A 288,358-nucleotide genomic window follows, 5' to 3' on the forward strand; every position below is an offset into this window, starting at 1 on the left:
ATGAATACACTAAGCAGATTCAGAAGGATGTAGGTTGCAGTAGGTACTGGGAGATGAAAAAGCTTGCACAGGATAGAGTAGCATGGAGAGCTGCATCAAACCAGTCTCAGGACTGAAGACCACAACAACAACACATGGCGTCATCCAACGTGCCAGTACGGTCTAAGGTGGATAGTCGGGCAGGACCTGTATCTTGGCCTACATCACCTGACCTCAATACACTAGATTTTTCTGTCTGGGGTCATCTCTAATGTGAAATGTACAGTACTGCTGTTAATAAAGCTGGAGAACTGGAGCAACGAATTGTACATCTTTGTCAAGATTTACGAAATGATCAGGTGTTAAAAAGAATTTGCAACTCCCTGTAGAAACGAGTGTATTAACGCTTCGAATTCCGAGGGCGAGACATAGAACATCTCCTTTAACAGGTACTAGTTCACAGTATATTGTGACATGCAACGTGCTGAAGTTGTAATTTATTTCTTGTTAAGGTAGGTCATAGGTGAAATTTGAAACCAGTTACATGAGGAAGTAATCGAAAAGTTTACGTTTGTACTAACTAGCAGTATACATCATACTAAAGACGCTGGCGTATCAGTAACCAGGCATCCGCAATTATCTCACAGACGACTCGTTTGCGGATCCATGGTTACTGCAACGGTTTTGCTTCTTTTGTCGCATGGTTTCACACGTTCTAGTTTCCTCTGTTAATTACAAAACAACAGTTATACTTCAATGAAGTTCCAACATGTGTATGTGCACTTTCTACTTATGAATTTAGCTTGTTATTTTTGTTACCAGCTCTTTGACATAAGACAGAATGTCTTGGGCTAATCTTAAGAGATTATGCACTGACTTTCTTGGCGCTCTGCACAAAATGCACTTAAATCTGTTAGCACACCACAGAAATATTATTCCAGTGACTCAGACCAAAACGCTTGAAATTGTAAAACGAATAAATTTCAGACCTAATATTTTTCAATAATAGCAACACAAAGGTAACAATAGAAAATAAAAGTAGGATAACTGCATTATGAAATCTGCGTTAAGATAATTGTGGTTTGTTGTGTACCTAAATTAGTCGCCATACCAACGGTTGGATTCAGAACTACACTGCTGAGAAAGGGACTATTCAGTCTACGTGTGGTGAAAGAAAAACTCATGAGGAAATTATTTCTCACTAAAAAAAACTGAGGAAATACTCCAGTACATTTGATATCGTAACTGAGGCTATTAATTACGTTCCCGGTCGAATCACAAGCTACCGCACGACAATATTTTTTTGTGTAAAATCCTTGTTAAATATTAGCTTACTACTCCAAAACTCTTTAAATTTTAATTCTGTCTTAACAGGGCTTGTACTAATTAGCAGTATACATCATACTAAAGACGCTGGCGTATCAGTAACCAGGCATCCGCAATTATCTTGTTGCTCTTGATTTCTTCCGTCCTGACAACAGGTTCAATCAGCCAATTGTAGAGGCACGCTAAGTTTAAATGGACCGCGAACTACACTCCAACTATATTTTCACATACATAAAGCGTCATCAGAGGTGATGGTAAAGCTAAATCCCCGAAAAACCCTTATACGTATCGAGGGTCGAACCCGATTCTCATGACTGGAAGTCTAGCACTTCCCAGCTAAGCCATCAAATCATGCTCTCCAGTAACAACATGGAAGTTATGTTACGTCTTTTATGGAAGCGATTTTGATGGTAAGTATCAGCTGATAGGTATTGTTTTCGACGTACTTGTTCAAGCTGTATACTTTGAGGGGGAATATCTGTTGTAGGCGAATATTTGACACTAAGATGAAATGATACAGTCACAATAGATGCACTACGTGCATCCGTGACATTGCCTACTTCTCTATTTTAAGTCGCAATCACTGACTCAGCAGCCGCGCCGAGTGTCCGCGCGGTTAGAGGCGCCATGTCACGGATTGCGCGGCCCCTCAGCCGGAGGTTCGAGTCCTCCCTCGAGCATGGGTGTGTGCGTTGTTCTTAGCATAAGTTAGTTTAAGTAGTGTGTAAGTCTAGTGACAGATGACCTCAGTAGTTTGGTCCCTTAGGAATTCACACACACATGAACATTTAAATTGACTCAGTTCTTAACGTTTTCAAGAAGACACTTACGTCAAGGCGAGCTATCGATCGGTGCTCTTATTTCGAAAGCACAGACGTTTCGCAGCAGAATTTCACGCCTAAACTTATTCCCTTATCACACTGACAGCAAGTACTCCAGCGTACGTATTTGTCTCGCCCCTACTCATCTGTCTGCCACGTTAGCAAGTGCTTAACTTTTCACACAATCAAAATTGTAGTATTCTGGCAGAGAAACATCGAACGTGCCATCTCACTGGCTGGCAGCGCAGAGGCGACACGACGCAGCGTCTTTCTTGGCACTGACAGTGTGCCGGCTTTCGCTGCACTGCGATGAGACCGCTCTGTAACGTGGGGGCACATCAGTAGCTAATCCGCGGGCCTTCGCACTTTCCCGAATAACACAGCAAGAAAGTTTCTCCGGGTCCTTCTGCGAAACCGGCGGCGGGGAGAGATCGCAGTTTTCCTGGAGTTGCGTAACGCACTTTATTGTTCCGCGCAGCCACCGGCGGCTATGCCAAATACGCAGCGCGTGCTACTCAAAGGCATTACCGGGCTCGCTCGCCAAAGCAATTTCATTTTTCTATTATCGTTTCTCGGACATCTTAGACGCCAAAGGAAGGAAAGAGGTTTACTCTCTCAACAACGACAAGGTAATACAAGCTCAGACTGGCCGGAAATCGGCAGTTAGTTCCAAAAATAAGCACTATGGTATTCGCCCTTAAATGATTTAAGGAAATCACGATAGAGTTGAATCTGAATGGCCTGACGGGGATCTGACCGTCGCTCCTCCATAGTCCATTGTCTTAACTGTTCAAATGTGTGTGAAATCTTACGGGACTTTGCTAAGGTCATCAGTCCCTAAGCTTACACACTACTTAACCTAAATTATCCTAAGGACAAACACACAGACCCATGCCCGAGGGAGGACTCGAATCTCCGCCGGGACCAGCCGCACAGCCCATGACTGCAGCGCCTCAGACCGCTCGGCTAATCCCGCGCGGCCATTGCCTTAACTACTGCGTCATTCTACTTAGATTTAGAAGCCAAGTGCTTATCTGACTTGCAAGGTAATATGCCTTCGTTTTCAATAAGCTTTCTCCAAAATACACTTTACAGGCAGGGTTCCAGCGTTTCAAGTGATCTGGGAATAACATCTTCAAAACGCCAAAAACTGCTATAGCAGTAAAATTACACTTGCGACTAATTTCAGTCACAGATCTTTATCGGGTCGACCTCACAACGAAGGACATGAAAACACTTGACATATACACGTAAACATACCCTAAAGGATGAAAATATACTCTAATAGATACAACTATAAGATTGCGGATACTCATATAATATTATAAATAGAGCGTAGAAGAACAATTCGTTGGCATCATACCTACAATCGAGAGCAGTAAAAGTTCAATAAGAACCCGCTACATGGAGCATCATTGCTCTACACGTACTTAAGTTTGTTGACATCTTACGTATGAACATGTTACGAATGCCCGCTGTATTGCGCATAATGGCTCTAAAATGAAATACCAGGATCAATATCAGAAAACCACGAGCACGTTCGCATATTAATGTCAAGCTAGGCTTGCTTTCGGGGAGCCAGTGCAGGCTTCAGTCAGGAGAGCCTGATTAAGGTGAAGATGATACGCCAGAGGACTCGACTGATGCTGGCATTGGAGCTCTGCTGACACTTATTAACACCGTGACGTGTACAGGCATAACACGACACATCCCATATTTATACGAAAAGAAAATTTTACATCAGTTAACCCCTTGACTTTTCAAGTAATTCAGTTTGTCTCACGATTTACATAAGAGGTGCATTCCATCGAATAAAACTCATAATTATTAACAAAAAAGGTAGGTTAGAGTTTAATTTCCCGTCGACAATGAGTTCATTAGAGACGGAAATTTTAATAAAGAGTCGATAAAAACAGGGTTATTATGCGCGTTAACGTCAGTTCATCGTAAAGTTCAAGATTTTTTCAAAATATCTTCCAATTTCGCAAACCTATATCTTCTAAGAGTGAAAATAGTTGCCTGGTGCAACTAGAGCGCTCGTTCCGTCGCTCTTTATCCAACATACGTCGACTCCAGATGGCGATAACACAGAAACAAAAGGCTATATGCGTTCGCCGTTCCAACATGTGCAACTCTGTTACAACGGCATTGCGTGATTTCAGTCGAGATTACAGCACTGCACGTCCTAGAGCGTGAGGGGCGTACCGATCTCCATTGCATTGTTGGCCTCCGGGACTGGCTAATCTCACAGTATGTCATTGAAGGGGGGGGGGGGAGGGGGGGATTTGTGAAAGACTCTTATGGGTGAACTACGATGTCGTATAACAACAGTAGTGAATACAGTAGCTGCAGACATGCTCGCAAAAGTGAGAGACCAGTTTCACTGTAGTCCGGAGGTTGATCGTGCGTCCGATAGAGAGCACACTGGACAATTCTGAAAGATAAATTAAAGTTTTGATAATAAACGTAACTGTAAATTGTATTGTGCTAAGCAGAAGAAGAGTATTGCTTTGTATAGGTGTGATTTGTTGTATAGTGGTTGGTCGAAAAAGTTGTGGACTGGTATAATGCGTCCTTTCAATCCTAGAAGGAGCGTACGACACTAAGTTGCCACTCGACAGAGAACGATAAATAGAGTGAGTTCGTCCTCGTGGGTGATGAGTTGGGAGTGAAGAGCTTATATGCTCCTCGTCACTCGACATGCCACTGATTCTGATAAACGACGCTGCTGAGACAATTTATCGCTTTGACTTAAGTCGATGTGATACTACCACTGATCATAGACGAGGCTTAGAGCGCAGTAATTAGATACCACAGGCAACACTAACGTGTCAATCATACGGTAAGAATGTGATCACGGTAAAGCAAAAGGAAGTGTTATGTGTATTAAATTCACGCAGTATCGTAAATAGAGGTGAACCTCAAAATATCTCGAAGACCTTACGTGTTTATCATCGGCACACCTGTCCTTGGCTGCTGACAGCTCCACCTGTCAGCCACATGTCGGCAGAGTGAGTTATTGTAGTTTTGTGAACTTGTGGTTTAAGCTGTTTATGGCAGAACTCTCCTCGCAACATGTTCTTCTGTTCACGCGCAGCTGGGGTTTTTATCTGTTCCGAAGCCCTTGACACGAGGCCTTCTCAGTAGGTCAGAAGAAGGGGGCCACAAATATCTTTGTGTGTGCCAAGTGCTACACAGACGTGATTCTGGTGCCTGTCAAACAGCAATTCTGTTTAAATATCAGTAGCTTAACGGTGGACACTCAATGGAACGCACGCCAAACCACCTTCACTGGAATGTCGCTGCGTGATTATATCACTGCTTCCTTATAATCGGAGAGTTAATGAAACTCGTATATAAGAGGGGAGGTACAGGGGTGGCACTTACCTGAACTGTACTGTTCCTCGCGCATTCTCGAAGAATTACGCAGCAAAATATTGCCTATAATTTACATCTGAGATAGTTTTGGGGGTTACTTGACGTAATAGTTCATTAATTACGCAAATGAACTCTTGATCGACTGAATGATCATTAGAATGGATTGCACCAAAGTGTCTTGTTGGTTTGCTGGTCGTTATTCATTAAGCGATCTGGCATGCTGGTAGGCTCTGCAGTGCGTTACCAAATGAATACGTTGTCTAGGAGTCTGAAAATTAAAATAGTATTGTACTCTCAAAGACAGTGTTTGTTGAAACCATCAGAAAGGCAGTCCAGTTCAAAGTTGAGCTGCGTTGGTTACCAGATCAGCGTCTGACGGAAATGACACCCGACGAAATTCGAAACATGTTCCGTAGGTGATGCCAGATGAATGGACAAACTCGGAAAAGCAACGGTGTCTATCATGAAGAAAACAGATCTTCAGCAGTTTCTGCAACGTGTCGACGTGCTTTTTCCTGTGGCAATAAAGTTCCAGGAATATACTGAAGGAAGGATACCACTTTGGGCTCGACAGTTACCATAATACTGCGATCGCTATTGAGAGTACTCGCAAGTCACAGTAGTTGGGATCTTTCATGGTTCGAAACACCATTCCAGATCATCAAACCGAGCGTTCGCCCTTGTTGCACTAAACAGAGTGCGCAGGCAGAAGACGTTCACCTCCGCAGCGTCTCAGATGTTCATGGCCAACACTCGCCCAAACTGGAACGATACTCATTGGAAAAGACGATCTACTGCCAGCTGACTCTCCGCTTTTTGGGTTGACAAGTTCATTGCAGCCGGTGGCATCACTGACTTGACAGCAGTCGAAAGAGTGACCAAGAAACTCTGCTGCACCCCATGGGGTGGAGCCAGTGTGTCCTGGAAGAATGGACAGTACGAGACAACGCTCACCAGTTCTAAGTCGTATGCGAAAACGACCATCACTTCCATGCAGACAGAATCTCCTTTCAGCGGTGAAGATCATGGCGAGTCATTTCATCTTAAAAGTGGTCCTCTGACGGCACCAGTCCATGCTGTGGAGTGAGTGGAAGACGGGAAAAACGTGCGTGTGCCCGTTGGCCCACTGCTGATAACCGGTTCGCAACAGTTCGTGCTGACATGTCTAGGATCACAAGCCCTCTTATCTGTGCTGTGGTAGCTGCACGATCTGCCGCTGCTGCCCTTACTATATGAAGATCCTGGCGTCTGTGCTGCGTAGATGTCCAGAACTTCGTCTATGGGTGTGTGAATAGTCACGTGACCACTGATACTTGCATCGTTGCAAAACTAACACTACACGTCCAAACTTGCGTGGCAATTCTCCAAAAGGATCAACCTGCCACTCGGAAGACCACAATTTGTCCCCTTCAAACTCGCTCTGGCGGCTGTTGGAAGCACGGGTGCGTCTCCGAGGCACGGTTGCCTGCTTGCATCACACCTTTGCAGCACACTGAGCTCTCTGCCTGTGAGCAGTCCCTATTAAAGGGCAGACGCAGATGGCGCTCTGTTAGCTATGCCACTACGCTATCTGTTGGTGGACGGCGTTGAAAACATTATCATCAACTGTGGCATTCGTCGTCACCGTCTCAAAATTGGTGTCGTCTTTCCAGGAGTACTGACTTTTTTCCAGCATTGTATATGTGAATGACCTTCCACTTATGCAGAATTTGTATTTTTTTAGATTATATTAGTTTTATAATAAATCTTACTAGAGAGAAAGCAACAGAAAATACTGTTAACGTTGTTTTATAAACTATTATTAGTTGGTTCTCTGAAAATGGACTACCTCTAAATTTTCAGAAAACACGCTATATTCAGTTCTGTTTAACAAATAGTCGTATCAACAGTTGATGTAATACATGAACAGGAGTCAGTAAATGGGACAGAATATCCAGATTTTTAGGTGTACATGTTAATGAAGAGTTGAACTGGAAGAATCATATTGCTGAACTTATCACACCAGCAAGTTAGGCTACTTTTGTCCTGCAAATAATTGCTAGTCTTGGAAACAAACTAACCAACATCCTGACATACTTGGCATATTTTGATTTAATATAATGTCTCATGAAATAATTTTCTGGGGTAGCTTATCACTTGGAAGGAAAGTATTGATTGCACAAAAGTGAACAGTGAGGACAACACACGGTGTTCATCTACGGTCGTCATGTACGTACCACTTCAAGGAGTTGGGAATTTTAACTGTACCATCACAATATACGGCAATGGAAGTCGTCATGGATAATCCATCATAATTTGAGAAGAATAGTGATATCCATACCTAAAACACTAGAGGAAAAAAATGACCTTCAATGGCCATCATTAAACCCGTCGGAGGTTCAGAAAGGAGTTCAATATGCAGCAACAAAACATTTGATCACTTGCCCAATACCATGAAACTCTGACAGATAGCAAAGCAAGTTTTAAATATAACCTAAAATCATTTCCCATGGACAACTCCTTCTATTCCATCGACGAATTTTTGTTCAAAAGCTGGTAGCCTGTAACAAAAATAGAAAAAAACAACAGATTTGAAGTGTAGTGGCATGAGTAGGACTAAAAATAATGTGTTCATTAATGTTAACATTAATATTGTATAATGTATACCTGCAAACTAATTATTTTCGCATCATTTCGATAAAAGTGTCGTTCAAATGGTCTACAGAATAGTTAACTAGCTAACTAACTGCGTGGTATGCAGGTCGTTCGCGTATAGACATGTAGCAGAGGTCCACTTGTCAGAATATTGTAGTGTACTCTGATACTAAATTCGGTCCCTCTTTCTCGGGCGTAAACCCGACGTTGCTGGCACCTTCGCCAGGTCTGTAGTTCACTTTGACGAATAACACTTCTATTGTTATTCTGGAACAAAATGACGCCAACTTGCTGTCCTGTTATATCCGTTACATCGGAAATTTGTTTAAAAGTACATCCGTTTCGCCTCAAAAATCCTCATAGCAGCTGTGAATCAGACCTCGAGAGACTGAATTATTAACCTGTCGGTTATCAGATGAGCCGCCAGCTAGCAAGTGTCGCGATGAGGGAATGAGGTTTGTATTGCAGCGAGCAATGTTTAGGCCCGCGGTCGGCGGCAGCGGCTAGTGAAAGTGAAAGCAGCTGGGCTTACTTTTGCTGCGCATCTTCGCAGCAGCCACAACACGGAGACCAACCCTAATGGTACGCGACATCTGCACGTCTACCGCACCATTGCAGTATTACCGCGAGTAAGCCAGGCTCGTGTGTCGTTGGTCAGCCTTGTAACTGGATGGAGTTCAAAAAATGAACAACGTGTCTTCACTTTTGTCCGAAGGTTAAATACAGTCCAGCAATCAGAGCATAATTCCTGAAGAGTGTGTTATAACTGGATGACAGATGGCCCCTAGAAGCTCTACAATCTAAGAAAGAAAAAAAAACCGACACCTCACAGAGAAATTATCGGACTGGAATGGAATGACCATGTGCAAACAAACAAATGATTTCAGTTTCGGAAAAATCGGACGGTTTATTCAAGAGAAAGAGCTTCACAACTTGAGCAAGTCATAACGTGTGGGTTCACTTCAGGCCCTTATGCAAGCACTTATTCAGCTTGGCATTAATTGACAAAGTACACTACTGGTCCTTAAAATTGCTACACCAAGAAGAAATCCAGATGATAAACGGGTATTCATTGGACAAGTATATTATACTAGAATTAACATGTGATTACATTTTCACGCAATTTGGTTGCATAGATCCTGAGAAATCAGTACCCAGAACAACCACCTCTGGCCGTAATAACAGCCTGGGCATTGAGTCAAACCGAGCTTGGATGGCGTGAACAGGTACACCTGCCCATGCAGCTTCAACACGATACCACAGTTCATCAAGAGTAGTGACTGGCGTATTGTGACGAGCCAGTTGCTCGGCCACCATTGACCAGACGTTTTCAATTGGTGAGAGATCTGGAGAATGTGCTGACCAGGGCAGCAGTCGAACATTTTCTGTATCCAGAAAGGCCCGTACAGGACCTGCAACATGCGATCGTGCATTATCCTGCTGAAATGTAGGGTTTCGCAGGGATCGAATGAAGGGTAGAGCCACGGGTCGTAACACGTCTGAAATGTAACGTCCACTGTTCAGAGTGCCGTTAATGCGAACAAGAGGTAACCGAGACGTGTAACCAATGGTACCCCATACCATCACGCTGGGTGATACACCAGTATGGCGATGACGAATACACGCTTCCAATGTGCGTTCACTGCGATGTCACCAAACACGGATGCGACCATCATGATGGTGTAATCAGAACTTGGATTCATCCGAAAAAATGACGAATGCCATTCGTGCACCCAGGTTCGTCGTTGAGTACACCATCGCAGGCACTCTTGTCTGTGATGCAGCGTCAAGGGTAACCGCAGCCATGGTCTCCGAGCTGATAGTCCATGCTGCTGCAAACGTCGTCGAACTGTTCGTGCAGATGGTTGTTGTCTTGCAAACGTCCCCATCTGTTGACTCAGGGATCGAGATGTGGCTGCACGATCCGTTACAGCCATGCGGATAAGATGCCTGTCATCTCGACTGCTAGTGATACGAGGCCGTTGGGATCCAGCACGACGTTCCGTATTACCCTCCTGAACCCACCGATTCCATATTCTGCTAACAGTAATTGGATCTCGACCAACGCGAGCAGCAATGTCGCGATGCGATAAACCGAAATCGCGACAGGCTAGAATCCGACCTTTATCAAAGTCGGAAACGTGATGGTACGCATTTTTCCTCCTTACACGAGGCATCACAACAACGTTTCACCAGGCAACGCCGGTCAACTGCTGTTTGTGTATGAGAAATCGGTTGGAAGCTTTCCTGATGTCAGCACGTTGTAGGTGTTGCCACCGGCGCCAACCTTGTGTGAATGCTTTGAAAAGCTAATCATTTGCATATCAGAGCATCTTCTTTCTGTCAGTTAAATTTCGCGTTTGCAGCACGTCATCTTCGTGGTGTAGCAATTTTAATGGCCAGTAGTGTAGTTGGACGTCCTCCTGTGGAATACCGTGCCATGCGACATTCTCTCAGTTGGCGCGTTAGATCGTTCTCATTTGGGGGATTCGGCACCCTTGCTGGCCAAGGCAGGGCTTCAAGCACGAAGAGAAGTAGCTCTCGCCGTGTGCGGCGGGCACTATCTTACTGAAATGTAAGCGCAGGATGGCTTGGGATGAAGGGCAACGAAACGCGTCGTAGAATATCGTCGACATACCACTGTGCTGTAAGGGTGCCGCGGATGACAACCAAATGTGTCCTGCTACGAAATGGAATGGCATCCCGGACCCTAACTCCTCGTTATTGGAGCGTAAGGCGGGTGACAAAAAGGGTTGTATCCCACTACTGTCCAGGGCATCTCCAGACACGTCTTAGGCCTGGAATCACATTGACCGTAGTAGAATTGTCTTCCGAGTACCACTTCAAATAGAGTCCCAATGACCAGCGAAGACGTATCTGGAGATGCCCCAGATAGCGGTGGGATACCAACCTGACCGTCGCTCGCCATAGAGCCTGGCAGCAGGAGTGATGGTCTGGCTGCCATTTCATTACTTTGCAGGACCCATTTGGTTGTCGTCCATGGTATCCTTACAGCACGGCAGTATGTCGACGACACTCCACACTCCGTTTTGTTGCCCTTCACGGCAAGCCATCCAGGGCTTACATTTCTGCAAGATAACACCCGACCGCACACGGCGAGAGTCTCTACTGCTTGACTTCGTGCTTCCCAAACGCTACTTGGACCAGCAAGGTCGTCGTATCTCTTCCAAACTGAAAAAAATTGGAGCATTATGGCCGCCGCCCTTCAACCAGCTCGGAATTTTGACGATCTAAGTGGGCAGAATTTGGCAGAATATTCCTCAGGAGGACATTGAACAGCTCTGTCAATCAATGGCATGCGGAATTCCATCCCATTCCGATAATTCCTTCGTTGTGCATCGTCGACTTGATGACCAGTTGAGAAGTGGATAGGTAACGTTAGAAAAGATGGAGGAGTAACTGAAAGACTATGGCTGAAAACTGTAACGTGTGGAAAAGTTCTAGAGGAGGCCTTCATCCAGCAGCGGATGTCAAATGGCTAGTGTAATGATGATGGCGTAATAATTACACAACAATAGAAGGCTAATTAAAGAATATCAGAGGAATATACGACGAGAATAATTTTACAGACATGAGCAGCGTTCAGCTTTGAAGAGTAAAATCTACCACTCATTCATAGTCCAGTCTCAGAGTTGCTGATGACACAAAAACGAGCAAGTATTGTCTTGAGCTGACATTGCTGGCTGTCTTGCTTAAAGAACAATCACGGCTTTTGCCTCAAGCGATATACTGAAACCATGACAAACCTGCTTGGGTATGGCCGTAATGCCTTTATTTTCGTATATGTGTGACGCTCCACGCTGGACACACAAATATTTTGCAGCATTTACAAAGCAAATTGTAGCGTCAACAGTCTTTAGAGTTGAAATATTTCGAGACATTTAAATGAAAAGATCTTCGTAATTTGCATCTTACATTCAATCAGGGGACCACTAAAAGATTTATTTTTATTTCAAAAAACATACTATATGATGGAAATGAATAACGGGAGTCATTTTATTGCACGTGCCTTTCTTAAGTACTTAGACGAGTTCTAGATACTTCCTTCTATTCTTCCGCTGTCATTAAAGCGGTCATCTACTTGAAGGTTGGTTTGACCAGCACAGTACTTGACTGGATATGGCACTATTAAAGGTGGTAGGCATTCGTAGTAGAGGTGGTAGACATTAGTAGCCATTTCAAATCTTATTTGCGGGAGAAATTTTCATCGCCGATACGTGACCGGCATGGATAGGAAAGATTGTTGGAAAACAGTTTGTGAACCTGAGACTATGTGTCCGTGTTCTGCATTCAGGCACTGTCTCATGACTTCAGGAAATTGCCACTGTTGATGGGAACTTTAAGGTCGGCTACCCTCACTGCGGCATTAGAGAGGAGTAGGCCATACGTCTGCACAGGAGTTCACCAGCTCCCTATTTCTCTAATCAATCTGAGATAGTTATAACACACAGATTTCGTGGAGGAAAGCCGCCAAGTATGCCCCGAGTAAGAATTACATTTCGAGCAGGTAGCTGACCTGCCTCTCGGTGTCTTCCAGTCAGTACTGTCTTATGACTTTACTGCCCCCCTGCAAATACGAGTGAAGGGACACGCGTCCTTATTTCTTCAGATATATTCTATCAGCTAATAAAATCTAAGCCACGACGAGCTGTTGTTACATGACCTTGAACTTGGTATTACGTGCCTTCTCCGTTGCTACTGCCCATACGATGTTCGTACGCGTAAGAAGAGTATAATGTAAAGACGAGCAGCTGGAATGCGTGGGACGAGGCTTATTACTAAGGGATACTGGTCATATAGACTATGAGGAGCGTTGTTGTGTGTTAACATTGCTGTATTGTGTATCGTACGCAAAAAATTTGAAAGAAAAATAGTAAAATGTATTTTGAAATGATTTTTCTAAACGTAGAAAATAAAATAGATTAGAGAAACATTTTATGCTCCTTTGAAAGACTTAATGAGCAAGAGAGCTTGGATATACGATGTGACCTAACTTAAGCTAGTTAAATTTGTAACAACCTAACCTTATTTCCTGTGCAAGATTTCGGGTACAATTCAACGGCACATCAAATGATTCTCCAACTTATTTTATGTCTTATTTTTAGACAAATCACTTCACAAAATATTTCACCATTTTTTAATTTTTTTCAAGTTTTGTTTAGAAAGCATGAAATGTACAAGGGGCGTTCAGTAAGTAATGGAAACCATTTTTTCTGAAATCGGATTGTTTTATTCAGGATTCCAATACACCAAACTTTTCCCCACTGTTTTGGTTACAAGATCCTATTTTTCAACATAATCTCCATTAAATGTGACTTCCTTACGCCACCTTGAAGTCTCCTCGTACCTAAGGAATCAAATCCCTGAGAATTGCCCTATATTTCTATATAATATGTATACCATCTCATTTCTCGACTAAACTCCTAATTGTTTTGATCAGTGTTGGGTATTAATGCTTTGATGGACCAAACGTCATAGACAAAAGGAACACACAAGCCAAGAACACACAAATGACTGCCCGGATTATGTGTCACATCATTCAGCACGTTTCTTCCATGCGTTAAACAAGAACCGTTTGAAAATCTGTGTTGTGAAATATAAGAGTATGTGATGTGTGGTGGAAGGACTAAATTTCTCTTCACAGAATATTCACAACTGTTATATATTGCCAGTGCTGAAATTTGCTGGATTTGAATACTTTGCTAAAGCCCTCGTATGTTTTTGTTAAGCCATGGCGCTTGGAGAATGCACAGTTCGTATGTATTTATCAGCGGTATTGGCCGATTTTGCAAGTACGCACTAATAAGTGTCCTGTACTTCCTGAATTCCTAGTAGGTGGTATTCGTTCAGTTATGCATCGCTACAGTCAACAGTCAAGATTTCCTAAATTGTAAACAAATTTGTTCAGAGTGCCATATTCATTATTGTTATATAAGGAACTGCTGCCATTCAGTAACTTCACACACCGGACGGTTTTCAAATGGTTCAAATGGCCCTGAGCACTATGGGACTTAACGTCTGAGGTAATCAGCCCTCTAGAACTCAGAACTACTTAAACCTAAGGACATCACATACATTCATGGCCGAGGCAGGATTCGAACCTGCGACCGTGGCAGTCGCGCGGTTCCGGACTAAAGCGCCTAGAACCGCTCGGCCACTGCGGCCGGCGGGACGGTTTTCTGGAAGCCAAGTAGGTCTGCTAGAACAGAATGAGGTGATATAAGGAATACCATGACGAGAGGACTTGACATGGTGAAAAAGGAAGGAAGATTTAGAGTTGAACGTAGCGTCGACTGCGAGGTCATCACAGACGGACCACAGTTTCGGATTACGAAACCATGGGGAAGGAAGTCGTCCGTGCCCCTTTCAAAGAATCCAACCCGGGATTTGTCTATAGCGATTTAAGAAAATCAAGAAAAACTTAAATCTGAATGGCCGGACTGGGATTTGAGCCATAGTGCTTCCGAATGCGAGTCCAGTATACTTTTCACGTGGTGCCACGCTGGTGTTAGCCGTTCCTTCAGATACCAACTTGAGTCTGTTTAAGATACTAACAAACGCAACTGAAATTTTACAATTCACAGACGGAACGTGCATCTGAATTTCTTGCCCCGTTACGGTTAAGGTAACTTTGTAGTGGCGCGATAAAATTGATGAGGAAGAGCGAGTGGCCGTATTAACATAGGAACGACACAGAGTAAATAGGAGGCTGGTGGCTGCCTCTAAAATGAAACTTTTATGCTGAAGTTACAGCATGATTGCGTACCAGGCTGCCTGAATAGCGCAGTCGTTTCACGTCAACCACTTCGCAATTGCGGCAGAACAATGAGAGGCGGCGTGATTTTCTATGACCGTGATGGCCCTCGCTAACACGTTCCAGCACACTGAGTCGTTTCGTCATAGAGTGTGCTTTCGCTAAGGCGTTTTGCATGCCAAGTCGATGTTTGCCCATTGGCGACTTGTCACTTCTAGTACGGTTAACGAAATGTTCAGTCGTTTACTCTTTTTCCTTATTTGTACAGTTGATTTTTAACAACTGAGGGGGAATGCCTTTGAAATTCAAAGAACAAATAAGGACTAATGAACACCTGTCCAGATATGCATGGTTACAATTTTAGATTTCATTATACTAATACCCTGCAGTCCCTATACATCACGCCGCCATGTGGCCTAGAAGCGGTGTTGGCAGTGAACCTCACAAAGGTCGCATTGTACATGGGTTGATAAAAAGTAGTGGTAACACTGCCATAAAATGAAGGATGTGAGTCACATGATATGCCCGCTGTCTGTAGCTGATAGCAGGTCAGTTGAAGCAACGTAATGAGCGGTGACAGCTGTGTTTGAGTCAGTCGCCGTGTGTACTAGAGGCCAGCTCAAGCGCCCTAACTCTATGTTCAGGAAACACGAACAAAGTGAGTGGATCAGTATTGAAGTGGCACTTGGTCGAAGCGCACAACAATGTTTACCACTGCACTGCATCCCGCCATCCTTCACAAAAGTGCGCGATGCTGCAAGGCAAACCACGTGCAGGAGCTCCTGAGTACATAGGGGTGGGAGATGTTATAGCATCCACTGTAGTCACCCGATATGAGTCCATGCGATTACGACCTGTTCGCCAAAGTGAGCAGAACCTCTTCGTGACACGCTCTACAACACAAGGCGTACCATAGGGCGCTCCTTGCCAGTCATCGACAGAGAGAGATGCACTGATGGCGTACGACGTCTTCCATCTCTATGGGGTGACCGAGATGCAGGGCGATTTTCTTGAGGACACGTAATACGGTGAATGTGTGCCAGTAAATTCTAGTATGAATTATAACTGCATTGCCGCTACTATTTACCCAGCCCTCGTATATTTCCGCACTTCATTCAACTCCACCAACCTGTATCAAAATGACGCTATAGGTAAAATGAATGTTTTTCTAGTGTTTATTTGTCCCAGGAGGGCTCTATCCATCATGTAGTAGCCAGATGCTCCATTGTACCGCCGAAGGCACTTCATCCAGCAGAGGAACCGGTATCCCGCAGATACGTCCAGCCTGTGTTGGGTATCGGCCCCACGAGGTGTCGCCACTCTCCCACTGAAGTTGAACCGGTACGAATGGTTCATGGCTACTACGCCGACTCATTCAGGCTGAATCATTACTCATGGTCGGTAACAATGTTGCCGTGGTTATATACGCGCTTGTTGCGTTGATTATAGTATCCCTCGAAAATGTGGGCTCTTCAGTGTACGGGACTGATATAGGAATTTCGAATGGTCTCTACTGTGGAAAACATGCATCTCCAGGTATAAAAGTGCATTAGAGTTTAATCGTTCGTTGTCCTTCTATGGATCATATTTCGAAAGTTGCGCACATTGTTCAGAATAATGTCGTAGAATGATACATATTGGTGGAATGTACGTTACTTTCTTCCGAGGTACTGTAAATACCTGAATGGGACACACGTTGTTTCTCATATTCTTTTCTATGCAATGTCAACTTATAACAATGTTTGCTATGCCACTCTGTAGTTCCGTTTACATTCGCACAAAACCATCACAAAAATAGGAAGGAGACATATGCGATCGTTTCTAATATCTCTTGTGATTTTTTGCCGTGATTCCTTTTTATAACGTTCAGTCGGTTCCCTCCATCATTAAGAGCTCCTATATGGAAAAGAGCGTTTCTCATAACGGTTCGTTGAGGTAAGTTTTGTATGTGAACTTACTGTCAGATGCAGAAGGGGCAAATTTATAGATACCTATACGAATATGGTAGGCACAAGTGGTTCGTACCTCTTTCAGGTTGTATAAGTGTGTCACCGTATGTGGAACACACAAACAAATTAGTTGAAACGTAAGAAATGGGAATCACTGCTGTGCTAACGTATTCAGTAACCAATCATAGCTGAGGAGTGTCCAAGAATACTGCAGTCGACTAGATGCACACACGTAGGAAGAAGATTAGCGCGGATTAGTTACCGGTGGAATGGAGTTCTACGAGCTTCCATTACACTGAGGTGACCAAAGTCATGGGATACCTCCTAATATTGAGCCGGTCCTCCTCCTGCCTGGCACAGTGCAGCAAAACGATATTTTGTCAGTGGGGTGAGTGATTATTTTGTAAACATTTTTTTGTTTATTTATAGACGCAATCACATTTTTATGACACAGCCATAACCGGTCTCGGCCATACAATGACCATCTTCAGATTCTAAAGGCAGCATACACTGAACACAGGTTCATGCGTTGTCAAACTGACAATCTGAAGATGGTCATTGTATGGCCGAAACCAGTTATGTCTGTGTCATAAGCATGTGATTGCGTCTATAAATAAACAAAAAAATTTTATAGTGTAGCAACTCGATACAGCATGGACTCAACAAGTAATTGTAAGTACCCTGCGGAAACAATGTGCCGTGGTGCCTCTACAGCCAGCCATGATTGCGAGTGTTTCTGGTGCAGGATTTTTTGCACAAACTGACCTTTCGCTTTTGTCCCATAACTATGCGATGGGATTCATGTCGGGCGATCTTGATGGCCAGATCAGTCACTCGAATTGTCCAGAATGTTCTTGAAACATGACATGGTGTTTTGTCTTCCATAAAAGTTCCATCGTTGTTTGGGAGCATGGCGTCCATGAATGGCTGCATGTGTTTTCCTAGTAGCCGAACATCCAGAGGTCCCAGTCCATTCCACGTAAACACAGGCCATACCATTATGGAGCCACCACCAGCTTGCACAGTGCCTTGTTGACAAATTGGATCCTGGTTTCGTGGGATCTGCGCCACACTCGGACCCTACCATCTGCTCTTAGTAACTGAAATCGGGAGTCATCATGACGAGGCCATAGTTTTCTAGTCGTCTAGAGTCCAACTGATATGATCACGAACGCAGGAGAGGGGCTTGCAGGTGATGTCGTGCTTTTATCAAAAGCACTCGCATCGGTCGTCTTCTGCCATAGCTCATTAACCCCAGATTTCGCCACATTGTCTTAAGGATACATTCGTCGTACGTCACACATTGATTTCTGTGGTTATTTCACGCAGTGTTGCCTGTCTGTTAGCACTAACAACTCTACGCAAACGCCGCTGCTCCCGGTCGTTGAGTGGAGGCCGTCAGCCAGTACGTTGTCCGTGGTAAGAGGTAATGCCTGAAATGTGGTATCCTCGGCACACAGATAACACTGTGGATCGCGGAATATTGAATTCCCTAACGGTTTCCGAAATGGAATGTCCCATGCATCTATCTCCAACTACCATTCTGCAATCAGGGTTTGTTAATTTCCGCCATAATCACGTCGGAAACCTTTTTATATGAATCACCTGAGTACAAACGACAGCTCCTCCAATGTGCTGCCCTTTTACACCTTGTGTACGCGATACTACCACCATCTGTAGATGTGCATGTCTCTATCCCTTGACCTTTGTCACTTCAGTGTAGAGCCATTCACCATATAACAGAATCATAGAAGCCAGCAGTACCTTTACAATGAAAACTACCTACGCGTTGAACGTCTTGATTATTCTTGGAGGCCACATGTGGGACTGGCTATTGGAACCAGTTTATTCCGAAGTTTCCGATAGTGGGTGCATGGAGAATCTGTTATCCAAAGAGTTGACACTTAGTATTCTGCAGAGTTGCGGGTAATCCGGTTGGGCTATAACCGAGGTAAGTTATTCCGTGGCGCAGCTTCTGGTTCGGAATGAGGCTCATTTATTTAAAAGGAGGCCTAGAATAGAACAGGAAATGGAGGGGAGTGCTGGTCACCGATCCTTAAGCGTGAGGCTTTTTCCACGCATAAACAGGTTTGGAAGCGTTTTCTCCCTCATTCCTGCTGCAGTTACACGGCTGTGCGTAATGCGCTAACGCGCCCATCATTCGCCACAACAATCTGCCTCGGCATTCATGCAACTACACTTCAGATCATCAGCAACAAATCGTCTCCAGATAAATCTCTCTGCGCTTGATCGTAATGCACGCATTGTTAGTGTGGGAAGAAAGGATTTAGTAATTATTTGCCGGCTCACTCAATAAAGCGTTCGAATGCTGGAGGCACTTCCAGTTGCTGCTACAAAGGTTGAGATATGAATTACGTGATGGTTACACGTACGAGATTCGGAAACTCTTCCTACAAAGTAAATAGAGGCCAAACAAAATATTAAATTGTTTATTCATGGTTAAATCACAGTTGCTAGTCTCGGCAGAGGAAATGCTAATGAAAAAGAAAAAAATGTTTCTTACTAATACGCAAAAGGTCACAGTGCAGGCACCGTCAGCTCCACGTGGCATCAACTCATTTCGTGAACAGAATATCTGCGAAGTCATACCACTTCGACAACAACCTACAACAGCCTTAGAATTTTAGGTGAATGATCTTAGGTGGAACATTTCTTTAACTACGACACATAAAGGGTTCATAGAGGCACACACAGCGACCAGACTATTACCTGCATTTTCCAGTAACGATAATCTAACAACGTTTATGGGTTCCTTGATCCATGAGAGTGTGCACTACCCTGCGGCACACACCTCCGTAGTCGAGGTCACTAACTGACGCCTTTGTGGGAGCACTCGACTCAGAAGTAACTGGTTCGAATTCTGGTAGTGGAAGAAATTACCACCACCGGTATTTGGCCGGAAAGTGGAGGAGATATGGTGCAGTAAAGCTCCTTATCATCAGAAATTCCTCCACGTTCTGGAGTAAGTTCCAAACCTCTCTGCAGCGCCTCGTATAGTAAGGGCAAGTGGCACTGTTTAATAAAGATCTGACCATCGGATGGACACGTTAAGCTGGTGGTCACCTTCATGCTACTCGAAAGGAGTAGGTTATGTGCTGGCAAAGGGTTTCACAGTCTCTCTTCTCTCATTATCGAACAACACAAATATAACGCCATATTATGCACACAGTCGTTACAGACACCCACACTCAATACCTACACTTAAGATACAACTCTCATACCCCACGTGGTTAGGGGCAATTGTGTGCGGAGGAAGTAAACACTATTTCATTAAACGGCTACGGGAATGCTAATTTTGAACCACCGAGTGGCAGCACATTGCCTGTATGATAACTAGAGCACGGAATTTTATGTAACTGCCTATTCTTCGCTTCGCTCTAGGCACATGAAAATTGTCAGTACCCACAATCTATGTTATTTTGGCAGCGTAAATACATTTCCGTTTATCGTTATATATTTTTACATATTTCACTATAGTTACATGTTTTTACGTATCCTAACTGTAAGCTACACAAGATTACATGCTATTGCGTTTTTACCCTTCTTCATATTTTTTCACGCCCCCATTAGAAAAATATCCGAATGCGACCTGTAATAAAAGATGAAGACCAGAAGTAAGTTTCCTCTAAAAATGACGTCCTGCTTTAATGAAACGTGATTAATTGAGCATTGAGTTGGATTATGAAAGCCGGCCGGAGTGGCCGTGCGTTTATAGGCGCTACAGTCTGGAACCGCGTGACCGCTACGGTCGCAGGTTCGAATCCTGCCTCGGGCATGGATGTGTGTGATGTCCTTAGGTTAGTTAGGTTTAAGTAGTTCTAAGTTCTAGGGGACTGATGACCACAGTAGTTAAGTCCCATAGTGCTCAGAGCCGTTTGAACCATTTGGATTATGAAGGACGTGCTTTTGCGTAATTTTCTAAAATTCTAATTGCATTTCTCAAAGACAAAGTAAATACATCATCAACAATGCATGTAGCATTGTAGCGGCCATTATTGCGGGTAGTAAAGGGCTTCGTAATCTGATTAAAATGACAATGATTCAGACAAAAGACTCAGAACTAGGAAGCAGCGCGTGCGCCAAGAAAAGTTTGCCAAATAGCATTTCTTAAGACTTCAGGACTGTTTCTGTCCTGGTGCCACTTGTTCCATCAAAACCACCATCTAAATTAGAATCTTGGCTTACGACTGGAGACGATTTCACTACTGACTGAGATATTGTTGTATATCAAGCATGCAATAAATACGTCGGGTGCTCTATGAACTCCCAACTTCAGTAAAATATACATAGTGATCCGAACACGAAGAACAAAGCAATGCAGTCGTCTAAGAAGCATGTGTTATTGATCCAGATGCAGAAAGCTACAAGCTGGAAATGAATTAATTATCCTTGACATGTGCTCTGCTATGGTTGCTGCGAACATTAGATGGTACAAGCTTAAAGTGCCCGAATATCGCAAGTTTCTGCAAAAGATTCCAAATGAACCGTCATTAAGGAAAAACTATTTAGATTTATGTTACCAGGGGCCTCTGAAAAGTTTGTGACGCTAAGGTTGGTTGGTTGGTTGGGGAAGGAGACCAGACAGCGTGGTCATCGGTCTCATCGGATTAGGGAAGGATGGGGAAGGAAGTCGGCCGTGCCCTTACAGAGGAACCATCCCGGCATTTGCCTGGAGCGATTTAGGGAAATCACGGAAAACCTAAATCAGGATGGCCGGACGCGGGATTGAACCGTCGTCCTCCCGAATGCGAGTCCAGTGTCTAACCACTGCGCCACCTCGCTCGGCGTGACGCTAAGTAACCACCACATATGGATAGCGGGCGAGAGAGTAGATGTACGTGTGCGTTTCACTGGTAATCTCATTGTTGGCAAACTCGACGAGAAGAACAATCAAAGCCATTATTGATATGCTGAAAAGTGTTGGAACGCACACATCATTCAATGCTAGTTCGTTTTGTGAATGACAGTCTATAAGTACTGCGACCTGAGAGAATTCAAGAAGAAAAAATTCTTGTTATGTAATCGGCTGCAGAGGCCTACATGCTGAAGGTAGCAACCATCCTGCCCTTATTCTATCTACATATAATCCACTTCGACTGTCTGACGCATGCACTGTCAATTGTAGCCGAAGTAGTGCTCTGCAAGTAAAATGGTTCAAATGGCTCTGAGCACTATGGGACTCAACTTCTGAGGTCATTAGTCCCCTAGAACTTAGAACTAGTTAAACCTAACTAACCTAAAGACATCACACACATCCATGCCCGAGGCAGGATTCGAACCTGCGACCGTAGCGGTCTCGCGGTTCCAGACTGCAGCGCCTAGAACCGCACGGCCACTTCGGCCGGCCTCTGCAAGTACCCAGAAGCAAATAAAATAATTTTATATACGAAAAAAGTGTTTCTTAAAACCTCGTATCGCGTGTCGCTATATAGGCTATAGAACTGCTGAGTAATCTATCGTTGCCTGTTGTGCTAGTCCTAAGAAGGTGGGGTACAAGAGTCGACGCTCCCGGTTTTTGTAATGAACATTTTTTCAAATCTGTGGTTGATTCATTTCCGAGAGAATGAACAGTTTGAGTACGAGAGGCACAAAATGCTTTTACAGAATCGAAAATCGATAATGCTTCGGCATACATCCACAGCAACTTCGTTTTCCTTAACAATTAGAATCCATCGAATTGCCTTTGCAGAAATCGTTAGAAATTGCTGAGAATATTAAATGCAAGCTTACTGACATTAGAGGTGATACTGGGCAGAACGAAGTTGTAATGTTGTTACTTTAATTTCTTCTGAAAGCGGTGCTGATAGACAATAAAAGCGGGTTAAAAGCTGTGAGCTGTCTGGGGAAGTTAACCTTGCATTACTGAGCAACTGTTTCACCAGGTATCCAGTCTAGCTTACCAAATTCCCAACCAGACTAACATTAATTATAATCTTTTAGTACTCATCTTACGATAACCGGTGATATATATATATAAAGACAATTTAAATAAAAAGAAATAAATCAGTCTATATTTGGACATTTATTTTAACATTGATCATTGTTCCGTTAAAATTTCAGCATATCAAACTTGATTCTTAACTAAACTGGTGCATTATTTAGGAATGTGAAAATGTGAGTTTGTAATCTTACGGAACACATCAAATAGGGAGCCAAGATTGGGAGACTACATACAACACTGCATTCATAAAATAACACACGAAGATCGTTGAAACATATCCAAGAGGAAATCAACCACAACCAACCGATTCAATTTTCACCCAAAGAAGTTACGTTCGTAGCGTAATCCTGTCCGTCATGAAATTACCACACACTGGTATACTAAATTCATACTAACTCTCTGTGAAATCTTCCCGAAAAGAATAGCTGAGGGCTACTTTGATGCTTACATCACATGATTCACGTGGTCAACTTGGTTTACACAAAGACTCTAACTCCACAATAATTTTGATAATTAAAATAAATTACATCGAAACGCAATTTACAAAAGAAAAACCTCGAACTGGTTACTATCGTCTTACTATTAACCTGATGGGTCAAACAATTGTATAAGCACGTGGTACTGGTCTCACAAAGTACACCCCACGTGGGTTGAACATAAAGAAAAGTTGCTATATTGAAAAATATTGTCAAGACGAGACGTTATAATCTCACGCACATTCGCATTAAAGATTGATGATCTTAGTTAGAGTTACTGATCAACACGTGGTTCCACTTTACCCAAGTAGTGACAAAGCGACTACCGGAAGATATTCTGAACTTCACACTCGAATTACACTGCGTTGCAATTTAAGATAACATTAGGTATTTTAGAGCTAAACCCGAAATAAAGGTGATTAAATTTTCAGTTAGGCTGAACTTAAGAAATCCATTGTCCTACAGACTTAACAGAGACGCACTTAGCCGGAGATCTTACCACTTCAGACGCTCGCCACGGACGGACTGACGTGGTCCCTTCCTGAGGGTGGCTCACAAATACAAACGGAAGTGGCCAGAGGGGCAGCTCCCTGTACCAACATGACAAGGGATGGACAGGACCGTACCAAGGATAGAAACCTCTCTGCTTTTAGAAAGCGTAGCTACCTGTTCCGACGTTGGTCCTACTGTTCTATAGCAGACAGGCTTGTCTACTACCCTCAAGCATGCAACTAGAAATACATTTGCTCATTCATCCTCTCACACAGAAGGGAAGGGGGATGACAGTATCTTATCATATACAGTATATAAAAGAAAGCGGACGTAGGTTCCGTATGAGACTGTGTGACATGAATTACATATAAACTGTGTTTTAAAGTGTAGTAGTGTGACAGATCGTTCTTGTTTATGTGTAAAAGTAACACGTTTCACTGCTCAGTCTCCTCCCAGATAGTCAGAAACACCACAGTAAATTTAGAAGAGGAATTTATGCCGTAAATGACAACAGATTTAAGAAATTAACATGAAAGGAATCCAACAGAGACCTTTCAAAGTAAATAACCTTGACGCTGTTTTGGCAAGAAATCCAGGATACTCGACTTTCGCTACTATCTGCAGTATCATCGGTGGAGGAGAAAAAGGTCCTCTAACGGTCGTCTCTCCAGGAATATTTCACCTCTTGAAATTTGCGCCGTCAGCGTCCTGTGATTTGATATGTTGTGGCTACAGAGAATTTGGAAAACTACCAGGTTGTTCATTGAGCTTAAAAATGAAAGGTGAAGTTAAGTAACGTAAGTCATTTCGGTGAAGCTGAGAATTTTAGTAAACAGATTTGACCGAAATTAATTTTCTTTTATTTGCGCAGTACGGAATTTTAAAGTAAAAAATTGAATAATATAAACTGAATTTTCTTAATGTAGTATACTTTTAGTGTTTCTGGTACGTTTAAGTGCATAAGATAATCTGTACTGTGGGTAATCAGAAGTGGATTTCAGTTGAATTTATTGCTTCATGTTAAATGTTTAATAAAATATTTATATGATATTACATATTTACATACATATTTACCCATTTTCATTACATACATATGTACAGGAAGTGGGCCAAAATATAGAAGCTTCAGAAACACAACACAGCACAATGCCTAATATGGTATAAGAAAATGCCATTCAAAACAGCTTCCAGTCTTCTCGGAGTGGGGAAATACAGGCCTTGTATGGTTCTCAAGGGAATCTTATACCGTTCTCCCTGCAAAATAGTGGCAAGTTCAGGTAACGATGGTGAAGGTGGATAGGGATCACTCACCGTTCTCTCCTAAGTGGCCCACAAAGACTCAATATTATTGAGATACGGTAACCGTAGTGGTCAGGGAAGATGCGACAATTCATCCTCGTGCTGACAAAACCAGTCCTGGGCGATACGAGCTGTGTAACCAGGGACCCTGTCGTCTTGGATTCCGTTCCTGTTACGGGTATTTGCATCACTGATGGCTTGTTTAGGAATTCCAAATCTACCAACAGTTACCTGCTTATCGTACTCCCTTCGTGTTGTTTTGATGCTGACAGGGTTCGCGAATGCCACATTCAGTTCTGCGGTGGCTACTGCAGAAATGACTGTCGAATTTTCATCGTAATCCTCTTCAACGACCGTCTGTCACGATCGCTCAGCACTCAATTCCGTCCGCATTTTGACTTAGCGGACGACGTTTTTCGGCTTTCGCTTTATGCGGTATGAATCTTCGATACGGCGCCACTTGGATCACCAAACACTTTGGCTACCTTGGTTATGGAAGTACTCATTATACAAGCGCCAACAATATGTTCACGTTCGAATACACTTAGCTCCGACATAACGCACTCACAACTACACAGAGCACTGTTCTGATCATGATTGACACTTGCAACATATTGAGCGCATTGTGCAGGTGCAGTTTGTGATCAAACACAACAACCCAACCGAAGGTTTCTCTAGCATCGGCGTCTGTGTTCCACCATGCATTTCTAGCAGTGTTTCCATATTTTTTTCAACCCCTGTACATATTGTGCGTGTTGATATTACATAACCAAAACCGGCGGCCACTTAAACTACAAGACAGAGGATGGAAAGGAGGAGTGTTAGAATTTTACATTTCTTCAGTATCGACGTCTGTAGCTTCGACCAATCTCACTTAGGTAAAGACGTAGCAGAGAATCGGTCGCCTCTTTCTGAAGGAGCCATCCCAGCATTTGCCAGTCGTTATTTACGGAAGCTGTAGAAAAACAAATTCAGGATGGCTGGTCAAGGATATGAGCATCACTTAACCAGAATCTCTTCGCAGCAGTGTGGTTATGCTCTCCTAGCAACCCAAGTAGTACATATTTATTTATGCGACGTCACTGTAGCTCTTTTAACCTACCAACTAAGTAGTCTGACTGGTACTGATGACTACCGTTAGTCAATAAATTTTCCCCTTTAATAAAAGATTTTTATTTGTATAAGGCAGAAACAATAACCTTCCATAAAGAAAGGTGAGTAATGTTGCCTTTTCAAAACTACAGAATAAAAATCGGATACTCCCTGGGGAGTGATTCCGCCTTAGAGGTATGGAATTCATTCAGAACGCTAACTACAATGATGTGAAAGAGTGCAGCTCGTTAGTTTACGTGACAGTTGTAGGTTTTGCTAACTAATCGACAGACGTAATTTGGCTCATACGAGGCAGATAGCAACATATCACTTGTTCATCCAGAAGATCTTTACAAACTGTTGAATTCTTTGCACGTTGATTGAGAATAGCTTGTATCATAGTTGCTCGCTTTTGTCAAGGTTCCATAATTGTTTGTGGGAATTTCTTTCTAAAAATTTATGCAGACCTAAGCAGTTAAATTGGACACTCCTGTCTCGTAACATGTGCTAACTCCTTTCGTATTGATGACGATGGCGAAGCGCCGTGGCATGGATTCCACGAAACGCCGAAAACCATGGGGAACTACCCTCTTCAATGGCCGCTGACGCGTCACTAACAACTCCGGGAGACTGGTCAGAGGCGCACACATCTCTCTCCGCGGATCCCAGAAGTGCTCAGTGACCCGGGGACCACAAAGGCTTCCTCATTTCCGTGCATTGTTTTACAAAATATTTTGAGACACTTTGGGAGCGATGGAATGTTGCACTACCTTCCTGAAGATACAGGTCGCCTTCAAGGTGCTGTAGGCTAACACACAGATGGACATTACCGGACAGTGGGTTCCCATATTGTTTGCTGGTAAAGACACTACGAGACGTATCGTGAGGCTCATTTCATTCCCTGTAAACATCACACACACGAGAATGCCTCTACCACTAGCCTGACCAGTACCCATTTGCAAGCATCGTCAATGAGGTTCCCATCTGCCATCGACGTGTACCAACTTATTCAGTGACTCATCAATCCAGGTGACTTTTTTAAATGTTTCTAGCATCCACTTGTGTTTTGTGCTCATGCTATTCTCAGCGCCCCGGGGCGTGGGTGAGCTGTCCGCACAGTGAAGAAATGGTTCTGGTTTGTATGACTGCCCACTGCCTGTAGTTCCCAAACATTGAATTGGTGTGTCACTGTCTGCCTTGTGGCTCATATATCCACTATTAAAATCCGCGATACTCGGCAGCGACACCTGTCATCAAAATTTTGTTGCCCGCGGCAGAGATATCGGCAGCAGGCGCCTTCACCGAATCTAGGTAATCACGGCGTATCTTTGACAGGGTGGTATGTGAAAAGCCAAGTGCCCGCACGACCTCGCAGATGGCGTAACCCATGCGTCGACTTCCCACAGTCAGATGGAAATCAAATGAGCTGATCTTTTGCCATGACCATCTTGCACTCAATTCTAACGCCGACGATCAGTCGATCAGTACAAAATCTATTTGCAGCCCAGTCGCGTGATTCGCGGATCTAGTCAGTTCGCTGTGGTAACAGGTTCTCTCTCTCTCTCGCTCTCTCTCTCTCGCTCTCTCTCTCCCTCTCTCTCTCTCTCTCTCTCCTCTCTCTCTCTCTCTGTCTCTCTCCCTCTCTTTTGCCTCCTCCCAAAGAAAACAAAATCATATTTCACAGGTCGTCAGAATACGCTTTTGCCAGATCTCCTTCAGTCGTTCAGATCCAGCGACCCCCCCCCCCCCCCCCCCCCCCGCTCCACAAATCACTAAAGGCGAAAGCTGAAACGGCCTATCTCTCCGTTGTCGAATCCGAATGTTTGCTGTGCCGCTAATGACATCGTCCTCGACGATGCTTTAAACTATAACCTTGTCTCCTTTCCCCTTTTCTTTCACTTGCTCAACTGTGAGCACTTACTGACAGCGTCAATCTAGCTGGTCTAGCGGAACATCTTCGTCCCCCACGAGTTAGTCATAGATGTAGGGCGACCATTAAGACAGTAACCAGTCCCATTCTAAACACGATGTCATTACTGACTATGTACAAGGAACGCCAGTTACATCGCCGATATATTTTTTATTTTTTATTTTATTTTTTTAAACCATTAGGTACCTTAGAAAGATAGTTCGTAAACATTCGTCGTTCTTTTGTAGTGAAATATGTTTTTGCCATGCATTATTTTCATACCAGATATACCAGAACTATACTGAATGTTCCAGATTATGTTCTGAAACGATCTGTGAGGCCGTGTCTGCCAATCTGAGCTTCCTAAAAACCGTGAGCCTATGTTCCCACACAGCCACTTTCAGATAGGTCACGTCGAGTCTTGATTCGCAAGAACTGTGTTGAGACTAAATTATTAGAGACATGGTATTGACATAGTGGGGAAGATATGTATGAAGGAATTGGCACTCTGTTTATTCAGGATCCCCAACTCCTTTCACCTCATGTGTGTTAGAGACGCACAGCACCAGCAGGCATTTGATCTCAATTCCCCTGAATATGGGTCCACCGTCTGTCAGGGAGTCACATAGCTCACTCGATCACGTGATGAGGAGGAAGTAATTAAGGTAGTTCCGATGTCTGACATCACAGTGCTTTACGAGGCAAGCTAACGTTGGAGTTGGTATGCCGTTGTTTTACTTCGACCTGAGACCCAGCTCACCTAAACGATTACGGATAAACTTTAAGTATCACGTGAATGCAATTTTTCATATTCCCCTTACACAAGATGTATCACCGAAAGAAAAAAAAAAGCCTGGAACAACTTGGAATACAGCGCTGAACGTTGAGAGACTAACATGGCACTTAGCCAAGTTAGCTAAGAAGTAATGGTCACAATGAATATAGAAGCTCTTGTTTTAATCCTGGTTACCAAAATATATTTAATTTTTATAGCTCTGGCTTCTGCAATACCCGAGCCATTTCTTGTTAGTACCGGTGCCATTTAATTTCTTAATACGTGTCATTGACTTAAACGTGAAACAGTGACATGCTTAAGTAGGCTTATGGACTGAGAACGTACCATATTTTCTCGCCTTATTATTTTTCCTTGGTATGTAGCGAGCAATTCTTTTAAAATTTTATTTAAGAAGAAAACACTGTTCACATCTTGAACCACTACATATGATATTGATTTCACGTTTTACGCTACGAAACACGCGATGCAAATTTTATTACAAAATACATTTCTTTGAAACTTTCACGAAAGGATTTATTCGTGCATTTCATCGTGTATAAATTGAAAAACAGTGAAGCGGTTAAAAGTGTAAAAGGAACATCGTTTCACAAAAATCGTTGTACACGCAACACCAAGAAAGAACAACATGATGCGAAAATATGACATTCTACCAGCCGATATGTATGCGATCCGTTCAAGTGTATTGGCAAGGACTGGATCCATAGGCCTAGTGGAAATTTTGCTTGAAGTCATCCAGCTTTAGACTGTTCAAATATTCTTTACTGTGACTGCAGTTTCCACTTACTGTAAATCTCAGCACTGTGGGATACTGGGACTGACTCAACAACATCAATGTAAATCTATCCGCTGTTCCATACACCAAGTGACCACACTTGAAAAAGCTGATAAAATAACGGCAAACAGCGGACGTGATGTCAAAACTAATACGCACTATAAACACTAACGTGTCCGCCTCCGTAGCTGAGTGGAAGCCGGAGCGTTAGCTCAGCTTTTTCGATCAGGTGGCCGGCCACATTCAGTAATAAAAAAATTGAGTGAAGTTTTCATCGATGAGATTTCAGAGGTGTCGAGAGACTTCCGCACAGAAATTCTGACGAAAACTGACGAAGAAACAGATAGGTAGAACGACAATAAAAAATAAGAGGTCAGCGCACGTGACAGAGGAGCTAGCTACTTGATAGAGTAGTAGCTGCTCCAAGGTCAAGAAACCCGACAACGACTAAGAGACTGGTTTCATGACCACATGCCCCTCCATATCGCATTCAATGACGCCATTGACGGAGGATAACACGGCGGTCGGCCGAGCCCAATTAGTCCGTCTAGGGTCAGAATGAGTAACTTTTTTTAATAAACACTGCAGTGAAAATAGTGTGACACAAACAGAAAATGGCACATTTGTGTAAAAAAAAGTGTCTGGGTAAACGAAAGACAGGTAACATATAGTTCCATTAAAATAGTTCTGAGTGTAGGCCTGTTACCCTAAAAAAAACCTGGGATAGTTAAAGTTATAAAATAATAGACATTTAGACCATGTTTCGGCGGCCTTCCCAAGTGCTGCCACATTTTCAAAACGTCGCCTGTTTTAATATTCCAGTGTATTAAGTAAGGCGTAGCAGTACATTCTGAAGGTTTTTAATGGGGTACAAACGTTTACATAAACATTTTGTATTGAGTGTTAAAAACCTAATTTGAGACGGCGAGTTTGTATGGGGTGCTACAAAAAGTGGACCAGTATCCTGTTTTAGAATATGCTAGTAAATTTTGAAAATGCAGTGACAGTATTCCGATCGCCGTCATAATTCGACGACGAGGAGTATTACTCGCGGAAGAGAAGGTTTCGGGATAGAGTCCCGGCCCGCCACACAGTTTTAATCGGCCAGGAAGTTTCAAACACTCCGCTTTTGAAAGGAGGATCCGTTCTGGAAACAGTTCCCTGCGCTGTGGTTAAGCCAGGTCGCTGCAATATTGTTTCTTCCTGAACTGGTATTCCGGCAAGGTACGCAGGAGAACGTCAGTGAATTTTGCAAGATAGGAGAGAGGTATTGGTGGAATTGAAGCTGAGAGGTCGGTCGTGAGACGTGCTAGGACAGCTCAGTTGACCGTATCGAGCGCAAATAAGTTTAAAATCACCATGCCAACTATAGTACTATTCCGCTATATTCAAGATAATCCACAACAACTTAACACTAAACATCTGTTGCCAACTCACGAGACACCACAGACCAAAGCCTGTGGAAGAAAAACATTCAGAGGCCAACTGAAAAATAAAAGAAAACTGTGGAGAAATATTAACAACCACATTCTTCAGTCGTAAGCAGTACCGACATGGTATGACACAACAAATAAGGAGGTACTAAAGGGTGAAAAATTACACAGGCTTAAACTGAAACAGAGTCCGTATTGCAATCAATCTCATATTGTCGACGCTTTGGCACACACCCTAATCTGCAGAGATCAGATATACTTCAACCACACTGGATTTTTTTTCTGAAGTGAAACACAATAGCTACACTTGGATTATCGGCCAGTTCGCATATTTGCGACCTCGACCAAAAATGTGAGTACAGATGAGCATGTACAGTTTATGATGGAAGAGCCCCATAATCTTCAAAAGAGTCCAAAATACAAAGCTTTGGCTCAAAACTTTTTACCATAATGGAGTAATAAGTTTTGGTTTGTGCACTACAGTTAAGGGAGATGCCAAGAAGTGCGTATTTATTTTACTCAGTTCGGTAAAAATAATTTCCATTTATGAAAAAAAAAATGGTTCAAATGCCTCTGAGCACTATGGGACTTAACATCTATGGTCATCAGTCCCCTAGAACTTAGAACTACTTAAACCTAACTAACCTAAGGACATCACACAACACCCAGTCACCACGAGGCAGAGAAAATCCCTGACCCCGCCGGGAATCGAACCCGGGAACCCGGGCGCGGGAAACGAGAACTCTACCGTGTTTATGAAAAGCCGTGGTGTCCCAGCTGAACTCTAATTTCGGCAGAAGTTAGAAGATGAAAAAATAAAAAAAATAAATGGATAAAAAAATTTCCAAGAAGTGCGTGATTTATTTTGTCTTAAGGATGTTAAGTCTTTTGATGAGAAAAGATGATTTTCTAATATCAGTTTCAAGAATGAAGAATTTAAACTTCTATTTTACAATTACAGAGAACATTAAAGGCTTCGAAACCAAGCTGAGAAGGAACATAAGGACGAGCTGAAAATGTAGAAGGGGGCCAAGAAAAAAAAAGTGGTTGTAAGACCATTTTCCAGGTAACGCAAGGTTCCGGGTTCGAGTCCTGTTTCAGCATATCCTTTTAACCTGCCGGGAAGTTCCAACGAAGGTGCATTCGCTCATGTGTTACACGGTGATTTGTTGCCTCCGTGTGAGAGGTTTCGTTGTTAGGAAACAGGCCGTTTTCGGCGGTGTTTGGAGCTATGTTGGCAGCAGGATTAGGGCGCGCACAGCGCTAGCAGCTTGACGCCTTAACCTTGTTTCCTTCCCATCTTAACGGCGGCCACTCTCACCTCGGGAGAAACGCCCGCGCCCCTGTCCACAGCTCGCTGCCTCGCTGCTCGCTGCCGGCTGCAACACCACCAGATTAGACAGCCACAGCCGCCCCTTGACCGGTTCCGGTCTCTGGCTTGCAGTGTCTGTGCTCATACGGGATTCCGTAGTTCCTCATATGGTCTAACACACATACTCAATCTGTACATTGAGCAAACACTAAAGGAAACCATAGAGAAAGAAATGAAAATACTGTTCAGGGAAAAGAAATTAAAACTTCTAGGTTCGCAGAAACATGGTAATTCCTGAAAGGTATATTGACGGAATGGACTATGTCTGGAAAAGAGCTTATGAGATGAATGCCAACAAAAGGAAAAGAAGGGTAATGGAACATAGACAAATTAAATCATGCGATGCTGAGGGGATTAAGTTAGGTAATGAAACGCTAAAAGTAGTAAATGAATTGACTACATGGGCAGCAAATAACTGACGATGGTCGAAGTAAAGAGTACAAAGTGCAGACTGACTACAGCATGTAAAGCGTTTCTGAACAAGAGAAGTTTGTTAACATGGAATATAAATTTATGTGTTACAAATTGAAGTTTACAAATTTTCTGGAGTGTGGCATTGTAGAGAAGCAAAAAGTGGACGATATACAGTTCGGACATGAAAGAATGGATGCACTTTAAGTGTGATGCTACAGAAGACTGCTGGGGTTTACACGGGCAGATCGGATAACTAATGGGGAGATAGTGAATCGAACTGGGAATTGAGAAAAGAAATTTGTGGCACAACTTGACTAAAAGAAGGGATAGAGGGGCAAAACAAACTCGGAGGTAGCAAAGATTAGTTGATTTGGTAAAGGAGGGAAGAGGGGGCGGGGGTAAAATTATAGCAGGAGATCAGGGTTTGATTACGGTAAGCGGGTTTTAGCGGGTGTCTATGTCTGTGTGGACAGACTTACACTAGATGGAGTTGTGTGGAGAGATGCATGAAACCCGTCTTAGGGCCGACAACCAAGAGGGGTGTTCAATAAGTAATGCAACACATTTTCTTTCTTGGACAATTTCGGTTGCAAAAAAGCGGAATTTCCTGTGGGAAGTCATGGAATATTCCCGCTTCAGGCCCTATAGTTCCATGAAGATGCGACAGGTGGTAACACAATACATAGCCTTCAAAATGGCATCTGTAACGGAGGTGCGTTCCAAAAAGAGTGTTTCTTTTGGCGGAAAACAAGCGCATCGGAGGTATTCATAGGCGCTTCCAGAATGTCTACGAAGACCTAGCAGCGAACAAAAGCATGGTGTGTCGATGAGCGAGGCGCCTGGCATCATCGCAACAAGATGGCGCAAACATGTCCGATCTCCCAAGTGCCGACCGGTCGCACGCAGCTCTCTCCTGCAATGTTGGAACGTGTGGACACACTCATTCGAGGTGATCGATGGATCACAATCAAACACATTGCAGCACAACTGGACATCTCTCTTGGAAGTGCTGGCACACTTGTCCACCAGTTGGGGTACTCAAAAGTGTGTGCTAACTGCATTCGCCGCCGCCTAACAGCAATCCATAAGGAGTAACAAAGGACCATCTGCGCGGAATTGCTTGCGCATTATGAGACTGATCGTGACAATTTTTTGTCGAACATAGTCACACGCTGTAAAACATGGGTTCATCACTTCCAACCGGAAACAAAACGGTAATCCATGGAGTAACACCACACCATCTCTCCTCCAAAGAGAAAGTTCAAGGCGCACCCTCGGCCGGTAAAGTCATGGTGACGGTCTTCTGAAACTCTGCTGGGCTATTCTGTTTGATGTCCTCCCTCATGGGGCAACGATCTACTCTGAAGTGTATTGTGCAACCCTCAGGAAACTGAAGAAACGACTTGTGTTCGTCGACACAACAATACAAACGAACTTCTCATTCTCCATAACAAAGCAAGGCCTCACACAAGTCAGCGCACCCGAGAGGAGCTCACAAAACTTCACTGGACTGTTCTTCCTCATCCACCCTACAACCCGGATCTCGTACCTTCCGACTTCCACCCGTTTGGCTCAATGAAGGATGCACTCCGCGGGAAGCTGTACATGAATGATGGGGAGGTGGGAGGTTATTGATGCAGCAAGACGTTGGTTCCGACGTAGAGTGATACCATGCGGGAATACGAGCCCTCCCAGTAAGGTTGCGTAACGCCGACGCATGGAATAGAGATTATGTTGAAAAACAGGGTTTTGTAGCCAACAGTGTGGGGAATAATGTGGCGTATTGGAATCCTGCGTAAAACCAACATACTTTCAGAAAAAAAAACGTGTGTCGCATTATTTATTGAACGCCCATCGTATATGTACGCCCCGCAAAACTGGGTCCTTGTTATCGCAGACTTGAGTTATTTGGCAAACATTCCCCGCCGCTTGTTCGAAGGCAGAACTGAAAGCAATGCAAAAGTGGCCAAACTCCGTTATTCTCTGACGTGGTTCGTTTAAATTCTTCAAAGTCACTTTCACCTCGTCTGTGTCATCAAATTGTTCTCATCGAATCCTGTTCTTCACGAGATCAAACAGGGAAAAGTCTGAAGACATCATAAACGGGATGTATGGCTACGGATCAGCACAGTCCAGCGACCGCCTCATTTGTCGCCGAAGAGAAGTATGGTTGCCCATTGTAACGTTGAATTTGGACTGCACTGAGAGTGCTATGAGATTTTACTCTCGTAAATGCTTCTCTGAACAGTTGTTGTGTCTATTTACTACTTGCTGTTGAAGGAACTGCTCCGTTCCAGAAATGTAAGGAGGATAACACCCTCGTCATACAAAAAGGTGCTCACTCAGATTTCATACAGTCAACTTTATATTAAATGGGGAAGAAGTGTGACGCAATTCCACGGACTGGTTTTCTGTTACTAGATCGAGAATAAATATTTTCATTGACCCTGAGCCCTTTAAGCAGACCACAGCAGACTTCTGCCCTTCTCTTCCTCGAATCAGATGACAACTGTTGGCTCATTAGTCATTTCTCAAATATTTCCGAATGGGTTTGAAAAATCACATTCATAGGAATGAACGAAGTTGCCAATTAAAAATATACCATTCCCAACAGTAAATGAAATTCTAGCTCAGTTTTTAGTAACTTTTAAAATCCCGCGCGATCGACAGTTCTAGAAGAACTAACCACGATAGCTGTATATCTTTGACCTCTGGGGAAGAACTGGATAGGATTTCACCTGATGATCTTCCTTATTAGTTTGTTCTTGATATTCATTGTGCTGCGCGGAGTGGCCGCGCGGCTTGAGGCGTCACGTCACGGACTGCGAGGCCCCGCCCGTCGGAGGTTCTAGTCATCCCTCGGGAATGAATGTGTGTGTTGTTCTTAACATAAGTTAGTTTAAGTAGTGTGTAAGTCTAGGGGGCGATGACCTAAGCAGTTTGGTCCCTTAGGAATTCACACACATTTGAACATTTTGAATATTCATAGACTCTTTAGTAAACAGAGTTTTGTTGGCAAGCGGGATCCATCGCCTAATGTGGTTTTAGAGATAGTTATATCCTGCCATCATCGCCATGTATCGACGTGTTCTGCGACTATGCGCCAAGCGTCCTTGTGACCCTTCTCTCCCCACTGCCTCAACACACTGCTGCACACAGCAGTTGACTCAGTTATGATCTGTAAGTTTGGAATATTTGTTTGGAGGAAAAAAACCTATTGGTTTTTTCTCTTTTGAATGTTAAATCCGTAAATAGTTTTAAGCTTCATATCTATCACGGAGAATCGCCTCTGACCTGGGTACCACGCGATGCAGCTACAAACACGTTTGTCTTTAGGTTTACAGAAAGAAACTGGTTTATTTTCTCCTAGTGTGCCGTTGATTTTCATCCGTCACGAAAGTCGAGAGCACAGCGACCCTTGTATGAGTCTGTCAGTCCCAGACGTACCTCTTCAGTCCAAGAAGTTTAGAGGCTGTATTAATAAAAAATAAATAAAATAAAAAAAATCTGAAATATTAAGACAGCGGTTTTAAAGCTTCAGGTGTTCTAGATAGTCTCCCCCCTCCCATTGAAGTACAACCACGTCAAACTTTCAGAAAAATCCTTCTTTGGGAAATTATTCAGCTCGCGCGTTACATTGACTTGAATGTCGGGTATGTCATCAAGGCCTTAACCTTTCATGTGAATTTCTGTATTCGTCGTTTTGTGGCAGCCTCGTATTAATAACATAATGTCTCGTCACTCGTGATGGTGTTTTCCAGAAAGGAATTGTACGCGTTTTACATTTCAGCCGAGTGCGGCGGGCGGCCACATGTCGTTGTTTTTGTTCGGGTGTCTGCGTCTGGAATAAACTCCGCATACACGTTTCTCTTCTTCAACACGTTTTGGAGAACGTATTGAAAAATTGATTTAGATGTCCGTGGAGGTATGTACCGTCTATGCAAGTAATTGAAGGCAGTTTGTTTCTTGCCATACGCGTTTTCCTTCTTTTATTTGGGAAGCATTATCAGTGGCGTGTAATCCATGTTTCCTTTTATGCATACAATAAACGTATTATGTGTTACATATAATTTGCTGCTGTGTTACGTTTTGTCGTGTTTTTCTCTTGTTTTTTTATGTTAGAATCAACTTTCGTAGCACAAATTTTGTAATGCGCACTTATCGTTCGGTGTTATTCATGATTTCCAGCGTTGTTAACTCATGCGTGTGGTCCTGGAGATGTATTCGTTAGGTTCCATGCTCCAGCTGGCCGATTTCTGGCGTTCTTTCACCCACATTTGTCACATCGAGTATATCATTTGCACTTGCTCACACGTATGTTGATCACAAAATGGAAAGTGCAGCACGATCTGGAATTTGCGTTGACGATATAGTGTTTTCCTTCAATACAAGGTCAGCTGGGAGTACGACTCTCTTGAATATAAAAAACTGCCCTTCAAATGGTTCAAGTGGCTCTAAGCACTATGGGACTTAACATCTGAGGTCATCAGTCCCCTAAACTTAGAACTACTTCAACCTAACTAACCTAAGCACATCACACACAGCCATGCCCGAGGCAGGATTCGAACCTGCGACCGTAGCAGCAGCGCGGTTCCGGACTGAAGCGCCTAGAACCGCAAGGCCACAGCGGCCGGCAACTGCCCTTCAGCACTAAAAATTTTTGTTCTCTGGTAGATGTTGTTCATACACATTAAAGTAAATAAAGGTGAATTATTTCGTTTCATGGAGGTGATGTGGTACTCTACTACGGAAAAAATAACTATTCTTTTAATACCACGGAGAAAACTTACACTTCTCAAGGGCGAGTAGGAATTAAATTTAATAAGACCAGAGTAACAGCAGTGATTTTTCATAAGACATTACTGCTGTCAAAGACATACTAAGAATACCCGTTTAAGAATAATTTAAAAATGACAGAACTATTTCTTGTGGGGATGTTTTCATTAACATAAATAGTTTCGTCAAAGTACTGGTGTGTGAATATGAGCATACTTATGCACACTATACTGCAAGGTACGCTGCAGGCTTTTGGCGAGATGGTTCTAACAGGATTTATTGTCTATATTAGTAAATTACTAGCTGAGTACCCGGTATTTATTCCAATCTTCTATTAGACCGTCTCTTCCTTTCCCCTCTCTCTGTCCATCACAAGCTACGCATCCTCCCTGTCCAATTTCTCCTCCTCCCTCTCCCTCTCTCTGTCTACCTCATCCTTCCCCTCTCACTGTTTGTTTCCTACTCTTTCCTTTCTCTGTCGCTCATCCCCTCCACCCTTTCTCTGCCAATTACCTCAGGCCCCGCTCTCTACTCATCTCCTCTTCCCACATCTCTCTGCCTATCTATTCCTCCCCCTGTCGTTTTGAACCTTGTCCTCTTTCCCTTCTCTGTCCATCTCTTCCCCCCACCCCTCACCCCCACCCCCCACCCCCGCTCGCTCTCTCTCTCTCTCCCTCTCTCTCTCTCTCTCTCTCTCTCTCTCTCTCTCTCTCTCTTTCTCTTTCTGAACTTTTTACCCGTGGCTTTGCCTGCGTACGCGCATGTCAAATATATTTCACCTATATTTAACATGTTTCAGACGTATTTGTACACATATTTCGCCTTGTTTTTTATTTCGTCCTGCAGTTTCATTTTCACGCAGTTCAATATTTGTGACATCATATCTCCTGAAATGTGTGCTGTAGCAATGACATAATTTTGCAGGTATTTCAGTGGTATATGCGGCTACTGTCTGCGAAATCTATTATTAATAGGGTTAATAGTAAAGAAGTAATAAATTAAAACTTCATGCGTGACATGGCAGCTTTTCGCACAGCTCACTGCTTATGACGTCATATGTCCTGAACTACGTGTCGTACAATGACATAATTTTACTGGTACATTCCGAAGTATATGTGAATACTGTCTGCAAACTGCGTCGCGAATATAGGTAGTAGTAAAGAAATAAAAAATTAAAACATCATGCTTCATGCTGCAGTTTTACTGCATGAGCAGCCAAAATGTAGTAAATGAGAGAGATTTTTTTTCCCCCTTTCATCAGTTTGTAGGGTCGACAACGAGAAAAAGTTTTTTAAAGACTTAAAATTATGTATAAAGTTTGGTGAAAGGCATGAAGTGCTCTCTTTCTCAAATACTGGGTGACCTAGTTATGGATATTCGCGTGTCGTTGCATATACTGAGCTTTCACCTCGCTCCCCCCTCTTTTGATAGGGCGGTGGTTCTTACCCCCACAGCGATGACTTCCAGACAGTAAGTGATATGCGTTTTGGTGAAATCGGTCCAGTGGTTTAAGAGGAGATGTTGAAAACACACACACAAATATATACGTACATCCAGTTTTATAATATGTACACATGTTTGTATTTAAATTAAACAGAATGTCTGTCATAAAAAGTAAGTTGTATGGTTGCCTTGCCTGATCACCTCGATGCCATACCTTCAGCATCAATGAAAAAACTATATAATAAATTGTAGCTTACCTATTATCAGACACGATGCAAGCAAATACGGCAGAATAACAATTTGTAGCCACGACACACTTACGGCAGTCCATGTCTGTCGTTGACTGGATGATGCCGCACTACACTGTATCCGGGGATAAAATTAATTCTAGTTAAGCACACAACAGTCAAACAAACGCCAGATATCTTTCGTTCGTTAGTGCATGTATAATGCATGTGCATTTCGTATTTCGATGAAATTTTAAATTTTTTTAAAACGGTTTCCTTTGAATTATCGTTGTTTTTACTGAACAGACGATACTCTATAGTATCATCATGACTTCAAAATGAGACGACAAGAATTAAAAATATTCGCCCAGCGTGGGGCTCGAACCCACGACCCTGAGATTAAGAGTCTCATGCTCTACCGACTGAGCTAGCCGGGCAGACATCCTACGTGTAACAAGATAGAAGTTACTGTACTCCAGTCCAGGTAGAACGCGGACAATTTTTTTAAAAAAGTATTTAATAATAGTTGAATAATGAAAATCTTTATCGGATTGTATAATTATGTAAAAATGGGCTTAAGATAGTCTCATTTGTGATCGTATTCTAAGGCACATAGGTAACAATATGAAACTTCATATTTTAACAATTTGTGTTTAATTTCGTATAAAGCAGCAACATGCGCTTAGTACAAAATATCAGATTTTTCTCGAGAGATCATTGAAACTCTCGTCATACCCAAACAAACATTTGAAAATTGCATGTTTTGGTTCACGGGCGGGTCACACTGAGAAGGGTAGCAAGTGGACTCGCTAATTACACTGGCGTCGCACGGCACGCGAGAACGACAGCTTTACTTTCGCTCCGGAGGAAGGCGTATCCGCATTTTTGCGCCGAGCGGAAATATCACCGCCAGCGGTGGGGACTGAAACCGGTACCTAAGCTGCAGCGACCTGCCACGTTTAACACAGAGACTGCACCTAGCCTCAAGCAGGCCATCGCACTGTCAAAGGCAAATATTTTTGACACTAATTTTATGTCGTAGTCGAGGAATACTGTGTTAAGACGACATAACTCATCAAATCGCCTTTGTTTAAGTGTCATAATTTGTGACAATATCGAGCTCATTGCAAAGAACAAACCCCAAAAATCAGATTGCTACTGTGCCTGGTCGATTCCTGCTCCAAACCATCTAATAAGAAATTCGCTGCGAAGTCTCTATATAAGATAAAAGTGATAAAGATGACGCAGGGAGACTGACACCACATTTCCAAGAAATTCCTTAGTAGACGTTGTTGTTGTTGTTGTTGTTGTTGTTGTTGTAACCGCTGGTGAGATCAGTTTACTCGCAAGTTTTTGTACTTCAGGAATGGAAACTAGAGGAGAGATTTAATAAATTAGAACCAAGTCAATTGAAGGAAACTTTTCACGATTTTTAGTAGCAGGTACTAGTAGATACGGACCTGGTAGCTTATAATTCACATTTAGATTGTGGAATAGAAATGTTGTAGGTTATGTGGTCGAATAATGGCTTCTTTCGCTAACATCTTTGCTGAAAATGGGGGTGCAGCATCTGTCGCTATGGAAACAGACAGATGACCCAGCCTTACTCTGGGACAGATACCGCGATATTTGCACAGCTAACAGAAGTCTATACGATTTTATTTTACAGAAAAATGTCGAGAAAACGCATTAGGACAACAGACAGGGGAAAATGGACTGCAGAAGATCTAATAGAGGCCGTGAGTCTAGTCGAAGTAAATGTAGTGCTAAAAGGAAAGCAGCTCGAAAGAAAAATATACCAGAACGAACATTAAGGAGAAGACTTGCCACGCACAATTTCAAGAAAACAGGGTCTGGACCATCATTATACTTGGTTGAGATTCAGAAAGGAAGTTAGTTGGCCATGTAAAGAAACTGCAAGCATGTGGCTTTGCTCCCAAACCGTCAGACCTCAGGCAAATAGCTTTCAATTTAGCTGATCAGATGGGACTGAAGCTTCTCTCATTTTTAGAACGCAATGCAGACTTAAAACATCAGAAAAGCCACAGCGTTTGGAGTGAACAGAGACGAAGTCAGTTCTTGCTTTGATCTACTGACAAAAACGTTGACAGAAAACGGTCTTTTGGATAAACCAGGTAGTACCTACAACGTAGACGAAACTTGTCTACAGTTACACAATGAGCATTAGAAGGTTGTGGCGGTAAAAGGAAGCAGATGTCCGTGTTATTACTTCTACTGTAAAAGGAGAGTCAATAACAGTTATTGCGGGCTGCAATGGTGAGGGAAATTTCTTACCACCGTACTGTATTTGCAAAGTGCTAAATAAAAAACAAGGCACTAAAGACAACATACCTCCAGGATCAATTGTTATCAGAAGAGAATCCGTTTATGTCAACACTGATATTTTCATGGATTGGTTCAAAAAACACTTGGCCCTGCTCTGCTTCTGCTAGATGGTCATGCCTCTCATATGAATTCTGTCACCCTTTTGGATCTGTCTGTTGAGAACGAAGTGTCGATAGTTTGTTTGCCTAGTCATACAACACACTTTTTTACAGCCACTGGACCGATCATTTTTCAAGCCGCTAAAATCTTCCTTTAAAGAAGCTTTTCATTCACGGATTGTAGCTAATGGAAGCAAAGGAAAAAGTATTACAAGACAGCAGTTTGGATAGTTGCTCTTCAAAACGTGTACTAGTGCTGCAACTGTCCATATTAATGTCCCGGATTTCGAGCTACTGGAATTATCCCGCTTGATAGAGCAGAAATTCCTAACCATGTCTTTGTTTTAGACATTAGTAATACTCAGACTGAGCTCCCAACTACTGAAGATGTCTCTAATGATTTGGTTCCACATCAGCCATCAATATCACCGCCTGAAAAATACTTGTTAACAGGACACCCTTCTGATTGCAAACATTGCACAAATTTGGCTACTGTTCGACCAACTGCGCACGGTAGTTGCCGTTCAACTGAAATCTCAGTGGCTGCTCATGGAAAAACTCCATCAAAATTGCTGGAACAGGTTTCACCTATTCTTGCACTACCTCAGAGAAGTAAATCCAAAAGAAAACATTCAGCAATGAATCTAACATGCGACGAGTTTATAGCAACAAAAAGAAAGAAAAGCAGTGAAGGAAAGAAGAAAGGAAAAGCCGGTGCACAAAAATGTAGCAGCTGAAAGAAATCAAATCCCCAAAACTAGAGGAAAGAAACCTCCAAAGAAACGTCTGTTTGAAGACACAATTTCCTGCGATGAATTAAATTTTGAAGAAAACGAATGTGTAGAGTGCCTTGAACTTCATCAAGAAAAGTCGTCTAGCTCTGACTGGATTCAGCGCGTAGGATGTTCTTGATGGTTTCATGAATCATGCTCTCACTACGAGAACGTGTGTTGTTGTGTGGACGATTTAAAAATAAACATGAAAAACAAAAATCAAAAATGAATGTCATGCTCAATGTCTTTTGCAATTGTCCATCTGCCCCTCTCTTCTGCGGCATCTTGTCTGCCATATAATATTTTTTTTGAAATTTACAAGCCATTGTACGAGTATATCATAAGAATGTTTCTTCGTTATAGATTTTTTTTGTAATACGATCATTTCTGTAACAATAAACAATGTTCAGACCACCAAGCTTGTCTAAATCTATAGCGATTTAAGTGTATATATATTGGTAAGAATTAATTTGAAAAAATATGCGGCTTTTGTCTTGTCTTTACCTTAAGTTTTGGCAATCAGCATGTACCACACTCTGCCCTTATCTGAGCTGGAGAACGGTGTCCCACAAGATAGTGTTTTAATTGTAACTGCCAGCATCACGCCAGAAGTTATATGTCCTGCCCAGTATTGCTTGTTTGTCGACGACTCCTGTGCCTTTTGTTCCTCCTCAAGCCTTTCAACAACAAGTCACCAGTTGCAAGAACGGACAGAGAAGAGGGATCTGAATTCTCGAACGAGAAGTTTGTGTGCCTTCTTTTTAACCGTTCACATTCTGTCTTAAACTTACCTGTGTTGAACATGAGGGATGGTATTCTTAATTTTACAGATACAGTAAGCTTTCTGGGCCCCACGTTTGATTTCTTAACTTACATGGTTGTCACACTTTATGGACCAGGAAAGATGGTCCCTCTAAGCACTCACTATTTTAAGATGTCTTAGTCATAATTCACGGGGAGCAGACCGAATTGTCTTCTCCAGTTTTACAGAACTTCCGTGCGATCTTTGATTGTTTAAAGGTGCATGGTGTATGGGTCTAAAAGACCGTCCCAAACCGATCCTTTGTGATGAGGCTGGTACCACCGCTTCAGATGAGGTGACAACTCTTCATTATACGACAGGTCTATAAACCAATATCCACGCCAACACACCTGCATTCCCTGTTATTGCTCAGCCACCTGTCGAAAGGCTTTTTCACCACCGACAACAAATTTACAGTTTTACAACAACGTGAATTCGCTGTGAAGTATTGACTTTGGAGATGGGTGTCGTTGGTTTTACAGTTTTACGGCAAGGTTGGAGCAGATCTCAAGCTTGGCTCGTACAGAGGCCCAGAATTTTTTTAGACTTAGCGAATTTTAAGACAGATTGCACTCAAGATTTTACGTTTCAGTCTTTTTAAGATTTTAGATAGGCATCACAGTTTTATAGTTGAGAATACTGAAGGTTCCAAACAAGGGAATTCCACTGGTTGATCATTAGTGTTCCCCGATCGTGTCTTCAGGATTCACCTTCCTCGTGGATATACATTATTTACTGCAGAGCTCCATCCGATCCTGAAGGTACGGGAGCAAATGAGGCGTCTTCAGGGGAAACAGTTTGTTACACATCTATCTGATTAGTTCTGATGGTAATAGATTGGTAATTTGTAATTGCGTTAAAGCTAGTAATATTTGTTTTTGTTTCAGTTGTGTAAGTATTAGCACTCAGTCAAATTATATTGCTGGTTAAGAAGCATGCAGATAGATGTAATATGCTCTATAAGGTTCTCGAGCTTGATGTCAAATTTATCTTTCCACGGTTTCAGAAACTTTAATGAGGCTATTCTCCATAAGTGGTGATCGGCGTCGAATGCACAATAAACGATCCGATATGAAACCCAAGAACACTGTAAAGAACTATTACTTTGCTGTTTGTCTATGTAAGACGCATATATTAACCTGAAACCGCACAAACTGTTTTTCCATGAGGTGTATATGTACATCAGATTTTCAAGTGGAGCCAAGATGTGGTATTTAATGTTTTGCGGAATTGCATAAAACTACCAGTTAGACATTATTGTCAGTTTTTCAATTTTTCAGTAATAATATTTTAATCGCCAGATATACAGTTACGGCATAATCTGTTCTAGAGGTTGACTGTGCAATTTTATTCCAGTCTATTGTAATAAGTACGAGTACTTGCACTAAGAAGAGCAATTGAAATAACAAGTTCACGAGTAAAATAACTACAAATTAAGTCACACTTCGGCGTAAAATCATTTATCCTATCGGTTGAAAGTGAAAGGCACGCAATACCGTTTCCGCGACGAATGATTTCGTAACTCTTGCAATTAGAGAATATATTCTTCCTAGAATTTGGCATCGATAAGCCTAGCGTGGTAAGAAAGACAAAAGATGTTGGCTGGCTTCTTAGTAGTACCTGTATTACAGTAAAACAGAAAGTTATCGGTAAATGCGGTGTTGATGATGTATCGTAACGTAACAGCTACTGTTACTGTGATTACATGCACTCTTTGACTACATTTGTAAACATGTTTTCTCTATACTTTGCTACAAGGTACGGCAAGAATCTAGTGAGCGTGCTTTTCTGTACTAAAAAGTCCATTATCCCACCAGCTCCACCATCACTCTCTTTGAGCGTCGCAGATGTGATTTTCTACAGAAATGTCACGCTGGTGTTCAGCCGCTTTACGTCAGCACAGAAACGTGTATCTCTGGTAAAGAGCTTCATTCAATGATACGTGATTTTACCAGCGTACAGCCAACACTTATTGATTTCCATCAGTTGTACCTTTCTATCTCACAAAGAAAAGGACGTTGGAATCGTGAATAATTGTGAAGTTAAATGACTGTTTCATTCGCAATACTTCATTGCGCACTGCCTTGCAGTTAACTTTTGTGTGTTACTGTTCTTGAAAATTGATAATTAAATCAGCGTAGTCACTATCACAATGAAATTTGTGATTATCAAAGATTCTTTTCTGTTTTCATCTAGTATCACAGTAATCCTTTGCAAAAAGATAGTGCCAGAAACATTCAGACTATATATGGCGTTAGGGGTAAAGATACCAATATTGTGATAACTGGAACCTTAGTATGTATCCGCTCCAGTGTGTTGGTTGTTTTTTTCTTTCCATCTAATAGTCTTCCTGCAAACACGTTACATAACTTACTACGAGCCGTGTTCTACACGACTGTGACTGCGCCACGAAGTGGTCTACGCCTGTCAGTATACACAGGTCAGCCAGGACATCATGACCACCTTCCTAATAACCGGCATGTCCAACTTTGGCAGAAAGTTTCATAATTTCCGGGGAGAGGGGCGATCAGCTCTGACGCCACATTCAATCACATCCCAGATGTGTGCGATCGGGTTCAGATCTGGTGATCTGGGGCAGCCAGCACATCAGTTGGATCTCGCCACTATGTTCCGCGGACCACTCAGTCACACTCTTGGCCTTGTGACATGATGCATTATCTTGATAAAAAATGCCACGGCCCTCGGGAAATATGAGAGTCACGGAGGGGTGTACATGGTCTGCAACTAGTGTACGATACTCCTTGGGCGTCATGGTGCCTTGCACGAGCTCCACTGGACCATGGATGCCCACATGAATGTTCCCCAGAGCCTAATGGAGCAGACGCCAGCTTGTCTCCGTCCCGTAGTACAGGTGTCAAGGAGCTGTTCCCTCCAAGACGAAGGATTCGTGCCCTTCCATCGGCGTGATGAAGAAGGTATCGGGATTCATCAGACCATGCAACGCTGTGCCACTACACTAACGTCCAGTGACGATGGTCGCCTGCCCATTTCAGTCGTAGTTACCGATGTCACTGTGCTAACATTGTCACCTTTGGTAAAACTCAGATCGATTGCGCCCCTTCCCCATTCTACAAACGGACAGCACGCTCACTGATATTACATGCACCGAGCGTGTGTCTGACTGGCAGTCATTCCTCGCTAGGTGACGCTGCTAGGTCGGTGGTCATAATGTTCTGACTGATCAGTGTAGACTGTTAGTTTTGTTTCCACGCGTCGGCACTTTAGTACCTGACAAGCTGCCCAGCGGTAAATAAACATTAATGGCTTCCTTTGCCACACGTATTTTGAGATACTAACCAACGTAAAAACAGCTATAATTCTTAGTCTGCAAATGAAGTAAATACCGATGTAATATTGTTTATTACACTGCCCTCAGTCATCAATAGAAACATCTGCGCCCGCATCTCGTGGTCGTGCGGTAGCGTTCTCGCTTACCACGCCCGGGTTCCCGGGTTCGATTCCCGGCGGGGTCAGGGATTTTCTCTGCCTCGTTTTGGCTGGGTGTTGTGTGCTGTCCTTAGGTTAGTTAGGTTTAAGTAGTTCTAAGTTCTAGGGGACTGATCACCATAGATGTTAAGTCCCATAGTGCTCAGAGCCATTTGAACACATTTTAGAAATATGTGCAATAACACCCCTAATACTCTGTATATCACAAGCTTGTCCCTCTGTGGTTATTTGACACTCCTGAGTATTTTCCTGGCTTTATTCAAGTGTTGCTTATTATGTGTTGACACTTTTGTTTGTTGTTAGATTTTGCCCTTGTCTAAAATGTGTTCATTGAAAATAAATTATTTCTTTTTGCTACCCTTGTGAGAAGCAGCCATTCATTGCCCAGGTTTGACCTTCGTAAGTGTCAAGTTAACGTGTTGGTATACCATAAGTTGATAGGTTCACGAATGGCTCAGACTTCTTGATACCACAAATCTTTCACGCAATCAGGGACACACGCAGCTCGTACTGGCAGAATACCTACATTTTACACGCCATGAGTCATCGAAACGTCAAAATGTTGGAATACGGTATCTCAGAAAGATAATATGCCAACATATAATGCAAGGGATGCGCGGAATCCCATCAAATTGAAACTAGGTGCCTCATATCTCCCTAACGACAGATAAGTAAAATTGTGAGCAGATGGTTTAAGCATCCACATCTACATCTATGTGATTACTCTGCTACTCACAATAAAGTGCCTGGCAGAGGGTTCAATGATCCACCTTCATGCTGTCTCTCTACCGTTCCACTCTCGAACGGTATGCGGGAAAAACGAGCACTTAAGTTTTTCCGTGCGAGTCCTGATTTCTCTTATTTTACCGTGATGATCATTTCTCCGTATGTAGGTGGGTGCCAACAGAATGTTTTCGCAATCGAAGGAGAAAACTTGTGATTGAAATTTCATGAGAAGATCCCGTCGCAACGAAAAACGCCTTTGTTTTAATGATTGCCACTCCAATTCACGTATCATGCCTGTGACACTAACTCCCCTATTTCGCGATAATACACAACGAGCTGCTATTCTTTGTACTTTTTCGATGTCATCCGTCAGTCCCACCTGATGCGGATCCCACACCTCGCAGCAGTACTCCAGAATAGGGCAGACAAGCGTAGTGTAAGCAGTCTCTTTGGTAGACCTGTTGCACCTTCTAAGTGTTCTGCCAATGAATCGCAGTCTTTGGTTTGCTCTACCCACAATATTATCTATGTGATCGTTCCAATTTAGGTAATCCCTAAGTATTTAGTTGAATTTACAGCCCTCAGATTTGTGTGACTTATCGCGTAATCGAAATTTAGCTGATTTCTTTTAGTACTCATGTGAATAACTTCGCACTTTTCTTTATTCAGGGCCAATTGCCACTTTTCGCACCATACAGAAGCACGACTAAGTTTGTTTCCAGAGGTCTTCTATCCCATCTCAAACTGACTGCTTGCACCTTGCGACCTAGTATTATTCCGGGCATCTATCTTAGCACTACAGTGTTGTCAGTGGATAGCGCTAGGGTTATCCTTGTCCGGAACACGCAAATTGAAATCTCGTAACGTGCTTTCCAGAGTGTATTCAGTCTAGTGTTGTGGATCGCCAGGGTCAGTGGCCGACAGGTGTAGCTGGGCTGAACTTTTTCCGTCCACAGTGCGTGGGCCACTGCAGATGCGTATCTGCAGTGATTCGTTACGCCCGAGGGAAGCTTTCTGCAGCCGCTAGCTACGGAGACTTCCTGTTTTCTACGACGTTCGCCGCCAAACCTGTTCACCTTTCATCCCGTCGCTAGAGCGGACGAGCTGGAAAATCCGCAAGGGCGCGGACCCTCTTCTTTGCCAAACCTAACCTCTCACATACTTGTGTGTTTCCGCAAACTCTACACGTAAGCGTTTCGTAATCGTGTAGTTCCGTCACCTGCGGTCTGCGAGTCCTCAGTGGCGAAATTGCAGTCATTATTGGATATACAGAGTGAACCAGAACTCCAACGACAAATTTTCAGTGTTTGTTCAGAGGTAACTTCTGAAAGTATTGGTATAAGGGACCCACGATCTCCGGCGTATCATTACACAGTTATTGTACTCCATGTGAATTCGTGTCCCAATTAGTTTTGCATCTGTGTCCAACTGAAAATAGTGCACAACAGTGCAAATGTCGACGGTATACTATGTGTATCTTGTTTCCATTCTCTCACGGTACCTTTTGTTGACAACAGGCAAGATCTATATGGTGACTAAAGTGGAAACTGACTATGATTTAAGGAAAAGTGTGAGTTCATTCACATGACTGCTACCAGAAATCCGTGAAATTTCGGTTTCACGATAAATCAGACAAATCTAAAAGCCGTCAGTTCAACTAAAATGTAAATGTAAATGTGTGACTAGGGCCTCCCGTCGGGTAGACCGTTCGCCGGGTGCAAGTCTTTCGATTTGACGCCACTTCGGTGACTTGCGCGTCGATGGGGATGAAATGATGATGATTAGGACAACACAACACCCAGTCCCTGAGCGGAGAAAATCTCCGACCCAGCCGGGAATCGAACCCGGGCCCTTAGGATTGACCTTCTGTCGCTCTGACCACTTTTTTTTTTTTTTTTTTTTTTGTTCGATAATGTTTGTTGCGTTTGGTCTGGGCGGGCGTCATAGGACATCCGTTCAAGTTGATCGTTGATTCCTTTACCCGGTTTTTTTATTACAGAGGGCCAGCGCCTCTCTGGCCGAACACACTAAGTTACGGTGCCGGCGTATCACTCAGCTACCGGGGTAGGACAGTTCAACAAAATACCTAGGAATTACAATTACGAACAGCTTAAATTGCAACGATCACATACGTAATGTTGTGGGGAAGGCAAACCAAAGGCTACGTTTTACTGGCAGAACAGTCAGACTAAAGAGATTGCCTACACTGCGCTTGTCCGTCGTGCACTAGAGTATTGCTATGCATTATGGGAGCCTCACCAGATAGGTTTGACGGAGGACATCGAAGAAGTCCAAAGAAAGGCAGCTCGTTTTGTATTATCGCGAAATAGAGGAGAGATTGTCATGGATATAATTGGCTGGTCGGGGTGGCAATCATTAAAACAAAGGCGTTTTTCGTTAGGATGAGATCTTTTCACAAAAAATTAAATCACCAGCTTTGTCCTCAGTACGAGAAACTATTTTATAGTTGCCAACTTACATAGGGGGAAATGATCATCGTAATAAAATAAGACACCCGAGCTCGTACGGTGAGATTTAAGTCACCATTTTTCCCACGCGCTGCCAGACGGTAGAGCAGTAGACGAAAGGTTTGATGGCGGTTCGAAGAACCCTCTGCCAGGCACTTAACTGTGAACTACAGAGTAGTCATGTAGATGTAGATGTCGTAATGCCCTCTTTAACGCGTTGCCCTGAAGTTTGGATTCGGTCCTGGGAGCAGTGTTAAGTTGTACGTTAACACTGATATGCAGCAGTAATATGAATAGGTTTACTGACGAAGAGTTAGCCAATATGCACCTCGTGTGTGGGTCAACTAAATGCAATGGACGAATGACACTACGACGCTATGCCGAGCTGTTCTTGCACCGACGATAACCACATCAGTGTACTTTTCCGGCGGGGGCCGTTATATTGTGTTGCACGTTTTCGTTGTAGCATATTGCAGGCTTCTTCACTGTTGTCAGGGTGTTTTCAGAGAAACAATGGTGATTGCGGTAACAAATCGACCACGTCATAATTACGTTATTACTCTGTAACGAGCCGCCAGAGACCGTTGGTTAGGGATGGAGGTTATTGCTGAAACAACGGGTTTTCAGTTATATCACTTCTTTTTTCAAAGCCAGTTCAAGCGGTGCGTTAAACCGCTCAAAGTAACGAATTTTTGAAATAACCGACTTTCGGTTGTTTATTCTTATTATTTCCTGTAATAAATGTAGAACTCTAACAAAAGCTGAAAAATTTTGACTCCCTCAGTTTCAAGACACACAGAATCGTAATACTAAATTAAATAGGCAAATAAAAGGAAACTTAGTCCGTCCATCGTTCGCTGTTTTATATCGGGAAGGGATAAGTGGTTGAATATTACAAAAAATAGCTAGCACTCTCATGTTAATTCTAATTTTTTGAAACTCTGTTCAAAAATCATGTTGTAATCGAGGATCTAACCACAGTTTGGACCTTAGGAATAATCAATGGTAAGGGGTGAAAACTGAGGTTGAAGAACTTTATTTTTCGTGTTAATTTGTCCAGTTTCAAGGGCTACAGCAGATAAAAGCACATTGCTTATTCACCGGAAAGAGATCAGCTACTTTCAATTTTCATTGTAAACTATGATTGAATTGTTAAGTTATAAGTTTTCTTCTTATATAATGTCACAAGTTTGACTCCTCCAATTCTTAATCTTTTAAAGTAAATGAAGCATTATAGGCGTGTTTCATTGGTACTGCACTTCGTAAAATACTTGCACACTAAGGATGGTGCCATTCTGCAGTAAGAATGGTTCAAATGGCTCTGAGCACTATGGGACTCAACTGCTGAGGTCATTAGTCCCCTAGAACTTAGAACTAGTTAAACCTAACTAGCCTAAGGACATCACAAACATCCATGCCCGAGGCAGGATTCGAACCTGCGACCGTAGCGGTCTTGCGGTTCCAGACTGCAGCGCCTTTAACCGCACGGCCACTTCGGCCGGCTCTGCAGTAAGACTAATGTCCAACCACGACAGCGTGAAACTGCCATATAGGCCAGATGAGGCAAGTCTCGCACACTGCATGGATTCGTGTACAATCCAGTGGACTACGCCACATGGTAACAGTACATTACTGTCTCAGCAATGGTATACCAGTTCTTATGTCATGTGTTTGTTGTTCGTTTTTGTCGCCATCGTTATTAAAATAGCTCTGATCACTCCTCTTCCCATTTTCTATAATAACGCAATATTTCAAAGTAATCGAAATTTTACGAACAAAAATTACTCGTTTTTTTTTTAAAAAAAAGGTTTATTTAAAAACCAAAAATGTTAGCACTGTTGCCATGGATAATCGATATTTCGATGTTTTTTCCTGGTTATAAGTAAAAAACAAAAAAAATATCTATTGTAACCGAGACCAGACAAATACCGAAAAATACCAGTTATTTAGAACGAAAATAACGGTATGGGTTTTAACCGGTCGATTTTTCCCGCTCCTACTGTTCGTCCCTTGCACCAAAATACTCAGAAGATAACTTGAACAGCCTCTGAAAGTTTGTCACTAGAGTGCTGGTTGGCTCTGTACTCGCATATATTTAATTTAATCCGTTACAGTTAGCACCCTCCCGAGCAACTGAAAGAGAGGTAGCTACTGTGCCCGCGCCAGGAGAATTCGGGACAGATCGTAGGGATGTCAGCTGGCGCCGACATTACAGCAACACAACTGCCAACAATGGCCCACTTACCATGCTAACTATGAGGCAGCTGATGTTTGTCGCTGGGTCCTGGCTGCTCGTGCTTGCACATGCGCACGGGACACTTCCATCTTACCGCGCTCTTGTCCCTTTCACAGCAGACAAGTCACGGTACGACCACAGTAGTAATCACACGCGACAAAACGTAAGCAACCCCTTACAGACATCACGCTAATTCTTTGCAAACTCACCTCTAGCTTCGATAATGGTCTCGATTTGGCGAGGAAGAGATTCCAAAAGTCCCTTCACCATACTCAGCTGAAGCTGTAGATCTGGCTGATGCTGTAGATCTATCAGTTTACGAGGATGTTGACTGCTACGTATAATCTGCTGTTTCAAATAGTCTCACACCTTTTTAATGGAATTAAAATCTGAAGATCAGGCGGGACATTCTAGGTACGAAAGGGTGCCCAGTGTTCGGCAAACCAGGAACGTATGTGTTCTGTCCTGTGAACACGCCTTTGTCTTATTGGAAGACAGATGTATCGGTTGATATTCACAATAACCAGAATGAACGGGCCCAAGTGCGGACATGTCCGAAAGAACAGACACTGTTTTGATCCTGCAGCCACCATGAATCGAGACACAAAGGAATTAAAGACATTAGCTGCCAATAGGCTTTGATTCGTGTCAGCGGTGCAAGTTGAAAATTTGTGCTAGACTGGGATTCAAACTTGGGTCTCCTGCATTGACCACTACGCCATCCGGACACAGTGGCCACCACAACCGCACAGACTATCCAAGTACACCGCCCGTCAGACCCAAATTTTCAACTTACACCACACACTGCTGATGTAGTGCTCCTGCTCATTGCGTCATTATTCGCGGCATCTCGCCGATTCTAGTAAGAGTTCGAGCTTGGCGTGTATCTGCACTGAAGGGATCATTGGCTGTCTCTTCTTTCGGACATGTCCGAAAGAACAGTCAACCACCTACGTAGCGATGACGACCAATGACCCATAGGGGCCGGCCGGAGTGGCCGAGTAGTTCTAGGCGCTACAGTCTGGAACCGCGCGACCGCTACGGTCGCAGGTTCGAATCCTGCCTTGGGCATGGATGTATGTGATGTCCTTAGGTTAGTTAGGTTTAAGTTGTTCTAAGTTCTAGGGGACTGATGACCTCAGAAGTTAAGTCCCATAGGGCTCAGAGCCATTTGAACCACTTTTTTGTGATCCCTAGGGTGCAGATGCATACCATTCTCGAACTGTCACGGGAATCGGCGGAATGCCGCAAGTAACGAGGCTAATCAACAGGGGCACTTCGTCAGTAGTGTGAGGTATAAGATTTGTGTCTGCCCGGAGGCGTGCTAGAGTAGTTCATGCAGCTGTGGCGGCTACTCCGGGGGTCTCATTCTGCCTTGGCCGCCAAGCAAGCATGTCATTGTTTACGTATTCGCTCCTCTGCAGCGTCGCAACTGTTGGAGAGTTTATTGCATCAGTGGTGTTTGTGCCTTTGTGTGTGTGACATCGTCGTTGTCTCGTTTCGTCCTTCGATCGGTGTGCGTGCGTGTGTGTGTGTGTGTGTGTGTGTGTGTGTGTGTGTGTGTGTGTGTGTGACAGTGGACTAGTTCGCTCCTGTTTGTTTGTCATGGCGTCCAAGAGTGTTTCACGGAAAGGTACTGTAAGTTTCTGGTTTGACAAGTCGAGGCGTAACGTGCAGCTCCGTTCTGTAGAAATCCATGACTGGTTGGTTGATACTTGTCATGTTGCTTCGAACCAAGTGCATGCTGCCTATTTTGATACTGAGAATTATGTTTTCCTTGCGAAATTTGTAGATCACCTACAAGTAGACAAGTTCCAGTTCGAGCATAGTACACAGGTTCCCTTCCGGCATAGAGATTGTTCGGTCAATATGGTGCTGCTTGCGAATGCGGCCATTGAATATACGAACGTTAGAATATTTAGTATTCCTCTGTAGGTAGATGATATTTACCTTAAGCAAGTGTTGGCCCAATACGGTGACGTGAGAGGCATTCACCGGGAGCGTTGGTCAAGTCAACTCAAGCTACAATGTTATAGCGCCATGCGTTCTGTGGAACTGCAAATCAAAACAATATTCCGCCTGATTTGCAAGTTTGTTTCTATTGCAATCATGTTACGTGCAGAGGACAGCTGGGGACCTGTTTTCTGTGCAACGAATGTGGCCATCTCCGAATTACCTGCCCGCGGAGAGTTTGTTTTACGGTCTTCCTTGGAACAGCGCCGCAAGCTAATGTTTGCTGACCTTGTCCCCTCTAGTAACAAACTTGGGGCTATATCTTCCCTCATTTCCTGAGATCGTCCGACAGTTGCCACTATCACTGGGGTGATTTTCCGCAGTGGCAAACAGTCTAGTGTGGCACCACTTGGCCCTGGCGAGTTGGAGATCGGGGAGTCAATATCAGGTATTCCTGCTGCTGCGGGGGTGGTTCCTGTGGCGGCGGCCCGGAGCAAGTGTGTGGCGGAGTTGTCTCGTTCGCAGCCTTCACCACAGGTCCACCCGATAACACACGAATGCCCTCCGTTCACCTGTCTGCTCTCGACGATGGAGATCGGTATTTGCCGCTTATTGCGACTCCCGTTGAGGAAGCTGTTACTCCAGAGTTGCCTCTTGCTGTCTCTGAAATTCACTCTGATTGTCCTCCATCAGCGAGTGGCATGCCTTGCAGCGTGATCCTTCTGTAGGGCAGGCCTCGGACCATGGGCAGTCACAGATTGATACGGATGTCGTGCAAGATCCGCCTACGCCGCTTACTGCAGAGGCTATTACGCCTCGCAGCCGGCTTAAACAACGTGCACAGCCGAAACGTGTAGCGGCGCGAAAAGCAACCAAGGGTAAAGATTCAATTGGGACCGGTTTGGATCTCCGCTCCTCTCGGATTAGTTATTGGCCTCCGGGCGATTGGTGGAATAGACATGCTGCTCTGTTGTTTTGTGGTTTTCCCTTTGACTCATGGGTCAGGAGTATATATTTGTCACACTAAATGTTAACAGTGTGGTTTGAGAGCGGCGCCTAGCTTCGCTGCGTCAGTTTATATATGACTTCTGTACAGATATAGTTTTCTTGCAAAAGGTTTTATTTACCAGATTCACTCTTCCTGGATTTCGCACTGTTTTTAATGTGGTGCCTGAATTTTCTACAGGAACTGCCTTATTCTTTCGAGAAGTCATTCCAACTGATGAGGTAGAGGTTCTTGTATCTGGCAGAGGAATAGACTGTAGACTTTTTGACCTCGCCATGGTTGTCTGATATGCTCCGTCTGGTGCTGGTCACACAGTGGAAGATTCGCTTTTTTATAATGTATTACGTAGGATTCCTCAGATTCTGCTGTAGGGGGGTGATTTAAACTGTCTCCGGCGTTCTGTTGATGTCTCCCCATTTTAATTATTGTCGAGATGTAATCGAGATGATACTCACTATTCAATTGAAGGATATTTGGGAGCGTAAATATCCGACGTTGGTTAAATTTATGCATTTTAGTGTGAATTGTAGTAGCAGGGTTGGCCGATTCTATTTATCGGATTGGATGAGCGATCGCATTCTTGCAGTCGACGTTATCCCTGCTAGCGTTTCTGATCACTGTGCTTTGGCCACCACTCTTCAACTTGATCGGCAAGCGGGGAAACTATTCCATTCCCAGTGGATGTTAAATGTCGCCACTCGCCAGATCCTTCTCTCGGTGATGTGATACACGATGTGTGTAAGCGTAGTCTTCGATCCGCTGTGAGGTATTATACAATTCTGGAACGATGGACTGCCCTAGATAAATCGAAGCTCCGTTAAACTTTGATTACTTATTGTGCTGCTAGGGCGAGGGATTTTGGGTGCAATCGAGAATTTTATTATTCTCTCTTGCGTGACTTGTATGACGGCGCGGATCTCGCTCCTCTGCGGATTGTAGATGTACATTGTATAAAAGCAAAGTTGTTGCAGTTGAAGCCGCGGCATATGCAAGAGTTGCAGGTACGATTGAAACCACGATCACTAGTAGCGGAGCATTTGTCTTCGTTATAACATTTGCTTCGACATGAAGCTCGACATCGCCGCTCCTGCTTTTCTTCTCTTACAGCAGCTAACGGCCGTCAGCTAACAGCGCAAGCTGACGTACTTTACGCCTTACAACAGTGCTATGTGAATCCTTACGACGCAGATAAGCCCACACATAACGACCCGGCTATTGAGACCCTAGGTTCGCCACTCACGCCTGAGCAGAAAACCGAATTCTTGGCCATCTTTCACCCAGATCTTATTGTTACTTCTCCTTCTCACAAATCACCAGGTACTGGTGGGCTCCCCAAGCAACTTTATGTGCGATTTTGGCCCCTCCTGTGCGTCAAATTTACGTCCATGTTGAACGAGGTGATCAGGGAACAGTTGTGCCCTCTCCATTCAAGGTGGGGAAAACTTTGTTGATACGTGAACATCCTGGTCGTAATACTGTTGATAATTTTCGTCCTCTCAAGTTACTGAATTTCGATTATAAGACAGTGGCGAGGGTGGTAAATCGCAGGCTTTCTGTCTTCAAATGGCTCTGAGCACTATGGGACTTAACATCTGAGGTCATCAATCCCCCAGAACTTAGAACTACTTAAACCTAACTAACCTAAAGACATCACTCACATCCATGTCCGAGGCAGGATTCGAACCTGCGACCTTAGCGGTCGCGCGGTTCCAGACTGAAGCGCCTAGAACCGCTCGGCAACAACGGCCGGCGCTTTCTGTCTTGCCGGCAGTTGTTGTTGGCGAATGTCAGAGATGTCCCCCTGGTCGCTCTATTCTTACCCCTGTGGCCGAATACTGTGACGTGGTTTCCATTGCTGCCGTTTCTTCTGTCCATTGTGCCTTTGCCTTTTTGGATTTTGATAAAGCTTTCGATTGTGTAAATCATGACTTTATGCTTCCAATTTTGGAGATGATCAGGTTTACTGTTGAGGCTCGTAGAGTGTTATCGAACATGTTCACTGGCATTTCAGCTTCGGTAGCTGTGAATGGGCAACTGACGCTCCCGACTCCCATCCGTCGGGGAGTGCCACAGGGGAGTTCGCTCTCGATGTCTTTGTTTGCCTTTTCTATGGAGCCACTGCTTCGAAAGGTTGCGTCCCAGCTTCAGGGTTGGATGCTTTCTGGAAGGATCCTTGCTGTTCGCGTGTACGCTGATGTGATGGTTTTATTCCGTCGACGTGCAGAGATACGTCTGCTGAAGGTGATCATCGATGATTATTGCTGTGTCTTGGAAGCGCGACTTAGAGGGCAAAAGAAAACTCCTTAATTTACGGTGTTTCAATGGAGCAGTAACCACGTGGACCTCTGCTGTGGAACATCACACGACACTAGGAGCTGTTATTGGTCGCTGCCCCCTCCAAATAGCGACTCTCAATTGGAAATCGGTTACTGAAACGATTCAGGGGGCACTACTGGAACATGAATGTTGTTCCCTTACCCTTCTTCAGAAGGTACGAATTTTGAATTCGTATGTGTTGTGCGATGTGTTGTGCGATGTATGTGTTGTGCAAGGCCTATTACATCGCACAACTTTCCCCGCTTCCCTCTATGGTGGCTAAGAAAGTGAAACAGATGTCTCGTCGCTTTTTATGGGAGGGTCATATCTTCAAGTTGTGATACGAGATTGTGATGAAGCCACGTTCCCTCGGCGGACTGGGCCTTTCTGACATTAGGAGAAAGGCGTCTGTCTAATACGTTCGGCGCGCCATTTTGACGATTACTCAGGATTTACATACTTTTACGTCTCGGCTGCTCACATTAATGTGTCTAGCGAGTCTTGATTCCCCTGTTGATGTTGGTCGTCTGCATTTGAAGCTGAGACCCATTCGAGAGTTCAACCTAGCTGTGAGCCATTAGGGGGATGACGTGTTGCTGCGGCCGGTGCTCGCGACCAAGTTTTTGTTCACCTGCTGGGAAAGGACTCCACGCCCCAATCCGGTTGAACGATTATCACCGCATATTTTCTGGAAAACCTTATGGGCCAACATCATCCTCCCGGTTCTATCAACGGCAGCGGCCTCCTCCTGGTACAGGTGGTCAACAATTTGATTTCCACCAAAGAGCGTCTATATCGTTTTGGGATTAGTGACACGGATAAATGCAGTAGGTGTTCGTCCCTAGATACGATGCAGTATCGGTTTACTTGTCGTGGTCAACTAGCAAACTTGTCGCGACTCCGGAAGAAATTGGCTTCCCACACTCGCTCTGTTAAAGCTGCATATTCCACTGATATCATTTTGCGGCCGGCTACTTCTTTTTTTCCGAGGACAAAGACTAATTCTGTAATTTAGCTGGTTGATCATTTTGTGCATTTTCTAGTTACTGGTGGAGGAGATGATGCCCATTTGGCTTTCCGAGAGTTTATGTCCACGGCTTAGTGGTCCTTCTTGCAACTGCCCCAATTTCGAGTGGGCTAACATACTGAATCTTGCGTTTCAAAGACAGGGCGTTGGATAGTTCCAGCAGCAGCTGCTGGCCTCATTGTGCTTTTGTATTCTCGACTCTGCTTTTCCTGTGTATTCCTTCCTTTCGCCTATCGGTATTATTTTTGGAAACTTACACAACAGCAAATAAAAAAAGGGAAATATTAAACTATGTGAGGGAGCAGTTCAGGCCTCGGGAGTCGACCCGCGCCCACCTTGCCTCCACTAGCTTGAAGCTGGCTGTGATCATTATTGCTGCCTTTTTGTAAAATGTATTTCCTGTTTGCACGAATATTCATGTACTTTTGTTGAGCATTTTCTAATTAATTCTGATTTCCTACATTTACTCTGTGTCATACTCATGTTTGTGAACATTATTTCGGTGTAGGTTAATATTACATGTCACCTACTCAATAAATTCCTGTTATTTTTTTTTTAAAAATGACGTAGTTGTCAGCCTGTCTGCCTAGTAAGTAGGAGACCCTGGCTCGAATCCCAGTCTGGCACTAATTTTTATTTTGTCAAAAATGGTTCTGAGCACTATGGGACTCAACATCTGAGGTCATCAGTCCCCTAGACTTAGAACTACTTAAACCTAACTAACCTAAGGACATCACACAGCCGGCCGCGGTGGTCTAGCGTTTCAGGCGCTCAGTCCGGAACCGCGCGACTGCTACGGTCGCAGGTTCGAATCCTGCGTCGGGCATGGATGTGTGTGACGTCCTTAGGTTAGTTAGGTTTAAGTAGTTCTAAGTTCTAGGGGACTGATGACCACAGATGTTAAGTCCCATAGTGCTCAGAGCCATTTTGACATCACACACGTCCATGCCCGAGGCAGGATTCGAACTTCATTTTGTCCCACTGATATAAATCAACGCCCACTGGCAGGTGCTGTCTATAATTCCTTTGTGCTGATCTCCATGCCTGTATCGTTTGGAAACGGGCAAAACTTCGACTCGCTGGATTACACTACACACCTGCAATCAGACACTGTCCATTTTCTATGTTGTTTGACCCAGTGGAGACGAGTAGCTTTATGTGTCGCTGTGGGAACAGCCCTTTTTCGAGGTAACAGATTTCAGATATCCGTTACACCCGGTAACCTTCGCAGTGTTCGCTCGGAAACTGGAGGAGCAGTTCCTGTCGGGTTTGAAGCCGATTGTCATTGCCGAAACGTAACACTTCTCACCGGTCCCTGTCGGTTAGGATCTTTTTATGATCACTGTACTTACGCCGTGTTACGTGACAGCGTAACACGATGAATAGTCTGCACTGATACACAAACAAATCGGTTAGCTTCATGCTTGATATGGTTATGAGCACGTCCAAACACGATAGCTCCTTTCTGCCATTTTGTCACGTCTCCTCACCTTACAGCATTGATACCATATGCTTGTCTGGCTCATACACACCACTTCACTGCTATGACATACGCCAGCGGTGTATGGTCATTGGACAGTACGGTAACTGTTCCACATGATCTACAGCGCTACAGAGAGATCAGTGTGCTCTTTTACGGGAGTGACAAATATTTCATCTGGAGAGCTTAAGTGTTCAAATGTATTATGGTCCTTCGCGATGAGCTAATTACAATTCGTATTACTCGAACACAGCCGCAAGAACTTGGATTATTTGGACGAAAATTTAATGCATATTAAATTCTGTTTAGTGAAAAAGTTCATAGAAAATGTCTCAACCGATCACATTTTTTGTATTATTATTATTATTATTATTCTGATGGCTGTGTCTTACTGCAATCTTCCACACTAAGCCCAACTGCAAAAAATTTTCACCGAAAAAATAAGAATCATGGTACTGTAACGCAGAGTCGTGTGTCTGTGCGTACAGTTCAGTGACTTGTTACTGTACTGACGTGACTCTGATATTAACTGAAGTTGTTTACGGGGAGAAAGTTATTTGGCTCAAGTCTCGGACTACTCTGCTCTCTTGTTTTGTCCGTATCTAACGTCCGCCGATCCATGGTTCACCATGCGTAAGCGTTTCCATTCTCGCTCGTCGGAGACCTACAGCGTGCAGCTCTAGGTGCAAGAAGGTTCCATACGAACCCTGAAGTTATCTGATTGAGTATTTTCGCTCATTTACCGAATGGTATGAGCTATGGACTGGAGAGGGGGTTATATCCTACCTCATGAGTTTTTTTTCTACCAGGGTAGTTTAGTAACATAAATCTCGCAATGAGTGCTTGCATTATTGTCAGTCAACACAGTTGCTCTTGTAAAGCGGTCTGTTGACTCGTCCAGCTGACACCATCCTCTTGGATTTTTTATACATTTACCAATGAGAAGAAGTTTCTCATGGGATAGAGGGTCCGGTGAGGTGTTCTTGTCACCGATGCAGTATTAGCGCGAGTAGCTTGGAAACAACTTCAGGTTTTATTGTAGTACAGAGGTCGTAGAGCCGTGCGTTACAAAAAAGTGAAAGACAAAACTGCATATAAAGGAATGTGGTTCTTTCGAACCATTTTATGTATATGTATTCATCTACTGCTGTAGCAGTGTCTTGTAAACTACAGTAATGTATGCTGTAACTTGTCAACGTGACTGTTTCAGTAGTTGATTAGTGTAGTTTAGATAGAAAATCAAATTCAGTTCCACTCTCATCAGTGGGCGTCGGTGAAAAAGCAGGAATGTAACATTGTTATCCTGGAGAGGATGCTGTTGGAGGTGGTTTACCGTTTACTTCCTCTGACCTCCTGTGAAGCTGCTAGTGTGCATCTCCTTCGTGTGTTTGAATGTGACGAGTACGTATGCACTGTAGTACTATGTTTTTTTATGGATGACCATGGAAGGGAAGGAAGCGAGAGGGTGAAATAGAGGCCGGCATATAATCTACTGCTCTAAAAGAGCACCAAGAAGCCTCTGGGCTTAACCTCAGCATATAACGCATGGACTAGCACCAGCTCATGTTATCGCTCTATGAAACACCGTTCATAGGTTCTAGATGTAACACAGGACGTTGGTGCAAATACCTACTCTTACCGGCCAGCTTAGGATGACAAAAATTTCTTCTCCCACTGTAATTCGATCTTGCCATCTCTGGATGGAGTGGCGCAATGCTATTATACTTTGTACGCCAAAAGAAGAGCCGTAACAGCTGGCAGTGCTAAAGCTGTGACAACACTGAGGCGTTGCCATAGAGGTGCACAAGTGATCAAGTCACGTGATTGCTTTTGAATGACGCGCGAAGTAGCCCCTCCAAGCTCACTTTCTAAAGTCTCTTCTTTCACTATACTGTGGTGTGTAGCGAACAGACAAGTTTTGTGTTGCACTCTCGCCCGGAAGTCATGCGCGCCGCCCAGCTCATACAGCATTGTGCAGCGAAGTACAGATTAGCTTGTGCACCTGCCGTCACAACTACGAACAAAGGAGATTGTCTGAAATTAAGCACTCGTTAGGTGACAGAAAAAGTGCAATGCTCAGACCAAGTTTTCTCCAATGTCATTAACATCGCATCTCTGTTTCTGGTTTGTGTATGTTTGCTTTTCTTGCGTGTGCAAGTTAAATTTGTGAATTATGACAAGATATAACTTCCTACGTAAGAGGAAACTCAAAATTTTCGCATTTCCCAGTATCTATAGAATATGAAAGAAACGTCAACAATGACCAATTTTCACGTGTTTGTATTACAGTAAAGTTTTTGGGTCCATGCAGCAACTCGCATACAGCCAAACATAACCTAACAAAAACACGCTTGAAAATGACACTTATTTCCCAAAACGCGTCATGCGTTAAGTCGTGACTGGTTGCAGAAAGTTCAAAATGGTTCAAATGGTTCTGAGCACTATGGGACTTAACATCGGAGGTCATCAGTCCCCTCGAACTTAGAACTACTTAAACCTAACTAACCTAAGGACACCACACACATCCATGCCCGAGGCAGGATTCGAACCTGCGACCGTAGCAGTCGCGCGGTTCCGGACTAGAGCGCCTAGAACCGCATGGCCACCGCGGCCGGCTTGCAGAAAGTAAGTTGGTATTAAAACAGTAACAGTTTTTAAAAGTATGTCTACATGAATTTCACGGTGAACAGAATTTCATGCCTGGAGATAGGTTCAGCAAGCTAATAGGAAACAGTTTTATTTCTCCGCTCAGAAGGGTCCCTTCCCTCGCGGGTTGTGTGAGTGGTGTCTAATTGTATTCGTTCGTTCGATTAAGGTGACTGTAATGGGTGTGTGTGTAGCGTAGCGCCATGTTTTTGTTATATGATGACGAAAGAAGGAAGGAGAGATTAAAGTCGGTGCCGGCACATAGTCTACCCCTCCAGCATAGCAGCAAGGGGGGCGCCGAGCTTATCGCCCCATCCGACGGGCGGATCACCATCAGCAGTGCCACATGTCCTCACTCTATGAGACACTGCGAGTTGGTTTGGAATCCAATCCAGGGCATTCGCACAAAGTCTGGCGATCAGGAACTTCAGGCCACCATCTCTCCTCCCCTTGCCGGCTAAATACCGGCGGTGAAAATTTCTTACACCATCAGGTTTCGAACCGGCTACCTTCGAATCGGTTGCGCCGGTGTTAGGGTGGGGCGGTTCATTAGCGACCTCTGCTACGGAGGAGGCAGTTAACAAAGTGTGCAGCTTTCGGAACGTCTCTAGTATCTGCTGTTGCACTTACACCTTGGCCATGACTGCAGACCGGTGGTGGCTACTGTAAATGTACAGCAAGGGTTTCGTATAAGATACTTCTCTCATACAGACGTTGCACTTATCCAGAATCATTCCCTTCAGAGGCATTCTACCACTGACCCACCGAGCGAGGTGGCGTAGTGGTTAGCCCACTGAACTAGCATTTGCGTCCGGCCATACTGATTTAGGTTTTCCGTGATTTCCCTAAATCGCTTCAGGCAAATGCCGGAGTGTTTCCTTTGAAAGGGCACGGCCGACTTCCTTCCCTATCCTTCCCAAATCCGATGGGACCGACGACTTCGCTGTTTGGTCCCCTCCCACAAATCAACCAGCCAACCATTGACCTCCCTACTACAAGATCCACATCGAAATCGCGTCTCCGAAGGCTCATGCCAAATAACTCGAACGAGAACTCTGACTTAACCTTGATGCAATTGGTTAGACAGCCCATCCGCGATTTGAAAGTTTTCGAATATGCTAGGAACATAAAGGCGCGACAACAAAGCTATTATTTCATCACTGATTACATGTGCGGAACGAAAACCTAACAAAGGTGGAAAAATATTTTTGCTTTCCAAGTGCAACAGAGAAACGATTAGAAATTGCATGAGCAGTCAGCGATGAACATTCCGTGTTGGGAAGGTGAATATGGGAAATCTCTGGCAGCAGTTCAGTCGTATTGTAAACTATACGTAAAATTCGTTGGTGCCAAGTATGGTTGTGAGGGCTGGGAAAGACCCCGTCAGTTTTATTTTACTATTAGAAAGCTGCTACGAAACCAGTGAGATTATATAACAGACCAAAATTAAGCTGAATCCTTGCTGAAAAACAAAAGCTGAACGAAGTCAAAACAAGCCTAAAAACAGCTATGCGATATGCTTTCTACGAATTCGAGAGGTCAAAAAATCCTAAAAATGTTTGGTCATAAATAAAATCGTCATTGTTAAAAGTCGTCTGCCCAAATGTATGTTGACCTCAAGGCGCCTAGAGAGAAGATCAAAAAATAAAGACCGAAATGTTAAATTCAGTTTCCGAAACTAGTTCACCGAAGAAGAGCATAACGCGGTCCCTACGTTCGACCGTCGCAAGGATACGAAAATGACAGATGGGGAAATAAATTAAGTGCGGAATTGAAAAAAGAAAACAGCTCATATCGCTCCACAGAGGAAAGGCCACGGTACATAGTGGAGTGCCAGTTAGACTGTACATTGAAAAGGCGGAAAAACTGGTCCCACTTCTAGCATTAGTCTAAAATCGTCCGTTGGAACAGTGGAGCGTGCCTGGTAAAGACATAGACTGTCCCAATCTACAAGAAGGATCGCTAGACCGTCGCGCACGCCTATAGACATACACTGAGGCGACAAAAGTCACGGGATACTCCTAATATCAGGTCCAATCTCCTTTTGCCCGGCGTAGTATAGCAACTCGATGTGTCGTGGACTCAACAACTCGTTGGAAGTCCCCAGGAGAAATACTGAACCATGCTACCTCTATAGGTGTCCATAATCGCGATAGCGTTGACGATGCAGAATTTTGTGGACGAACTGACCTCTCGGTTATGTCCCATGAATGTTCGATTGGATTCATGTCGGGCGGTCTGAATGGCCAAATCATTCGCTCGAACAGTCCAAAATGTTCTTCAAAACAATCACGAACAACTGTGGCCCGATGACGTGGAGCATTGTCACCCATAAAAATGTCATCATCGTTTGGGAACATGAAGTCCATGAATGGCTGCAAGTGATTTACAAGCAGCTGGAGGACTAAGTCTATTTTACATAAACATAGCCAATACCTTTACGGAGCCGCCACCAGCCTGCAGTACCTTGTTGAGAACTTGGGTACATGCCGTCGTGGGGTGTACGCCACACTCGAACCCTACCATCAGCTCTTACCAACTCAAATCGGGACTCATTCACGCAGGCCACGAGTTTCCAGTCGGCTAGGGCTCAACCGATATGGTCACGAAGCCAGAAGAGGCGCTGCAGGCGATGTGCTGTTAGCAAAGGCACTCGCGTTGGTCGTCTGCTGCCATAGCCCATTAACGCCAAATTTCGGCGCACTTTCCTGACGGATACCTTCGTCGTAGGTCGCACGTTGATTTCTATGGTTATTTCACGCACTGTTGCTTGTCTTTTAGCACTGACAACTCTACGCAAACGCCACTGCTCTCGGTCGTTAAGTGAAGCCTGTCGCCCACTGCGTTGTCTGAGGTGAGAAGTAATGGCCGAAATGTAGTATTTTCGGCATATTATTTACGCTGTTTATCTCGGAATATTGAATTTACTAACGATTTCCGAAAGTGAGTGTCCCATGAGTCTAGCGCCAACTACCATTCCGCTTTCAAAGTCTGTTAATTCGCGTCGTGCGGCCATAATCACTTCGGAAGCCTTTTCAGATCAATCATATGAGTACAAATGACAGCTCCTCTAATGCACTGCCTTTTTATACCCTGTGTGAGCGATAGTACCATTATCTGTATATGGGTATATCGCTATCCCGTGACTTTTGTCACCCCGGTATATATCAGCTGACTGAGATTTTCTCAAAAATTTTGGAACACAGACTGATGGCACCTACTTAATAACGTACTGGTACAAGTCTGGAACGCAATACAACAATAGTTTTGCGTGGCATGGATTCTAAAAGTCCTTGTTAGGTCTCTGACGGTATGTGGCACCAGATGTCTACGCAAATCCCATAAATGACGGGCCGCTGGTTTGCAGGCGTGGAAATGTCTACCGATAGCGTCCCAGATCTATTCCACTGGATTCAGATCAGGAGTATGTGGCTGCCAACACATCAACGTGAGTTCGCTGTAATGCTCCTGAAACCACTGGAACACAATTCTGACCTTGTGACTCGGACCGGTATCCTGCTGGAAGACACTATCACAGTTGGAGAAGACATCAAGCATGAAGGAGTGCAGGTGGTTCGCAATAACGTTCACGTAGTGCACAGGTATCATGGCGCCTTCGATTACTACCACAGATCTCATGGATGTCGAAGCGAATGTCTCCACGTAGCATAATACTGCCTCCATTGACCTGCGTCATTGATGTGGTGCATGTTTCGAGTAGCTGTTCGCCTGAATGACGGCGTATCTGGAGAAGACCTTTGACCTGGTGTGACAAGAGACGAAATTAATCCTATCAGGTGACCCGTTTCCATTCATCCACGGCCCAAACTCGATGACCGCGTGCCAACTGCAGTCATAATTGACGATGAAGTTGTGTCAGTTTCGGAACAGGTGGGGGTCGTCTGCTGCGGAGCCCCATGTACGAAGATGTCCGCTGAACGGTGCGCCCTGAAACACTTGTGCCTGTACCAGCGTCTTTCCGTAACACTCTGCCCTTTGTCAGAGTCACCTAAATCAGTTACTTTCCCCATTTGCAACTCGTATCATTGCTAGAATGATTCCCCATTCGTCTCTGCATCTCTTATGTATTTTCCTTCCCGCGTCACGTACCCGCAACGCCATCGGGCGACATTCAGTCTCGCGGTAGAATCAAAATGGTTCAAATGGCTCTGAGCACTATGGGACTTAACTTCTGTGGTCATCAGTCCCCTAGAACTTAGAACTACTTAAACCTAACTAACCTAAGGACATCACAGACATCCATGCCCAAGGCAGGATTCGAACCTGCGACCGCAGCGGTCGCGCGGTTCCAGACTGTAGCGCCTTTAACCGCTTGGCCACCCCGGCCGGCAGTCTCGCGGTAGACAGTGGTCATAACGTTTTGCCTCATTAGTGTATGTTATGCTCGAGTATGACTCGAATGGAAACGAACATCTCCTGTGTAGGAATAAACATTATTTCAGCAAGCACCGGTCATGTGAAAACCAAAGTGCTGTGTTCGTTCATTAGGTTCTGAACGCAGTAGATAGCGGTACTCAGGCTGACGCTGTGCCTTGACTTGCAGAAGCCTTCAACACAGTTCTGTACCGTCGTCTATTAAATGAATACGGAATACCAAATGAGACATGTGATGGGCTTCAAGATATACCACCAACAGTACAGAACATGAAGAGGCATCATCAGAAGCAGAAGTAGCGTTCGGTGGTATGACAGGGTCGCTATTGTTCACGATACATGTAAATTACCTGGCGGATGACTTATACTGCAAAATACTAACGCGAATTCTTTACAGACGAATGGAAAAACTGGTAGAAGCCGACCTCGGGGAAGATCAGTTTGGATTCCGTAGAAATGTTGGAACACGTGAGGCAATACTAACCTTACGACTTATCTTAGAAGAAAGATTAAGAAAAGGCAAACCTACGTTTCTAGCATTTGTAGACTTAGAGAACGCTTTTGACAACGTTAACTGGAATACTCTCTTTCAAATTCTGAAGGTGGCAGGGGTAAAATACAGGGAGCGAAAGGTTATTTACAATTTGTACAGAAACCAGATGGCAATTATAAGAGTCGAGGGGCATGAAAGGGAAGCAGTGGTTGGGAAAGGAGTGAGACAGGGTTGTAGCCTCTCCCCAATGTTATTCAATCTGTATATTGAGCAAGCAGTAAAGGAAACAAAAGAAAAATTCGGAGTAGGTATTAAAGTCCAAGGAGAAGAAATAAAAACTTTGAGGTTCGCCGATGACATTGTAATTCTGTCAGAGACAGCAAAGGACTTGGAAGAGCAGTTGAACGGAATGGACAGTGTCTTGAAAGTAGGATGTAAGATGAACATCAACAAAAGCAAAACGAGGATAATGGAATGTAGTCAAATTAAATCGGGTGATGCTGAGGGGATTAGATTAGGAAATGAGACACTTAAAGTAGTAAAGGAGTTTTGCTATTTAGGGAGTAAAATAACTGATGATGGTCGAAGCAGAGAGGATATAAAATGTAGACTGGCAATGGCAAGGAAAGCGTTTCTGAAGAAGAGAAATTTGTTAACATCGAGTATAGATTTAAGTGTCAGGAAGTCGTTTCTGAAAGTATTTGCATGGAGTGTAGCCATGTATGGAAGTGAAACATGGACGATAACCAGTTTGGACAAGAAGAGAATAGAAGCTTTCGAAATGTGGTGCTACAGAAGAATGCTGAAGATAAGGTGGGTAGATCACGTAACTAATGAGGAGGTATTGAATAGGATTGGGGAGAAGAGAAGTTTGTGGCACAACTTGACTAGAAGAAGGGATCGGTTGGTAGGACATGTTTTGAGGCATCAAGGGATCACAAATTTAGCATTGGAGGGCAGCGTGGAGGGTAAAAATCGTAGAGGGAGACCAAGAGATCAATACACTAAGCAGATTCAGAAGGATATAGGTTGCAGTAGGTACTGGGAGATGAAGAAGCTTGCACAGGATAGAGTAGCATGGAGAGCTGCATCAAACCAGTCTCAGGACTGAAGACCACAACAACAACAACAACAACATGACTTATACAGCTCTACGAGGCTCTTCGCAGTCCACCAGGTTGCTTATAGTGAGGTGTTACGTTCAGAAACGTATTACGAAATCCAGAGCTATTTCCAGATGATCACCCCCTGGTGCAAAGATGAGTAACTGACTCTAAACATAATGTATGTAGCGTAACGCCCGCAAATAAACCAGAATTTCCGATTTCGTTTGGTTAAGCGATCGCCGATCAATCACTGGAATCAGTCGCAATTTTCGTGTGTATAGGAGTTTCTGTTCAAAGGGATTTCAGTTGGAACGGCCACATGAAACTAGTCGTGGGGAAGACAGATGCCACTCTCAGATTCCTTGAAAGAATCCTAAACAAAGTACGATCTGAGATCTTCATCAAGTTGTATTAACGGTAGGAAGATTCAAAGAAGAGCTGCACGATTCGTCACGAGTTTGTTTAATCAGCATGATAGTGTCCCGCAAACGTTCAACAAACAGCAATGGAAGATGTTACAAGAGAGCCTGTTCATCGCAGAGTGCCTTGCTCACAAAAATCCGAGAGCCCAAGTTCCAAAATGAGTCTCTTGTAATGTCCACGAAGTTAAAATTAAAGAAATTCTCGTCCACGCAGAGCTGTACAGACAGCCTTCCTTCCCGTACACAATCTGCGATTAGTATAGGAGAGGGAGGGGGGGGGGGATGAAATTGGAGCACTATGTACCCTCCCCCACGCCACACATCGTGCGTAGAGTTGTGGAATACAGATGTAGATGCGATACTCTGACAATTCAGGGACTTATATACACCCACGCCAATTACTTTGTACTGGCGTTCGTTTAAAGTCAACTGCCAGTTACAGCACAAATCGCTAATTCCGTCAAATAATTATGAGTGACCCAAGAGTTCTTGTGGGATATCACATTCTGCAAGGGGTGGCCTATCTTTGTGAACAAACTTGGAGCATCGCTGGCATTGTACATTGCTCATTTCTTATGACGGAGGTTGTGAGACAACGTCATCCTTTGTTCCACCTAAAAAGAAATTCTCATGCCACTCGGTTATCTAACTCGGTGTGCGTCAATGGTTTTCTGCATTTGTTTGCTAAACAATTATTTGAGAAACCCAGTCTTGCCCGGTATTTATTTATTCCAATCTTCTATTTGTCCATCTCCTCCTCCTCCTCCCCCTCCGCCTCCGCCTCCCCCTCCCCCTCCGCCACCCCTTCCTATCTGTCCACTTTCTTCTCCGCCCTCTCTCCGCTTATTACCCCCCTCCTTTGTCTGTCCATCTCCTCATCCCCCATCTTTCTGTTCATCTCCTCATCCCCTTCTCTGTACATCAGTCCTTAATCAGTCCCACACCCACGCGAATGGGATGTTGGTTGTTTTCACCCGCACAGTATTTTTTTCAAGATAGTAAATAATATGCACCAAGTTTGGTTGACATGGATTCGGGGGCTTTGGGCTAGATGTTGAACATCTGCGTATGTTACACATATTGCGCAAATGATTATATGACTGATTCTCTGTTGTTCTACACCATACGACTTCAGAGAGGATGTTAAATTTAACTGTGATATTCGCCCTTGTGACTTGATCTTAGGTCCCAAAACATGTTGACAAAAGTATTGGCTCGCTGCAGTGCCCGTTCTCGTGACCTGCGTGACCTGATTGACACACTAAACAGCACTTCGTAACTTTAAAAGTATTCCAAGTCAACTAAAGACAGAAAATAAATACCAACAGGTCGGTTTCGAACATTTTTACGTCACCCCTTCTAATCCATACCACCAACTATAGTGGTAGTAGGGCATCTTACTCCCATTGTATTTCTATACATGTAACAAGTTGTGCACCGAAGAAATTTGGTCCAAATTGCGCCAGATGCCTTTGAGTTATGTTACAGTGTCAGCTCCTTATAATTCCCAGCTCCTGCTCTTCAGGTAGCATGTAACCAGTAAATCCCCTATTCTTTAAAGAATCGAACTCGCATATCTAAAACAGCTTCAAACTTCTGATTACTTTACAACCGAGTTCAGTATATGACGTTAAGCATGTAACCGAGAAAAATTTTTTGATAAGGTTTGAAATTACGTTTAAATTTTGTTGGAAGTCGCTAAGCGCTGTCGTTATCAACACTGGATAAATATAGTCTGGGTAATATGCACTCCGTTTTAATAAAACCTAGTTTTTAATGCTAATTAATGTTTGACGCCGTATCTCCTGAACTATGTATCGTACATTGATATAATTTTGCAGGTACATTTAATGGTAGATGTGGATACTGTCTGGAAAATGTGTTGCGAATAGAGTTAGTAGTTAAGAAGCAATAAATTAAAACATCCTGCCTGACGCGATAGTTTTACTGCGTAAGTATCGAAAATGTAGTAAGCGATACACTTTTTGGCGTTAATCATTTCGTGGGGGTGTCGGCGACAAAAAGTTTCTTAAAGGTGTAAAATTATGTGTGAAGTTTTTTTGCAAGTCGATAAATGCTCTCATTCTGAAATACTAGATGAGTACAGCATGGGTATTTTGGCGCGATTCATTTGGCTTCCGTTTTACCTCCACTCCCACCCCTTTGAGCACAGTGCTTCTTTCCAGGTAGCAAGTGATTGGCGTACCAAGTTTGGTTGAGATCGATCCCGTAGTTTAGAAGGAGGTGTAGAACATACATACATGCATTTTTTTGAGATACTGAAAAACTGGACGCCTTATAAAATACAAAATTCATCTTACCACATGCACCTATATCCTTCTTTATTCCTGTCTGAGAAAGTTAAATTATGGTTTAACATGTCTGCAACGACGAGATCATTACTGCAGCATACGTTGGACGAGAATGGAGCATGAAATTTCATTGTGGCTTTTTCGAAGAAGCACCTTAGCATTCCACTAATTTGAAACGTCGGAAAACCTAAATAAGAATGCTCGTACAGCGGTTTGAGCCGTGTCCCTCCCGAAAGTGAATCCAGTGCCTCCATCTCGCTGCTTGTCCTGATTCATTAGAGCCAACTACGGTTCACTCAAATCTAACTTCTGAAGTCTACACTGCTTTCGAGACAAGAGTTACTTAGTTTCTAGGCGCTACATTTAAGCACAGAATGTTGATACTGAATTCTTAAGCGACAAACTGACTGCAACAACATAACTCTGTGGCACTCCAGACCGATGGTACTCTTGAGCGTAACCAATATAGCCCGTAACAACAATTTCATATTGTTTGGTTATCTTTGTTTTTTCTAAATAACGTATGTAATTTTCAATTACTCGATAAGAAACCATTTGCTCAAACGGTTTAAGATTGTACTACATTAGTGCCAGCCCGTAATATTTGAGGGATTTCTCACTAAATGCCACAGTTGACATCATAGACAAAAAGTTTTGAAACGGCGTGATGTAAACCATAACATCCATCATCGAAAGAAAAGGTTTACTGTGGGTTCCGGCAGCAAACGAGACACTGAATGCAGAAATCGTGGCTTTTGCTGTCACATGCCTGCTCGAAGTGTTCTGTTTGTGTTGCTGCTTCCAGTTCTTGGCACTCCTATGAAGTGAGAAGAGAGGACGGAAACGGCATAGCTACTTGCTACGCAGAACTGCCGGCAACGCCACTGTAGCTCAACTGGCGGCGCTCAGCTGATTCTGAGTCACATCGGCAGAGGGGGAAGAGGGGGGCAGGTGGGGGTCGCCCCACCCCAGCGGCAGCGCGCTGCACTCGGTTTCGTTTCGTGCTCGTAATCATGGGGAAAGGAGAAAGGCTGCCCGACGACCTTCTCGTGTTGTTCTAGGTCAAGACGCTGCGGCCCGCATTGTTCCCTTTCCCCGCACTTCCGGCCGCGCGTTTGTTCGGCGCTCGCTTTCTGTCTGCACGGTGGGCTTCCTCCTCCATCCTTCGCGCTATGTGCGTTGGGCAGCTATCACATACCTTCACCATTTATGATTGCTCTTTGCGTCACTGTCACTGACGTACCGTGGAGAAAAGTCTATACAGGTTTTTCTCTACTGGATAGTTACAGGTCACCTTCAATAGATGTAGCATCTACTGTTGTTGCCGTGGTTGCACATGAGAGTATTATATGCGATGATTTGTTGTATTGAGAAAGGATTTTGTTTTTCTTTAATCTATTACGTTGATTTTCAAAACATGAAGGTGTCAGACAACTCGATTGGGATCCGTGCTCATATTTATTACTTCATATCTCGAAAACCAGCTGCCTCATATTGTATTGTATTTCATGGATTTACTTCCGTGGTTTGTATGATCGCTTATGAAAGACGTAACAATATCATTATGGTAATTTACAGCATTTTTCAAGAGTCTTCGACAATATTTTGGGAAAACAGCGATCAATTTGACAACTGTACTTACAAGGGAACCTCCCCATCGCACCCCTCTCAGATTTAGTTATAAGTTGGCACAGTGGATAGGCCTTGAAAAACTGAACACAGATCAATTGAGAAAACAGGAAGAAGTTGTATGGAACTATGAAAAAAATAAGCAAAATATACAAACTGAGTAGTCCATCAGAAGATAGGCAACATCGAGGACAATGTGCGCTCAGGAGCGCCGTGGTCCCGTGGTTAGCGTGAGCAGCTGCGTAACGAAAGGTCCTTGGTTCAAGTCTTCCCTCGGGTGAAAAGTTTTAATTTTTTGTTTTCAGACAATTATTATCTGTCCGTCCGTCCGATGCGATCACTTTTTTGGGAGTGATTATCACATCGACAAGAAAACCTAAATCGGGCAAGGTAGAAGAATCTTTTTACCCATTTGCCAAGTGTACGAGTTAGGTGGGTCGACAACATATTCCTGTCATGTGACGCACATGCCGTCACCAGTGTCGTATAGAATATATCAGACGTGTTTTCCTGTGAAGGAATCGGTTGACCTATGACCTTGCGATCAAATGTTTTGGTTCCCATTGGAGAGGCACGTCATTTCGTCTACTAATCGCACGGTTTTGCGGTGCAGTCGCAAAACACAGACACTAAACGTGTTACAGTGAACAGAGACGTCAATGAACGTACGGACAGATCATAACTTCGCGAAAATAAAGAAAGTAAAATTTTCACTCGAGGGAAGACTTGAACCAAGGGCCTCTCGGTCCGCAGCTGTTCACGCTAACCACGGGACCAAGGCACTCTTGATCTAGCATTGTCCTTGTATTGCTTATGTTGCACATGGACTACTCAGTTTGTATATTTTGCTTTTTTTTTCATAGTTCCATACAACTTCTTCCGGTTTTCTGGATTGATCTGTGTTCAGTTTTTCAAGGCCTATCCACTGTGCCAACTTATAACTAAATCTGAGGGGGGTGCGATGGGGAGGTTCCCTTGTTAGAAAAACAATCTAGAGCGCACAGATAACATTTATTGGTGACAGATTTCACTCCAAGGCTGAACCATCTTCACACTGTACGCTGTAATATAGAGTACTGTAAATACAGAGGGACATGCAAATGAAATGGTCGCATAGCACTGATGGTTGGGAGTCTCCACCTGGGGAAGCTGCAGTTGCAAATCTTTCAGTTGACGACGCACTGGGCGACATGCACGTCAATGATGATGAAATGATGATGACAACACAGAACCCAATCTTCCAGTGGAGAAAATCTCCAACCCGGCCGGGAATCGACCCAGGACCTGACCACTGAGCTAAGGAGGCCGGCCGTGACATACAGGTAAAACATAAACAATGTATTAAAAGTAAAGCGAAGTCATACCCAAAGTTGTGTAGAGACGAATGCACGGAGGAGGAACTCGGGAAGTTTCCAGATTACATCTACATCTACATGGTTACTGTGCAATTCACACTTAAGTGCCTGGCAGAGGGTTCATCGAACCATTTTCATACTACTTCTCTACCATTCCACTCTCGAATGGCGCGTGGGAAAAGAAACACCTAAATCTCTCTTATTTTATTATGTTGATCATTTCTCCCTACGTAGGTGGGTGTCAACAAAATATTTTCTCATTCGGAAGAGAAAGCTAGTGATTGAAAGTTCGTAAATAGATCTCGCCGCAAAGAAGACCGCCACCCCAACTCGCGTATCATATCAGTGACACTCTCACCCCTATAGCACGATAACACGAAACGAGCTGCCCTTCTTTGCACTTTTTCGATGTCCTCCGTCAATCCTACCTTGTGAGGATCCCACACCGCGCATCAACATTCCAGCAGAGGACGGACAAGTGTAATGTCGGCTGTCTCTTTAGTGGGTTTGCCGCATCTTCTAAGTGTTCTGCCTACAAAGCGCAGTCTATGTTTCGCCTTCCCCACAATACTATCAGATGCTGTCAACTGCTGGGGAAGCAACGATGTGGTGTTAAATAGTGGAATATCCACCCCCTAGTCGCTTGCACATCTCATTCGTAACCAACAGAATAAATGATTATTGAATACATGACGAAAAACTTTAGTTACTTACTTAAAGATGATGTCTATTTATCGCATTGATTGTAAGATGACCACTATTATGTTTGTGATGCAAAGGATGAAAACATAAAATAGCATACAGTAGAAAGAGGATAACACACACTGACCTCTACAGGACAGTACATATGTACAGTACATATGTACACTACTGCCCATTAAATTGCTACACCACGAAGATGACGTGCTACAGACGCTGTGATATGCAAATGGTTAGCTTTTCAGAGCATTCACACAATGTTGGCGCCGGTGGCGACACCTACAACGTGCTGACATGAGAAAAGTTTCCAACCGATTTCTCATGCACAAACAGCAGTTGACCGGCGTTGCCTGGTGAAACGTTGTTGTCATGCCTCGTGAAAGGAGGAGAAATGCGTACCATCACGTTTCCGACTTCGATAAAGGTCGGATTGTAGTCTATCGCGATTGCAGTTTATCGTATCGCGACACATTGCTGCTCGCGTTGGTCGAGATCCAATGACTGTAAGCAGAATATGGAATCTTTGGGTTCAGGAGGGTAATACGGAACGCCGTGCTGGATCCCAACGGCCTCGTATCACTAGCAGTCGAGATGACGGGCATCTTATCCGCATGGCTGTAACGGATCGTGCAGCCACGTCTCGATCCCTGAGTCAACAGATGGGGACGTTTGCAAGACAACCACCATCTGCACGAACAGTTCGACGACTTTCGCGGCAGCATGGACTATCAGCTCGGAGACCATGGCTGCGGTTACCCTTGACGCTGCATCACAGACAGGAGCGCCTGCGATGGTGTACTCAACGACGAACCTGGGTGAACGAATGGGAAAACGTCATTTTTTCGGATGAATCCAGGTTCTGTTTACAGCATCATGATGGTCGCATCCGTGTTTGGCGACATCGCGGCGAACGCACATTGGAAGCGTGTATTCGTCATCGCCATACTGGCATATCACCCGGCATGATGGTATGCGGTGCCATTGGTTAAACGTCTCGGTCACCTCTTGTTCGCATTGACGGCACTTTGAACAGTGGACGTTAAATTTCAGATGAGTTACGACCCGTGGCTCTACCCTTCATTCGATCCCTGCGAAACCGTACATTTCAGCAGGATAATGCACGACCGCATGTTGCAAGTCCTGTACGTGCCTTTCTGGATACAGAAAATGTTCGACTGCTGCCCTGGCCAGCACATTCTCCAGATCTCTCACCAATTGAAAACGTCTGGTCAATGGTGGCCGAGCAACTGGCTCGTCACAATACGCCAGTCACTACTCTTGATGAACTGTGGTATCGTGTTGAAGCTGCACGGGCAGTTGTACCTGTACACGCCATCCAAGCTCTGTTTGACTCAATGCCCAGGCGTATCAATGCCGTTGTTAAGGCCAGAGGTGGTTGTTCTGGGTACTGATTTCTCAGGATCTATGCACCCAAATTGCGTGAAAATGTAATCACATGTCAGTTCTGGTATAATATATTTGTCCAATGAATGCCCGTTTATCATCTGCATTTCTTCTTGGTGTAGCAATTTTAATGGCCAGTAGTGTATAAAGTGTCACTGGTTATTTAGCCACATGTATAAGGTGACTACAAAATTTTTGGCACCAGCAAGCTTATGGTATCTAAATATGGCATTCTTGCTTATTTTAACTTTACACTGTAAAATATAACACAATAAAACGAAAATTAACATAACGGAAGAAGCCAATAACATAGCTATTCCACTATCCTCTGCAAGACCATCTGCATATACAGGACGCAGCCGGTTACGTAGCAATGTGTAGCTTACCGATAACTATTCTGCACATTACGCTGTAACCAGATGCGTCGTGTACAGGCAGATGGTTCTGTAGAGGGCAATGGAACAGCGATATTATTGGCTTCTTACTTTGTTAATTTTCGTTTTAATATGTTATATTTACAGTGTAAAATTAAAATAAGCAACTTAAGCCGATATTTTATTTAGATACCATAAGCAAGCTGGTAACAAAAATTTTGTAGACTCGCTATACGCGTTGCTGAGAAACTAGGGACTGTTCTGTAGAGGGCAGGGTAAGTTATCGGCTTTTTACCGTATGACATGTTATTTTCCCATTATATGTGTCACAAATATAATAGTGCTTAATCGTAAAACTAATTCAATAAATAGTTATCATTTTTAAATTAGTAACTAAAGTTTTTCGTCATGTGTTCAATAATCATTTATTCCGTTGGTTACGAATGCTGTGTAGACAGGAGTAAGAGGTGGAGATTCCGCTATTTAACAACACCACACCGTTGCTTCTCCAGCAGTTGACCGAATCAGGAGACTTCTCCAGTTCCTGCACCGTGCATTCATCTACACATATCAACATTGCGCATAACTTATTTTTATTTTTATTACATTGTTTGTATTTGATCTGTATGTCTCTCTATAGTTTAGTACTCTGTACCGCAGCGTACGTTCTGAGATGGCCCGCCTTTGAACTGAAACCCGTCACCAATAAACGCCATTTGTGTGCACTAAACGGTTTCTCTAGAAACAATTTTTCAAGTGATTGTGAAACGTTGCAGCTAAGAAATGTCGACATTGTTAGGTTACACTAAATCCTTGATGACCATAGACAGACAAAATGCAGAGGTTATGGAATACAACATTACAGTCCTCAATATTTGTTAATGTTTTTAGTCTAAGCAACAAAACCTATTGGTGATGCCGTAACTACGAAGAAACGCTTTTGCATAAGGCTGAACATAGTCACTGAGAAACATGAGCCGCCTGAAACATCAGTTACCGTCTCAGTCATTTTACTGCTAGCATCAAATGACATTCAAGTTACAGAGAGAAAAAGAAATCCACAGACAAACTTGCAGAGGTTGTTCAGGGATACCTTCTGAGTATTTTGTTACTAAGAGCCCACGGTCTCCGGTGGCTCGCTACAGAGTGATAATATTATTTTGATTTACTCGTTTGTTACCCTAATCACCTTTGTTTCTGTGAGAAGACCTTCACAACAGTCAAGAAGCCTTTAATATGTAATAAACGAAAAGTACAACACACATCACAAAGTACGCAAGAGTACTTCTGTGAAGTTTGGAAAGGAGGAGAGAGGTACTGGTGGACATAAAGCTGTGATGGTGGGTCGCGAGTCGTTAATGGAACATTTTCCCATCAAAGGCAAATTTCTGAGTTTGCGTCCTGGTCTGGAGCACAGTTTCAATATCCCAGAAAGTTTCAAATCAGTGCCTACCCCGTTGCAGAGTGAAATATCGTTCTCGAATGATTTTAATGTTGGAATCGGAATGGAATCAGATTTATTATGTTTGTACATTAATTATTAAGCTACTGCAATTAAGAATCTTTCTAATATGAGTCGTCTTGATACATTTCCTTCAGATCCAATACGTATCCAGGCAGTCCTATGAGGCAACTCGAAAGCCAAATATAATTTAAAAGAAGACTCTAAACATTCCAGGCTGTTATTTGATCTCTCTACATTTAGATGTGTGGGTACTCCCTACACACACTGCCTCTGGCTGACTTGACTGTGATAACTCTCACTTTTTACGGAACAGAGTGGCACGTCCGGAAAAAAAGCCACAACGGTGACCGTGTTCATCGTACCATCGACTCTCCGTCGGTGTGCCGTGGAACAGTAGTAAACTGGACATAGGAGCTGAATGAGTCGACGCTTTGGTTAATACCACCAACTCGTATTCGGGAGTGACAAAAAGTAATGAAAGTATAAAAGAGGTGGTATAATGTCCAAAGTAAACTCAGTCTTTTCAGAATCTTGGTTTGGGCAATGCGTATGACGCTTTTAATATGCAAAATATTATTATTTGTAACAATTTTAACTGTCGGACAATGCCAACATATAAAATGAGGGTGGAATTACAGCTACTTTCCTACTTCAATCTTAAGAGCGAGGTTTCAATGCTTACTTGTCTCAGCATAGCGGGGCCATTTTTCTAAGGTATTGAACTGTAAAGCCGGCCGAAGTGGCCGTGCGGTTAAAGGCGCTGCAGTCTGGAACCGCAAGACCGCTACGGTCGCAGGTTCGAATCCTGCCTCGGGCATGGATGTTTGTGATGTCCTTAGGTTAGTTAGGTTTAACTAGTTCTAAGTTCTAGGGGACTAATGACCTCAGCAGTTGAGTCCCATAGTGCTCAGAGCCATTTTTTTTGAACTGTAAAATAATGTAATAATACTGTATGTATCAACTATAGTCTGTCATAAATAGCCTACTATAGACAAGATAATCTACCGAGGAAGAAATTGCGACACCTTTTCACCATTTATGTTATCAGTTTCATTTCACTACTGTTACCGTTTTAAAGTGTTTCTAACACACACCCTCCCGCCGGAGGTTCGAGTCCTCCCTCGGGCATGAGTGTGTGTGTTGTTCTTAGCATAGGTTAGTTTAAGTTAGTTCAAGTAGAGTGTAAGTCTAGGGACCGATGACCTCTGCAGTTTGGTCCCTTAAGAACACACACGCATTTGAACACTTTTCTAACACACATCTATTGCAAGTGTACATTTTGTTTGTCGTATTTAGCCGGCCGTGGTGGCTGAGAGGTTCTAGGCGCTTCAGTCCGGAACCGCACGACTGCTGCGGTCGCAGGTTCGAATCCTGCCTCGGGCATGGATGCGTGTGACGTCCTTAGGTTTGTTAGGTTTTAGTAGTTCTAAGTCTAGGTGACTGATGACCTCAGATAATAAGTCCCAAAGTGCTCAGAACCATTTGAACCATTTTTTATCGTATATAACAGATAACAGGCCCAATATTTGCATTACATTTTATTGCAAACAGCATGAAAACTGTTTACAACGCACTGGGTTTATTGAAGAGAAAATCCTCTAGGATGTTAGGCCGCGCAATGATTCTCTTCACTTTCTTCTTACACAATCGAAGTTGCGACCCATCTGCTTGGGTCTTCTTCAGGCTCTTCTGATGTGTCCGGTTAGCTGAACACTTCCAAAGACCAATGTCAAGTTTGCTTATAAATGTAAGTTTTCCCGCGCTTGTTGTGAACAGGTGGTTCATAGGGCGATATTATTCCGGATACTACTGATGGGCCAACGTCATTCGATGGATAGTTAAACAGGCAGAGAAAAAGAGAGAGAATGTTTATCAAAATATTACTGTCGTGCCTTTGAGGCGGCTGCTTCTTGGTCGTTGTTAGCTCTCCTCGAGCACCGACACTGCGTATTTACTTTGATGGAGGGAAGCCAGGGCCGGCCGGTGTGGCCGAAAAGTTCTAGGCGCTTCAGTCTGGAACCGCGCGACCGCTACAGTCGCAGGTTCGAATCCTGCCTCGAGCATGGATGTGTGTGATGTCCTTAGATTAGTTAGGTTTTTAGTAGTTCTAAGTTCTAGGGGTTCAAAAGGGCTGTGAGCACAGCTATGGTCATCAGTCCCCTAGAACTTAGAACTACTTAAACCTAACTAACCTAAGGACAGTACACAACACCCAGTCATCACGAGGCAGAGAAAGTTCTAGGGGACTGATGACCTTAGATGTTAAGTCCCATAGTGCTCAGAGCCATTTGAACCATTTTTGAGGGAAGCCAGGAAACTGGAAGCCTATATCCGTCGTCTCTATTGAAGTTACTACATTCGTTCTCAACCGCTTCCGGACTTTCCTGCTATAAAAGTTCCTTTCCTCGGCTAGCACCCGTACGTTCTTTCACTTTTCCTTTCGCGTTTGTCCCGCATCGACGCGGTTTAGGATTTGGCATGGTTTATTTGAGGAGTAGCCAGATGCACTTCCTCTCGCCACTCCGTTACCTCACGTGGCAGAATAGTTATACACCAACTGTCTGCTTGCAGTGTTATACATGTGAAAGTGTGCGGACGTTTTCTGAATGTTTGCGAATCGTGTAACTGACTTGGGAACTGCCTGTTGTTCACCTGGTTGGGTGTGGGAAACCGCCTAAAAATCCACACCCATGCTGGCCGGCACACCGGCGCTCGTCGTTAATCCGCTCCGGCGGCTATGGGGCGGGTGGCTAGCTCGTTACGTTGTTGAAACGTATGTATTGGCCGTAGTTCGCCTGATGTTACGCAACCGCAGATTTCACACTTCGTTTTCACGGCATGCGGTGTTCATAGCCATTAATACGTTCTTCCCACAACCACACGTCACTTCATAGATTCCCGCAGTGTGGAGGTCATCAGGAGCGTCCGTTTGCCATGTAAAAAGTTTTTTATTTTGTTCTGACTGAAAAATGAGCTTTTTTATACAATTATTCAGAAGAAATCTCCTTATACGGTTAGTAACTTTAGAAATGAAGGGTAAACTGAGTGAGAGACGGTTCTTCATTCTTCTTATTAGCTTCGTTAGTAATATTTCATTTGAAAACCCCGTCTATGGAGAAATCATAACAGATGTCGGTCTTCAGTGTCTCATGTAAGAAGTTCAGTTCCGATTCGAAGCCGATGGTGTCACTGATACGGAAAGCAAGAGCACAGTGTTGAGCACTGCTTGCTTCTAGGCCGAGTGGTGATGCGAAGTTGCTGCTAAATAACTGTTTGTGTTTGTAGGCTTTTGGTGAACCTCATTCACGAGTCCTTGAAGTTCTTTAGTGTGTGGCCATATAACAAATGCATTAAATGTAATTACGAATATGGACAACCATCAGCTGTAGAATGGATCGATGACAATGAAAATTTGTGGCAGACCGGGACTCGAACCCATATTTCCCGCTTATCACGAACGGTCGCCTAATCATTTGGCTATCCGTGCACGACCCATGGCCAGACCTAAATTTCCATTTGTCGTCAACCATGTGTCTACGACCTGAACTCGCACATCCATTATGTATATTCCCTTACAGGTGAAATATTTTGTTTGAAAGTCGCTCGCCCGGTGTCGACAGATAAATAGGATACTGCGGTGGCAGGCACTGTAATATCGCATTTATCCACCAACACAAGGCGAGCGACTTTCAAATAAAATGTCTCACCTGTACGGGAATGTACGAGGGCAGTTCAATAAGTAATGCAACACATTTTTTTTCTCGGCCAATTTTGGTTGAAAAAACCGGAAATTTCTTGTGGAATATTTTCAGACATTCCCGCTTCGTCTCGTATAGTTTCATTGACTTCCGACAGGTGGCAGCGCTGTACGGAGCTGTTAAAATGGCGTCTGTAACGGATGTGCGTTGCAAACAACGGGCAGTGATCGAGTTTCTTTTGGCGGAAAACCAGGGCATCTCAGATATTCATAGGCGCTTGCAGAATGTCTACGGTGATCTGGCAGTGGACAAAAGCACGGTGAGTCGTTGGGCAAAGCGTGTGTCATCATCGCCGCAAGGTCAAGCAAGACTGTCTGATCTCCCGCGTGCGGGCCGGCCGTGCACAGCTGTGACTCCTGCAATGGCGGAGCGTGCGAACACACTCGTTCGAGATGATCGACAGATCACCATCAAACAACTCAGTGCTCAACTTGACATCTCTGTTGGTAGTGCTGTCACAATTGTTCACCAGTTGGAATGTTCAAAGGTTTGTTCCCGCTGGGTCCCTCGTTGTCTAACCGAACACTATAAAGAGCAAAGGAGAACCATCTGTGCGGAATTGCTTGCTCATCATGTGGCTGAGGGTGACAATTTCTTGTCAAAGATTGTTACAGGCGATGAGACATGGGTTCATCACTTCGAACCTGAAACAAAACGGCAATCAATGGAGTGGCGCCACACCCACTCCCCTACCGAGAAAAAGTTTAAAGCCATACCCTCAGCCGGTAAAGTCACGGTTACAGTCTTCTGGGACGCTGAAGGGGTTATTCTGTTCGATGTCCTTCCCCATGGTCAAACGATCAACTCTGAAGTGTATTGTGCTACTCTTCAGAAATTGAAGAAACGACTTCAGCGTGTTTGTAGGCACAAAAATCTGAACGAACTTCTCCTTCTTCATGACAGCGCAAGACCTCACACAAGTCTTCGCACCCGAGAGGAGCTCACAAAACTTCAGTGGACTGTTCTTCCTCATGCACCCTACAACCCCGATCTCGCACCGTCGGATTTCCATATGTTTGGCCCAATGAAGGACGCAATCCGTGGGAGGCACTACGCGGATGATGAAGAAGTTATTGATGCAGTACGACGTTGGCTCCGACATCGACCAGTGGAATGGTACCGTACAGGCATACAGGCCCTCATTTCAAGGTGGCGTAAGGCCGTAGCATTGAATGGAGATTACGTTGAAAAATAGTGTTGTGTAGCTAAAAGATTGGGGAATAACCTGGTGTATTTCAATGCTGAATAAAACAACCCCTGTTTCATATAAAAAAAGTGTTGCATTACTTATTGAACTGCCCTCGTACATAATGTACGTACGAGTACAGGTCGTAGACGCATGGTTTACAACGTATTGAAGCTTGGTTCTGGTCCTGTGTCGTGCACGGGTAGCCAAATGGTATGGCGACTGCTCGCGATAAGCGGGGAATTCGGGTTCGAGTCCCCGTTCGGCCCAAATTTTCATTGTTTTCATTCCTTTCTGCAGCTGATAGTTGTCCATATTCGCAACTATGAATAAATTTAATGTATCTAATGACGCCTGTAGTCGCCGCAGAGCCTGTTCCTTTGGACATGCATGCATGTCCAAAGGAACTTCAAAATGGTTAAAATGGCTCTGAGCACTATGGGACTTAACATCTGAGATCAGGCCCCTAGAACTTAGAACTACTTAAACCTAACTAACCTAAGGACATCACACACGTCCATGCCCCAGGCAGGTTTCGAACCTGCGACCGTAGCAGTAGCGCGGTTCCGGACTGCAGCGCCTAGAACCGCTTGGCCACCACGGCCGGCAAAAGATCTTCGCATCGTAACTCAGAATAGCACCGCACTTCAATATCGTATACAACAAATGTGTCACCCACATAGCCAGAAGTAAACCCATTGCAACAATGCATGATTTTTCATAAAATTCTCCCTTATATTCAATGTAACTCGATCCTAGACACAATTCGATCAGGTCACACACATCCAGAGCAACATTCTCGTCTGTGCTCTCCATAGTATCTTCCACTGGATGTTAGTAAGTGCCGGCCGTGGTGGCCGAGCGGTTCTAGGCGCTACAGTCTGGAACCGCGCGACCGCTACGATCGCAGGCTCGAATCCTGCCTCGGGCATGGGTGTGTGTGATGTCCGTAGGTTAGTTAGGTTTAAGTAGTTGTAAGTTCTAGGGGACTGATGGCCTCAGAAGTTAAGTCCCATAGTGCTCAGAGCCATTTGAACCATTTTTTGTTAGTAAGTAAAGATTACACGTCGAAGCTTACAAGTACAAGGGTTGGACTAAAATAAGGAAATACTGCGAGAAATGCATGCTTGAACATAAATGTAGATGCTAGTCAAGCCTACAGGGTGGGCTGTTTTAGTTAACCACGAACGGTACCTGTGCAATGTCCTCAGTGCTCTGCAAGTGTCAGTCGTGGTCACAACCGTGTTCTGCGTAGTTGCGAGTGCATTTTGTCGGAGCTAAGTGAAATTGAATGTGGACAAATAGTTGGTGCTCGTATGGTGGGTGCTCCTGTAACCGAGGTAGCAGAAGTGTTTGGTATTTCAAGAAGCACCATATCGAAGACTGATACCGCATACAAGGAAAGCGAAAAAGCACTATTAGATAAGTCACGGACGAAAGTGTGCGTTGAGTCCTGGTAACACGGAACAGGAGTGTGACGAGAAATTAGAGGACGACAGCTGTAAAAGTGACTGAGGAATTGAATGTCTCACTCGCGAACCTGTCAGCACCAAAACAAAACGAAAGTGGCTCGATAAGCAAGGAACTGCGGGGCGAGCTGGAATTCCAAAATCACTCATCAGTGATGCTAATGGCCGTAACAGGAAAACGTGGTGCCGAAAGCATCAAACCTGGACTGTCGAGCAATGAAAGAAAGTCATTTGGTCGGATGACTTGTTCCACACTGGTTCCAACTTCTGGCTGAGTCTACGACCCAAGAATGAAACATGGCGGGGATTTTGTAACGATGTGGGCAGCATATTGTGGTGTTCCACGATCCCCATGATGGGTACTCTGCAAGGCCGCGTTACAGCCAAGTTCAAAAAATGCTTGAGAAATCCTATGGGACTTAACTGCTAAGGTCATCAGTCCCTAAGCTTGCTAACTACTTAACCTAAATTATCCTAAGGACAAACACACACACACACCCATGCCCGAGGGAGGACTCGAACCTCACCGGGATCAGCCGCACTGTCCAGGACTGCAGCCCTGAGACCGCTCGGCTAATCCCGCGCGGCTACTGCCAAGTATTATGCGACCATTTTGGCTGATCAGATCAATCCCATGGGACAATGTTTGTTCCCCGATTCTTCAAATGATTCAAATGGCTCTAAGCACCATGGGACTTATCTGATGTCATAAGTCCCCTAGACTTAGAACTACTTAAACCTAACTAACCTAAGGACATCAAACACATCCATGCTCGAAGCAGGATTCGAATCTGTGATCGTAGCAGCCGCGTGGTTCCGGACTGAAGCGCCTAGAACCGTTCGGTCACAGCGGCCGGCAACCCCGATTGTAATGCTGTGTTCCAAGACGACAGAACACCTGTTCACGTTGCTCGCGTGGTTTTGTGAGCACGAGGAAGAATTGTCGCACTACCCCTGGACACCATAGTCACCAGATCGCAATATTATTGACCCACTGTGATCTACTTTGCAGAGAAGAGTGAGTGATCGCTATCCACATCTACCATCGTTTCCTGAATATGTCACAGTTTTGTAGGAGTATTGGTATAAAATTCCCTTGAAAACCACATGAAAGCTGTAGTTATACATTCCAAGACTACTGATAGTTGTTTTGAATGCCAGCGGTTTTCCAGCACTTGTTAGGCATAGTAATGTGTTGTGTTTTCGGTATTTCCATATTTTGCTCCATCTCGTGTATGTCACTCCTCGGTCGTGTAAGATAAACTGGAGAGGACCATGACGCGGTCTAACATCCTAGAACATTTTACCTTTAATGACGACGGCCACTCAAGCCTGCAGACTGACATTGTCTTTATTGTCTGTGTTTAGGCAGCCACACTTACGAAAAGTAATTAGGGAATGCGAATGTTGAAAGCAAATATTGGACTTATTATGCGTTTTACCTAATACGTCAAATGTTCACCTTCCATAGATGAGTGTGAAAATACTCGAAACCGGTAAAGAATATCCCATAAATTCCTCAGTAATAAAGACGCAGTCACAGTTTCCTTCTATCCGTAATGGAATACATCATGTAAGGCTCAATTCCATAACGCAAAATTTTCAAACATGTATGCCTAGGCGTGAGCGTAGTCACGTTACAAAGTAAGGTTAGTGCGGAGAGCCTAGAAGTGTTTTCGTTCCGCTGTGGCGAGATTGGCTGGTGGGTGTGACAGCGTGACCAGCCGCCACGCAACCTAAGTCTCATCTCTCGTTTCGCAACCACGGGCAGTGGCCCAGGTCGCCACACCACTCGCAACCGGATTGTGTAACTAGCTTATTTCTTCTTTCGCGCTCGTGGCAGTCGCGATAAAAAGAACAGAGAAAATTGTGAAGGATCGGAGGCCGAAACAAAAAGTAAAGTAACCCCCGTGACAGCCTAAAGCTGCAATTATTCGGGTCATAATTTACGGCAATGTGTGGCAGTCAGCACTGCTGCAGTATGAGTGCTACAGTTCCAGGAAACGTAATGTGAGTGATGTTATCTTCTTCTTTTTTTCTTTTTCTTGTGCCTTTGTACCGCAATGGCGCAGGATCGGTATGGTTACTAACGGATTTGTCGTGGTTAATTGAAGTGGTGGAAGGGTGCCCTTAGTGTCGCCACCACTGTCTGCGTGTAGTGGTACTCATGCGAAAACGAGTGAAAATTTTCCAAATGTTTGCAAGTCATGTAACTGCAGAGGGACTAGTGTACCAGTCGGATAATCACGTAGTGCGATGTGGGAACCTGCCTAAAAGCAAAATTCAGGCTACCCAGAACACCGACCCCCATCGTTAATCTGCCAGGTCTCGCTCACCTCCCTGTCGCGCATGCAAGGCCTTAACACGCACGGCTAAATCTATTATTTCGTTTGACTTAAATAGGTACCAGGTGTACGTGGAAACTCGATTTGTTTGTTGTCTATAGGGTTATCAGGATTATGGTAGCTGGCAAATGAGATAATGTACACTACTGGTCATTAAAATTTCTACACCAAGAAGAAAAGCAGATAGTAAACGGGTATTCGTTGGACAAATATATTATACTAGAACTGACATGTGATTACATTTTTACGTAATATGGGTGCATAGATCCTGAGAAATCAGTACCCAGAACAACCACCTCTGACCGTAATAACGTCGTGCGGTTCTAGGCGCTGCAGTCTGGAACCGCGAGACCGCTACGGTCGCAGGTTCGAATCCTGCCTCGGGCATGGATGTGTGTGATGTCCTTAGGTTAGTTAGGTTTAACTAGTTCTAAGTCCTAGGGGACTAATGACCTGAGAAGTTGAGTCCCATAGTGCTCAAAGCCATTTGAACCATTTTGAACCGTAATAACGGCCTTGAAACGCCTGGGCATTGAGTCAAACAGAGCTTGGATGGCGTGTACAGGTACAACTGCCCGTGCAGCTTCAACACGATACCACAGTTCGTCAAGAGTAGTGACTGGCGTATTGTGACGAGCCAGTTGCTCGGCCACCATTGACCAGACGTTTTCAATTGGTGAGAGATCTGGAGAATGTGCTGGCCAGGGCAGCAGTCGAACATTTTCTCTATCCAGAAAGGCCCGTACAGGGCTTGCAACATGCGGTCGTGCATTATCCTGCTGAAATGTAGGGTTTCACAGGGATCGACTGAAGGATAGAGCCACGGGTCGTAACACATCTGAAATGTAACGTCCACTGTTCAAATTGCCGTCAATGTGAACAAGAGGTGACCGAGACGTGTAACCAGTGGCACCCCATACCATCACGCCGGGTGATACGCCAGTATGGCGATGACGAATACACGCTTCCAATGTGCGTTCACCCCGATGTCGCCAAACACGGGTGCGACCATCATGATGCTGTAAACAGAACCTGGATTCATCCGAAAAAATGACGTTTTCCCATTCGTTCACCCAGGTTCGTCGTTGAATACACCATCGCAGGCGCTCCTGTCTGTGATGCAGCGTCAAGGAGCCGGCCAGGGTGGCCGAGCAGTTCTAGGCGCTTCAGTCTGGAACCGCGCGACCGCTACGGTCGCAGGTTCGAATTCTGCCTCGGGCATGGGTGTGTGTGATGTCCTTAGGTTAGTTAGGTTTAAGTAGTTCTAAGTTCTAGGGGACTGATGACCACAGACGTTAAGTCCCATAGTGCTCAGAGCCATTTGAACCATTTTTGCAGCGTCAAGGGTAACCGCAGCCATAGTCTCAGACCTGATAGTCCATGGTGCTGCAACCGTCGTCGAACTGTTCGTGCAGATGGTTGTTGTCTTGCAAACGTCCCCATCTGTTGACTCAGAGATCGAGACGTGGCTGCACGATCCGATACAGCCATACGGATAAGATGCCTGTCATCTCGACTGCTAGTGATACGAGGCCGTTGGGATCCAGCACGGCGTTCCGTATTACCCTCCTGAACCCACAGATTCCATATTCTGCTAACAGTCATTGGATCTCGACCAACGCGAGCAGCAGTGTGTCGCGATACGATAAACCGCAATCGCGATGGGCTACAATCCGACCTTTATCAAAGTGGGAAACGTGATGGTACGCATTTCTCCTCGTTACATTAGGCATCTCAACAACGTTTCACCAGGCAACGCCGGTCAACTGCTGTTTGTGTATGAGAAACCGGTTGGAAACTTCCCTCATGGCAGCACGTTGTAGGTTTCGCCACCGGTGCCAACCTTGTGTGAATGCTCTGAAAAGCTAATTATTTGCATGTCACAGCATCTTCTTCCTGTCGGTTAAATTTCGCGTCTGTAGCACGTCATCTTCGTGGTGTAGCAATTTTAATGGCCAGTAGTGTATATATATCTACAACTAGAGCTATGGAATACAGAAAGTAATATACACAAAGAGTATAATCTGTAAAAAAGCATTCTCGCGGTTACTGTCGCAGTAGATCTTCAGTAGTGTACGATAATTTCATTCTACGTAAGTTATAAAGGCTTCTAAACTTTTTTTATTTAGAACAACAGCACGTGTGTTTACGTGTTCATGGGCAGGGCAACATTTTATTGTTATTTAAAAGTACTTAACGAGATCCTTGAGCCTTTCCATCAAATCGTTATAAACTTCTTGTATCTTGTACCAAGAGACATATCGATGGGAAGTGCACTTTAAAGATAAACATCAAACTTCTGTATAATCACCAGTAGTCAAGAATTGAAGGGTGTTCGTCTGGTTAAAACTGATATACACTTTCGTATTGCTATTGGTATTAGCAGTTCTCGGACAACCTATATTTGCTATGTATTCAAAAGCGCGTTTCATCATTGTGCATCAATTCACTAGTTAAAGTTTCGGAAGCACTTCGCTTGCTTAAATAATAACACATTTACGAAGTCCGATATCTCTCTACAAAGTCCGATACCTCTTTACGAACCTCAAGATCTCTTTCCGTGCTAATGTTTTTTCTTGTGGAATGCAAATGCGGGAGAGCCTCACTCACCGTCATAGGCTCGTTTTCCCCGATTTACTGGACATACTGTGGCCCATGTGAACACTTCTGGCATGAAAATCTTTTCCTGCAAATCATGCCGGACAGTAGCTGCCGGTATTGTTGCCGAACGTATGGCTGATATTAGCGTGACCGACAATGTTGTTAGACCATATTGCCGGGCTGTATTGTCGGCAATATGCAGCTTCCATGGCCCGTGAAAATGTGCCCTAACCTATGAAATGTACCTCGCTACGTACTTGGAAAATGCATCATACTCACACTTTAGCAGGTACATATGTGAAGTGACGCGACAGAAATTCGCCAGACGAATTCTTAGCCATCCAAAACAGATTCGTCAAAATACTACAGAGGTTGAGTTATGAGATATGAAGTCTGCGTTTTTCAGTGACTAAGTTGCCACCATATGGGACGCATTTTGACCGTCTGCAAAAATGCTGCTGAGAAAGGCAATATTCAGCCAGCCATGCGTCGCGCTCCTTGTGAACGTGGCACATTATATAGCAGTGTGTCCCAAGAGGAATTGTCACTATTCAAGGATGTGACAGAAACAATCATTCGAAGCAAAAAGTCTAGTAAATATGCTCTGCATAATGCATACCTTAAGAGCAATGAGCACTTCTTCATCTTCGGAAATGAGAAACATATCTCTTCTACTACAAGCTCTTTGCTTTGCTTATTTTGTGAGTATATTATGGACCAAAACAAGAGTAAATTATCTAGTAAACGTCGGTTCTAAAATGTATACGTTAAGAGCTATGAGCACTTGTTCATAGTTCCAATTTTAGTATATGTACTGCCGAAGCAAGTTCTTACGGTATGCACTTTAAGTCCATGTTTATTGGACATTTTTATGTTGTTTTGGTCCATAATTCCACCTCTCAAAATAAGGAAAGCAAAAGTCTTTCAGTAGAAGAAGTTTGTTTCATAGCACCGAAGATGAAGAGCTCACAGCTCTTAAGGTATGCATTATAGATCCGATGTCTACGAGACTTTTTTGATTTGAATGATCGTTACTGCCATATTACTGAATACTGACCGTTCCTCCTGGGACAAGCTGTATATTGTCTGGATCTGATACATTTCCCGGCCTTGAGTAGAACGTACACACAACGAAACTATCTGACGGATAAATAAATATTTTCTTGATGAATACAGCATAGCAGAAAACCACACCAATTTTGGAACGATGTCAGTTATGTGATCGACTTCTGTTACTGGAATAGCATAGTTAAGTGAGAAACTAATGTAAGAGGGTCGTTAATCGGGGTCAAGTGTTTCCCTCGGCGCAGCCTGGCGATTTGCAATGGAAGCGGAGCATCGTCACGGGACAGGCGGTTAGAGCTGCCGTAAATATGGTCAAACGGGTGTTATCTATTATAAGGCGGCCGTTACGGAATTACGTGCACATCTCCTTCGCATACCTATGCAGCGAACGAACCGTTGGCGCAACTGCGTATTTTGTGACTGACAGTGTCTATAAAGTCGTGAACTGCTTGTAAAGGGCTGCTGTGAAATGTATACGCTCTGAAACGCGAGTATCTTTCCAATACATTTAAATATAATTTCAGTTTAACACAAGAGTGTAGTGTCATGTTGGATACGGACAGTAAAATGTCTGTAGTGGCTGGGACCTCCCATTTTATAAGCAACAACTCAGTTCCGTATCAATAAATATTTCCGTTTCATGCATCATGTGACCCGCTACATCTAAGGCGGCGCAGTGGTAAGGTGCAAGCAGTGGCGTACTGTGACACCCTATTCGTAGGGGCGCAGATTTGTGACGCGCAAAAAAACTGAGAGAGGACGGAAGGAAGAGAAGAGGGAAGGCAAGGTAGGAGAAGGAAAAACGAGAAACAGAGGAAGAAAAACGGGAAGTATTGGAGAGAACTGTTGTAAGAATGGGGCCGAAATGTATGAAAGTAAATCATGAGAACAAATGGTTCAAATGGCTCTGAGCGCTATGGGACTCAACTTCTGAGGTCATTAGTCCCCTAGAACTTAGAACTAGTTAAACCTAACTAACCTAAGGACATCACAAACATCCATGCCCGAGGCAGGATTCGAACCTGCGACCGTAGCGGTCTTGCGGTTCCAGACTGCAGCGCCTTTAACCGCACGGCCACTTCAGCCGGCAAATCATGAGAACATTAGGGTTAGAATGCGTTGAGCAACCGTTACTTAACCCTCGCAATACCAAATGGGTGAGGGGGGGGGTGTCTTTATGCCCACATTTTGATATTGTAATCTGGTCAGTTTCGTTATATTCTAAAATTTTGAAAACACATTTATCGGTTTTAATAAATTCTTCTACCGGATTCCACATATACAGTTTGGAGCAAATAAATGTGGCCCGGAGAGCAGAGTTCCCGGGTACAAAGAAACACAACAGAGGAAAGGAAATACAGCATAACCTGACTGCAGCAAAAGGTGACCATCATTCATCTCTTGGCACTTTTGGGCCTTGGTCAGCAAGTTGCTGAAGGCGGATCGACGCTGGACTGCTGGAATTGCTGCACTCATTCAAAATGTTTCACTGCACTTCTTAAAGACTGCCGGCCGGTGTGGCCGAGCGGCTCTAGGAGCTTCAGTCTGGAACCACGCGACCGTTACGGTCGCAGGTTCGAATCCTGAGGTTCGAATCCTGTCTCGGGCATGGATGTGTGTGACGTCCTTAGGTTAGTTAGGTTTAAGTAGTTCTGAGTTCTAGGGGACTGATGACCTCAGACGTTAAGTCCCATAGTGCTCAGAGCCATTTGAACCATTTGAATTTCTTGAAGACTGTGAGGATTGTTGCTATACACATTAGACTTGATGGCTCCTGACAAATAACTCGCACACTGACAGATCAGGTGAGCTGGGTGGCCAGCTAGGGCCGCCACCAGACTGACCTCTGCTAACAAATCTGTCAGGCGTGAAGATTGTGTAAATGTACTCCAAGGTTCGGCCGGCTGTATGGACAATTCTTCTGTCCTGTTGGAATCAACTGTAGGTATTTTGCTCCCCCGTTAATACTGCAACAAATGATTTCAAAACTTTAACGATGTAACGCGCCGACGTCAGCGCCTGATGAAAGAAGTTGGGACCAATAATATACCGTGCAGATATTGCACACGAAAATTCAAACTTCTGATGATGCAATGGTGTTTCGTAGAAGTTATGCGGATTCTCTGCTGCCCAGAATCTGTGATTCTGTTAGTTGACGTAAACACTGAGGTGGAACCAGGTTTTATCAGACGTAAAGAACAGATCTATGTCCAAGCCATTCGTTGGTATCGCAGTGAACAGCCACTCACAAAACTAGAGGCGATGAGGAGCATCTGCTAGTTTTAATGCATGAACGACAGACACTCGGTAGGGATGCATGGGCAGGTCCAGGTGGAGTATTGGTACGCATGATCGACGTGATATGCCGGTCTCTTACGACAGGTCACGGGTTTATTTGGGACTCTAAAGCGATTTCTGGTGAAGTGCAAACCACATTTCTGGTGTGCGGGCACGTTTCGGAATGTTTTTTGACTTGTTCAAAACAGACTCTGTTTGACGCCATTTTCGGACTAAGAGTTTCACGGTACTCTTTGCTGGCACTTTAACACCACTGAATTTCTCAGTAAACAACTAATCACACCGTTTCCACAATGTGTTGTCGCGTAACTTTCCTCAACGAAGACCCTTGCTTCATTATGAATACCATCGTCCGCTTTGCACTGCTCCACTCACACTGACACAGCCAGCACTACGCTCTGAACATTCACGTTCAGTTGTATCCACTCGCCCAGGCAACTTTCATTTGCCCCACCCTGTATTTTAAATTTTCATGTTAATTTAAGTTTCAGTAGTAAATGTCACTTTCCCGAGTGAATGTCGCAGTCAGTATTTCCGGGTTCAGGACCTCGCTCACTATCAGTATCTCTTTAAAAATTCTTTTTATAATAAAATTCAACAACAACAACGAACGAAATTTGCATTTTTAAATCTTTTTTGTGGTGGTCATGAAGTTCGCAGCATACGTTTTGGAAGTCAGTTGATATTGGTAACAGTGTGCTAAAACGTATTTTCAGGTTCTGGATCCTGCTTACACATCAGTACCTCTTTAGAAAGTATGTTGTTAATATAATTTAATATTTTTTAGGTTGGGCATAAAGCACCCCCTTAGTAATGCGGCTTGGAAAATACCTTGGTAGTACTAGGGTTAAAACCTATCTCTTCCTGATACAGAGACACTTTTTACTTGTTTTCGGTTACTAGATGGAGCCATCCTAGTTATGAAAAGTAGGGCAACGCAACGAAAGTGTAAAGAGTATAGTTTGCGTTTCATGTTTTGTTTGTTGCGGCTTTACTGTGGTCGACAATGAAAAAGGAATTGTGTTATTGTTGCAAGCAGGGCGACTCTGGACTGAGTGTTGTTCCATTTTTGAATTGTATCATACAAGAAAGAATTATTAAAATATGTACCTTCGATTTCATTGTATAGTCATTTTGATCTTCGGGTTTCCCCAGATTTGTTTTACTTTCGGGGGCGTCCGCGGGAGTTCTGGGAAGGGGCGGCTGGGAGTTCATGCAACTGTCCGGAGTAAACCTGGATATTTCTTTGTGTCTGGAGAAATTCGATTGATTTTAAATGAATAGATTTCAACAAGTCTTTGCTTTAATTTGCTACATGAGGACTAGTGCGTAGATAGTTTCATTCGTTTTATGTTGAAAAACCAGCGGAGAGAACTCTTAGACGCTCTCCTACTTGAGAAGCCGCGACTGTCAACGATCGCATGCACCGTTCCGCCTCCCCCGCCAGGCGGTTGTGCGCAGGCAAGCCAGTGAGCAAGCATACGTTTCACTTCACCCGTCCGTACCGCAAACATAATATCTTGCTACAGCAGTGCACTGACTTAAGTTTGTAATTGTCGTTTATATCGTTAAGCTTTTTTAACTCGTCATTGTTTTATTTGTATCTCTTGCCTATTTCTTCAAATGTACCTGTACTAATAATCACCGGCCAAGTTATCGTCGATAGACTGTATGTAACCGGGAAAATAATCCGATTTTGCGCAAATCTCCGGGATTTCCGAAGTGTCTGATCAAGGTCAGCAATTTAAGTGATGGCAGGCCTATTCTCAGTAATCGAATAAACAGGCAAAGCAGCGATAAAGATTAACTAGGGCCATGTATTTTGTATTCGTGATTCAAAATGGCTCTGAGCACTGTGGGACTTAACATCTATGGTCATCAGTCCCCTAGAACTTAGAACTACTTAAACCTAACTAACCTAAGGACATCACACACATCCATGCCCGAGGCACGATTCGAACCTGCGACCGTAGCAGTCGCGCGGCTCCGGACTGAGCGCCTAGAACCGCTAGACCACCGCGGCTATTCGTGATTAATGATACGTTCTGCATCCTGAGGAACTTCTCGCTATGGATATATGGAACAAAAAGTGTATCTGAACTAATGTGAAGAGTGTAAGTCGACATAATGGCACGCGCCTCTCCAGTCCAATCCGCAGCATGTGCTGTCGAGGTGTAGACGCAGACAAGTTCACGCGCGTTGCCATTTTCCAACGTATAGAAAATCTGTGCCCAGAGCTCTATAGCCAATGGAAAAGGTGGTTATACTCCTGTGGTGAGGTCCTCGACTGTCCACGGTGGTTCCGCACATGCGTCACAGAAGTAGCAGCATCTCCAGTACTAACTGAAATCTCACGGTATGACAGAAACATTTCCTGGAGACAAACCATCTTGCCCTGTTCGAGCTGGCGTACGTGTTATCGTCGACAAAAGCATACTGAATCTCTGTATCAGGTTTTCATTTCTCTTGACGGTTCTTCATTGACAGAGACTGAAGTAACACTGACCTTCTGCGGACTCAAAAAATTTCTACAAATGTTACTGAAATTCAGCATACACATCGGAATGTGAATGACGAGAGTGTTCGACAAAATGTCATTCTTGCATTACCGCAGGCTCTGATAAATTTGATATTTTACTTAAGTAGATAGCAGCTGCTAATTAACTGTATACAGAAAACTACCACAAGTCCCGTTGTGCTGGTTACTAAGCCTCTGTTAAAGATAGCCAAGATGGTGTCACTCCCGTGAAACTGCGATTATTTCTGGTCGCGGTATAGTGCTTGAGAAATAAGTGTGTCTGTTTGGAGCGAAAACAGGAAATCGGGCAAGCACTGACTGGACGAGCGCGTAAGAAGCCACGCCCTAACGGGCCAGCGTGCCAGTTTTCGGCGGCCCAGGCAGTGACTGGCCGGTCCCGCCTCTGTCCAGGAAACGGAGGCTGTCATAGCAAGTTTAACTGCAGTAGAACTCTTGTCGCGAAAGCAAATGGGCCCAGTATATCAGTCAGAATCAGCAAATTCTGGTTGGCTGAAAGGACATTACGGATACCAAGGTACTGATGAAACCACGAAATCAACGATCAGAAAAAAATATATATATATTTTACCGGCTAGAAACTTAATAACAGCGTGAGATACCTAGACTGAAATTAACGAACATTGTTTATGTGTATCATCGTGAATTCTTTTAGTGAACCAGGAATGTGAGGAGTCCAACGTATAGGGTGAAGGCCCAGAATCTTCTGACCGTGTTCTTTTCGGTTTTTAAAACAGACCAATTTGACTCTATGCTCACCAGCTTCCACTTATTTTCCACAAGGTACGCTACAGTGCATGGCGGACGGTGATTCTTTCCGTTATTTCGTCCTTCGTTTCTTTTCCCATTTGCGAATGGACAGCGGGGAAATGCCTCCGGCATGGATGTGTGTGATGTCCGTGGGTTAGTTAGATTTAAGTAGTTCTAAGTTCTAGGGGACTGATGACCACAGATGTTAAGTCCCATAGTGCTCAGAGCCATTTAAGCCATTTGAACAGCGGGGAAAACAGGAAAAACGACTTGCAGCAGGCACGGTTCAGCCTACCAAAAAGCAAATAGTGACGGTCTTGCTCATGTCACGTACCTGAGTTTCTCCAGAAGCCATGCAGCTTGGAGCAGAGTCTGTCTGATGGTCGCGCGAAGATCTACGAAATAAAGATTACCCAAAGTTTTCCAAACTCTGAGGGAGGAAAACAGACGTGGTCTTGTTTGACGAGAACCACTCCAAAAGTCAGTTGAAGGAATTCAACAAAACTACGGGAAACATAGATCAGGATATCTGAATGTGGGACTGAATACTTTCTCCCCTCATCTAGAATAAAATTCTAGCGTCATAGTCGCTATACCATCTCGCTCTAAACACCTTGCACTATTATTATAGCAGCCCCTGCATCAACTCAAACACTACTGACGCTTGACGGTAAGAACGATTACTTATTCGAGTCTGTACGTACCCCAATCCTTTGCTTATATCTCGGCCTCAAGTCGATGCATACATACAGTGGAATAGTTTGGTTTTACAGTATCCTGTGAAGTCAATCTCGAAGTTATAGTCGCGCTTGGTAGCCGAGCGGTCTAGAGCGCCTTGTCACGGTCCGCGCGGCTCCCTCTGCCAGAGGTTCGAGTCCTCCCTCGGGCATGGGTGTGTGTGTTGTCCTTAGCGTAGGTTAGTTTAAGTTAGATTAAGTAGTGCGTAAGTTTAGAGACCGATGACCTCAGCAGTTTGGTCCCATAAGACCTTATTACAAATTTCCAGATTTCGAAGTTATAAACACATCAGTTCTTTTGATGCGTGATACCTTTCTTTCATATTACATTACATACGTTTATCGAGCGTCCTTGATATCGATGTAATAATACTGCCACGAATAGTGCAACTCTTATTTGCAGTTTTATTCCAATTTCTGCAATCTAATGACAATATCAAAGCCAGTGAGCACTGAAAGGTACTTACATTTACATTACCGTTCACCTCTGTAATGAAAACATCCGCAGAACTTTAAGCTTTGAACTAAAATACTTTTTAACCTACTGTGCCATAGATTACCCTATAGTCGTACACGTAATGTATCCATGCCTTACTGACTATCATAAATCCACCTGATGAAGGAGCTATAATGCTCTGAACTGCGAAGTGGAAAGTATAATATAATAAATGTCACTGGTTAAAGCGATCAGTCGTCATTTTAAACTGATATTCATTACAGTCACTGTCAAGCCTAACATAAAAATTCACATTTAACATCCTTCCCCAAACAGGGGAACAGTGTAACGAATAGGTTGGACGAGTGTCTTGTAATCTACGCCCATACTTACACGTCACTGTACAATGCTTGGTGAAGGTGCTTCGTAACGTTAATTATCACTCACTGTCCTGTTCCAGCGTTGTATGTAGTGCGGAAAAAAAACTGTTGTCTATATATCTGTATAGGCGTACTAACCCCTCTTATCACGTTTTTCGGATCATTACCCGAGGGAAAATGGATACAGTAGAATAATTTTATAATCTGCTTCGGATATTGGTGCTCTAATCTTTTCCGACAGCATTCCGTGTATCTTTATCGCTTAAAATTTCCACGTAAGTACCCTCAGCATCTCCCTAACATTTGTATGAACCGAATGGGAAAGTTAGAACTTAAGTAGTGCGTCTCTGAATTGTGTACGAACCGAATAGGGAAGTTAGAACAGAACTTAAGCAGTACGTCTCTGAAATGTTTCGCCCTCACTAACACGCGAGTAATAGGCCTAATTAAGAATTAGTAGTGCTGCATGGCCAAAAATGGAGATGCACAGCTGTTTCCCATAATCTGCACCAACATCTCCTCAAATATGCTACAAAGCACCGCAAATTGCGTGACAAATGTTACTGTACCATCTATATAAATATTTCTTCCCATTCAATTCACAAGTGGGACACAAGAATGTTGAGTCCTTGTATGGACCTGTGCATTTTGCTAGCAGTCTAATTTTATCTTCACTGTCTACATCTGCATCTGCATTTACAGGGTATTTCCGTAAGAGCGTGCGAACATTTAACAGGACAAAGAGGAAGCTCCACTGAACAATTTGAGGTAGGGAATCTGGAACCGGAGAAGCCAGCTTAAGGAGATAATGGGAATAAAAACCCATTATTGTGTACTTTTTTATTTACATTAGTTACTGTTAACTGCAACTACCCTCAGTGCACAATGAACGTACCATTTGTACTGTACATTACAAAAGGTGCTTAACCTGACGACCATCAACCTCAATCCAAGAATGACATCGGCGAACAAGATTCTGACGCATCCTGACAAATATCCCTGGTGTGTTTAGAATCACATCATAGGCAGCTACAGTTCTGGCAACTAATTCCATCTCCGCATCCACTGGGGTCTCATACACAAATGACTTTAGATATCCCCATAGGAAATACTCAAGGGGATTCAGGTCACGTGACCTTGCATGCCATGGAATAGGATCTCCCCTTCCAGTCCAGCGGCAAGGAAATACGGCGTTCAGATGGTTGCGGACATCCACACTGAAGTGAGGCGGTGTACCATCATGCTGTATCCACATCCTCTCTTTGGTTCAAATGGCGCTGAGCAATATGAGACTTAACATCTGAGGTCATCAATCCCCTAGAACTTAGAACTACTTAAACCTAACTAACCTAAGGACATCACATACATCCATGCCCGAGGCAGGATTCGAACCTGCGACCGTAGCGGTCGCTCGGTTCCAGACTGAAGCGCCTAGAACCACTCGTCCACACCGGCCGGCTAGAACTCTTTACGTGAACCTCAAGCTGGCCATTCAGACGGTCTACTGCACCATGACTGCCTAGTAATCAGGCTCGTCCTTCTTGTTTCCGTGCAGGAAATAAAGAATGTAAACGTAAATAAACAGCACAGGTAAATTACTCATGTTAGCTGTAAATAAGCTGGATAACAGTAATGTTAGACAAAGCGGTAGACACGTTTACTTCCATATCTCCTTAAATTGGCTTCTCCGACCCCAGGTTCGCTACCTCAAATTGTTAAGTGGAGCATTATCTATGTCCTGTTGCATTTTCGCACGCACTTACGGAAACACCCTGTATAATCCGTTGCGGTTTGCGGTAGCAGGTGACCCTGATATCTTATATTTCCTTTCTTACCTCTTTCGATCGAGAATAGTGCGTAGGAAGAATTAGCGTCGTGAAACCTCCATATGAGCTCTAATTTTTTTTTTTCATTTTCTCGTCGTGGTCATTTCGCGAGATGTATATAGGAGAAAGAAAATTGTTACCCGACACTGGTTGTAAAGCACACTCTTGAAATTGCAGCAGTAAACCTCTTCTTGATACACAATGCTTCCCTTTTAACGCTTGTCACTGGAGTTTATTGAACACCTCCGCAACGGCCTCGTACTTGCTAAACGATCCCCCGACGAAACGTGCCGCTCATTGTTGGCTCTTCACTATCAACTCAACCTCGCAAGTGCTAAGCACTACTTGAGAATCGGCCGAACAGTTTTCGTGTACACAGTTTCTTTTGTGGATGAATTATATGTCCTTAAGACTCTTCACATTAATGTCGGCGTGGCATCTACTTTTCTTACAGGTAGTTTAATATGGTCATTCCACTTTAGGCCGCTCCTGACGTTTCCTTAGGTAGGTATTTTACAGCTGCTACTTTTGGTTGGTTGGTTAATTTGGGGAGAGGGACCAGACAGTGAGGTCATCGGTCCTATCGGACTAGGGAAGAATGGGGAAGGATGTCGGCCGTGCCCTCTCAAAGGAAGCATCCAGGCATATCCCTGAAGCGATTTAGGGAAATCGCGGAAAACCTAAATCAGGATAGCCGGACACGGGTTTGAACCGTCGTCCTCCCGAAAGCGAGTCAAGTGGGCTAACCACTGCGCCACCTCGCTCGGTACCGATACTGTAGCCAGTGATATATCGCCAACAGTGTAATCGAACAGCAAAGTATCTCTTCGTATATGCACAGTACGTTACAGTTATCTACGTTCAGGGTCAACTTCCGGTTCCTACACCAGATATCGATCGTTGCAGGTCTTCCTCTATTTCGCTGCAGCCTTCAGGCGTTGGAACCTTGCTAGAGACATCATCGTCCGTGAATAGCCTCACGGAGCTTCCGACTCTATCCACTACATCGTTTACGTATGTTGTAAGCAGTACGTCCCTATATTCTCTTCTGATACGAAATTATTTTTACATGTGTCGATTTCACCCTGTTAATAACAACGTGCTTAGTTATATCTATTAGAAAATACTGAAACCAATCACAAATCTTGCCAGATACTTGGTAAGCTCGTATTTTCTTCAACAAACGCCAATGCAGAATTGCATAAAAGTGCTTCCGGAAGTCAAGGAGCAAGGCAACAATTTGGGCGTCCTTATCTACGAAACTGAAGCTCCCATGGACAAACAGAGCGAGCTTAGTTTTGCAGTAATTCTGTTAGTGCATTACATTTTGATTTTTATACAGGATATTTTCGTTCTCCGAAAACGTCATAATGCCTAAGCACGTCAACGAAATGGGCCTATAATTATGTGCATATTTCCGCCGACCCTTACTGAAAACGGGAATGACTTGCGCTTTTTCTTATCGCTTGCTATCTTTCGCTGCTCCAGCGACCTACGATAAACAGCTGCTAGGAGGAGGATAAGTTCTCCCACATAATATCTGTAGAATCTCATATGAATCTCATCCGGTGCAAACGCCTGTGTTTTGTTGAGTGATTTTTGTTGACTTTTCATTCTGGGATCACTTAATCCAATATCTATCATATCGACATTCGTGTGATGATTGAAAGGAGGAACCGTACTAGGAACTTTCTCAGTGAAACGGTTTCGGAAGGTCGAACTTAGTATTTCAGCCTGCTCTCCATCATCTTCCATTTCGGTGTCAATGTGCTCTTTGAGAACTGATTAGAACATTTCTATCCGCTTACTGACTTCACATAAGGCCAGAACTTCCTAGGATTTTTGGTCATATAGAGTGGCCAAATTTTACTTTCGAATTCATTGAACGCTGGTAACATTGCTTTCCGTATGGTCATTTTAGTTTCTTTCAGCTTTTGCTTGTCACCTTTGCTTTGGCTTCGCCTAAATCTGTGATGGAGCTCCTTTTTCTTTCATAGCATCTAACATAGCTATTGAACCACGATGAGTCTTTCGTTCACGTCGTTTGGCATATACTGGTAGAAGACGTCTTACACAAGGCTTTTTAATTTTTCGAGTTCGTGATCCACATCTTTGTCGTAGAGCTGAAAATTTAATGGTGACTACTCAAAATTTCTTCAGTTTGTTCCTATCACGCTTGCTAAGCAAAAATATTTTTCTAACTTAACGTTTTATGTAATACCTGGTGCTAAAACAGTCTTAGTGATGACTAATGCCTACTTTTACATGAACTGATTATGTAAGTCCAGGTCTGTTAGTTACTAGGTCTTAGACGTTGCTCCCACAAGTCGATTCTCTAGCTACATCGCCTTAGTTTCTGATCTACGTCTTCCACTCTGTTCCAAACCAGGTTACCACCATCGACTCTGGATACGATGCTGCAAATAGTGATCTGTGCTTTAACTCTGCTTTCGGCTGCAGATTTGTTCACCTATTCAGCCAGCCTTCTAAAGGAACCGAAGATGGCTTTAGAACTCAGGCAGCAAGCGTCATTCCTGCCGACAAAAGCTACTATCTGCAGCCGATTGCGCACAAAGCGTTCAGGATGGGGGATGTTTTGGGGAAGGCGACCAGACAGCGAGGTCATCGGTCTCATCGGATTAGGGAGGGATGGGGAAGGAAGTCGGCCGTGCCCTTTTCAAAGGAACCATCCCGGCATTTGCCTGGAGAGATTTCGGGAAATCACGGAAAACCTAAATCAGGATGGCCGGACGCGGGATTGAACCGTCGTCCTCCCGAATGCGAGTCCAGTGTCTAACCACTGCGTCACCTCGCTCGGTAGAGCGTTCAATAGCTGCCGGCAAAGCCTCGTCCACATCTCGGAGCAGACCTGTCGGTAATCAGACTGATTGCACTCTGCCCTTATCCGCATAACGTTAGAGCTTCCAATGATGGAGATATCATCGCACTGTAGTTGTCCGAAATTGGAGGAAAAATCTGCCACTGACCCAACAGTCGAGGCGTCCTATGCTGGCTCTGATGTGTTATCAACACAGGCCAGCACCTCGTACCTGTTGCGAAGGCGAAAGAGGGTCAGCAGTGGTGCCATTCCCTCATTATCTACCTGCACATAGATATGTGATCCCACTGCTATCTCTATGGGAGCAATACATACGAGACTGTAGACTGTAAGATGTCGTAGATACTGTTCGGAAATTCGAATCTTAGAATTTAGTGAGTAGGTATTCGCGAAATACGTTGCCGGAAAAAAATAGCACACCTGGAAAGAAGACGTAGATTTTGATTTTATGACGACAGATGCCACCTGGGGGATAGCAGATGTACTGATAATGATTTCAGCGTCGTCCGCCAACAGATAGCGCAGTGGCATAGATACCAGAGCGCCATCTGTATCTACCCTTTAATTGCTTCCCTAGAACTGTCTTTCTGTGTTCTTCCCGCTACGTATACGTTGTAACGCTATACATACATATTTAACCACGCTGATTGAGTCCAGCGGTATATCGCTAATGCGGGGAATATCGAATTTCTTCTCCCACTTATGCTCATTATCTCATTTTCACCCTCATGTAAGGCAAGTTGTATTCATTAAAGCAGTGTGTGTACATGCTTAACTATTTCCTCCCTGCTATTATGTGAATCGTTTAACATCATAGTTCCGTGTGCCATCTACGTTGCTGCGCCCATCGTTCTTCGATAAGGCTTGGAAGCGTAGCGATTGATAACCGACGTCATGGCAAGACATACTAGTACAGACACACTATCCGTACATGAAAAATAAGCTATAAAAGACGGCTGTTCAGTATAATGAGAAGCGCAAACGTACAACATGAATTTGTTAAGTGGCTGAACAATTGTAATAATCATAAATGAAGGCGGTAAAGACACCAATAGCCAAATAACTTCTTAGATCATCACTCAAGGACAACGCCGTATGGTGGTAACAGTAATTTTTAAAAAGTCATTACAGGTTAAAGTAAATGCACAGTATCGTCAGAAGACGGAATTTACGTGTAGCTGATACTTGGAAATGATGTGTCCAGCCAGGTTGCCACGTAACTGGACATTTGAGCTGCCTAGGACAGGCTCTCACCTATCGTGCATGCGAAATCAACAGAGTGGTGTTGCTGCCTGACACATTACCGCCAAAATTAACTAGAAGAGACTGTTGCGGACGTTAGTCTACAGCTACTGAGCTTCCATGGGACTCCGGGAAGAAAGGTCTGCGTTCGACGTCGCACTGTTGCATTTGTCTCATCGGCGGGTCCATAAAAGCTGGAACGTTGGTAATGTCTTGAAGTAAAGTGACCATAGAGTTAGAGAGACACAGACAAGCGCCAGTAGTGTACCCACGCATCAGTGACAATGGCTGGCTGGTAACGTATCACTGGACATCCCGAATCACTGTCATCAGAAAATCGGGACTCGCCCATTGAGGAGAACGTTTGTGCACCCGGAACCAATTTTCACGTATCTCAACCTGTTATTAATGCTCTCCTAAAAGACACAAGGTAGGTAGAGTGCCTTATAGATGTCCAATGGCAGCCCAGGTATACACAGTTCATGGAAGTTACGCATCTGTTTCCTCTATAATTCACGCTAGAAATCAGCTGTCTATCGTAGATGGGGTAGATCTCACAGCCGAAGGTCACGTTACAACGAGGACACAGCCGCACTGCAATCCAAATGTCTCTACCTTGCTTACAATCTTACAATAAATCTTTCTCTCCAGTCTCTATATCCACTTCACTGAAAAATGCTTTACACCACACAACCCAGCCTGCGGCCGAAATTCATGGGAGAGCGACGCACTCACGTTGTACGAGTACTCCGCGAGGGACGCCTTTTCGGATATTTCCACCGACGCTCGACTCGCCTCTGGTTGCAGCTTATGACGCAATTCAGTTAATGTTTTTTTGGTATTACAGAAACAATCCACGGCTATGCGATAAGTCATCAAAAGTACTTTTGAGCAGATATTTAAAAACTGCTTGCTAATAGTGTTTGCGGGTATTAACACACTAAATTTCAAACCCTCGAATGACTTACCTCTGTCCAAAAGTCGCGAAGTTACTCCAAATTGCTTTTTCGGCTGGTATTGCCTACCTCATTGCCTTATTTTGTTTTCCTTTTCTTTCTCGTATTAACATTAGTAAACAGTTCTTGTACGTTGTGGACGTCTACAACTGCTGAAATTGAAGGTAATTTATTATTAATTAGCTGCAATCAGATGCTTTTGCAGGATTTTATTTTCCCATGATTATATTTCAAGGTTCCTGTCTTCAGATATCGTGGCCATTGTTTCTTTACTAACGACGTTGTAGAATGCTGCAACGGATATTTTTAAAACAGTAATTGTGAAACGTCGTAACTAAAGAAACAGTGTTCACGACCCGTAACTAAATGTAAATTTCTGAAGATGGGGTGAACATGAAATGAGTGTACTCTAAAAAACGTGTGCTTTGAGACATAAATTGTTGTCGTTGAGTGCCGGGAAAGCGCTGCCATTCATATCGGTGCGTTATCCCTTAAATATTAACGTCACGGACGCTATAGTCTGGCTTTATGCACTAGGAGCGCTGATCTAACGTGACGTGATGAGGCGGCTAGCGGCTTAAGTAAGTATGTGAATGAGGTCCACGGGTCACCAAAGGGTGCCCAGGCCTGCTCTACACGATACTGGTCAATAACTCACGATGGAAAATTTACGGAACCTAATATTGTTATATGTAGAGCGGGATTGATCTGTCGCAGCTGTTACGTCACAGATATTCGGAATGCAGTCAGCGCCTGATATTTTAACTCTATCTCAAATTTTGCAAACTAAACAGTTTTTTCTCCGTTTGCTTTTCAGTTTAAAGCGCGCGGTATATTGACGTTGCTTTTCCAGTCTACGAGCTTCATGTCCGAGAGATGGCGCAGTCGACCGATGTACTAGAGGACCGAAGTTGAACTACCCTTGCGTCCGTCCAGGTTTAGGTTTTCTGCTAAATCTATTCAGGCGGATTTCCTTCACCATAATTGTCCTGTCCGAGCTAGTTCTCCGTCTATAATGAGCTCCTCGTCGACGGGACGTTAAGCCCTAATCGGTTTTTCGTCTGTGATTCGGATGCAGTATTTGAGAAGTACGAACTTCAACAAAGAAATTATAGCTCATCAACATAAAGTTCACTCATTACCAGCCGCTGCCGAATGAGAACTGCAACTGAATCTTCCGAGCGTAGTGCCAAGATGAAGCTTCGTGGATTCCCAGATTTGCGTCACGTATTTTTTCAGCCATACAAATGTAATTAACCAAGTGAGTCAGTTTATTGCGTAATTTTAAGTGTTATCGGCTTGCCCTAGTTCGTCCACGAAATCAGTGAATGACCCAACAACTAAGGCTGTTTCTTTTAGTCCTGTGATATCATCAGGCTGGGCGTATGATTCATATGTTACGCTATGAGTGTGTCTTATGATTCAGTAAAGCTAGCGGTGATTCCAGGAATACAAATAAATCTGACTCTCTTGCGTTTTAGGCTTTCAGCGTTATGACAGCTGCTGATTAATGTAATCTAGCCCCTTTATCGCACCACGCCTCTAGTAACCTTAGAGAAAAGCTATATATCTCAGAGAACTAAGAACGAATTCAGTTAGTATGCGAAAAGTTCACTGTTTTCCCCACGCCACATAAAAACTAATCGTGCACTGATATTCGTAGCGTGTCATAATTTTAATGACGTATCCAAAGAGTTACTACAATTATTCTTGAGCTAAGCAAAAAGTAAGTGAAATTGTAATTTTTTGTTTTGTTTAATTTGTTATAAGCGACATAAGTATGATGTAAAATCGGCTGGTCCTGTGCATTATCGAGGCAGTTCAACATAATCTGCTTTTTCTTTTTCTTTTGTTTTCCAAAATCAAACCTGGCCAACGAACTGACGATTTTTGAAACAAAGACACTGCCGATTCCTTTGCCACTATTTTTATCCTTCTGAACTAACTCCTAGTCTTTAATGATCTGTTTATCTATAATACATCTATACTCGAACCACATTTAAAAGAAAAAGTATGTACACGCTGTTTAGAGAGTTTTTAATCGAACTAACCGGTTAGTTGCTCAGATGCGTGGAAAATTGGTCCGCCGCTTTCCAGTCTACGTGACATCGTTTGCTTTTAAGATGAAGCAGTCTATTTACCTCCAGGCGTTTTGTATGCATTGACCAGTCAGATCTACGCAATAATTCGGTATTACGTTAATGGGCGACGATTGTTTAAAAGGAGAAATTTAAAATGAATTGATTTCGTAGGCTTTCGTTTTTAGAGATCATCTGACATTATATTTTACGATATATTAGTTCAAACTGTAAGAACATTTTCATCTCAAAAGAGAGTCATCCACACTCCATGTGTTATTGACTCACCAAGTTGAAGGCCTCTGATTGACGAACTGAGCGTTCTTACACTGATATCGCATTACGTTAACTCGATTATGAGAACTTGAGGTTTACTTCAAGCTGGAGAAATGATCTTTACGTTCCTAGCACTGAAGTACTGTTCAAAAGAAGCCTGCACCACTCTCTAACACGTGTTTCCAATATGTTTTCGCGGGAGTTTCTTTCTAATTGAAGTTGATAGCCTGTGACAAGTAGGAATGCTTTAATTTTCTATTGTGTTATGGAACTGTAATTCACTGAAATGAGGTGAAAATTGTTCATATATATGCTTACTTGCTTGTTTTATGACAGTTGTAAGCCAGGACAATGCAGCGGGAAGGAATAAATTTGCGCGTATGAAGAGACATCCCATTGGTTTTTCATGGTGTTCCCAAAATCATTCCTACCAATAGGTCATGAGAGAATCCTTTCACTCTTCTTATACATTACTAAGAGTTTTAAAATAAACTTAATTCTTATATTGTCAGTTTATCACTATTGTCGTTTTCAGTGTTATTTACACCCTGGTCGTTCTTAGTTCCATATTTTATTCTTCTGTTTGATTTCTTTCGGTAAGTCGTCTATGACACAGGGTCACTGAAACTGACGTGCAGTTGAAAAAAAATAATAAAAAAGAGAGGATAATTCATTGAATAAGTTGTCGCTGGGTGTTGCATCAAGTGTTAATAAAATTAAGTGCGTAATAAAGTCACTGCGCTCGTGATTTGCCCATTATTCTGTGAATATGGAGGAAGTTACCTGTAAGTGTACATATTTACGCAATTTTTGTGGTAACTTAAGTTAAGCACTTTCTCTTAGCTGTTAGCCAGTCCTGGTGTTATAATCGGGAAATACCAGTTTCCAGTTTTGCAACTTTGTTAGAGAATGGGTCATCAATAACATAAATGTAACGTAGTATGGTTCTGTTGGCTAGGAGATCCCAAAAGTCAGGTTCAGCTGCCGAACTGCAAAGGTTTTTCCGTCTGTCGAGCACAATGGCCTGTTTCCTTCGTGAATTGTGTGTTTAAGTGCATCTGGCAAGTGTAGGTGACTGTAAAGGGTGTGTGTAGTGTGATGTTTGTGTTGAATAATGATGAGGGAAGTAAGAGGGAGTCAATGAAAGATAAATTGGCAGACATCATGGCGCCTCCGAGGCATCTGCACGGTGTCCAACTAAACGCCGCGCAACGTATGGGCGTCGGCCTTCGTAGTGTGTGTGTAAGGTTGCTGCCGCTTACGTACGGATGTACGTAAAGCTGGTCCAAAATATTGACATTTTTGCCACCATTTAAGGCAGAAGGGATAGATAACATTCCATTAGAATTTCTAAAATCATTGGGGGAAGTGGCAACAAAACGACTATTCACGTTGGTATGTAGAATATATGAGTCTGGCGATATACCATCTGACTTTCGGAAAAGCATCATCCACACAATTCCGAAGACGGCAAGAGCTGACAAGTGCGAGAATTATCGCAAAATCAGCTTAACAGCTCATGCATCGAAGCTGCTTACAAGAATAATATACAGAAGAATGGAAAAGAAAATTGAGAATGCGCTAGGTGACGATCAGTTCGGCTTTAGGAATAGTAAAGGGACGAGAGAGGCAATTCTGACATTACGGCTAATAATGGAAGCAAGGCTAAAGAAAAATCAAGACACTTTCATAGGATTTGTCGACCTGGAAAAAGCGTTCGACAATATAAAATGATGCAAGCTGTTCGAGATTCTGAAAAAAGTAGGGGTAAGCTATAGGGAGAGACGGGTCATATACAATATGTACAACAATCAAGAGGGAATAATAAGAGTGGACGATCAAGAACGAAGTGCTCGTATTAAGAAGGGTGTAAGACAAGGGTGTAGCCTTTCGCCCCTACTCTTCAATCCGTACATCGAGGAAGCAATGATGGAAATAAAAGAAAGGTTCAGGAGTGGAATTGAAATACAAGGTGAAAGGATATCAATGATACGATTCGCTGATGACATTGCTATCCTGAGTGAAAGTGAAGAAGAATTAAATGATCTGCTGAACGGAATGAACAGTCTAATGAGTACACAGTATGGTTTGAGAGTAAATCGGAGAAAGACGAAGGTAATGAGAAGTAGTAGAAATGAGAACAGCGAGAAACTTATCAGGATTGATGGTCACGAAGTCAATGAAGTTAAGGAATTCTGCTACCTAGGCAGTAAAATAACCAATGACGACGGACGGAGCAAGGAAGACATCAAAAGCAGACTCGCTATGGCAAAAAAGGCATTTCTGGCCAAGAGAAGTCTATTAATATCAAATACCGGCCTTAATTTGAGGAAGAAATTTCTGAAGATGTACGTCTGGCGTACAGCATTGTATGGTAGTGAAACATGGGCTGTGGGAAAACCGGAACAGAAGAGAATCGAAGCATTTGAGATGTGGTGCTATAGACGAATGTTGAAAATTAGGTGGACTGATAAGGTAAGGAATGAGGAGGTTCTACGCAGAATCGGAGAGGAAAGGAATATGTGGAAAACACTGATAAGGAGAAGGGACAGGATGATAGGACATCTGCTAAGACATGAGGGAATGACTTCCATGGTACTAGAGGGAGCTGTAGAGGGCAAAAACTGTAGAGGAAGACAGAGACTGGAATACGTCAAGCAAATAATTGAGGACGTAGGTTGCAAGTGCTACTCTGAGATGAAGAGGTTAGCACAGGAAAGGAATCCGTGGCGGGCCGCATCAATCCAGTCAGTAGACCGGTGACAAAAAAAAAAAAAAAAAAAAAAAAAAAAAAAAGCTATGTAGCCTGTTAAGAGATACTGTCTCCAATATTCAGAGACTAATTCATGCTACAAAGAAGGTAAAAACGAGTACCATGACCCCTTTTCTTCACAACTCTCTCCGTGTTTGCAAATTTTATTATTTCCTGCCATCAGAGAAGATACAGGGTGTTTCAAAAATGACCGGTATATTTGAAACGGCAATAAAAACTAAACGAGCAGCGATAGAAATACACCGTTTGTTGCAATATGCTTGGGACAGCAGTACATTTTCAGGCAGACAAACTTTCGAAATTACAGTAGTTACAATTTTCAACAACAGATGGCGCTGCGGTCTGGGAAACTCTATAGTACGATATTTTCCACATATCCACCATGCGTAGCAATAATATGGCGTAGTCTCTGAATGAAATTACCCGAAACCTTTGACAACGTGTCTGGCGGAATGGCTTCACATGCAGATGAGATGTACTGCTTCAGCTGTTCAATTGTTTCTGGATTCTGGCGGTACACCTGGTCTTTCAAGTGTCCCCACAGAAAGAAGTCACAGGGGTTCATGTCTGGCGAATAGGGAGGCCAATCCACGCCGCCTCCTGTATGTTTCAGATAGCCCAAAGCAATCACACGATCATCGAAATATTCATTCAGGAAATAAAAGACGTCGGCCGTGCGATGTGGCCGGGCACCATCTTGCATAAACCACGAGGTGTTCGCAGTATCGTCTAAGGCAGTTTGTACCGCCACAAATTCACGAAGAATGTCCAGATAGCGTGATGCAGTAATCGTTTCGGATCTGAAAAATGGGCCAATGATTCCTTTGGAAGAAATGGCGGCCCAGACCAGTACTTTTTGAGGATGCAGGGACGATGGGACTGCAACATGGGGCTTTCCGGTTCCCCATATGCGCCAGTTCTGTTTATTGACGAAGCCGTCCAGGTAAAAATAAGCTTCGTCAGTAAACCAAATGCTGCCCACATGTATATCGCCGTCATCAATCCTGTGCACTATATCATTAGCGAATGTCTCTCGTGCAGCAATGGTAGCGGCGCTGAGGGGTTGCCGCGTTTGAATTTTGTATGGATAGAGGTGTAAACTCTGGCGCATGAGACGATACGTGGACGTTGGCGTCATTTGGACCGCAGCTGCAACACAGCGAACGGAAACCCGAGGCCGCTGTTGGATCACCTGCTGCACTAGCTGCGCGTTGCCCTCTGTGGTTGCCGTACGCGGTCGCCCTACCTTTCCAGCACGTTCCCAGTCCGTTGAAATTTTTCAAACAGATCCTTTATTGTATCGCTTTTCGGTCCTTTGGTTACATTAAACCTCCGTTGAAAACTTCGTCTTGTTGCAACAACACTTAGGCGGTGGAATTCCAACACCAGAAAAATCCTCTGTTCTCAGGAATAAACCATGTTGTCTACAGGACACTTGCACGTTGTGAACAGCACACGCTTACAGCAGAAAGACGACGTACAGAATGGCGCACCCACAGACTGCGTTGTCTTCTATATCTTTCACATCACTTGCAGCGCCATCTGTTGTTGAAAATTGTAACTACTGTAATTTCGAAAGTTTGTCCGCCTGAAAATGTACTGTTGTCCCAAGCATATTGCAACAAACGGTGTATTTCTATTGCTGCTCGTTTAGTTTTTATTGCCGTTTCAAATATACCGGTCATTTTTGAAACACCCTGTATTTGTTGAATTTAGAAGGTTGTGAGCACATTTACGATGCAATTAATTCTGATTTATTAAAGTAATGCACACATGATGGAACACAAAACCCGAACTAAAGTTTTAATAACCTCATTTAGAAGGAGCACCTAACGATGACATTTTGCTCATCTACTGTTGTTAAAATTTCCTCATACGATGCTTGTCTGATGTTGAATGATGGTAATACTGAAAGAATCAGAACCCTTATGAGACTAGGATTTGATGCAAGTTGCTTCACTGAAAAACTTATTGAAGAAGGTTGACGATCTGTGTATTGGCAGTTCTGAAATGTCAGTGAAGGATATCAGCAAAAGCGCACGCCAGAAGGACCAGACTAGAAGAAAAGAGCCACATGAAGACCAAAAACACAAAATGTATGTTTGTGGCTAACATCAAGGTACATTTTTCTAGCATAAATGATAATAAAATCTTATTTCCGCATTCCCCGCAACTTCAGTTTTACATAATTGCGTAGTCTTCCGCAGCCAGAGTCAGTCGACATAAAACTTTTCTGGGTGTGGTACCGCGTCATAATGTATAGCCTACCATATTTTGAAAGGGCTAAGTAACCTTTCAGAAAATGTTCCTCATGTTATAGTATGTCTTCTAAAGGTATACACCAACGTCAAGATCAAATTATTTGACAAAAAATGATAAAAGCTTCAGATTGTAGTCAATAGTATAACAACGACATGTGCAAAATTTGGTTCAATTATCTCTCCAAGAGTAAAACATATATGAGCTTGTATGTGCCCGTGTATTTTATCATACGTCCCCCCTTAAAGCTGCGCCCGCTTCTGGCACGGGTGTGTGCTATAAACGTATCATCACCGTGTTCGCGTTTCTGTACACATCAGGATGAAAGTCAGGGAGCACATTAGAACGTAACTTATCGTGAAGTCTCCTCTCTGAATACATCGTGTGCTTAGAATAGACGAAAAACTTTATGAAAATAGTGGGTACGTCCATAATTTAGTTCAACAGCAAGTGGTTTAGTAGCTAATCGTGTTCGGACAAAAGTACTGTAGCCGAGAAGTGTTATCAAGTTTAAAACAAACTATCGAATTGCACCCCCATATCAATTGGCCAATTCTAAGCACCATCTGCTTAGTGGAGTTAATTAATAGTCCACCTTCTATCCGCTCTCTCATCTTAGTCTTCTCTGTTCCTAGTGGGCAGGCAGCTGCGCTCGTTAGCACAATTATATCTACTACTCGTATGCCATGGATTCCACGGAGAATTGCCTCGTCGATGTGGAAGTAAGTCAAAGATGTTCATTTAATTTAGGTACAGTACAGTAAAATGACTATGTTACTAAAGAGTCTTGTATTACAGCACTAATTACGAATATAAAACAATCTGACGATAAATTTAAGAGTTTCTGTGAAAATATCTTTAATGAGGTGGAAGTAGTTGCCCAAAAGAAAGCTCTTTAATTCCGTTTTAAGCTTCACCATATTATCCACACGACATTCAGTACGCTCTGGTAAGTAGCTGAATGCAAGTACCCATGTGTCTGACTCTTTGGTGTACTAATTTTAACTCGCTGAAGTATTAGTAATAATGGTATTGCCAAAGGACATTAATTAATACGTATACTATAAAATAGTAGTCAAAATAGCACTTTTTCGAAGAAATGTCTTCATAATTACCTCTATAAATAATGCTTATAATGCACTTCTGTGTTCTGAAAATACCGTGCGTATAAGTGGAGTTACGTGGAACTTCACAACAAAAACGTATTTCATAACTCATTAATGAATAGGAACATGCAAAATAAACCACTTCTTTTTATTTTTAAAACACTTATAGCAAAAACTGTGCTAACTGCAAACGCTGATCTAGGGCGCTTCACTAGTCTCAGGCAGTAGATTTTCCAATTAAGATTGTGATTTATCTATAGTTCCACTAAATTAACACTTACTACTTCCTGTGCGTTTTCGTTTGGGAATCGTGTTTTTTTTATTATTTTATTTTAATAGCTTGTGGAGTTCTGTGAGAAATATTGCACTCTCCACAGTACTGCGTCTTGTCAAAATTCAGAGATAATTCATTCGCCTTGAAATATATTTTAATGTTTCCGAATATTTCATTAGCTACCTTTTCAGTAAGGGGACTGCTACTACATTTTATTTCTACACTTTCATCTTGTGCAAAAAGAACAAAATTCACATCTTCGGGAGATGAAAGTGGAAGATCGTACATGAGTATCAGTTACTGCTTACATGAAAAGTGATACCTGTGCAATGTAAAATGTCCCCTCTGCAAAACTAAACAGCCAAGTTAGCAGTAATCACTTAGTTGAAACAGACGATTGCAATATCGGACGTTTAAGAGTAGAATATGAAACAGAAAATTATAAATATCAGTTTTATGTACATCATTTGACTCGGTTGTCAAATGAGGTATTTCGTTTTTTCAGATACGTACGAGTAGTTTCTTAGACGAGTATTGGTTCGCTGAAGTTCAGCCCCTACTTTTGTGACTGAAAACTGAAGTAATTTATTGACATTCTCACTGTGGACAGTTTTACATTTAAGGACGTCAGCTGCGTGTTATTCCATAAGCACACTGAATATTGGATGCATTTTTTTCGTTAAATCCAACTTTGTGCCAGTTTTCTCTTGTTTCAAGTTCCAGCTCTTTCGCTATGTTAGGGAGTAGGGATGCATTGATAACATTCAAATTTTGTGTTTTGTTATGTTGGTAGGTGTTGCGCAAAAGCGAACGTCGGGTATCAACTTGGTCTTCGTAATAGTTTTATTTGGTTGGTGGGTTGATTTGGCGGAGGGGATCAAACAGCGAGGTCATCGGTGACATCGGATTAGGGAAGGATGAGGAAGGAAGTCGGCTATGCCCTTTCAAAGGAACCATCCCGGCATTTGCCTGAAGCGATTTAGGGAAATCACAGAAAACCTAAATCAGGATGGCGGGACGCGAGTGTGAACCATCGTCCTCCCGAATACGAGTCCAGTGTGCTAACCACTGCGCCATTTCCTTAGGCAACAGTTTTATTTACACGGCTTTCTGATGTGTTGGTTTCGTTCAAATAGATAAACTGGAGTTATTTATCATCATAAAATTCTTTGTTTCGAATTGTTTACCTCCAATAAATGAAGGGTTACAAGAATCATTACCTAAATTTTCAATATTTGATTAATCGGGTGCTCAACTTAAGCGTGGATGTACTTTCCTTAAAGAGAAATGTCATCAAAGTGACTGCCTATCGACACCTATGTCGTTAGCACTTAAAGTTGTATGCGGCAGGTTGAATGCAGTATCCACTAATGACGGCTGCTATCTTTTTGCCTCCAAATAACACATTGATATGCCGATGCACACTTTGATTTGGGATTAGATTCGAAACTTGTCCTTTACGTCCTTTATTTGGCTGGTGGATTGATTTGGGGGAGGGGATCAAACAGCGAAGTCATCGATCACATCAGATTAGAGAAGGATGGGGAAGGAAGTCGGCCCATATAGTTTCATGTGAGACATGGCATAAATAACATTGACGGTCGGAGAATTTCGCCCGTGTTCAATAATGTCATGCAGATTTCCCAAATACTACAATTGTGGCTGTTTACTTTCCCATTTATATGCAGTGTTGCCTCGTCAGAAAAATTATCGAATTCGCAAAGCCACAATCTTTGACCTGCGGATGCGCAGCAAAATTCGAATCGTTGATCTTTGGGATATAACTTTCACACGAACTGTAGTTTGTATGGTTTCATGTTTTTTTACGCAAACCACGCCACCTGCTCGCTGTCGTCATTTCCAGCTCACGCGAAGCTCTGCGTAGAGATTTTGCTGGACTCCTTGTGAAAGCTTCTCTCGCTCGTTCAGTGTCATTTGCATTCACACCTAGCCGACCTTTTCTCTCCGTGTTACTCAAACATCCATCTTCAACAAACTTCACAACCCAACTGTAGATTGATTTTCTGGGTGGTGCTCCTTTCCCATACTTCGTCCTAACTTTTCGTTGGAAATCCGTTGCACCCTTTGTTTTGTCAAATTCTAGCACGCATAAAGTCTTCCCAGCTCCAGAAATCGCCATCTTGATTTTGACACCACCTAGCGACTGTACAAGGAACTACACATAAAAACTGCAATGAGAAAAAATTTTACAAGCTTACTCTTTCAAATTATATATAAATATTGTTACTTTTGTAATGCTACTCACTCGGCTACAATATTTTTTTCAGACTGTTCCCGGACTTTTGAAACACGCCGGTACTTTCTATTCCATAGTGAGGAGATCCTTAAGGACGTAGAACATGTCATTAAACACGAGTACATGATATATATTTACAAGAGAAGTTATGCTAGAGTTGCTTCTACAGAGTCTACGTAAAATTGTCCTCATAAATGAGGAATAATTCAAAAAATCTTTAACATTCCTTCATTTAAGAGGTAATAACAAGCTTTTCACAAAATATGTCAATTTTCGTTAAGATGCGTATTATAATCCTGAGGCTACTGCAGCCACACATCATCAAATTGAAAAGTCAGTTTAGAACACTTATTTGCATTGATCACGTTACTACACTGATGTGCGGAAGCCACATTCGGTATAGCATTCACGTTATTTGGTATTATTAGTAATACCTCTATCAATCGATTTTGCTAAGCAATTCGTCAGTGGGATACTATTAAATCCTATTCTCTACCCTTAAACTGAACTTTGATATTTGTTGAATTTTAAATTGCTGCTGGCAAGTTAGTGAAAATATGTGTTTCTGAATAGTGGACACCTTTCTGGACCAAAAGGAGTGACTTTAACCCTTTATTTGGCAGTGTTGCTCTCAAGCAACATCAAATTTACGTTGGCCTTATGGGACAACAAACACTTCCCAGTGCCTTTTACTGGCACTGTTGCTTCTAGGCAACGTTCCTTTACACACTGCGAATGCCAGTTGTTGCAATAGTTCAAGGTTTTCCACACGAGATCGCAGTTTGTGCACTGGTCTTACAGAGATCTCCTCGTGTGAGCAACAGGGGTGTCTCATATTGGTTCTGAAAGAGTGGATTTCAATAAATCGGCAGTAATCTTAGCAGATTTTCTTCAAGAAATACCCAAAGGTGAGTTCACAGCAGAAATATTTCAATCTAATATTGTTTTGAATTACGTAAATAGTATAAAACTTTTATGTTGCCTGTGAGCAACATTGCCCATAGTTGGGACATAAGCGATTAGTATATTACATATGCTTACGGCTTGACGGAGTAAACATTTTTATTTTCAGGGGCTTTTTAGCTATTGATTCCAGAATATTTTATGGAATTAAAAAAGCGAGAGGAATAGTAGTTCCACCAGAAAACCCGACTTTGTCTGATCTAAGTGAATCTGAAGACTCTGAACTCGAAGTTTTGGCAGACTGTAGAGATGATGATGCACACTATATTCCAGAGCGTCAATCTCAGTTCCATAACCTAGTTATACCATAAACTGATTCTGATACAGGAAGTGAAATCGCAGAAGCTGAACATGTGCAAGGACCTTCTGCAGTGAATCCTTCTAGTGCAAGTGCCAGTCAAGTGAAAAAGGAAATTACAAAAGCAGTCACTTACGTGTGGGTAAAGGAAGATATAACTGCTAGGGCAGAAAGTCTCTCTCCTGTGTTTTCTGATGAAGGCAATACACCACTGGGTTATTTCAGAAGATTCTTTGATTCAGAACTAATTGACAAAGCTGTGCAGGAACGACCGTGTACTCTGTGCAACGAACTACCACGTCAGTAAACACCAATATAAATGAAATGGAACAATTTTTCGGTGTTCTGATATACATGGGTCTTGTTTCTATGCCTTCGTACACTGACTATCGGTCTCAATCAATGAATTGTGAAAAAATCACCTGCATTTTCAGTTTGAAGCGCTTTCAGAAACTCCGCCGATACCCGCATTTTACGAACAATGAGAATGCTGTGAACTCTTCTGGCAGACTCTTCAAAATAAGACCTGTTCTTGAATCAATTGTAAAGAACTGCCGTGAGTAGAAACAAGAGTCGGAATTTTCTATAGATGAGATGATGGTTCCATACAACGGTACAAGAGCAGGTAATTTGCGCCGATATATTCAAAATAAGCCACACAAGTGGGGTTTTAAGATTTTTGTTCGTGCTGGTGTGCCTGGAGTTGTCTATGATTTTCTTCCCTATACTGGCAAGGGGATGATAACTGATCTTGCTGATGACGAGAAAGTATTTGGAATTGGAGGACAAGTTGTGGTTACACTTTGCAAAAGTATTCCAAGAGATATTTCTCCCAGAGTTTATTTTGACAATTTCTTTTGCAGCCTTGAACTTATAACATACTTTAAAAACTCAAAACGTTGAGTCCATGGGCACCATAAGGAAAAACCGAATAAAGAACTGTCCTCTACAAGACGAGAAGCAGTTACTGAAACAAGGACGAAGCAGCTATGACTACAGGAAGGACAGTCACTCAGATCTCATTTTAGTAAGGCGGGCAGACAATAAAATCGTGACACATGCAAGCTCATTTTGTGGTGTCCAACCGCTCTCAACAGTAAAACGATGGGACAGCAATGAAATAAGAACAATTGATGTGCCCTGTCCCAGTATTGTACATCAGTACAACAAGCATATGGGAGGAGTTGATCTTGCTGGTATGCTGATAGAGCTCTACAGAATACCAATGAAAACTAGGCGTTGGTACATGAGATTGTTTGGATTTATGCTAGACCTGAGTGTTGTAAATACCTGGCTGGTATTTCGAAGCGAATCTCTTGACAAGAAGACCTCATTGAAGTCATTCAGGGCAGATATTGCCAATGGTTTGATGTTTTCAGGGGAAAGGAAAGTAGGAAGGCCCTCAATAGACATAACACCACCACAAAAGATGAGAAGGAAGCCAACAGCTCCGACTTTTACACAAGATGTCCGATTTGATAATATGGAGCATTGGCCTGTATACGGTCCCAAAGGTCGTTGTCGTTATTGTCCATCTGGATATTCTACAGTCATGTGTTCAAAATGCAATCTAGCATTGTGCTTCGTTCCAAAAAGGAACTGTTTCCAAAAATTCCATTGCAAGAAGAACTAGAAGGGAAAATGAAACAGTTCTATTACACAGCAGGAATGCATAAATGTGTTTATAAATTAAATTATCCACGTACAGGAAACCTTTTGATTGAGGTTATTGGCAAACACTTTTTTTCTATAATATGTATAAATGTGGTTTACTGCTGGCAATGTTGCTTGTAACCAACATTTCATAATTTTTGTCAAAAATTTCTAAAACTGACTGAATTGTATTTCTTTAAGCATAATAAATAAATATAAGCACTGAAAATTTTTTGTTTTTATTTTCACCATTTGCCAAATAAAGGGTTAAATAATTCTGTAGATTATTCTATTTCTATTATTGATTCCATGAATTCAGGTGTTGGTTTAAAAAAAAAACAGTTATACTATTTGTGATAAATTTCGTTGAGGAATAAATATATTGGGAAGTAGAAAGTATCCCTAATTCAGGACATCGTTGAGTGCACACAACAGACAATTCCTATTCCATGCTTTAGGGCGCAGAAAAATGTAGCTTTACTTTATGAGTTATGCAAAAAAAATGATCCTGTGTGATATTACCACTTGAAAGTGAAAGAAGTGTGCTGGCTCTTTTGTTTTTGTATCACCTATGTTTTACCGCATCCGCATTGCAAATAAAAATTTGTTTAGGCACTTCAGCAGTTTTTATAGTATACTTCTCCTGATTGAATTTATTGTCTATTTGGAATCCCTAGTACTTAGTACTGTCGACTTGTTCTAATATTTTGTCATGTTTTAGATATATACTGGGAGGAAATCTCTTACAAGTTCTGAACTTCATATAGTGTATCTTTTCAAAATTTAGTAACAAAGATTTAGCTAGGAAACATTTATTAACGTCTTTGAAAATTTCACTAAACGATCTTTCTAAAACTACAATTAATTTGCTATTTATTGCAGTGTTTGTATCATATGCAGACAGAATGAACTGGGCATTTGGTGATGTTTCTAATGAAAGGTCATTAATATACGCAAGAAAAGGTAAAGGCTCTAAGATGGAGCCTTGTGGGACCAATTACCAGTTGGTCCTCTGACGTTGTCATTCGGAACTAAGCATACAACTGAAGTATGACGTGTCTTTTGTAGTGAAGATTTCAGCTACGTGTACCCCAGCATAAAACCAGAGTTAAGAAAGCAGACACGTTGTCGGTTGTGGCAGGGCGGAGCAGCGCGATGCGAGCGGTGCTGCTGGCGGCCTTGGCTGTGGGCGCGCTGCCCTTCGCTGTGGCCGGCATCCTCGACTGGGCCCGCGCCGATCGCCTGCAGACGCTCGTCAACATCCCCTGGCTGCCATGTGAGTACACACACCTGTTTGGGAACAACACTACCCGACTCACATTAATGGACGAAGTGAACCGTAGCCCCGGCCGTCCTGTGTTTCGCATGACCTTTTTTTACTCCTAAATACCTTTGTATCTGTATTGCACTGAAAGTATCTGCAGTATAGTGCACTATAGTGCCCTGACAAGGGGGGCGGTACGAACTTCTGCTCACCGAGCTCATTCATATTGATAGCGTTTGTAGGACTCGACAAAGACTTCCACATCCGTGAACAGGGGGACGCAACTCTTAAACCGCTTCCAGAAAATGTTAGGCGTGCTTACATACTTTGCATGGTCGCTAGTATTCAGAGTCCGCATCCGAGAGACCAAGCGACCACAGAAAGTATATAAGAACGCCGAAAATTTTCGAACTTGATTTTCTCGTAAACGGTTGAGTTGCGTCTTCCTGCCGGCCGCGGTGGCCGATGGGTTCTAGGCGCTACAAAAGAATGGTTCAAATGGCTCTGAGCACTACGGGACTTAACTTCTGAGGTCATCAGTCTCCCAGAACTAAGAACTACTTAAACCTAACTAACCTAAGGACATCACACACATCCGTGCCCGAGGCAGGATTCGAACCTGCGACCGTAGAGGTCGCGCGGTTCCAGACTGTAGCGCTCGAAAGCGTTCAGCATGACAATGCATTACTATTCGTGGCGGATGCTGTGTCTTATATGGTGAAAGCATTATGAGGTAAAATTGTACATGTGACTTGTTTAGCTGAGCTTTACACAGAGTTACAGAGTTCGTAATAAATTCAGTGATGTTGACAAATTTATTGGGTGTGTCAAAAAGGCAGCATTTAGGTGGTTAGTTCCAGACATTTCTTTATCACCATCTCCCATCTTGACAAATGGAGTTCCTGGATTGATGCCTGCAACGATTACTGCCAGAACTTCAACGTTGTAAAAAACGTCATTGATTCGTCGATAGCAGTGAAGCCTCTTCAAATGAACTAGCTCAAGAATTAATTTGTAATGCTGAAATTTCAGGCAAACTTTAGTGCAGAAAATCAAATTTTGTATTTATATCTGCTGTCATAACTGCTTTGGAGCAATCAGAAATGTAAATAGTGACGCAGATAGAACAAGTGAAAAAAAAAGTGAAGAAATTAGAAACTGTTTGTGTTAAAGTGAGAAACGAAATGTCAAAGAAAATCGGGAAGGTGTTAGAAAAAAGAAGCGAATGTCAGCACACTGTTCCATTTCAACAATTTTGTTAGGTAAAAAGTTCTCAGTTAGTCATTTAAACTTAGATTCAAATTATATTGTACATTTTACTATGTTCCTCTTGTGTCAGCTGAAGTAGAAAAATGTTTTTTCAAAATGTAGTGCTTTGTCGAATGACAATAGTAAACCTTTTCTATTTCAGACTTTGCGTAAGTTCGCAACTCAGAACTCATAAATTGAAATAAAAATGAGGATGTACAATAAAAATCATAGGTTCACTATGTTTTGATAACGTTAGTAACAAGCATGGCACAATATCAAATACCATAGTTTAGCTTGCTTCTCAAGTACATTTTATTCTTAAATAAATAGTTCACTGTCCTAAACAGACTTACTAATTTACTTTACAATTGAAATTTTACCTTATTTTAATACTGTTAGGTCAAATTTTTATGTTGTTATATATATTTGTGTAAATCTTTAGTTATAAGAGTATATTTTTGTGCATATTATGATTATTTTATGTCACAAAAATCCAAGCCCTAATAATTACTAATATTCTCGCGCAAACCAATCCGACACTCGGAGCGGTGGCTGATGGGAGCGACCGTAGAGGCATTTCCAATTTACAGTCGTTCTCATGAGCCGCAGCGCTGAGTGTCAACTTGGTTTGCGCGAATGAGACACTGTAGTGATACTGCTGAACAGCGGATAGAATCCTAAACAAGAAAATGAATTTCGTAGTTAAGCTTTTGAACTCGCTTTTCGATAACACCCACACAGTTCTACAGTAACAGCAGAAAAATGTGGTGCTAATGTGCTTTTCGCTTAAAATCGCAAGTTTTGAAAATAAAACTACAGTGTTCAACATCTTTTGTAGCTCTACATGCCAAAACTTTGTTCAATGCTTCCTCTGTGGATGATGTCATATTCTCATGATACTACAGTTACATTCTTTTACTCAGAGCTTCATCTGCAATGTTAAGAATTTAATGTTTTTATTTCAACTATAATTTATATTCCATAATGAAATAAACTGTGGTTCTATTGCTATCACTAAGATAGCACTGGGAATTGAAATTAGCGCTTGTAGAATCACAAATTATATTTATGGGGGGGTCAAAGATACAAAACTGGAGAATGAAAAATGTGCAGAATAAATTATTCCAGATCAAGCACACAAGATTTACCAGTAAACATGGAGCAATAGAAACATATATATTACAGGAGAGGAATCATATTACAATATCAAAATATGGCGTTTTTCACAAAGCAATGTCATAAGCAGACAAGGGTAATATCACACTTATGCATTTCAGTGCTCTCAAAGACAGCTGGTTTTCATTACCATGTTTATCTATTGTTTAGTTACACATTGTTTTTATATTTTATGCTGCTCTCTTAATGGAAGATCGTAGTTCCTCTCTGGAAAACACATCAGAGGCAACAGAATATGGAACAGAAAGTCAAGCTGAACTTCTCGACATATCCCGTAAGTTCTGACCATTGTACAATCTGCATAGTTACTGTATTAAAAATTTGCTTAAAAATTTATTGCTAGATATCATCTATAGATTTTTATTACTACGATTATCAAACTCTGCTCAATTTATTTTCCAGTGCTCTGTATTTTCAAGACAACCACAAATACATTAACAGAAGATTTTCAGAATTTAGACTAAATCAATTTCTTGAATTGTGTAATGGTATTCTGATAATCAGGAATAGTAAATAAGTCAGAAAAATACTGACGAGGAAGTAACATTATCCACACATTTGTTTGTCATTCTCAAGAAATATTCAACAGAAGTTGGAACATAGATTAGGCATGAACCGTTAAAAGCTAACATCTGTTACAGCATTTTTGTGGTTTAGGAATTTATGTGAGGTGCTCATAAGCCCTGTGCATGTCGTTGTTTACAACTTGAACTTAGCGAATAAATATAATGAACAACCACATATAGGTAGGGGTGTAAATATCGAGACGTGTGGGTACTGTGGAAACGTCGAGTGTCTGGCCTGTAGAGTGCTGCACGCTAGCAAGGTTAACAGGAAATTGTTGCAGTAGTTTCCATTTGTTACGATATAGTCAGCTGAGCAACAGACACGGTAACAATGATTTAGTTTACGTTCGCGTATTTTCTAAACCTTTTTTAGAGATAAGTTTTTGGTGTCAAATTTGTTTACCTATCTTGTTGTTATCTTTATTTACGTCAGACAGCTTATAAAGTAAGGTACAAGGGAAATTCTGACAGGCTTCAGTCAGATTTTAATAAATGCAGTAATTTCTTAATGTAACATACCGAGGTTTAAAATGGCAAATGTGTGGAGAAAGCGAAAGTTTGCGTAACTTAGTATTGTGGAAACGTTTCCGCAATACCCACATCACATAAATTACCTCTAATTCGTTTTGCGTCTGTTTTTAGATGCCACGGAAACAAACTGATCGGAAGCCAGGTGCTATTTTGAAGAAGTTGGATGCTGAAAACGTGGTTAAGGCCAGGTTTTTTTTTCTTTCTTTCTTTTTTTTTTTTAAGGAAAAAAAAGATGCCGGTACTCACAAAGAAAATGTTTTCCCAGTAACTTCCACGATTATAACATATCCTCCTATGTACACTCATGGTTTCTAGACCTCTTCTTGCTGTTGCTATCCAACTGCAGAATAATGATTTGGACACAGCCGTGAATCTACCAGTTTGTTAGGTTTGAACTGAATGAGAGGATACCCTACCATCTTGATGAACATCAGCGCAGATTATTGTCTGTACACGTAGATGATTTATAAGTAGTAACTATAACAATCATTTGAGGAAAACCCCTTTCACATTCGGTGAAAGATATTGCAGTTGTGCCCAAAGTGTGCTTCGGACGAAGTAGTACATCGTGCAATTTAATTTCTTGAAGATATACACAGAAACCACGAACTGCTCTTTCATTTAAGCGAAATTTGCAGGCTGACTCCTTAATTTCGGCTTCACCAAATGCCAGATGCTCCCCATAAGTTTCTGGCCAATACTTGTAATCTAAAATCTCGGCGCATTCAGACAAAACAGCATCATCTCCTTGAAGCAGACGCTTTTCAACCACTTCTTTCAGACTTTTATAAAAACCAGATGAACTAACTGCAGGACTTGAATCCTTTTGAATTTCATTGTCTCCTTACCTTGAAGAGAGATACGGTAGTATGGACCGGGATTTTCAATTCTTCCATCAAGAATTTGGACTGTACTCATTATCCTCCTATGTCTTTTGTACAAGTCACTATTTCTCTCTTGTAGAACTAGACTTACTTCCCTAAGTTCTTGGAGAGCAGCACACGTGGGGTCGAAAAGAAGACCAAATTCGCATTACGTTATTTTTCTCAAAAGACCATCATAAACACACCAATCTGTTTTGCTTATTTTACTGTCTTCTTTTGCCTCCAGAAAGTGATGGACAAGGGCTTAAGAGTCTTGCCACACTGCAGAAACGGAGCGAAAGTGAGATTCAACCCAGTGATTGCTTAAAACTGTGCCAAATTTTAAGAATTTGAGGATCTAGAGTCGCTGCAAAAGCCTGTAGTTCCCTAGGATTCTTAGGTGAAGAATGATACGTTACGATAAATTGGTTCATAAAACTCTTGATCTCCTGCCACACTGTTCACCGTGTCAGTAACAGAAAATTCAAGGCGATGGTTAGCATAATGCCAGAAAATATAACCGGATGATTATACACTACTGGCCATTAAAATTGCTACACCACGAAGATGACGTGCTACAGACGCGAAATTTAACCAACAGGAAGAAGATGCTGTGATATGCAAATGATTAGCTTTTCAGAGCATTCACACAAGGTTGCCGCCGGTGGCGACACCTACCGCATGGCTGTAACGGGTCGTGCAGCCACCTCTCGATCCCTGAGTCAACAGATGGGGACGTTTGCAAGACAACAACCATCTGCAGGAACAGTTCGACGACGTTTGCAGCAGCATGGACTATCAGCTCGGAGACCGTGGCTGTGGTTACCCTTGACGCTGCATCACAGACAGGAGCGCCTGCGATGGCAGGAACAGTTCGACGACGTTTGCAGCAGCATGGACTATCAGCTCGGAGACCGTGGCTGTGGTTACCCTTGACGCTGCATCACAGACAGGAGCGCCTGCGATGGTGTACGCAACGACGAACCTGGGTGCACGAATGGCAAAACGTCATTTTTTCGGATGAATCCAGGTTCTGTTTACAGCATCATGATGGTCGCATCCGTGTTTGGCGACATCGCGGTGAACGCACAGTGGAAGCGTGTATTCGTCATCGCCATACTGTCGTATCACCCGGCGTGATGGTATGGGGTACCATTGGTTACACGTCTCGGTCACCCCTTGTTCGCATTGACGGAACTTTGAACAGTGGACGTTACATTTCAGATATGTTACGACCCGTGGCTCTACTCTTCATTCGATCCCTGCGAAACCCTACATTTCAACAGGATAATGCACGACCGCATGTTGTAGGTCCTGTACGGGTCTTTCTGGATACAGAAAATGTTCGACTGCAATGCTGGCCAAGCAACTGGTTCGTCACAATACGCCAGTCACTACTCTTGATGAACTGTGGTATCGTGTTGAAGCTGCGTGGGTTAGCTGTACCTGTACTCGCCATCCAAGCTCTGTTTGACCAAATGCCCAGGCGTATCATGGCCGTTATTACGGCCGCAATTCTTCTTGGTGTAGCAATTTTAGTGGCCAGTAGTGTAATAAAAGTGCAGCTACTCGCGAAGGGATAGGGTGGGGTGTAATTATAGTACGGTAGCGAAACTTCGTAGATATGCCAGTGCGTTAATGCGAAACCGATTAGTTTCACTTGTGGCCACCAGGTGCAAATCTGACGTCGTGCGCTGTTTGTATTACGTTATAACATCCTAGCTGTCATTTGACAAGCCATAATGTGAGCGAACGATACGGCTGTCTAGAAGAGAGACCGTCTGCTGTTAGTGAAACAGTTTTATGTGAACGGCAGCAATTACAGTGGTGGATAGAGAGAGTATCGCCGACTGAAAGGTCTGAGGAGACGTCTTATTTCGTAAACGGTTTAAAGGTGATGATAATGAAATTCAAAAACACGAGTGAGCTTGGTGTGGCACTTGGAAGAGAAATGCGTCCTATCGCGACAGAAATAATTGACAAAGTTGCTGTTGCTGTAACTGACCACTCAGCACGTGATCTGGGTAGTGGTAATGTTAGAGCAGTGTCACGATAATTGTCCATCCCATTGTCAACAGTACGGAAAGTTTTTCGGCCTATTTTACACTGATACCCGTACAAGGCGCAGACGGTGCAGCAACTGAAACCTCATGATCCACGGGAATGTTCTGAATTTACTCTTCGGTTTCTGACGTGGATAGAAGTTGATGGCATGTGGCCGAACAATATTCTGTGGAGTGACGAGGCACATTTTACACTACAGGGTGTAGTGAATACACAGAACTGCTGAATTTGGGGTGCTGTAAAACCGCGTGTTGTGCACGAAGAGCCATTGTACTCGGAGTATGTGGCTATGTTGTGTGGATTCACAAGCATCTTTATTCTCGGTCCGCTCTTTTTTGAAGAGAATACACCCAGATGATCTGTCAGGTGTACTGTGATGTCTGAACGTTACCGAGACTTTCTTGTGCAGCATGTGGTTCCTGCTTTGAAAGAGCACAACTGCATGGAAACCACTGTTTCGTGCAAGATGGGGCAACGCCTCATCTTACTCATCCAGTGAAAGATCTGCGAATGCCACTTTCCATGAACGTGTTATCTCCAGAGGTTTTCAAGATGTATGTCCTGCAAGATCAACTGATATGGATCCATGTGACTTTTGGCTCTTGAGATATCTTAAAGAACATGTTTACCAGGGGCACTTTAAGTCTCTACCTGATCTGGAGGCCAGTATACAGGAACATGTTACTAAGATTCCATTGGAACTGCTGCGAGCAACTATTGATCGCAATGCTTTACAGTTGCAGCATTCTGACGACGTCATCGGTGCTCATAATGAGCAAATTGTGTAGGTGGCACTTAATAATAAAATCAACATGATGTCTTTCTCACTTGTTTGTCTATTTATGTCCACTTCCTATTCCCAATCCGTTACGTATGGAAACTTTTCTATAAGCCGTTCTTGCATTCACAGTGCCAGATTTGCACCTGGTGGCCAAAATTAGAACTAATTTTTATCCAGTGTAAATCGGTTCCGCATTGACCCACCAGAATATCTACCAAGTTTCGCTGCCATGCAATAATTACAGCCCACATTGTACCTCTGTGAGTGGATGACCTTTAATTATTACTACCTGCTCCTAGAAAGTGCCTCCTTACACCATTAAGCACACCAAACAGCCCAGCTGCAACATCACAAGTTATAGACAATAAATACTCTTTTAAGTAATCTTGAGAGGCTCATAAATCCTTAAGATGACTAATTAAAGAATTTAGAATTCCATTTGCAGTTACATTTGATAATTCTATTAAATCAAGGAAAAGAGTCACTGGAGCTGAAATTTCGAGTAAACCAAATGAATAATAGCAATGAAAGTGGATCTGTTACTTAGTTGCTGAGTCATCAATAAGTAATGACACTTTGTTTCTGGACTGCACTATATTGTGTACTACCGGTTTTCCTACTTCTTTTGCGATGTGGCTCACAGTATTAGTGCATGCATTTGTAGAACAAAGAATATATCCATCCCACCACTGTTAAGTGCCTGTGAACTCATTTCGTCTTATGGGTTGTTAAATGATTCTTCACAACTTTATAAGTGGTTCGAAAAAAATTTTCTGTTATTTCTTTATCATTAGGCAAAGTATTTGAGAAAAAGTTCTCCGATGTTTATTTGTCTCTCAGATGTTAAGTTTTTTGGCATTCTTTGTGCCCCACACACTCATTGTGGTTGTGTGTTTTCTTCTCAGTGACGTTACTTGTTGTTTCCAACATTCTCCAAAATTACTGATTTTTACCATTTGGCCACTCCACTGAAATTTTCAAGGCCATTCGTTTATCGATGGCTGGACTTCCGATATCGCAGCACAGTTTACAGCCTAATAGTTTATTCTTGACATACGACTACTTGTTTCTCTAACAAATGTAATTTTTCTCCAAGTGTCCAATATTTGGGCGATTCTTAATCTGAATGTTTCATGTGCAGATTCGGCAACTTCTGCTTCTTAAGCCTTCCTCTTTTTACTAATGAGCATAAAGAAAAAGTACTTTATTTTACTCATTTTTAAGAATGACCGCACTGGTTTAAGCTAGACTGACTCAAAACTGATGCAAATTGCTCCCAAAAACCTGCATGTAGCAGTAAAAACACCAAAGAACAAGAAACCATGATTTAGCAAGTGAACTGAATGCAACTTCCTTTTCCCACTACCAACATATGAGAAACAAGTGTGGAGCCAACTTACAAAGAATAGAACTGGCAATTTCATTCGGGAAGACAGTGCCATCTACTGGGATATTTATAACATATTTTGCTCTAAATGAATCACACTTTTTAAAGTGTAGGAGAAAAGTGATAATATTGGATACCGTTGCGCACTGCAAGAAGAAAAGTGCTAGTTAAGGTATAATAACCTTAAAGAAAAAGCAGACAGGGTTAAGAAAAGCAGTAAATGCGTTCATTGTACCTCAGACGACACTTCAACGATTTGTGCATAGTGATATGTCACCTGAAGAATGAGTTTTTTTAGAAGTTGGGCATAAGCCTGAACTTTCTGATACTATTGAGAAACAGCTGGCAGAGTATCTTGTTGAAACCGATAAGCGCTTCTGTGGATGCGAGTTTCGTCGAAAATGTGTTCTGATGCATTCGTCCGAAGAAACAAACGGCTGTTTTCCAGTGAGAGTGTTTACACTGGCAGCGACGAATACGCCAGGAGATGCACTACGTCGTTAGAATCAGTTGAGCGTTCTAAAAAGTTTGATTTTTTTCGTGCGACCTCCGTCTGTTTTGGGTGTTTTCGTGATTTGAATTCAGAGTGATTTGGTTATTTCACCATGGCTTACGATAAATTGATCATTTTTGTGTACGAGATCATGTACTTGTGGGATATGAGAAACAAACATTGTCATAAGAAGGGTATTTCACTACAAAAGTCGGAGAAAGTTGCTATAGACCTCGATACTAGTAATTAGTACAATAGTTTATTTATTTGGATGTGGGGTTTACATTAATTAGCTACATAAACACTTAGAATTAATTTTTACATTTTATCCATCAAGAACATGACTTCTACAGCTAAAGATTATTACAGTAGGTTGTACTGAAACAGAACTTCACCTGCTGGACTAACAAAATAATTTTTCAAGGTTTCTCTTGCCTCATTCGTGCTTCTTCCGTAATATTATACCTCTGTGAAACAAGCACATTGTGTAGGGGCTCGAAGTCCACCTCAGGAATATGAAAGGAGATAGGACTTTTCTTACCGATGATTAAGTTATGCAAAAGACAAACCATTTAGCTACGATGTCTACTTTATCTGGATCGATTTGCAGTTCAGTTTGTAAACACCTCCACTTGGCTATCAAAATACCAAAGACACATTGACTAGCTCTTGATAGTCTATTATGGAAAATGCTTTCTTCAATAGTAAGTCTTTGTCTTGAATGTGGTTTCAATAAATAAGTTTTTACAGGATAAGCATCATCATTCAACAGAACAAACGGTGCTGAAATGTCGGTTGACGGAATATTTTCGTTCTCTGGTATGTTTGAAGTGTTTGCTTCAAACCAGTGATACACATTTGAATCTGAAAAAGTTGCCCCATCACTTTGCTTACCGTAAGCCCCAACTTCAATAGCAATGAACTTTTAATATGGACCAGATACTCCCTACAACACAACGGAAAAATAGCCCTTGTATTTGAAATATATCGACCCTGTTTGTTTGGGGCATTTCATGCGAATCTATTTCCCGTCTATGCAACAGATGCAGTTGGGGCAATTCCATTTGTTGTGACGTCACTCGCGACAGTTTTCCATTCGTCTGTAGTAGGCAAAGACATGTGTATACCGCAGAAACGCTTCAGTATAGCTTGGCATGTTTCGTAAACTATGGTTCGAACTCCACAGTGTGAAATTTTGTTGGTGAAGCTTAGTGATCGAAATGTCATCCCAGTTGATAGAAATCTGCAATAAGAAACAACTACTATACAATAAATCAACATGGACATTAAAACAATAATTCAAAACACCAACATAACACTAGGTCACAATTCAAAACATTAATCAGTTGGGTTTTTTTGCTAATTGCAGGCGATGCAGCCAAAACTAAGTGGCGAGGTTTGAGGGACATGTTTCGCAAGGAAATGAGCAAGAATCCTAAAAAACGGAGCACAGACGAAGGAAGAATCATCGACGAGTCTAAGTGGGGCCCATTTCAAAAGCATGGAGTTTTTAAGGACCAATTTCAAAAAAGACAATTGCAGGGTAATACCCCGAGCGAGACAACTTTTGATGCAGATACTCAGAATTCAACTACTACATTTTCCCCTAATTCCCCTGAAGATGAACAAGAATTACAAACACAAACTGTCGAATCAGCCCAGAACACAACGAATGAAACTACGTCCCCATAAAACTTCGCTGCTCCTCAGAAGAAAAAAAAATTGGCAAGATGAATAATGCCACTGCAGTTAAAAAATTCATTACGTCTGAAGAACAAAAAATACAAATGTTCAAGGAAAGGAATTCAACTTCTCGAAATGAAGATACAGAATATCATTTTGTAATGAATACACTGCCATATTTGAGGAAAGTACCAGACGAGAGAGAAATGTTTGAGAGTACTAAACTGCAACGAGTATTTTTCGAAGAGGATCTTTTGATGGGGTTCAGAGATCAACATGAACTACGGCTAATCCACCATTCAAAACAAGTTTAAAATCATGTGGTTCATTCTTGAGTGATAGTTGGGCTTCACAGTTGGAACTCCACTGAGTACTCAACACCTTGCTTTGTTCTTTTCAAGTGTAACGTCTAACGATATAAATTGAAAATGCAAGTGCTATTTGTTCAATTTTTCTGCATATTTTGTTTCACTTGATTGTATTTTCATTTATATTTCGAATAATTAAAAAATAATAAAAATTAAATTTTTGACTATTTCGAATTTCCATTGAAGTAAAGAACTGAATACGTTGTTAAACTTTTTTTTCCTTAAAGCTACAGCCAGTGGGGTTTGTTTTGCCTAAAACCACTCACGAAAATTGGAGAATTTTTTGATGCTTTTTTCTATACCCTCCAGTATGTATTCAAATGTTGTTGGTCTCATCCTGAAATATTCGAAAAATTATTCCGGTTGGTCCCACAATTCTTGAAATAACGTTTGAAACTTTCCTTTGTCGTCTCTTCTAGAAAGTAACTGGTTGACATGTTCTGTTTTTCCGCCATTTAATATCAATAACAGACTTTCAAGAAAATAAAATACATAAAGTTCGCCCATCTTTACTGAGCAGCAGAAACGTACAGTACTATCAGAATATCAGAAAACGCGCACAGTGTAGCCGCCTTGTTCTGGCGAGGATTTCGGACGTTCTCGTCAGAATACTTTTTCGTCAGAATTAGTAACCGTAACATTAGACGTCAAGAGGCTAGCTTATCAACCAGCGGCAAAAATAACATCCATCATCCTTTTATTTTAAACGATGCAGGTAGAGCTTGGTTTGGCCTTTTTCTTAGTCGACACAAAAATAAACTCACAGCGCACAAGTATATGGGGACCTCATTTTCGACAGCAAACGGGTTCAACAAAGAAGCCACAAACTGTATGACACTTTGTAAGCTTAGTACAGTAAACACTCATATAGTATTGAGTGTGTGTACAATGTAGACGATACTGGGCTAACTGTAGTTCAGAGCAAGTTATCACGTGTAATTGGACTGAAAGGTAAACATGAAGTAGGTGCCATCACAACAGCAGAGCGAGGATCCTCATTTTTTGTAGAGGTGCACTTTCCAAAGACGTGAGGGGAGAATTGTGGATTGTGTGTGTAGTATGTGAAAAGTGGAATCCCTCTTTATGTGCTTAGTTTCTAATAGTTTTATTTAACATACTTAGTTTTCCATAATTTTAAGGCGTTTCCACATTACTCACACTTTTTGAAAAGTTAAGAAATTTTATTACAAGCAGAAAATAGTTTTAACTTTTTACACATGCAGTTTTTGTAATTAATAATATTGTATTCATTTTTAAAGCACTATTCATTAGCTTTGGGTATTTTTTGAAAATAAAATAGCAGTGAACATTTATTTTATATACCAAAAACAAACTAGGTTTCCGCATTTATACTCATCTTCCATTCAAACAAGCAACTTCTTCATGTTTCATTGTTGTCACAGTCATGTGTAAATAATCATGCTGAGCTTAAGTTATGCATTTTGTATAATGAAACAGCAATGGAATCTAAATTAGAGTGACTGGCAAAGTATAGCAATCATACCGTGCTGACACAGCGTGGTGGCTGATGGGAGCAACCGTATAAAACAGGAAATGGCTCTACGGTCACTACCATCAGCCATCGCACCGTGTCAACTTGGTTTGTACGGACAGTATTGATGTTAGTGTGGACGTAGTGTACAGAACAATGTAGCACCAATTTCAGGTAGCTGAGCAAAGTGCTACAGTAATGCAGTGGACACTGAGGTTCTTTATGGAAAGAGAGTTTTTTATTTCTCCTATGAACAATAAAATACAGTATATTCTTCAGAGGAAAAGGAATAGCTACGGTCATTTTATTTAATGTATTATAAACATAACTGTATGCCTTCTCGATTAAAATGTTTCTCCTCGTCAATGAAGTACAAGAAGTGGCATAAATAATAGCGTCGGAGAACCCGCAGTACGGGAAAGCCCCCGTACTAATAGGCCCCCAAACTGGCTTTTATTGATTTATTAAAAATGTGCTCTTACGTTCACGGAAGCTCATAAAGGAGAAGTAACAGAAGGATGCCAGCAAGTATTTCGTAGCTTTTCTTGTTTAATGTTAGCCAGAAAGCTATAACATGTGGCGGCTAGCGGTGAGCCCTTCGCACAGATTCCACCAGTACTATTTTCCTACACAAGCTGAGCCCGACACACTAAATTAGCGCGATGAGTGCGCTATGTTATTCAGTGCTGTATTTCCTTAAAGTTGTGTTGACAACAATATGCTCTTCTGCTAAGAATCCGAAAAGTCTTTTTGTAAATTTGTGATGGACGTAATTTTACAGAGCAAGTAAACTGCTAATAGAAAGCGACTTGGACGTTACAATTGTGTACATCAGTTATCTGGGTAGTGCATTTTATTTCCTCTTCTTCCAAGCTGTGCTTGCATTAATGTAAACGTGTTGCTTGTTTTTATTATGTTTTCCGTTCTTAAACATTTGTATTATGTTAAATCCGTAGTGTCTAGACAGAAGTCATATTTAAGCTGTGCTTAAAATAGAAAATTAAAACCCTGCCAAGACAAAGGAGCTACAAAGACAATGAACATATATACAATCTTTCAGCGGTCAGCTTACGCCCAGAACAAGTATGTGCCAAAATTAGTGACGAAAGTTCAATTGGAGAAAAGTCTGATGATTCAAAAGTTGAAAGTGGAAGTCAGTACATTTGCAAAAACGAAATTGGGGTGGGTAGGGGAGGGGGAGGGAGATTGACAGTTTCCAAATTCATAGAGGACAAGATACCAGCTGTGAAAATGAAAAGCAGCCATTCTTTACACTTCTTGTAGATACAAAGCGGAATGTATAGTAAAATGACCAACGTATTTTTGTAATAGACTTGCACTTAGATCTAAGTAAACCAGAAATGAATTTGAAATAAAGGAATAATTTTTAGGATTACGTGGGCTAATTGAAAATACACCTGGATGGGTATAGAGGTCAAAGATAATATGATTATTTGCTAATGACTGGTAGATCCTGAAGTCTGCAGTAAAGAATTGAAGCATGCGCCATCCATAATGAAGAGATCAGTCAGAGAATGTCATGAAAACATTCTCCTGACAAGAATGCTTCCTTCTTATTGCAGCGTGTTTGCTGTCAGACATTTCACGCTCTGCAAACCAATGACCATCTGTCCAGTAGAGCATAAACAGTGATTCATCTGAAAAGACCCCTGTCATCACTTGGTGGTTATCCAGTTGGGGTACTGGCATGAAAATTCCAGCCTTCGTCACTGATGAACAGCTGTCAGCATGGGCTTTGGATAGCGCCTTTTTGCCACCCATGGTATACTTTAACAATGGCGGCCCATCAAAAGTTTACAAACTTAGCCATTTCGGAAATGGTTCCATCCTTGGCCCAAAACCCAATGATCACGGCCTTTTGCATGTCAGCGAAATTGCATGGTTTCTGCATTATGACAATGGCTGCACTGGTTTCCTTATCCCCACGACATGCTTTATGTACCCTCCACTGCTAATGTTGCCACCTCCTACCTGGGAGTGTTTACTGCATGTTGACACTGAACGTAGGTGGTGGTCACATTAATGTGACTGGACAGTGTACTCTAGGTCACAAAAATCATGAGATAGTGATACCCACATATACAGATGGCAGTAGTATCATTTATTCAAGACATAGAAAGCCAGTGGATTGGTGGAGCTGTCATTTGTACTCAAGTGATTCATATGACAAGGTTTCTGACATGATTATGGCTACACAATGGGAGTTTAACAGACTTTGAATGAAGAATGGTAGTTGGAGCTAAATGCACGGAACACTCCATTTTAGAAATCATTAGGGAATTCAGTAGTCTGAGATCCACAGTGTCAAGAGTGTGCTGAAAATACCAAATTTCAGGCATTACCTCTCACCACAGACAATGCAGTGCCTGGCAGCCTTCACTTAATGACTGAGAGCTGCAGCATTTGTGCAGATTTGTCAGTGCTAACAGATAAGTAACACTGTGTGAAGTAACCACAGAAATCAATGTGGGACATACCACGAACATTTCCATTAGGACAGTATGGTGAAATTTGGCATTAATGGGCTATGGAGCAGACGACCAATGCTAATGTCTTTGCTAACAGCGTGGCAGCACCTCTCCTGGGCTCGTGACTATATCAGTTGGACCCTAGACGACTGGAAAGCCGTGGCCTGGTCAGATGAATCCAGATTTCACTTTGTAGGAGTTGATGGTAGGTTTCATGTGTGGCGCAGATCCCACAAAGCCATGGATCCAAGTTGTCAAGAAGGCACTGTGCAAGCTGGTGGTGGTTCCGTAATGGTGAGAACTGTGTTTAAATGGAACGGACTGGGTTCTCTGGTCCAACTGGACCGATCATTGATTGGAAATGGTTATGTTTGGCTACCTGAAGACCATTTGTAGCCATTCACGGACTCTTTGTTCTCAGACAATGATGGAATTTTTTATGGATGACAGTGTGCCATGTCACTGGGCCACAGTTGTTTGCAACTGGTTTGAAGAGCATTCTGGACAATTAGAGAAAATGATTTGGCCACCTGGGGCACCTGATATAAATCCCATTGAACATCATTGAGATATAACTGAGAGGTCGGTTTGTGCACAAAATCCTGCACCAGCAACACTTTCACTATTATGGATGGGTATACATGCAGCATGGCTGTAGGGGATTTCAAAAGCCTGTTGACTCCATGCCAAATAGAGTTGCTGCACTATGCTGGGTAAAAGGAGGTCCAAAACGATATTAGGAGGTATCCTATTACTTTGTCACCTCAGTGTGTTATATGCATTTTGAATCGGCAGCTTTTCATATGTCTGTTTTGTTCTTAATTATTTTATGGGTTTCCATTCTTGTTTTATGAAGGAAAAATAGTTATACAGAGGAATTTATCTACAAGGTATCCCAAAATAATGTATATACACTCTTTGAAACTGTCTGTCTCTCTAATTAAAGCACATAGAATTCAAAAGTTTTTAGCGTCATATACATTTAGGCATAACTTATGGTGGAGTATGCTCAAAATGACCACCTTCCACCACAATGAATTGTCAACATAACATTGCTGGATTGCCCAGTTTGCTCTTTTAGATCATCCAGTGTTTGTTGCTTTTCTGTATACACTGTGTTCTTGAGTACCATACAGATAGAAGTCTAAAGAGGTTAAATCAGTTGGCAAGCTAGTGACTCCACAGCACTTCCTCTTAATCTATTCTCAAAGGAAACGTGTTACTGAGAAATTACCTCACATGTGAAAGTGAGGTGGTGCTCCATTCTGATGAAAATAATAATCTTCATTGTCAAAGATGTTATTAAGACATGGAGTTATTGTCCGCAACATTTGTAGGTAAGTCACCTGTGCCAATCAGCCCAAAGATGTATGGCACAATGAACCCTTAACCCATTACCCCGTGCGTTGCCATATGGCAACGTTTGTAATACTTTTTAAAAATCGTTGATTCCATGACATCAACAAAGCGAGAGTGTTGGCAGCACTGGATTCCGTTCTGCAAGACTGTAAAGATCACTACAATGCAATCGTTTTAACAATACATTTAAATTCTGTGGCGTAAGCAGTGCTGGAACTCGTTGTTTGCTGAAAGATGAAGAAAAATGGAGTATAAGTTCGAGTAAGTATGTTTTACACAGGAACTTACGATATATAATTTGTTTTTTTAGTATGGTTGTGCTTTAAATACTCATATACTGTGAAACAAATTGCGTTCATTTAGGCCGTTTGAACGTCGGTGTTGCCATATTGCAATGCTAGGCGCTTGTACTCAGTAAAAGGACGAATTTTCTCTTTTTTTGTTTTAGAAGAGGTTTCTCGCTTGCTGAGGCCCTGGAGATTCTTTATAATGACGATATTGAACGTGATGTGTTTGTTGAGCCCCCAGATCTGAATGTAGACACAGATGAAGATTGTGTATGTGCAGTGGATGGACAACTCAGTCGTCACAATGATCTCTTCTTCATGTGGTGCACGAGAAGTTGGCCAAGTCAAGAGATTCTCGCAACCAGAAAAGCGAAATATAATGATTCCCAGACCAAAACTGGTAGCCAAATATAATACATATATGGGAGGTACTGATCATATGGATCAGAATCTAGCATGCTATTGCATTGCAATAAGAAGCAAGAAATGGTACTGGTGTCTCTTTACATGAATGTCAGATGTCGCCATACAAAACAGAAGGATTTTGTATAATAAAGCAAGAAAGCAAACTATTTCTCAGCTTGATTTCAAGAGAGAAGTAGCAACAGTGTACTTGCAAATACACCAAGCTTTACCAAAAGGAGCCGGGAGACCATCTGCATCAAGGGCATGTTCCGATAGCCGCATATCAGATTCAATTACGTTTGATAAGATTGACCGCCTCATCCAGCACACAGAAGAAAAGAAGAAGAAAGGGTGTGCACACAAGAACTGTAAATCTATTGTGACAACAATGTGTTCAAAGTGTAATTTGGGACTGTGTATTGACAGTTTTATTCCACTTCATGTAAAATAATGCTGAGTTCAAGGTTTGATTTTTGATTATTAGTTGGAAGGTGTTATAAGGTATCAATTGTATGATGAAGACTGAATAATAAATTTGCACAAAACTTGTATATGTAATAAGAAATTTCAATAACCTACATATTTTAGTTGAAGTTGTAATCCATATAAATTTAGGTCGTGAAAGCTAAATATCTCACAAATGGCGGTAATGACGTCAAAACAACTGTTGTGTAATTTATGCCTTTTACAGACATAATAATGCAATTTTTTTTTAAAAAATCACAAAAAAATTAATTCCAGGCTAATGGGTTAAGATGACAGACAACACTAGACTGCTACTCCTGGTAGATAATCATGCCTTTTTTCAGAAACAGGTGGATTTTCCTAAACACAGTACACTCATTTATGGTGGATAATAGTTCCACTGAGTTTAACGGTTGCTTCATTCAATTAATGACTTTAGATCAAGGAAACATTGATCCTCTTCAAATCATTTGAGTCATGACTCACAACATTCTGTTTTCCCCTTGAGATCATCCTCATTCAGAGCACTCACCTTCTTCACACATGTTGATGCACAACTCACAAAATTCAATTTGCCTCTTGAGTTTATCCTCATTCAGAGCATGGAGAAGTGTTGGAATTTGAGCATTTCATCTAGGAGTCCACAAAATTCTGTTAACACTGATTTTGCTTATCTCAGTCTGATGAGAACATTGCCTGACAGACTTTTTCAGAGATTGTATGCATGCCTGAGTCACTACATCAAAACTTTTATTGTCTGTTGAACATTTCTTTATTTTACAGTGTCCCTTCTTCACATCATATACCATTCCATCAATTTCAGACTTGTCTCAGGTTCTTGTAGTTGGTAACTGTGAAGGTGGTGATATTGACTGTCCATTGTTGTCAAATCTCACGGTGTCTGTTTTCCAATAACACTTTAGTACCCACTTCCATTCTTGAAATGATAATGCCATGTTTATTTCCAAACCTTCATCAAATGGAAACATTGCTATGTTTTCACCGTCTTCTGAATTCTCACCCAAAAAAGTTATTTCTATCCACTTTAATTAAAGAGTGATTCAGTTTCAAACAGTGTATACATTAGTTTGGAACACTCTGTATAAATTCAAAAGCAGGAAATTCAAGGACGAATGAAAAATGCTTCTATAACTGTACATATTTAATGATATGTTACAAAGACACTTGCTGTTTTATGTTTTACAGTTGCACTCAAAAAGAATGTATGTTGAACACAACAATTGTATCCACCTATGAAGCAGGTTCCTAGAATTGCACCGGCTGTCATTTCTTCTTATTTTTCATTAAAGTACCATTGTTGCCATTGTAAGTACATGAAGTTCAAAATAGATTTTTGATGCTGAACTGCTACAATATGGCATTAGAAATATGTTTGATATTTCAGCAAGGACCTAATGGACTGTTACTGAATACTAAATGTAGTGCTTGAATCAGTGAACACTAATTAGTCTGTGTCAAGTTCCTACTTCAGTAATTGTTTTAATATAATATTTTTTGTGTTACAATCACTCAAATGTGTACAGAACAAAGCTGATGTTTAGTAGTTTGTAAGCAAGTCTGCCAGTTAATTCTGTCAGCAGTTTTATATTTGAGTCAATACTCTTTTATTATGTGCCTTTGATGTCTCTTTTTTTCCCCAGTTGAAAATGAAACCCGCTGTTATGATGAACTTGGATGTCTAAATGTAACACGTGAATGGTACCATCTCATATATCGACCTTTCAATGTATTTCCACTTCCTCGCTCTGTCATTGGCACTCGCTTCATTTTATACACTCGCAAGAATCCTACAGAGGTAAGACAAGTACTGTTGCTTATAATATCTAGAAGAAAAATTTATTTGTGTATGTGGTGAAATGAGGTGTGTGTATACTTGCTATGTGATTCAATTTTTATGTGAAATTATGTAATGTATACAAACTTCAATATTTGTGAGTTGACAGACAAATCGTTACTTTCTGAAAGAAGTAAGTAACTGTTTGTTACACATAAATGCAACAGCAGCAGCTCAAATGTGGAATATTATGATAAGCCCATACTTAAAGTAGGGAGGAGGGTCAGATCTAAACTGAGTCTGTGTATTTGAGTAGTGTAACTTGACATAGTATAGCAGGCAGGCTAAATGTACTTAAAGTGCTATTGCACACTAATTGAAGTGAACAGTGGACAGTTGCTCTATTTCTGTCTATTAGAAAACACAAATAGCTAAAATATGGAAACATACAAAACACAGATTACTTCATTTATGGGGAAAAATTTTCTCTCCACTGGAGGCTAAGGTAATATAGTGTCATCAAGTGTCTCATATTGTAAGAATATAAGTTTCTCTCATTTCTTTCTAACGAAGTGTTCATGGGAAACAGAGACCCCAAAAAATGGGGAAGTTAGTAGAAGATTACACGTATCATCACAACACACATTTTTCAATGGCTGGAAGTTATTTCATGCTAAGAGGTGTCTGAGTTATTAATGTTTAAAATCTCAAGACAACAAGAGATAATTTCTGTTGTATCATGTTAACCAGGACTTTTTTTGATGGGAAGGATCCCTGTGCCCAAAAACAAGCAACTCATAAATATGTATTTGGCTTCTTTATGTAACTATGAACAAAACTTTCATCACAAGATCACATTTTAACCTTTTAACCATGAATGGTTCATGTTCTTAGAAGAAAAATTTTGCTCTATCTCCCTAAATCAGATGGGAATATATGCTACTGATCATGCAACTGTCAGAACTACAGGCCTTTCTAATGCTTCACACATAATATAATTTACAGAGTTTTACTTCAATTCTTACATGTATATCCCAGAACTAAATGTTTCTCTTTTTGTTTGATATCATTATTTCAGACCAGATTCACACACAAAGAGCTAACCTGAATGAAGCTATAATGCATTTTTAGTTGTTCTAATCAGTTATTTTCCCATACAGTGATTATATTGTTTAGAATTCTGCTTTCACATTTCAGGGACAAGTTTTGAGGGTTCAAAATGACTACACAATACGCAAGTCAAATTTTGATCCAAAGAAACCTACAAAAATGATAATTCATGGATTTATTGATACACCACTTAGTAACTGGGTTAAAGTAAGTTTTAAAGAACAATATATTTATCATTTAATACTTTGTACTTACTTTCATAAATTATTGTTGAAATAATACAACTTTATATCTACCAACCTCTGACAGGATGAATATTATAATGTGTGTTATTGTTATTTAATGAAGGTAATGACAGTTTTTAACTTAATTTTGTCTAGTTATGATATTTTACATATTTATTAGTTAAGTTTTTGCTCAATTTGGGAATGATTAACTGCTGTAAGATGTGCAGCAATCTGTGAACTTTTTTTTTTTAATGAAATACTTGTGATGAAAATCTTAACAGGGAAATATTACCACAAAAGCCTCCATGCATTTACACCAAACCCAAGAACTGGATACAAGTGCCAGAATAACAGATTATAAGGTAGTCTTCTTTCAGCATGGAAGTTGTATTCGATAAACACTGCAACTAATACTGTAACACAGTACCTCTGGCCAGAATACCTGAATGATGTGGGTATGTAATTGCAGGAAGCATAATGAGTAGGACACCTAGTCTCTATTGAGAGTTGGTCTTTAATAAAATGTGGTATATGTTCAGTAAGAGAAGTAGAGTAAAATACCTTAAAGGTGCATACAACCCTGTGTGCTGTTCTCACTAAGGAGAATCAGCTAGGAGAAAAAGTGATACAGAAGTAGTGGTAGTACACACAAGAAAAATAACCAATGCCTGAGCATATCTATGATCACTAGCAGAGGTGGGGAACTGCTTGCTAAGAAGTTTGAACACTTAAAGAGAAACATCTTCAGACACTGTGTCAGTACATGATCAGCAGTATCATCAGGTGACCACGTAACTCTCACTGGTTGGCTGCTGCATAATAAAAATTTCAAAAGCAGTAATTTGACTATTACACAAGGAAGGCTAACTATCATGGCTACAGAATCCAACAAATTAATACACTACCTGGAAAACTTCACTTTCAACTGCATTTTATATTCTTCTTGGATTTTCACAAAGTAGTAGTTTGCCCAAAGAAGTGGTAGAATTTGAATTGACCAGAGCCTGATAAACAATGACAACAAATTCCAACTTACCAAGAGGGTGGACCCTGTACTGGCATACTGAGGGTACAATAAAGCACAATGTGAATCCAGTGATGACATAGCAACAACTGACTTTCCAGTGCTCAGCCCCATTCTTCCATCATTGCTTCTGCCACCCATGAGTACGTGTGTCAATAAAACCATAATAGGTCACCACAGAGGACTAGCCCATTAATCCTCAACATTCACCTGGACGTGACACCAATTGTTGCTGCTGAAAATTTATGCAGAACCAATCATACAATCTGGCAGAACATCTGAGAAGATTTTAATCATATGTTTTACACACACACACACACACACACACACACACACACACACACACACACACACACTAATGGAAAGCTCCACAGCTGCAGCACTGTGCATTTGGGTGGCTTCATGTGCATATGTGAGAGCATATATCTCTAGTACAATTTTCTGAATTGTGATGTGTATCTGTGCACCATGCATAGTGTTATCAGAAAGTCATAAATGTGAGATACATGTTATTATTCTCAATGTCTGATAATGCTTCCTCTATAGTCATACTAAGGTTGATATCAGTGGGCTGTAAAGCTTAAACAATTTTAGTGTCATATATATGAGACAGTAAATGGTTGTAGATATCAAGTACACAACTTATTGTATCTGCAATTCATGTGAACTCCTATGAACTGATTTATTGGGACTTTACGCAAAGGGTTATGTTCCTGCTTCTATCCTATTTGTTGATTTGGGGTCGCCATAAATGTGACATTATCATGGTTGGTGAGAGACAGATCAGCCCTAACCCAGTGTTGGAACTGACTGCTGCACTGGTTGCTAAAGAGGCCAACAATTATTGTAAATTTATTAAAGTATAGGAGGGACAGTTCATGTCAAATAAATCAAAGATTTGGAGCTCATAGTATCAGATATTAACATGTGTTTACAAACAATAGTTTGCACTGCATAGTAGAGGAATAATGTAGAAGAATTTAGAGATTTTAATTACAAACAGTTAAAAAACCAAGCTGAGGTATTACTAAAAATTGAATTTCATGTTTATTAGTTCTATAGTATTAACCTCAAAATACATTTAAGTAATAAAATGTTAACAAAAGTAGAAACAACTGCGTAAGAATGACTGTAATGATATCATGTAAATTTTTGTTAGAAGAGTCTAAGCAATCTTTTTCAGACACAGAGAATAAAAATAAATAAAATAAAGAAGCTCCACAGAGCAGTTGGGCCCCCCTCACCCCCTCCTCCCTGCTATGAAATGAAATGGTACCCCAGCCCGTGACTCCTGGTTGTCGGGCTGTATGGCAGGTGACATTCGGGTTGGTATCCCACAACTGTCCAGGACATCTCCAGACATGTCATTGGTTGGAATCTCATTGACTGGAGTAGAATTGTCTTTAGTGATGAGTCCTGCTTTGAATTGGGCCCTGATTACCAGCAAAGACATGTCTGGGGATGCCCCAGACATTGGTGGAATATCAACCTATTGCCTGCCATACAACCCAACAACCAAGAGCAGTTTCTTTTCATAGCAGGACCCTTTTGGTTGCCATTCATGACACCCTTATAGTAAAACAGTATATTAATGGTAATCTACCCCCTGTCTTGTTGCCATGAATGGCAAACCATCCTGGGCTTACATTTCAGCAAGATAATGCCCACCCGCACAAGGCAAGAGTTTCTATGTGTGTTCATACTTGCCAAACTTTACTATGGCCAGCAAGGTTGGCAGATCTCTCCCCAGTTGGGAACATTTGGAGCATTACGGGCATTGCCCACCAACCGTCTCAGAATTTTGACAGTTTAGCACACCAATTGGACAAAATCTGGCATAGTATTCCTCAGTAGGACATCTAACAACTTTTTCAATCAATGCCATGTTGAATAACTGCCTGCATAAGAGCCAGAGGTGGACCAACACATTATTTACTCGCTGAATTTATGGAGCTCTTCCTCTTAAATAAATCATCCAGTTTTTCCAAAAATGTAATCATTTGTTTATCTGTTCATCTCTACATCACATCTACCAATCTGCATCCCACTCAGACGATTGCTTTCCTGTGCATCATATTTTTGCATATTTGTGTGTGTGTGTGTGTGTGTGTGTGTGTGTGTGTGTGTGTGTGTGTCTTAGATGAAGATATGATTAAAATGTTTCAGTTAAATATTATCCTGATTACAGAATGCAAAAAAAAAAAAAAAAAGAGGCAGTATGGCTTGGCTGATGGTAGGACTGATCTTCAGAACTGTATTTATAAATTAACTTCCTTTGCAGTCCATTCTTTCTCCGTCCTCAGATTTTTTCAAAGGCAAACAGAGATAGGTAAGAAACACACATATTTCTCTGAGAAAAAATAAAAGGGTTGTTTTTAAGGACTTGAAAACCTCAAATCTCTGGGTTTTTGCAATGTTAAATTAATCTCACAGTAGTGCTATGTTGCATACCAAACTAAAGAACAATTCAAGGACTTTAAAATTATGCTGGAGGCTACTCTATAGCTTGGATAGTTTTGCAGGTATACTCAAATTTATTTCTTAAAATGTTTGGGAAATTAGTCAGTTTCTCATGTTTTGAAACCCCAAAACAAAAAACTGTAATGGTCAAAAGCTGTTAGAATTTTCAGAACAACAAGCTTCTGATTATCTGGGTGCAGTATATCAATGCATATTTCACTGTTTTTTGAAAATCTGAAAAATGCATTATAAAGTGTTTTGTCCTAATTAGAACAAATATTTTAATTTGGAATCCAAATTTCTGGTTGTAAACAGCTACCCGATGAAAACATCTGTGAAATTTTAAATACTGATATCTGTGTAACGGAATTTGAGCAGCTAAGTGATGTAAATCTTGTGAACAAAGTTTGTTCACTAGAGGAAGAGAGCAAATACATTGTGATCAAGGAAACAATTATCACACGTAATGGGGTGCTGAAATGAGTTTATATTTTACTAAAGTCTGCATTACAAAACTCATTTGACAATTACAATATTTTGAAAATGAAAATAATTAGGAAATTAGCAAATGAAAATTGGGAAAGAAAGAAATTGAAACTTCCTGGCAGATTAAAACTGTGTGCTGGACCGAGACTCGAACTCGGGAGAGATTCTGTGAAGTTTGGAAAGTAGGAGATGAGGTACTGGCAGCAGTAAAGCTGTGAGGACAGAGTGTGAGTCGTGCTTGGGTAGCTCAGATGGTAGAGTACTTGCCAGCAAAAGGCAAAGGTCTCGAGTTCGAGTCTCGGGCCGGCACACAGTTTTAATCTGCCAGGAAGTTTCATATCAGTGCACACTCTGCTGCAGAGTGAAATTCTCATTCTGGAAGACAGAAATTGATGATTATTTCCAGAAAGTAAACTGAAAGCAAGTGATATGAAAGAAATGAAATTTTGTAAATATATTGTCAGTTTCTTCAAAAACAGTGGCATGGAAAATGAAAACATAAAACTCAAATAGAAACAGAAGAAAAGTGAAAAAGACTTCATTCAAGGATTTGCATATGTCGCACAACAATACATAGCAAACAAACAATAAAAACATGTGCATAAGAATTTTATATATATCTGTTAAAAATCCATCTACTGAAAAAAAGTTTTAACAAGTAAATAGATTTTTATTGTATTTTTAAATAAAGCACTATTACTATGTAGACCTTGGATGTTATTTGACAATGAATTAAATATTTTAATCCTGGAATTCTGTACACCTTTCTGTAACCATGTTAGGTTTTTCAAATCACATTGGCTGTCAGCTTTTCTATTTGTTTTGTGAACATGGTTAATTTCGTTGGTTTCATAGTGCACTGGATTGTCAGCCAAGAAACTTTTAATCGGATAAATATAATGTTAAGTAGGGGTAAGTATCCCAAGTTTCTTAAAAAGATTAAGACAATATGTTCTCAGGGGAACTCCACACATAATTCAGAAAACTTTTTTCTTCAGAAAGAAATGACAAGATATGGACTGACCCAGGAGGCACTGCAATCCTGGATATGTTTTAAACTTTACCTTCTATGCAGTTTTAGATTGCAGCTATAATTTTATTAAAGTCACTTATGATTTCTGATGATTAGTTTATGGGAGAGTAGATGACACTCTCATTTGTGTAATGCCAATGGTGAGCCGTCATCTGCTATGCCTTGTTCCCACACAGTCAGTAAGAGGTAGCACACTGTGTCCAATATTAAATTTATGGAAGGTTCAGATAAAAAAGGCAGACTGAATAGGTTACTTACAAGCAAAACTCCCATCACAACCCCCTCAGATTTAGTGGTAAGTTGGTCCATTGGATAGCACATCTAAAATTGAACACAGATCAAACATGAAGGCAGGAAGAAGGTGTACTGAACTGTGGAAAAAAAGATGAAAAATAGAAACAGTGAACATTACACATTTAATATGTGCAATATTGTGCAACATTAACAAGACTCAGACCATGGTCATGTGGTCATGGTGCTAGGCTGCGTTGGGTTAGATCCAGGTTCAAATCTCCCTTGTGCCCAACATTTTTTTTCACAGAATTACAAACTGTCCATCAGGTCATTGACGTGTCTGTTCGCTGTATTCAAATTTGTGTATTTGTCATGGTGAATGTCTGTTTCCAACAGCGGCATGTAGTGAAGGGACTTCCAGACATACGTAACTCCTATTTCTTCTACACAGGTACTACATGTTATGGCTCTTGCATTCCATTTTAGAGGTTTTTTCCACCACTGCAACATAGTTCACACCTGAAACTTCCTGGCAGATTAAAACTGTGTGCCGGACCGAGACTCGAACTTGGGACCTTTGCCTTTCGCGGGCAAGTGCTCTACCAACTGAGCTACCCAAGCACGACTCACGCCCCATCCTCACAGCTTTACTTCTGCCAGTACCTCGCCTCCTACCTTCCAAACTTTACAGAAGCTCCCCTGCGAACCCTGCAGAACTAGTACTCCTGAAAGAAAGGATATTGTGGAGACATGGCTCAGCCACAGCCTGGGGGATGTTTCCAGAATGCGATTTTCACTCTGCAGTGGAGTGTGCGCTGATATGAAACTTCCTGGCAGATTAAAACTGTGTGCCGGACCGAGACTCGAACTCGGGACCTTTGCGTTTCGCGGGCAAGTGCTCTAGAAAGTTTGGAAGGTAGGAGGCGAGGTACTGGCAGAAGTAAAGCTGTGAGGACAGGGCGTGAATCGTGCTTGGGTAGCTCAGTTGGTACAGCACTTGCCCGCAAAAGGCAAAGGTCCCAAGTTCGAGTCTCGGTTTGGCACACAGTTTTAATCTGCCAGGAAGTTTCATATCAGCGCACACTCTGCTGCAGAGTGAAAATCTCATTCTGGATAGTTCACACCTGTTTATTTGTTGTTTTCATTTCTGTGAGAGGTCTATGCTTCATCTCACCTGCTCGCACTATTCATCACAGAATATGAGTCATGTGGTAAGAATATATTATCATCGCAAGTAAATGTTATCATGACATACACAAATTTAAATACAGCTATCAGACATGTCAACGACCAGATGAACAGCTCATAATTTTGTGAAAAAAAAAAGAAAATGTTGGGCACAAGGTAGATCTGAACACAGATCTCCCCCCTTCACAGTCTAACACCGTGACCACGTGACTATGAACTAAGTCTCATTAATGACACTCGATATTGCACGTATTAAATTTGTAATATTCACTGTTTTTATTTGTATTCTCTTCAGTTCAGCACACCTTCTTCCTGTTTTCATATCTGATCCATGTTCAGTTTTTGATGGGCTATCCAATGGGCCAACTTACTGCTAAATCTGAGGGGGCTGCGATGGGTTGTTTCCCTTGTTAGTACAACCTGAGTTCTATTGATTTTTCCCACCAGAAGTATACAGAAAAGCTATACAATAATATATAACATATTTATAGGTGAACACGTAATCACTGATAGAAAAGATTATCCAGCAGTGAAGAAAACACCTGAATAATAAATGAAGGCAGCCAGGTAGCCACCATATTTAATAATCAATTCATGGAAGTAGCTAAGAAGATACACATAGGCAGTTTAAGGGACAAAACGATAGAGTCCATGCAATGAGAAATGACAATGCCACAAAGATACAGCCAACTCATGTTTACTCCATGCTCTACCAAATAAATTAAGCATGTAATTTACTTCCTCAAAAGGAAAAACTCCTATGGAGTTCATAATATCTCGAGTAAATTACTACTATCTTGTTCTTCATTTGTTAACAATATGTTATGTCACATATGCAATATATCCTTCACAGGGTATATTTCCAGACAGGCTGAAATATGCCATTGGCCCAAAACTTTCCAAAAAAGTAGTAAGATAGATATTAACAAATTATTTAGGAATAAAGGAGACGGCTCACCTCTCACCTAAAGGCAGAAGTTCTGCATCCTCAAAAGATGGCCTTTAGGTGAGTCATCTACTTTATTCCTAAATAATTTGTTATTCTCAACCAGAACTTTCCATACATCATTATAAGATAGATATTAATAATTGCCAACAAGCTCCACTGCTTACCACCTCATTGAAGGTACTGAGAAAGCTTGTGTACATAAGAACAGTAACCCACCTATTCCTAAATGAAATATTTAGAAGTATCGGTTTGGATTGAAAAAGATCTTTCCACAGAACATGCCACTTTTCATTTCATGAATCAGATTATTAAAAAATTGAAATATCAAAATACTGACAAAATATAATTTCTTGTCAAAAGCATTTATGCAGTTTACAGCTTTCTATAGAAATCTGAATGATACGATAACAGAGATCTTGCTGTTAACTGTTTTCCATCCCATCTTCCATCTCATTAAAAGGAGGGGGAGAGTTTTTTTTTTTTTTTCAGAATGGGGCATAATTACTACAGGTATACCACAGAGTTAAATATTGGATCTGTCCTTCAAGTTGTACTTAAATGATGTGCTATCTTACATCAAGAAGCAGAAATAGGTTTCTTTATGCAAGTATAATAATCAAGCCTGATGGAGAAACTTCAACAGGTGAAAATAAAATTAAAATTTTCGAGAAATTAACAACCAGTTCTCTGCAAATGGACTGTCACTAATCTCAGGTCAATACAATATATGGAATTCTGTAGTGCTCAAAGAATGATTCACTATTAACTAATGGCATCAAATTCTGAGGCAACTTCAGGAGGAAAGTGTTTATTGCGTAGAACGATGTAAGGATAATATATGGCATCCACTATCGAATCTCTTTCAGAAAGTTCTTTAAACTGTTGGGCATACTGGCTACTGTCTCACAGTATATTTTCACTCTTACAGAGTTCATTCTCAACAAAATCAGAAAGCAGCAACCACCTTCATAAATATAATACTGGAAGTAGAAATGACTTAAAAGTCCCTTACTTGGCAGTAGTGTGGCACACAAAGCCATTAAAATTTCTGACTTCTTACCCAGTGATGTAAAGAATGTAATAGACAATAACATTAATTTTCAACTTAAAATTGAAATCAAATCTATTTGTTAACTCCTAACACTGATTTGCACCAATCATAGTGAGACACCCCAATTATGACTCAAGAAATATGCAGGTAACTATTATTTAGCTCATAAGCATGTGCTTGCAATAGCCCTATCCTCCGTTTGCAACTTACTTTAATCACATTATTCATAGTAGTAGTTGCTGATGGGCTCTCCTTGCTGCTCATTGGCTTTTCTCTGATCATTTCCTCAATATGCATTTACTGTGCTTGTTGCAGAAATACATGTAGACCTAAATGTGAAAGTGTTGGAGACGTATTTGTGCTGTGGAATTTTTCATGTACACTGGCTGCTTATGCATCCTTCAGTCCATGCAGGAAATATACCCTGCAGATAAACATATCCAGAATTCCCTTATCCATTTACAAAAGACACGGTAGAGATGTCATTATGCTGGGTACCATGGCTTATGGTAATTCACAGAAAAGAATTATTAGTCAAGGAAGCATTTATAGAATATTCTGCATCACAATGTAGTAACACCCTACATGCCATTTCCATGCTTCTGAGCTGCAGAGGTATGCTTTGGTGGGAAGAAGATTGACTGCAAGTGATAGACAATATCTGCTTACTGTACTCATTTCTTGGTGTCTCTCTATAATTTTACCCCCCCTCCCCCCCCCCCTCCCCCCCCCCCGCCCCACACACACACACACACACACACTTCCCTCCAATACTAAACTGGCGATCCCTAGATTCTCTGAATGTGTCTTAGCAAATCGTCCATTCTTCTAGTCAGGCTATGTCACAAATCTGTTCTTTCCCCAATTTTATTGAGTACCTCTTAGTTACTTACATGATCTACACATCTAATCTTCACCATTCTTCTGTAGCACCACATTTCAAAATCTTCTGGTCTAAACTGTTTATTGTCAATTTTTCAATTCCATATATGGCTACACTTCATGCAAATACTTTCAGAAAATACTTGCTAACACTAAAATCTATACTCTATATTAACCAAATTCTCTTCTTCAGAAACACTTTTCTTGCCATAGTCAGTCTGCATATTATATTACTTTGGTCACCATCAGTTATTTTGCTGTATTAATAACAAATCTCATATATTACTATAAGTGTCCCATTTCTTAATCAAATTCCTCAGCATCACCTGATTTAATTCGAATACGTTCCATTATCCCTGTTTTGCTTTTGTTGATGATTCCTTTCAAGACACAGTCCATTCCATTCAAGTGCTCTTCCAGGTCCTTTGCTGTCTCTGGCAGAATTGCAATGTCATCAGCAAACTTCCAACTTTTTATTTCTTCTCCCTGGACTTTAATTCATTCTCCAAATTTTTCTTTTGTTTCTTGCACTGTAGCTGTTACATAGCTATTTGTTTTGAGCAGTGTCATGTAAGCTCCTAAGCTTGACATACTTGTTTGAAAGATGGACACCATGAAGAGTGTGATCTGTCCTCAGTTAATGTGACACTGTGGAGAGGTTTAAAATTTAATCCAATACATTGCCCCCAAAGTTTGCTGATCAAGTACTTACATCACCACCTCCCCTCCCATTGCCCACAAAATATTGGTAATGGAAATATTTCCCACCACCAGTATATCATTTGGCTTCTCCAAGTTGAGTGCCACACATTAGGATGCATTAATGACCTCAGTTCTGAAGGAGGATTAGTTTACCAGCTGACCTGTTCTGTGTTTAGACTGATGATGATGTAAGTATGGTATGACCTTCAAGGTTTTGTGAAATGCTTAATGTACCTCCTGTTTTATTAGAAGGAGATTTTAATGTGTTCTCAGGGTGGCTGTTTGATCCAGGCTTTTACAAATGATCTGTCAGCCTCCTTATTCTGATTTGTTAGTTTACCATTTATTCTTTTATTCTCTAATTGACTTCTGCAAGTTTGAAAACGAAAATAATTTTCAGTTTTTCTTCCTATATAATATAAAGTGACTGTGTAGGTAAATGAGTGTGATTTTAAAAACAGAGTTTTTGTTTTGTATTTTATTCAGCTTTAAATGTCTAACTCCATGTCACTCATACCATTTTCATAAGAGTGCTAATGACCTCATCAGGGTATCCTAAAATGAAAAGAAAACTGAATGTATTACAGCCTATTGTGTTGCTGGTCATGAGTCACGGCTCACAAACCTATCTCATTTCTTACTGAGTCATGCCATGGTGAGTTGCAGTCATTATTTGATCTGAACTGGACATAAAATGGTACTAAGATGTTGCCTGTCTCAGTTGCATGTTACTTTTTTTAAATTTGCAGATAAGACTCAGGTGAGAATGAAGTATAATTGTAATTTCTTAAATAAATATAGGTTCCACATTTTTGCCTCTTGTAGGACATTTATATAAAATGAGACAACTTTCTTTTCATGTTTCTTGAAGAGTATCTGGATCTTGTTGTATCGGATGTTGATAAATGAAATTCAGTATTCAACACACAAACTGTGCTCTTGTTTATGTGGGAAATAAATGTAATAATTACTTTAGGCTGACTGTTGTGATGCTAAGTTTTTTAACAGTGTGCAAGAAAATGATTATGACATCTGCTATTATTACTTCTGTTTGTGAGTGTTTAATGTTGTCTTGCTAATGAGCCCACAAGAAGAGCAGCACTAGCTGCATGTTGACAAGTATTGGGGAGGAATTAGCCATGACACTAGCCATGACACTAAACACACCTTGCTACCGTTTTCCTGAAAGATAAGATAATTTTGTCATTATTAGGCCTTTACAGCAATAGACAATTTTTTTTAAAAACATAATGTAATCATTAAATTAACAAATAGAAGTGTTTGGCCATGTCAGTTGTTAGCTTACAATTCCATGTTGCAGTCAAAAAATTCTTTTAATTCATAGAAGGGGTTGACAACAAGTCATTTATTTAATGTTTTCCTAAATTCACACTCTGGAAGATTTTGTACCACCTGCGGAAGCTAAGTAAATAGTTTGTAGTCCAGTAGCTCATAGCTATTGATTGACTTTGGTAACCTATAGTATGACATATGTATGGAATTATTATTTCTTGTAGTGTGACCATCAATATTATTTCTAAGTTTTACTTCATGTAGATTCTTCTTTGTATATGTTAACACTTGGTATATATGCAGATTTATAATAGTCATTATTTTACATTCAGGAAACGAGGGCTTACAATGTGCTTTATGCTGCGAAAATGTAATAACGTTTGAGGTAGTTGGGTTGTATAGAGGTTGTAGAACTGAAACATACCACTTAATCGATTGAATACTTTTATTGTTGCTAGAAATAGGTACACAAAGTGACACATTGAAAATCCACAGTCGCTTGATTCGACAACATGGCGAACACTTCTCTAAACAATTTTTCAATGAAGTTAGTTCAAAGATGAGTCAGTCGATTGCTTGCGGTTGATAACCGCCACAGAGCCCCCGCATTGTCACGCAACAACACAACACATTTGACAGCAATCCTCGGCATTTGCTTCAAATTGCAGGCTTAAGGCTGGCAGTAAGCATCTCACTGTAACATACACTTTTTATTGTTGTGCCACTTTCCCCATAATGTTCCAGTTCTGGGCCTTATGTGTCCCAAAAAACCGTGAGCATCAGGTTTCCTGTGGGCGGTTGGGTCTTGAACTTTTTCTTGCACAGTGAATTTGGATGTTTCCATTCCATACTCTGCTGTTTACTCTCGGGCTCGTAATGATGGATCCATGTTTCATCATCAATAATGATCCTGTCCAAGAAGGTGTCTCCTTCGTTACCGTAGCAATCCAAATGTTTTTTGCCAATGTCCAAGCGTATTTGTTTATGCAACTGTGTGAGCTGTTTTGGGACCCATCTTGCACAAACTTTATGGAACCCAAATCTGTTGTGGATGATTTTGTAGGCAGAATTGTGACTAATTTGCAGATAGTTTGTCAATAGTTAATTGTCTGTATAAAAGAATCATTTCACGTGAACGCTCAATGGTTTCTTCACTAGTGGTGGTAAACAGTCATCTGGCTCCTTCATTATGGATAACACTTGTGGGACAATTTCATCATTTTTCAATCCATTTGTAGTCACTCCATTGTGGCATAACACTGTTGCCATACTGTACAGAAAGTCTTCAATGAATTTCGGCCTTGACACACCTTCCGACCACAAAAAACAACGAAACTAACTTAGCAGCTTGAAAATTGCAAAGATGTGACAACAAATAAACAAAGCATGCATTACCAATCTAAAACGACAGTACTACCAATATTAACACAAATATAACTAAATTGCATATAATAATTGACTTACCCTCATATTTGGCTGTGAGAATGCTATATTTTAAGTATTCAGTTTGAACTGAATGATTTTGTGTACTTTTAAAGTTTAATTGAAATAAATAAACTAACAAAAATTGTTTCAGGAGATGAGACGGGAACTTATAAAGCATAGTGACTGGAATGTCATTGTTGTAGACTGGGCTGGTGGTTCTTTGCCACTTTACACACAAGCCACTGCAAATACAAGACTAGTTGGCCTTGAACTAGCTTATTTTGTCAACTACTTGGAGGTAATTATCCCACTATTGTTCTACTTTAGTCAGTCTTGATGGAAAATAGTTCTTGAGCTTTGTATTGAAACCATTATTTCTTTGATATGACAGAACAAGCATTTAACAAGGCAAATATGCAGTACCAGTAGTCATACATAAATTATTTTACTGAATTAAACAAATTATTTTGCACACTATATGGTGCAAGTGAAGTGAGTAGTTCTCTGTAACAGACTGGATTAATTCTACTCATCTGTAGCTCACCAATCACTGATGTCATTTGATGTCATCATGTGGAATATTAATTTTGTGCTGTTCTTACACATTATTTTTTTATTATCTGTTTTTATGTGACATAAAATTGCAGTTACTCATGGAAACACCCTTTTTTTCTGCAGCTTCTCAGAATGATTCAGTCAATTTTCTGATTGAAGACACTTAGCTCTAAGATTTAGTATCTTTTTCAAATCAATGTCAAGTGCTTAGGTAAGCCACTTGTAAATTCACTTGAATTATAGAGTGGGTGTTGTACACTGAGTATGGCTGAGACAAGTAATTTCTGTTGTTACTTAATAAGGTCTGTGTGAAAAATCATTGGTGACACAGTCGGTATTAGCTCTTAGTAAAACAGACACATGTGGATATGAGTGATTTGTGATTTCTATAATTTAGGATGGCTGTTTAAATATATTTTCTCCACTGAACATTATATCATCATCTAATTTCACATCTCTCCTTCCAGATATCTGATTCAAATTGTTGATTTCATCTGATTTGATGCTATAAATAAAAAATAAAAAATAAGTGTGGAAATTTGAGGACAGGTAATGCACATAACCTCACAGCTGTTCATAGTTACGACCTTTGCAAATCGACTGAGTATTTCATTCTTAGGTGAGATTGAAACTAATACTCCAGCGGGTTTGCAAAAGCTAAGCACTGATAGAAAATTAGAAAAATGGTAGCAGAAAACAGTGTTTTAGTTACTTCTAAACCAGTGATACTCTCTCACTCACAAGAGGGAGAGGGAGGGAGGGGCTGGAAGGAGGATGGTAGGGCTTGAGAACATAATTGTGGAGCTATGTTGCTGCAGAATGTAGAATGTATGAATGTAATTTATTCATCTCATAATATTTGTTGTTGTTGTTGTCTTCAGTCCTGAGACTGGTTTGATGCAGCTCTCCATGCTACTCTATCCTGTACAAGCTTCTTCATCTCCCAGTACTTACTGCAACCTACATCCTTCTGAATCTGCTTGGTGTATTCATCTCTTCGTCTCCCTCTGCGATTTTTACCCTCCACACTGCCCTCCAATGCTAAATTTGTGATCCCTTGGTGCCTCAGAACATGTCCTACCAACCGGTCCCTTCTTCTTGTCGAGTTGTGCCACAAACTCCTCTTCTCCCCAATTCTATTCAATACCTCCTCATTAGTTATGTGATCTACCCATCTAATCTTCAGCATTCTTCTGTAGCACTACATTTCGAAAGCTTCTATTCTCTTCTTGTCCAAACTATTTATCGTCCATGTTTCACTTCGATACATGGCTACACTCCATACAAATACTTTCAGAAATGACTTCCTGACACTTAAATCTATACTCAATGTTAACAAATTTCTCTTCTTCAGAAAGGCTTTCCTTGCCATTGCCAGTCTACATTTTATATCCTCTCTACTTCGACCATCATCAGTTATTTTGCTCCCCAAATAGCAAAACTCCTTTACTACTTTAAGCATCTCATTTCCTAATCTAATTCCCTCAGCATCACCCAACTTAATTCGACTACATTCCATTATCCTCATTTTGCTTTTGTTGATGTTCATCTTATATCCTCCTTTCAAGACACTGTCCATTCCGTTCAACTGCTCTTCCAAGTCCTTTGCTGTCTCTGACAGAATTACAATGTCATCGGCGAACCTCAACGTTTTTAGTTCTTCTCCATGGACTATAATACCTACTCCGTATTTTTCTTTTGTTTCCTTTATTACTTGCTCAATATACAGATTGAATAACATTGGGGACAGGCTACAACCCTGTCTCACTCCCTTCCCAACCGCTGCTTCCCTTTCATGCCCCTCGACTCTTATAACTGCCATCTGGTTTCTGTACAAATTGTAAATAGCCTTTTGCTCCCTGTATTTCACCCCTGCCACCTTTAGAATTTGAAAGAGAGTATTCCAGTCAACATTGTCAAAAGCTTTCTCTAAGTCTACAAATGCTAGAAATGTAGATTTGCCTTTCCTTAATCTATTTTCTAAGATAAGTCATAGGGTCAGTATTGCCTCACGTGTTCCAACATTTCTGCAGAATCCAAACTGATCTTCACTGAGGTCGGCTTCTATCAGTTTTTCCATTTGTCTGTAAAGAATTCGCGTTAGTATTTTACAGCTGTGACTTATTAAACTGATAGTTCGGTAATTTTCACATCTGTCAACCCCTGCTTTCTTTGGGATTGGAATTATTATATTCTTCTTGAAGTCTGAGGGTATTTCGCCTGTCTCATACATCTTGCTCACCAGATGGTAGACTTTTGTCAGGACTGGCTCTCCAAAGGCCGTCAGTGGTTTCAATGCAATGTTGTCTGCTCCCGGGGGCCTGTTTTGACTCAGGTCTTTCAGTGCTCTGTCAAACTCTTCACGCAGTATCGTATCTCCCATTTCATCTTCATCTACATCCTCTTCCATTTCCATAATATTGTCCTCAAGTACATCGCCCTTGTATAGACCCTCTATATACTCCTTCCACCTTTCTGTTTTCCCTTCTTTGCTTAGAACTGGGTTTCCATCTGAGCTCTTGATATTCATACAAGTGGTTCTCTTTTCTACAAAGGTCTCTTTAATTTTCCTGTAGGCAGTATCTATCTTACCCCTAGTGAGATAAGCCTCTACATCCTTACATTTGTCCTCTAGCCATCCCTGCTTAGCCATTTTGCACTTCCTGTCGATCTCATTTTTGAGACATTTGTATTCCCTTTTGCCTGCTTCATTTACTGCGTTTTTATATTTTCTCCTTTCATCAATTAAATTCAGTATTTCTTCTGTTACCCAAGGATTTCTACTAGCCCTAGTCTTTTTACCTACTTTATCCTCTGCTGCCTTTACTACTTCATCCCTCACAGCTACCCATTCTTCTTCTACTGTATTTCTTTCCCCCATTCCTGTCAGTTATTCCCTTCTGCTCTCCCTGAAGCTCTGTACAACTTCTGGTTTAGTCAGTTTATCCAGGTCCCATCTCCTTAAATTCCCACCTTTTTGCAGTTTCTTCAGTTTTAATCTACAGTTCATAACCAATAGATTGTGGTCAGAGTCCACATCTGCCCCTGGAAATGTCTTACAATTTAAAACCTGGTTCCTAAGTCTCTGTCTTACCATTATATAATTTATCTGATACCTTCTAGTATCTCCAGGATTCTTCCATGTATACAACCTTCTTTTATGATTCTTGAAGCAAGTGTCAGCTATGATTAAGTTATGCTCTGTGCAAAATTCTACCAGACGGCTTCCTCTTTCATTTCTCTCCCCCAATCCGTATTCACCCACTATGTTTCCTTCTCTCCCTTTTCCTACTCTCGAATTCAAATCACCCATGACTATTAAATTTTCGTCTCCCTTCACTACCTGAATAATTTCTTTTATCTCATCATACATTTCATCAATTTCATCATCATCTGCAGAGCTAGTTGGCATATAAACTGGTACTACTGTAGTAGGCATGGGCTTCGTGTCTATCTTGGCCACAATAATGCGTTCACTATGCTGTTGGTAGTAGCTTACCTGCACTCCTATTTTTTTTATTCATTATTAAACCTACTCCTGCATTACCCCTATTTGATTTTGTATTTATAACCCTGTATTGTCCGCCCCGGTAGCTGAGTGGTCAGCGTGACAGACTGTCAATCCTAAGGGCCCGGGTTTGATTCCCGGCTGGGTCGGAGATTTTCTCCGCTCAGGGACTGGGTGTTGTGTTGTCCTAATCATCATCATTTCATCCCCATCGACGCGCAGGTCGCTGAAGTGGCGTCAAATCAAAAGACCTGCACCAGGCGAACGGTCTACCCGACGGGAGGCCCTAGCCACACGACATTTCCATTTTTACCCTGTATTCACCTGACCAAAAGTCTTGTTCCTCCTGCCACCGAACTTCACTAATTCTCACTATATCTAACTTTAACCTATCCATTTCCCTTTTTAAATTTTCTAACCTACCTGCCCGATTAAGGGATCTGACATTCCACACTCCGATCCGAAGAACGCGTTTTCTTTCTCCTGATAACGTCGTCCTTTTGAGTAGTCCCCGCTCGGAGATCTGAATGGGGGACTATTTTACCTCCGGAATATTTTACCCAAGAGGATGCCATCATCATTTAACCGTACAGTAAAGCTGCACACCCTCGGGAAAAATTACGGCTGTACTTTCCCCTTGATTTCAGCCATACGCAGTACCAGCACAGCAAGGCCGTTTTGGTTAGTGTTGCAAGGCCAGATCAGTCAATCATCCAGACTGTTGCCCCTGCAACTACTGAAAAGGCTGCTGCCCCTCTTCAGTAACCACACGTTTGTCTGGCCTCTCAACAGATACTCCTCCATTGTGGTTGCACCTACAGTACGGCCATCTGTGTCGCTGAGGCACGCAAGCCTCCCACCAATGGCAAGGTCCATGGTTCATGGGGGTGTCTCATAATGTACAGTTACAAATCAAAGATTTTTGTTCTGGAGACACATCAAATTACTTTAAAAAAAAAAAATAGGGTTATAATAATTAACATATTTAAGCAGGCATTTCTGAATTTTTAAACATGAACAATTAACAAGAGTATATATAACACTTATGGTCATTTGGCAGCTTGCAATACAATTTATACAATATATTAACAATTTATTATACAATACATAATCTTTATTATTTATTTTCTTTTCAAAATGCCAAACTGTCATGCATGAATCCTTCAACTGAATAACAACACTTTTCCACTAGTGTATTAAATAACAATCTCTTTAGTGGGTCAAACTACATATTTAACAGATTTGTGTTATTTAATTTATTGTAAATTTTTAATCCCTTTTACAATGGTGTTTGAGTGTAAAGTCTTAAATTATGAGAGTGAAGTTTGAAATTGTGTCTGTGACAAGTACTTTAATTGTGGTTGAAATGAAAATTGTCAAGTTAGTTTTGATTTTTATATCATCATCTCAGCCTTTTCCCATGTCACATGGGGTTGGCGTTGCTTTGCTGGATCCTTCTCTTCCATAAATGCCTATCCAGTGCTTCTTCTCATCCACCTTGACATTCTCATTTCTGCCACTTCCATCTTTCTCTTGGGCATTGGTAATTGGCCAAGTTTCTGCACTATAGAGCATCACAGGCCTCACCACAGACTTGTAAAGCTTTCCTTTCATTCTGCAGCTAAGCTTTTTATCACACAGTACCCTGCTCAGTTCCCTCCAGTTCATCCATCCATTATTTACCCTGTAATGTATTTCGGCCTCCAGTCTTCCATTACTTTGCATGTAAGAGCCTAGGTATTTAAATTTCTTGACCAGCATCAGTTGTTCTCCTTGCAGATTAATATACAGATCTTTGGCATCCTTTGTACACATATACTCTGTTTTCACCCTGCTAATTCTCATTCCCCTTTCCTCTAGAGCTTTTTTGATTTTTATATATGAAAATAAAATCTTCTGTAGATATACAGAGAAGGAATGGTTAGTATTTTTAATTTTTTAAATAATGGGTGACATGATGTTCTTTTTTGGACTAAACACATTTCTTCTGAGTCTCTTTTGAAGAGTAAGTAATCTCAGGCTGTTCATTGAATTTCCTCAGAAAATTATTCCATAATGAATTATAGCCTCAAAATAGCTGTGGTAAACTATCTTCCTTGTGTCCATAAGGCTGGAACAAGATAAGACAGTCATCGCATGAGCTAGGCTGTTTAGTTTGTTTTTGCTAAGTAGTCTACATGTGCCTTCAAATTTAAATTTTTGTCAAAATTTAGACCTAGAAATTCTACATAACTTTCTTCACCCGTTTCCTGATCACTGTGCACTTTTTTTATGGGAGATGCTGATGTTGTTTTAGCGCTGAACTGCAGTAATTGTGTTTTTGTGACACTGAGTTTTAACCCATTATGCTGAAACCATAATTCTAGGTTTCCCATTATATATTACACAGTACCATGAATTTGTTCTAAATTTTCAATTGCAATTAAAACTGAGGTGTCATCTGTGAATAAAATGGAGTGAACATCAGTGCTTAAAGGTAAATCATTTATGTACAGCAGAAAAAGATAAGGCCCTAAAGTTGAGCCGTGTGGGACCACTGTACAAATCTGTTCCCACTCCAAGAATGATTTTTTTCCATTTGAATTTAGAATAACTCTCTGTTTTCTTTCTGACAAATAAGATTTGGACCACTGCAATGCCCTGTCCACAATCCCATATCTCTCTAACTTGTGTAGAAGTAGTAAGTGATTGACCAAGTCAAAAGCTTTGGTCAAATCACAAAAAATACCTTTGACCTTTTTACCCTTATCTAAAGCAGAGCTTATCTTTTCACTGAATTACCTGATAGCATTTATTGTATTTTTCCCCTTTTGAAATCCAAATTGATTTTTAACTATAATGTCATTTTCTATAAGAACTTTTTCAAGATGTTTTGCAACAATCCTTTCTATCACCTCAGCAAAAACTGGCAACAGGGAAATAGGACGGTAATTTCCCATGTCATCATATCCTTCCTCAAATGAGTGATTTATAATTTTAGCCAATGGATGAGAAATGATGTTATAAACAGCCTTGACTGCAGTGTTTGGAATTTCATCCCACCCAGCTGATTTATTGTTTTTTTAAAGACATTATACCATCTTCTACATCTGTTGGATTAATTCTTTTGAATTTTTTAAGGCTTGCATTTTGTTTTATATTTACAAAGTTGACATCTAGCTTGTCCTGGTGGGCTGTGATATCTACTTCTGATTTTGCCACATTTATGAAGAAATCATTGAAACAGTTTGACATTTGAAAAGGATCTATAATTATATAATTTTTATTTTTATTTGGAGAATTTCTTGGCACTTGTTCTTTACTCCCAACTCAGATTTGACAATACCCCAATTTACCTTTGATTTATTTTCATGTTTACTAATATACTGTTTGTTAGACAACTTTTTGCTGCCTGTAAAACTTTTTTAAATGTATTCTTACATCTCTTTACATACCCCACAAAGTCAGCATTTTTGTTATGTTTTAACTCATTATGAAGCTGTCTTTTCCTGGCACTAGAAACTTTATTCCTGGTGTAGTCCAATTTATTTTATTGGCCACTCTTTGTCGCCAGGCTTGAGGGGGAAACATTTCGTTGAAAACATCTAGGAAACAGTTTAGCAATGTTTTGAATTCTTTTCACTTGACACACTATCGTCTAGAGGCCAGTTTGTAGTTATTAGTTTATTAAAAATATATTTACATTCTCTTTTTACAAAGTCCCTTTTAAAACATGTTTTCACGCATTTTGGTTTCCCTATTTTTGCAAGCTCTATGAGCAGTGCTGAGTGATCTGATATGCCTAAATCTAAACAGAATTACTTCCATCCTCAAACTGATAATTTGTCAGAATATTGTCAATACATGTTTCAGAGTGGCTATTTCTTCTGGTACATTCAGTGAAATTCATTCAAGAGGACTATAAATTGTCCAAGTGAAATGTGTTTCTAGTGATGAGGCCAGCACTGCGATATCGTGGGTAAGAGAGGGAACCATTTTTGTACTAAGTGCACTTACAAGCTAGTTGGTGTTGGTGGCCACTGCATAGAAGAAATATAAATGTATGAGTGATGTTCAAAACTTTTCTGTCCTCAGAAAGAAATTGATATTCAGGAGATATCTGTTAAGTTTTTCATATTTTTTATTTTTATTTTTCATCAAAGTCAGCTTCTAAATTAATATGCTTAGTGCAATGACTTTTCAACTTTCAATACATTATATAAAATTAGATTTTCCCAACTGTCCAGAATATGCACCTTCAGTTTATTTATTTGAAAGCTAAAGTCATGCAGTTTTGCTGCAACAATATGAGACATATGATGACATGTTATTGTGATGAAAGAGAACATTGTTTGCCAAAAAATTCATAAATGTACTGGGTGATTTTTTTCCACCATTTACAAACTCTAGGAATTCATCGATTAGAGGATATGGAACGAAAAAGGTCTAATGAACTTATGTGCAGTAATACATGGTTTCCATGCTAGAGACCATTTATTCAATCATAAATTGTTACAGAGAGTGTGGTGTAATACATGCTGTACCATGCAGCCACAGTTACAGTATGTGCTGAAAATGGTTTCCATGTGTCTCAACACATGCGTGTAGGTTCTGTAGTGTTTTCTGTCTCACACATTCACATTGGCCAGGCTGTATCTGAATAGTATCAAAGGCAGCATGAATATGCTGCTCCAGTGTTTCCACATCTGGAATGGCCCCATATCCAGATATCACACAGGTTGAGATCCAGCGAACAAGCAGGTCATGCAACTAGAACCCCTCATCTGATCCATCAACCAGAGAAGACATGATTGAAATGTGTCTGGATGTTAACAGCGAAGTGGGCTGGAGCACCATCATGTAGCAGCCACATAACCCTTCAAATCATCAGTAGCACTTCTTCCAGCAGGGCAGGCAAAGTCACCCACACTGATAGTTCCAGCCTGTTAGGCAACATGGAAGGAAGAATGATCCCAAAATACGGTCGCCAATTATCCCGGCCAACATATTCCAGCTGCACTGATGCTGATGATTCACTGTCACCATACCATGCGGGTTCTGCATACTATCCCACAGATGACTTTTATGAAAGTTGAGGATACCACTCCATGTAAAGATGGCCTCATCAGTGATTAGTATGGATGACACAAATCCTGGAATCATGGTTGCCTGGTGAAGAAACCAGTGACAAACCTGCTCCCAATGTAGAAAGTCTGTTGCTAGTAAGCCCTGCACACTCTAAGTGATAATGGTAGTAACAATTGTCGTGGAGAATGTTCCCCCCAATCATCTGACTTACCCTGTCCTACTGGGCCAACTGCCTGGTACTGACATTGCAGTTGTCTTCCACAGTGTTAATCACATTTTCCTCCAAGTCTGTTGTCTGAACATTTAGGGTACATCTTTCATGGTTTCCTGCTTCTTGAAATGACCCTATCTCAGATAAATGGCAGAACACTGTTGCAAAAATTAAATGCTGTGATTGTTGTCGATGGGGTTAGGTCTCCTGATACAATCTTGCTGCCTGCTGCCTGTTGCCATTGGCCTTCCCATAAGTAAGCACCATGTCGTCAAGCTGTCAGTTCAAATACAGAACCATTGTGTACAATGCTGTATCACATCCACTTCAGGATGAGTCAGCAAGAGAAGTGAATTGGACACCACATTACCAACTACTAGGGCAAGAGAGTGTGCTAGGGTATGATGTATGAGGAACAGTGCCACGGTCTAGGAGGAAACCATGCATATTGTAACTGTGGCTGCATGGCACAGCCTGTCTTAGAATGCCATCTCTGTAACAAAGTGTGATGCAATAATGGCCTCTAGCATGGAAACCATGCATTTCTGGACATAAGTTCATTAGACCTTTTTGGTTCTGTATCCTCTCATCAATCAATCCCTAGAATTTGTACGTGGTGGGGAAAAACACACTGTATATCTTAAATAGTATCATTTAGTTTACCTGCTAGTGAAGCATAATGTTCTCCTGTGATGCTTTTGCCCTTGTGGATATAATATATGATAATCACACCATGAAATTTCCAAAAACTGTAGGCAGTAGTAGCCGACCGAGACAGACGCAGCAACGGGGAAGTAACCGCTTTTGTGACATTTACGAGTTCCTAACCAGGAGCAAATTCTATTATATCATATTTGTGCTTTAATAGTTTAGTTTCTTGAGTTTTTGCGTGTAAATTTAACATCTAATAGCCACAGTTCTCACGTTTTTGTTGGAAAGTAGACCGATTTTGTGACATATTACACGTTCCTAATCAGGGGCAAATTATTTAGTTTCACCTGAGTGCTTTGGTAGTTAGGTTTTTGAATACCTGCATATTACTAGACACAGTTCATGCATTTTTGTCAGGGTCTACAGTAGAGTTGTGCAACACATGCTGATAGTCCATTTATTTGCATAGTTTAGTTTTCTGTGGTCTTTAGTATGGACAGGGACTGCGATTGTTGTGTGCGGATGCAAGCTGAGTTGGTGACACTTTGCTCTCAGCTTCAGGCTGTGATGGCTTTGGTTACACAGCTTGAGGCTGCAGTGGATGGGCACCACTGTTGTGGACTGGCCGTGGAGATCCAATGGACGTCTAGCACATCAGAGTCCTCCGATCGGTCCTCACCTGTGGCCAACCTGGCTGACCCCTCACCTGTGGTCGAGTGGGAGGTCGCCCCAGGGCGAAGCAGACAGCGAAAGACTTCCCAGGCGGCTGCACATAAGGTCTCCCCAGTTTGTCCAACAAACGAGTTCCAGGTGCTGTGTGTGCCTGACACTGTCGTTGAGCCAGATGCTGTTGCCTGTCCTGTTTCAGAGGAAACCACTCAGCCTGCAAGATCCGGGCAATCACAGAGGGTGGGATTATTGGTGGTTGGGAGCTCCAACATTAGGCACGTTATGGGTCCCCTTAGGGACTTGGCTGACAAGAAGGATGAGAAAACCAATGTGCACTCCATGTGCATACTGGGTGGAGTCATTCCAGATGTGGAAAGCGTCCTCCCAGATGCCATGAAGAGCACAGGTTGCACCCAACTGCAGGTGGTTGCTCACGTCTCTACCAATGATGTGTGTCACTTTGGATCAGAAGAGATTCCCTCTGGTTTCGAGCGGCTAACAGAAGTGCTAAAGGCTGCCAGTCTTGCTTGCAAGATGAAAGCAGAACTGATCACTTGCAGCATAGTCGACAGGACCGATTGCGAACCTCTGGTCCAAATGGAGGATCTGAATCGGAGACTCAGACTGTTCTGTAACCGTGTAGGCTGCAGATTCCTCGACTTGCGCCAAAGGGTGGTTGGGTTTCGAGTTCTGCTGAATAAGTCAGGTGTCCACTATACGCAGGAGGCGGCTACACATGTAGCAGGGACTGTGTGGCGTGGACTGGGTGGTATTTTAGGTTAGAGGGTCTCGGGAAAACACAAGAAGGTCTTCAGTCACAAACGGTGCAGGCTGAATGCAGGAAGAACGTAGATACAGGAACCATTGGTATAACAGTTGTAAATTGTCATAGCTGTGTTGGGAAAGTACCAGAGCTCCAAGCGCTAATAGAAAGCACTGATGCTCAAATTGTTATAGGCACTGAAAGTTGGCTAAAGCCAGATATAAGCACAGCTGAAATTTTTCTGAAGAACCTATCAGTGTTCTGAAAGGATAGGCTAAACACGGTTGGCGGTGGCGTGTTTGTTGCTATCAGAAGTAGTTTAACTTGTCGTGAAATTGAAGTAGATACATCCTGTGAGTTAGTACGGTCAGAGGTCATTGTTGGTAACCAGAATAAAATAATAATTGGATCCTTTTACCGACCTCCCAATTCAGATGACACAGTTGCTGAAAGGTTCAAAGGAAACTTGAGTTTGATTTCTAATATGTACCCGACTCATACGATAATAGTTTGTGGTGACTTTCATTTACCCTCGATATGTTGCTGAAAATACATGTTTAATTCTGGAGGTACGCATTAAATATCATCTGAAATTGTGCTAAATGCATTCTCTGAAAATTATTTCGAGCAGTTAATTCATGAGCCCACGCGAATAATAAATGGTTGATGAAAACACACTTGACCTCTTAGCAACAAATAATCCTGTATTAATAACGAGCATCAAAACTGATTGAGGGATTAGTGAAAACAGGGTTGTCATAGTGAGATTGAATATTGTAATCCCAAAAGCCTCAAAAAATAAGCCTATTCAAAAAAAGCAGATAAAAATTCACCTGACGCCTTCCTGAGAGACAGTCTCGACTCATTTCAAATGAGACCAGATGTGGCTTAAATTCAAAGAAATAGTATCGGCAGCAATCGAGAGAGTTATACCAAATAAATTAACAAATGACAGAGCCGATCCTCTTTGGTACACAAAATAGGTTAGAACACTGTTGCAGAAACAATGAAACAAACATGCCAAATTTAAACAGACGCAAAATCCCCAAGATTGGTGATCTTTTACAGAAGCTCAAAATTTAGCACGGACTTCAATGTGAGATGCTTATAACAGTTTCCACAACGAACCTTTGTCTCAAAACCTGGCAGGAAATCCAAAGAGGTTCTGGTCATATGTGAAGTATGTTAGTGGCAAGAAACAATCAATGCCTTCTCTGTGCGATAGCAATGGAGATACTATCGAAGACAGTGCTGCCAAAGCAGAGTTACTAAACACAGCCTTCTGAAATGCCTTCACAAAAGAAGCCGAAGTAAATATTCAAGAATTGAAATTGAGAACACTTGCCAACATGAGTGACGTAGAAGTAAATATCCTCGGAGTAGTGCAGCAACTTAAACCACTTAATAAAAGCAAGTCTTCTGGTCCAGACTGTAGACCAATTAGGTTCCTTACAGAGTATGTTGTTGCATTAGCTCCATACTCAACAATCATATACAACCGTTCGCTTGATGAAAGATCCGTACCCAAAGACTGGGAATTTGCACAGGTCACACCAATATTAAAGAAAGGTAGTAGGAGTAATTCACTAAATTTCAGGCCCATATCGTTAACGTCGATATGCAGCAGGATTTTGGAACATATATTGTGTTAGAACATTATGAATTACCTCAAAGAAATTGGTCTATTGACACACAGTCAACATGGGTTTAGAAAACATCGTTTCTGTGAAAGACAACTAGCTCTTTATTCACATGAAGTGTTGAGTGCTATTGACAAGGGATTTCAGATGAATTCTGTATTTCTGGATTTCCGGAAGGCTTTTGACACTGTACCACACAAGCGGGTCGTAGTGAAATTGCGTGCTTATGGAATATCATGTTGCACCACTGCGTAGGCAACTGCATTCTTGGCCTGTGGCTGTGACCAATCATTCTGGTGGACAACTGGTTGGTTGCCATACATAAAAAAGTATGCAGTGATTGCAGCAGGGTTGGTATATGACATAGCTGCTTGCACAGTTGGCCCTGCATCTGATGGGCCTGAAACAAGACTGGAGTAGGAATGGTTGGCTGGGTGGATTGGGCATGTCCTGCATCTGGATCTCCCAAATGGATATGATCCCTATACAGGGGATGGAAGTAGGAGCAGCTTAAGGGTGGACTGGGATGTTGTGTAGGTTGAGTGGGTGATGGAATATCACTTGAGGAGGTGTGGGAAGGATCTAGGGTATGGTTTCCATCATTTCTGGGCATGCTGATAGATAATCAAACCCCTGGTGTAGGATATGGTTCATTTCTTCCAATAGAGAGTGATACTGGGTGACAAGGATGGCACTCCTTTATAGCTGATTTTTGAAGTGATAGGGGGATTATGGGTGTGTTAGGATATGACATGGGAAATCTGTTTGTGGATTAGGTTTGGGGGGGTTGTGCATATCTGTGAAGACCCTCATGAGACTTTCAGGACATTGGGCAAGGGAGTTCTTGTTACTGCAGATACTCCATCCTGTACTGTTGGTGATTTGTGGGTTAATATGGACAGAGTTGTGGATGGAGCCCTCAGAAAAGTGGAGGTCAGCATCCAGGAAGGTGGCATTTTGGACTGAGGAAAGGTGTTGAGGTTGTGAAGGAATAAGGATAGGGCATTTTGGCCCTTATTTGATATGAAAATATCATTAATGATCTTGAAACAGACAAGGGATTTGGAAAGCTAGGAAGGTTTCCTCTAGGTGGCCCATAAAATGGTTGGCATAGAAGGATGCCATGTGGATGGCTATGGCTACAATGTTGATTTGTTTATATATATTCCTGTAAAAGGAGAAGTAGCTGTATGTCAGGATCTAATTGGTTAGGTGTATGAGAAGTAGGGTAGTGGGTATGTAGTCTGAAGTATGCTGCGAGAGGTAGCGTTTGATAGTGGCAAGGTCATGGGCATGAGGTGTGTTGGCGTATAGCATCAACAGTGATGAGTGGGGATTCAGGAGGTAAAGTGGCAAGGATGATGGAGTATTTTTGATGTGAGGGGCTAGGTTCTAGGCAATTGGTTGAAGGTATTGTTCGCGAAGAGTGAAAATTCTTTCAGTTGGAGCCTTATAACCAGCTACAATGGGTTGTCTAGGATACTTGAGTTTGTGGCACAAGGAAGAAAGACTTTTAGGTATTATTAGCTGCATCGGGCATAGACAAAACAAAGCACACCCACGCCCACACACACACACACACACACACACACACACACACACACACACACACACGGCTACTTTCATCTCAGGCACTCAGTGTGCCTGCCTGCCACTCAGTGTCCCTGTATGTGGTGAGCAGCAATCTATCCTTTTCATATTGTTATTATTCCTTTCTGGATTTTCCATTGTTTAAAGTGTAGAAGGTTTCACATTTGTTCTCAACAAGTATTTTGGACACTCTAATTAAGTTACTCAATTTAAAAAATAAGGTAGTAAAACTATAATGCTGAAACTGGCAAGTGACGTGGTAGAGTACAGTCAAACATTTCAAGTTCTCACATGGAAATATTAAAAGGTTAAAATTTATTAGTATAACATTATAATGAGAAAAATATTAAGATTTCACTGCTGAATCACACTAGCTATGTTTCAGCATGTTCCCACATAATTCGAAGATCACATAATGGTCCACATATGAGAGGGTTTCAATAAGTAATGAATCACATTTTTTGTTGGCCAATTTCTGTTGAAATAATGCAGAATTTGTCATGGGACATCATGAACTATACCATCTTCAGCCCCTATAGTTTTATGATTTATCCAATAGGTGGCTGTGCTATACATAGGCCTCAAAATGGCATCTGTAACAGAGGTGCATTCCAAGCAGAGAGCTGTCATTGCATTTATTTTTGCAGAAACAAGAGTATCACAGGTATTAATAGGCACTTGCAGAATGCCTACAGGGACCTCGAAGCGAACAAAAGTGTGGTGAATCATTAGGTGAAGCATCTGTCATAATTGCAACAAGGTTGTGCAAACGTGCTGGCTGTGATTCCTGCAGTGTTGGAACGTGTGGACACTCTCGTTTGAGGTGATCAACAGACCACAGTCAAACACATTGCTGCACAACTGGACATCTCTGTTGGCAGTACTGACATACACATCCACTGACTGGGGTACTCAAAAGGGCTGTGCCCACTGGGTTCCTGACTGCCTAACAGAAGACCATAAAGACCAACAAAGGACCAGCTGTGCAGAACTGCTCATGCATTACAAGGTTGGCCATGACAAGTTTTTGTTGAACATTGTCACATGTTGAAATGTTACTATCACAGGGTGGGTCACTTTGCAATCTCTCTATAGGTATATTACTGATCAGAAGCTTAAAGACTCATCTGGCTGACCGTATGTTATGTAGCTCGTAGGCCAAGTTAGTTCCACTACCTTCTTCACAGAGATTGCACATAACAACACCTCTGTATATCCAAAGATTACTAAAATTATTATTTAGACAGGTTCACTGTACACTAGTGGTCAAATTGTGAGCACTGTATAGTATAAATGCTTCAGAAAAATTATCTTTTGGCATAATTCTGTGAGTGGAAACCAAAGATCTTCTTCTGTTCTTTTATCCGTGCAAACAAAGGATGACTGTTCATACCGAGACCCATAAAGTGTGTTGCTTTACTTATTGAATGCTGTTCCTATATCACAACCAATGTAATCTACTGATGATGTGTTCAGAATATGTGATAGATGTGGCATTGTAGACAAGAGAACTTGCACGGTGAGTAAGAATGTCATGGTGTGGAATTGTTGTAGTTGATATTACTGATCTGAAGAACCATTAACTTGTAAGGCCCAAGACCTCATGTAATGTATTGTTGGCAGCATACCTTAAACACTTTAATTAAAATTGTTTCCATTTATTCCATCTTGAACTGGAGAATTTTGTTGTAAGAAGACAAGTATCCTGCTAAATTGTATACCCATAGGTTCTGTAAGTAAATACAATCTTGTCTATGACACCACCACTTTGACATGGTGAAAGAGAACTCATTAGGAAATAGTTTTGCATATTCCAACTATACATTAATGTCAGCTGTTTGTGACACATAAAAATTTGTGCCAGACTAGAAGTCAAATCTGGATTTCCCACTTATTGGGAGCGGTCACCTTAACCACTTTGGCTATCTGAGCACACCTCCAGGACTGATCCAGAGTGCCATATTTCACATAGTCACAACACTTAGTCTCTCACAATTTGTGTGGGAGACAAATATTCTATTGTCATTTTATTCTGTTGAGGCATGGATACATCATTGATGATTACAAAGTCTGTGTTTATACAGTGTCTGTATCTTCATAATAAAATGTCCTTCAGACATTGTAACCATCAATAATTAATCCATGCCTTGATGGGCTAAAGTGATGTTATAATATTTGTATCCCTGTGTGGGAATCAAGAATTGTGTGAGAATTAGCATTGTGGCTAAGTGAGTAATAGAAGTTTGGATTGATCCAGGAGACGAACTTGGATAGCTGAAGTGGTTAAGGTGAGAAATCCAAGTTCTTCTTCTGGTTGATCACAAATTTTCATGTGTCACAAAAAGCTGACACCAATGTATAATTGCAATATGCAATTCTATTTCATAATATTTACCACAACTGTAATTGGTGGTGACAGTGTCTGTTACTTCAGATATGCATGCATGTTTGAAGGACATTGTGAAGATACAGACACTGTTAAACACAGATATCATAACCATCAGAGAGTACTAGCCTGTCACAAATTTTCAGCCTTCACAATCAATTTATTTTAGTGGCTGTAGGTACCTGAAGTCTTGATTACTCATAATATAGTTTCTTTATGGCCACTGTACCACCGGTGGTGTCTGTTCTATTCGGCATTTCTGACATATCTGACAAAATGGACACCACATATCTGTATAAATACGAGTGAGGATAGCTCTAGGTACTTTTGTGCCAGTAAATTGTGTCTCTTGAACCCTTGCAGGACTTAGCGAATGCTACGTGCAATGGGGCTAATGGACGGGGGCACTACTTGAAAATGACAGACTGAGAATTTGGGTTGGTTTGGAAGTGTGTCCAGATGGCTTTTGCAGTTAAGACAATCATTCTAGAGAAACAGAGCATCCGCCTTAGAGTCTCAGCCTGGCAAAAATTTTCAGCCTTCACCATTGATTTATTTCAATGCCTGCAGGCAGATGAAGTCTTGATTCCTCATAATATAGCATCAAAGAGAAATTAGCTTACATTCACATTTCTATGGCATGAAATTGATTCATAGCTGTTGTTTGTGTTATTTTAAGTAGTAATGTGATAATGAAGAATGTTATGTAGATTAAAAATGTTAGTATGAAGAAAGAGAACCACTCACAATGTCACAATGTAGTGAATGTGTTAAGTTGTAGATGATGAGCATTTAAACAAGGTGATGAGCATTATAACTCATGTTTAAAATGTGTGCATGCACACTCCTCTCTCTCTCTCTCTCTCTCTCTCTCTCTCTCTCTCTCTCTCTCTCTCTCTCTCTCTCACACACACACACACACACACACACACACACACACACACACACACCTGATGCAATGGCAACTGACTGCCATTTGGTTGGCAAGAGATGTCAGAAAGCGCATGGTGCCTGTCTTCTGTTTAGCAACAGAGCAACAGAGTCAGGTCATTGGTAAGACACTTGACTCATATTTGGGAGGACAGAGGTTCAAATCCCCATCCAGCAGTCAAGGTTCAGTTTTTCTATAATTCCCATAAATCATATAAAGCACCAGCTTGTATGGCTCTTCTGTTCCTCCCAAATCTTACTTTGTGTCCCCTCTCAGGTGACCCAAACCTCTTTGAAGATCTAAGTGTGGTCCACACCCTGTATTTGAAAAGTACCATTAATCATGTGCAATTAAGTTACCTCACTTGCAAATATTCCTGTAAGCTTGGCAGGAAAGTGATAGCCAGTCTGCCAATTTCTAATGTACTACACCTTTCTTTCAATTCTTCAGTATCTCCACTTTCTGTCCCATAGATTTTATACACTCCCAATATTTTTGTAAGTCTGCTGGAATTGTGTTGTACCTAAAATATTATTATTTCTTTATTTTTTAGGCAAACTTCGGCCTTGATCCTGGAGATGTGCATATGATTGGCCACAGCTTGGGTGCACACACAGCTGGTTATGCAGGAGAGAGGATTAATGGCCTAGGTCGCATCACTGGCCTTGACCCTGCAGAGCCTTATTTCCAGGGATTGCCTACATTTGTACGCCTTGATCCAAGTGATGCAAAATTTGTTGATGTTATACACACTGATGGAAAATCTATATTCTTGTTAGGTGTGTTCATTTTTATTTAATATTATACATTTTATCTTTCATACTGAATGCATGCAAAATATTGTAAGAACTTCTATGGGACCAGAGGTGTCTTGAGGAAACTATCCTGTCTACTGACAGAAAATAACCATTGTATGCACTTGTGAAGTACTAAAAATGTTAGTTTCTTTCAGACTTCAAAACTTCTCATTCCCAATAATTGGTGGCAGGAGTAAGAGATAATATTGTACCACAGTTTCTGATAGCCAGAATGTGTGTGTCATTGCACTGAGTAATCCTGCCCTGCTCTGCAATCCCCCACTGGAGTACTGGAGTTACTAGAATGGAGTATGCTGTGTGCTGGCACCTGGTCTCTCTCTCTCTCTCTCTCTCTCTCTCTCTCTCTCTCTCTCTCTGTCTGTCTGTCTGTCTGTCTGTCTGTTGGTGACACTACATTTGAAGCACACTTATCACTCACAAATAATGTAATGAGTAAAAATAACAGCTTAATATATAGTTGAGGCAGTGAGTCATCAACAGGTACATAGACAAGCACAAGAATGTTGCTGGTTTCAGATGAACCCTTTGTCAGAGCTAACAGGCCCTACACACACACACAAACACACACACACACAGCTATACTGTAATGAGTGACTATTGGGCCTGATCTGCAGTTCGAAGCTTGACTGGATCCAGTCAAACTATTGTGTCCATACTACCAAACTTTGGATTGATATTTAGAAGTGATGTCATAACTGTATCATTATCTTAGAGGTGTTTTCCTTTGGATACAGTGGGCAAGCTGTGCCACATAAACAGCAGTTATCATGAAACTAAATGACTGTTGCTGACTGGAGTGATGTGGAACAGATCACCTGTGAACCATAGATTAGTGGAAAAACACTGTAATGGGAGGTGAAGCATTGTGGTGTTCTTAGTTTATGTATATAGTCCAGATAAATTTCAATTGAACATTACTTACATTGTACATTGTTCCCACTATGAAAGATGAGAGATGAGCATTATGATTTGTGCCTGATTTTTATAGTTTAGTCCTGGATTCAGTTCTTGGAAGTCTGAGTGCCAAAATATATCAGACAGTTCTCTGCTAAGGAAACAACTTGAGATGTGATAACAGTTTTGACAGTGCAGTGCTGCTAATAGCAAAGAGCAGGGGACACCAATTTTCAACGTTGAATGAAGTAAGACATTTGGCCCTGTACCATGATAATAAATCAACTGAGCACCTTGAGGGCAAGTAACAACACCAGGTAACAGCCAGAGCAGACCACCCCAAAATGGTTGCAAATACCTTGACTTGCATTGGAGGTTACTAGAATGTCTTACTAAAAGTGTTGAAGTTGTACAAATTGTGAAGGGTTTACCTCTATCATTTTGACAATACAACAGACAAATATATATAATTTCTAATTGATTAGCATTCATTAATGGCAGTATATGTACTTATAGATTAGTTTTATTTAAAATGTAAGGCTGAGAGTGTGATTCATCTAAAAAATTGTTTTTCAGGCTACGGCATGAGCCAACCTTGTGGCCATATTGATTTCTACCCAAATAATGGAAAGGAGCAACCTGGCTGTGACCTTACAGAAACTCCTTTGCCTCTTACACTAATTAAGGAAGGTCTGGAGGAAGCAAGCCGGGTATTAGTTGCCTGTAATCACATACGAGCGATAAAACTCTTCACAGATTCTATCAATGGTGAATGTCCATATATTGCCCACAGGTGTGACTCATATCAGAAGTTTTTACAGGTATGTGTCAATCATATTCTGACAAATCCTTGATGATGTATGTTACACTATTGCTAAAAATGGTACTTTTGTGAGAAAGTCATTTTTTTCTTCTCTAACCATGTAAAGAATTGTATGACATTTTGGTAATTTCTCTGTGTGATAGTAAAATTCATGTAAATGTGACTGCAGTGCATAGTGAGTGTGACAGCTCAGCTGGCCAGTGGTAAGTAGGAAAGAGAATGGGATAAAATATTACCCGTAGCAGAATGATGCATGAATGGGGCTTTACAAACACTTAAGAATGAAACTTTTAATATTTGACTTCCTGGATTCACTTTAGTTTTTCCACTCATTTACTGGGCTTTATCTTCTATTAAGGTTACATAGTTTTTACATAATTATTTTGTTAGGGTCTATTTAGGGCAGTGCTGTTTGTATTCATGTGATATCTGATTCAGTCATGTTTAGTTTAAATATGGAATTTCCATTTTCTTTAACTTTTATTGACATGTTTTGTTGCTCTATGACTTTGATTTCCCTATGCACCCTGTTTCCACAGTGATTCATTGTTTTGTTTCAATATAATATGCATGTATTTCCGAGTGACTAAATTAAATCAACAGGTAAAAAAGGTAATAAAAAAATGCATACATCCAGTATTCTTATAATTAGAAAGCATTCTATGACATAAAAATAATTGCTTTTTAAGTTACCAACCCAACCTCTCATACAACAGATATTAAAATTTTATATGCACTTTGGTACTTCTGAATTATTGTTGTTTACTTATTTTTGTTTGAGAAAACAGTAAAAAGTTTATAGTTTGTGATTGTTACCCATATACAGTATGTGATCAAAAGTACCTGCACATCTGGCTGAAAATGATTTACAAGTTCGTGGTGCACTCCATCGGTAATGCTGGAATTCAGGTTCACTCTTAGCCTTGATGACAGCTTCCACTCTCACAGGCATGTGTTCAGTCAGGTGCTGTAAGGCTTCTTGGGGAATGGCAGCCCATTCTTCACAGAGTGCTGCACTGAGGAGAGGTATCGATGTCGGTTGGTGAGGCCTGGCATGAAGTTGGTGTTCCAAAACATCCCAAAGGTGTTCTATAGGGTTCAGGTTAGGACTCTGTGCAGGCCAGTCCATTACAGGGATGTTATTGTTGCATAACCACTCTGCCACAGACCGTGCATTATGAACAAGTGCTCAATCATGTTGAAAGATGTTGGCACTACACGTGCTGGCAATGACGTTCACTTGGCATTTTTCATACCCACACCCTGACATTGGATCACCACATTGTGTGCCGTGATTTGTCACTCCACACAATGTTTTTCCACGATTCAATCGTCCAATGTTTATGCTCTTTACACCAAGCAAGGCGTTGTTTGGCATTTACCGGCATGATGTGTGGCTTATGAGTAGTCGCTCAACCATGAAATCCAAGTTTTCTCCTGACGCAGTTTGGAATTCTTGTGTGATGGTCTGGATAGATGTCTGCCTATTACACATTACAACCCTCTTCAACTGTCAGCAGTCAACAGAAAAGGTCAACCTGTATGATTTTGTGCTGTACATATCTATTCATGTTTCCACTTCACTGTCGCATCGGAAACAGTGGACCTAGGGATGTTTAGGAGTGTGGAAATCTCACGTACTGATTTATGACACAAATGACACCCAATCATCTGACCACGTTCAAAGTCTGAGAGTTCAATGGAGCTCCCCATTCTGCTCTGACGTAGTCTGACTACTGAGGTCGCTGATATGGAGTACATGGCAGTAGGTGGCAGCACAATGCACCTAATATGAAAAATGAATGTTTTTGAAGGTGCCCAGATACTTTTGATCACACAGTGTACATATGAAAACTCAATTTTTCAGTGTTATTGCATGTACCCTACATTTTCGTTACAAATTTTTTACTGCAAGAAGTTCTGAGGATTTTCCTACAGATATTTCCCCTGAGACATGTTTGAGTTTTCTTCTGACTTAACATAATGAAAAAGCACTGCATACTATCTGTCCTGTCAGAAAAAGGTAGACTGCAATAGATACATCTAGTTTTTGCTAGTGAGTTCTATGAGACATTATTGTCAATGTTTTCAGGGGCAGTGTTTCTCATGCCATGACAATTCAAGCAGCTGTGCCATAATGGGCCTTCGAGCTGATGAGCAGTTACCAAATGCAGTTATTTCACCAGGAAGCAAATACTTTGTCACCACTGGAAAGGAGTATCCATACTGTCGTAAGTAAATTTTTCACAGTGATTTTTTTACTGTACCCGACTTCCAGACTGTTGTTTTGTGATTCATTATGTACCTCTATTTATTTCTTATTCAGAATTTAACACTAGTGTTGATTATCATTTTGTTTTTGAAGGTAAGCTCCCAAATTTTTGTGCCCAATTATTTAATGGATTGTCACAGTTCATATGTAGTGTTTCAATGGGTGAATCTTCAGCCTAAGTGCATATATGACTTGTATGGAGTCAAAATAAATGAAGGATTACTCAAAGAATTGACTGACTATTTCCTTTAACAAAGCACTCTCAGTAATCTGAGTCATATACAAGCTGAACATCTATGTAGTATTGCAGCAGTGAAGTCATGAGCATAGTCTATAATCAGTATCTTCTATAATCTGTACATATTGTGTGATTGGCCTGAAACATACATCCATCATTAAAACTTGGTAAGTGAATGAAAGGGTTAATTATAGATCCAGTTATGGAAAAAATCCTTTAGAGATGTGATACTAGTCAATATGTGCGTTAACAGAGAGACATACCTGTCTGGCACAAACTCTGTAGACTGCATTAAAATTAGCTGTCATTAAACTTCTATATTCTATTTGTAATTGGAAGACAATTAAAGAACTTACTAAAACTGTCGGCAATGCCACTATGCCAAATACTATGCCAAAAAAATTTCAAATGCCTCAGTTATATTGTGTAGCCACTGTTTTCCACTACTGCGTGTTTAATATTTACATGTTTTTGTTTGGTGCATGGGGTAATTTAAAACAGTCATGGACAATTGCTACCACATGAGTTACCTGTTTATAGTGTGAAACCAAATGCTGTGGGTACACATTCTTCAATCACAATGTTAGTCTATGCATTAACTTATCAGATGGCAGTAATCAAATTCAGTTAGTCAACTAAACCTTGGCAGATGTGCAGGGCTTGTTGTTAACCACTGAACAGATTGCTGGACTGGAATTACATCATATCTTTTTGTTTGAGGATATAGGTTTCACTACCAGTAAGTTAATAATAATAATAATAATAATAATAATAATAATAATAACAATAATAACAGATACGAAGAAAGTAAATTGGAAAAAGAAAACACTTCATGGCAAGCACCCGTATCATCTAACACAGCCACACACAGATCAAGACACATCCAACACATGGCTAAGAAAAGCCAATATATACAGTGAGATGGAAGGATTCATGATTGCAATACAGGATCAAACAATAAATACCAGATATTACAGCAAGCATATTATTAAAGATCCCAATACCACAACAGATAAATGCAGACTTTGCAAACTACAAATAGAAACAGTAGATCACATCACAAGTGGATGTACAATACTAGCAAATACAGAATACCCCAGAAGACATGACAATGTAGCAAAAATAATACATCAACAACTTGCCATACAACATAAACTAATAAAACTACACGTTCCGACATACAAGTATGCACCACAAAATGTACTGGAGAATGATGAATACAAATTATACTGGAACACAACCATTATAACAGATAAAACGACACCACATAACAAACCTGACATCATACTCACCAATAAAAAGAAGAAATTAACACAACTCATCGAAATATCCATACCCAATACAACAAATATACAGAAGAAAACAGGAGAAAAAATTAAAAAATACATCCAACTAGCTGAGGAAGTCAAGGACATGTGGCATCAGGATAAAGTTGACATTATACCAATTATACTATCAACTACAGGAGTCATACCACACCATATCCACCAGTACATCAATGCAATACAGCTACATCCAAACTTATATATACAACTACAGAAATCCGTCATTATTGATACATGTTCAATTACCCGAAAGTTACTAAATGCAATATAACATATACCGTACAGTTAAAAGGAAGTCATGCTTGATCAAGGTCCGTGTCACTTTCCATTTTTGACCAGAAGTAACGTTTTTATTGTTGTTTCGACTTGTGGTTTATTTGGTGGTCTATGCAAGAATGGTCTAATGTCTGTATTTGTGTCTTTGTATTCTATATACGTCAGCTGAAATTTTTCTTCTACGTCTAACATGTGTGTCACTTTATGTTGTATTTGTGCTTGTTCTGGTGGCTGTCTTAAGATTTCGTTTTCCTCTGATTGTTTAATTGACGCGTGTTGTTCTTTGTTTGTTTGCTCTGAGATGTTTGAGTCCATTACTGTATTTTCTTCTTCTTCTGATTGCACATTATTTTGTTCTAGTATTTGTTGTACTTGTTGTTTGATGTTTTCTAATTCTGACTAGGGTATCCTGTTATTTTTGATTATTACACGGATCTGATCAGCTAGTCATTGTTCTGTTAAAAACTTTAATTCTGGGTATCTGGTAATAAATGTTGTGTATACTTGTGATCTGTATCCAGTTGTGTTTGCTCCTAAGTTTGTTGCTTGGTAATAACAGAACATGAGGTGTCGGTTACCTTCATCTGACCATCTCATCCTCTGTCTTGGTTTTCCTTCTAGAGTGGTTGCAGGAAGCATATCCTGCAAAACACCTCTATTTGGATTTAAATCATTTTCCAGTTGGCTAGCAGTGTCATTACCATTGTGGGCGGGCATAGGGTTCAAGCGTCGTCCCCGACCATGACGGCGCTTGTCCGAGGCTTCTTTAGTTCTGTCCCAAACCAACTAATCACACTAAAAGGGGGGTTAGCCCTATTAGTGGTTTGTTCTTTTCGTCGTCTTTTATGACTGGCAGAACATACTGGAGGCCTATTCTTTTCCCGGGCCTCCACGTTATTATTATCCTTGGATCATTTGTTCAAAGATGTAGAAAAGCCATTTTCTACAATTTGGCAGAAAGAAAGAGCTAATAGTATGTGGAAGCAGATATGTGTATCATAAATTCAATGAAAATCTTCTATTGTCAGAGGCAATTCATTCACATACCACATACTGCAGGCCCCACAAATGCTTTGCCCATTTTTAAGAGGAAAATAAGCCATTTTGAATTGAAAATAATAATACTGTTTAGTATTGCATGTGTATGAGTGTTGTATATTTTTAAAACACTGGAAGTAATAGTTCATTGTTGTAAAATCATTTGTATTTTCAAATGTTTGAATACATTCATCATAATTTTAATTTACTAAATCACAGGTTACATATTCAGAATTGTAAAAGAAGTGTTTTATTTACATGTTCTGTTCCACTCTGGTCTGCTGTGCATTATTACGAACTTATGCCTAAATATTTTCAGTGGGGATTGTTTACTTTATATTTTTTGTTAATAAATCTTTCATCACACTTAAAAACATAGGTTGCTAAGCAAACCAAATGGACAAGACAAATACTCCTAAAATCTGAAAGCAATTCATTTGAATTAAGTGTGCACTTAGTGCTGCTTTTGCAACCCTGTTTTTTGTTTCTTCACTAACTTTACGTTCAGTCTGAGTGCACTTACAGCTTGTTTGCCTTCCATGTTTCATTACATTTTAAAAAAATCATCCATTTTTCAAAAGTTTAACACATTTAGATACATCACTGTGCTAAGTGCTAAGTTCAACATAGATCGGGGTTTTATAACCAATGGTTTGGGATAGTTAACTGTGTGGCAAAGTCCTATGGAGGGCATTACAATATATTGTTCCATCCAGAGGTCTAAAATTTTTAAGGCGGACAATGGCTAAATTTTTATTAGGGCACTGAGACACTTGATACAAACTGCGGTGATGGATAATCCACAATATTCCTTTCTCCTTTTTTCTCCTATTAATGTCCTTCTCTGTGTTGTTTTGTCTAAACAGGATGACCAATGGTAACATCTATAAGTGGATGTACAATTGTTTAAATGTGTGCACAAACAGTATTCTATCTTAAATTTGTTTTTCCATATTGTCTTAATACTGTTTGTGAAAAACATGAGGTGGAAATATGTATTCAGGCCTCAATGCCTAGATAAGCAGTAGTACGTGCCTGAAAATCAATTGAGGCTGACCAGGAGAACCTACTCTGAACGACGTGAGACTGAACTGAGACAGTACTTATCATGATGATCTGATAGTCATAACACTTAAGTGCAGAGCCATCTCATTGGATTAACAATTTTCTTATTAGGAAGGAACACAAAACATTTAACAAATTACCTATATAAAAACTGGTTTTGCTTCATTATGTGTATGAAACTAATAAAAGTTGCTTTTGATTGGTGGTGATATTGTCTTGATTATTGTAGGTTATGCTAATCAGGCAAAGATTCAGAAACCAAAGTGCTTAGCATCTCAGAAAAAAACAAAATTCCATTTAGCATCTGTTAGTGATTAAATTAGTAAAATAAAATTTTGTTATACAGGGTGAGTCACCTAACATTACCGCTGGATATATTTCGTAAACCACATCAAATACTGACGAATCGATTCCGCAGACCGAACGTAAGGAGAGGGGCTAGTGTAATTGGTTAATACAAACCATAAAAAAATGCACGGAAGTATGTTTTTTAACACAAACCTATGTTTTTTTTAAATGGAACCCCATTAGTTTTGTTAGCACATCTGAACATATAAACAAATATGTAATCAGTGCCATTGGTTGCATTGTAAAATGTTAATTACATCCGGAGATATTGTAACCTAAAATTGATGCTTGAGTACCACTCCTCCACTGTTTGATCGTGTGTATCGGAGAGCACCGAATTACGTAGGGATCCAAAGGGAACAGTGATGGACCTTAGGTACAGAAGAGACTGGAACAGCACATTACGTCCACATGCTAACACCTTTTTATTGGTCTTTTTCACTGACGCACATGTACATTACCACGAGGGGTGAGGTACACGTACACAAATGGTTTCCATTTTCAATTACGGAGTGGAATAGAGTGTGTCCCGGCATGTCAGGCCAATAGATGTTCAATGTGGTGGCCATCATTTGCTGCACACAATTGCAATCTCTGGCGTAATGAATGTCGTACACGCCGCAGTACATCTGGTGTAATGTCGCCGCAGCCTGCCACAATACGTTGTTTCATATCCACTGGGGTTGTAGGCACATCACGGTACACATTCTCCTTTAACGTACCCCACAGAAAGAAGTCCAGAGGTATAAGATCAGGAGAACGGGCTGGCCAATTTATGTGTCCTCGACGTCCTATGAAACGCCCATCGAACATCCTGTCAAGCGTCAGCCTAGTGTTAATTGGGGAATGTGCAGGTGCACCATCATGCTGATACCACATACGTCGACGCGTTTCCAGTGGGACATTTTTGAGCAACGTTGGCAGATCATTCTGTAGAAATGTGATGTATGTTGCAGCTGTTTGGGCCCCTGCAATGAAGTGAGGACCAATGAGGTGGTCGCCAATGATTCCGCACCATACATTTACAGTCCATGGTTGCTGTCGCTCTACCTGTCTGAGCCAGCGAGGATTGTCCACGGACCAGTAATGCATGTTCCGTAGATTCACTGCCCCATGGTTTGTGAAACCCCCTTCATCGGTAAACAGGTAGAACTGAAACGCATTCTCTGTTAATGCCCATTGACAAAATTGCACTCGATGATTAAAGTCATCACCATGTAATTGCTGATGTAGCGACACATGAAACGGGTGAAAGCGGTGACGATGCAGTATGCGCATGACACTACTTTGACTCAGTCCACCGGCTCTCGCAATGTCCCGTGTACTCATGTGTGGGTTCATGGCAACAGCAGCTAACACACCAACTGCACCCGCTTCTCCTGTGATGGGCCTGTTACGGACCCGTTTGCGTGCTACGACCATACCTGTTGCATACAGTTGGCGGTAGATGTTTTGCAATGTGCAGCACGTTGGATGCTCTTTGTCTGGGTACCGTTCTGCATACACCCTGCAGGCTTCAGCTGCATTTCGTCAACACTCGCCATAGATGAGTATCATCTCCGCCTTTTCTGAGTTCGAATACATCATGGTCACAGTTCCTACAACACTACACTATCACAGACGTCTGGTAACACGGTGTACTACAGTTGGTCTGCGTGCGGAGGTGAATGCAGAATAACAATAGCAGCAAGCGCTACATGCAAACACTGCGGCATCTAGACCAAACCACAACAGTGCACTACAGCCACACTTGTAAACACGGTCGTCATCGTAAACATGTCCCTGCAGATGCTGCTCGCCGACCGTGGCCTGTGTTTGTTACAACATGCAACTGAACGTCGGAGGTTTCAAGCGTCAACTTTAGGGTGCAATATCTCCAGATGTAATTAACATTTTACAATGCAACAAACGGCACTGATTACGTATTTGTTTATATGTTCAGATGTGCTAACATATCTAACGTGGTTCCATTTTTAAAAAATGTAGGTTTGTGTTAAAAAACATACTTCTGTGCATTTTTGTATAGTTTGTATTAAACAATTACACTAGCCCCTCTCCTCATGTTCGGTCTGTGGAATCGGTTCATCAGTATTTGATTTGGTTTACGAAATATATCCAGTGGTAACGTTAGGTAACTCACCCTGTATGTTGTCTGCACATATTATGGAAATAAACTGACACATTTAAAAAATGTGAATAAATGTTTCTGAATTAGTGCCATTAGTTGGTCAGTGTTGCAGGTCCTGTATGGCCTTGAACTGACTCTGACCATCTCATACACTCAACTTCACTTACAAAATCATTATTCTTCTTTGCCATGCTTATTTTGACAGGTTTCTGGTTGCCTAACGTCACTGAAACAATTAAATCAATGAAGAAGTAGTAGAAATTTTTTCATATGAAAGACGTAGTAAACACAGCATAGAGATCCTTTAAGAAAGTGGCAGACCTTTGTCAATGTGAATAATTTATTTTGGTCCACAATACTGTAGAAACTATTTGATGATAGAAACTCTTTCTTAAATTAACCTCATGTTTTATGATTGTATTTCTGCAGTCAATGCAGTGAATGTTACCTTAGATTGATGTATCACACTTTTCTGACATAGAAACTTGCTGTCTTAGAAAATCATTCCTACTTCATGTTTCATAATTATGAACTTGGTTGTTTAATGTTTTTACCACCATACAACTGACACTAAATGACATTTCTTCTTCTTGTCATCATAGAGATCATTGTTGTAAATCAGCTTCATCGAATCATTTAATAAATGGTTAATACCATTTTCAATCAAACCACTGACAAGTGCTGTGGTAAATCTTATATAAAATTAAGAACAAAAATGGGCCTAACCCAGAGCTTTGAAGTACTGCATAGCTAAATTTCCTATGCCCTGAAAATTAATGTCTATTTTTGTAACATTATTCTACCACCTTGTGCGTGACAGAAAGACAAAGCTGAAACCAGTTCTAGGTTATTCCACAGATGTCATATCTGTATAATTCTTAAGCAGCAGGTAATTAGTGATGAGGTCAGAGGCTCTAGATGAGTTGAGAAAGAGCTCATCTTTTCATTTATCTTGGCTATAACATTTAAGACTTGCCTTAAAAGTCATAAACTGCTGTTTCAGTCGGTTTGCTCTTCCTGAAACCCTTTCAAGGATTCACGAGGACTGTAATGTTATTAAAAATTTTAGATAACCTTTCATACTTGGAATATGTTGAACACTGTCATATTGGATTGAAATCTACTCCAAAGTACTTGGTTGTACATTTCTGTCACTGAAACTTCCACCAACCTCGACTTTCACAGTTATACGATTGGTTTTTAAGGTCTCTATTTTAATCAACCTTGATCAACTTTAACTGCTATATCGTCATTATATATCACACGTATTGCCAACTGCAAGACTACACATCAGCACTTTGGGTCTCTGTGATCCATCCTTTTCCTAATACTGATGAATTTTGTTCCTCTGCCATCCTTGAATAGCTGCTTTCTTGTTGTGGACTACAAAGCTGTAATTTAAATGACTTATTGAATTTAGTTATCTATGTCAAGTGGGAATGATGTGGCCTCTGAGAACCCCATTTTTCATTGGATAAATCAAATTAATAGTGTTCTTCATTGAAACAACAGTTTAGAAGATATCACACTAGCTACATGGTGGCTGTAGAGCATAAGTGCAAATTTGTGACTATATCTTTATTGTAAAATATTTAAGCATCTTTTAATTATTAGTTTATAGATATCACAAATGCTGTGTAGTCAGTGAGTTGTGGCAGGGTATAATATCAGTGTGCACAGTAGATATTTGCTGGTTCTGTATCATGCCCGGATGGTGGGGGGTGGGGGTGGGGTGGGGGGTAAATTTCAGGGGGGTAAATTCATATACCTGAAAAAGACCATGTTTCACAAAGCAACTAGCCTCCAGTGCATGTTGATCTATCAATTGCTCATATGATTTTGAAATGAATCCTTGTTGGTTTTTGAACAGTACTGAACATGTTCTAAGTTGATATCTGAATGGATAAGTTGATTTTTGAATGTGTACATAGTGCACATGATGTCTCTGCCAGAGGGGAATCCCTGTCGCATCTAGAAATAAAAACTTTTCTGCAGACAAAAGGGGACAGGGCTATAAGAGCTGAGCTGAATAAGCCCAAACGGATGAATGCCAATTGCTGTTTGTTTATGTGGTTGATGAGGTGTGTGAATGATAAGCATTGCTATAATTATTAGCAAAATCCATAGATTCTGACTACCAGTGTGGAAATAAATGACTGACAGGAATAACAGGTAAGTAAGGTAACATATTATCTTCTCGGTGTATCCAAGAAAATGAAATTTTGACAGAAAATTTTTGTCAGATTGCTACACTACTAAGAGCCAGTTGTAAAGTCCCTGGTTAACAGTCAGTTGTTCTATTCTTGAAATAGCATAGAAAACACGTTGTACGAACACATAATAACACCTAACTGGAGAATAAAAGTGGGATAACTAAAGTGGTGATTGTGGAAGGGTTAGTGAAGTTAACAGGAGAATAAGTTTTGACAATGGCAGGAATAGTTACGGAGTTAGTGGTGACAAGATTCATTGTTAGAATGAGGAAGCAGAAGAAATGGTGACATCACACAAATTATATTGAAGAATATGATGATTCCAAATTTATATAAAAATTTAATACTACTACTATTCAATCTCATGGTTGAGAAACTGGAGCATATGAATGAAATATGGAACTATTTCATAACCTAAGACTTTTTGCTTCTCTTAGGCCCAATAGGCATTTGCTATTGATACTTCGTGAATTATGTTCTGTGGTGTTACTTATGCAAATGAGATAGATAAAAATGACCGTTTGTGTCAAAACAGTCTCACTTATTTGGTATGTGTTACAGTTGCTGCAATATTAAAAATGCCTATTTTGTTTTACCTAGCAGACAGTGACAAAACAGATGTAATCAAATAGAGAAACCACATCAGTCTTGGGTACTATTCGTATGAAAAGTTTTTTCAGTATTAAACAATGACATTTTGATTTTTCATGTAGCAAAATGGTTGATGTACTTTGATGAGGTAATAGATTCTTTTGCAGAAAGGAAAGCATGCCATGTAAAGCTGTAGCAAGATTGGAGAGGAAAAAATGCTGAGACCTAAGGGTTGAAGAAATGTGCACTGTATTGCTTGTTTCTTGCTTTTTAATGCTTTTATGTTTCCTATATTCAGTTTTATTTCACATAAAAGAGTCAGTTATTAGTTAATAGGCAATAAAGAGAGCAAATTTTCTGAAGAATTCTTATTCTTCCAGTCACAAATAATCCCACACAACATTAATTGTGAGTATTCTTTAAGGACATTTTAATTTCCAATGTCCTGAATATAGGTTTGATGCCTTCCATTGCAAAATATACACATTTAAATTTCTCAGAGCAAAACACAGTGATGTGTGATAGAAGAAAGCTGTGAGAAGAGGTGTGGAACTGGACTTTGGCACACTGAAGACCAACAAACATATATTTCTTATATATCAAACTCTTCAGGAAGATGCGCACTATGGAATGAACATATTTTTGAAAAATTGTTTTTTTTTTTTTTTTAATTTTTGATGTCCTGTCCTAAACTCTCATGAGTGGGGGGAGGGGGGTGCCACTATCTAGTTTTAGCCGTGGTTCAGAAATATCATAAATCTGGGGCTGTTCTGTATTGTAGGGAAATGAGCAGGCTCAGACCTGAAGTGTCCATATATGTATTCACTTAACTTATTATATTCCATCTGGATAAGTAAAGTAGAGTGCATTGTGAGTGCTTTATTCTGAGAGGAAGGTGCTAGAAAAATTCTGCAGAATCAGAGCCATGAAATTAACAATGTTTATAATATTATGAACAATATCACTGATTTAAGCCAGCTAATTACCTGAAAAACCTTCAAGTATATGTTACTGATGTTACATTTGTAGCCATGAAATCCACTGAAAATGAGGACCATTGAGTTAACATAGTTCCATTACATACATAATGAGTAAGAAATGTCAGTGGAAAGAGCTAACCCAAGTCATCCAGTCAACAATAGCTAATTTAAATCAAATGAACAATGAATGCCCAATTTTGTGAACATTGGTTTCTACACTCCTGGAAATGGAAAAAAGAACACATTGACACCGGTGTGTCAGACCCACCATACTTGCTCCGGACACTGCGAGAGGGCTGTACAAGCAATGATCACACGCACGGCACAGCGGACACACCAGGAACCGCGGTGTTGGCCGTCGAATGGCGCTAGCTGCGCAGCATTTGTGCACCGCCGCCGTCAGTGTCAGCCAGTTTGCTGTGGCATACGGAGCTCCATCGCAGTCTTTAACACTGGTAGCATGCCGCAACAGCGTGGACGTGAACCATATGTGCAGTTGACGGACTTTGAGCGAGGGCGTATAGTGGGCATGCGGGAGGCCGGGTGGACGTACCGCCGAATTGCTCAACACGTGGGGCGTGAGGTCTCCACAGTACATCGATGTTGTCGCCAGTGGTCGGCGGAAGGTGCACGTGCCCGTCGACCTGGGACCGGACCGCAGCGACGCACGGATGCACGCCAAGACCGTAGGATCCTACACAGTGCCGTAGGGGACCGCACCGCCACTTCCCAGCAAATTAGGGACACTGTTGCTCCTGGGGTATCGGCGAGGACCATTCGCAACCATCTCCATGAAGCTGGGCTACGGTCCCGCACACCGTTAGGCTGTCTTCCGCTCACGCCCCAACATCGTGCAGCCCGCCTCCAGTGGTGTCGCGACAGGCGTGAATGGAGGGACGAATGGAGACGTGTCGTCTTCAGCGATGAGAGTCGCTTCTGCCTTGGTGCCAATGATGGTCATATGCGTGTTTGGCGCCATGCAGGTGAGCGCCACAATCAGGACTGCATACGACCGAGGCACACAGGGCCAACACCCGGCATCATGGTGTGGGGAGCGATCTCCTACACTGGCCGTACACCACTGGTGATCGTCGAGGGGACACTGAATAGTGCACGGTACATCCAAACCGTCATCGAACCCATCGTTCTACCATTCCTAGACCGGCAAGGGAACTTGCTGTTCGAACAGGACAATGCACGTCCGCATGTATCCCGTGCCACCCAACGTGCTCTAGAAGGTGTAAGTCAACTACCCTGGCCAGCAAGATCTCCGGATCTGTCCCCCATTGAGCATGTTTGGGACTGGATGAAGCGTCGTCTCACGCGGTCTGCACGTCCAGCACGAACGCTGGTCCATCTGAGGCACCAGGTGGAAATGGCATGGCAAGCCGTTCCACAGGACTACATCCAGCATCTCTACGATCGTCTCCATGGGAGAATAGCAGCCTGCATTGCTGCGAAAGGTGGATATACACTGTACTAGTGCCGACATTGTGCATGCTCTGTTGCCTGTGTCTATGTGCCTGTGGTTCTGTCAGTGTGATCATGTGATGTATCTGACCCCAGGAATGTGTCAATAAAGTTTCCCCTTCCTGGGACAATGAATTCACGGTGTTCTTATTTCAATTTCCAGGAGTGTATTTTTTAAAAAATAATAGCATTTGTTCAGTCATACATAGCATTCCTATTATGGTAAATAATCTTCAGTAGTGTGGAATGAGAAAAGTTAAGCAGTTATCATAGAGAATGGCTTGCCAATACTTACCATCTGAAGGCAAAGTTCTTATTACTGCCAACGGTCACATTTAAAAGTAGTTTCTTCCTCAGAGATGAAGTAAGGATGGCCTGGGGAAGCTTAGAAAGGAAGAATGGCTCTCTCGAACCAAATTATGAGGGCGAACCAAATTATGAGGGGAACCTTCTGTTGCGAGGACAAAGGGAGACATAAATGAAAGGGGAGATGTCACAGAGGGTATGAGGTCAAAGATAATACATTGTTTACTACTGTGGCAGCTTCAGTTCAGAGGTGATGAGGACAGTATGGATTAAGAGGAAGAGAAATAAAATGAATAGTATAGTTAAGGACTAGAAGAAAAAGAATATGAGGAACAACCTTTTGGTAATTGTTTGTATTTCAGACACATCAAGACCATAATAATATTTCTAAACAAACTAGAAAAATATATTTTATTTGTCCATAAAACACAATAGTTTAACATTCTTTTCAAACCTGACTGTTTTAGAAACAGTATAGACATTGCCAAAATAAGTAGATGTGTGTCTGAGAAAAGTATCATTACTGCAGTCCAGTAGATAGGAGCTTGTGTAAATACCTACATTATAAACACAGAAGAAAAACTTATTGCTTTAGAAATTTTCCTTATGTGAAGTCAAGATTGCAGATAAATATGTTGTGCCTGTTGATTGAAATTTATTTTGAATTCTTAATAAGTGCTTAATACCTTTATTTCCATTTCAGAACGTCATTACAAGGTAACAGTGGAACTGGCTCAACCGCAACATGCAGAATCTTGGGTTCAAGGTTTTATGCGGATCTCATTACACAGTGACACTAATGTAATTAAAAATTTGGACCTCACACCAAGGTATTAATTATGTTAAAATATTGTAAAGCATGTGCTAGACTTAATTTAGTTAATGCGGTTCAAAGTATGTAACAAAATAAATTGAGTTTACTCTGAGTAGTAAAATGCAGTTGTCGCTCATATTGTGTTGTTGCACAATATATACCACTTTTTAAATAACTGTGATAAGTAACTTCTCTAAAAATACTCATTATAATGTATCACTCATAACAAATATAGTTACACAAATGAAATTAATAAATCAGTAATGGTTAATGGAAAATTAATACAAGTGGGATGGATAAGAAACTGTAGAATGTCTGGCATACAAACATATAAATAGATGTTGCACCTTTCTGGTTTAATTAACTGAGGTATTCTTTTAGAAATCATGTTAGACTTCTGGCCATTAAAATTGCTACACCACGAAGATGACGTGCTACAGATACGAAATTTAATCGACAGGAAAAAGATGCTGTGATATCCAAATGATTAGCTTTTCAGAGCATCCACACAAGAATGGCACCGGTGGCAACACCTACAACGTACTGACATGAAGAGAGTTTCCAACCAATTTCTCATTCACAAACAGCAGTTGACTAGCATTGCCTGGTGAAACGTTGTTGTGATGCCTCGTACTGTATAAGGAGGAGAAATGTGTACCACCATGTTTCCGACTTTGATAAAGGTCGGATTGCAGCCTATCACGGTTTCGGATTATTGTATCGCGACATTGCTGCTCGCATTGGTCAAGATCCAATGACTGTTAGCAGAAATTGGAATCAGTGGGTTCAGGAGGGTAATACGGAATGCTGTGCTGGATCCCAACTGCCTCATATCACTAGCAGTCGAGATGACAGGCATCTTATCCGCATGGCTGTAACAGATCGTGCAGCCACATCTTGATCCCTGAGTCAACAGATGGGGACGTTTGCAAGACAACAACCATCTGCATGAACAGTTCGATGACGTTTGCAGCAGCATGGACTATCAGCTCGGAGACCGTGGCTGCAGTTATCCTTGACACTGCATCACAGACAGGAGCACCTGCAATTGTGTACTCAGCGACGAACCTGGGTGTGATAATGGCAAAACGTCATTTTTTTGATGAATCCAGGTTCTGTTTACAGCATCATGATGGTCGCATCCATGTTTGGCAACATCGTGGTGAACGCACATTGGAAGCATGTATTAGTCATCGCCATACTGGCATATCACCCGGCGTGATGGTATGGGGTGCCATTGGTTAAACGTCTTGGTCACCTCTTGTTCGCATTGACGGCACTTTGAACAGTGGACATTAAATTTCAGATGAGTTACGACACGTGGCTCTACCCTTCATTCGATCCCTGCGAAACCGTACATTTCAGCAGGATAATGCACAACCGCATGTTGCAGGTCCTGTACGGGCCTTTCTGGATACAGAAAATGTTGGATTGCTGCCCTGGCCAGCACATTCTCCAGATCTCTCACCAATTGAAAACGTCTGATCAATGGTGGCCGCGCAACTGGCTCGTCACAATATGCCAGTCACTACTCTTGATGAACTGTGGTATCGTGTTGAAGCTGCATGGGCAGCTGCACCTGTACATGCCATCCAAGCTCTGTTTGACTCAATGCCCAGGTGTATCAAGGCCGTTATTACGGCCAGAGGTGGTTGTTCTGGGTACTGATTTCTCAAGATCTATGCTCCCAAATTGTGTGAAAATGTAATCACATGTCAGTTCTAGTATGATATATTTTTTCAATGAATACCCGTTTATCATTTGCATTTCTTCTTGGTGCAACAATTTTAATGGTCATTAGTGTACGCAGATCACAGCATGAAGAAGAGTTTTCAGTGATGTGAAATAGGTCCAGATACACACATTATAAATTGCTTCTGGACAGAGCACCTATTACCACCTATCACTTATTATTATGTATGTGGTAGTTATGAAGTGGATTTGGATTACTTTATTTGTTCATAAAATGGCTGGAAATTAACATGTCACTGGATACACAGAAAATTACTACACTGGGAAAAAACTGCCTCTTTTCTAGTTACCATGTTGTACAGGCTATTTGCTCTTTTCACTGCTGATCGGTTGTAGTTCCAAGAGCAAGACAAATGAAATAGGGTGCTTTAGATCACACTATAAATGTATTGCTTTTAATCTACCTTTGTTAAATTTCTTGTGTGTGTGCTCTTCCACTGCTAAACAGTTATTCTTACTGTATATTGTTATGCATTACTCTGTTTATTCTTCACCTCTGATTTTACATTATTATATTAATTGTTTCATAGAGAATACTTTATACAAGCAATGCTTCACAATATCAAGGTACCGTAATAACCTCATTGTGCAATCCACCATAAGCAGCGTAATGATTGAAGTATCTATTAGACAGCTAATTTCAGTGACCAAACCATAGTTTTTTTTGGGGGGAGGTGGGGGCTGTACTTACGAGTATGGAGCATTTTTAATCCTGTAGAAGACAAATGACAACTTGTAAGTAGCCATAAAAATGTTTCAGTTCCAGTCCTATTAAGAACCTGTGTAATACAGACATTTAAACTGTTTTCTAGGAAGAAAACCCCAGGACTTCACTGTATTTTTTGCTTTCCCTGAGAGCTAGAGGAGGGCAGTGCCACTGCCCCTCCTTGCTTCTGGGTGTGGGCACCCTCAATTGCTAACTATGCATTCCACATAATAATCCCATTTGTAAATATCTTCTCATTCATAAGATTGTGATAGACACTAGTACCATGTAGAATAGCCAAAGTCACACTTGATTCAATGTTCCCCCTTCTTGTAACACCACTCTGGTATAAAGTTTCGGAAACTTCTTGTAGTGTCTAATGTAAACAAAACTGGTTTCTTAAAAATAACCTTTTTATTTAATTGTGTCTCCAATTTTTATGTCTTCATTTATCAAGCTTTCTAATATGATTCTGGGATGCTAGTGACAGGATCAATAATGTTTTCTACAGAAATTTCCCAATTTTCATATTTAAGAGGATGGAAGACCAGATTATAGCATCCTATTGATGATGTCATTACAGGTGGTCATATTGTAGAGCATATCATTTTGTAATTCTGCTGCTATTTGTAACTGTTGACATTCTTTTATTCTTATGTTGGAATTTACTTGAAGTACCTTTTTTAAGAGATTTGTCATTACCGAACTTCCCTTTCACTTCCTGTAGTTTTGGTATGAAAATGGTAGATTGTGAATGGTGTGGAAAAAAAACCTCAAAAGTACTATTACAGTTCCTCCTGCAAACACCACTAGAATCTTTTGGTGCACAATTAATGTTAATGACATAATATTGCAGACAGACAACTTACTTTATGACATAAAACTCAACTTCTGACATGTTTTTTCTGTGGTGTGTGTTTGTTTTGTATAATATGTTAACTAGTTCAAAATAGGGAAAACTTTTGGCCCCAGGGAAGTATTTGCCATGTTCTATATCCATTATCTGAAAAAAAACTGACACTAATTTACCACTATTTTATCATAGATCTCAGGAGAAATAGTGCATTCCATGTTAAGTAGAAAACAAACCACAGGTTCTTCCAGTTTATAAATTGAATCCTGGACAGCTGCAACAAAACTACATACTATATATTTGATGCCAACTGTTCTTAAATAATTAGCACTGATTTTGCAGGCATGGGTCATGTGAAACCTAGCGTTCATCTTTTTCATTCATGAAACCCAGAAAGCTCTATGGAACAGTTTCCAAGTAGCTATCACATGTTTTGACTTCTGGAAAGCCTTCAGTACAGTTCTGTACTGCTGTTCATCAAATAAAGTATATGCTTAAGGAATACTGTCGTTTGGGTCTGAGCACATGGACTACGTTCTCAGATATGTGCGTGGCTTGAAAACTTATTAAGTGATAAAACAGTGTCCTCAGTGGCAAGTGTTAGTAATAGAACGTTGTCCTGAATGGTGAGCATTCATTGCAGACAAAGAAATCCTCAGTAGTGCCCCAGGAAAGTGTGACAGAACCACTCCAATTTTCTACATACATAAAATATCTTATGGATAGTGTGAGCAGCAGTCTGCAATTTTTCATTGATGGTGCTGTAGTGTACAGGAAATTGTTGTCTTCAAGTGACTGTAGGAAGATACGACCCGGGACAACCAGGAAAAACCCAGGAATTTTTTCATCCGGGAGAAAAACGGGAAAAACTCAGGAATTCTTTAGAATTCCAGGAATTTTTCATTGTTTTAGTTTTTTGTTAAATTTTTGTAATTTAGACTGGTAAGAACCGATACTCTAACAAATATACACTCCTGGAAATGGAAAAAAGAACACATTGACACCGGTGTGTCAGACCCACCATACTTGCTCCGGACACTGCGAAAGGGCTGTACAAGCAATGATCACACGCACGGCACAGCGGACACACCAGGAACCGCGGTGTTGGCCGTCGAATGGCGCTAGCTGCGCAGCATTTGTGCACCGCCGCCGTCAGTGTCAGCCAGTTTGCCGTGGCATACGGAGCTCCATCGCAGTCTTTAACACTGGTAGCATGCCGCGACAGCGTGGACGTGAACCGTATGTGCAGTTGACGGACTTTGAGCGAGGGCGTATAGTGGGCATGCGGGAGGCCGGGTGGACGTACCGCCGAATTGCTCAACACGTGGGGCGTGAGGTCTCCACAGTACATCGATGTTGTCGCCAGTGGTCGGCGGAAGGTGCACGTGCCCGTCGACCTGGGACCGGACCGCAGCGACGCACGGATGCACGCCAAGACCGTAGGATCCTACGCAGTGCCGTAGGGGACCGCACCGCCACTTCCCAGTAAATTAGGGACACTGTTGCTCCTGGGGTATCGGCGAGGACCATTCGCAACCGTCTCCATGAAGCTGGGCTACGGTCCCGCACACCGTTAGGCCGTCTTCCGCTCACGCCCCAACATCGTGCAGCCCGCCTCCAGTGGTGTCGCGACAGGCGTGAATGGAGGGACGAATGGAGACGTGTCGTCTTCAGCGATGAGAGTCGCTTCTGCCTTGGTGCCAATGATGGTCGTATGCATGTTTGGCGCGGTGCAGGTGGGCGCCACAATCAGGACTGCATACGACCGAGGCACACAGGGCCAACACCCGGCATCATGGTGTGGGGAGCGATCTCCTACACTGGCCGTACACCACTGGTGATCGTCGAGGGGACACTGAATAGTGCACGGTACATCCAAACCGTCATCGAACCCATCGTTCTACCATTCCTAGACCGGCAAGGGAACTTGCTGTTCCAACAGGACAATGCACGTCCGCATGTATCCCGTGCCACCCAACGTGCTCTAGAAGGTGTAAGTCAACTACGCTGGCCAGCAAGATCTCCGGATCTGTCCCCCATTGAGCATGTTTGGGACTGGATGAAGCGTCGTCTCACGCGGTCTGCACGTCCAGCACCAACGCTGGTCCAACTGAGGCGCCAGGTGGAAATGGCATGGCAAGCCGTTCCACAGGACTACATCCAGCATCTCTACGATCGTCTCCATGGGAGAATAGCAGCCTGCATTGCTGCGAAAGGTGGATATACACTGTACTAGTGCCGACATTGTGCATGCTCTGTTGCCTGTGTCTATGTGCCTGTGGTTCTGTCAGTGTGATCATGTGATGTATCTGACCCCAGGAATGTGTCAATAAAGTTTCCCCTTCCTGGGACAATGAATTCACGGTGTTCTTATTTCAATTTCCAGGAGTGTATTTCCGTATCCCGCTACTGCAGAATAGAACTTCAACAATAAAACATAATGAGAGAAAAAAATGAAAATAACTTAAATTTCAAAGGAAATGCACCATATACAGTGACGACACACAGTGCTCATGCAAGCATGTGCCAACAGCAAAATGTGTCAAAGGCTTTAGGAAGACTGTGCAATGCTTCATAACAACAAATTACCTCCGATGAGCATGAAGTCAAAACTGTTTACATTAGATTCGTTTTAGCAGTTACGAGCGGGCTCATTTGCATGCGCAGTTGAGTCGCCTTTGAGTATTAGAGTCTCCTGCTTCTGGCTACAGGAATGTGGCTGTTGGCTGTGCAAGCAGTCACAGAAGGCAGCTAGATGCTACCGGGAAAAGGGGACACCAAATTCATATTCTTGAGGGAAAATAAACTTGTTTCACAAAGCACTTAGCATCCAGCGCACGTTAGTCTATCAATTATTCATATGATTTTGAAACACATCCCTGTTGGTTTTTGAACATTTTTGAACACTTTTTAAGTTGATTTCTGAATGAGTCATAAGTTGATTTTTGAATGCGTGCATAGTGTACGTGATGTCTCTGTCAGGAGAATCCTCATTGCATCTAGAAATAAACTTTCCTCAGACAAAAGGGGACGGGGCTATACAAGCTGAGCAGAGTAAAGCCGAACTCTGTCTGATTATGTGATTGGTTGGGTTTGCGAATGATCATTGTTGATATAATTACTAGCGAAATCCATAGATTCAGACTACCAGAATGGAAATAAATGAGTAACAGGAATAACAGATGAGAAAGATTATGTATTATCTTCTCGGTGTATCCAAGAAAATGAAATTTTGACAGAAAATTTTTGGCCAGATCGCTACACTAGTAAGGACCAGTTGTCAGCCACTTAAGTTATATTCTGGAAGTAATGCTGAAAACGTGTTGTACGAACATGTAACAACGCCTAACCGGAGAATAATCGCGGGATAACTGAACCTGTGATTCTGCCAGGGTTAGTGAGTTAATCGGCGAACAAATTTTGACAATGGCAGGAATAGCTACAGAATTGGTGATGACAAGATTGTTTGTTAGAATGAGGAAGGAGAAGAAACAGGGACAACACACAAATTATGGGAGAATAAGACAATTCCAAATTTATATAAAAATTTCGTAATACTACTTTTCGATCTCGTGCTTGAGGCACTGGTGCATATAATGAAACATGAAACTATTTCCTAACATAAAGCATTTTGCTTGTAGTAGGCCTAATAGGCATTTGATATTGGTACTTCATGAATTATATTCTGTCATGTTATAAAAATGACCATTTGTGCCAAAACAGTCTCGTTTATTAGATGTGTATTACAAAATTGCTGCAATATTAGAAAGGCCTATTTTGTTTTATCTAGCAGACAGTGACAAAATAGATGTAATGAGATCAAGAAACCACACCAATCTTGGGTATTATTTGTATTGAGAGCTTTTTCAGTATTAGATAATGACATTTCGATTTTTCATGTAGCAAAATGTTTGATGAACTTTGATGAGGTAATAGATCCTTTCGCAGAAAGGAAATCATGCCATGTAAAGGTTTAGCAAGATTAGAGAGAAAAAAATGCTAGGTGTTAAGAATTGAAGAAATGTGTACTTTCTTGCTTAGCTCTTGTCTTTATTGGTTTTATGTATCCTATATTTAATTCTATGTCACACAAAACAGCAAGTTGTTAGCTAATAGGCAATAAAGAGTGCAAATTTTCTGAAGAGTTCTTGTTCTCCTGATTACAAATAATCCCATTTGCTATTAATTACAAAAGTATACATGTTTCGGTACCACAGAGCGAAATACAGTGACGTGCGAGGGAAGAATGCTGTCTGAAGAGACGTGGCATGGCGCTTTGGCACACTTATGACCAAAATACATGTCTTACATTTCCTCGAACACATATGTTTTATGTTTCAGACTTTTCAGAAAGATGTGCGCTACAAGAGAAACATAGTTTTGAAAATTCGATTTTTTTTAGTATTGACCCGGTTAGCAAATATTGTAGATCCGGGGCTGATGCGCAGAGCAGTCTGAGTTATAGTGAGTAGTCTCCACATGACCCGTGTTTACATTTAGTGATTTTGCTGTTTCCCCTTTGTTTACTCTCACGTCAAATGAAAACAAAATGGATATCTGTTACCGGTAGCTATCAAGTGAATTAAAATACATTCACATAATTACAGAAGGCTAAAATATGTTATTAGTTTCAGATTTGATTTTATTTCCAACTTTACTGACAGTGAAGTTATTTTTGTCTGCTTGCTAAAGAAATTTGTCTTTTATTAACCTTTTCTGCAGAGGCAGTCAATGTATTTGAAACGAAATGTTTAATTCCACAGAACTGGCTAGTTTCAACTGTTCACTGCATTTAAAGTGCATGTTTTCATCTTCTAGCAGGTGTGGCATTATGCCATAACAAAGAACCAAACATGATGTAGTACAGTACTGGTGCTCCAAGAAAATTTAAATTCCGAAACCCACACTGAAAAACTTAATATCAGGTCGAGGTCTACTTCATTGGGAATCTGGACATACGAATGTGCACTTTAAGTAGGCTATGCATTTTAAATGTGCACATTTGAGCATGGTTCACAAAATTCTGATGCTCTTGGAGTATCCTGTGATGTCTTGTTTCTTTTATGACATAATGTATGATCTTTCAATGTTTTACACGTACGTACATATGAGCTTCCTGCGTCATGGTAGCTGTGCAAGGGCGGTGTCGCCTGTTATCTGTGCTCTCTGGCAACTGCTGAAACGAACCTATTTCTAACAGGTCGTGGGAAAATATTGCGAATGGTGGTTTGAAAGGCACTACTTTCAAAGTAAATATCCTTTTACGTAAGTTGAACTATGTGTGAGAATCTACCATGAATTTCTTAAATCACAGAGCATTTGACCATTATTTAAAAGTCAACTCTTTGATGATGAGCCATTTAGAAGAATTTCTAACCCCAAAGATCAGACATTTATGTCACTATTAAAAATTTTACTGGCACATTTGTGTGATATATCTTAAAGTGTAACACGCGCAAAAAAGATCAACATCATATGCAAAAGCTTAGCTTCTCTTGCAGCTTATTAACCTTAGAGACCAATATTATGTGCGAACACTTTGCTTTTCTTGTAGCAACACTATGTATACTAATTTAAACTATTAACTTTTCCTCTTTGTGTGTTCGTGCTACTAATCAGCAATGTTGCTGTCAGCTGACTATATCACATGTCCTTAGCTCTGAATACCCGCTGTCATCGGCTGGTGAGATCATGTGATATGAGCTATAACTGGCTTACAGAAGTGCATCACAATCTCGATTTCAATGATTCAGAAAGCAACATGTGGTGTTTGATGGAATTCCAATGTATACTTTTGTAATACGAAATTATGCAGTGTACATGTTGTTGCACATCAAAGATATTTCCAAAATGTGTCTTTTTCCCTGAGTTTTGATTGATAAGTTCTGAAGGGAAAATATAATGTCACTTAACACAGAAAAAGTGTGTTTTCACCCGGGAGAAACTGTATTTTTAACCGGGAAATCCGGGATAAATCCGCGCGCGCCCACGCACACCCACGCACACACACACACACACACACACACACACACACACACACACACACTCTCTCTCTCTCTCTCTCTCTCTCTCTCTCTCTCTCTCTCTCTCTCCCCCCCCCCCCCCCCCCCCCGCCCCCCCTCTCACCCCTTCTCCCCTCCCCCACATACCTGCTTCCTTCACTATTCCTTGATGCCTCAGGATGTGTTCTATCAACTGAATCCTTCTTTTAATCAAATTGTGACATTAATTTCTTTTATGTTATTCAATCTACTCATCTAATCTGCAGAATTCTGGAGCACCACATTTCAAAAGCTTCTATTACTGACTTGATTATTGTCCATATTTCACTTACATACATGTATGCATGCTCTTGATATGTTTTGATCTTACTGTTAGCCAGCTTTATCTGTGCCTTACTCCCTACATTGTGTATTTGAACATCTGTGAAAAGCTGTCTCACAAATTTCTCTGATATTAAGATCTGCAAGGGCCTAAAGAACAAATTTTCATTGCTGTAGAAATGCTCACTGGCTACACTGATGCCCATTTCTTCATAAAAGCTGGAGGCTCTTGAATGAACTTCCCACAAAACCTCATGTTCCACTGGCCACGGATTTTTCAATTTTCTGCAGATAAAAATGTGTTTGTGTGTTCTAACTATTCTCATCATATTTTTAATTTACCTGACTTGCATAAGAGGGGCATCATTCGACATTGTAAAGTCTCAGTGAGGTTTCTGGGCCTCATTTTTTTCTCCAAATTACCATGGTTACTACACCTGAGGCACTCTTGCGTATGGTTTTAGTACATTGCTTTATGACACCTTAACTGAGCACCAGAACTCAGTAGCTGTATTTATGGATGGGTCTAAACAGGGGGACTCCATTACTTGCTCTCTTGCTTTCCCTGATCGTATTCTCAAGATCCGACTGCCTCAAGACTTTACTGCCTTCTATGTGGAATTATATGCGATCTCAAAGGCACTGGGGCAGATAAGACACGTTTTGAGTGTTAAATTCCTTGTTTGTTCTGATTCCCTGAGTGCCCTTAACTCTCTACAACACTTGTACCCAGCAGATAAAGTAGTCCAGAATATCCAGGATGCCCTCCTTGTACTACAAATGCTGGGGAAAGAGGTTTCTTTCTGCTGGGTGCCAAATCATATGGGTGTTGCGGGGAATGAAATGGCAGATGTAGCAGCCAAGGAGGCATGTCAGTGTGCTAAATTAGTTCAATACACCATCCACCTGCATGCTCTCACTTTGCTGTTGAGGTATAGAGTCATGCATCAGTGGGAAGAAGAATGGCTGGAAGTGGTAGATAATATGGTGCACCTCATTAAGTCCACAACACAACTGTTCTACATCTACATCTACATAGATAGTCCACAAGCCACCGTATGGTGCATGGCGTAGGGTACCCTGTACCAGTACTAGTCATTTCTTTTCCTGCTCTACTCACAAATAGAGCAAGGGAAAAATGACTATCTATATGCCTCTGTATGAGCCCTAGTTTGTTGTATCTTATCTTTTTGGTGCCTATGCGCAGTGTATGTTGGCAACAGTAGAATCATCTGGCAATCAGCTTCAAATGCAAATTTTATAAATTTTCTCAATAGTGCTTCTCAAAAAGAAAGCTGCCTTCCCACCAGGGATTCCCATTTGAGTTCTCGAAACATCTTCATAACATTTGCATATTGTTTGAACCTGCTGGTAACAAATCTAGCAGCCTGTCTCTGAATTGCTTCAATATCTTCCTTCAATCTGACATGGTACATATCCCAAACACTGACCTTCCCTAGCACAGTTCTCACATGCTTGGTCCATCTCATATCACTTTGCAGTGTTACACCCAGATATTTAAACAGTGGCTGTGTCAAGCAGGACGCTAATAATGCTGTATCCAAACATTACAGGTTTGATCTTCCTACTCATCTGCATCAACTTACATTTTTCCACATTTGGGGCTAGCTGCCTTTCATCACACTAACTGGAAATTCTGTCTAAGTCATGTTGTATCTTCCTACAGTCACTCAACTTCGACACCTTACTGTACACCATGGCTTCATCAGCGAACAATTGCAGATTGATGTTCACCCTGTCAGCCAAATTATTTATGTATAAAGAGAACAACAGCGGTCCTATCACACTTTTCTGGGGCACTCCTGACCATACTCTTGTCTCTGATGAACCTTTGCCATCGAGGACAACGTACTGGATTCCATTATTTAAGAAATCTTCAGGCTACTCACATATCGTGAACTTATTACATATGCTCGTAACAACTTGGAGTGGGGCACTATGTCAGATATAGAAATAAGGAATCTGCATGTTGCCCTTCATCCATAGTTTGCAGTACATCATGTGGGAAAAGAACAAGCTGAGTTTCACATGAGTGATGCTTTCATGGACATAAGCTTTTCAGTCTCAAGAAAGTTTGTTTGTTATATTCAGAATGCGAATGTGTTCAAGGATTCTGCAGCAAACACAAGTTAAGGATATTGGTCTGTAACTTTGCAGGTCTGTTGTTTTACCCTCTTATATACTGTAATCATTACACTCTCTTCCAGTCGCTTGGGACTGGGTGAGGGATTCACAATAAATGCAAGCTAGGTAAGGGACCAATGCTGTAGAGTATTCTTTGTAAAATTGAACTGGGATTCCATCTGGACCTGGTGATTTATTTGCTTTCAAATCTTTCAGTTGTTTCTTTATGCCAGGATACTTATTACTATGTCGTTCATATGGTAGTCTGTCTGATGGTCAAATGATGGTATTTTTGTAAGATTCTCATGTCTGAACAATGTCTTGAATCTGAAATTTAAAACTTTACTTTCGTTTTTCTATCTTCAGCTGACACTCCATACTGGTCAACAAGGGACTGAATAGATGCCTTACACCTGCTAAGTGATGTTATGTAAGACCAGAATTTTCTCAGGTTCTCTGCCAGATCTTTTGCTCAGGTGTGACAGAGGTAGTTGTTGTATGCTGTATGCATAGATATTTTCACAGATGCATGAATCTCGACTAACCTCCACTTGTCGTCATTTGTGTCTTCCCTTTTGAACTGAGAGTGTAACAGCCTTTGCTTCCTCAGCATCCTCTGAATTTCATTATTGAATCATGGTGGGTCTTTTCCATCCGTTATCCATTTATTAGGCACATAACTCTCCAGACCATGATGTACAATCTGCTTAAACTTTGGTCATAAATCCTCTACATCCATCTTACTGGAACTAAGTGATGCCAATTCATGGTCTAAGTCTGGTGCTAATAGCAGCTTATCTGCTGTGTCTAGCAGGAACACTCTCTTAGCCTCCTTGACTGGTTTATTAAATTTTGTAATCATAGTAATCGCTAATCCCCATTTATATACTCACGTTGTTGATAAGGTCATTCTATACTCACATTGTCGATAAGGTCTGGCCTGTTTGTATCTAAAAGGTCTAAACTATTTCCATTGTGTGTGTCTGCTGCCAAGCTAGCTGTTCAAGACATTTTCCAGAAAACATGTTCAGAAGCATTTCTCATGACTGTCTGTTTGTACCACACACTATGAATCCACAGGCATCCCAGTCTATACTCAGTACGTTAAAGTCGCCTCCAACTAGTATTGCATGATCTGAATATTTACACACCACTGACCATAAACTTTCTATGAATGACTCTAGAACTGTCACAGCAGAATTGGGTGGCCAGTAAAAATATCCAACAATTAACTTTTTTCAATTACACGTGTTATACATGACCTGATAACTTCAGTGTCACACTCAACTTCAAACTCAAAAGAGAAAATATTTTTGTCAATTGCAATAAACACTCCCCCTCCTATGACCTCTAATCTGTCTTTTCGATTTATGTTCCATGACTCGCTAAATATCTCAGAGCTTTCCACTTTGAGTATCAGCCATCTCTGGGTCCCAAGAGTAATTTGAGGGTGAGAACTTTTCTGGAGGGCAGTAAATTTGGGGACACTATGAGGATTACTCTGACAGTTTACTGATAAAATTATGACAGGTGAAGTGTCTTTATTCTGAACACCGTTTGACTTCTATTCTGAACACAGTTTGACTTCCCTTGCTGCATGTCAACTGGAAAGTGATTATCAGGGCACCTCAAACTACTGCCTAGCCTCAAAAACCCTCATGTGCAGACCACAAGCACTCTGCTTCCCGAGTAGCAGCTTCCTTTGTGTAGTGCACCCCTGACCTATCAAGGGGAGTCCTACAAATCCCCAAAAGATAATAGTCAAGAAATCTGCAGCCAAGACCATCACAGAGTCCACAAAGCCTTTGATTGAGACCCTCCACTTGGCCCTAAACCAAAGGACACTGATCAACTCTGGGAATGATGCAGCAAATTGTGAACTCTGCTTGCAGCCCATGTGCGAGGCCAGCAGTCTTCACCACCTCTGCCAGCTGCTTGTATGAACTGACGGTTGCCACAGAACCCATGCGACGGGCATCATGGGTGCCGACGTGAGCCACAACTTGCAGACAACTGCACCCTGCATGCTCAATCTGCCTGAGGATTTCCATAAGTGCATAAGTGCCTAACATAGGAGCTCCCAATAACTAGTAAACCCCCCTCCCCCCATCGCCCCATGTGCCTGCTCGGATCCTGCCGAAGGAGCAGCCACCTGTCAACCCACAGGGTGAATGGGTGAGGCCAGGTGGCCAATCTTCACATTGGCCCCCCACCTTGAGCGATGCAAATGCGTTACTATTCGCCACTCAACCTGTTGTGAGTGCAGATCCACCATGATGGGTGCACTACGAGGTGCCTCAGAAACAGAGCACATAGCCAAAACAAGCGACATCTGAGGTGTCCCATGTGACACACCAGATTCTCTGCCACTGCTGTACCTCGAGGCAGCAGCCTGAAGGTGACTGACCATAGCCAAACCATAGAATGTGAGAGTTATACACCTCCTTCCAGCCACACAAGTGGGATGAGGTTCTCCTTACTCGTTTTCTCATAAGTCACAGCCTTCTGATGCACGGCTTCTTGCTCCAATGAGAGGACCCTCCAGTGTGTGGTCTTATGGCATACAGATCACAGTGCGCCACATTTTACTAGACTGTGTTTTATTTTCAGACCAAAGGGTGGAAGCTCATTTGCTGTCTATCTTATCTGACAATCAGATAATCCCACTTGTGCCATTTTTTGTGTGTTATCAGGGTGGCTGGTTGATCTATGGTTTTGGTGAGTGATCAGATAGGTGCATAGTGCTGAGAATCTTTTAGTTTTCCTCTATTCTTTGTTGTGTTTTGATAGTTTTTGTACATCTCTTGATTGGTGGCATTGTTTTTCATGCCGTGAGAGAGTGTGACTGAGCAGGTGACAGAGTGAGTTAGTTAGTTAGTTACGTGTTCCATTGATCAATAGCACGTAAAAACCATTATGATATGTGGAACGTGTCAAATGCACAAGAAATGCGCACACACAGGAAACAAGGGTTTTTTTACATTATAGAGTTATACCTAAATATTTCTATTATCCATTCCTTTAAGTGGCACAAAATGCATATATTATGCATATATTATTTCTCCAGATTTATTTACTCATATTCAAGAGTTCATCTATGGTATAGGAGGAGTTGTCAAGGAGGCATGATTTCAAGTTGTTTTTGAAACTATTACTGCTGTCTGTCAGACATTTTATTTCATCTGGTAATTTATCAAAAAGTTTTATAGCAGCATATTTTACCCCTTTCTGTGCCAGATAGGTTAAGTAAAGAATAGTGTAGGTCTTTCATTTTTATGGTATTGTAAGCATGAATGTCGCCGTTGATTTTAAACTGGTCCATGTTGTTGAGAAAAAATTTCATTACTGAGTAAATGTACTGTGAAGCAGTTGTAAGAATTCCTAACCTTTTAAACAGATGCCTACAAGATGTGAGGCTATGAACCCCACACATTATTCTAACCACTTTCTTTTGAGCAGTGAATACTTTTTCTCTAAATATTGAGTTACCCCAAAATATTATCCCGTATGACATCGAAGAGTGAAAGTATGCAAAGTATGTTAGCTTACTAATTTCTATATCCTCAAAATTGGCAATTATTCTGATTGCAAAAGTTGCTGAACCTAGTCACTTTAGGAGATCCAAAATATGACTTTTCCAATTAAGATTCTCACCTATATGTACACCCAATAAACTTAGTATGCTCGATCCTGGCTACTGTTTTCTGTTAATGTGTTATGTTTATTGAAGGAATTATACTTTTTGCAGCAGTAAATTGGATGTGCTGTGTTTTTTCAAAGTTCAGAGCAAGCCCATTCACAGAAAACAAATTAATAACTTTTCCAAAGACCTTATTTGTATCATTTTCTATCAGACTTTCTTTTACTCGTTTAATAATTATGCTTGTATCATCAGCAAACAATGTCAGTTCAGCATCTTGTTTCACATAAGAAGGGATGGCATTCACATATATCAAGAACAGGAGGGGACCATGATCGAACCTTGTGGAGCACCTAATGTAATTTCACCCCAGTTAGATGAAGTGGCAAACTGCTTTGAATCACTTGAAGCATATAAAGAGACTTTTTGCTTCGTGTTCTGTAGATATGACTTAAACCACTCATATGCTGTTCCATTTATACCATAGAATTGTAATTTAATCAAATGCTTTGGATAAGTCACAGAATAATCCTACTGGTGACATTTTACTATTTAAAGACTCTATTACGTGGGCAGTGAAATTGTATATTGCTGTCTCAGTGGAACAACATTTCTGAAATCTGAACTGTGATTTACTAAGTATTCCATAACTGTTGAGATGGCTAACCACTCTTGAGTACACTACTTTCTCAAAAATTTTTGAAAATGCTGTAAGCAAGGATACTGGCCAGTAATGATTGACATCTGTGGTTTCCCCCTTTTTGTAGAGAGGCCTGACAATTGCAGATTTTAACCTGTGTGGAATAATACCCTCAGTCAGTGATGCATTACATATGTGACTCAAAACATCAGATGTAATTCCTCTACATTGTTTTAATAACTTGTTAGAGTGAGTGTGATTTTATCTCAGTTTGTCTTTTAGTTCTCTGATTGCATTTTCTAAGTTTTAAGAACATTTGTTTCAACTGTTCAACTGATCTACATATTGGCACTGATAACCTTGAGTGGTTGATTGCCTCTAAACACTTGCTTCCCCCCCCCCCTCCCCTCGTCACCCTCCTACCCCTCCTACACACACACACACACAACACCACCACAACACCCCCCCCCCCCCCCCCCTCCTCACATTCCATGGATTCAGCATTCCAGTCTGTAAAATGGATGCTGAGAATTGCAGAATCATTAAAAGTGGTCTTACATTAAATCAGTAAGTGGATCGAAACAGCATATCCAGACACTCTGGGATGATAATGGTATTGAAACAGAGGATGACACACGTAAAGCTGAAATACTAAACACCTTTTTCCAAAGCTGTTTCACAGAGGAAGAATGCACTGCAGTTCCTTCTCTAAATCACCACATCAACGAAAAAATGGCTGACATTGAAATAAGTGTCCAAGGAATAGAAAAGCAACTGAAATCACTCAACAGAGGAAAGTCCACTGGACCTGATGGGATACCAATTCGATTCTATACAGAGTACGTCAAAGAACTTGTCCCCCTTCTAACAGCCTTGTACCACAAGTCTCTAGAGGAACAGAAGGTTCCAAATGATTGGAAAAGAGCACAGGTAGTCCCAGTTTTCAAGAAGGGTCGTCGAGCAGATGCACAAAATTGTAGACCTATATCTCTGATATCGATCTCTTGTAGAATTTTAGAACATGTTTTTTGCTCACGTATCATGTCATTTCTGGAAACCCAGAATCTACTCTGCAGGAATCAACATGGATTCCGGAAAAAGCGGTTGTGTGAGACCCAACTCACTTTATTTGTTCATGAGACCCAGAAAATATTAGATACAGGCTTCCAGGTAGATGCTATTTTCCTTGACTTCCGGAAGGCGTTCGATACAGTTCCACACTGTCGCCTGATAAACAAAGTAAGGGCCTACGGAATATCAGAGCAGCTGTGTGGCTGAATTGAAGAGTTTTTGGCAGACAGAACACAGCATGTTGTTCTCAATGGAGAGACATCTACAGACTTTAAAGTGACCTCTGGCGTGCCACAGGGGAGTGTTATGTGATCATTGCTTTTCACAAGATATATAAATGACCTGGTAGATAGTGTCGGAAGTTCCATGTGGCTTTTTGCGGATGATGCTGTAGTGCTGTAGTATACAGAGAAGTTGCAGCATTAGAAAATTGCAGTGAAATGCAGGAAGATCTGCAGCGGATAGGCACTTGTTGCACGGAGTGGCAACTGACCCTTAACATAGACAAATGTAATGTATTGCGAATACATAGAAAGAAGGATCCTTTATTGTATGATTATATGATAGCAGAACAAACACTGGTAGCAGTTACTTCTGTATAATATCTGGGAGTATGCGTATGGAACGATTTGAAGTGGAATGATCATATAAAATTAATTGTTGGGAAGGCGGGTGCCAGGTTGAGATTCATTTGGAGAGTCCTTAGAAAATGTAGTCCATCAACAAAGGAGGTGGCTTACAAAACACTCGTTCGTCACAGGGTTATTTGGTAAGCGTGATAGCATTGCAGAGATGTTTAGCAAACTCGAGTGGCAGACTCTGCAAGAGAGGCGCTCTGCATCGCAGTGTAGCTTGCTGTCCAGGTTTCGAGAGGGTGCGTTTCTGGATGAGGTATCAAATATATTGCTTCCCCCTACTTATACCTCCTGAGGAGATCACGAATGTAAAATTAGAGAGATTTGATCGTGCACAGAGGCTTTCCGGCAGTCATTCTTCCCGCAAACCATACGCGAGTGGAACAAGAAAGGGAGGTAATGACAGTGGCACGTAAAGTGCCCTCCGCCACACACCGTTGGGTGGCTTGTGGAGTATAAATGTAGATGTAGATGTAGAACCTCATCATCAAACCAAAAGTTGACGCTCACAGTAACAATGTCCATTTCATAAATTTTACAGTGATGAAGTTTTTGACAGGTTGCCATGAAATGTTGCTGAAAGTAACACATTCTTCATTGGAGGTCTGGGAGACAACCATTTTCTGCAAGACACATCATGGGAGACCACAGTTTGTGATTTTTTTTTTTACAATTTTTAGATACATTGCCAAATCTGCTGCCAAACTATGTAGATGGAAGGCAAATATCAACTATGAAACACAAAACTGTTAGATAAAACTTGAAATTTATAGACTTAACCAAACAAGCCAGAGAACGTGCTTAATGAAAATGATGATAATGAGGACTTTGAAGTATGGGATAGGCCATAACACACACACACACACACACACACACACACACACACACACACACACACACACACACACACACACAATCTCCTATATGTGAAAATTTTGGGAATTAACATTAATAATAACAATCCTTGATATTAATTAAAATTTCATAACATAAAGTGGGTTCGTAATTTTTTTATAGGAACTGGTGATTTGCATACAAGTTTGTTTTTCATGAATGTCTATTTTCCTCATAACTATGTGTCAGTGCTTTGGGCTCTCGTCATTCTCAGTGCCGCAGTTCTATTAGATATTAACAAATTCCTCTTTTTCAGAAATGTTTTTCCAGTCTCTGTTTTATATCCTCTGTACTTCAACCATCATCACTTATTTCACTGCTCAAACAGTGAAACTCATCTGCTTGATTTAATGTCTCTTTTCCTAGTCTAATTCCCTTAGCATTGCCTGATTTAGTTAAACTAAATTCCATTATCCTAGTTTTATATTTTTTCATGTTTATCTTATAATCTCTTTTGAAGATGTTACACATTGTTTTCAATGGCTCTTCCAAGTTCTTTGATGTGTCTGAAAGAATTACAAGCAAAGCTTAAAGTTTTATTTTTCCTCTCTGGACATTAATTATGCTGCATCATCCCAACAAGAAACAGCAAGGGCAAAGGCACCACAGGCACAAAAATGCGAGTTGGTGCCATTGCAAAGGAGACTCCCCACCTGTACGAGTTCCACCAGCGCCATGGGTGGCACTGAGGATGAAGATATTGACTTCAACTTGGCCAATTGCCAGCCAAGTACAATCTACCAGTGACCAGACAATAGACAGAAACCTACTTGGAAGAAGACAGAAGAGTAGCTCTCACCCACTTGGTTATCGATCATCGCCCAGGGCTGACTTAGACAGGGAATGTCGTTTAGTGAACTCTTAAAAGTAAACAGACACTTGTAAATTGTGTTTGCTATGTACTGAAAAGTTTACCTATGATTTTTTTGCGCTTAGCTATTGAGGGGCTTTTTCATGCTATATTACATGCAGCATTGCAGACTTCATTATTCAACAAACCACAAAGATAGAGAGACCTTTTTAACTCATTTGTGTGACTATGTTACTAATTTGTTGGAGTGTTGTAAAACCTTCATTCACCTCCCCTGTTACCTGACCCTGGGGCATAACTGTGTAATAGTGGTAGGGAGAAATTGTCTTAGTGGTGTACTGCACTAGAAGCCACTCCATAAACTCACAAACTCGTCCTACTGCAACAACAGTGGCAACTCAGCCTCGACAGCAGTGGCAACAAGGCCTTTACAAAATTGACAAAGAGATGGCAGCTTCCCAAGCCAGAAGCAGTGGCAACAGCGGCTGGCATGACTTTTGCTTCAAATTTAAAGTGTTCTTATTTACCTTATTTCTTCTGCATAATTGTGACCTTTTTTTAAAAAAAATAGTTGTGGTAGCATGTCATATACATCACACCTTTTGCTTTTATGTTATTGCTAATAAACTAGTTAAGATGTCAACCCCACCCACTACCCACCCACAATTTATAATTCATTATTGCATGATGCAACTTTCATCTATGCTACTTTTGTAAACCCTTGTTGCCAGTTTTGTAAAGGCCTTGTTGCTACTTCTGTGGAGGCCGAGTTGCCACTGTTGTTACAGTAGGCTGAGTTTGTGAGTTTGTGAGTTTGTGAAATGGCTTCTGGTGTAGTACACCACTAAGACAATTTCTCCTGCCCACTATTACACAGTTATGTCCCACAGTCAAGTAACAGGATAGGAGAATGGAGGTTATACAACACTCCAACAAATTAGTAACAAAGTCACACAAATGAGTTAAAAATGTTTACTTGTCTTTGTGACTTGTTGAATAATGAAGTCTGCAACACTGTATGTAATATAACACAAAAAAGGCCCTCAATGGTTAAGTGCAAATAATCATCGGTAAACTACTCAGGACATAACATATGCAATTCACAACAACTGTCTGTTCACTTCTAAGACTTCACTAAATGATGTTCCCTGTCTAAGTCAACCCTGGATGATGATCTACAATGAAGTGGGCAAGAGCTGCTCTTCGTCTTCTGAGTAGGCTTCTGTCCATTGACGTCTGGTCATTGGGAGATTGTACTTGGCCGGCAATTGGCCAAGGCGAAGTCAATGTCTCCATCCTCAGCACTGCCCATGGCACTGGTGGAACTCGCGCAAGTGGGGAGTCTCTATGGCATTGGAACCAGCTCACATCTTTGTGCCTGTGGTGCTTTTGCCCTGGCTGTGTCTTGTTTGGATGACACAGAAAATTACATTTCCAAATGTCTCCTTGGCTCCCTTCACAGATTGCTCAGTGCACATACTGAATAACATCAGGATAGGCAACAACACTGCCTGACTCTCTTCTCAACTATGTTTTCCCTTTTGTGTCCTTCAACTTTAATAATTGCTGTCTGGTTCCTGCAAAAGTTGTAAATAACCTTTCAGTCCATGTATTTTATCCCTGTTACCTTCAAAATTTCAAAGAGTGTGTTCAGTCAACATTGTCAAAATCAATCTGTAAATTTACAAATGCTATAAATGTAGATTTCCTATTCTTCAACCTATTTTCTAAGATCAGCCATAGGGCTAGTACTGCCCCTGTGTTCCTGTATTTCTCTGGAACCCAAGCTGATCTTTGGCAGTGATGACCTCTAAAAGTGTTTCCGTGCTTCTATAAAAAAAAAAAAAAAGTGTCAGTATTTTGCAACAATGACGTACTAAACTAATAGTTTGGTAATATTCAGACTTGTCAGTAGCTGACTTCTCTGAAACTGAAATCATTACATTCTTCTTAAAGTGTGAGGATATTTGAACACTCTCGTATATATTGCCCACCATGTGGAATAGTTTTGTCGTGACTGGCCCTCACAAAGATTTTGATAATTACTAGGCAATGTTCACCATTTCACGGGCCTTGTTTTAGCTTAGATTTTTCAGTATTCTCTCAAATTCTTCTCATGGAATTATATCTAATTTTCAATTAATTTCTCCTTGATTTGCATAATTTTATCTTGTTGTACATTTCTATTTACAGCAGTTTTATATAATACTTCCAACTCGCAGCTTTCCATTCTTTGCTTCATGCTGGCTGGCCATTTTGACTCTTGATGTTCATAGAGTTGCTTGCCTTTTTCTCCAAAAGGTGCTTTAATTTCCTAGTAGGTAACATTTACCTTCACACTAGTCACACCTGCATCTACAGCCTTGCATTTGTCCTCTAGCCATACCTATTTAGCCATTTTGCTCTTTGTGTCAGTCTCATTTTTTTCTTTTTAAACGTCTGTATTCCTTTTGCATGCTTCATTAGCTGCATTTTTATATTTTTTTCCTTTAGAGAATTAAATTCAATATTTTCTTTGTTATTCAAGGACTTCTATTAGGCCCTGTGTTAATTCTCTGATGCCTTCACTGTTTCATATCTCAAAGCTGCCCCCTTCATCTTCAATTGCATTTCATTCTCCTGCTTCCATCAAACACTGCCTAATGCTCATTCTGAAACTGTTAACAAGCTCTGGTCCTTTCAGTTTATCCAGGGTCCCTTCTCTGTAAATTCCTATCTTTTTTTAAATTTTTTCAGATTTAATCTGCAGTTTATAACCAATGAATTGTGGTCAGAGTCCACATTTGCCCCGGGAATAGACTTACTGGTTAAAATTTGGTTTCGAAATCTTTGTTTCACCACTATATAATCAGTCTAAATATTTCCATTGTCCCCACATCTCTACCACATATACAACCTTCTTTCACGATTCTTAAACCAAGTGTTAACCATGATTAAATTATGCTGTGTGCAAAATTCTATAAGACAGCTTACTCTTTCAGTCTTGTCCTCAGTCCATGTTCTCATATCATTTTTCCTGCATAGGATTTTAGTCATCCATTACAATTAAAGTTTCATCTCCCTTCTACTATCTCCAGAATTTCTTGTAGGTCATCACACATTCTTTCAACCTCTTCGCCATCTAAGGAGGTATCTGGTATATAAACTTGTACTACTGTGGTGGGTGTGGGTTTCATCTCTATCTTGGCTGTGATAATTTGTTCACTATGCTGTTAACAGTAACGTACCTATATTCCTATTTTCTGACTCATTCTTAGGCCTACCTCTGTCTCATCCCTGTCTGATTTCATGTAGATAATCCTGTCCTGACCTGGCCAAATCAATTTCTTTTTTTAAATTCTCTATACTAACTACTTGATTAAAGGATCTAACTCCTGCTCTGGGAGCAGTAGTATGCCAGTTTTGTTTTCCCTAATGACAACATCCTCCTGAGTAGTGCCTGCCCATGGATACAAATGAGAGACTATTTTACTTCTGGAATATTTTACTGAAGTGGATGCCATCATCATTAAGCCATCATTAAGGTGCATGCCTTTAGGTAAAAGAATGATGGCTGTAGTTTTCCCTTGCTTTCAGCCACTCACAGTACCAGTGCAATAAAGTCATATTGACTAATGTTACAAGGCCGGTTAGTCTGGTCTCTCAGGTACTCCTCCATTGTGGTTGCCTCTACAGCATGGCTATTGATACTGTTGAGGCATGCAACCCACCCACCTCTACAAGGTCCATAGTTCAAGGAGGGTTGCCATTAATAGCTGAGATTAATTACAGACATTACCATGGTGTTCTACCAGTTAACTAATATCATATTAATGTATTCTCATTTTCAGCTGCAGGAATGGATGTAGCCTTTTGTAACTGGGCTACCAGATATATGAGTAACTGAGCTACCAGATATATGATTCATAACTATGCATATTCAGCTTTTCATGATGTATCTAATAATCTAATTAAATTTTAGGCATGCAGCCATGCAGCTTTTATCTCTTCCACCAATATTTCAGCTGTGTATTTTCCAGCTGTCCTCTGAGTGAGCCAAGAGACTGACAGTACAGCTCCAAGAGCAGTAGTACATGCTCCACTGTGTAGTCACTGGACACTGTGTATGCAAGTCCACACCTCAGATGCCGATCAGCAGCAAAAGCTGAACATTGTATCCACATGCCTCATGTGGCAGGCAGAGAAAGTGTTCAAATGGTCAAGTTCTTTATCTATGTATCTACAGTGGTGACAACACTGGTGACATCTACGTGATTTACTTATTGAAAGTGCTGGATTCCATAACTTGTCCAAGTTAAAATGACTATTGCAATTTATTAAATGTTCTGTTGTTCAAATCTCCTTAACTTCTTAAGCATTGGGTCCCAAAACGATGAGGTGGGAGCTAAAATCTTCATCTCATGAGGTCTATAGAGTGGCACATATCTATGAAACATTCTATCAGTGATGACTTGTCTGGCTGGACCATGTGGGTGTACTGTTGAAGTTTAGTGCCTCTTTCATGAACAGTTCATGATGTTTGGCCATTATATCAGCTGCCACAAGTTCCAAAAGGAATCTGGTACCTGTCAATCTTTTAAAGCAACCAGGTATCCTTTAGAGATGCAAGTAGGGCAGGATGGCAGAAGATCACTTTGACATGGTGTTCTCAAGGATCTAGCACAAATCTGAAGAAAGTTGATGGTACATTAGAACATGCTGTATATTGCAAACCCATGCACACAAATCTATATTTAAATACCAGCACTTGGAATCACCCTTCACAAAGTGCTGGTGCCCTTAAGACTTTGGAATCTGGCTCTTGGTATAGCTGAACTGTAGAGAGGTTACCACGGTGTTACTGCCACTAAAGATGAATTGTACAGAGGTTGCCACAGTGTTGTTGCCACTGAAGATACTTAGAGAAAGGATTCATAATTTAAACACACTCTCCCCCTACTATAGTGGCACACAATGTGCAAGTTGTACAATTGTGTTACTGTCCAGCATCGGTAATGCCACCATAATGGAGCATATAAAACCACTCTTAAACACTGTGTCATCAGTGTCTTTGCTCATTTCAAAAATGGCCAGAAAGTAGATAACCAAAATAACAGTGAAACATCTGAAATTAGCATAGCTACATGTGTGAAACTTAAGGGCTGGATCATAATTGACCATAAGGTATCAGGAAGAGTTTCTCTAGTATGAAGAGAAAGCCATATATGCATACCACATATCATCCCCTCTATGTTAAATCAGTGAATATGCATTATACTAGTTATGAGATACACAGGATTGAATGTTTCACAAAGTCTTCAAACTAAACTATAGTAATTAAAGAAATTGATTTGTGTGATTTATTGTTACCATATGTACAAATGTTAAGATATGAGATTCATAATCATATCTCCCACCTCTTGGAGGGGGGAGGGTTATAACTGTGCATTCATCGTTCTGAATTACCAAGGCATACTGAATTTTCATCTACATACTGTAAGTAAATCAGACATATCAGATACTAATTCTAGTTTTTATTGCTTCAAAGTAATCAAGAGAAACTACTAACTATAGACTGAATCAGCAATAAAACTGTAAACAAAAATCAAATTCACAGAAACATTTAATCTCCATCAGAATCTAGTTCAGGCAATGTGTCGCACACAGTTTGAGTGCTCAAGAAATGGCAGTAATATTCATGATACTCCCATGTAATTATCTGCTTCTCACACATTGAAAGCAGAACCTTGAGCTTTGCTGCTATTATCAGAAGTTTTTTCGTGTATTCCTTTTGATGAGTCATTTGCTGAAGGTTCTTTCTTTCTTGTTAAGGTTACTTCTCTAAAGCTGTCTTCAAATTCTATCTTATAAAACACTGTAGGAGGTTTCCTTCTTTTGTAGTTGAAGAGGCAAAATTTGTGCATTAGAATTTTAGGGTTATTATCTGGTCGTTTTTAAAATTTAGGAACTCATCATACAACATACTGCAGGCGATGAAAGGATGAAAGTTCCTCCTGCAATTTTGAATGGTTTGTTTCAATCCTTCAGAGTGGTACATCAGCTAGTACTTACTTTTTTTCTCTGTCATGAAATGAGTAAAGTTACACACCATTTCTGTGTCACCTGTTTCAAAAAAATGTGTAGTCAGTTGACTGTAAGTTTGGATGATTCTTGCACAGAGTGACAGACATAAACACAAAGGCAGACTTCTTCAGCTGAACCCCTCAGACAACTGGTATTATTCTTACTTTTGTAATTTCTATTAGCACCATGATGTAGTCATAGACACATGTTGCAGTTTCCATTGATCCTCTCATTCCACAAGTTACTAGTGCCATCTTGATTTCTCAGATTATGTGTGGTCAAATTATACACTGCCAGGTTTCCTCATATTGACTATTTGTTAGCATGGAGTATTTGAGGTATTCAACACAGCTTGTTGATAAAAATTTACACCCACATCAATTGGATTGTTCTGTGGTGTCATTTTTCTCTGCAAATACTTGTCATGATTGTCTTGCTTCAACAGCTTCCCATTCTTGGGCAGTGAATTAAATGTGGTACATTTGCAATACAGATCTTCCTTCAGTCTAAAGAATCCTAAATTTTGTACTCATGGAATATTTTATGGGGTTTTGGAAGATATGCTGGCTTTCAGTTGCCTTCATTTTCAGTTTTATAGTAATTATACATTAATGTGATATTTAGGCTTGAATTGGGGTACCTTCTTGCAGCTGAATGGAAAGATAACTCAGAATGTTCCATCTTACGTGTACAATCATCATCATTCTCCAACAGTTTGTTATATTGTTTATGTCTTCCAGGTTCATCTTGATCAGCAGTACCATCACAGACTTTTGTACATCTTTTGTGCAGTCTTATTGCAGCTATGCTGTAGGAATGCATTTTTGCCCAATAATAATGTGGTGTATAATGAACTGAGCTCTTAAATGAACAGCTGGAATGTTATCAACACATTGTTACATGTGAAGTGACATAAATAATGATGAGATATGTGATTGTAATCACATGTAAGAAAATTTGTAAGCATATCTGATCAATGTATGCAGCACATTCATGTTTGAAAAATGCTGTGGGAGCTTGTAACAGAGTACCAAAATCTTGGATGTGATTTATTCACTGTTGTGGCATTGCAATTTGTTTTTTTACTGAAGCAACTCATTCAAGGTTTTTCTATGATAAAGGACTCAAAGAATGCAACTTGCCAATACATATATATCAAAATTGCTTTTTTCACACATTTGTGGTTTTTGCATAAGAGACACAATATACCCTACTATCCAAGTGTCTACCTCCTGTGTATAGTCCACACTTGACATATTAGGGAGGTCCTCCACTTGATAGGGGAGGCCAAGAAATCTGTGTATGTGATTGTTGCAGAATGGTCTGAGGCCTCTGGTTTCATCTCTCCACCTGATTAAAAACTAGAGAACCACTGTCAGTTGTGGGAATTATGATTCTTCCACCACATATGTGAAGTTATTCGTCCTTACTACTACAGCCAGCCATCTGAAGTAACTAAGAGTGGCCTCTGAACCCAGGCAGCAGTGATGTGGGTATGAGCCATAAATTGCAGCGAACTGCACAGATTGTAGGCAGTAGCTGCCAGCAGGGCCTTCCTTATAACTTGAAGGTCCAGTATTAAACTTGCAGATTGTTTGTCTACCCACCTTTCTCTGATCATCACCATTCTCTGGCTGATGTTAGCTCTCTCTATGACCACCTTGTCCAGACTTTTAGGGAAGAATCCCCTCAACCCTAATAGCTCTTCTTCTGACACACATCTTTCATGATGGCAATGATGGTACAATGAGAGAAGTTCAGGCATAAACAGGGGCATATCAACTGCTGTTTTTCCTGTTAGTAATCCACAGATGAACAAAGATGCCAGTAATATATGCTGGTGTGCCAGGTAGCTAGATGTTAGGCAGTATTAATTTATTTTAATTCACTGCTAACCCTTATTAGCAAACATTTGTGATCGTAATAACATTGTATAGTAGTGTTTTGCAGTTTGTAGCAATAATCTCAGTTTTGGCTATATAAAATCACATTTTCAATTGTTTCCTCCATCTGTCACCTCTGCTTTCAAAGAAACATGGGTGCATTTTTGTTTTGTATGCTATCTAGCATGAGACAGTAGTCCATGTGCAAGGCCATTACTGCTCATATCCATTCATAACACATATATGAAGTGCCAAATTATAATGCATACATACTATATACCCTCCATAACATACAGTGCATTTGCTTGTGGAGCACAGGAGTAGTTCAATAAACATTTGGTTGAAGAGCTAACAGAATTATAATCCTATCAGTCTATTTCATTAATCTTATGACTGTTGTGCTGTGTTGCAATTGTCATATCCAGTTAACTGTTGTAACAGAATTTTTTATCAACCAAAGAGGTAAAGAGTTACTGTATTACCACAATTCAGCCTATAGTACTCACTGCCTTTTAATTTTAACAGTGATTATTTCGTTAAATGACATAATGTTTTTATGACGACACAAGAATTATATGAGATTCAGACTGTATACTTCAGAGTTCACCAATTCCAACGAAGTTGGACTAAACAATTTAGCTCATAGTTGTAGAATGTCCATTTTCATTTAATTGGTTTAAATTTCCACAAGTTAGTGCTGTTTTAGCACTAATCATTTCAGCTTAAAACACTAATTTCCTAAGTTTGTAAATATAAATTATTTAAGATGTGTAGTTTAACATGCATACAAAATAGAACTGCTGTGACCTGCTTTGGCATTCATCCAGAATATTAATTTTTGCTACTTCCTTTTTTCATTATTTAATAACATAATTTTCTGTAACTGCATTAACTCAGACAAAGCATTTTCTGTGGAAAAATAAATGGTTAGAACAATCTGCTCTATTAGAGACTGGACATTCTTTAGACATGTTCAAAAGAGCAGTGGAATTATTTCTAATTTCTGTCTACAATAATTTCTCTTCGTGGTGTTGTATTTTAAGAATATAAGCTGCAGTTTAACACACTTACTTTGTTGCAGTGGCTATGTGAAATTACAACATGGGCAGTCCCGAACTTTTGTTGTAACACATCCAATGGATGTTGGACCCATTCGCAAAGTGGAGTTTTACTGGCAGTATGATATGGATGTCCTGCAGCCACGATCTCTCTGTTTCTTTTGGTGTAATGATCATCTATATGTGTCAAAAATAGAGGTTGCAGAAGTGGATATCAATAACAGGAAGTAAGTATGAGCCAATCTAAAAGTATCCTTACATATGGACATACACATATTTGGCTTGTAGAGGTATGCAGTACCCATTTAATGACTGTTTCCATTGTAGTTTTTGTTATGACAGTAATCATGTTCTATGTTCGTGATCTCTACAGACCAGATGTAATTGTGTCTGTATGATCACTAAAGACAAGACACTGCTCTACATAGTATATGTCAATAATTGTATCTGTGTCTTTATGATGAAAAGCATTGTAAGGTGCTTGCTGAGGGTACGTTTTGCTATGCCACATATTAATATTTCATTCTATTCCAGTCACAGTTGCAATATTTTGTGAAATGTTACTAGTCAAATTTTATTTTAATGCTCCTATAGGAATGCCATGTAGCTGGTGAGGGCTACTTGCAGATTCCACCCAGAGAGACTGTAACTGGAATTTTCTAGAGAGATTTCTGTGAGATATTATCCACCTTTGTTTGAGAGACCTCACATTAGGACATTTCAGAAATGCTGTGACCCTCACTTGAGGGTTAAAAATACTCTTTTGTTTACATTCAGTGTCCCTTCCTAGGCATAACTGCTGTTGGTCATACACAATAAAATAGTTCTCCAGTGTAGGTCATACAAGCACTCCATGACCAATATCACTCATTGAGCAATTGCAGTTACCCAGTAATTATCAAATATAATAGTAATGCTCCTATCACCTCTCCCTTGAGAGCTCCTGATCTAAGCCTTGAAGGTTCAAGGCATGTTGACCAGCTATTGTGTTGTCCTCTGCCTTGCAGCAACATATGGGTGCAGTATGGAGGGGCATGTGGTTGGCGTATTGCTTTTCTGACTGTTTTGCCATTTCCAGACTGTAGACACTATTTTTCTTTCAAATTGCTTCTCAACTAGTACCAGGAGGCTGAGTGCATCATATACCAGTGCCCCCACCAAAATCTTTGGCAGCACCAGAACTCGAAACCAGGTCCTCTGCACGGCAGCCATCTAAACTAACCATTCAACTATGGAGACAGACACCCTTCCCTTAGTATCATGCAAAATTCTATGTGTGTCAGCCTAGGGCTCTGCATCCACTATAAAGTGCCTCATGCTCTGTAATAAATACTGTAGGCGCCCCGGTGGTCCCGGTTGCCTATGGTGGACTGGAAGCTGAGCGGTGACCTCTTCAGTTGTCAGGATGCTAGGAAATGACTGTGGACGCGTCAGAAACACCAAAGAAACATTATTAATTCATGACACCTTTATTCCTGCTGAGTACAATGTGGCCCACGTAACACAGGCTGGCTGAGCTTGGTGATATCAACGACCTTCCCTGAGTCCTTGATGACTCGGGGCGATGACACCAGCTCCAGCCCGCACCAGTCTTGCTAGCGCAGCGCCGCGTGCTGTGACGTAGTGGTGGAATGCCCTTACTGTGGCCGCTCGTGGCTGGCTGGCCGGCTCGGCAGCGGACAGCAGGCCGCTGCACCCCTGCGTGATGACACATTCTTATACATGTGCAATCCTCTTACCTCTTGGCTAACCTACTGCCTCTGGCTCTCAGCATAGGCCACGAAACTTTGACAATATTCCATGTTTCCAACTCTACTATTCTGCGACACTACAATACTCTTTGTATCTTAATGTACACTGATGGAAAAAAATCTCTACATCAAGAAATAATTAATGCAGAGTAATGAAATTTTGGGACTGTAATTATCTAGGTAACATATTTAAATGGTTAATGTTACAAGATCACAGGTTAATGTAAGCACAAGAAAAAGAATTGCAAATGTAAAACACTGGTGCATGAATAACTGCTGTATCTGGCAGAATGTTGAATGCAAGCTTGCAAACCTGTATGCTTTGTGTTGTTCAGGTGCTGGATGTCAGTTTTTGAACTGGAGTTCAGTGCATGCTGTACTTGGTTGATCAATACATGGATGGTTAATGCTGGTTGTGGATAACACTGGAGTTGTCATCTGGTGGTGTCCCATACGTACTTGATTGGAGACAGATCTGGTGATTGAGCAGGCCATGGCAACGTGTCGACACTCTGTAGGGCATGTTGGGTTACAACAGTGGTATTTGGTTGGAAAACAGTCCTTGGAATGCTTTTCATGAATTGCAGCACAACAGGTTAAATTACTAGACTGAAAAACAAATTTGCAGTCAGGGTGTACGGGATAACCATGAGATCCTGCTGTCATACGAAATCACACCCCAGACTGTAACTCCGGATGTGGCTGCAGGCACTCACCTGACCTTCTATTAACCAACACATGGCCATCAGTGACACCGAGGCAGAACCAGCTATCATCAGAGAACACAACAGACCTCCAATCTACTCTCCATTGAGATCTCACCTGACACTCCTGCAGTCACAAACAGCAGTGGTTTGGGGTCAGTAGAATGCATGCTACAGGGCATCTGTCTCGGAGCTGTCCTTGAAGTACCTGATTGTGAACAGTTTTCTGTGTCTCTGTTGTGCCAACAGCTGCTTGAATTGCTGCTACAGATGTGGTATAGTGCACCACAGCCATACAATGATCTCAATGGGCTTCCCTCTCTGTAATGCTATGTAGCATTCCAGAGCCCAGTTTTCTTGCGATCATACCTTTCCATGACAACTGCTGCCAGCAATCCAGTACAGTGGCTACATTCTAGCCAGGTATTTCTGCAATATCATGGAAGGAACATCCAGCTTCTTGTAGCCCTATTACATGACCTTGTTCAAACTCTTTGAGCTGTTGATAATTGTGTCTTCACTGTCGTAAAAGCATTCGTGGCTAACATCAGCTCACTATGTCAAGTCTCAAAGGTAACTAATGCTTATGACCATTACAGCACATATTTAAAGTAAACCTGATTTTCATCCTCATAATCGTACTACTAGTGCCACTCTTATGTGACTGGCATGAAATTTGAATAAAGTCATCTTCCAGATGTAGAAACACACCTACTAACTTTTGTTTATCTTGCACAACTCCTTTTTTGGTGCCAGAAGTTTTTTCTGTCAGTGTACAGTCCCTGGCCAATTTATTAGGTGCACTACAATTTTTAAGCAAATTTTGATTTATGCCTAATGAAATTTGTTTTTTTAATATGCAAATTGTGAGAAAATTATTATGTGTAGTCTACTTCATACTAAGATGCTATAACAAGTACATAAAATGTAATATTTGTTGAAAACATTTTATTTCAGTAATTACAACAAAAATTAAAATATTGTAAAAGTGAAAACATTAGTTTTAATATCTTGTTGAGCCACCTTTTGCAGCTATGAGAGCCTTAATACGACATGGCATGCTGTCGATGCAGGACTGTACTGTGTCTCACATTTGTGGATGACAATACCAGACATGGGTGATCTTCTCTAAGAGCTGTGTTTTTGTTGTGATAACATATTCTGCCACGTCCCTCTTCAGTAGTTTCCATACATTTTCTATGGTGTTCATGTCGGGACTTATTACCTGGTCGGTCTAACAGAGGGATACTTTTTTCCTTCAGAAAGGATTTAACTGACCTGTCTGTTAGATAGGGAACTAAAAATAAATCATTCCCCATTTGGGAACCATTCTCTGAGCTGTGGTATTAACTGATTTTGCAGGACTTTCTTGTACTGGTCTTGCCTCATTATGCCTTTAACCACATAAAGACATCCTGTACCCTTGCCACAGGTGACAGACCAAATCATCACCTTAGTTGCATATTTTACGGTCTGAATATTGCAGTCGCAATGAAATTTTTCTCCTGTTCGATGGCACACTTACTGAGATTTGTTAGTCAAAATTTCAAACATGCTTTCATCGCTGCAGCATACCTGCAAAAATCGAGAAACATAATTAATATACTATGAATAAATGTACATAGGTTATATCATATTGTAAATAGTAATTTTAAAGTTAAATTACCGATCTACAGAAGTCCACATCCTTATGACACCACTGTTTAATCCACTTCAGATGCTTCGCTTTCGTTGTGGCTGTTAACTTTGGTTTTCTAGTGGGTTGACAGGCCTTGAAATCAATATCCTTCAACTTTCTGCAAGCAGTGCGTTCAGATGCAGTCACATTAGCCTGTTCCAGTTGAGATTTTATCTGTTGTGTTGTTGCAAATCTGTTTTCTATGCAAACTCTTTTGAGAAATCTTTCTGTCCTTGAGGTGAAAATTAGTTTTCTTCCACATTTACTCTTCCGTCTGGGGCTCAGTTCTTCACCTGAATCAATTTTCTTCTTTATGCACCTCACACTAGCTTCTGACATTTCAAACCTTCATGAAATTTCTGGATTGGAATACATTTTCGTATTAACAAGGGCTTTGCCCTCAGAATTTTTATGTGGTGAAATGTCCCCTCTTTTACCCATTGTTAAAATTCACAATTAATAATACCTGGCTGTTAAACAATCAATTGTGATGTCAATATTATGAAATTGATAATCAAAGCAAACAAAGTATTACACCAGTTACACGCGAGAACGCCACTGAACAGGTCCTTTTCTCCACGCTGTACTATGCACATTGATAACTGCAATAAGTCAACAATTCAATGTCACTTAGCAAAAATAGATAAAAAATTCAACAATGTAATAAGTGCCCTGAATAACTGTCATAAATTTTCCGATTAATTGCATTAAATATATTACTCAACATGTAATTATTACAAATAACATTAAAAATGTGCAGTGCATCTAATAATTTGACCAGGGACTATAGTTGAAGATACAACTACCCCACAGATTTTATTTAAAAGAAAATTTCCTGGGCAGTATCCTCCTCTCACATTCTGACTAATTCACTTCCTTCTTCCAGCAACCAAGATTTGGACGGTACGGGTTGACGAGAACAGTGCTTCTGAAGTTTTTGGCAGTGGGAAGTGTAGTAGTCAGAGGATGAGAAGAGGATACTACGCAGGAGATTTATTTGTGAGTGAGATCTGTGGCGTGGCTGTGAGAGGCGAGAGCCTGGAAGAGATAGTTGGTGTAGTTGTTGAGAGAATTAGTGTTGAGCAGAGGCATTTGCTGCAAATGCCTCAGCTGTAGGAAAGGGAGGTTTTGATGTGAAAGAGGTGGCAGCTGTTAAAATGTAGATGTTGCAGCTATTGGATAATTTTATATAGACTGAATTTGGAATGTTAGAGTCAGTGAGGTGGGAGTTAACATCAAGGAAAATAGATTTGAATCTGGAAAAGGGCTAGATGAATTTGAGTTGAGGACTCAGATTTGTCTACCTTCATCCTCAATGCAAGTGAGTTCCTCTCATTCTGTGGTCTGAGTGACCTGCCCTTGCTTTTAACATGAACCACTGAATGATGATAGCAGTTGACTATCATCATTCTGCAGTTCCTGCTCCACACACAGCCACTGTCCATCAATATGGCTGTAGGTCTGAAACCAGTCACCTTTTAATGAATGTGCCTTGTTATCTAGACAGTTATAATTTATTGCAAAGATTATGTGTTGGTCACTGATTTCTCCAATAACATTTTCAAAAACAACTACTCTTAGCAGCTGATTTTGTGTATTTTCTCTGTGACACATGTAAATATTCCTGAACCTTTTCGGTTTCAAGGAGCTTTGTCTCGATATCCATTGGAAACTAAATATATGTTTGCTTGAGTCTGTTAATTCCAATTTATATACAATGTCCAGCTATAAAATATTTATCATTCACTTTGCAACACCCTATTAAAACAAAAGAGTACTTACAGTGCTAGGGCTGAAACAATTTATAGAGTGTGTGTGAATGTATGTTGGAGGTGAGAAAGGTGAGGGGGCAGAGAGGGTTGCAGGAAAGTAAATTAAGTGCATAACAAATATTTAAAAAATGTTAAATAAATGTTGAACATCCAATTCCTTTGTCTTGTATTCATAATTGCTGATTTTGAGAAGGAGAATTTAAATGTGGTGTTATAAGTACCTGATTCTATACAGCTGTGCAGGAATTTGTCTGTGACATTTCATCCTCAGTGAAAGTTTAGCTTTTGTGTACTTAAACTGATTGGTCTACCTGGATTATGTGTGCTTCTCAAGTGACTGGACTGGGTTATCGTTGGAGCAGCTATTACTGGTACATGGGTAACCCTGAAAAAGTTGTGCGCTGGAGACCCATCACTTCCTTAAAACTGTCCTTTAATAGCATCTAGTGAACAGCATATACTCCCTCACCCTTTCAAAGACCTCTAGAGAACCCTTCTTGCTGACTTATTTTGAATCTCTTTGCTTAACCCACTTGCGTACAATGACGGGCATACCTGTCATCACACTCACTTGCACTTACATACAACGATGGGTACAACTGTCACCCTGCATTTGCCTTATTGTGTGGTGCTTTGGCATGTAGTGGATTACTGTTGGTTCTAATTTTAGTCCAGGCAGCATGTTAATAGATGGCATGAAAATGCTCAATTGCAGCTAAATATTGCAATGCAAATTAGCACATTTTCTTAGATTCAGTAATGCAACATGGCCGATCCATACGAAATCCAAGCCAAGAGAATACTTCAGTTTCCTGAAGAAAAGATTTGAGTGATACTGATGGTGGACTAGACTTTGAAAACAGTGAAAACACAGAATCAGAAGTGAGTGACAGCAGTCGTTGTGTTGACAAAGAAGATTTTTCCCTCAACAGTTGAGACGATGTAGTGGAAGTACGTCAACAATTACTGATGAGTGGAACTCGGAAAATGTTTGTATACTATGTACATTACCAAGAGCAGCAGTGAAGGGGAGGTAGATGTTACTATTCACAGATCCATGGGCTAAAACTCATCAGAATTGCATGGCACTGATCAAATTTTGACACCACAATTCTTGGAGTTGGTGGTCAAGGAAACAAATTTCTTTGCTGAAATGACTGTACATGCAGAACAGTGAAGAATGGTTGACAAATCACACTGGTTTCCTGTGGCAGCAGATGAGATCTAAGCCCAATTTGTACTGGGTATACTTAAGTCCCAAACAAAGAAATCTTCTGTACAAGATAATTGGTAGAGAAGGAAAATAATACAGACTCCTATTTTTAGTAGAAGCATGCCTTTTAGGAGATTCAAAGCCCTCTCAAGGTATCTTCAGTTTGCTACTGATTCTGCAGGTATTCATCATGACAAACTGAGGAATATCAGGCCAGTTGTTACTCTTCTACTTGACAGATTTCAAAGGGTGTACAAGCCTGCAAATTTTTTTGTGTTGATGAGAGTCTGATATTCAGGGGCAGATTGCCATATGTATAATACAAACTTTCAAAGAGGGCAAGATTTGGTTTGAAAATATATAAAGTATGCTCATCTGACAATGGATACTGTTACAATTTTAAAATTTATTCAGCTCTTGAGGCAAAAAAAGTAGTCAGCACCCCATCAAGTGAGAAAGTTGTTTTGGTTTTGTGTGACACTTTACTGGATGAATGGAGAACAATATACATGGATAATCATATTCTCTCCCACTTTGTTTCTAAAGCTATTGGAGAGGAAGACCTATGTAGTTGGAAGTGTAAGACCAGACAGGAAGAACAAGCCACCACAGTTTAAGAACTCGGTCTGAAAAGAGACGAAGCGACTTTTGCATCAGTGAATGAAGTTCTTGCTGCTAGATGGATTGACAAAAAAACCAGTGAACATCCTGTCAACCATTCATGATTGACCTGAGTATGAGGAACAGCAAAAAATGGGAAGACTAAGTTGAAACCTAATTGCATCAGCGATTATAACAAAGGATTGGATGGAGTTGATGCATGCAACAAATGCCTAGCATTATATTCTCCTGTGAGGAGATATGTGAAGGGATATAAAATATATATTTTTATATGTTTTATATGTTGGACATGGCAATTGTCAGTGCAAGTATAGGACACTATATGATTAACGACAGTAAGAGAAGAATGAGGTTCACAGGTTATCATCTCAACCTGGCTGAACAAATTCTGAAAAATATTAGACTTCCTGATTATGGGATTTGCGGGCACCCAAGCCTAGGAACAAATCCATTAAGACTACAGAGCAGGGACTGGGGATATTTTCCCACAAAAGTACTCCAACTGACAAAAAAGCAGCACTGTCTAGAAGGTGTAAGATCTGTTACAACAGAGGACAGCATGGAGAATCCTGTTTTGAGTGTCCAGAGTGCAAGATCTGCCTACACGTGGATAAGTATTTTAAGCTTTATCACACTGAGACAAACTGTATATTATTATATTTCAAAGTATAATAGAGAAATACAATAAATAGAATGCTCTAATATAGCTTATAGTATGTTGCTGTAAAAATGAGAAAAATCACTGAAAAATAAGTGTACTGCTGTGTCACAACATCAATTTAAAAAAAAATATTGTGTGACAGTGGGTTAAAGTGACTACTGTGTTGTGATTCTTCATTTAGGAAAGTATTCTGCTGTTGTAGTGACTGGGAATATGAAGAATGTTGTAATGCCCTTTGTGAACTCACTGATAGTGATATGTACTGTTCCTGGAATATGATAGCTGAGGTTGGACTAAAAGAATTTTAAACCTGCTTTGCTCTGACAGTCTTACATTTACTTACTCCTCCACCCCTTCTTACTTCTGCAGAAGTTCGTATTCCAATTCATACTTTCTATCTTCAGAGACACCAATCTAATCACACTGGTCACCTTGTTAGGAGGTTTTGTTGTGCTACTAAATGCATATCTGCTTTAATTGACCAAAACTGTTTATCTCTACCTGTTATTTTCATTTCTAGCATATAGAGCACTGAGAACTTCCTTAACTGCCTGAAATTGGTCTTCTCTTTCCCCCATCAGATCCTGTATGTGTTTACATCATTATCTCTATCCACTGCTCTTAATGTCCATCTCATTTTTGCTTGAAAACCTTGTTCCTTATTATTCTGATTAGTTTTATTTCAGCCATGTATAGCACATAGTTTGTGATTCATATTGGTAAGGACTTCTTATGTTGATGTTCACTAGTTAGTACCATGACAAAGAAATGGTCTTTCTGGAGGAGATGGTGCTTTGGCTTACAAGGGGCTTGATTATCTTTATGATGAAAATGAGAATTTAGTTCTCCTGTGAGCCATGTCTATCAAATTACCATGATAAATCTCTACAGTCTTTACGTCTAACTTCTGTAAATGCTATTCTGAAGTGATACCTGACAATAAGACAGCATCAGACTGCCATAGAGTAAAAAGTCAATAAAAAAGCTGTATGTCAGTAACACACTAGTAATGGTTCAGCTCTATTTTTAAATATTTTATAAAAGGACTCCACTGGAAGTTATTCCAGGAAACAGGTTTTTTGCAAAAGTGTCTTTCAAAATGTAATGCTAAGCAGAGTTTTAAGTACTGGAAAATATCAACGAGGTGGGTTACCACCAGACAACACAGAAATGTAGAGGCTGCTAAGGACAGAGAGCTAGCACCTAACAGGGTTATGTAATTAATTTGAGGAGCTTTCAGAAATGATTTACAGTAGTAGTTTTTTTGTACCTTATTTATTAATGAACATGAGTCGATGTACATGGGACCTCTCAATATCCTTCCCACCATCAATGCAATGCTGCCACATTCCTGGCAACTTCATTGATGTGTCACAGACCTGCTGTTTGGGGATACTACGCACCAACTCATGAACAGCTGCCTGCAGTTCTTTGTTGTCACAAACCTCTCAGCACATCCTTTATGTTATCAAATAAAGAATACTCAGATGGAGTTAGATGCAGTGAATATTGTGTGCAGCACAGAAAGGGTCTCTAATATTGTCACCTTTGCAGTTGTGCCATTGCTGGTGTGGGGTCACACATTGTTATCCTGAAGGAGTGCTCCTTTTGACCACCTTTCATGTCACCTTCACTGCATCCTCCATCTAAGTCACGCAAGGGTGTCACAGTACGTCCTGCTGTTGACAGTTGTTCCTTGTGGAAGTTAGTCCATTAATAGTATGCAACAGAGACTATCTACTTCCCTGCAGATGAAGCAGCATGAAATTTCTAGGACCAGGGACACCCAGGATGTTCCCATTGAATGGACTAGACTTTGTTCATAGGTGAATGGTAGTGACACCATGATTATTCCTGTCACCAGTACTTCCTCTAGGCCTGTGTCAAGTCCTGTGGAACCCAATATGCACACATGTTTTTCATACCAAACTCATCATGAATAATGAAGTGCACGGTTGCACATCCTACACCTGTCTGCAACTTCAGTTCATCAAAGATTATGTACCTATCAGCCATAATCAATTCAGACACAACCTCAGTGTTCCCCAGAGTCTGCAATGTTGACAGGTGACCAGCACCCATAGTCTTGCATGTGGATTCCCTTCCACTAGTGAACTCAATGATCAAGCTGTAAACAGCCCTTTGTGCAGGAGTTGCATGATAATACACTACAGTCGAATATTTATAAATAGCAACAAACAAGTGCCGCCCTTTTACTAGACATACTGTTCACAACTGTCATCTAGTGTCTATGTGATGTACTGGAATCAGTTCATCATCCTACAAGAGGATGTGCCTACAGTCTGAGTACTGCTTATGAAACAGAACAATTGGAAATCATTTCTGAACACCCCTTGTAATATAATGTAACATTTTATGATGATGTAATTGTCACCCTGTTACAGCAAACGGGAATTGGAAGTGACGAGTGAACTGTGCACACCAGACAACAGGGACTATGCTGACATAGCATCACGCTCAACAGCCATTTTCTATGACAATTGTAATCATCCCAGTTGAGATCCAGACTGGCTGTGTCTGTGTAATACTACCTCCATGCAGAACACAGCCACCATTACCTGTTTATACACATATATTGTGTATCTGAATCCCTTGCATGCACTCACTGTCATGTGTGTGATTTTGCCATCATCCTTTGAATGAGAAAGTAAGAGCTGTATAAATTGTAGCAGTGTTTGTTGTTTACTATTGTTTTCTGAAATGTTATATGAATGTTGATTGTAAACACTGGACTGATATCACAGTTTTAGAATGAATGGTAAATGTGCTTATATTGTACCTTGCTGAAAAACACCAGTAGTATACAAATATGGCCTACCATCACTGTAGACATGTAAAATATATGGTTTAGATCTGCTGAAACATTATCAGTACTGCAGTGTTCATTGTCCAGCCAAGTTTTATTTAGGAAATGTTGTGAAATTTCAATAGTTTTTATCTGTAGGGTGCTGCAGTACTTTTCACTTTGTATTGTAAAAACTGTAAAAAATTACAGGGTGAAATGCATCTGTAGAGTCCAGTTGCCATCAGGATACTGTGTAATTTTTGTATTGATTTTGTTGCCTGTGTTTATTTGAAAGTGGCACAATACCTGACTAACTTTTGTATGTTTACTATTTTTTATAGCTAATTTCTACCACTTCAGTATTTACAGTAATGTAAACGAGAGTTTAACAGAGCTGCTAATGTTGGTGTGTTAGTTAGAGATGAAGATCAACTGCATTTCATGTATTTAAGTATGTTATAGTACAAAACATTGTAGTTACCATATCATTGCCATTTTTAGCTAGTAAATATACTTCATGTGATTTATTAATCAAATTGATATTGAATCAGTCATGATGGTCATTTCCTTACACATGTTTTACGAAAGAAAGAGATACAGATTCATAGTGATGTTTTCACTGTGACTGAACTGTGTTACTATTAACAATGTGCAATTCTGAGCACTGTAATGATCTTGTAGTTGTTAAAAATAGCTTTACAGTATTGTATTGATGAAGCATGTGTATTTTATTCTTGGTAACATATTTGTTACCATTTTGTGTGTTATTTTATTGTTTTGTTGAAATATGTACTGAAATTGTTATTTTTTAATTTAAATTTTAAATAGTTTAATTTTATACCCAGTCACATCATTAATGATGTAAGGCCTGTGATTTTTATCCTGTTGTTGAACAATATATGAATAACTAATTGTGATATTGTGTAGTGAATATACATATATTCAGTCATAGTCTATGTCTCTAGAACTGCTTATATCTCCTCCAGTCACTGCTCAATACATTTTATATTTCCTGTTGTTTTCTTCATGTGGTTTTCAGACCATGACATCATTTATCTAATAATTAGCACATTAGACTAATTTGGTCACAATTACAAGTGCAGAAAGTAACTGAAAATACCTTTGCTGTGTATTTATGGTTTTCCTAATACTGCCATGAGCTGGTGAAAATTCTGATGACTAGGTTAGTTTGCATTAGCTACACGTATGAATGACAGGTATTGGCACTTGCTCAGATTTGTGGGAAAGTAATTATGGAATAATAGTTCACACCATTAAATTGTTCTCAATTTTTGATAAATGAGATATCTGGTAGGAAGCTGATATTATGGCACTGAATCAAAACATAGTAACTGCATTCTTGCAAAGGAACCTATTAAATGAGACTGGTAGAGATTTCAAAATATGATGGTTGTGTTGTATATATACTTCTGTTTATGTCTGAAAAAAACAGGGGGGGGGGGGGGAAGAGATAGTTTCCAGTATAGATTAAAATTTACTATTTATGTCCACCATGGCAAAATTTACATTGGTGAATGTTGTCAGATGATAATCCCCTTACTCAGTAATAAATTACCACTGCAAAGTACCTCTTTTCAGTCTTATTAACCTAACAGTCTTCTTTTTATAATAAAATTTTAAACTGATCAGCAGTTACATTGGCCTGTGCATTTCATTTGTAACCTCTCTGTCCTAATACAATGTGTGTTTTGATACTGTTTTTGTAGAATTTCACACATTTTCATTTAGTGTCATGAGCCTGCCATATATATTCTGTTTGGAAGTAATTGTTTATATATCCATTTATGTATATAAACTGAAGCGGCAACTGTAAACGTGTACCACTGCCGGGAGTTGAATCCAGATCTCCTTGATACAGCTTTTCACTTACCACTTCAGTCTGTGTATATAAAATCATATCTGTAGGAGACCAGTAAAATCTCTGAAACTGTGTCATTTCATTTCGTTACATATCCTCACTACTTCTTTTTGGTCCTTGTTCTGCCCTCTCATAAATGACTGGTATGCAATCCACAGGCATAACTCAGTCTCCTCTTAAATACGTCTATCAGTGGTAGCTCTTTGTAGATTTCTTTTGATACATTTCTGTGTTTCTGGTTACCCTCAGAACCTTCTGTACATAATATGTCACCTTCCTTACATAATTTACCACAAATAATATTTTTATTCTCAGACCTTATAGTCACTGCAAATCCCTCCATATGCCATAGTTTTTGTTTTTTCTGATAACCCAATAAATATTGATCTTCTGGAAATTATATCCTCATCACCAACATTTGGTAATTTTAGTTATATAAAATTTACTATACAAACCCTAGAAGATGCAATTGTGTCAAAAGTTCTGTAAAATAGTTTGCCTCATGATATATTATGTCAAGGCAACACTTTAATATGAGCTTAATGTTGAAGTCTTTTGAAAACATGAGAGTTTCTTGTACATTTTATCTCATTAGATTTCCTCAATTGGAGCAGTGCAAGATTCATTTTCCCTCTGTCACAAGTTTGTTTTGAGATTTTAATGTTTGCTGCATTACACAGAGATAAGTAGCTTTTCAACAAATAAGTTTATTGTAGTCAACAATCACATAAATATTTCTGTGGTGGAACCAAATTGGACTGTATAATCATTTTCAATAGATTGTGGGATAAGCCTTTGCCAAAGGCACTGTTAAAATGTGTCAAGCATTTTCACACACACAAGGCTCCTACCTGTCTGCTGGCAGCAGCCTTGCTCATATGATTAAACATTCACCAACCAGTATAGACTTCTGGGTTCTGTATCAATAAATTATTCTTCAGGTTTTTCATATGTTCAAGAAGATACAAAATTTGATTGTATCTTCATTAGCAGTGAGTTACTTTATCAAATGCCTTTTGGAAATATATTTAGACATATTCTACCCATCTGCTTGAGCCTATTATTTGTAAGACATTGTGTGCGAAAAAGAGCATGTTACAAGTGATGTGTTCTCAACCCCTGTCGATACTGTGAGAGAAGCTTCTTTTCCCAAGGAACGTAAGGATGTTTGAGCTTAAAACGTGCCCTAGGACCTTGCGACATACAAATTTTATAAATGTTAGCCTGTAGGTCAGTGTGTTAGTTCTCTTAACCTTTTATAAATGTGAGTTGTCAGTGGTCAATTCAGTCATATGGAACTGTTAGCTGCACAGTAGGTTCTCAATAAATGTGGGCAAGAAAAGGGGACAAACCCATGCATATTCACTATAAAAAATAATAAAAATTCTGTCTAGACCCATATTATTTGACAGTATTCCTTGGTTTGTCAAGGCCTTGTAAAATCTGAAGAAGGTATATTTAGAGTGCTCTATAACTGTTTATTTTATAGCTTGCTTGTCTCTCTCAGATAGTCCAGCATGAGAATGTGCCAAGAGAAAAAGGGAACACTGCTTGTAAACTTATCCAGTTTATGTTAAAAGTATTAACTGATGATTTATGTGAGTGTAATATGCAACAAGTCACTTTTCTGAATTTTAGTATAGTTTATTTTCTATACTAGTAACTAATTTTCATGCCACTGTAGACTAATAATTGGATGGATGTGTTACGGGAACATTATCTGGACCATGTGCAGCTCGATGCGATTGTTGTTGTGAATACTGTCTCATGGATTTGATGACAAATTCACTCTCATAATGAGCATTTTGCAGGTTACACAGACACACACACACACACACACACACACACACACACACACACACACAGGTTTGTGAAACCAACTGCAGCTAGATACCGTTTATGCCCAAAATGTACAGTATGAAAGTGAATTTCTAATGGACACTGTTAGGCAGTATACTCACCACAGCCATAGCTTCTGGCTCCAAGTAGTCCAGATAATGTCCCTCTAACACCTCTATCTTATGATGAGTCTGCATTGTGCTGAAAACTAGTAATGGTACAAATAATAAAAATATCAAAATTCAAAATTGCAGCTGGTTACACCAACATAAATCACCATTTTAAAATCACATTTGCAGCTCACCAACACAGTGGACATAGAGAATATTATTAATATTTTTTTTATGATAATAGAAATTACTTGTAACAGAATACTCATAGTATGGTACATGTCTCCCTGTACAATGCTAATTCATAACACAGTATGTAGGCTTTGGAGGTAAAATGTAATTTGACTTCTGGTCAGTAAAATGTATTTTGACATCTGGTGAGGCATTGCTGGCCCACAATTTTGTTATTTATTCCATCTTATTTACTGTATGACTTAGTTGCATCAACAATGCTTGTTTATGTGTGATTCACGAATACAAATTGTTTGCATTGTGTTCTGTGTTCCAAAGTCTTAAAATATGATCATGATATGAAATACAGACACTTCATCTATAGACACATTGAATAAGATAAAATAATTTAGTGTAATTTTTATCACAGGATTCTCACAGAGCAAAAGCATACAAAGGCATACCACTGTCTAAGACCATTTCATGTGTACCTAATTTCTGAAGATATTCAGGGAAATGCCATGAACTACCATGTTTCCCCTTATGATCTGCTATAAAATGGTCATATACAATTATAATGACAAGTTTTCAGTGTGCTCTCTTGATTATTTTTTTTTTTTTTTTTTTTTTTTTTTTTTTTTTTTTTTTTTTTGTAAAAGCATCTCATTTGGCAAGTTGTGTGACCAATGCTATCAGGAAGGGTCTAACTGATACCCTGTGTAAAATCTGTTCCATCTGTAAAATTATAATTTTTTACAATAAATTTACGAACGAGGATAATGGAATGTAGTCGAATTAAGTCGGGTGATGTTGAGGGTATTAGATTAGGAAATGAGACACTTAAAGTAGTAAAGGAGTTTTGCTATTTGGGGAGCAAAATAACTGATGATGGTCGAAGTAGAGAGGATATAAAATGTAGACTGGAAATGGGAAGGAAAGCGTTTCTGAAGAAGAGAAATTTGTTAAAATTGAGTATTGATTTAAGTGTCAGGAAGTCGTTTCTGAAAGTATTTGTATGGAGTGTAGCCATGTATGGAAGTGAAACTTGGGCGATAGATAGTTTAGACAAGCTTTCGTAATGTGGTGCTACAGAACAATGCTGAAGATTAGATGGGTAGATCACATAACTAATGAGGAGGTGTTGAATAGGATTGGAGAGAAGAGAAGTTTGTGGCACAACTTGACTAGAAGAAGGGATCGGTTGGTAGCACATGTTCTGAGGCATCAAGGGGTCACCAATTTAGTATTGGAGGGTAAAAATCATAGAAGGAGACAAAGAGATGAATACACCAAGCAGATTCAGAAGGATGTAGGTTGCATTAGGTACTGGGAGATGAAGAAGCTTCCACAGGATAGAGTAGCATGGAGAGCTGCATCAAGCCAGTCTCAGGACTGAGGACCACAACAACAACAACAACAACAACAACATGTGCCATAAGATTGTAGCATTTTGTCTTACCATCTGCCATTGCAGAGTTTTCCTATTTGAAATTCTCAACTTGAAACTGTCAGTGACTTATGGAGAAAAGTTTCCTGCTATCACTTCTGAAGATAGTGTGCTGGGGGCTGCATAAATGAATTATCATGATTAATAAAATGTCTACATGAATAGGGCCCACTCATGTCAGCATTCAACATGATAGGGATTATGCAGTTTATTTGTTAAGTTTTAGTCCCAGTATGATTAAGGTTTAAAGCTCTTATAAAACACATTGTGTTATTGCATGCTCGGAAGCAAGCACATTACAGTGGTGCAATGATCATAACAATGTTGGGGTATGCAGCAGACTCAAAACTGCAGATTGTGTGACTTCCAGCACCTTGCACTTGCTGCGGTTCTGGCCTTAGCAAATGATACTGAATTTCATGTAGCAGTGAGTGAGATGGTGCTCCACATTCCACATATTTGAACCTTGATACTGCTGCTTTTTTTCACGTCATTAACTATGGCGTTAACTTTCTGTTGAGTGAGACACTTTACAGTTGATGATACCAGCCTTACCTGTGTCCTTATATACTCCAAAGCTGTTGGTTTATATTATGTATTTGTCTCAAGAAACAACTTGCATACCTGTAATAATCAATTTTGGTTCACCATACCAGTTGTAACATCCTGTATCACCCACAACAGTCCGTGTCTTTCTTAATTGTCTTGCCATTTATAGATACTAAATATCAGAGGATGTTATTAACTTAACTGGTACAGTCAGCTGCACATTTTCTGTGCAAAAAATAACGTTTTCTGTTGATAAAGTCCAGTAGTCTGATAAGTGGTAATTTAGATCTTTCACTTTGATATGCAGCAGTTTATTTAACATGTATATGCTTTGGATAGTGTGGATGTACTGTGATCTTTTCATGACTGTGGGCATCAGTACCAACACAGATAATTAAGGAAAGAAGTTGTGATGGCTGGTGACAAGAATCCAAAGTGATCTGTACATAACACTTTCAAATTAATAGAACACTTAATTCCTAAAAGGAAATAATCATAACTTAACTTCTCATTATGAGGTGACTTGATGTGCTTCCTGTGCTGCCTACATGCAATTATATTTACGCTCTATTACTACTCAAAGAACAAAGGCTAAGTATTGTCTTACTATTATTCAGTGCTACTGCTCTTGAAGTCTTCAACTGAACTGTGTCCGACCAGGGGTGGGCGGCTGGTTAGGTCAGCATTGTCAGGGGGCAGTAAACTCTGTTTTCCTGGAGGTGTGGTGCTGCCCACTCATTCCATTGGCACACGGGTCAGCAGATCCCCTTGCAAATACATATGGCCTATGTTAAGAGGTGGCTCTCACAATTATCCATGAGTGACAAAGATGGATTTGCTTTGTAGGTGTAAAATTTGATGAAGTGCTGAATGACCTTCACAACACATTCTGAGTTCATCCATACTCCTTAAGTAGCGAGACCCAGTGCACCAAATGTCATCTGCTATTTGAAATTCACCTTGGAAATGTCATTATGTGGGGTAGGCTGTTACAAAGAGCATTTATGATACAACATGTTGTAACCAATGTTCCATATTGTGCACTGGTAGCTTTACTAACATGTCTTATAGTCTTTAAGGCCAAAATGTTCTCTGACTTCTGCACTGCTGTTGTTCAAAAAATGCATGATCCATCAGCAAAATCTAGATGACAGTTTAACATTTGATAGCTTTTTCTAGTTCATCAAGAAGGTTGACACATTGAAATCTGTAGCACTAAACAAGCTGCGTTCTTCTGGTGTTCAAAGAGGCAATTGGAGAAATCTCTGTTGAAAACCCACCATAAATCAATAGATGCTTTCTGCTTTTCAGTCTGTTTTGGGAGCAAAAATGCAATTTTAAATGCGTTTTTCATAAATGGGCTATGGCAGTCTTTTATATTAAGTCCATAAAACATTTTAGAGCATACAACTAAATATTCATACAAATTACATACCAAGTTTGGTGGGAAAATGCAGTTCACTGAATAGTTGGCCAGCTGTTTCACAATATCCTTAAAATATTTCTTGAAGTATCAACAGATAGTCTAAAAGCATGAGCCAAATTGTTTAGATTCACTCCTGATGTTCACTTTATTTTTGATTGCCAGCGTAATGGCTTCCTTCATTGAGGATTCAGAAAACCTTCCTATTTCCTAATTTGTTTCTTTCTCCAAGACGGTGTATAACCTAAAAGTAAATTTTTGAAGCTAAAATTACTAATTTCACTTTTTTATAAAGCAAGCAGGTATTGTCAGTAACAGCAGCTTTGGGAACAGAGAGACATGTTTCACTGTACCCTCATAATTTGTGACTCTCTGTTATCAACTGCACACTTTTTTTATTCAAATTGACTCCAGATAACCACAGCCTACACCAAAATTTCAGCAAAGATGGTTCCTGTGTTGTGGAAAGACAGCAATTTTGAGTGGTCTGTCAAACATTTTGTAAACTCACAGATGGGGCAAAGATTACATCAGAAAATAATTAGTGTAGAGTAAAGAAAAACTGATAATATATTTGTCCAGGTAACATACTTCAGTGATTAACATTGCAAGATCACAGCATAATGAAAGTGGAGATAAGTCATTGTAAATGAGAAATGCTGGTACATTAACAACTGGTGTAACTGCCCGAATGTTGAATGCAAGCAAGCAGATGTGCACACATTGTGTTGTGCAGGTGCTAGATGTCAGTTTGTGGGATGGAGTTCCATGCCTGTTGCACTTGGTCAGTCAGCACAGGAATGTTTAATGCTGTTTGTGGATGACACTGGAGTTGTCATCGAATGATGTCCAATATGTGCTCAACTGGAGACATATACGTTGGTCAAGCAGGCCAAGGCCACATGTTGATACTCTTTAGAGCATGTTGGATTACAACAGTGGTATGTGGGTGAGTGTTATCCTATTGGAAAACACCCCCTGTAATGCTGTTCATGAATGGCAGCACAACAGGTCAAATCACCAGATTATCATACAGTTTTGCATGGGATAACAAAGAGAGTGCTCCCACTTTTACACAAAATCATACTCCAGAGCATAACTGCAGATATATATCCAGTGTGTGTAGCACATAGACGGGTTGGGTACAGGTTCGCTAATAGCTTCCTTCTAACCAATACACAGCCACCACTGGCACCAAAGCAGAACCAGATTTTATCATGAAATACAACAGACTTCTGCCCTGTTGTCCAATGAGCTCTCACTTGACACCACTAAAGTCACAGATGGTTTGGCATCAGTGGAATGCGTGCTACAGGGCCTCTGGCTAGAATTTGCAGCAATTTGTTGCATCACTGTGGTGTCAACCGCTGCTCAAATTGCTGCTGCAGATGCAGTACAATGCATCTGAGCCATATGCCACACATGCTGGTCTTTCCACTCAGTAGCACCCCATGGCTGTCTGGACACTGGTCTTCTTGCAACCGTACATTCTTGTGGCCCCTACTATTAGCAGTAATGTACAGTGGCTATGTTCTATATAAGTCTTTTTACAGTATCACAGAAGTAACATCCAACTTCTGATATTCCTATTACATGACCTTGCTCAAACTCAGTGAGGTCTTGATAACAGTGTGTTTTTTGCCTTAAAGGCATTCTCGACTGGCATCAACTCACCATGCCCAGTATCAAAGATAATTAATGCTCATGACTGTTATAAAGTGTATTTAAAGCAAATCTGATTTGAATCCTCATAGTAGTGCTACTAATGCCATTCATATGTGACTCACATGAAATTCAAATACATATCATCTTTGAGATGTAGAATCACATCTATGAACTTTTGTTTATGTTGCACAACTCCTTCTTGGTGCTGATGCTTTTTCCATCAGTGTATTTGATGGTCTACACATAAACAAGCAGCTTAAAAATAGTAACAATTTACTTGTCTCACCTCTGAGCACTAATACACTGACAATGAAATCACAAGAACACTATCAAGCCTGAAACATAGAAATCCAGAGAGTAAATGATAAGCTACAGTAAGTACCAACATCTGAAACCAAGAGTTCAGAGATAAACCTAATGCCTTGCTGTCTCACTGTTTCTATTGCACCTCTACTGAGGAAGATTTACTCCATTTGGCTCCAAATGCTCTTGTGGATTCTACTTTTGCTCATACATGATGTAATCTTTCATGTACCTGTTCCCAGCTGTGAGTATGTGCCATGTTCTGAACTGTGCTCCATTCTACATATTATTATCAACCATAACATACTTTATACAATATGCAAACCTCTATAGCCAGCTTGTCACAAATCCTTGGTAGGTATACTGGAAACACATGTTCTTAGAGAGACATTCCATAGATGATGGCTAGTACAGGCATTTCATATCTTAATAACAATAAATTGCTGTCATTCATTTTTTAGTTATACAGGTACATTAATCGCACTCACATAAAATTGTTTTGCCACAATTATAGTCAACATTAACAGAAAAAATAGCATTTATTCTAGACAGTTTCAGAAACCCTTCTTTGGAAGGAAAAAGGGAGAAGCAGGGTATGAAAATGACATAAAAACAGCATACAAGTTAACTACATCATTTGGAGTTGGATGTAAAGTGGGAACAAGTAAACCTGACACATGCACATCACCTTCAACAGCTTTTAATCCTTCCTCACTTCTCTCCCCCTCTCCTACCTCTCTTTTCCTTCTACACTTCTTTTGATACTCACCTCCTTCCTTGTTTCCTCAAATCTCCTCTTCAAATCCCCCTCATTGTAAAATGTAAACTTCCACAGCCAGAAATGTCACAATTAATAAAAAGTTCCAGGCTATCATGCCGTAGTCAAATGGATTTCATTTTAAAACTCAATGTTTCATCCCCATCTGCGGAGGACATTTTCAAGGGGGATCATAGCGTTGTTGAATGTCCAATTCACACCCTGGCTTGATACTTACTACAGCAAGATTCCGCTTCTGCGAGCTTTCGCGCAGTGGCATGATGTCACGTGTTTTGAATACGTGAGTGCAATGGGATGATAGCAACAGTGGATGATGGCAGTTGACAACAGCCAATTGTGCTCACATATTCGAAACCTGTGGTGTCACACCACTGTGCGGAAGCTTGTGGAAGCAGAATTTTGCTGTAGTCAGTAGTGAGCCAGGTTGTGAATCAGACATTCACCAAAGCTATGCTCCCCCTTGAGAATGTCCTCTGCAGATGGGGATGAAATGTTGGGTTTTAAAGTGAAATCCATTTGACCACGGCATAATAGCTCAGAACATTTTACAATACAATTAGTAATACCCTTCATACATCAGAGAATTGCTAGAAGCTAATTTCTCATCCCTAGCCTGAACTACTCACATCATATCTTCTTCTTCCACTTCCCTTGTGATAGCCCCCTGTGGCATTCAAAACATCACTCCCTGTGTTATTGGAAACCCCACTTCATATGGTACTGACCATGACAGGATTACCCTTTGTCAATTGCACAAACACAAGTGAAATGGACACTTACATATAATACCGGGTGATCAAAAAGTCAGTATAAAATTGAAAACTTAATAACCCACAGAATAATGTAGATAGAGAGGTAAAAATTGACACACGTGCTTAGAATGACATGGGGTTTTATTAGAACAAAAAAAAAAAAAAAACAAAGTTCACAAAAGTCTGACAGATGGCGCTGGACAGCAAAATGTCAGTGACTGCGCATGACAATCGTGTATAAAAGGAGCTGTAATGAGAGAGAGAGAATCAGATGCGCCAGCAGTCACAGTTGACGTTGCCTGAAAAGGCGCTTTTAGTGAAACTGCATTATCAGAATGGGGAATGTGCAAGTTCAGCGTTATGATCCTATTGCCATAGGAAGGGGATTCGAAAGGGTAAAGGTACGTTCACAAATGCAGCTGTGGCGTGAATGATTTCGAAGTTCAAAGCCACAGGTTGTTTAGACGACAGACTCCGTAGTGGCCAACCGAGCACAAGGCGTAATGCTGCTGAGACAGTTCAAGAAGAAATGGAGACTGTTGCGGGTTCATCTACGCACGGGGAAGTCAGCACTCTTGCAGTTGCACGTCGCACCGGCATTCCATACACTACTGTTTGGTTGGCACTGAGGCGTACCCTCTCATGCTATCCGTACAAAATCCATCGGCATCGTGAACTGTTACCTGGCGGTTTAGTGAAGCGGAGGGCATTAGCGGTGTGGACGTTTCAAAAGATGGAGGAAGATGACGATTGATTGAGTAACGTGTTGTGGACCAACGAAGCTCATTTTACGTTCTGAGGGTCTGTCAGCGCCCACAACTGCAGAATTTGGGCTACTGAAAATCCTAGAACTGTCATGGAAAATCCATTGCACGACGAGAAAGTCACGGTATGGGTAGGATTTACCACATCTACCATTATCAGGCCTTTTTTCTTCGAGGAAATGCGTGATTCTGGTTTTGTAGCTGCTACCATGATGGTAAGAGGTACGCCGATATGTTACAGAATCGCATCATCCCCAGCCTGGCTGATAAATACCTGCTGGAACATACGATGTTTATGCAGGATGGCGCTCCACCCCATATTGCTAGATGCATGAAAGATCTCTTGCGCGCGTTGTTTGGTGATGATTGTGTGCTCAGCTGCCACTTTCATCATGCTTGGCCTCCCAGGTCCCCAGACCTCAGTCCGTGCAATTATTGGCTTTGGGGTTACCTGAAGTCGCAAGTGTATCGTGATTGACCGACATCTCTAGGGATGCTGAAAGATAACATCCGATGCCAATGCCTCACCATAACTCCGTATATGCTTTACAGTGCTGCTCACAACATTATTCCTCGACTACAGCTATTGTTGAGGAATGATGGTGGACATAATGAGCATTTCCTGTAAATAACATCATCTTTGCTTTGTCTTACTTTGTTATGCTAATTATTGCTATTCTGATAAGATGAAGTGCTATCTGTCAGACATTTTTTTGACTTTTGTATTTTTTTGGTTCTAATAAAACCCCATGTAATTCGAAGCATGTGTGTCAATTTGTACCTCTCTATCTACATCATTCCTTGATTTATTCAGTTTTCAAATTTATACTGACTTTTTGATCACCCAGTACTATAATAATATGAGAGCTGTTCAAAAGCACCTGGCCCTATTTTTTGTTGTTGAAAGCAACAATGGTGTCAGGATGTGCACATGCACTACGTTTGTGGGCATACATAGTGCACAACCAGATTTTTTGTTCATGACTGGAGGAACAACCAGTTGCTGGCTAGGCATTGATAAATGAACATGTGTAAGTGGTAGTTGTCAGGTTTTATGTTGTGTGCAAAATGACAGAAAAACTGGAAAATATTATTACACCAAATTTTGTTTTGAGCTATGCAGTTCTCAAGTTTAAACAGTCCACAAGATTTGACAAGTGTTTTTGGATGAAATAACAGGTACCACACAGATATAGGAGTGGTACAACTGCTTCAAAGATGGCTGCTCATCAATGAAGAGTGAAGAACATTCAGGTAGGCACTCAAAATCTGCAAATGACATTTTCATTGATCATAGAAGGATCCTGTTGATGCAGGATAGATGAATCATGATGAGGGAACTTGCAGGTAAGGTTAAAATTAATATTGGATCCATTAATTCCATTTTAACAGAATATCTGGTCCTCAAGAGGATCTCAGGAGAATCTGAGACAAAGTTTCTAACAACTAAACAGAAGAAACTTTGTTTGGACATTGTACAGAACATACTGGGTACTGTGAACAGTAACCCCATATTTCTTAGCACAGTGATCACTAGTTATGAGTCCTGAGATTATGGCTATGCCCCAGAAACAAAGCTTCAGTCATTGGAATAGAGGTATCCATCATTCTCAAGACCCAAAAATGCAATGCAGGTCCACAGCAACGTGAATGTCATGCTCACCATCTTTTCAACTCCAATGGCATGGTCCATCATGAGTACACCCCAGAACGTACTAATGTCAATAAGGAGTACAACCAAGAGGTTTTGCATCCCCTTCCTGAAGCAGGGCGATGCAAACAGCTGGACTTGTGGGCAGTGGGCAGTTGAGACCTTTACTGTGATAAAGCATCTGCTCATAATTTGTAATTAATTCAGCATATTCTGACCAAACAAAATATGGCTGAGACTTGGAAGCCTCCCTATTCCCATGACCAAGCATTGAGTGACTTCTGGCTTTTCCCTAAATTGAAAAATATGTTGAGAGGAACCAGATTTCAGAACAGGGAAGAAATATGCAGGATTCAACAGAGCAGCTGGGTATCATACGAAAAGAGGCTTTCCATTGATGCTGCCAACAATCCCAGCAGTGTTCGGAGATGTGAGTAGAAGCTGAAGCAGACTAATCTGAAGGTGAATGGTGTCAAACAATTATATACAAATAAAGATTGAATCAAAAAACGGAAAATCCAGGATGGAATAATGATAATACTATGAAAAGGATAGATTGCTACCCACCGTATAGAGGAGGTACTGAGCTGCAGACAGGCACATCAAATAGACTGCCTGTGTATGGTGAGTAGCAATCTACCTTTTCATATGTCTGCTTGTGTCTGTATATGTGTGGATGGATATGTGTGTGTGTGCGCGAGTGTATACCCGTCCTTTTTTCCCCCTAAGGTAAGTCTTTCTGCTCCCGGGATTGGAATGACTCCTTACCCTCTCCCTTAAAACCCACATCCTTCCATCTTTCCCTCTCCTTCCCTCTTTCCTGATGAGGCAACAGTTTGTTGCGAAAGCTTGAATTTTGTGTGTATGTTTGTGTTCGTTTGTGTGTCTGTCGACCTGCCAGCACTTTCATTTGGTAAGTCACATCATCTTTGTTTTTAGATATATTTTCATATAATTGTAATTACTGAATAAAGATTGAGTTTAAAAGTAAAAGTTGGATACTTTTTGAACAACAATCATACTTCTTACTGTAATTTAACTAATCTACTTGAGTTGCAGCTCGTAATTATTACTTTACGTGCTGAAAACAATTAATACTCCTTGACAGCACTCAGTATTAACTCCTGAATCTCTACACATGATTAACACCTTATTTACTCATGGACAATGAGCCACACCCCTTGATAATGATAACACATGTTGCAAAAGTTACATTCCTGTTTACACACCCGTAGAGCATTGCTTGTAACTACCTACCACATACTGAACTCACCAATTCTTTTACACATTTGGCAAAAGACCCATTTACTCTTCATGATACTGTCATACTATCATCTATCAGCCACATAGTGACCCAGGGTGAAGAGCCACTTCTGTGTAGGGTCGGCATAGAGGTGGTGGGATATGGCGAGTGTACAGGCCATTAGTAGTCCAGGAAGACAGTATCAGAAGGTCAGACACTTTATTGACATTTGTGCTAGTACACGTATAGTGCAGTGGCCACACCTCTGCTTAGCATGTGGTGTAGAAGACTCATGGTGTGCTCTCAGACATGGGATCTGCTGTGCCTACAATCACCATCTGTGGATGAAGAAGATGACTTAACAACTGCAGGATTGCAGTTTTGTCAGTATGTGATTGAGTGAGTGCAGTCTTTTTATGACTATGGCAGGCAGTTCTCACACAGGAAGCCAGCAGCCAGGACAGGAGTCTTAGTGCTGCTCATGCCAGTATGGAGACAGACAATGTAAATAAGTATTAAAAATTGGAAGTGACTCACCAGTAGGAAGATGTCAAATCCAGGGAGGAGGACTTAGTGCCCAAAGATAGTCCAAGACTATGACACACTGTTCAAGACTGATTTTAGTGTGATGTTTGCTCAGAAAATCCAGTCTAAGTATGACACTATAGCTGCTGCCTACTTGAGGAGGCACTTCCATGTGAGACTGGAAGTAACTGTTGCCAAATTAAATGCATGAATATTATCCTCATCATGCCACTCACTGTAGAATGAGGTAGGTACAAATTTTTTACTCCAAGTGCATCTTGACTAGACATAGACATCTGCAACCATGTATCCAGCAAAAGAAAACATATTCTCCCTCTTACAAAGCTGGTAATACAATAATCTATCACTGATTTTGCACATGAGTTTCCTGTGTTTACATTCACTGAGAATGTCACACAGTTTCTGCAATGTTCCTGCTTCTCTTTCATACTGGAATTCAAATTCCACAGTACATCCATCCACCTCATGCATGTCAAAACCTACATTGCCATCCATAGCTGAATGCCCAAGCTATTTACACTTCCCACACTGAGATTTCCAGCTGTTGCACAAAATAAGACCAGGGTGGCCACACTGATGACATTTGACTTTTGTATTAAACACCATCCACCACTCTGTAAGCTTGATCACTGCATTTATTTCTGCCAGAGCCATTGCAATTGCCACAGCTTCATTTAATGCCCTCAAAAAACTGCTTGTACCTTATGGTAAACTTCAACTGGCAAATGAAACAGGAATGCATCTAGCGCCCTAGTTATGCTTCCTGTAGAATGGTTTTATTAGTGCTGTCATTGTCTCTAAGCTCATAGATATTAATATTTAGTTTTTTAATTCTCTCCACAAAACTTTCTGTGGTCTGCCCTTGTCTCTGAGATACACCATTTAGAGTTTCCTGGTAGTATCTAGAAATATTCTTCCTCTAATAGCTCTCCATTAACCCTGCCCACAAATTCTGAAAGTGATGTGCTTCCCATAACTGTTTATGCCACATAACATAACATACACCACTGCAACCTCTGTTATCTTCTCACTCTCAGTACCTGCTGCCATCTTGCTAAAAATCTATCACTACAAGAAACCAAACCAAATAGACTTTAAATGCCACCAAGTGAAGACAGGGAAAAGAAAAACAAATAACTCTACAAGCCAATACAACATTTATAATTGACTCTTACTTGCATCCTTCTGCCAAATATTGTACTAGAACTGCTGCTGCTGGATCTACCATTGTTGCTCTGTATTCTTGATTATGTTGATGCCCCACTTAGTCAGAAGAGCTCCTTTGACAATAATTGTGTTGTATTCTCATTTTGTACATGCAGTTCAACACAAAGAACAGTCAATTGATTAAAACACACACACACACACACACTCACACTCACACTGGTAGCTCTCCCATGACTGAAGTTCACAAGTGTAGGATTATATGTATAGTTCTTGGCTGTCATTAGAACACAAATAAGCAGCCAAGAACACTGGGCTGTGAGAGATAGCAAATCTGTAGTTTTCAAACTCTGAATGTTCTAAGTGCCGCTACTACCAACTCTTGTCCACAGGACACAACTCAACACTCAGTATACTCTAGTCTGATGTAAGCTTGGCACAGCAAGGACTTGATGACTCCATCCACTGGAAACAGAAACAGAACTTCTTTGACTGTCTCACGCATCCATATTTCATAACCACTGTTCAGAAGTTGCAACTAACAACTTCAGGTGGCTTGGCTCAAACCTCATCTACATCTACATCTACATTGATACTCCGCAAGCCACCCAACGGTGTGTGGCGGAGGGCACTTTACGTGCCACTGTCATTACCTCCCTTTCCTGTTCCAGTCGCGTATGGTTCGCGGGAAGAACGACTGTCTGAAAGCCTCCGTGCGCGCTCTAATCTCTCTAATTTTACATTCGTGATCTCCTCGGGAAGTATAAGTAGGGGGAAGCAATATATTCGACACCCCATCCAGAAACGCACCCTCTCGAAACCCGGTGAGCAAGCTACACCGCGATGCAGAGCGCCTCTCTTGCAGAGTCTGCCACTTGAGTTTATTAAGCATCTCCGTAACGCTATCACGGTTACCAAATAACCCAGTGACGAAACGCGCCGCTCTTCTTTGTATCTTCTCTATCTCCTCCGTCAACCCGACCTGGTACGGATCCCACACTGATGAGCAATACTCAAGTATAGGTCGAACGAGTGTTTTGTAAGCCACCTCCTTTGTTGATGGACTACATTTTCTAAGCACTCTCCCAATGAATCTCAACCTGGTACCCGCCTTACCAACAATTAGTTTTATATGATCATTCCACTTCAAATCGTTCCGTACGCATACTCCCAGATATTTTACAGAAGTAACTGCTACCAGTGTTTGTTCCGCTATCATATAATCATACAATAAAGGATCCTTCTTTCTATGTATTCGCAATACATTACATTTGTCTATGTTAAGGGTCAGTTGCCACTCCCTGCACCAAGTGCCTATCCGCTGCAGATCTTCCTGTATTTCGCTACAATTTTCTAATGCAGCAACTTCTCTGTATACTACAGCATCATCCGCGAAAAGCCGCATGGAACTTCCGACACTATCTACTAAGTCATTTATATATATTGTGAAAAGCAATGGTCCCATAACACTCCCCTGTGGCACGCCAGAGGTTACTTTAACGTCTGTAGACGTCTCTCCATTGATAACAACATGCTGTGTTCTGTTTGCCAAAAACTCCTCAATCCAGCCACACAGCTGGTCTGATATTCCGTAGGCTCTTACTTTGCTTATCAGGCGACAGTGCGGAACTGTATCGAACGCCTTCCGGAAGTCAAGAAAAATAGCATCTACCTGGGAGCCTGTATCTAATATTTTCTGGGTCTCATGAACAAATAAGGCGAGTTGGGTCTCACACGATCGCTGTTTCCGGAATCCATGTTGATTGTTGTTGGGTGACCTGCAGCATCTTCGCAGTGGTTGAGTGCTGGAAAGAAGTTATTGATGACTGATGACACAGCACTCCTTTCCTCCAAACAACCACACCTACTTCATGTATGGCAGTGGAGCATGACGGCGGGTAGGATGACAGTATGCTGACACTACTCCAAGGACAAGATTCGAGGCTGTAGTCAGCACCAAGCACTCACCGATACCCCTGAATGAGCATGGCCACAAATGCCAAATAGAAAACCAGTCATAAGGGCTGCTGAAGATGGTGACAATAACTTCTGGGGCACCCAGTCTGGTGATGAGACACTACTCCTCCACAGGCTATGGTGCAGACTGCTAGCATATGAGTGATGCTGTAGGTGGCTCCAAGTAAATGTCAATCAGTGTTCCTGATGGAGGAGATGACTGCACCTGAAATGGCAGCTGCTACAGGCCCTGTTGATTAAATAGGTCTGCAAACAAAAAGGGAGCAGCAGTATCACAAGAAGAGACAGGCCAAAGTTGGTTTTGGTGCAGCCAGTGCAGCTGGGTCAGACTCTGGATGCTGTAGGTCAACAGTTGAACCACACCAAAAACTACACTGTGTTCCCATCTGTGACCCTTGCCAAAGACCCTACACAAAACTAGCTGCTGAAGCTGGAACTTGAGATGTGAGTGGTGGGTGGTGAGACATAGAACCTCTGAGGCAGATGCTTAAGGTGCAGCATACCGAGTGAGGTAGCGCAGTGGCTAGCACACTGGACTCGCATTCGGGAGGACGACGGTTCAATCCCGCATCCGGCCATCCTGATTTATGTTTTCCGTGATTTCCCTAAATCGCTCCAGGCAAATGCCGGGATGGTTCCTTTGAAAGGGCATGGCCGACTACCTTCCCCGTCCTTCCCTAATCCGATGAGACCAATGACCTCGCTGTTTGGTCTCTTCCCCCAAACAACCCAACCCAACCCACGCTTAAGGTGCAGCAATGTCCTATGGCTAGAAACATGAAGGAGTTCCACTGGCAACTTTCCATCTCTCATCAAGGAGCAGTAAGATGATAAAAACCCTTTGAGGGCCTGATCCAATGAGTGGGCGGCCTGTAACTTGTCCATCTGAGCCTTGAAGCTTCCAACAAAACATTCCATCTCTCCATTGGAGTGAGGATGGAAAGGTACTCTAAGGATATGATGTATTCCATTGTCACTGCAAAACTGTTCAAACTATTGCCACATGAACTGTGGCCTGATATCAAACAATATGAGTTCCACCAACTCTTCAATACAAAAAAATTAAAGTCAGGGCCAACACATTACTCACACACATAGTGTATGTTGTGAGGATGATGAAGAAGAACTTGCTGTAAGTATCCACCACCAATAACTGCCTGGAATTTCAAAATGAACCAGTGAAGTCAAAGTGTAAGCACTGCCATGGTTCATCAGGGTGCTGCCAATCGAAGTGATGCTGAGGGAGAGTGACCTGATGCTCTGCAAACAAGCCAAACTTTGATGTCATCACTTCCATTTGAGGGTCCATCCTCAGTCATGTACAGTAGTGCCAGGCTAAGTAACGGATGCCACCCTTTTGACCTGGTGTAGCAGTTTGAGTACTTCCTGCTGGAGGGCCTGCAGATCCATTATGTGGGTGTCACCACTTTCGGTACAAAGCAGGAGGCCACCTAGCTGCATTTAGTTGGACCAATGGTGTGCAAAGCAGCAGTGTACCACAGAGCGGCAGATTTCTTTAATGGTATGAGGCCATATGTGGCAAAAAATGTCCAGCACCACACACAAAGCTGACTACAATACCATTTCACTTGCCCCCCAGTGGAGAGACACAGGAAATTCCTTCACTAAATCAAACATGATATTGGAATCCATTGGTAACCATGACAGTAGGTCAGCACTGGGATGCATGGTCATGGGCTGATGTGTCAGTTCGTACTGGTAACAACAGAAGGCCCACCACTGTAGCTTCTATGCCGTCCAAGCTGGAACAGGCTGAGATAACACAAACAAAGCCATCAACAGTCTGTGGTCCATAATCAAGTAAAAACAGCATCCACCAAAATGCTGATGGGACAGAGTAACCCCATAAATGATAACTAGAGCCTCTTTTTCCAGTTGCCTGTAACTGCATTATGGCTTTTCAATGTCCCTATCTGTGGAGCCCTCATGGTGTGACAACACCACATCAATACCAAAAAAAGAGGCCTCCAACACTATAAAGGCAGGTTTGGAGGGGTGAAAGTGTATGGGACACTGATCACTTAACAGTGAATCCCTTAAGTGCTGAAAAACAGCCTGACAATCAGTGAGTATGAAACAAATGTAATATATCAATTCACCATGACTGCTTCCAGTTCAGTTACTTTTGTGGGGACAGGCAAGTCTTGGATGGTACACAAATTGACTGAGAAGGACGAATGCTGTGCACATTAATAACTTAACTGGGATACTCTTTTTCTGTATTAAAAAAGGAACACGTGGCATGATTACACTTTAAATCTGCCTCTGATAGCACTTTGAACAAGGCTTCCAGATTCTACAAATGTACAGCTGATAGAAAGCCAGAGACGACTATGACATCCAAGTAATTAGCACAGCCTGGCACTTGTGACTTAATTTGCTCTAAGTATCTCTGAAAAATTGCTGGAGATGGTGGACTATTGAATGGTAACTTCTGAAATTGAAACAGACTCTGATGATTATTGATCACAAAAATCTTCTTGATTGTCCCACCCAGAAAAAAGAGACCTTGACCCAGTTTGTCCGTAAAATCTTCTGGGCAGACTAAAGAGAAGGAATCAACAACAGTCAGTGGATTGACAGTGGATTTGAAATTTGCATAGAGTCATAACCCACCAGATGGCATGAACAGAAGTGCTAAAGGGGGCACCCAGTGACTTGCAGACACAGTTTTAAGCACATTACAACCCTACCAATGCTGCAATTCCACTGCTATCCAGTCCCATAGAGAACATGGAATGGGCTGACCCCAAAAAATTTTGGTTGTGCATTGTCTTTCAAAGTAGCATAGGCTTCAGACCTAATGACTTTCCGAAACCACCATCAAACAAGGAACTGTTCTTGCCACATGACGCATTGACACTAGCTAGCAACACAGCTGAATTTATCTGCAACACATTATCTTGAATTGACAACCCAAATAAATCACAACTATCTACTCCACAAATATATGAACTGTCCTGTGAATATAGGACATGGAAGAGTTTTTTTAGTAGCAAAAATAGTTGCAGGCAAACTCCTCACACTTAAAACAGGAATATTCTGTCCATTGAATGCTGGTAGTGTGGCACTTGGTTGCTGGGGCTGGGGGCCACCTAAATGTTCATACATGGTATGTTTAAGCAATGTAACAGTCATCCCTGTACCCCATTGATACTTCACATTCCGATTTGCCACATGCAGTTGTGCAAACATTTTGTTAGATTGCTGGTTGATCATTGAAGACTGTTTGTTCTAACAATCAAGTTGAGCTATTAACTTGTCCATGCACACAGGCATGGTGGGAACAACACATTCACACACTGTGGGACAGAGTTTGACATCAATTCTGAGAACTGCCTGGCACTAGAGTGTTGAAGACACACTGCTTGGATGTGGCCCTACTTGCTGCAAGTTGAAAACTTTGCCTGCTGAATTGGACACTGTGCTCCTCTATGTGCTCTAAAAAACCATCGGCAAGACTTTGTTGTTTGTGTGTGCTGTGCTGTGTGCTGATAGTGGAACTTATCTGCATGAAACTGAGACTGTGGGCTATGCCCAGTTTGTGTGGGTGGTAGTGGGGGATAACCCCTAAAGTTGCTTGATCTTCACCGCAAAAATAGCCAGTGCTTGCATGTCGAGTTCAGTAATATCTACTATGTCTTGAGATTCAATGGTCAACAACACAATTTTCAATTCTGGAGTTTGAAGCTTCAGAACAGAGGCCTGAATATGAGCATGTGACACATCATGGGTGACAACATATCTAAGTGTAATGTCACTATAACTTAAGCCACAGGAACATTTGAACTGACACTGTCTTTGTAACCCATGCAGTTCTACAATCCACTGTTTATAGGATTATCCATTTTGTTGTTTGAGCCAAAAAACTTTATACCTAGCAGTTCTCACATGTACTTGTGATTCAAAATGATGAGACTGTTTGGACAATACCTGAAGCACTCCATCCAAGAGTCTCTGAAATGCATCCAGTGCATTTTTTAGTCCCAAAGGCATTGTATGATACTGATAATATCCATGTGGTGTAGAAAAACTTGTTCTCAGCTGGTCTTCTGGAACAACTTCAAGCTGGTGGTAGCTACTCTTCAAATCCATGGTCAAGAAATATTTACATTGATCCAGGTTGTTGAGTGTCTCTGTCCATATTTTTCAGTATGGGATACACATTGGTGATGGTATTCGCATTTAAGGAATGATAATTGTAACTGAACCTGTGTTTCTTGGTACCATCCGATGACTTTTTGGGCACAATGAAAACATCTGCACCCCATGGGGTTATCACTCTCCTCAATGGTTCCATCAGCCAACTGCTGGTCAACAAATTCCTCCATTAAACATTGAAAATGCTTCAGGACCCTGTACGGTATCTTATGTACCAGAGCTCTGCTTCCTGTTGGTATCCTATGCTATGTTATAGACATTGCTGGTAATGGACCCACTGGATTGATCAAATCTGAGAATGTTATCGATAAAGCTTCCATGTCTTCCCTATCTTTTCCTTGGAGTTGCTTGACTGTATCACATAGTGCAGAATTGCTAATGGTATGCTTGTGGCTGTGGTCATCACTCAACCTTGTTCCCAATGAGTTCACCTAATTGTTACCCACTTCACATAACCTGTACTATGGAGGCTAAAGTCTCTTCCAACCCAAGAGATCCAGACAACGACTGACACCTGTGCGCACATGCCTACCAATAATTTATGTTCATTATTATTCACTGAACTGATCATGCAACAGTCTCTCTCTCTGCACACATGCTTGCAATGCAGTGTTTTATCAGAAATGACCTCCTTCAATCAAGGCACCCCCATCGGCATTTAATGCACACTTCTTTTTATTGCACCTATCCTGCTTTCCACATTTGCAGTACATGCCTTACGCCCAACCTCACCACATTCGAAGCACCAAGGATGGTGGCACTGCTTCTGCACATGGTCTGTTTATTGACATCTGTGGCATTATCCCTCAGAGGAGAAGACACCGCGGCCACTCCATTTCTGAGTGGCCATATCTATCTCCCTCCAGCCGTGTGGCAGTTCTGATAGCTGAGAACAAGTCACTAGGATTTTCTGTCCTTACCTGTCGTGACATATTCACTGAAATAATCCTTACAAATTTCTCCGAGGCCCTATTTTCTTCTTCCCATAAGAGAACTCTATCTGTCTCTGCATTGTGTGTCAATTTGTAAGTCTGCCACTTTAATGTAAGAATTCTGTCAGTGAATGTCTCTACTGACTCATTGTATTCCTATGAGCTTGACCCTGAAAAAATGGGCTCTATTTTGCTTGCAATAGCATTTGGTAATCCCTTCAGTGAGCTGGTCAAATGTCTGTGTTTCACCAAGGATTTCACAGTATGTGGCATATGTTTTAGCATCCCTGTCAACTGTAATTTAACTATATACAGACATGTTGCATCAAACCAATTCCCTAACCGTGCTACTTCCCTGACATCATCCAGAAAGGCTAGTGCATCTTCAGACACTTTCCGAGAGAAAGGGGTAATGAGACTAGCTGCCACAGGATCAATTTATCAGACAGGTACATTTTCTATAGTCCTAGTGGCGAACGCATAACATCTTTTGTTTCTGTCTTATCGCCATCTTGACACAACATGACTCATATTGAGTAAAGAATAAATGAGGGAGTGAGTTAGCTCCACTAAGGCAACCCCTACTGGCAAACACATAAACTGGCAACTTGCAACTGAAGCGAAGATAAACTTTTAGTTCTGATGTGAAAATTAAAATGAGCACAAGTTTCTGTCTTCATTCTTGTTCAAGACATATAGGCTTGTAAAATGTGTCAAATGTTCTTGCAACATCCAGTATAATGGTCATACATTACGTTGCTGTAATATGTTGTCAGTTCTTTCTTGGTCCTGTTTTGGTACTATCCATTATGTGAACAGTAATTTAACTCTCATGTATTTATTCACTGTTGTAATATACTGTTATGCTATGATGCATACACTGAAGAGCCAAAGAAACTGGTACACCTGCCTAATACCATGTAGGGCCCCCGTGAGCATGCAGAAGTGCCACAACACATTGTGGCATGGACTCAACTAATGTCTCAAGTAATGCTGGACAGAACTGGCACCACAAATCCTGCAGGGGTGTCCATAAATTGGTAAAGGTATGAGGGGGTGGAGATCTCTTCTGAACAGTATGTTTGAAGGCATCCCAGATATGCTCAATAATGTTCATGTCTGGGGAGTTTGGTGGCCAGAGGAACGTTTAAACTCAGAAGAGTGTTCCTGGAGCCACTCTGTAGCATTTCTGGATGTGTGTGGTCTCGCATTGTCCTTCTAGAATTGCTCAAGTCTGTTGGAATGCACAATGGACATGAATGGATGCAGGTATCAGACAGGATGCTTACATGTGTGTCACCTGCCAGAGTCATATGTAGACGTATCAGGGCTCCCATATTACTCTAACTGCACATGCCCCATACCATTACAGAGCCTCCACCAGCTTGAACAGTCCCATGCTGAAATGCAGGGTTCATGGATTCATGAAGTTGTCTCCATACCTGTATACGTCCATCCGCTCGATACAATTTGAAACGAGACTCATCTGACCAGGTAACATGTTTCCAGTCACCAACAGTCCAATGCCAGTGTTGAGGGGCCCAGGCTAGGCATAAATCTTTGTGTTGTGCAGTCATCAATGATACACGAGTGAGCCTTTGGCTCCAAAAGCCCACGTCGATGGTATTTTGTTGAATGGTTGGCATGCTGACACTTGTTGATGGCCCAGCATTGAAATCTGCAGCAGTGTGAGGAAGGGTTGCACTCCTATCACATTGAATGATTCCCTTCAGTTGCTGTTGGTCCTATTCTTGCAGGATCTCTTTCTGGCCACAGTGATGTCAGAGGTTTGATGTTTTACAGGATTCCTGATATTCATGGTACACTCGTCAAATGGTTGTATGGGAAAATCCTCGCTTCATTGCTATCTCGGAGATGCTGTGTCCCATCACTCATGTACTGACTCTAACACCACTTTCAAACTCACTTAAATCTCGATAACCTGCCATTGTAGCAGCAGTAACCGATCTAACATTGTGCCTGACACTTGTCGTCTTATATGGGTAATGCTGACCGCAGCACCATTTTGTGCCTGTTTACATATCTCTGTATTTGAATACACATGCCTATACCAGTTTCTTTAGTGCTTCAGTGTATGTGTGTTATTTTGTGTCCCTTGTATCAATATTTTGTGCCCATGCATTCCTTGTTCTGAGATCATTAATTATATTGTGATTTAATATCTGCCCTTGGATTAGATTAGATTTGATGCCTTGTCTGTGCTGCTGATTCATAGTAAGGAGATTCTTGAAGATACAGAAGATGTCAGAAAACAAAAGATAATACATTCTTACAAAAGAAATGACTTGGCAATGTATCTTGTGCAGATCCTGACTGAAATATGATGTAAGTCCAAATTTTTAAATAGGTTATTTTCCTTTACAAATTAATACAAAACTTAATGCAAACATGTGTATGCATGCACACCAAAGCATATAAGATAATTTTTAGGCTACTGCTATGAAGGGTAGTAAAAAAAATTATAATACTCAAGTACACAGACCGTATTACTCCACCGAAAGGATGCTGAAATAGAATATTACATAAAACTCCTGTTATCAGACACTGTTAACAATATATGAATCAGTTGGTTTCAGTAAGAAATTCAACAGTGATGTAGGAGCCACTCACTACAACATTCTTTAGGCTTCTGTTAAAGTTTGCTATATTAGTAACTAACCTTTTTATGGTCACCCATAAATTAAGTAAATATATGTCCCTGAATATTGAAAGCCTTTAGGGACCAGAGTAAGTGACTTAAAGCATTTGTTAACACTATTAATATCTTTAAAGTATTGTTTCCATCAGCTGAGCTGATAGTTTAAAAGAGATAAATAATATTGATAACATATTCCTTAAGGAACAAATATACTGAGAAGCATTAGTTGACATATCCAGGAATTTGAAAAGGTTACTGTAGCTTATTCTAGAACACACAATGCAAATAATTCAAACAAAATTCTTGAGATATGAGAGACTTTAGCTTTGACAGACAAAATTTTGTATCATACTGCACTGTGGACTGAAATTAAGTGAAGTGTGTCAGCTTTTATATTTTTGCATTAAGCATATTTAAGACCTTTGTTCTTTCACTCACTCCAGCAATTCTGTGATGTGCTTCTCCCAACAGAATTAATTACCATGTTGTAATACCCAGAATTTAATACTATCAGCCTTGTTTATCTTCATGTTTTCACATTTTATGTATATTAATAAATAATCAATGAAAATTTCATCAAAAATACTTTGTACAACTAAACTGTATTTGTCATTTATCACATGTGCATATCATGTTTTACATTTACATCCACATAGTACATAGTACAATATGTTAGGGATTTTACACATCCCAATAATGTATGAATTGCAGGAAGTGCGAGTGCTCAAACGCCCCTGTGAGTGCTATAAGTAGTCTAACCTTGTTTTCACAATCCATACACAAATGATACATAAGTGGCTGAAGAATATTTCCAGATTATTCATTTAATACAGGCTCCTGAAACTTTTGAAGTAGATTTTCACAGGATAATTTGCATCTGTCTTTAAGATCTGCCACTCCAGTTTTCTCAACATTTTTGTGATGTTATCCTGTGAATCAAACAAACCTGTGAACATTTGTGCACTCCCTCCTTTGTTTATATTCAACCAAACCTATCAGTCTTATTTGATATGAGTCCCACACACTAGAGCAGCTTTCTAAGACTGGATAGAAAAAAAAACTACAGCCTGTCACCAGCTTTACCTATGGCTAACCCTATGTGGGTATTCCATTTCATACATCCATAAATTGTTACATCCAGGTATTTGTTTGGGTTGACTGATTCTGATAGTGAATAATTGATACAGCAATCAGAGGACAATACATATTTTGATTTTGTGAAGAGCTTGATTTTAAACTTCTGAATATTTAAAGCAAGTTACCAATCTTAGCATCATTTTGAAGTATTATCATGATTTGACTGAGCATATGTGCAGGTCTTTTCAAATAGTACTTCAATACAGATAACTACATCACCTGCAAAAAATATGAGGTTACTATTAATATTGTCCACAAAGTCATAAATATATAGCATGAACAATGAGAGTCTCAACTCAATTCCTTGGGGAACATCTGAAGATAGTTCAATGTCTCCTGATGACTCTCCATCCAAGATAACATGTCTCCCTGCCGGGAAGTTCTCAGTTCAGTCATATATTTTGGTTGATACCCCTTATGATTCTATCTTCATTAATAAACACTGGTGTGGTATTGACTCATGTGCTTTTTGGAAGTCAACAAATACTGCATTCTCCTGGCTGCCTTATCCATAGGTTTCAGAGTGTCATGTAGGAAAAGCATGAGTTAGCTTTTGCGTGACCATGCTGGTTGACATGGAGGAAGTCATTCTGTACAAAATATTTCATAATGTTTAAGATCTGAATATGTAGTATGATTCTTCAACAAATAGATGTCAGTGAGATCTGATAGTAGTTTTGTGGCTCACTTCTGTTAACCATACTGTAGACTTGTGTGATGTGTGCTTCATTGCAGTCACTTGGCTCATGTTTTATTTAAGGATTCTACGGCCATTATTGTTCAAATGAGAGCTCATTCTGCTGCAAATTCTGTATAGAATCTGACAGAGATTCCATTGGCCATTGGGCCCTGGAGCCTTGTTTCATTTGAGTGATTTTAGCTGTTCCTCAGTTCCATTAAAATTAACTTTTACACCACTCACGTCTGCACTGGTGTGAGAAGTAAACTGGGATACTACATCTGTATCATCCTTAGTAAAGCAACATTTGAAAATGGTGTTTAGCATTTCTGATTTTGATTTGCTATCCTCAATTTCAGTTTCACAAATGTCTGAACATTAACTGGGGTAACACTGGCAGACTGCGATGGTTCGCCTTTTTAGTTTCTTTGTTTGTTGTCCTCAGCGTTGATGTACTGCGTTGTAACACTTGCTGGAAACTGAGTTGTGGAAGTACTACACTGAGTACTTTAAATTATGTAGCCGACAGCTGCACATTTGCGTTTCACACTACTTTACTTCCACTGTCCACAGCCCCCAATAACACACAGTTATATGTGCCCAGTGCCTACTGTTTAAACTTTCCATAAGCCTCATTAATAGTTTGCAGGCATACTGCTACAATTGTTTACTATTGAACATCTACGAGCAGTAAAAACCTATCCACAAAGTTCACATTTCTTGAAGAATAGAAAGGTACGTATGAAGCAGACACTGTCATTGTTTTAACACACAGCGTAATAGTGCAACACTTACATCACAGTTAAGTTGAAGCACTGTTGCTGTTCTAATCAACACAGGTTTCTCATCTGAAACTTGGCCGTAGACTGACTGTCTCAGAACCAAAATTCGGACACTTACATATCCTGACAATAATGGGTACTGAAAGTACACATTGTTTGAAATTTTGGTTCTTTTTAACAGTTTCTTTACTACAAGAGTTAGGACGAATTATTTGTTTAAATCATGAAATTAACAAATATAGTTACACAAAAAATACTTTTGACGAAACTGGAAATTACTTTGGAATTAACTAAGGGCTGGCTTTGTTACCATGTATTCGAATAGAGTCAAATAAATACTTAAAGAATGCTACTGTTTTGTCTTCCAAACGTTTATAATTATTATAGAATTTATATTTGTTTATAAACCTACAACAGAATTTAAGTTACAAAACAATTACTAATTTCACCCTATAAAAATACTAACTAGGTGTAATTGCAATAAATTGGAAAATCAATTACACACAAAAACTAAGCACAAAATTAGATCTGGTGTTATATTCTTTAAAACTGAGGGCCAACCTTTCTCTTTAATGAAAATGCAGATTATGCTCACGTATGTTAATGGAAATTAATTCAAAGAATGCAAAAAATTAATTTTAAGGAGTCAGCTGGCAAAACAAGAGTGGAAGTAAAAATATCCCAGCTTGCTTCGTCACAAGCCTTTAATAAGAATAGAAGTTCTTTGGGTTTTGAGAGAAATTTTTGATAAGATGCTGCAACAGCAGTCACTGAATGTTTCACAGGTTGCTGTGTTGACAGCAAATGAATTTCATTCAGCATATCTGTGTCTATAGATGATGACAGTGTGATTGGGGAACATATGAAGGGCTTATTTCAATAGTGCTACAAGTTCATGTTTGTTCATTCTGAGATACAGAGTCCTAAAGTTAAAAGAGCGCTGAAAAATCTGCAGTTGATATACCAGAAATATTCAAGTATATATTTCTGGTATCTCAACTGTAGATTTTTCAGTGCTCTTTTAACTTTAGAACTCTGTATCTCAGAATGAACAAAAATAGACTTGTACCACTATTGAAATAAGCCCTGGTGAAATCAGATAGTCTGGGATGAGTCTTGTGGTCAACAGAAAGATATTATTTGTTTCTACTCATACTTGATTCAGAGTCTTGCCCAAATAATCTCACATTTACTTTTAATTTCAATCTCGGTGGATTTGAGTTTCTTTTCTACTGAGGTAAATAGCCCAACACAGTTTCACAATGGCTTGTCCTTTTGATACACACTTATATACATTCCAAAACATCTCATTGCTGTCGGTTTTCAGTTTTAGCTGATTTTTCTGTGCCTACTATTATGTGAGGTTCACTGCTTTTTAGGACTGTTCTGAACTCTCTGACTACATGTACTTGAAAATGCAACTCGTGAAACTTAAAACTTGGGAACATCCAGTGTGGAAAAAGGAAGTGGTAGATGTAGTAGTAGTAGTTTATTCATCCATTGACAATGTTCATTGTATGGATTCTGTCAAAGAACATTGTATAAGAGAAATAAGATAAGGGTGTACTGTTTCCTACATAATTCAATGGTTCATTGTACCCATCACAATATTTTTGGGCAATACAACTTTGATTACTGTAATACATGAAATACATTACACGTAAATAATGATGCAACATTTTCGTTTGGGGCCTTTTACATGAAATACATTACAAATAAATAATTGATTTAACACTTGTGTTCAGAAAAATTAACATTGCGGCTGTGGCAAGCATTTGATTTATGGTACTATTAACATATAGTAAATGAATGTAGTTACTTGCTACAAGGTTAACTACAGATATTCATTTATACTATAATAGCAGTTTGTCATTAAGAATTTAAATATTGCTTCCTTGAATATAGACAACGTTTTTATTTCTTTTAGCTCAGTTGGAAGATTGTTGTACAAAATAGTACCCTGAATGTTGGTTTGTTTTTGTGTTAGCCTTGCTTACTCTTTTTTTGTGGATGTCATTGCACATTCTTGTATTGTAGGAATGAAGATCTGAGTTGTTTTTATAATTATCAATGCGCATTTTTGTATTAACAACACTTCTTTTATATAGGCATGGTAAGGGTAGCATATTTAGGTGCTGAAATAACTGTTTGGAAGGTGTTAGCCTTGTACTGTTTGAAATTATTCTAACAGCTTGTTTTTGGAAGGTGAAGATGGTTTTTATGTTTGCCTTATTATGACCCCAGAGGGTTAGGCCAGGGTGATAGCAGAACTGATGTAAGTAAAGTAGCCAGTTCTGCTACACTCTCTACTAAACACAGTACTAATTATGCATAATGGAAAGCAAGCAGAGCTTAATTTGTTAGTGAGGTAGAGAATGTGGGCTTTCCAGTCTAAATTTTCGTCAATTAGCACACCTAAGAATATTGTGGTAGCTACCCTTTCAATTTGTTTATTTTGAATTTTGAGGTACACATCATGATGAGACATTGTTTTCCTGTAGTGTACATAATAGTTTTTGAAATATTTAAGATTACACTGTTCAGTTCAAACCAGTTTTGTATGTATTCCAAAACTCTGGCTGCAGATGTTGGTAATACCCTATTTATGTCTGTTACAACAATATTTGTGTCATCAGTAAACAAAGTTATGTGTGTACCACTGATTGGGATCTTGATATCAAATGGTTCAAATGACTCTGAGCACTATGCTGTGACTAACTTCTGAGGTCATCAGTCTCCTAGAACTTAGAACTAATTAAACCTAACTAACCTAAGGACATCACACACATCCATGCCTGAGGCAGGATTCGAACCTGTGACCGTAGCGGTCGCTCCGTTCCACACTGTAGCGCCTAGAACCGCACGGCCACTCCGGCCAGCGATCTTGATATCATTAATATATATAAGAAATAAGAGAGGTTGTAGAACGCTGCCCTGAGGTACTGCGATTGGTACAGTCTGCATGTCCGATCTGTACACAATGCTTTGGTTTTTATAGTTTGAGTTGGGTTGTACTGGGGGAAGAGACCAAACAGATAGGTCATCGGTGTCATTGGATTAGGGAAGGATGGGGAATGAAGTCGGCCATGCCCTTTCAAAGGAACCATCCCGGCATTTGCCTGGAGTGATTTAGGGAAATCACAGAAAACCTAAATCAGGATGACCGGACGCGGGATTGAACCATCGTCCTCCTGAATGCGAGTCCAGTGTGTTAACCACTGCGCCACCCCACTTGGTCTTTTATTGTTTGCTGAGGTAATTTCTACTACCTGTTTTGCATTGTGGAGGTATGACTGAAACCATTTTAATGCAACTCCTCGTAGCTATGGCTTCTAGTTTGTCTAAGGAGATGATATGATCAACAGTACCGAATGCCTTCGATAAGTCCAAGTTTATCCCTACTGTACTGTTATTTCTGTCAAGTCCTATTACAATGTTTTCGATGAATTGGATAATTGCTGTTTCTGTACTCATGCCGTTGTGAAAATCATGTTGATTTACAGACAAGAGATTGAATTTTTCGAGGTAATTTGTAATTATATTTTTCACGACAGTCTCTATTATTTTTGAAAATACAGATAACAAAGCTATTGGTCTATAGTTTCCCACTTCATATAAATTACCCTTTTTATACAATGGTTTTATTTTTGAAATTTTTAATCTTTGTGGGAACACCCTTTCTGTTAATGATATGTTTATGATATGTGAGAGTGGTTCTGCTATGACACTAGCACATTTAATTATGACTGAACCTGGAACCTCGTCAATTCCAGAGAACATTTTATTCTTCATTGATTTTATTATCTTAAGAACTACTAATTTATTTGCCAGACATAGCAATATTGAATTACCAATTTGCTCTTTTTGAACTGTGGTACTACTATTACTAGCAAAATTTTTACTCAGATTGATTGGAGTGTTTATGAAATAGTCATTTATGTAATTTGCCAGAGTACAATTTCTGAGTAACACACCACGATCATCGTTTAATATGATGTTATCTTGCTTTTTAGCACTTTTGTTTGTTTCCTTTTTTACTATATTCCATATTGCTTTCGACTTGTTTGCTGTACCTAAGATTACTTTGTCATTGTGCATTGTCTTGGCTGTTTTAATTACTTTCTTATAAATTTTCTTAATTGTCTTAACATATTCTGCAAAGTGTTCATCTTGGATGTCTTTCCTCAGTTGACTGAGAAGTTTTAGCTTTTGACTGGATACTGTGATAGCAGGTGTTATCCACTGGCTACTGTTTCTTGGCATGACATTAATTCTTGTCAGTTTTTTTGAAAAACACATCACAAATATGGACATGAAAGTATAATAAAATGCACTGAATGATTCATCAGTTGGTGATTTTCAGTATACATCTTCCCAGGCTTCTGTTGCTAATGACTGATTTAAAATTATTAACCTTTTCTGGGTAGAAGTGCCTTTTATGTTCCCACTTGTATTTAACCACCTCTGGTACAGAAGAGTTTATGCATGTTACTAGTTTGTTGTCATCTGAAAGACCTAAGTTTACCTTTTGTGCCTTAGTAACATCATTTTGGATATTTGTAAAGATGTTATCTAATAGGGACGAAGATGACTATGTTATTCTAGTGGGGTCCATAAAGAGTGGTTTCATGTGGAAGCTGTTTAGGATATTCAAAAGCTCTCTTTTTTCTTCATTTTCAATTAACAGGTTGATGTTAAAATCCCCACATAGTAATAAGTTCACTTCATTGTTGCACAAAATGTTTAGTACTGCTTCCAGATTTTTAAAAAATATGTTTTTGTCACCTAGTGGTGACCTGTATATTGATATGACAATTAGTTTTTTACGCTTCTCCTCAGATTTTACCTTTATGGCACATGACTCAAAATGTTGCTCGATATTTGTATTGTATGTTTTAGATCTAACTTTATACTGCAGCCCAGCCCTAGTGTACATATAAGACTTAATTCAATGACCCTGCACCAATGTTGTGATAGACAAATACAAGAGATATCTACAGAGTTGTTTACGGTGACTTCTAATTCTAACACTTTATTCTTGAGACATTGAATATTTTGACTCATTATCTTGAAAATTTGCAAGTATTTGTTATTTTGTCAATACCTGGTGAAGTTATGCTTTGTTGCTGATTTTTGAAACTTATCAGCAATTTTTCAGGCTGGGTTGTAACAATCTCTTCCTTTTCTTCGTTTGGTGCCATAAAAAAATCATCACTAAGTGAAGCAGCTATACCTAGGCTTTGGCTCCTCCTCAGGCAGTGTTGATCAGCTGCTACGGTTGTTGGAAGTTCAGTGGCTGCTGCTGTTGGTGACATGGTTTCTCGTACAGTGACTGTGTTTGCTTTTTTACTGACACTGTTACTGCTGGATGTGGGGCTGCTGCTGTAACTGTAGTTGGTTTTTCCTCAGCTACTGATGATTCTTTTGCTGTTGATGTAGGTTTAGTTGTTATTGCTGTTTCTTCTGTTGTTGTTGTCATTGTTTTTGTTGATGTTGTCGGTGGTGGTGGTGGTGGTGGTGGTAGGAGTGGTACTGCTGCTGGTGTCATTTGTGTTGTACTTGCTACAACTGGCTTTGGTGATTTTACTGATATTGCTGTTTGTTTTGCAGATATTTGCAGGTGTCTCTTGATTTTTTCCAGTAACTTCTGGTTCACAATTTCCTTCCCTAGACTGTTCAAGTGAATGCCACGTGATGTGTGAAACCTGTGCCCAATGTTGCTAATATCAACAACATCAATGTTTTTGAATTGCTTACATAAATCAGTAAGAAGTTCGTTGGCAGCTCTGATCTTCTTGCTTACAGAAGACCAATGTGGCAAATTGTAGCGGTGGCGAATGGTCACAAAGAGAACGTCTGTGTGCAACATATGAACCAGTTGTTTCCTTAATTCTGAGCAAGCTGTGGATGTTTCGTTTCTGCATATATCATTTGAGCCGTCAAACAGGGCTATAAAGTCGCCTGAAGATAACTCCATAATTTCTTTATAATGGATAGCATTCATTATTTCTGAGAGAGGCACTCCTCATGTAACAAAGCCCATGGCTTTCACAACTTCTGTCTCATTAACACGTGAGGTGATTCCGCATCCATGGCTATCAGCTAAAATATAAAGATTCATCAAGTGATCATGAATTTTTTGCTGCAACATAGGCACATGTTGTCATAGTTTGCGGGTTTTCAGGGGTGCAGAAACAGTTGGTTTAGGTATCTGAATGTTTGCAGTAGCATTTTCTGATGCAGATCTTTTCTTGCAGCCATCTGCTCTAAATTGCAATCTTGGGCCCTATGTGCCTAGTGATGAGAAACTTGAGGCTTTCCATGGGTGCTGCAGTTTCATACAATATATTCCCAATAAGACTGCAAAATATCAAGATCTTTGCTATGTCCCACTTAAAAACATTTTTTACTAGTTACTTGGAAGTACACTGTGGAAAACTGGAGGATGGCCCATATCAGACCTCATACAAGCCAAGTCACATAGTGATGCACCTTATTCCTGACATCGAAGGTAGCAGTAGGAATATCATTTTTGATAACTGGTGCACCAGTTACCTATTGGCGATATCTCTCCTGAAGAAGCAGATCACTTGTATTGGCACATTGAAGAAGGGCAAAAGAGAAGTATTTACTTAATTTCGGGCAAGCAAAAATCAAAAAGTTGAGTCTTCAACTTTTGGATTTCAAAAAGATGTCATATGCCCCAAAGAGAAACAGATCAGTGATATTATTATCAATGATGTATGAACTACCAAAACTTGATGATTGCATGAATTTCTTCCATTTAGAACACATGGCTCCAAGAAAAGATGAGTGGCAGCTAGTTTGTCTATTTTTCTTCTTTCAGCTCGTGTCCTCATCATCAAATCTCATATGTCAGAGTAAAAACAAAAATCTCCTGTAACTTACACATGCTCTTAGAAATTGTAGTCACATTCTGTCTGAGTTCCATAGTTTGAGTGCACTAGTCTGATGTCCATTCTTTATAACAAACCTGAAATAATAATGGACTACAACATGACAAAATAGGGAGTTGACAGCATGGATCAATTATGTAATGCATACAACATCTTGCGCATACCGAGGCGATGGCCAATGTGTCTTACTCTCTCATGAATGTAGCAGATTTTCTGTTCTTCAAATCCAAAAAAAACATATATCAGGCATGAAGAACTTTTTTAAAGAATTTATCAAAAGCATTGCTGAAGCCCGATTGACTGGAAGATCCAAAATAATGTGTCTACCTGGTGACCATTCAGCAGTTTTGATTAAATATTGAGAACCCTTGGAAAAGAAAGACATATGTCAATCTACTTCTCAAGAATCAGCAAGCAAGAAGTGTAGGAGGTGTGTAATTTGTGGCTGAGCAAGAAATGTGTTGACATCATTATATGTGATATATGCAAAAAATTTGTTTGTAAGAAACATGTGACAGTTGCTTGCAATTGCAACAACTGTTACAACAAAGTCCTTCTTTCAACTGTGACATATGTTCAGCAGGCTTAAATTATAGGGAACATGTACAAGACTGAAAAACAAAGTAAGTAAACCTCAAGTGAAACACTTTCTATTAACTTTTCTTGAAATATTTAAATTTTTCCCTGAAAAAGTTCAAATAATCAATCAGGTTCACAAAAAATATAGAATTAAAATGACCAGTATCATATTCACAAAATAAACATCATTTTCCCAAAGTTTTGGACTGAGCTATGTAAATTATGTACTGGGGTATAAAATATCTGTGCACCTGCTCATGGGTTAATAGGAAGACAACTAATGTTGAACCAATTTATAATACCCATATGAAACTTATTAAATGACAGTACCATAGTATCATTAGCAAAGATAATAAATTCACAATATTCTATACAAAGTGGGTGATCACAATAAAAAACTATAAAAAGTAGGAGACCCTGAACTGAGCCCTGAGGCACTCCACATGTGATGATGTTCTATTATGATGATGCTGAGGCACTTGAGTAACTGCACAATACAATTTTCTGCTTTATGTTACAAAGGTATGATCCAAGCCACTTCCCTGCTCACCATTTATAACTAGATACTTATGCAGACAACCTTGTAGGTAGGGCTACCATAGTTATGAGTAGTCATCTTGGGTGTTAATAAATCACTTCAGCTCTGTTTAGTCCTTTTATTATTGGATCACTGCTTGTTTCATGGCACTGAAAGCCACATCTCCAGGTGAACATATGACTAAAACATTAGAGAGGAAAAGCTTGGAACCTTTTTAGCCAACATTTGGTTTTCCATCAGAAAAAAACACCACTAGTAGGCGGTATGTCATAGAATAAAACATTCAGATTCCAATATAGTGGATGGGTCTTCTTTGCAATTCCATATAGATCAGAGAAGTTGGGTAAAAAGGTTCTGAGCTTTTTCGCTCTGATGCTTTAGTCATATGTTCACCAGAGAATGTGGTTTTTAGTGCTACAAAACTGGTAGTGATACAATAATAAAAGGACTAAATACAGCTGAAGTGGTTTGTTAATCCCAAATGTAACTAGATAATTACCTTTGTGTAAAAGTATTTGGTGACACACAGAGCTGAATATAGTACTTTTGTTACGTAACAAAATATTTTAACCATCTTCATTTTTCTGAAAGATTATGAAACACTGATAGCAAATACCAATATTTCATCTTCTGTTGACAACCCTTTCTGAAAACCAAACTAACTCTCATTGATGATAATAAAGTCACTAAGCTGCTTAACAGTCCTAGAATGCAACAATTTCTCTTAAAACTCATAAAAACTTGTGAGTAGTGACAATGGCCAGTAGTTAAAAGTATCTGTCTTACCTCTCAACTTATACAGTGCTTTTATAAATGCATACTTAAGCCTTTAAGGAACTGGGAACTAGATTACTGGAGAAATCAACAACAATGTTTTACTTCGTAATATTACGAACATCAAATTTAGTGAATTCTAGTGAACTGTGCATAATTTGCCTTAACTCTATGTTAGGTAAGTGTAAAAGTAATAAAGTGAGATGGACTACTTCATTAATACAATGTATACCTCTGTGGGGATTTTCCAAGTTTTGTGTATATTTCTCAGCTTTGTAACTTCCTAATTTTCTTCCTTTTTTGATTTGCACATTGCATGGATACCCAAATGCATTTTCTATGACAGAAAACATAGGGCAACAAACATATATCATCAGTATTTGGAATTAAATAAGCTTAAATGTTCAAATGCCAAAAGTATTTTTAGGTGAGTGAAAACTTTATGATGCAAATAATAGTTTAGTTAGTGACTTTTCAGAAAAAATAAACTGTTTACTGCAAAGAGGGTAATGAGGCCTTTCAGATGGCTATGTCCTTTAGTGAATAAACAATTATTAGCTCACAAAATTTTTAAGATGACGTAGCCCATGAACACAGTAAACTACTAAAAACTCTTAAAAGAAAAGGTTTCCTGACTATGATTTCATAAGAAAATAAAAAAAAAGTAGTTTTCTCATGAGTAGAATTATTGCAGCTGGAGTTATTCCACTTTGATAGTTTTTACTCTTGCTCATCTGTCTAATAACATATTAAAAACTCAACAAAAAGTCAAATCACAACAGGAAACATCACAGAAGGTCTTTAGAAAAAACAGAAATTATGTTAACTGACTTGTTACATATAAACCACATCTGAACAGAAGAATGGAAATCAAAATAAAAGACAAATTTAAACACTTACAAGGAAACATAACAAATAACCTCAACAAAAACCCTACATGACACAGGAGAGCAAAGAAAGTGACAGAAGAATAATAGATCACCAGGAAAACATATAACAGAAAAGGCTCCTTAACAGCCACAAGATTGAAACTCTACAAATCAGCGAATAGCCAGAAATAATACAGTAGAGTCCCGTTAATCTGAACTAACTGGGACTGGACTTTGTTTGGATAACCAACTTCTTAAGATGAGCCGGAATTACGGTGACAAGTTTCTAGAATGAAGTATACCAAGAACATAGGTAAGTACACCATGGTAACAAATGGAAACAAGTGTGGGAACAATGGCTTACTCTCACTTCCTGCCCTTGTTGTGCACTGTAGAGACTTTCGTAGTACCTGATGGCAGTGCACTGACAGTTGCTCCCAAAGCGCTTGGTTATGTTAGTTATCAATCACTGGCACGTGCAACAGTTGTATTGTATTCGTGCAGGTGTAGTGGTGTATGTATTTTCGTCATGAGTAAACAGAAACGTACAACGTTAACTCTCAAAGAAAAACTGAATGCTTTGAAGTGGATAGACAGTGGTGAGAATGAATCTAAACTAGCAATGGAACTGGGTGTTGCTAAAGCAACCATTTGTGATTGGAAGAAGAACCAAGTGAAGCTTGAACAGTCCTGTGCAGCATCTTCGGGAAAAACGCTCAAAATTTGGCAGACTTTGAAACAGTCCCAGTACGATAAAGTGTATGAAGCTCTTTTTCTTTGATTTACACATGAAAGAGAAAGGGGAACTCCTTTCAGTGGAGCACTGGTTCAGGAGAAGGCTGTTAACCTGAACAAGTTAATGAATGGTGGTGAGTCTTTTAGTGCAAGTACAGGTTGGTTGGACAGATTCAATGTATACCTCTGTGGGGATTTTCCAAGTTTTGTGTATATTTCTCAGCTTTGTAACTTCCTAATTTTCTTCCTTTTTTGATTTGCACATTGCATGGATACCCAAATGCATTTTCTATGACAGAAAACATAGGGCAACAAACATATATCATCAGTATTTGGAATTAAATAAGCTTAAATGTTCAAATGCCAAAAGTATTTTTAGGTGAGTGAAAACTTTATGATGCAAATAATAGTTTAGTTAGTGACTTTTCAGAAAAAATAAACTGTTTACTGCAAAGAGGGTAATGAGGCCTTTCAGATGGCTATGTCCTTTAGTGAATAAACAATTATTAGCTCACAAAATTTTTAAGATGACGTAGCCCATGAACACAGTAAACTACTAAAAACTCTTAAAAGAAAAGGTTTCCTGACTATGATTTCATAAGAAAATAAAAAAAAAGTAGTTTTCTCATGAGTAGAATTATTGCAGCTGGAGTTATTCCACTTTGATAGTTTTTACTCTTGCTCATCTGTCTAATAACATATTAAAAACTCAACAAAAAGTCAAATCACAACAGGAAACATCACAGAAGGTCTTTAGAAAAAACAGAAATTATGTTAACTGACTTGTTACATATAAACCACATCTGAACAGAAGAATGGAAATCAAAATAAAAGACAAATTTAAACACTTACAAGGGAACATAACAAATAACCTCAACAAAAACCCTACATGACACAGGAGAGCAAAGAAAGTGACAGAAGAATAATAGATCACCAGGAAAACATATAACAGAAAAGGCTCCTTAACAGCCACAAGATTGAAACTCTACAAATCAGTGAATAGCCAGAAATAATACAGTAGAGTCCCGTTAATCTGAACTAACTGGGACTGGACTTTGTTTGGATAACCAACTTCTTAAGATGAGCCGGAATTACGGTGACAAGTTTCTAGAATGAAGTATACCAAGAACATAGGTAAGTACACCATGGTAACAAATGGAAACAAGTGTGGGAACAATGGCTTACTCTCACTTCCTGCCCTTGTTGTGCACTGTAGAGACTTTCGTAGTACCTGATGGCAGTGCACTGACAGTTGCTCCCAAAGCGCTTGGTTATGTTAGTTATCAATCACTGGCACGTGCAACAGTTGTATTGTATTCGTGCAGGTGTAGTGGTGTATGTATTTTCGTCATGAGTAAACAGAAACGTACAACGTTAACTCTCAAAGAAAAACTGAATGCTTTGAAGTGGATAGACAGTGGTGAGAATGAATCTAAACTAGCAATGGAACTGGGTGTTGCTAAAGCAACCATTTGTGATTGGAAGAAGAACCAAGTGAAGCTTGAACAGTCCTGTGCAGCATCTTCGGGAAAAACGCTCAAAATTTGGCAGACTTTGAAACAGTCCCAGTACGATAAAGTGTATGAAGCTCTTTTTCTTTGATTTACACATGAAAGAGAAAGGGGAACTCCTTTCAGTGGAGCACTGGTTCAGGAGAAGGCTGTTAACCTGAACAAGTTAATGAATGGTGATGAGTCTTTTAGTGCAAGTACAGGTTGGTTGGACAGATTCAAAAAACGTCATGGAATGCGCAGCTAACAATTACTGTAGAGAAGCTTTCTTCTGACCGTGATGCAGCGAAGAAATATTTGGTGAGTTTGAAAACATGATAAGAGAGGGAAAGTATTCTCCCCAATAAATTTATAACACTGATGAGACCGGCCTTAATTTTAGGGCATTGCCAACAAAAAGCCTGGCATCAAAGCAGAAGACCATGCTCCTGGTTTTAAAATGTGTAAAGATCGTGTGACTTTATTAGCATGCAGTAACGCTGCTGATAATCACAAGCTGCCTTTAATGCTGATCAGCAAATCTGCTAGGCCCAGAGCTTTTAAAAACTGCAACAAGAAGTCCTTGCCTGTATATTATCGCAACTAGAAAAAAGCATGGATGGATGGTAAGCTGTTCAGAGAATGGTTTCACGGCCAGTTTATTCCCTCTGTTCAATGATCTCCCCACGCAATCCTTTTGATAGATAGCACACCATCTCACCCCAGCACTGACGATTTATGTGATGGAGAATTTGTGGCGAAGTTTTTGCCACTGAATGTTACACTACTTCTACAGCCTATGGATCAGGGCAAACATTAAAACTGATTTACAGAAAACAATTTTTAAGAATGCTGATCCGAGATGATATCATTCCTTTAGTGGACAAAAGACCAATGTGAAGGATGTTGTTTATTGGGCCGCTGAGGCATGGCAGGATATTTCAGAAAATGCTCTGAGAAAATTGTGGAGAAAACTGTGGACATTTTTTGAATTTCAGGACAACCTAGTTGAAAATGAAGAGGAAAATCTACTACAAATGATACAGACAATCCCTGGATGTGAAGAAGCTAGTGAAGGAGACGTATATGAGTGGATGGCAGCAGATGGGGCATGTGTGGAGAACCTTATAGATGCTGATTTAGTTGCTTCTGCGACTCAAGACCAGGAAGAAGTGAACTGCTGTGACGGAAGTGACAATGAGCCTGAAAGCAACAAAGGAGAGCTGGTGCCACACAGTGATGTAGCAGAAGCCCTTGGCCTCGCGCTACATTATTTTGAACACCTGCTACACCTGCTGATTTGATGTTTATGAGATTATGGCACAACTATGCATCATATAAGAGACTGTCTTCATTATGCCAAAAAATGACTGAGTTTTTGTCATTTAAAAATTAGGGATAAAATGTCCGCTGTATTTTAGTAAGTTTGACAGCTTTTCTTTCATTGTTATGCGTTGTTTAAACCTAATGTTTTCTTGCCAATTTTTCTAACACATGTTTACTGTACTGTGTAAATTAAAATAGTGTGTATGTGCAGCAGTTTGCCGCACAGTTTTCCATAATTAGACTAACATTTTTCATATTTGGATCAACTGAACGTTTGGATTACTGGGGTTCAGATTAGAGGGACTCTGTTGTAAATGCAAGTCATAATATTTTCAAAGCTACTAATACTGCAGAGATACGCATAACACCCAATATACGAAAAAGAATAGTCAGGACATTTATAAACAAAAAACAAAGTACACAGACACTGGAGAATAAGTTCTAATAAAACAGTCTACATGGCAATGGAATCAGTAATAAGCAGAAGCAGGAAAATACACATTTTGTTCTTTAGATATCTATATTAAATGTAGATTAAGAATTAAACAGACAAAATCTAGAAACTCAGAGACAAACAACCATTAAGAACGGTGGTTTCAGTTGAATGGCAAATGTCGAGATTTGAATCAATGAAGAAATACTGGCTGTCAGAAAACTGAAAAACCTTTACCTCATTCCCTTGAATGGCACAAAATGCATATACCATATTTATAGATTTATTTATTCCTATTCAACAATACATCTATGGTATAGAAGGAGTTGTCAAGGAGATATGATTTCAATTTATTTTTGAAGCTATTACTGCTGTCTGTCAGACATTTTATTTCATGTGGTAATTTGTCAAAAATTTTTATAGCAGCATATTTTACCCCTTTCTGTGCCAAAGATAGGTTGAGTAAAGGATAGTGTAAGTCTTTCTTTTTTCTGGTATTATAATCATGAACGTCACTGTTGTTTTTAAACTGGTCCATGTTGTTAAGAACAAATTTCAGCAGTGAGTAAGTGTACTGTGAAGCTCTTGTAAGAATTCCCAATCTTTTAAATTGATGCCTACAAGATGTGTGACTATGAACCCCACACATTATTGTAATCACTTTCTTTTGAGCAGTGAATACTTTTTCTCTATTTATTGAGTTACCCCAAAATATTATGACATCGAAGAGTGAAAGTATGCAAAGTATATTAGCTTACTAATTTCTATATCCTCAAAATTGGCAATTACTCTGATTGCAAAAGTTGCTGAACCTAGTCACTTTAGAAGATCCAAAATATGAATTTTCCAATTAAGATTCTCATCTATATGTACACCTAAAAACTTAGTATGCTCTACCCTGTCTGCTGACTTCTGTTGATGTGTTACATTTATTGAAGGAACTGTACTTTTTGCAGCAGAAAATTGGATGTACTGTGTTTTTTCAAAGTTTAGAACAAGCCCATTTGCAGAAAACCAATTAATGACTTTTCCAAAGACATTATTTGTATCAGTTTCAATTGGAGCTTGTATCATCAGCAAACAGTGTCAGTTCAGCTTCCTGTTTCAGATAGGAAGGGAGGTCGTTCACATATATCAAGAACAGAAGGAGAGCCATGATTCAACCCTGTGGAACAGCTAATGGAATTTCATCCCAGTTAGATGAAGTGGCAAACTTATTTAAATCACTTGGCCCATATAAGGAAACTTTTTGCTTCCTGTTCTGTAGGTATGACTTAAACCACTCATAGGCTATTCCATTTATACCATAGAACTGTAATTTCTGTAACATAATGTCATGGTTCACACAATCAAATGCTTTGGACAAGTCACAGAAAATTTCTGTTGGTCACATTTTACTATTTAAAGACTCTATTATGTGGACAGTGAAATTGTGTATTCCTGTCTCAATGGGGAAGCATTTTTGAAATCCGAACTGTGATTTACTAAGTATCCCATTACTGTTGAGATGGCTAACCACTCTTGAGTACATTACTTGCTCGAATATTTTTGAAAATGCTGTAAGCAAGGATACTGGCCAATAATTATTGACATCTGTGGTGTCCCCCGTTTTGTAGAGATGCCTGACAATGGCATATTTTAACCTGTCTGGGAAAATATCTTGAGTTAGTGATGCATTACGTATGTGAATCAGAACATCAGCTGTAATTGCTCCACATTGTTTTAATATCTTACTAGAGATGTCATCTACTCCAACAGAACATTTATTTTTCAAAGATTTAATAATTTTACTTATTTCACAAGAGGTTGATAGGTGAAAGTTAATCTGATTAAAATTTTTCAAAACTGGCTCTTCCATGTACTGCCTGGCTTTTTCTTTTGAACTGTTCTCACCAATTTTTTCTTCTACACTTAAGAAATGGTTGTTAAATACATTAGCTACTTGTGTACTGTTGGTTAGGATGGTCTCGTTCTCTTTAATAGCAATGCTACTTACCCGAGTGGTTACTTCCCCTGTCTCTCTCCTAACAACATTCCATAATGATTTGATTTTATTGCCAGAGTTGTTAATTTCTTCTCTCACATAATTATTTCTTGATTTCCTTACAACTGTTCTCAATATGTTACAATAATTTTTATAGTGTACAACTACTTCTGGATCTTTACTAGTTATTGCTGTCTCATACAGTTTTCTTTTCCTTTCTGAAGACACTTTAATACCTGTAGTATCCAAGGTTTCTTTGAAAAGTGTGTGGTGTTACATTTAGTAATTTTGTTTGGGAAACAATGTTATATAAATTTATCAAGAAATATGTTGCATTTATCATTAGCATTTGGCTCATTATGTACATCTCCCAACTTAACATTTCTTAAGCTTTTTCTGAAGTGCTCTACAGATACCAGGTTTAGCGACCTCACACTTTTACTTAATGGTTTCCGAACTGTACACTCTGTTAGGTTTTCTAAGTTAATCAGTTCTGCATCATAGAGAGCATAATAGGGAGTCAAACTTTTTATGAACAGCTCCCAGTCTCCTAATGGGGACCTGTACACTGTTGCTAATGTCAATACTACATTATCTAGCTGAAGTTCACATGCACACACCTCAAAGTACTGATCAACACAAAATTTGCTTACTTCTACAGTTTTGCATCTATACCCTTGTTTTATGAAAATGGCAACTCCTCCTTTATCCATCTTAGATCTACAAGTATAAGATGCTAAATTATACCCACTTATACTGACACTTTCCGTGCCCACAGTTACATGGTGTTCAGACAGACAGAGTATATCAATCTCATTCTTATTTTTGAGATCATGTAAACACACTAATAGCCCATCTACTTTATTTTTTATTCCCCTGATATTTTGATGAAGTAAGTTGATACTGCCCTTAGCTTTACCCCTATTTACTGTACATGAAGATTCATTTTGTTCTATTTATGTTGATTGTCATCTGTCTGGACTTTGGCTTTAACTTAAAAAACCTGTCTGCCTACACCCATTAACCACAGGGATCACCTTATTTTTCCCCATCCTATTCAGGTGCAGGCCATGTGTAATGTATCCCCACCTACCAATGGCATTTACTGGAACAACACTTATGTGAAATTTTGCCAGTGTCCGGAGCATCCTGTTCAGCTCAGTGTTAACATGCCTTACAGCAGTGTTTACCCAGGGCTGACCACAGCACTGAAAGACCTCCACAAACCCCACATTTGTGTGCTCAGTTTCTGCTCCTATTTTATCCGGGTCACTCCTAATACTGTATCTAGGATTCATAGCCAGGCTGTTTCCTACTCCCCCAACAATAATTACCTGATCTTCCTTCTCAAAGTCCCTGCATAGCTGACCTAAGTTTTCTGTCACCTGGCTAAGGCTAGCACTTGGTTTCACAAAACTAGTGACCTGGTACCCTGCACCTAATTTCTCCTGAAACTGCTGGCCCATACCCTTCCCATGACTGCTGCCTATAAACAGAATTCTTCTTTTTCTATTCTGGTTTGATTCCGACCTGTCTTTTTTCTTTAAGTTAATATTCTGCTTCACCCGAATTTCAACTACATCTGTATGAGGCCCTTCCTCCACTTCAGATAGCAAGCCAAATTGATTTACTAATTGAATTTGTGGAGTTTTTTCAAGTGTTTCCCTTTTTCGCCCTTTGCTTGCTACCTTTTCCCAGTTCCCATTCTCTTTTTCCTCCCTTAACCTACATAATTCCAAGTTCGCATTTCCTAATTCAGCCTTAAGGGCACAAATTTTTGCCTCCTGTTCAGTGATTTTTCTGTCCTTTCTACACAACCTACACTGCCATGGAAGAGCCTCATTTTCTACCCGCATTTCCTCACCTCTACATTCGCCCCAAAGAAACCATAACTTACAGTCTTCACAGAACACCCCCTCTTTCAAATTTCTAAGGCAACCATCACATCTGTCGCACTTGGTTTTATAGACAAACTTAACACAAAAGCAGAGAATAAGTTGGCACAAGACCACAGTAGTTTCGTAACCTGTAGCCTACTAATCTGTAAATAAACACTAATGTAAACAAACTTTTAAACTTACTTCTGAAAGTTTTAACTACCTAAACTCTGTATGACTGACACGAATTAATTTGACTTTGAAGCGATAACTCTAGTCAAAAACGAAATCTCCACTCCCATGAGATTTATGGCTAAGAATTGTTTTACAAGGAGGCCCTAAAATCTAACTAAATAAATAAAAAATTAAAACACTAGTCACAAATTAGTAAATTAATGTTAGACTTAACTCATTTAACACATAAAAATAACCTTGAGCTCTTGATTGACATTTCCTGCCTACTGTTATCACCAAAGATTTTGTGCACATCATATCTTTAGTTTTCAATCTTTTGTTTTCTTAAACCCTTATGTTTTTGTAAAAGTCATTGAATTGTTACTTGACAATTGCCTATAAATAAAAAGCAATTTGTAATAAATTCAAACCATAACACACCACTTTTCCATGTAAAAAGTCTAAACCTCATCAAGATTCATGTTATACTATTACAACTGAATAATAATGACTTACTGGCTTCAAAAATAGATCATAATGGAAGACAGTGAGTAAAATTCATTGGTATCCAAGGGGGTAAAAAACTGAAATGGGGTCACCACGTAAATTAATAATATTTCCATTTAGAACTACCTCTCATTTTATTGACTTGAAGACAAGGGTGTTAGCATATTTTGTGTAATTTCATTCCTGAAGATTTAAGAAATTGTTGTGGGGCAGTGTGGTTTCAGGAAATTAAATATTTTTTTAGCAAAGAGGAACAGTAAGAATACTATTAGAGTTAGATGGTTGCACATCTTGCAAAGCTTCCAGTGGTTCTGCATTCATTACACTTACTTTCCAACACATTTAATCCATAAAAGTATTTTATGCTAATAATAAAATTGTACTTCAATGAACTAAGAATTAAAAAACTGCAATACAGATAAAGAATCACAATCAGCATACATACAGCAAGAAACTAGGACTTTATCTAGATTTAAAAGAGGGATGAAAACATAATTCCTTAGTCAGGCTTTGAACAAATTATCTGATTATCTAGATTGAAGACTGAAAACAATCAAAATTGGTATCGTTAATTTTAAAAAGTTCTATAGTACTATAGTACCTACAGCATGCAGATAATTGGTTTTCTGTTTAACTGTCATTGTAGTCATGTAAATATAAAGTGAGAAGTAGTAAATAGTACATATTTAGTATAACTGAGGAATCAGTTGTTTTCTTTTCAAAGTAGCAGCTTTCTTACTGAATTTTATTATGTTTATTTTAGCAAGTGGAAGCAACAATGTGTAAGTTGGTGGCTGAATGCACAGGTTTCCTTGTTACTTTTTGCTTCTTTAACATCTGGTAAAGATTTGTTAGTGACCCAACACTGCAGTCAGTGAATTGTTCCTTTTTCTCTCTCTTGCACCTAAATGTAAGAACAAAAAGGGCTATCAGTGACTTATGTCTATTGGAAATTGATATTTCGTGGTGTACAAAAAGACATAGCATTTCTAAAGTGTATATATTATTGCTGATGTTTCTTTTTCTATTTGGTAATAGTATTGTCACACTGCTATGTTTTGAATGCAAACCCAATTAGCTGCACTTACCTATTCTTATCCTGATGGGAGAGTTCTGCATCTCCCTCATGCCGTGACTCCTTGGTTTCTAAGACAAGAATTTGACCCAGGTTAGAGGCAGCCAGAGAATGCTGGTTTAAGCGAATACTTAAGCTAATGAAAATCATAGTTACAGGCTGACGACAGCAAAAGCTTTATTCCTTTTCCTCCAGTTGTTCAAAGGGTGTACAATATAACAAGCTTTGAGGATAAAGTGAATATAATAATCAATTGTCTTACAGATATCCTGTAGCTTTTTCAAATTAGTGTGCTGATTTGCACACCTGCAAAGCACAGTTTGACCTAGATTTTTCTCTGCTGCCAGTCACAGTTTAACACTCCTGAGTGCTGTTCTTATTAGAACTGGCACAGCTCAAAACAGGTGTTGGTAAATTTGACCATGTACATATGGTTTAACAGATGGACAAAGTCACAAAAAATATCTTTAAAAGAATATATGTGAAATATATATTAATGGTCATTTATAAAAAATGTAAGCAGAAGGGTTAAGTAATTTGTCAGTTGGTTCCAGATCCACATGAGCTGGTGTAATGGCATCTTTGTTCAGTATAACCCTTAAGTGTTCTTTGCTTAGCTGGAAATACTGGTATTCTTACCTTCTGCAATTTAGAACATAAATCATGTAGATACTGTAGAAGTTCCTGCTGTGATGATTATATTGTCCCAGTAGTTCACATAGATAAAAATGGAGTCTAGTAATATGTGACTAAACTTCATTTCTACCTTTTTTCTCACTTTACCTTATTAATCCCACCTGAGGTGCAAATCTAACAACTGTTTCACTCTGACACTGTTAAGTGATAAACTGAAGCAGACGAAATGCCTAGTATATCCATACACTCCTTGAAAGTGGAGCTGAAGCTCTGAAACACAATAGACAGCAATTAGAAAATAAAATTTGTGACTGATAATGGAATATAACCTGGGCTCGACCACATGGCTTTCATCTTCTGTACCGGTCAAAAACTTCCACATTTGCACTTAAGTTCTGAAACTATTTAAAATATTTATGAGAGTATTATATGACTCAAATGGTGTGTATCAACCTATTTTACTGTGATGTGAGTGAGTATTAGACTTACTATTATTTCCATTTTCATAACAGAGAAAATAAAATAAGAAATTGCAAAAATTATTTTGAGGAGTGACAGTTCACAAGTTTAGTTTGACATGCTTACATATTCAACATGAAATCTGACATGATTATTTACATTCAGAGTGACTTAATAATCATTGCAATTTCCTACTTCTGTTGCTAAATATGCAATTTATTCATTTTGTTATTGTAGCTTCATGTTATTTTAGTTATACATAAATGAAATTGCCTACAAAATGGCATAGAGTAAGTCCTGGGGGGAGTGGGGGGGGGGGGGGGGGGAGTGGAGAGAGAGACCAGAGTAGATGGAATGAGATGAGAATGATATGATGTATCTATTTTTGAGCAAGGGCAAAGGAAATTGTGTTCATTGCTTCTTATGAGACTGCTGTATTAAGAAACAGTCATTACTGAAAACAGGAAGTACGTAATCTATTGTATTCCCTATCTGCCTGTTCTTTCAACATGTCAGTGGGCAGTAAAATCTATTTGTGTAATTTAAGTGCCTCTACGATACTGAATTTTGTGCCTCAAGTTTGTATGTAACAAATTGTGACATCTGTACTTATGTCTGGAATGCCGTCATAAACGTGAGTTGCCACTGCAGATTTATAATTTACAATTAACCAAAGAGCTGAAATGTGTTCTTTATATTGTCCAGCAACTGACTGCCCTGTCCCACCTGCGTAATAACTGGGACAGCCTGGACATATGATCTTGTGAACACCTATTTCTTTATGTTTGTCAAGTTTGCTGCAGCTGTGAGGTACGCTTTATTTTATTACATGTATAATAGCTCACTTTGATGCCATGCCTTTTGAGTTGATTGGCAATTTTATAAGATCTTTCAAGAATGGAAAAGTGGAATATGTTGTTTTTTTATATCAGCTGGTAGGAGTGTATTATTCCTTTCTACTTTCTATATTTTTCATATGATTAAAGAGGTAATCAGTTGTGGATGGTGAACACCTGTCATTAGTGGCTATTTGTTTGATTAATGCAATTTCATAAAGAAGATAATGTGGTGCAATTGGGATATTAACTATACCATTAATCACACTCATGTATGCTGCTAAACTAAAAAACTAGTATGATATTATCAAATAATTACTCCTAACCTAGAAGTTACAGTCATGGACAGCCTACCATTTCATATCTGTTAATACCTACGTTTTTATCTGGTTCCTCATATGCACCAAATAACTGCTGAATTTGCCATCTTGTGGTAAGATGTACAGTCATGCTCAAAAGTATCCGAACGACCTGAATTGCATTTCGCCGGATTCGCATGCAACCCACATAACGCAGCTGTCTAGCGGGTCCTCTAATCGCCCTTCGGTACAACGGCGTTATGATAGAAAAATGAGACACTGAGAAGGGGATTTGGTGGTCTGTTGGGGTGATGACAGGTTCATGTATCTATGGTCTGGGTTCGCTTCTAACTTCAGTCAGTGATTTTAGATAGGGAGAGACAGATTCCATTCTCTTCTGGCTACACCAAGTGAAGAAGATATAATGGCATTGTGGTCTGAAATTCACTTTAAAAATGATATTCCTTCTCTACCAAGTAGGCGTTAGGTTGAGCCACAATAAAATCTGGAGTGGCGACATGTAGAAACTCTATCACCAATAACCTTTCTTATATTAGTTATTTATTTCTAGTGACGAAACAAACGCTATGTAGGCTCACAGGACACTTATTCCATCTTTTATCTGAGCTTATGTATGTCGATAAAATTGGTTCTGAACTGGGAATGCAACTCAGACCACCCTTAATGCAGAATTTGTTCCCTTCGCGACAATACAGCTTGTCTACAATTTGTTGTTTGTTCAAAACTGCAGATTCCTCAACATCTCCACATATTGCACGTGAATGGGTTTGAATCCTGGCCCGGCACTAAAGATTTCATTATGTATTATCAAGATCTACCATGAGAACACCTATCTCCTGGTGGATAATAATTTCGATGTTTAATGTATTTTCATTTGTTGTCCACACTAACGATATTTGACGTTTTTGACTCCCAATGAGACACAGAACTATTTGTGAGATCACTGTAAGTTCAAGATGTTATTCCGAGTTGCTGGTGGAGAAAAATTTGGTAGCTGCCGTCTCTTTGTGTGTAGTCAACAACGATATGTGTGGAGCTCTATTCCCAGTCAGCACTGAACTCTTCGTCATATTATTTCTAGTTCAAACATGCTCACATGTTGCTGCTGGTGCAACAAACCCATATTTAACATTTGTTTTCTCTAGAATATAACAGCGATAGGTGCCGGGTTGGAGTCCTGGGAAGGAAAAAATTAATGTTTCGCCTCGTCATTTCCGTTAAAACATCTAGCTACTGCCAAGAAAATGCGATATGTCACAGTTGATTGTGCTTCGATATCTATCTTATTAGGTTCTGGGTTCGAATCCGTCCAACACAAAGGTTTACCTCACGGCATTTCAAGTAAGTTACTTGTTAAGAAACAATATTTAACATCTCTCGTCGTTCGTTAACAGGGACAATAGGTGCTGGGTAGGAATTTGCGTCCGTTAAAAATGTTTGCATTATGTAATTTATAGTTGGTATTTGCTAATTGATACTGTCTAAAATTGAGGTATATCACTCTCTGTATGCCTAATCAGGAATGACTGTTAGTTTCCGTCAGTCATGAAATCTTTGCTTAGTCTGCATGACCTGGGTTTGAATCCATATGCAGAACAAGACAGTTCGTCGTTTCATTTGAAGTTCATACATATTCTCAACTAGCTGCTCATGTATAACTTAAATTTTTAATGTAATTTTGTGTTTAATAATAAGTACGGTATGTTACTTTGAAGAGGAAATCATGAATACGACAAACTTACTACGTGCATTACCTATCTGATGTAATAATTAGAGTGGTAACATTTCAGGTATGTCATTTATTGTAATAAATGTGAGCTTATAATCCTTAAGGACAGTCTTATCTGTGATAAGGAGTTCCCTGATATTTGTAGTATCGTAGTATTACTTTACATATTGAGTTACTGCGATAGAGAGCAGTGTTTTCTAGTGGTGACTTGTTGGAACCATTTTCAATAGTCAAACGACTGTACCAAGGAGTGATTAGAGGACCTGCTAGACAGCTGCGTTATGTGGATTGCATGCGAATCCGGTGAAATGCAATTCAGGTCATTCGGATACTTTTGAGTATGACTGTTCATACTGAATGTTGATGTGAGACATTGGATCATCCATTAGCCTAAAAAGAGGTGACTTCAGAAAAGAAAAAGGTCTGGAATCCATGAAAGTTGACTGGTATGGCTGCAGCTCCAGTAGTGAAGCTGAACAGCTTCCACTGGGTCACACTGAAGGCTGCTATATCTCAAAGGCTTTGCTTAGCTGTGAGAGAAATTTCCAAAGCTTTGGATATGGCAATAACTTTGTGTTACACAATTTTTTGTTTCAATGCTGTTGATTTAAACTCCTAATCCAATAAAAAAAGAACAACAGCGTACTTAACTAACGAGTATCCACTGGACCTCTTAGCCTCAGGTTCGGAAGATGCAAACTGATGGTGGTGATCAAGGCCAGGCACAACTGCAGTCCAGAATCCATATAACTGTATTAGTAACTTCTATCATTGGTGGAACATGAAACTTGTGGTTATAATATGAATTTTTGTTGCATAATGAGCAGCCAACAAATTATGAATTTCAGAGAAGGTTAATGTACTGACAGCTACGACTGTTGCAAGAAACACAAAATCTACAGAAAAATGAGAAAGAAAGAAGGCACAATTCTGCCTTGGTGATTCTACTGGCAAAACTCAGAAGTGTCATTGTAAAAGTCATAACTATCGTTCCTAACCTTGTACAACATTGTTAAATGACGTAAAAGGCATAGCATCTGGATGCAACACTGTTGTGGGTTGTGCTAAAAAGAGCTATGTTTATTTTTGATGTTGTTGCTGCAACCTCTCCAATTGCTGCTAACACCACTCTTAATGCTATTGTAAACATTACTCTTGTTATTCCAAGCGCTGTGCTTGGGTTTCCAAAAAAAAAAAAAAAAATTAAGTTGAAATGGATCCATACTGCACGAATGTAAATCCACTTCACCACCATGAAAAGTATGCCAAATGTCATTTCTAACACAGTGTAAAATACATAGAAGGCAAAATACAATCACATATACAAAATCCTTCAGAACACCTAAATCCAAATAATTGTGAGGTGTACAGCATTGTTATAGAGCTGGCAGATAGGCATTATTGTACAATTAGCTTTTCCCTGCTGGAGTCACAAGCTGGCAAGCTTCATGTATCACTGTTAGTTGCCAGCTTGGAGACAACATTACACAATGTAACTGAATAGAAGACAAATGATGACTTATAACTTTATGAAAGTGAAACTTACAGTGATTATAACAGTCTCAATTACTTCGCTCCAGTGCTTGCAATTTTTCCAGCCTTCTGTTAAATGCTTCAGAATTTTAATCTTGTCTACAGCAACATTGGACCTTTATCATATTGTAGACTGTATTAGAAAAAAGCCTGCCTCCAAATGTCATGCAAAACAAGTGCAATGTGCACATTTAGCATGGAACAGTACAAATAGCCAATTCCATGAGAAGTAAGAAAAAACTTTCTCAGTTGACATGAAGTAGTAACAGATATCAGCTCTGTATAAGTATTTATGATCTTTTACATATCTATTTCCACCATATCAAGGATGTGTAAAATGGCTTTGACATCAATGGAAAAAGACAGTGAAGTCTTTATTAATCCCAGATACTACTTTAACAATCCTTGTCATTCTTAGAATTATCCTAATAAATTGTTCTGTATCACAGCAAAAACAGTGTTATCTAAGGTGGCTAATTCTACTTATTACAGTGCTAAAACATTATCTCAGTGACTTAAATGACAACATGTTTTTAATTTGTCTAGGCTGGGTAGACAACATTTCCAAAATTGACACTTGGAAGAGCGCATTTGGGATTTTATTTAAAGTAAATTCACGTTATAACTGGAGACTTCAACTGTTGTTGAAAAGGATATTTAGTTATTCGTGTTTTTGGAGCTCTCTGAAATAACTGTTTAATATTCTTTTGATTTTTAGTAAATGATAAATCAGAACTGCTGTAGGAAAAGGCATGATAAAGCAAAAGGCTGTTCTTCAAACAATGTCTCACTTGGAAATTAAAAATAGAAATACCATAATGTCAAGTAGATTAAGCATGATTTATTCACACAAATAATCCAAATAAGAACACAATTATTTGAAATGTAAGGAACACAATACCAAAAATACAAATAATACAAAGGAAAAAAAGCTCTTAATACCAAACAAAAATTACCAAGTCACAGCTAATTAATCCAGAAATTTATAAAACTACAAAAATAAAGCTACTCTTCAACTTTATATCAAACAAATAGCTGGGTGAAAGAAATAGTTGTTATGAATTGTCCACAAACAGTCAACAGAAGAATTCAGTACTTTCAAATAACTTCACTTTATATCAAAGCAATAGCTGTGTGAAGGACACAATCTTACAAAAGGCTCACAAACATTAGTCATTGTTCGTCACAAAAAATATGATGAATACAATATTATAAAAATAAGATATCAAATTTACATCAGACAAGCAACTGGAAGAAACACGTGATTCAAAAGAAATTTGCAAAATATTGTTTGTTGTTAATCATAATAATAAAGCAAAAAAATTTACCATGAATAAAATTTTGTTATTTCAAAATAATGGACAAAGTTCTGAAATATCCACATTATATTTGGCATTATATACAGCTGATAGGATGGTACTTGAACTTTTACTATCAAGTATCCTGTGTGGGTTGAATAGTCCGTCTTCATCTCTTCCAGTGTCTCTCTGCTGTAACAAGTTAAAGAATAACATTGCAAGATAGTCACAGCACCTCATTTTTATACTTTATATGAGAAGTTGCACATTAACACAAAATGCAATGAAAGTGTTTTACAGTTTTTTTATCAGTTAAGGTAAAGGCACTTATATATGCTTATGTTGTTAATCCAATAAATATTTCTACTCTGTCACTATCATTTTACCAATATCAAGAAATTTAAATGTATCACTTTAGCACAGAATGACACCTTGCATTCTGCACAAATATAAACTGAAGGCCCCAACTGTGATTTCTGTCTGTACATTCAGGCCTACTCTCAGGAACTACTGTAGGGATCTTGATACCATTTTCCCTAGTAGATAGATTGATTTCCAAGGAAGTTTTGTGGGCACAGAAGATAGGTGTAAGACCATGAGAATGAAGTTCCAGGCCAATGGCCACTACTGCTACCAGGGGGCAAGTGCAAGCTACTGCTTACTTCCTAAGCAACCTGCAATGCTGGACATATTAGTATTTGTATTTGTAACTGTATCTTCATTTATCCGTGCAATAATTCATTGTACAGAAGTGTACAATATGATATGGGACAAGCCAGATGTTATGAGAACATATATAGACATAACATTGTTTCTTACAGTGTAAATCACACTGAATATATGTTACCAGTACATGTGCATTCATAATAATATAAGTTCAAATAATAATGCTAGTCATAATCAAACAGCTGAAATTCATTACTGGACAATAGCTTATTTCTAATAAAACAATTTAGTTTTAAAAGATAATCAAAACATATAATTTATGAAAGAATACAGTCAAGAAAATCTTGTATATCTAGAAGTGATGCTTTGTTAGGTGTTCTCAAAAAGCATATATACTTTTTTTGGATATGGTTGTCTAGTTGGATTTCTATACATTTAATACTATTACTATACAGTTTAGTAAAATGAGAAACTAGTCTTAACAGTTATTTTGACCTTGTATCATGGTGGTGACTGTTCAGAAGGTTCTTGTGCAGTATACTGATGTTTTGTTTAATAAAACAGAGCAGTTCAAGTATATATTGATTAGGGAGAGGCAGTGTGTTTAATCTTTTAAAGAGTGGTTTACAGGTTTCTCTTTACTGTTTTTTGCAGTATAAATAATTTCACAGATTCAGTACTTTGATCACAGAAAGTAATTCCATTGCACAGTACTGAATGGAAAAGAGCAAAATACATGCACGTCAATGTGCTGGCATTTAGCTCATTTCTCAGTGAGTGGAGCATAAAACAGACTTTGCATAGCCTTGAACTAATCATGTCGATGTGGTTTTTCTGTGTGAAAGTATCAGTGATGTGAAACCCTCAAAATTTAACACTGCTGGCACTTAGTGTTACTGTTGGAACCTGGGGAGTTCTGTTCTAAACAGTGTAGAAGGTTAGGCTTACTCTCTTCTTTGCATTGAGGATCAGTCTGTTTCATGCAAGCCATGAGTTTAGGAGGGCTGTATTTCTATGAACTGCTGACTGGAGAGATTCATCTGTATTTGAGATAAGGGCATTAGTGTCATCAGTGAACAGAAATGACTTACTAATGGGCAGAGTGGAGGGGAGGTCATTTATATAAAGTAGAAATAAAAGGGACCTATAACTGATCCTGTGGCAAAACATGTTTTATGACTTGTGTAAATGCATGGTCTTTGACATGATTGCTGAGCCAGTCATGGGCAGCCCCTTATCCCATAAGAATTCAACTTTTGCAAAAGTGTGTTGTGATTTATTATGTCAAAAGCCCTTGTGAGGTCAAGATAGACACCTATAGCTGGGCATTTCTTGTATCAGGAAATTCATATATTGCAACAGCAGTGGTTTTATTTTCTTGGAAACCATACTGAGCAGAAGAAAGAATGTTATTTTTTTCTAAGAAACGATTTTAGGCTGACAGTCACTGCATATTGAAATATTTTGCTGAATACAAACAGCACTGCAACTGTACAGTTGTTGTCAGGATGTTCTTTATATTCTTTTCTATGTATGGTTATGACTCTTGCTATTTTAAGATTTCTTGGGTATATTGTATCTGAAAACAAAGCATTTAATACACTAGACAGTAGCTTACTAACAAGTTAGCTGTATCTGTGGAGAAGGAAGCAGGGGATCATGTCTTCTCTTGCTGATGATTTTTCTTTATTTTACTATGAATTATCTTTCACATCTCTGCCCCCAATTCCAGCAATAAAAAATCGTGTTTATGAAGGTACTGAGGACTGACAGAGGAGCAATTACCTTTTACATGTTCTGTTAGTTTTGTACAATATCAATAAAGCATTAATTAAATATCAATAAAGTATTAATTAAATTCCTGGGATAATTCCTCTTGGCCAGTGTTGTGACTCTCCGATCTTTCGAAGTGCCGCCGCGCAGTTACGCGCGTCCTCTACATGCGGCGCTGTCTGCCAGCCATGCAGCAGCAGCGCCACCTAAGCGGCCAGCCAGCCAGTGGCCGCTAGACTTGGACTCAGTTATGATTTGACTGTTGAAGTGTATACACGTCTTACTCTGTTTACTTGATCTGTGACTTTCATGTATTGTGTCTTCCTTGAAATATATTTGTTCAACTTGAAGTTATTACAATTGGCGACAAGGATGGCATTTTTCTTTTCCATCGTTGACCCATGTGTTTCCATGGCTCCTTTAGAGCAACTATTGCAAGGTCTCGTAGAACAGCAAACGCTTCTCACAAATGCGATTTGTGATTTTGTCGTGGCATCAAACCTACTTTTCCTCCTTACGACGAGACGGCGGAAGACGGGTCTGATTACGACAGCACTTCTTGGCATTTCATGTCGCGAATGAACAAAAATGTTAAGTCTGTTCCTTTCATGGATTTCACCTCAAATGTATCGGTTGTTGGCTCCTTTGAAAGATCCTGCATCTTTGACCTTTGCTGAAACGTGCTCACTTCTGTCCATCTATTTTCAAAAGCAAACGCATGTGGTAGCCTCTCGTGTTGCCTTTTATCATTGTCAAATACAACCGAATCAATCCTATCGCTCTTGGGTTGCTGAACTTCACAGCCTCAGTAGAAAGTGTCAATTTGTTACTGAAGTTCACAAAGAATCCTACGCCGATTCCATGGTATGGGATGCTATTATCCGATCAGCGCCCGACAAGGAAGTTAGGCAACATGCCCTTCAGTTGGCAAATCTGACTCTAGATGAAGTCCTATCCATTGCTCAGTCTTTTGATATTTCTCGCCCCGCTGGAGAGCAAATAGAGGCATGGGGCAACGTCGGGGAAATACAACCTCTGTGCGATGTTGACGAAGCGTGTGGCGTGTCCCCGCGGACCGACATGGCCGCAGTACGCTCCCAACCGTAAACAGACCTCTAAGAAACAGCAGCAAAACCCACGGCAACTTCCTTCATGTCCACGGTGTTTTACGAAACATTCATGAGAAGATTGTTCGCAACGTTGGGCCGTGTGTCACAAATGCAAAAAAAAGGCCATGTGTCATCCGTTTGCAAATCCAACCGCATATATAATGTTCATGAACATGACGCTGATTCTGATTCTGTGTTGTCTGTCAACTGTAATTCTTCCCTTTCAGGGAAGTTATTCCTCACTGTCCAAATACTTGGTCGAGATGTCTGCATGCAGGTGGATACTGGTTCTGCTGCTACTATCATCAATTCCCAGACGTATCTTCAGTTGGGTTCTCCAATCCTGTCACCTGTCACTAGGCAATTACAGACTTACAATAAACAGAAGATTTCTTTCTTGGGACAATTTGACGCTGAGGTATCTTACAAATCTGTTGTTCGCACTGTTCCCATACTTGTTGTCGACCATAGTAATGCGGAGAATCTTTTTGGTTTCGATGCCTTTCGCATTTTTGGGTTCTCCATAGATGACTGTCAATATCGTCTCTGATGCTATTCCTTATACTCAATTGGATTCCTTGTCGACAACATTTTCGTCCCTTTTTTCTCCAGGGTTAGGCCGTGCAAACGACTTTGAAGCTCATATCATGCTCAAACCCACTGCTCAACCTAAGTTTTTTCGGGCTTCGTGATCAGCTCAAATGGGAGCTGGATCGTCTCACTGCTTCAGGGGTCTTGCTTCCTGTCACTTCCAGTGAGTGGTCCTCTCCTGTCGTTGTCGTTGCTAAGCCAAATGGTGATATTTGCCTCTGTGGCGATTTTAAAGCCACTGTAAATGCTCAATGCCTTATTGACACTTACCCTATGCCTCGACCTGAAGAATTGTTCACTAAACTTGCTGGAGGCCAGTATTTTTCTAAACTTGACCTGTCAGAAGCTTATCATCATCATCTTCCTCTCGACACTGCTTCCCGGCAGTTTCTGGTCCTTAACACGCCTTTCGGCCTCTATCAATACCAATGGTTGCCATTCGGGGTTGCCAGCACCCCTGTTCTCTTTCAGCGATTCTTGGAACAATTATTGCTCACTGTCCCTGGGTGTATAAATTACCAGTACGACATTGTTGTCACTGGCTCCAGGGTGTATAAATTACCAGGACGACATTGTTGTCACTGGCTCCACCACTGACGAACATCTTCAAAATCTCCACACACTTTTTCATGTCTTACAGACTGCCGGTCTTAAGTGTAATCTTCAGAAACCAATTTTTTTCAGGCATCTATCACGTACTTGAGGTTTCAACTCTCTCGGGATGGTATTCGTCCGCTTCAGCAAACTGTCGATGCGATCGATGCCCTTCCTCGTCCTACA

General features: G+C 40.6%; 2 protein-coding genes and 1 non-coding gene across 3 annotated transcripts; 2 read left to right on the top strand and 1 right to left on the bottom strand.

The window, feature by feature from the left end:
- Window positions 1-39,689: 39,689 nt before the first annotated feature.
- Trnak-cuu lies at window positions 39,690-39,762 on the bottom strand. Its single transcript has one exon. It is a non-coding gene; the product is annotated as a tRNA-Lys (tRNA).
- Window positions 39,763-106,352: 66,590 nt separating this feature from the next.
- On the top strand, window positions 106,353-229,582 carry LOC124569467 (pancreatic triacylglycerol lipase-like). The gene is made up of 11 exons (XM_047131080.1): window positions 106,353-106,474; window positions 119,827-119,961; window positions 139,271-139,425; window positions 140,602-140,721; window positions 153,620-153,766; window positions 171,993-172,218; window positions 173,728-173,972; window positions 176,067-176,205; window positions 188,928-189,054; window positions 217,536-217,739; window positions 228,318-229,582. The coding sequence occupies exons 2-11, from the start codon at window positions 119,841-119,843 to the stop codon at window positions 228,430-228,432; spliced, it is 1,599 nt and encodes a 532-aa protein (XP_046987036.1). The 5' UTR covers window positions 106,353-106,474; window positions 119,827-119,840; the 3' UTR covers window positions 228,433-229,582.
- Window positions 117,940-118,752, top strand: LOC124569473 (piggyBac transposable element-derived protein 2-like). Its single transcript, XM_047131086.1, has 2 exons — window positions 117,940-118,422; window positions 118,741-118,752. Exons 1-2 carry the CDS (start codon window positions 117,940-117,942, stop codon window positions 118,750-118,752), a joined length of 495 nt encoding a protein of 164 aa, XP_046987042.1.
- Window positions 229,583-288,358: the final 58,776 nt, after the last annotated feature.

Source organism: Schistocerca americana, unplaced genomic scaffold (genome assembly GCF_021461395.2).
Source record: "Schistocerca americana isolate TAMUIC-IGC-003095 unplaced genomic scaffold, iqSchAmer2.1 HiC_scaffold_15, whole genome shotgun sequence".
NCBI lineage: Eukaryota > Metazoa > Arthropoda > Insecta > Orthoptera > Acrididae > Schistocerca > Schistocerca americana.

Bases quoted from the DNA above. Each gene is read 5' to 3' on its own strand.
- LOC124569473 (XM_047131086.1), top strand. From the start codon at position 117,940: ATGGGCACCATAAGGAAAAACCGAATAAAGAACTGTCCTCTACAAGAC.
- LOC124569467 (XM_047131080.1), top strand. From the start codon at position 119,841: ATGCGAGCGGTGCTGCTGGCGGCCTTGGCTGTGGGCGCGCTGCCCTTC. The intron at 153,767-171,992 runs GTAATTATCCCA...TTTATTTTTTAG, and splicing joins ATTTTGTCAACTACTTGGAG to GCAAACTTCGGCCTTGATCC. The intron at 172,219-173,727 runs GTGTGTTCATTT...ATTGTTTTTCAG, and splicing joins AAAATCTATATTCTTGTTAG to GCTACGGCATGAGCCAACCT.